Source organism: Scyliorhinus torazame, chromosome 9, assembly GCF_047496885.1.
Source record: "Scyliorhinus torazame isolate Kashiwa2021f chromosome 9, sScyTor2.1, whole genome shotgun sequence".
Classification (NCBI taxonomy): Eukaryota; Metazoa; Chordata; class Chondrichthyes; order Carcharhiniformes; family Scyliorhinidae; genus Scyliorhinus; species Scyliorhinus torazame.
Genome location: NC_092715.1, coordinates 129,244,068 through 129,483,690, shown reverse-complemented (window position 1 = coordinate 129,483,690; position 239,623 = coordinate 129,244,068). Strand labels below are relative to the sequence as shown.

The window sequence follows — 239,623 nt, the reverse complement described above, 5'->3', positions numbered from 1 at the left end:
GAGGCAACACACCAACTGCGAGTCTCTCTCGTTCCCACAGAATCGCCTATCTATCCCCCGAACGATGGAGTCTCCAATGACTAATGCTCTACTCCTCTCCCCCCTTCCCTTCTGAGCAACAGGGACAGACTCTGTGCCAGAGACCTGCACCCCATGGCTTACCCCTGGTAAGTCCCCCCCCCCAACAGTATCCAAAGCGGTATACTTGTTACTAAGGGGAATGACCACAGGGGATCCCTTTACTGACTGCTTCCTCTCAGCCCCTCTCACCGTCATCCATCTATCTTTATTCTTTGGAGTAACTACACCTCTGAAGCTTCTATCTATGACCACCTCTGCCTCCCGAATGATCCGAAGTTCATCCAGCTCCAGCTCCAGTTCCCTAACGCGGTTTCTGAGGAGCTGGAGATGGGTGCACTTCCCACGGATGAAATCAGCAGGGACACTGTCGGCGTCCCTCACCTCAAACATTCTGAAGGAGGAACATTGCACTACCTCCCCTGCCATCCCCTCTAGATAAAAAAAGAGGGTAAATCATCCTGCCCTCTGCTGGATGATTTACCAAATGACCACACAACCAGTAGGTTAGCTCAAAAACACAGTTTATTAATAACACAAGACTTGTATCTCTATACAATAATACTCGTGGCACTGTAGTAAACTACACCTAACAACTGAGGTGACCTTTACTTAACTTTGAGTGACCGGCACTGTGCGAGATAAGGCCTTTATCCGGGTCCATGTGGTCGGTTGGACGTTGTTGGGTTCGTCTCAGCTGGGCTCGTCCTTTATGAAATGAAATGAAAATCGCTTATTGTCACAAGTAGGCTTCAATGAAGTTACTGTGAAAAGCCCCTAGTCGCCACATTCCGGCGCCTGTTCGGGGAGGCTGGTACGGGAATTGAACCGTGCTGCTGGCCTGCTTTAAAAGCCAGCGATTTAGCCCAGTGTGCTAAACCAGCCCCTTTAGGATGGTCGCAGGTCCTTGAACCTGGTTGTTCTGCTACAGTTGGTTGTGCACAGGCCGGTCCCAAAAGAGACCGATCTCTAATGCACAGGGCTTTTTATCCTTACTCTCTTTTGCGCCCTTTTGGGCAGTCCTTACTCCATGTCCAATGGATCAATAGGGTTTTCGATCACCCTCATCGATCTTAGCCAATTAGGGGGCGGATACCTCGATGGCTGGGCAGGTCCTAGCTATCATTGTCCCAGGCACGTAGGCCTTTCCAAATAAGGGGGGGGGGGATGGCACCAGTTAGTCTGATGGTCCTTAATGCGAATGCTATTGTCTTGGGGAAAATGGTAATTGATTCTCAATGGGTGCAAGTTTCAGCCAAGCCTGGTTTCTTTGCACAATACACAGAGGCTGTGTACCTGTCTGTGTCCCAAATTGACCACAATTCCCATGGTCCTTTGCAGGTGGCAATTTTACATGGCTACATTCCGTCCTCTTGATCCTGAACACGAAGCGTGGTGGTTCACAGTTTTGATTCCGCAGTCTACCTTATCAAGCCGGCCATTGGTCAGTCAGTTCAGGTCCTACTCTACTCTGTCCTAGACTTCATTGTACAATTTTACCTAATACCTTATCACATACATTCATTAAAACAATTCACTACAACTGGCTATTTTATATCCAAATTAAATTCAGATAAATTAATTAAACTTAAATTCATACTAAACGGTTGGTTGCTAACTAAACTTTCTATGCTACACGCGTGCTGCTGGTTTTACATAAAGAACTTATCTACAACACAAAATCTACAAAACTTAAACAGCAGCACCACATTCTTCCTTCTTATCACATTTCATCAGTACAGAGGCACAAAGGGTCCATTTAGCAAAGGTTATCACAGTTTTTTATAAGTTGTACATTCTTAGTAGAGTTCTATTGCATTCCAAAGAGGGGGGCTCGAACTGTGTATATAGGGGGCCGGGAGGCTTTTGCCTTCCATTTACGGAGTTTGAATGAGAGGACTACACTATAGATTACTGCAATCAGGAGGAGGGTCTCTGTTATGTATGTGAGTGGGTTCCATTTTGCAATGCCTTCCCACCAGGTGGGGGTTTCGGTCTCTATCTCTAACAGTTGTTGTGTGGTATCCTGACTGGAGGTGGTCTGTGGGGTGGTATCGCTCGGGGCTGGCTTAGGCCCTACTCTAATTGTGTGTATTGCCAAATTACCTTTAGTGGGTGTCCTGGGGCAATTTTGTCCGATTCTTATTTTGTTCCCTGCAATTTTATTTAAACATTCAATTTCGGGGCACCCTTCATTAGTAAGTTCCCACCAAACTTCTGTTCCAGTTGTGCAAATGTAACATTCTGATGTGGACCCGTTGGGCTTTCTGTAAATTGTCCGTTGGTTGTTGCACTCAAATATGACACTTGTGTTCTTATGCACCCATAGGGTCCCACTCTCACATTCCCCTGCATCTGTGGGCGGTACCACAGACCCCCAGGCTGTGGAAAGTCTTGGGTATCTTGTGCTTGGAGTCCGGTAAGTGCGGCAATGATCCAGACGGCGATCATGGGTGCTGGATTCATCCTGCGGTGCCTGGTTTCTGTGTAATCCTAGGGAATAAAGCATAGTATCATGTCAGTATCGTTGGTTAATATCTGTGTGTGTTAGTCTCTCTCTCTTAGTTCCAATTTCCCTTTATGATTGTCATCATGTGTGACTCCCCCATTTTGTTTTAAAAACATATTTGGAGAGGTACTAATCCAAGTGTCTCAATTCAAGTATTCAAGTGTCTCACAGCTTGTGTGGTCGATGTGAGGAGTGGGCGGATGCTTTCTTCGACCATTCTCCATCTTTACCAGCAACCACGGGAGGTTGAGGTTTTGCTTAACCAGCCGAATTTCAGGGCGGCCAGTTTTATAGAGTTTCGTCCCAGGGGCTCAGAGGTAGCAGCAATGATCAGCAACCATTGAGTTTTAAGTGTAAATAGCATTTGGAAGTGACCCGACGGGGTCTGAAAGAATAGTGGAAGAAACAAGGGTTTAGATTTGGATCGGAAAGGAAGATTCAAGACCTGCCCAAAGCAGCAAAGGATTTGACTACCATTCCAGAGAGCATGATGAGAAACGTGGGGTGTGTGTGGGCCGCTGCAGGAGAAGAATGGGAGGATCACCGGGTATGGCGGGGATTAGTGCCGTGACTCCACTACACGAGCTTGATTGACCGGATAATTTGGGGGCCTTCAGGTAGGGCGGGGATCAGTGCCGTGACTCTCTACCTGGGTGACCAGGATGAACAGGAAGAATTTGTAGTCGTATTGTAGTGCATTCAACTGCCATTGGTCAGTAGACCACGTCTGACGGTTCAATCAGAAGAGTTTTGGAGTGAAGAGGAGGTTAAAACAAGAAGACGGGCAGGCTCCATCAGAAATTTGGACACCTTAATTCTTAGATAGTGTCCGTTTCTCATCATCTGGTCACCTCAAATATTTGCGGGCATCAGTTCCGTTAAATTATTTCCCAGAAGGGGCTCATCGCTTAAATCATCACCTTCTCCTGGTTGCCAGTGTCTGCAGATTCCGGGCGGTAGCCGCGTAGGCCTGTGGGTGGTCCGATTTGTCATATCTTACCAACCTGTAGGAATTGTCATGGTGCCAAAAAGGAATATCGGGGTTGTCGTGTGACAGAGGGTAGTCGGGAACTGGTGTACTGGAAGTGGAAGCAATGTTGCTGGGAGTGGGGGTCGGAAAAATCGTTGGGCGGAGACGGTCGTACAAGGGGTCGGAAAAATCCAAGGCATCATTCCGGGGGCTAGTGTAGCTGATAGTGGGGAGGTCGCTAGGCATGGTAGTCAAATCCGGGAGGCTTTCATCAGAGACAAGTTCGAGGTTGAAACCTGTGATTATGGGTGGAGTCGAGGGGAGAGTGTCATCCGGAGGGGGTGTGGGTTGGAATGGGCGTCGGGCTGAGTCGTCAGTGGGAAGAGTGTCATCCTCTCCCATTACCAAGGCTAAGTGGTGGGCGTTGCTACGTTGTGATCCGTAGAGTTTGAGTTGGTTGTTGTGGAACCAACTAGTCTTACCATTGGGGTACGCTATCTTGTGCACAGAGGGGCTTACTTTGTCAGAGATGGAGTAGGGGCCTGCGAATTTAGGGGCTAGGAAGGAGCTGGAGTTGTACAACGAGATCACAACTTTCTGGCCGACTGTATACTCTATGGGGCGAACCTGTTTGTCAAAGCTGGCTTTACTCTGCTTTTTCCTCGCGCCTAGTTGGACAGCAGCAGCAGGGTGTGCCGCTTTAATGTTTTCTGTGACCTGTTGGACTGCTTTTTCATGGGTGAGCACGGTTACTGCAGGATTTGCCAAATTGAGCCCTAATAAATATTCAATGCCTTTCATGGGTCTCCCTGTCATAAGGGTGTGAGGGGTGAAACCTGTGGAACTGGAAACTGTGTTCCCGATAATCATGAGAGCAAAGGATAGTACTGTGTCCAAAGTGGAATTGTTCTGCTGGACCGTTTTGCTAATGGTTGTTTTTAAAGTGCGGTTCTTGCGCTCAACTATGCCGCTGGACTGTGGGTGGTAGGCTATGTGGAATTTCTATTTGATACCGAAAATGGTCATAACGTTTTGCATTACTCTGCCGGTGAAGTGGGAACTTTGATCTGACTCAATGCTGCATGGAAGACCCCAGCGCGTAAATATCTGATGGGTCAACATTTTAGCGGTGGCCTTTGCTGTGTTTGAGCGTGTGGGGAATGCTTCGACCCATTTTGTAAATGTATCTATGATGAACAGCACGTACCTGAAACCGCTTCTGCAGGGGGGGGAGGGGACCAATGTAATTAATTTGCAGATTTGTCCAGGGGCCTCCTACAAGTCGGGTGTGTCTTAATTGTCCCTTCTTTGCATAATGTTCTAGATTGTTCTGCGCACAAATGAGGCAATTGTCGACATAATGTGTGACATCACTTTTTAATTTGGGACACCAGCACAAGGGTCTTAACTGGGCAGTGGTTGTGTCTATTCCCTGATGTCCGAGTCTGTCATCGAATTGGTAGATTAACTGGTTTCTGTCTTGGGTGGGGACCACATGAATTCCGTCCTTTAACACTATTCTGTCCGGTATTGTGAGTGTGTCCTTCCATTTATCATAGGGGGCTGGGTAGGTGCCGTTCAGTATCTGTTTAAGGGAGTCGTCTGCTTTCTGTGCCTGAGATAAATCCTCAATATTGGTTTGGGAGACCTGGATTGAATGTATCTGTTCACACTCGGGGGGTTGCCAGAAGTGACCAGTGCGTGATCCAGCTTTAGCTAAGGCGTCGGCCTTACGATTCCTGGGTGGGGAGGTGCGGTGATGGCTCTTTACTTTGATGATGCCGTATGTGCCGTATGTTTTTTTAAGAATATGTTTCAGGAGAGGGACGGAGGGTAGGGGTTTTCCATCGGCGGATACAAAACCTCGAGATTCCCATAGGGGAAGAAATTCTGTTAGACTGTTGCAAACATACAAGCTGTCTGAGTGCATGTCTGCAGGCGTTGGAAAGGAGTCTGGGTGATCAATTACATAAGCTAAAGCTGCCAGTTAGGCTGCCTGCGAACCCAAGTGGCCAGGTAATTCTAAAGATACCTCTTCTAGTGGGCGTCCCTGTGAATCCTCCATGTAAATCCCGTATCCTGTGATTCTTACTCCATCCTCAACAGTGGAGGAGCCATCTACATAGATCTTTACTGTGTCCCCTGTGCCTTGGGAACTTTGTGTCTCACCGTTTACACGTGGTTGTAGCGATTTGGGTACAAAGGGTCCTGTGTCGTGTTAAGCACACTGAGATAACACGGGCTGCAACTGGATGCAGCTTTAACTGAAAGATACTCCAGACCATGAAGTTAGTTCAATTTGATCTATTGAACCTGTCACACAGTTAACACAGTTCTCTGTGAGTTCGACTCTCTGCTAACCTAAGTGTGATTACTCTGTCTGACTGAACCAGACTAGCTCTTAGCCACGTGCTGGAGGTGTTAGGTGATATATACACACTGACTCACTCTGTAGATGACCATCAATGGAAAGAGGTGGAGTGTGAGTACCTCGTGCTTTTATAGTGGGAAACCACCCCCAAGTGTTCTGCCTGCTGATTGGTTATGTCTGTAGTGATCTCTGTAGGTGCATGCACACAAGGGGTTAATGGTAAATAGCAGCACCACATGATCACTCGAGGGCTGGACCAACAGGGGCATAAAAAGCAGCCACACGGGGTCTCTAGCTCTCTCTCATGGTGCTCTGTAAACAGGGTAACATCAGAATCACATAGATAGTTAGTGCAGTTACGTTTAGTTATTATTGTTCAATCTTGTTAACCAATTCCTAGTTTCCATGTTAAGGTAAAGAACTCATGCATCAATAGTTATAGTTACTCAATAAATCTTTGTTGTTACTGGACGAGTTTGAGTCTTCTTCAACAAAATTCCGAGGACCTCACCATCAACCAAGGTCTGAGTAACACGTGTTATCAACCACGCAGGTAACACAACATGATACCAAGGAGTGTTGGCCTTAACAACAAAAACAGAAACTAGCTAGATTAGGTTCGACAGACAAGAAAAAGAAAGAATTTGGATAGATATTCGACCACGGAAGGCATCGCAGCAGTCCGACCTCTCGGGCAAGAAAAAAACGCTAAGATGGACTCACTTCCAGCTCCAGAGCCCCTCAGAACCTCTGGTAATCACCAGTGTAATTGGAAAACTTTCCTTCAGACTTCCGGGTGCGGCGATGACCAGCTGAGTCGCACGTTTCGGCAGCTCCCTGTGAAACGGACTTTTGGGCTCTTGATAGGAGCCCCAACGGCAATTTTGACGGCTAAAAACACTGTGCGGTAAACCAGAAGGGAATCCCCCCTGGATACGGATGGAAAAAGGAGGAGAGAGTGGCCAGATTGCAGTGGATCCTTTAGAACAGCGGCAAGGAAGGCAAGCAAAAACCAAGATGGCGTCGGAAGGTGGCAGTTTAACATGGGGCCCTGAACAACAAGAGTTCTTGAAATGCTGTGTGGAAGAGATCAAAAAGGAAATGAAGAAAGAGCTGTTGGCCCCGATACTACAGGCGATCGAAGGGCTAAAGGAGGAACAAAAGACCCAGGAGCGGGAGCTTCGGGTCGTGAAGGCAAAGGCAGCCGAGAATGAGGACGATATACAGGGCCTGGTGGTGAAGACGGAGACGCAGGAGGCACATCAGAAACGATGTGTGGAAAGGTTGGAGGCACTGGAAAACAACGCAAGGAGGAACAACCTGAGGATTCTTGGTCTTCCTGAAGGTGTGGAGGGAGCGGACGTCGGGGCATATGTGAGCACGATGCTGCACTCGTTAATGGGAGCGAAGGCCCCGGCGGGTCCGTTGGAGGTGGAGGGAGCATACCGAGTGATGGCGCGAGGACCGAGAGCAGGAGAAATTCCCAGAGCCATAGTGGTGAGATTCCTCCGTTTTAAGGATAGAGAAATGGTCCTCGGATGGGCGAAGAAAACTCGGAGCAGTAAATGGGAGAACGCGGTGATCCGCGTTTATCAAGACTGGAGTGCGGAGGTGGCGAGAAGGAGGGCGAGCTTTAATCGGGCCAAGGCGGTGCTTCATAAAAAGAAGATAAAATTTGGAATGCTGCAACCGGCAAGACTGTGGGTCACATATCGAGGGAGGCACCACTACTTTGAGACGGCGGATGAAACGTGGACTTTTATTGTGGAAGAAAAACTGGAATGAGCGGGTTATTAAAAAGAACGTTCGAACAAAGTGGTGGGGCGAATGTGGGGGGCAAAGAGGGGTTTTATGTACTAATCCTGCGATGTGGTAACTTTTCTCTCTCCCACAGGTGGTGATGGGGGGAGGAGGGGAGGTGGAGGAGATGGGGCGTTGGCCATTGGGGGCGGGGCCAAGGGAGAAGCGCGGGCTTGGTTCCCGCGCTATGATAATCATGGCGGGAATAGAGAAGCAGGAAGGAGGGGGCGTCGCACGGTGCGAGCCGAGGTCACGGGGGGAAGCCGAGGTCAGCCAGAGTTTGCTGACTTCTGGGAGCAACATGGGGGGAGTAATTACGCTAGCGGGGGATCTAGCGGGGGGGTGGGAGGGGGGAATTACTGGGTTGCTGCTGCTGGGGAGAGGAGGGAGCTGGTATGGGAGAGGATGGGCGGGGGGGCACCGCCTGGGGGAGATACAGCTGCGTGGGAACCGGGTGAGGAGCTGGAAAAAGGTGATGGCTAATCGACAAGGGGGGGGGGGTAGGAAGCCCCCCAACTCGGCTCATCATGTGGAACGTGAGAGGGCTGAACGGGCCGATAAAGAGGGCACGGGTACTCGCACACCTTAAGAAACTTAAGGCAGATGTGGTTATGTTACAGGAAACGCACCTGAAACTGATAGACCAGGTTAGGCTACGCAAAGGATGGGTGGGGCAGGTGTTCCATTCGGGGCTAGATGCGAAAAACAGGGGGGTGGCTATATTAGTGGGGAAGCGGGTAATGTTCGAGGCAAAGACTATAGTGGCGGATAACGGGGGCAGATACGTGATGGTGAGTGGCAAACTACAGGGGGAGACGGTGGTTTTGGTAAACGTATATGCCCCGAACTGGGATGATGCCAATTTTATGAGGCGGATGCTAGGACGCATTCCGGACCTAGAGATGGGAAAGCTGATAATGGGGGGAGATTTTAATACGGTGTTGGAACCAGGGCTGGATAGGTCGAAGTCCAGGACTGGAAGGAGGCCGGCAGCAGCCAAGGTACTTAAAGATTTTATGGAGCAGATGGGAGGTGTAGACTCGTGGAGATTTAGCAGTCCTAGGAGTAAGGAGTTCTCGTTTTTCTCCTATGTCCATAAAGTCTACTCGCGAATAGACTTTTTTGTGCTGGGTAGGGCGTTGATCCCGAAGGTGAGGGGAACGGAGTATACGGCTATAGCCATTTCGGATCACGCTCCACACTGGGTGGACTTGGAGATAGGGGAGGAAACAGGAGGGCGCCCACCCTGGAGAATGGACATGGGACTAATGGCAGATGAGGGGGTGTGTCTAAGGGTGAGGGGGTGCATTGAAAAGTACTTGGAACTCAATGATAATGGGGAGGTCCAGGTGGGAGTGGTCTGGGAGGCGTTGAAGGCGGTGGTTAGAGGGGAGCTGATATCAATAAGGGCACATAAAGGGAAGCAGGAGAGTAAGGAACGGGAGCGGTTGCTGCAAGAACTTTTGAGGGTGGACAGACAATATGCGGAAGCACCGGAGGAGGGACTGTACAGGGAAAGGCAAAGGCTACATGTAGAATTTGACTTGCTGACTACAGGCACTGCAGAGGCACAATGGAGGAAGGCACAGGGTGTACAGTATGAATATGGGGAGAAGGCGAGCAGGTTGCTGGCACACCAATTGAGGAAAAGGGGAGCAGCGAGGGAAATAGGGGGAGTGAGGGATGAGGAAGGAGAGATGGAGCGGGGAGCGGAGAGAGTGAATGGAGTGTTCAAGACATTTTATAAAAAATTATATGAAGCTCAACCCCCGGATGGGAGGGAGAGAATGATGGGCTTCTTGGATCGGCTGGAATTTCCCAAGGTGGAAGAGCAGGAAAGGGTGGGACTGGGAGCACAGATCGAGGTAGAAGAAGTGGTGAAAGGAATTAGGAGCATGCAGGCGGGAAAGGCCCCGGGACCGGATGGATTCCCAGTCGAATTCTATAGAAAATATGTGGACTTGCTCGCCACGGTACTGACGAGGACCTTTAATGAGGCAAAGGAAAGGGGACAACTGCCCCCGACTATGTCTGAAGCAACGATATCGCTTCTCTTAAAGAAGGAAAAGGACCCGCTACAATGCGGGTCCTATAGACCTATTTCCCTCCTAAATGTAGATGCCAAGGTCCTGGCCAAGGTAATGGCAATGAGAATAGAGGAATGTGTCCCGGGGGTGGTCCACGAGGACCAAACTGGGTTTGTGAAGGGGAGACAGCTGAACACGAATATACGGAGGTTGTTAGGGGTAATGATGATGGCCCCACCAGAGGGAGAAACGGAGATAGTAGTGGCGATGGATGCCGAGAAAGCATTTGATAGAGTGGAGTGGGATTATTTGTGGAGGTGTTGAGGAGATTTGGTTTTGGAGAGGGGTATGTTAGATGGGTGCAGCTGTTGTATAGGGCCCCAGTGGCGAGCGTGGTCACGAATGGACGGGGATCTGCATATTTTCGGCTCCATAGAGGGACAAGGCAGGGATGCCCTCTGTCCCCATTATTGTTTGCACTGGCGATTGAGCCCCTGGCGATAGCGTTGAGGGGTTCCAAGAAGTGGAGGGGAGTACTTAGGGGAGGAGAAGAGCACCGGGTATCTTTGTATGCGGACGATTTGCTACTATACGTGGCGGACCCGGCGGAGGGGATGCCAGAAATAATGCGGATACTTGGGGAGTTTGGGGATTTTTCAGGGTATAAATTGAACATGGGGAAAAGTGAGTTGTTTGTGGTGCATCCAGGGGAGCAGAGGAGAGAAATAGAGGACCTACCGTTGAGGAAGGTAACAAGGGACTTTCGTTACCTGGGGATCCAGATAGCTAAGAATTGGGGCACATTGCATAGGTTAAATTTAACGCGGTTGGTGGAACAGATGGAGGAGGATTTCAAGAGATGGGATATGGTATCCCTGTCAATGGCAGGGAGGGTGCAGGCGGTTAAGATGGTGGTCCTCCCGAGATTCCTCTTTGTGTTTCAGTGCCTCCCGGTGGTGATCACGAAGGCTTTTTTTAAAAGGATTGAAAAGAGCATCATGGGTTTTGTGTGGGCCGGGAAGACCCCGAGAGTGAGGAAGGGATTCTTACAGCGTAGCAGGGATAGGGGGGGCTGGCACTACCGAGCCTAAGTGAGTATTATTGGGCCGCTAATATTTCAATGGTGAGTAAGTGGATGGGAGAAGAGGAGGGAGCGGCGTGGAAGAGATTAGAGAGGGCGTCCTGTAGGGGGACTAGCCTACAGGCTATGGTGACAGCCCCATTGCCGTTCTCACCGAGGAACTACACCACAAGCCCGGTGGTGGTGGCTACACTGAAGATTTGGGGACAGTGGAGACGGCATAGGGGAAAGACTGGAGCCTTGGGGGGGTCCCCGATAAGAAACAACCATAGGTTTGCCCCGGGGGGAATGGATGGGGGATATGGAATGTGGCAAAGAGCAGGAATAACGCAACTGAAAGATCTGTTTGTGGATGGGAAGTTCGCGAGTCTGGGAGCGCTGACCGAGAAATATGCGTTGCCCCAAGGGAATGCATTCAGGTATATGCAACTGAGGGCTTTTGCGAGGCAACAGGTGAGGGAATTCCCGCAGCTCCCGACACAAGAGGTGCAGGACAGAGTGATCTCAAAGACATGGGTGGGGGATGGTAAGGTGTCAGATATATATAGGGAAATGAGGGACGAAGGGGAGACTATGGTAGATGAACTAAAAGGGAAATGGGAAGAAGAGCTGGGGGAGGAGATCGAGGAGGGGCTGTGGGCAGATGCCCTAAGCTGGGTAAACTCGTCGTCCTCGTGTGCCAGGCTAAGCCTGATTCAGTTTAAGGTATTATACAGGGCACATATGACTGGAGCACGGCTCAGTAAATTTTTTTGGGTGGAGGATAGGTGTGCGAGGTGCTCGAGAAGCCCAGCGAATCATACCCATATGTTTTGGTCATGCCCGGCACTACAGGGGTTTTGGATGGGGGTGACAAAGGTGCTTTCAAAAGTAGTAGGAGTCCGGGTCGAACCAAGCTGGGGGTTGGCTATATTTGGGGTTGCACAAGAGCCGGGAGTGCAGGAGGCGAGAGAGGCCGATGTTTTGGCCTTTGCGTCCCTAGTAGCCCGGCGCAGGATATTGCTAATGTGGAAAGAAGCCAAGCCCCCGGGGGTGGAGACCTGGATAAATGACATGGCGGGGTTTATAAAGCTAGAGCAGATTAAGTTCGTCCTAAGGGGGTCGGCTCAAGGGTTCACCAGGCGGTGGCAACCGTTCGTCGAATACCTCGCAGAAAGATAGACAGAATGGGAAAAAGAAGGCAGCAGCAGCAGCCCAGGATCGGGGGGGGGGGGAGGGGGGGGGAGGGGTGGGGGGGGGGGGGCGGAGGAGGAACCAGAAGGACTCTCAGGGTTGTTAATATATACTGTATAGTATGTATAGGTCGTTGCTACAGATAATTATATATTGGACTGTTAAATTATATTTTTGCAGAGTGTTACTTGTGACAAGGCAGTTGCCAATTAGGGCTAGTTTTCATTTTTGTTATTTATTATTTATTCATTTTTTTTGTTTTGTTTATAAAATAGGTCATTGTTATTTGTGTTGTTATAATATTGTGTAAAGGATGCACAATGTACTGTGTTGGTTGACCAAAAATTTTCAATAAAATATTTAATAAAAAAAAGAAAACTTTCCTTCAACACTTTAATCTATTTCTGGAAATTAAGGACATATCCGCTGCGCCAGATTCTAAAAAAATAGCCTACCTCTTATTGGCGGCGGGGAAACAGGCCATGGAGACATATAATTCATTCAATTTCTTGGAAGGTGAAGACAAAACTAAATTTAAAGTAATTATCGCAAAATTTGAAGAACACTGTAAAAATCAGTCTGGTGAAACGCTGGAAAGACTTAAATTTTGTAATAGGTCCCAGAGATTCGGAGAGTCAATCACTGATTTTATTGCAGACCTCCAGGTACTAGCACAAGGCTGTAATTATGCTGATTTCAGAGATGCTATGATGATAGATCAATTAATTCATGGACAACCTGATGAAAATTTTATGAAAAAACTTTCACAACAACACTATCTAACTCTAGAAATTGTGATTAAACAGTGCATAGAGCATGAACAAAAAAAAAAATCAATACCTTCAATTTATCCAAAGAAAAAACGGTGCCAAAACTTACCACGAGGCAGAGGCAGGATCTCACTCGATGCAGCAGCACTTTTTGCTTGGCAGCCATCTTGAATGAGAGCGTTCCGGCCAGTACGCACATGCGCACTTCTCAAACAGAGAAAAAACAGCAAAATACACTTGCGCGAGAAGCCACGCATGTGCAGTTGCGAAAAGTGCGCACAGTGCAGGAAACCCGGACTGTGCATGCGCAGTCGTTTCCTACGTGTTATGTCACGAGCGTCATGACGTCAGAGGACCCGGACCACGCCCACTTAAAAGGGAAATGCCCGAAAATTGCAAATAAGAAATTTAAAGCTACAAACCACAGATTTTTTCCTCGAATGACTTAATGAAGCCTGAGCCTCCACCCACAGTTAAAGATTACCTCCACAGCACCCTGAAACATACAGTTTGCAACACCCAAAGAGAAGAGCACAATGACAAATCCATAGCAAAAGATTTGTTCATTGACGATGATTACTCAGGAGATGGGTTCCTCATTGGACAAATAGAGCACCATGACACGTCCTTGACAAGAAACAATGATTTGCTCGCTGACGAATGCCACTCAGCCATGGATCAGTTCTCCGGATCTGATGGTCATTGCAGCAGCAACATGGGTGCCAAGTTCCATCCAAATCTCATGGTGGGAGAATCCAGTACCATGACGACATGGCAGCTCGTCAACAAAATGGATGACAACCACATGTCGTATATCCTAGCAGAATGCGACGCCACGCAGAGAGCACAGATTGACTCCACTGAGGGAGTGATACCGGCCTCCATAGCGAGCTCGTTGACAGGCTCCAGAATGGCTGCAAGCAACGACTCTGGAGCGACAGCCGTGAACGAGGAAGACTATGAAGGTCTATCCACCTTATTTGAGCCACCAGAAGAAGACTATGAAAGTCTACCCAGCTCATTTAATCGGCAAGAAGACACTGAATGTCTACCCACTGTATGTGAAAACAGTGACAAAGTGACCACACTCGACATACAGAGTGTGCAGGATCACAGCAAGACTAACAGATCTCAGCTCGTCTGTACAGAAGCACAGAGTAGAACTACTCTTGGGTCCAGTGAGACCACGTCAATTGAAATCTTGAAGATTTTAACTCCTGAAGAGGAGCATAAAGAGATCACAGATGATTCAAATGTACCGGAAATGTCTCCCTCAGAGGAGCACCGAGGCAGCAAAGAAGAACAATCAAATCCACCACAAATGACTGATGTCACCAACATCAATACAACATCAGATCATTCTCATAATTCTCAAGAAGAAACGCTCAATGTAACTGACGCCAATAACTGTGACAATTACTCAAATTAACCACACGGAACACACATTGAGCGCAACAAGAGTACAAACATGCCATGGCATGGCAACAAATCTCACAAATTCGCATTTGCTCCACAACAAACAAGCAAACCAGCATTCAAGAAAGATGCAACACAGAATCGCTACCACAAGCATTTAAACAAAAGTACAAATCAGACAACAAAGTGATTCGACCATTCCGATGTCTCGTGATGTCCTCACGTACACACATCAACACTGACGGTGGTCACGACGACATGACGACATCAACTGCCATCTCAACAACAGGCGACGAGATCAAGCCACCTGATCAAACTCATACAGTCTGGACTCACAAAGTTTTTCATTAGGATTGGACTTTTTAAACGTTGATTGACTTTGTACAGTCATTATTACCATCACATTCTGTACCCAGCATTATTTGTTTAATCTGTTCCCAGTTGACTTAATTCATTATATTTGTTCAATTTTCGTTACACCATACAGAAAATCTGTAACACATTAAAAAGGGGGAGATGTAGTGATCTCTGTAGGTACATGCACACAAGGGGTTAATGGGTAAATAGCAGCACCACATGATCACTAGAGGGCTGGACCAACAGGGGCATAAACATGGGGTCTCTCGCTCTCTCTCATGGGTGCACTGTGAACAGGATAACATCAGAATCACATAGATAGTTAGTGGAGTTACATTTAGTTATTATTGTTAAATCTTGTTAACCAATTCCTAGTTTCCATGTTAAGGTAAAGAACTCATGCATTAATAGTTATAGTTACTCAATAAACCTTTGTTGTTACTGGACGGGTTTGAGTCTTCTTCAACAAGATTCAGAGGACCATCAGCCAAGGATCGAGTAACACAACAATGCCTATTCTCTGTGTTCATTAGCTGTCAGTCTGTATCTCATTATGTGCATGTCTGCATATCCTGACATCTCCCCTTTGAAGTGTTTTTCTGTATCATATGTGAAAGTATTTACATGTGTAGGCCGAAAAACTAACTTATTTACATACTATGGCAGATGGGAACATATGTACATGTGAAAACAGGTGTCTAATGTGCGAAAACAGAACATAGCAAACAAAACAAATGTTCATAAGTCCAGTCTCTGGGGCTTGCGTCTGATCCTGGTCGACCACCGGAGAGGTAGTGATGGGGACGACGGTGCCTTGATAGGCGGGATTGAAGCCTGACTGGTGGCCTTGTGGTTCGAGGTATCAGGAGGTGGCACAATAACAGATGGAAATAACAAAGAATGTGGTTGCGGGTGGGCAATTGTGTGCAATGCCCATCTGTTTCATCGCACAACAGAGCCATCAGCCTCACGCACAACATACGATCGAGGAGCAGCCTGTCGAACAACAGCTGGAGCTGACCAGCCTCCATCAGGTAGCTGGATCCGAACAGCATCCGCCAGGGATAGCACAGGAAAATCGGTGGCATGAGCGTCATAGCCCTGCTTTTGCCGGTCCCTGAGTTTCTAAACCTTCTGCAGCACCGGGAGGTGATCTAGGTCAGGCAAGTGTATGGCTGGAAGAGTCGTCCGCAGGTCCCTGTTCATCATGAGTTGAGCCGGTGACATGCCGGTCGACAGAGGGGTTGCCCTGTATCCAAGCAGTGCAAGGTTGACGTCAGAAGCAGAATCCGCGGCTTTGCAGATGAGCTGCTTCACTATGTGCACCCCTTTCTCAACCTTCCCGTTGGACTGTGGGTAATGTGGGCTGGAAGTGACGTGATCAAACTGATATAACTGGGTAAATCTGGACCATTCTTTGCTGCTGAAGCAAGGAACGTTGTCACTCATGAGAGTGAGTGGAATACCATGCCTGAAGAACGTCTCCTTACAGGCCTTGATGATGGTCTTGGATGTGAGGTCCGAGAGCTTCACGACTTCTGGGTAGTTGGAAAAATAATCACTGATTAACACATAATCACGACCATTGATGTGAAAGAGGTCGATGCCCACCTTGGACCACGGGGAGGTCACGATTTTGTGCTGCTGAAGCGTCTCCTTGCTCTGTGCTGGCTGGAAGCGCTGACAGGTCGGACAGTTGAGGACCATATTCGAGATGTCCTGACTAATCCCAGGCCAGTAGACAGCTTGCCTGGCTCTGCGCCTGCACTTCTCGACACCCAGATGTCCCTGGTCTAGAGACTGAGTGGAATGACAATGTGGTCCATCTTGAGGAGGATACCATCAACCACTGTCAGGTCGTCCTTCACATTGAAGAATTGAGGGCACTGCCCTTTTTGCCAGCCATTGGCGAGGTGGCGCATGACACGCTGCAGAAGAGGGTCTTTGGCTGTCACGTCGCGAATGCGGATCACCTTTTCATCCGACGCCGGGAGGTTGCTGGCCCACAGCTGCACTTGTGATTCAATCCGGATGAATGCCGACGGTTCAGCAGGCAAGGTTATGGAGCGGGACAAGGCATCCGCAATAATGAGCTCCTTGCCAGGCATGTACATGAGTTCAAAGTCGTACCTTCTGAGTCTGAGGAGGATGCGCTGCAGCCGGGGCATCATGTCGTTCAGGTCCTTATGGATAATGTGGACCAGAGGCCTGTGATCCACCTCGACGGTGAATATCGGCAGGCCGTAGACATAATCGTGGAACTTAGTGATTCATAGAACAGAATCATAGAATTTACGGTGCAGAAGGAGGCCATTCGGCCCATCGAGTCTGCACCGGCTCTTAGAAAGAGAACCCTACCCAAGGTCAACACTCCACCCTATCCCCATAACCCAGTAACCCCACCCAACACTAAGGGCAATTTGGGACACTAAGGGCAATTTATCATGGCCAATCCACCTAACATGCACATCTTTGGACTGTGGGAGGAAACCGGAGCACCCGGAGGAAACCCATGCACACACGGGGAGGATGTGCAGACTCCGCACAGACAGTGAGCCAAGCCGGAATCGAACCTGGGACCCTGGAGCTGTGAAGCAATTGTGCTATCCACAATGCTACCGTGCTGCACTGAGATTCCAGTGAGAAGGCCCAGGCATTCCTTTTCAATTTGGGCGTACCGCTGCTCGGTGGGTGTCATCGCCCGAGATGCGTAGGCAACCGGTGCCCAGGATGAGGTGTCATCGCGCTGGAGCAACACCGCGTCGATGCCATCCTGGCTCACATCTGTCAAGATTTTCATTTCCCTGTCAGGGTCAAAAAATGCCAATACAGCTGCATTGGTGAGCTTCGCTTTCACTCCAACCACTCTGCTTGATGAGCTGCCTGCCACTCAAAGGCAGTGGGAAGTTTCACCAGGTGTCTGAGGGCCATGCTGTGTGAGGCCAGGTTTGGGATAAACTTGCCCAAAAAGTTTACCATGCCTAGGAAGCGCAGCACCGCCTCCTTGTCTTCAGTGGTCTCCATGGCTTTGATGACCTTGACCTTGTCTGTGTCCGGGTGCACACCCTGCTGAGATATCTGGTCACCTAAGAACTTAAGTGTCGACATGCCAAAGCAACACTTGGCCCTGTTCAGCTTGAAGCCATTGGCATGGACACGGCGCAATACCTGCTGTCCTTGAAAAGTGAATGCGAATTTGTACTGGCAAGCCCGATCTAGGGGAATGGACCAAAAACCATTGCTGATATCCAGCACGGTGAAATACTTTGCTTGCACTCCCTGCTTAAGCATGGTCGCGGGACTTGTGGCAACGGTGGGGGCTGTTAAAGGGATAACTTTGTTTAGTTCGCGGTAGTCAATGGTGAGTCGCCATGAACCGTTTGGTTTATTTACGAGCCAAATCGGGGCATTATTAGTGGAGCTATGCATCAAATCACTTCTTGTTTGAACAGACTGTTAATTACCTTTAAAATTTCATCCTCAGCCTGCTGTGGAAATCCATACTGTTTCTGTGGTTTGGGATCAGGACCTGAGATCATAATCGTACCTGGAATGTGCCCGCAGTCGTGTTTGTGTTGGGAAAATGCACCTTTGTGTGCGGCTAATACCCGTCTAAAGGTGTCGTCTGTGCTAACTGCCGAAGGATTAAACCAATAGTCCCCTACTGAGCAAATCCTGTTTTTGTAATCTCCTACTGAGAGCGTGGCGGGGGCTCTAGCTGTCTTGAACATTCTCCAGGCACACTTTTTTACGGGGTCGAAGGAGAGGTTATGGGAGTTCATGAAGACTATGCCTAGGATGTGTACTGCAGTCGGGGTAGGTTCACTAGAACAACGGGGTGGGTAGTGCTATGTTTCCTATTTGGACGGATATAGGGGCTGTGATGTATCCCTCTTGCATGTGGCCTGTGAATACACTGAGTGTGATGGTATCTGTGGTGGGCCAGGGTGTTTTTTGGAATAGGGTTGCAGAGTTTAGTGTGGTTCGGGATCCTCCTGTGTCTCAAAGAAAATCAACTGCTTGTCCCCGGACTGTGCCTGTGACGGTCTTCCGACGTTATCCCATCGCGTGTCACAGACCCATGTTGGAGACTCTGGACACCGTCTATCTAGGGAGTTATAAGGGAGATTATCTGATCGATCGTTTACGTTATGCATGGGGTGAGCGTTGCCTTCTAGCTGTCGTGGCTGGTGATCGTTGTCTGGACTATTGTTTCTGGGTGGGGGGTTGGGCTCGTTGATGGTGTGGGGGGTTTTGTCTGCAATCGCGGGCGAAATGTCCTACTTGTCAACAATTGTAATGTGAACCTCGTGGTGCGTGTGCTGGGGCTTGTGCTCTGGGGTAATGTTCGCGGGGGTAATGTTCCTCTCTTCTGCCCATATTTATCCTGGCTAGTTCTGACTGGGTACATTGTGGCTTCTAATCTGTTCTGGTCCATCTAATCCTGAAGTGACTGTTCCCATGTCCTGGATAGGCGTCTAAGTACCCAAATCTCATTATGTGTGGTATTTGCCGGGTCATAATTTGTGCAAGCTCTTTTACCTGCTTCTGTGGCATGCAAAACTAAGGTACGGGACCATTTAGTGGTTTCTTAAATTTCCGTATACTGTCTTGAAATGTATCCAGAGGCGACCGGCAAAGGCGATCTGATGTTCCCCTTTCTTTTGCCTGCATTTGTTCAAACCCTCTACCAGATCCCCTTTGTTGTATCTGATAGCATCTAATATTGCGGCTTTCATTTCCTCTAGGGTTCATCCTCCTACGCTTTGGGGTTCTGGCAAAGCTGATCATACCGACTGGCTGAGGTTCATTACAATCAATTTTACTTCCTCCCTCTCATCAAATCCATACATGAACTTTTGCTGACGCACCTCCTCGAAGAAGCTATGTGGGTCTGCAGTGGGCTGAAATGGAGTAATTTTACCGCAAGCATCCCTTAACTGGGTCACCGAAAGTGGGGTGGTGGAGGTGATATCTGGACCTGCTTGGTCTCTAATCCCTCTCTCTGTGGTTATCGGATTCATGGGTGTCGGGGCAGCTGTGGGGATTGGTGCGACCTGTACAGCCGGTGCTGCCGGTGCCTTTCTTTTTGGGATGCATGCCGGCTGCTTTTGACTTTCCGTTCCTTTAACATACATTTGCCCGCTTTCAGTTAACTCTTCCCAATCTGCCATCTCTTCCTCATCTGTCCCGTCTGTCCCGAAGGCACAAATAAAACCATTCTGAACTGAAAGTAACGACTGGAGCTTATTTATCTTCCGCTGGCATTTAACGTGGTCAACTTTGCCTTTGTTCTTTAGTGGACTGGTGGAGCGCTCTTAAAGCTGCCTGTAATTAGCGCATTTCTTTGTTAATTGGCTGACCTGGTGTTCAGTCTCCTCTCTTACCAAGATTGCACGGTGTATCTTGATAGGCCTTGTAGTACTGGGTCTGAAAGCTGCTAAGGTGTACTATGCAAGACTGGTGGGCGCTTTTAATATTGGCGATTTCCCTGTCTTTGGCGGCTATCTTCTCCCGGAGTTCCTCAATAATGTTCTCACTTTCTTTACTGTTTCCCTCATTCTCTTCCTCCTTCTCTACTAACTGTCTGCGGAGCGTCTCAACGGCCTCCTCGGTGACTCGCAACTGTGTCAAGCAGCACACTATTGCCATTGGCTTTCTAAACTTTGCTGTGTTTTTCTTATATATCTTGCAAAGGTTTTCCCACCAAGTTTGTCCTATCTTTCCTGGACCTGTCTTGGTGTTTGCACAAAAATTCGACCAAAGGGGCCATCCTTTCCCCTTTAAATACTTTCTCAACACATCCTCCCATATGGGGCACTGCTCTGATTTGTCGGCTAGTGCGACCTCGGGTTGCTGCTATGGATTCATCAATCTTCTCTTATCATCTGCGCTGCCATCTCTTCTCTACTTCAAATTTGGAACGGAGGGGAATAAGTAGTCGATTGAACAACAGGTACGGCTTATGGCTATGCTCCGGTTCACAATCCCTCTAGATTTGCATGCAAGTCTGACGGGTTTACCTTACCCTTCCCTGTTAGTTACGCATGCGGTTAGTGCATACTTCCAAAATTCAGTTATTTGGGCGATATGAAACTTACTCTTGTGGTTCGTTCTCTTTCCCCAATTTAATTCAAAGTTGTGGGATCCCTCGGAGTAACAGAGTCACTTCTAAGCGAGGTCCCACCAGAGTCGCCAATAAATGTTGCCTTTTTACCCTTTATGTGAACCACAAGCTGTTTCTTATGTTGACCAAATGACCACACAACCAGTATGTTAGCACAAAAACACAGTTTATTAATAACACAAGACTTGTATCTCTATGCAATAATACATGCGGCTCTGTACTAAACTGCACCTAACAACTAAGATGACCTTTACTTAACTTCGAGTGACCGGCACTGTGCCAGATAAGGCCTTTATCCGGGTTCACATGGTCGGTTGGAAGTTGTTGGGTTTGTCTCAGCTGGACTCGTCCTTCAGGATGGTCGCGGGTCCTTGAACTTGGTTGTTCTGCTACAGTTGGTCGCGCCCAGGCTGGTCCCAAAAGAGACCGATCTCTAGTGTGCAGGGCTTTTCATCCTTTGTCTCTTTTGCGCCCTTTTGGGCGGTCCTTACTCCATGTCCAATGGATCGATAGGATTTTCGATCACCCTCATCGATCTTAGCCAATTAGGGGGCGGATACCTCGATGGCTGGGCAGGTCCTAGCTATCATTGTCCCAGGCACGTAGGCCTTTCCAAATAAGGGGGGTGGCACCGGTTAGTCTGCTATTGTTGATGGTCCTTAATGCGGATGCTATTGTCTTGGGGAAAATGGTGATTGATTCTCAATGGATGCAGGTTTCAGTCAAGTCTGGTTTCTTTGCACAATACACAGAGGCTGTTTATCTGTCTGTGTCCCAAATTGATCACAATTCCCATGGTCCTTTGCAGATGGCCATTTTACATGGCTACATTGTTGCCAGAACAATTGAGGTGTTCAGGAATAAATTCATTACCAGAAGACTGTTTCGGAAGACCTTGAAATATTGACGAAACAGGATGTGAGAATATATTATGGTGACTGTTGTGCCAGCAGTGACTCATTCAGGATTCTTGCCAGGGATCAAAGAGCATCAGAGCAACCTTGTCCCATTCTCCTGCTAAATAACGAGTGTTCAGAAAAAAACTCATATCCTACACTTTAACTCTGTTTTTCTCTGAACCCAGGCTGAAACATCAGCGAAGCATCATAGAGAAAGGGCAGTTGGAATGATACAGATCAAGGACAGCCCCAGAGTTCGGCCCAGTCTCCCAATGAATCCTTCTCTCGGATTTGAGTGATTAGCAGGAGATGTTCATTCCGGCAGCTGGCAAGAGAAGACCTCCCTGCCAGACCAAACCAGTCTGGACAGAGATCACAGAGATAAGTAGCAGCCATAAGAGTTGTCTAAAAGACCAGGTTGATGTAAAAGGTTCTGTAGGCTTTATATTCTCTCAGAGTGAAAATGCAACCATTTGACAGATGGACCTATATGTAAGGGTGTGAGAGTGTGGTGTGTGTTAAGTGTGGGGTTGCTTGATATCTTGGCCAAGTGCTCAAGATGGCATGAAGCAGAAAGGTGCACTGTCACATCCTTAACAGCCCTTAGCACCAGCACAGATACACGCACCTCGGTGGGTGTGTGTGACTTGGCTGTAAGGCTATCACACATTGGTGTGAGCAAGATTATCACAAGACTAGCTGCTGGAGACTGAGATGGAGCAGACCTCTGACACTCGGAGGAGTGCTGGAGGTGATATAGATACAAGAGTCAGTTTGATGCTGAGTCTCTGGATTCATCAATCAGGTGAAAGATGCTGGATTTACAGCACGAGATACATGGAGATGTGCCAGATATCAGAAAGGTTGCATGTACTGACACGGGCAGTGAAAGAGTCCACCCATGCCATGAGCGCTGCAATCACCCACTCTTCAGAAAGCATGGTTTCTCCATTGAGGGACTGGTGACTGTAATGGAGGGCCAAAGCCAACAGCTCATTCATGATATTCCAGGTATGCCTGCAGACATGCATTCCATCACCTTTTATCTGAGCTCCAAGACCTAGAACCAAGGTGAGAGGGGTAAGGTTTGAGATGTCCTCACCGCGATACAATTCCAGGAATTCTAGGATAAAGGAGGACACTTGAGTGACCTTTCTGGACGTAGCCCCTCCATGTGCCCATGGGAGTCGCGAGTGCTAACAATTCAAGGAGTCGGTGATAGGGAGCTCACGAATGCTAGCTGTCCATTCAATACAGGAGGGTGATGATGACTTGCAATGACAAAAGGGCTGTGATGTGCCTCAAAGATACTGCAAATGTCCGACTCCAGTTTGGCTGCTGGTAGTTCACAGACTCCCTGTGGCTTTGGTCATTCAAAATAGAAAGGCAAATTATTATCTAAATGGAAAGCAGATTCAGATGCGTCTGGGCAGAGGGATCTGGGTGTCTCTGTTCATGAATCGCAGAAAGTCGATATGCAGCTACAGTATGTAATTAAAAAGGCTAGTGGAATGTTAGCATTTATTGCAAAAGGACTGGATTATAAAGGTAGAGAAGTGCTGTTGCAATTGTATAGGTTGTTGATGAGGCCATACCTGGAGTATTGTGCCCAGGTTGGCTCTCCTTATTTGAGGAAGGATGTGATGGCATTGGAGGAAGTTCAGACGAGGTTCACCAGATTGATTCTGGGGATAAAAGTGTTCACGTAAGAGGACAGATTGAACAATTTGGACTTATACTCACTGGAGTTTAGAAGGATGAGAGGGGATCTGTTTGAGGTACATAAAGTGCTAAAAGGGATTAATAAAGTAAACATAGACTAAATGTTCCCCCTTGTGGGGAAATCAAGAATGAGAGGTCACAGATACAGGTTGAGAGGCTGTAGATTTAGAACTGAGATGAGAAGAAACAACTTCTCGTGTGAATCCTATGAGACCGGCCCATAGTGCGGTGGAATCTGAGTCATTAAATGTTTTCAAGAAAGAGATAGATATATTTTTGATGAAAAAAACGAGTTAAAGGGTTATGGGCAATAGTTGGGGAGGTGGATTTGTGACCAGGAAGAGATCAGCCATGATCTGATTGAATGGTGCAGCAGGCACAAAGGGCTGAGTTACCTACTTTTGCTCCTAATTCATGTTTCCAGGCTTAGCCCCATAACCCTTGATTCCTGTATTATCCACTGATTAAACATCTGTCTATCTCAGCCTTGAACATACTGAACAACCCAACCTCTACAGCTTTCTGTTGTAAAGAATTCTACAGCTTCACTATCCTCTGAGAGAAGAGTTCCTCCTCATCTTCAACTTAAATGGGTCACCCATAACTCTGAGATCATGACCTCTGGTCCTAGACTCTCTCAGAAGAGGAAAGATCCTCTCAACATCTACTCTGTCAAGCCTCCTGAGAATCTTATATGATTCAATTAGGTCACCTCGCATTTTTCTAAACCCCAGTGAGTACAGGCCCAATCTACTCAACCTCCCCTCATAAGAAAAGCCCTCATACCTGGGATCAACCTAGTGCACCTTCTCTGGACTGCCTCAATGCCAGTATAACTTTCCTTAAATAAGGGGACCAAAACTATTCACATTATTCCAGGTGTGGTCTAACTAGTGCCTTGTATAATTTTACCAGGTCTTCCCTACTTTACACTCCATTTCCTTTGAAATAAAGGCTAGCATTCCATTTCCCTTTCCTATTACTGGCAACTTGCTTGCTTTTTTTTCTGACTTGTGCATGAGACCTCTAAATCTCTCTGTGCTGCAGTTTTCTAATATTTCTCTGTTTAAATACTATTCAGCTCCTTTGTTTTTCCCACCAAAGTGAATAACATTTTCCCACATTATATTCCATCTGCAAAGTTTTGCCCATTCACCTAACCTGTCTGCATCCCTCTATAGACTCTTAGTGTTATTCTCACCACTTGCCTTTCCACATATTTTTGTATCACCTGCCAACTTGGCAATAGTGCATTCACTTCCCTCATCCAAGTCATTTATATTGTGAATAATTGTGGCACCAGAATGGATCCCTGTGGCACTCCACTGGTTACAGGTTGCCATTCTGAAAATGCTCCACTTATCCCAACACTCTGTCTTCTATCAGTTAGCTAATCCTCTATCCATGTTAATATACTAACATCTACACCATGGGCTCTTATCTTATTAAGTAGCCTTTAGTGTAGTATTTTATCAAACCTATTTTGGAAATCCAAGTTTATTATATCTACTGGCTCCCCTTCATCTACCCAGCTCATTACCACCTCAAAAAATTCTAATAAATTTTTCAGGCGTGATTCTCCTTCATGCTGATTCAGCTTGATTATATGATGCATTTCTAAATACCCTATTATATCTTTTATAATGAAATATAACATTTTCCCTGACTGCCCTATAATTGGTTGTTTTTTTCTCTCCCACCTTTGAATAAAGGAGTTACATTGGTAGTTCTCCAATCCTCTGGGACGTTTCCAGAAGTTAAAGTTTCTTTGAAGATTAGTACCAGTGTATCCTCTATCTCTGTAGCTGCTTCATTTAATGTCCTGGGATGCAACCTATTATGTCCGGGGACTTCTCGGTGTTCAAAGTGTTAAAAGCCCCTCACAGACTAGCCCATGGCCCTATGCTGATTATGCTTGCATGCACCTTAACTTTAATGATAGAGAGTTGGCCCCTCAGTCTGCTGCAGGAAGGCCACATCCATTTATCAACAGTCCAAAGATGTGCAGGTTAGGTGGATTGGCCATTCTAAATTGTCCTTAGTGTCCAAAAAGGTTAGGTTGGGTTACAGGAATATGAAAAGTGAAAAAAATGGATAAAGGAGATAGGGTGGAGGTGTGGGGCTTAAGTAGGGTGCTCTTTCCAAAGGCCAGTGCAGACTCGATGGGCTGAATGGTCTCCTTCTGCACTGTAAATTCTATGAATTCAGTAATGAAACGTCAATTGATCATCCTACAAATCCATCTAGTTCACTAATGCTCTTCAAGGAAGCCATTTGACCCATCAAGTTTCACCAACCCTCTGAAAGAGCGGTCCACCCAAGTCCACTTCCCCATCCTATCCCAATAATCTCTTAACCTAACCTGCACATCTTTGGACACTAAGGGTCAATTTTAGCATCGCAAATCCACCTAACCTGCACATCTTTGGACTGTGGCAGAAAACCAGAGCTTCCAGAGGAAAGACATGCAGACACGGGGAGAACGTGCAAACTCCAACAGTCACCCAAGGCTTGAATTGACTCCCGGAACCTGGCACTGTGAGGTAGCAGTGCTAACCACTTTTCCAGCCATGCCGCCCTTCAGAGAAGGAAATCTTCTATCTTTACCCAGTCTGCCTACATGTGACTCCAGACTCATAGCAAGGCCACTTAGTTATAGAGGAAACTAAAGATGGGCAAGAAATGCTGGCCATCCGTGGCTCTGCCAAGCATGCTCTCCTACACTCCTCATTCAGCAAGGTTGGTCCCCCAGTTCAATGATAATAGCAGTGAGGGATGCGTCAGACCACAAGGTTACAGATTGCTAGTGTCGAAGGTGTCATCTTTCAGATGTGTTATTTCTATAAACCTTTCAGGAGCACATCTGCAACAATAGATAGCTCACCACTGTAAATGGATTCTTGCTGGGTTAAAGCCCCATTAAACAACATAGAATATTTCTTCTTTGGTTGGTATTGGGCTTGAATCCCACAGTCAATGTGGAGCTCTTTTCGCTGCGTATGGTGGCCCACTACTTATGGGACTAGACTTGTAATGTGGAGGCTTTAGTTCAAATTAACACACATGGTAAGCTCCAAAATGAACAAAACACATTGGTAGCAAAACCCCCAATCAGAAACTTCAATAACTTGTTTCCATACACCCTGGAGCTATTTAACAAAACTGGAACTTAAAACTGTGTTCTATTTAGGTTTCAACTGGTTACCAACCAATACTATTTTCTTTACGAAATGATTCTTCAGCACCCACTACTTTGCTTTGGATAAATCTGCCTTTGTAGAATTCCTGTTCATTCTCTGGAGCTACAGAAGTGTTGTATTCCATTTCAAGTGAAAATGAGAAATATTGGGAAATACAGATAGTTTAAGTAATCAATATTTGTAGGTGCCTGTTAGAAATAAGGCATAAATCAGGGCGGCATTGTGGCACAGTGGTTAGCACTGCTGCCTCACAGCACCAAATACCCGGGTTCAATCCCGGTCCCGGGTCACTGTCTGTGTGGAGTTTGCATTCTCCCCATGTCTGTCTGAGTCCCACACCCACAACCCAAAGATGTGCAGGGTCTATGGATTTGCCACGCTAAATTGCCCTTAATGGAAAAAAAATGAATTGGGTACATCAAATCTTTATGCTTAATTCACATTTCTGTATTTGTGTGCTATGAAAGGGTTAAAAATTCAGTTAGGATCATGTTAGACAAAGTTGCCTGCATGTCTATAAGTTTGTTTCACTTTCAACTTTGCCTGCACTGTAATTGTGGTTTAATGATAAAAAAGCAATTAGAGGCTTATAAAAAAGCTATTGCTTTGCAACCAGAGGCCCATGCTGAAAAGCATAAGCAGTTAGTTCCATTGAAACCAGAAAACCCAGAAGAATGCAGTTCTCAGATACTGCCAAAATAGGCAAGACAATACAGAGGGACAGAAAGCAAGTCCCAGAAGCTAACAAAGTCAGAAATCAGAGAGCTTTCCAGGAAGTTAAAGAAATAAAGAACAGGGGCGATATTCTCTGGTATCGGCGCGATGTCCGCCGACCGGATCCAAAAACGGCGCAAATCAGTCGGGCATCACACCGCCCCAAAGGTGCGGAATCCTCTGCATCTTGGGGGGCTGAGCCCCAACCTTGAGGCCCACGCCAGACTAATTTCCGCCCCGCCAGCTGGCGTAAAAGGCCTTTGGTGCCCCGCCAGCTGGCGCGGAAATGACATTACCAGGCGGCGCATGCGCGGGAGCGTTAGCGGCCGATCATGGCATCCCCGCGCATGCGCTGTGGAGGGAGTCTCTTCCACCTCCGCCATGGTGGAGACCGTGGCGAAGGCGGAAGGAAAAGAGTGCCCCCACGGCACAGGCCCGCCCGCGGATCGGTGGGCCCCGATCGTGGGCCAGGCCACTGTGGGGGCACCCCCCAGACCCCGGAGCCCGCCCGCGCCGCCTTGGCCCGCCGGTAAGAGATGTGGTTTCATCCACGCCGGCGGGACAGGCATCCTAGCAGCGGGACTTCGGCCCATCCGGGCTGGAGAATCGCCGGGGGGGGGCGGGTGGGCCGCCAACTGGCGCGGCGCGATTCTCACCCCCGCCAAATCTCCAGTGCCGGAGAATTCGGCAACCGGCGGGGGCAGGATTCACGCCAGCCCCCGGCGATTCTCCGACCCGGCGGGGGGTCGGAGAATCTCGCTCCAGAAATCTAGAAAAGATTCTGTTCAGTGAAGTCAGGAGCAGAGATAAAGGTTCCCTACAAAGAGAGCTGCAAGTTGCAGACCTGGAAACATTGGTGAGCAAGAAGCTAGACATCCAAGTAAGGTTTGTGAAACCTTAAGACAACATGTTAAGAGTTGTGTTCTGTTGGTATGGCTGGGTACCTGAGAGATTGGATGGAAACTTGAATGCATGTGTTGCTCCAGGGAAAAGAAATACAAAAGGAGGTTAAAATTCTGGACGTGGATCCTTGGTGAAGGCATCTGAGAGAAAGCTTTGTGTGCCAGAAGATTTCAAAGTGTGTTGTTCGAGAGGGGAGCTTTGAAACCCTCATGTGAAAGCCAGAGATCCAGTGAAACCAGTTGGCTCACAGTGACACAAGCATCTGGGGGGGGGGGGGGGGGGGGGAGAGGATTCGATTAAAAATCCATAACACTTGATTTCAGTGTGTGGTGTGTTTCACCATATTTTGCCTATTACTTTACATAGACTATGTATTTACTGAGAACATTAGGGTATAACAACGTTTGGAATGTGTGTTATCCTCAATTCTTTACAACAGATAAGAGTGTGATGAAAATAAGATATTTGGTCCTATTAAGTGGTGGTAATCCTGTTCTAAATTAGAAACTGAATAAAATTCAAAACTGGAATATCTACTTAGAAGAACTTAACCTCATTCAAATTTGAAGAAGTCTCCCTGACTTACTGGAATCCCCTGATGTGATTGCGCACATGAAAATGTTTTTTTCTGATTATTGTCAGGTGTTAAAGTAAGCATGCTGATGACGAAGGACAGTTGCAGATCATCATTATCTAATTAGTCACTGAATTTTAAAATATTATGGTCCAGAAATTCAATTGCATTAGGTGACATGCATATTGTGGACTGGGCCAAAACTCGTTTTTCAATCAAAGGGTTAGTGATGAGGAGTCAACCGAATAGGAAAGAGGCTAAGAGTAATTTCTTTGGTCAAAGACTGTTGGGAGCATGAGATACATTGCCACATTGAGTGGTCAAGACTGAAACCACTGCGTCTTTTAAAGAAAAAGTGGATAAATATTTGATGGAAAAAATTGATATAAAGAAAGCAATACAGCAGAATTGGCCTCAGGAACAGCCAGCACAGAGACAATGGTTTGACGGCTCCCTTCTGTGATGCACACTGCTAATGTTTCATGGCTTTAAATAAAACCGAGGTTATTGCTGTGGCACCATCCTGGGAGAGTGGCGACATAGTGCACCAAACTGCTGTCCTGTCTCAGGGTGACAGTATTCATGGTAGCTAACTTGGGAACCTGCTGGGAAGGAAGATGCAAGCTGTTGAGTTAAAGGTGGGTTACTCTCTCTGGCTTCCCTGTTCATGGAACCCACCCTAGTCAATCCTTTTGTTAAAGCTCACTGAAGGAACGGTTCAATATTAAAACAAAGGCGTACAGTTTTGATCTGTCATCATTTCTCCCACTTTCTTTCCTATGTTGTGCCCTATTCTACGATGAAAATAAATACTAATTTTATATTTATCCACATGGTATAAACAGAATTCATGCTAACAATTAATTGGATAATATGTTTACAATGCATGCATTATGCAATGCACTGGGACGATTTCCACTTCGGGTCTGTCCATTAAACAACTACAATCAATTCTTGATGTGAGTTCTTTATTTAGACTGGGACACTTGATCTCTTCCAAATGAATTTATTATAGGCAGTTTTCAATTAGTACAATCATGTCAGCAAAATACCCAACCACCCACTGATCTTACCATAAATCTACTGTTTTCTAACATGATAATACCAGTAGGGCAAAGACTGGACATTTTTAAATGCATTTTATTCAACATCCACAATTTTTCAAAGAGAAAGGTGATTGGAATTAAAACTGCTAATTGAAAGGATGGGCTACAGACATGCTGGCAGCAGCATTTCTTTTTCCATTCCTTAAACGTTGCAGTATTCTTAAACAAATGTAGAACTAAATGGTTGCAATACAGAGACCAGTCTTTGTTCTGGGCATTGTAGAGAATACAATCATAATTTTTAAAAAAGCATGGCAATTACAATCATAAACATTAACTAAAGAGTAGACAGCCCATCTCCTTGGGCTCGAAATGTTATAATCAGAATTTTTCCAAGGCAAAGCAAGAGGTACAGAGATGAGGTTGGTGATTCATGGTGATTAACTTGCATATTATAAACAAAAATGTAGTTTGCCATTGAGATTATTTTACCAGGCGTTTTGAACAAAATTTAAGAAATCATATAATATTGCTATTCTCTAAAGAGTAGAGAATTTTATGATGCTTTTTCAAAGCTTTTTATGTGAATCAAGAGTAAGATTCGTGTACACAGAAGTGAGTATCTTATTCCCTCATAGTTTTGCATAATCTTTGAGGATAATTTCAAGTTTCTGGCTGAGCATGATGTTCCCCTTAACCTTCAGCTTGCCTGCAAAGAAAGCCTGTTTAAAAAAAAAGAAGATAATTTAAGTATGATTCCGATGATGCAAGACAACGGAGAGTAATACATAGGCTGACTGTCCTGCTTTGCACTCCAATTTTGCCTATTTCTCATACGCAAAAAGGAAAATAATGGGGGCCCATGATGTTTGGTCTCTACCCATTCAGTGCTTCACCAACACTTCTAGTGTTTTTCTGTTGAGGGGAAAGGAACATTGTTGTCCGGAATAGCTAAAAGCATTTGACAGAATTACAGAATTGACACTTCAATATATCCCCCATCTCATTTCCTGAGGTCTCTGTTGGTCTCACCTGCTGGAAATTGCATCACGTCAAACAGATTGGAAGATAGGAGACGGATTTATCTCTCCAAACTGGCAAGCACTTTCTTCTAGATTCAGCTCGAGAGCTTCTGGCTGTCATTTTGAGATAGCAGAAAGAATACCATGAAGCCAGCAACTGTTACTGATGCTCCAGGCTACCATGCATCAAAACATCTGTTTGGGTGAAAGCTGTGGTTCAGCATGGACGCCAAGACTTGGCAATACAATCAAGACCAACACTCCAGTGCAACACTGGAGGAGTCCCACATTGCAGGGTTGCCCTGCTTCAGATAAGATGGAAAACCAAGGGCCAATTCACATGTAATGATGGTTCGGTTAGAAGTGAAAAAGCCAACAGTAGTCAAAAAGTATACATTTTCAAGTCATTGTGAGACTTTTCTGGGTTACCCAAGAAAAAATGAGAAGTTCTATATCTATCTTGTTTGCTCTTGAGATCAGTAACTATCTCTATAGAATCTATTTAATTCTGTGGTCTAAATCTGCCTGATTTACTTTCTCAACTTTTCCAGCATTTTATGATTTTATTTTAGATTTCCAGCATCTGCAGTATTTTGCTATTACCTTCTCAAGTACCTTGAAATTTCTTGTACATCAGCAACCAGTACCGAATCACCATGCTCTGGGTGTTGAGTATGAACCCAATTCTAAGATGTCCGATAATGAATTTTGAGAATATAGCCTGACAAGATTGAGTGGCAAAACATACTCTTGTCTTATTTCTCCACTGACGGTTGTCCATTTTAACTTCAATTGTTGCTTGTTAAGTAGATTCTAATAATCCCAAAGTAACTAATTTCCTATCAATTTCAATTGGTTGCTGGAAAATTAATCTTTCATGTTTCATTGTATTACACGTTTTCTTACGATCCAAGTTATATATATGACGCTTGCTTGTGGACCTTGAATTAAACAAAATGAACCACCTATTTTTGAAAAAAAATCCCACAATAACTGGACAAAACACATTTCTCCCAATTGAGATGGCAACAGCGGGGCCTATAGTTGAACGGCATGTTTCTGGCATAGAGGAAAATGAATTCAACCAGAGGTTCTGCTCCGAATGTCTGTTTGATAATACTGGAAAACGCTATGGCCAAAGACAGGTTTGGATTCAGGGTCTCATGTTTTCCCCAGGTCAATATACTATCAGCCCTCCTAATTAGCCTAGAATATTAAAAATCATCATTAGGGCCAGATATTAGACAACAATCAGTACTCATGAAAATGTGTCCAGTAGGGATTAAATTATTTAAAGAATGCTGAAGAAAAGGAAGAGAAAATAGCAAATGAAGAATTACAAATATATTTCCATCATCCTTACCATTTTTTAAGTCAGTTTTGATTTGGTTATTCGGAGGTATTTCATGGGTCTTTAATTATTTTAACATTATTATCTATTAATTCATGTCTAATAAGTTTTGAAATAGGACTTTGATTTAAAGGTTTATATAAATATTTAAATAAATTTAAATTAAATTTATTTCACATATGAAGGTGACCTGAATATGTAGAATTTAGCAATTCATTGTTTTGGACTGCGTCTCCTGTTCATGCAAAGAATAAATTATGAAACATGTATTGGAAATTAACTCTGTATCCTTTTGTTAAGTTTTGAAAAGATGTCTAATGGGACTATGCAATTTAGTGAGTGCTTTAATAATTTCACTGTCATTTTGTGAGACAACTATCAACCCAATGGTGCCAAATAAAGCTGCACGAATAAAGTTTGATACCCTGGGTCAATTTATGAAATGTAAAAATCCAGTGGAAATATATATCATTTACTTGACTGCATGGCCTCAAGATCTTTACTAGAATTTTGTTTCTTATTGGCACTGATGCAATCAAAATATTGTAAATATTTTAGCAATAACATTATCACATCGACGAATAAAATAGATATCTACAGATTTACTTTGTCTTTTTTTAAATATCTTGACGATATTCAGACAACTCGCAGCTCTCTGCTTCCATTTTAAAAATACAGAAACTGGCTTTTCAAGTAAGTTAATCTTGGATGTTTGAGTGTAGACGAGAAAATAGCGAATATTGGATACAGAAATATTTTGACATTCTTCAAAAATGTATTACAGTGACTATACATCAATATACAAGACGATTTTTGAATAAAATTCAAAATGGGCAGAAGTTAAAAATCCTAATATTTAAAATGTAACAACATATTGCAATATTTTAGATTTTCTTGTACTACAAAGGCCATATAGTCAGCCTGAACCTTGCCGGAATCTCAACAGGGGCTTTCAGATAGAATGTAAATTCACAGCAAGAAATCATGCCAAAAATCGTCCAATCCATGAATTCTTCCATTGAAGCTAGCTGAAGAGTAGATATTGCAGAGGCTGTCCCTTCAGGCTGAAGAGCTTTAATGGGTTTGCCAACAGCTTTCATTCAGCCTACGTAAAAATAAATAATTTCTTTGGTACAGGAGGGCTGCAGTTTCTTTGTTTCCATTTCTAACAGCAGCCAGCAGATTTTTAAAAATGCTGGGAATTTAAACTTCAACAGACCTTAAGATTTGTGGCAGCACACAATTTGGAGTGAGCACCGTAATATGACTATGCTGGACAGTTATAAAATTGTGTTGTCGGATATACAGGGGGAAGAGGGAAAAAATATCAGTGTCATTTTGTGTTGATGCAGGTTCAAGATATCTTGGACATCAATAAGTATCCCACTTTTTAATTAGAATTTGTAAAACTTATTTACCTTTTGAGGATTAAGTTTTCCTGATACCACTTGTATGAAATCTTCATCAGACATTGTAAAGATAGTATCAGCCTGATGCTGCGCTGCTCCCTTGTACAGTTCTCCAGAACCATTCTTCAGGTCAATAGCTAAAGAACATGCAGAAACTATTAGAGTAAACTCGGTTTAATATTGAAAAATCTGCATTCATATTTCATTGCTGATTTTGTAAAGGAATTTAATTTTGCAAATTAAATCTACACAATTACTTTTAAGTAAATTGTTAAAATGATACAAAACTGTTATGCCACAGTAAGAGATTTCATCAAAGGTGTTTAAATCACACCTTGATGTCTGTTTTCATGTTTCTTAAAATAGGGGACAATATTCAGTTCTTTTAAAAAAATGTTAGATTTTCTATTGCAGATATGATCGCTATTTACTGAGAGAAAAAAAAGTGTTTCAAACCTCATATGCAATAAGAATAATCCACTCATCACCTCATGGAAGGTGTTACTTGATCAATGCAATTTTTCTTTACTCTTTCGTGCAAAGTGGGTGCCTAGCTGGCTAAATCAGCATATGTTGCCCATTCTAATTGCCCTCGAGAAGGTGATGGTGAACTGTCTTCCTTGAACTGCTGCAGTGCATCTGGCAGAGGTACACTCAGTGCTGTTAGGAAAGGAATTCTGGGATTTTGATTCAGCAACAAAGAAAAGGCAAATCAGGTTGGTGTGGGCTTTGGGTAGAACTTGCAGGAGGTGGTGTTCCAATGCATATGGTACCTTTGTCCTTCTGGGTGGTGAAGGTTGTATATTTGAAAGGTTGTTGTTGAATGAGCCGTGGCGAATTGTTGAACTGCATCTTGTATATATTATGCACTGTTGCCAGCATGCGTCAGTGGTGAAGGAACTGTATGTTGAAGATGGTGGATCAAACAGATGCTTTGTCCTGGATGGTATCAAATTTCTTGAGTGTTGTTGGAGGCTCATTCATCCAGGCAACTGGACAGATTCTATCGCATCCTGGCTTGTAGGTGGTGGACAGGCTTTGGGCAGTCAGGAGGGCTGCAGCCTATTTGATGCAGATTTTAACAGCAGCCGGTAGATTTTTAAAATTCTTTATTTGCTCTCTTCAGTATTCTTAAAATAATTGAATTCCCACTGGGACCACTTCCATGGGTGCTGATTGTTGTCTAATACCTGGCCCAAATGATGATTTTTTATATTCTAGGCTAATTAGCAAGGGCTGACAGTTATTAACCTGGAGAACATGCGTCTCCAAACCAGTGATATTCGCTTCAGAATGCCGCGTCTCAGAGCTGCTATTATGCCCTGAATATTTATATGGCTGGTCCAGTTCAGTTTTTGGCCAATGGTAAGCCCCAGGATGTCAATAGTGGCGATTAAGTGACAGTAATGCCATTAAATGACATAGGAAGCGGACTAGATTATTTTGTTGGCGATGGTCATTGCCTGGCACTTGTGCTCTGGTTTCCTCCCACAAGACCTGCTGATAGGTAATTTGCACATTCTGAATTCTCCCTCTGTGTGCCCGAACAGGCGGCGGAATATGGCGACTAGGCGCTTTTCACAATAACTTCATTGCAGTGTTAATGTAAGCCTACTTGTGACAATAAAGATTATTATTATTCAGCCTTGTAAAACGCAGACCTATTTAATAAACTTCTGTTGATCTGGCATTATAGCCATATGCATCACCAATCTACTTCTTTTGTTCTGTTAGTCCAAAGATACAACAGTTTACAAAAAGCAAACAGAAGACGAAAAAAGGATCAGACAAAAAAATTATTTTTCAGAAGAGAAAAAGCCCAAGTTTGACTGTGTCAATGTAGCAGAGTTGAGCTGCTTCAACAGATCAATCGATCAAGCAGATTAAAAGGAGGCCAGAAATCGCACCTGGCTTCAAAACCGGTAAGGGTTTTAGGACAGAAATTCAGGAAGGGCCCACACTGATTTTAAACTGGCACTCTGAGGAGTTCATGCTGCAGAGCTCACCACATGCAGTACAGTAAGACACGGAGTAGAGCGGAGCAGACAACAAAAGATTCTCACAGCTTACGATGTGAGTTAAAGCTGTTACAATTCAACTTAGTGATAGAAACTGGCGGCATGGACAAGCTGGGCCAAAGGGCCTGTTTCCATGCTATAAACATCTATGTATGTAACTAGACCATTAATTTAAGGTAAGTTGGGCGAGAATTCCTATACCTTTAAAATGGTAGGAAATTTGGGCGCGATGGGCTCATTTGATGAAGACTTTGAGAACAGGAAATGATACTTAGAAAGATTCCATTATTGTATTCTAACCAATAAGATTTCAGAAGATATTAAGGTCTCTGCATTCCCAAGTACAATTGGAAGCAAAACTTTCAATTTGTTAAGAAACTTGGTTCAGCCTGAGAAACCTGGGGATAAGACATATCAAGAATTGTTAAAAATATTAGAAGACCATTATACGCACCGAAGCCCTTAATTATTCTGGAGAAGTTTTGATCTCATCAAAGGGGAAAATATTGCACAGTTCGTCACAACCGTTAAGCGACTTGCAGAATTTTGAGACTTTGACGACTCGTAAGACGACACAGTAAAAAATTGTTTAGTGTGTGGTTTGAAAATGAGGCCATTCAGGGAAGATTATTAATGGAAATAAATCCAAGTCTGAAGACTGCATTCGATATTGTCTTTTCGATGGAGCTCGGGACTAAGGAATCTTAGACCATACAGTGCAGAAGGGGGCCATTCGGCCCATCGAGTCTGCACCGACCCACTTAAGCCCTCACTTCCACCCTGTCCCCGTAACCCAATAACCCCTCCTAACTTTTTTGGTACCTAAGGGCAATTTATCATGGCCAATCCACCGAACCTGCACGTCTTTGGACTGTGGGAGGCAACCGGAGCACCTGGAGGAAACCAACGCAGACACGGGGAGAACGTGCAGACTCCGCAGACAGTGACCCAGTGGGGAATGGAACCTCGGACCCTGGCACTGTGAAGTCACAGTGCTATCCACTTGTGCTACCCGTGATGCCCATCTTCTCAGCAGGGAGCAAGCACGAGGATCCATAAACTGGCTGTCACCCAGAAGAAGTCTATCCACTGCCGTGAAAAAATGGGCCATTCGCAGGCCGATTGCTGGAGCAAGGACAACTGATGTAAAATTTGTAGCAGAAATGGCCACATAGCAAAAGCTTGTTGGAGTAAAGTAACGTCTCCACAGAGGAACACTCAAAGGGAAGACATTTACAATGTGGAAGAAAAGAACAAAAAACACAAAATTGCAGCACTTCATTCTGATGAAGAACTGAAGCTGAACTTACACCCAGTCTCCGGTGGTTCTCCGGTGCCAAAACTGAATGGACAACCATCTCTCTAATTCCTGAGACCATCTATGAACGGAAACTTAATCGTTTGCCATTGAAACCAGCAGATGTGTTCTTCCGGACCTATACTGGGGAAATACTGCCTCTGAGACGTTACATCACTGTCGAAGTTCAGTTAAGTGGACAAAGTGGAGAGCTACCACTCCATGCGGTCCAAGGAAGTTTTCCAGTTCTCTTTGGCTGCTCTTCGCTGGGAAGGATTAAACTGAACTGGAGTGCTGTATACAACTTAGTTGATTCAAAATCAAAATTACAGACCACCATGGAAAAATACAGTGTTTTAAAGACACACTGGGGTCCATGAAAGGGGTACAAGCATCCTTGAAGATGAAGGAAAATAGCCAGCCAATATATCTCCAGGCTAGAGCAGTACCTTATGCTATACGTCTTAAGGTAGAATCTGAACTACTGAGACTTATGGAAACAGAACTACTTGTGACTGTGAAACCCCTGATGTACCTGTCATGAAGCAGGATGGTACACTTCGTACCTGCAGCAATTTTGTGTGGATCAATATTCGCTATCATTGATCGAAGATTTTTTTGTAGGCCAAGCAGGACAGAAGTTCAGCAAGACTGACCTATCACAGGCCTACCTGCAAATGAATCTGGCAGCTGAATCTCAACAGCTGCTCACCATCATCACTCACAAAGGCCTATACTGCTACAAGAGATTATCTTTTGGAATAACTTCAACACCAGCTTTATTTCAACGGTCAATGCACCAGATCATTAGTGGCTTACAGGGCGGTACAGTATTATCTAGATGATACATTGATAACCGGCACAAATGAACAAGAACACTTACAACACTTAGAAGCTACACTGAAACACCTTCAGATGCATGAGCTTTATGTCAAGAAAGATGCATGTAATTTCTTTCAGATAGCCATACAACATCTAGGAAATCGTTACATGCCTTGTTGTGTGTAAAACAATGGACAGCAGAATGTGAAAAACATATCATACAGCAAAAGAAGCACTGAAAAAGTCAGAATTGTTGGTACATTTCAACCCGAAGTTACCATTACAACTTGTCTGTGATGCTTCACCGTACGGCATTGGAGCAGTGGTGTCACGTATACTATCTTCAGGGGAAGAAAGATCAATAGCTTTTGCATCACGCACATTAACAAGTGCAGAATCAAACTACGTTCAGTTGGAGAGGGAGGCACTGAGTATTATATTTGGTGTACGGAAATTTCACTCATACCTGTATGGTCATCACTTCATATTGCTGATGGACCACAAACCCTTAACAGCTATTTCTGGGCCGCACAAAGGTATCCATTCATTGGCTACAAGAAGACTTCAACGATGGTCTTCAATACTATCTGCACATTACTACGAGATCAAATAATATCAGTCTGAAAATCATGCCAATGCGGATGCATTGTGACATTCGCCTACACCAGCTGGTCAGATAACACTTAGTCATGATAGTGTTTTTTATTGTGCACAGATCGAGAATGTTCCAGTGACTGCAGCTCAAGTCCAAAGACATATCAGAAATGATCCTGTGATGGGGAAGGTACTGGAAATGGTATTAAAGGGAGGATAACAGGAAAACATCCTGAATTAAAACCGTACATTTCCAGTAGACTTGAATTAGCAGCACAAGGCAGATGTTTGTTGTGTGGTTGAGAGTAATTATTCCTCCAAATTTACACCCAAAAGTATTGGAACAGCTACAACAAGGACACCCAGGTATAATTCGAATGAAGGATCTAGCCCAAATCTATTTTTGGTGGCCAGGAATCGATGCCCAGACAGAAGAAAAAGCAGGTCTGTGCCAGTCATGTGCATGGGTAAGGAACACACTGCCGTTGTCCCCATTGCATCCATAGGAGTGTCCTAAAATGCTATGGCAATGTTTACACATTGACTTTTCTGGTCTATTCAAGGCACACATGTTCAAGACTATTGTAGATGAACACTCAAAGTGGCCTAGCCTGGTCAAAATTAAGTCAACCACTGTGGAACAGACCATTGATAAACTCGACAAAATCTTTGCGAGATTCGGAAAGCCAGAGCAGATTGTGAGCAACAATGGGCCACACTGCCCTGGAGTTCAAAGACTATTTAAATATGTGTGAAGTGCAACATATAAAGCCAGCTCCTTACCACCCATCCACAAATGGTTTAGCGGAAAGATTTGTCCAGACCTTGAAGTAGGCACTGAAAGCTTCCAAGGACCAAGTGTCATGTGAGAGTACCTTTAAAAAATGGGTGTGTATATAAATATCTGTAGTGAGAGTACCTTTAAGAAATGGGTGTTTATTACTGCAGTGATGTCAGAGAGTGGGTGGAGCTGGGCTGTCTGTCAGCTTTTTACTTTCATTTTAGGCTGTTTTAGTTTTGTTTTCAGTGTTGGAGCTGAAGCCCGATCGAGCAGGTGTACTGTTGATCTCTCTGCCATGAAAAGACTGTCTCTTGATCATTTGGTGAATTCAGAATTATAAATGTTTTCAGTAGCGAATATAAACCTGATGTGCTTCTGTTAAAATGTGTTTCTTTTGTTTTCTGGATGTTGTTTGGGAAGTTATTAAGGATTACTTAGTGTTGTATTCTTTGGAGGTTGTATTTGAATTAATTGTTGCCAAGATGTTCACTATGTTTTAAAAAGGTTAACTTGAGTTCAGAGAGTAAAGATTGTTTTGCTTTAAAAAATACTTTTCCATTTCTGCTGTACCACACCTGTAGAGTGGGCTGTGTGCTCCCCATACCACAATCTACTAAAAGTTGTGGGTCAGGTGAACTCCATGATACACTTTGGGGTTCTCTAAACCCTGGCCCATAACACAAGGTTCACCACATCGCTGTGTAAACGGGTTTTTAGCAAAATTCAACACATCCGACTACAAACTTCACCAGCTTTGCCATTGATTAAAATGAAGCTGAGGGCACCTTTGATTTACACTTTCCAGAGGAGACATGTGACACAGTCGAGTGAAACCAACAGTCACAGATCTTGAGAAGAGAAAGTAATTCAAGGAAACGCTCATTTCAACAAGGAAAACAAGTTACACTATGTGCGAGAAGTGGGTCCCTGCAATGGTTTTGGCTCAGGTTGGCCCAATATCCTACATGGTCCAAACATGTGGGGACGCCATGTAGATCAATTATTGTTGTCACACATTTGTGTATCTGAGTTTGGGTAAGGCTGAGTTCAGGTAAGAGGTGAGTGAGGGCTGTGTTTTTTTTTGGAGTTTGGTGATTGGGGTTGAGTTTCCCAAAAAAAAAACAAAAAAAAATCCAATTAATTAAGTAAATTAATTAACTAGTTAAGGGAATTTGGTGCTCACCTGAAGGAGGTGCAGAGAAGCAGACCTGTGAGGGAGTCTCGGGAGCAATTACATCACAGCCAGTAGGTAAGTGATTGGCTTGTGACTGGTAAGTGATTTCTCTCTCTTTGACTTTCTCTTAGCTGTGTAGTGTAGTTCAAATTTAACTTCAGGTTTAAGTCATGGCAGGAGAGCTCAGACCCGTGTCATGCTCCTCTTGTGAGATGTGGCAAGTCAGGGACCCTTCTGGTGTCCCTGACTCCTTCATCTGCAAGAAGTGTGTCCAACTGCAGCTCCTGTTAGACCGCTTGACGGCTCTGGAGCTGCGGATGGATTCACTTTGGAGCATCCGCGATGCTGAGGAAGTTGTGGATAGCACATTCAGTGAGTTGGTCACACCGCAGATTAAAATTACTGATGCAGATAGGGAATGGGTGACCAACAGACAGAGGAAGAGTAGGAAGGCAGTGCAGGGATCCCCTGCGGTCATCTCCCTCCAAAACAGATTTACCGTTTTGGAAACTGTTGGGGTTTCCCAACAGTTGCTCACCAGGGGAAGGTGGCAGCAGCCAGGTTCATGGCACCGTGGCTGGCTCTGCTGCACAGAAGGGCGGGAAAAAGAGTGGCAAAGCTATAGTGATAGGGGATTCAATTGTAAGGGGAATAGACATGCGTTTCTGCGGACGCAAACGAGAATCCAGGTTGGTATGTTGCCTCCCTGGTGCAAGGGTCAAGGATGTCTCGGAGCGGCTGTAGGGCATTCTGGAGGGGGAGGGTGAACAGCCAGCTGTCGTGGTGCATTTAGGCACCAACGATATAGGTAAAAAACGGGACGAGGTCCTACAAGCTGAATTTAGGGAGTTAGGAGTTAAACTAAAAAGTAGGACCTCAAAGGTAGTAATCTCAGGATTGCTACCAGTGCCACGTGATAGTCAGAGTAGGAATGACAGGATAGCTAGGATGAATACGTGGCTTGAGAGATGGTGCAAGAGGGAGGGTTTCAAATTCCTGGGACATTGGGACCGGTTCTGGGGAAGTGGGACCTGTACAAATCGGACGGTCTGCATCTGAGTGGGAACGGAACCAATGTTCTCGGGGGTGTGTTTGCTAGTGCAGTTGGGGAGGGTTTAAACTAATGTGGCAGGGGGATGGGAACCGATGTAGGAAGTCAGTGGGGACGGAAACAAAAGGCAGGAAGGGAGAGTGTGTAAAGCATGACCAGAGAAAGCAGGGCAGAGAGCAAGGAAAGTCTACATTAAACTGCATTTATTTCAATGCAAGGGGCCTGACGGGCAAAGCGGATGAACTCAGGGCATGGATGGGCACATGGGACTGGGATATTATAGCTATGACGGAAACATGGCTAAGGGAGGGGCAGAACTGGCAGCTCAATGTTCCGGGATACAGATACTATAGAAAGGATAGAACAGGAGGTAAGAGAGGAGGGGGAGTGGCGTTTTTGATTAGGGAGAACATTACGGCAGTACTTAGAGGGGATATATCCGAGGGTTCGCCCACTGAGTCTATATGGGTGGAACTGAAAAATAAGAAGGGAGAGATCACCTTGATAGGACTGTACTACAGGCCCCCAAATAGTCAGCGGGAAATTGAGGAGCAAATATGTAAGGAGATTACAGATAGCTGCAAGAAAAATAGGGTGGAAATAGTAGGGGACTTTAACTTTCCCAACATTGACTGGGACAGCCATAGCATTAGGGGCTTAGATGGAGGGAAATTTGTTGAGTGTATTCAGGAGGAATTTCTCATTCAGTATGTGGATGGACCGACTAGAGAGGGGGCAAAACTTGACCTCGTCTTGGGAAATAAGGAAGGGCAAGTGACAGAAATGTTAGTGAGGGATCACTTTGGGACAAGTGACCATAACTCCATTAGTTTTAAGATAGCTATGGAGAATGATAGGTCTGGCCCAAGAGTTAAAATTCTTAATTGGGGCAAGGCAAATTTTGATGGTATCAGACAGGAACTTTCAGAGGTAGATTGGGGGAGGCTGTTGGCAGGCAAAGGGACGGCTGGTAAATGGGAGGCTTTTAAAAATGTGTTAACCAGGGTGCAGGGTAAGCACATTCCCTTTAGAGTGAAGGGAAAGGCTGGTAGAAGTAGGGAACCCTGGATGACTCGAGATATTGAGACTCTGGTCAAAAAGAAGAAGGAGGCATATGACGTACATAAACAACTGGGATCAAGTGGATCCCTTGAAGAGTATAGAGATTGTCGAAATAGAGTTATGAGGGAAATCAGGAGGGCACAAAGGGGACATGAAATTGCTTTGGCAAATAATGCAAAGGAGAATCCAAAGAGATTCTACAGATACATAAAGGGGAAAAGAGTAACTAGGGACAGAGTAGGGCCTCTTAAGGATCAACAAGGACATCTATGTGCAGAGCCACAAGAGTTGGGTGAGATCCTGAATGAATATTTCTCATCGGTATTCACGGTGGAAAAAGGGATGGATGTTAGGAAACTAAGGGAAATAAATAGTGATGTCTTGAGAAGTGTGCATATTACAGAGGAGGAAGTGCTAAAAGTCTTAAAGCGCATTAAGGTAGATAAATCCCCGGGACCTGATGAAATGTATCCCAGGATGTTGTGGGAGGCTAGGGAGGAAATTGCGGGTCCCCTAACAGAGATATTTGAATCATCGGCAGCCACAGGTGAGGTGCCTGAAGATTGGAGAGTGGCGAATGTTGTGCCCTTGTTTAAGAAGGGCAGCAGGGAAAAGCCTGGGAACTACAGACCGGTGAGCCTAACGTCTGTAGTAGGTAAGTTGCTAGAAGGTATTCTGAGAGACAGGATCTACAAGCATTTAGAGAGGCAAGGACTGATTCGGGGCAGTCAGCATGGCTTTGTGCGTGGAAAATCATGTCTCACAAATTTGATTGAGTTTTTTGAGGGGGTGACCAAGAAGGTAGATGAGGGCAGTGCAGTAGACATTGTCTACATGGACTTTAGCAAAGCCTTTGACAAGGTACCGCATGGTAGGTTGGTGCAGAAGGTTAAAGCTCACGGGATCCAGGGTGAGGTTGCCAATTGGATTCAAAATTGGCTGGACGACAGAAGACAGAGGGTGGTTGTAGAGGGTTGTTTTTCAAACTGGAGGCCTGTGACCAGTGGTGTGCCTCAGGGATCGGTGCTGGGTCCACTGTTATTTGTGATTTATATTAATGATTTGGATGAGAATTTAGGAGGCATGGTTAGTAAGTTTGCAGATGACACCAAGATTGGTGGCACAGTGGATAGTGAAGAAGGTTATCTAGGATTGCAACGGGATCTTGATCAATTAGGCCAGTGGGCCGACGAATGGCAGATGGAGTTTAATTTAGATAAATGGGAGGTGATGCATTTTGGCAGATCGAATCAGGCCAGGACTTATTCAGTTAATGGTATGGCGTTGGGGAGAGTTATAGAACAAAGAGATCTAGGAGTACAGGTTCATAGCTCCTTGAAGGTGGAGTCGCAGGTGGACAGGGTGGTGAAGAAGGCATTCGGCATGCTTGGTTTCATTGGTCAGAACATTGAATACAGGAGTTCGGACGTCTTGCTGAAGTTGTACAAGACATTGGTACGGCCGCACTTGGAATACTGTGTGCAGTTCTGGTCACCCTATTATAGAAAGGATATTATTAAACTAGAAAGAGTGCAGAAAAGATTTACTAGGATGTTGCCGGGACTTGATGGTTTGAGTTATAAGGAGAGGCTGGATAGACTGGGACTTTTTTCCCTGGAGCGTAGGAGGCTTGGGGTGATCTTATAGAGGTCTATAAAATAATGAGGGGCATAGATAAGGTAGATAGTCAACATCTTTTCCCAAAGGTAGGGGAGTCTAAAACTAGAGGGCATAGGTTTAAGGTGAGAGGGGAGAGATTCAGAAGGGCCCAGAGGGGCAATTTCTTCACTCAGAGGGTAGTGAGTGTCTGGAATGGGCTGCCAGAGGTAGTAGTAGAGGCGGGTACAATTGTGTCTTTTAAAAAGCATTTAGATAGTTACATGGGTAAGATGGGTATAGAGGGTTATGGGCCAAGTGCGGGCAACTGGGACTAGCTTAATGGTAAAAACTGGGCGGCATGGACTGGTTGGGCCGAAGGGCCTGTTTCCATGCTGTAAACTTCTATGATTCTATGATTAGTATGCCAGTGCCAGAACTACCTCAAGATGTAAAGGTCTCTGCTCCATCTGACTTGTGTAAATTCTAGTTCATCTACAAAAGCGATTGCATCAGAAGTACCTGCTATTCCTAATCTCACCTCTGAAAAAGAGACTGTAACACCTTCTGGAGAACCTGAAAATACATTTAAGGTTGAGAAGAACAAAATCCTGGAAGTGCGCAAGCAACCAGAGAGAAACAGTCGCCCACCTGTTCGTCCATACTAATTACTGTGTCATTACATGGTGATAGTTTGATACTTGCACTACACATGTGTGTCAATGACTATGTTAAAATACTCATTACTCGTTGAGCTGAACCTTAGCAAAGGGGGAGGAATGTTATGTATGTAGGTTATTGTAGTTGTGTGCAATGTCTCTTTAAGGGAGTCACATGACATGTGACATCATCGGCTACCTCCCGGGCTTTTGCCTGGTCTAGGGTCTCAGCGCATGTTTCTCGTCAGCGGGAGATGGCATGCCCTTCGCTAGCCGCGGGATTCTCTACTCCCTCGCTGTCAATGGGAACTTCCATTTAAGTCACCCCTTGCAGCTGGGAAACCCGGGCAGGAATGCACTGCCAGTGGGAGCAAAGAATCCCGTCACCAGCAAAATGCTAGAGAAATCCGGCCTCTATTTTTTATTCTTTACAATTGAGTAAATTCAGATCTTGGATTTCACAAATCTGTACCTTGGAACAGATGCAAGTGTAAATGTCTTCCAAGCCCAAAACCCCATTGTACTTTTGCTGGTTCAAATGGGCCTGAAAATTTTAATTATTGTACACTGTAGATCCAACAGGAAATTGATTTTTAGTAAGAATCCTCAGAAGAATTGTGACTTTCAGGAAATGATCAGTGCAGGAGATCCTGAGTTGCCCCCAAACTTGGAAGCATTGTGAACTGTGAGGATGATAGTGATAGAATTCAAGAGGATATATAATGTGACAGATTAAATTTAATTTATAGAATTTACAGTGCCGAAGGAGCCCATTCGGCCCATCGAGTCTGCACTGGCCCATGGAAAGTGCACCCTATCTAAGCCCACACCTCCTCCGTATCCCCGTAACCCCACCTAACCTTTTTTGGACACTAAAGGCAATTTTAGCATGGTCAATCTACCTAGCCTGCACATCTTTGGACTGTGGGAGGAAACCGGAGCACCGGGAGGAAACCCATGCAGACACGGGGAAAACGTGCAGAGCCCGCACAGGCAGTGACCCAAGCCGGGAATCGAACCTGGGGCCCTGGAGCTGTGAAGCAACAGTGATAACCACTGTACTACCATGCAGCCCACGGTAGAACAGTGAAGTGATACTTTGGTGGGAAGAATGATGAGAGACAATATAAAATAATGAGTGCAATTTTGAAGGGGGTGCAGGCACAGACAAACCTGAAGGTATATGTGCACAAATCATTGAAGGCGACAGGACAGGCTGAGGAAGCAGTTGGAGTCTGGATTGGGAACAACTGGAGGCCTCAATTGTGTTCAATTCTGAACACCACACTTGGAGAAGAATGTGAAAGCTTTAGACGATCTTCCAGGTGGGTGTCACTTGCGATTGAAAACAAGCTGGATGAAGTTAACGTTAAGACTTACCTCTCAGAGGCAAGTTAGAGACTGTCATGTGCTCTGTTTAATGGTGACATGGCTCACCCCTACCTCACCGGACAGTGCCATACAACCTGAAGGCTTCTCAATACACCAGATGGACCGCATGGCATTATCGCGCAAAGCGAAAACTGGAGGGGTTTACCTCCTCATCAACTCCTCCTGGTGCTTGGACGTGGCGACCCTGACGAACTACTGCTCTCCGGAGCTGGAATACCTGACTGTGAAGTGCCGCCCATACTACATTCCACGGGAGTTCACTTCAGCCATTACACAGTGGTCTACATCCCACCCCAGGCAGAAGTGAAGAAGGTGCTTGATGAATTGTACACCGCCATAAATAGCAATGAAACAGAATACCAAGAGGCCTTGTTCATCATGACCTGTAACTTCCACCAGGCCAACCTCAAGAGCGTACTGCAAAAATTCCACATCGCCTGTCCCACCAAGGGCACCAACATTCTTGACCACTGCTACACCAAAATCAACGGCGCCTATCGATCCATCCCCCGCCCCCACTTCGGAAAACCTGGATCATAAGACGGTGCTCCTTCTCCCGGCATACAAGTAGAAACTTAAGCAGGAGAATCCGGTTAAGAAGGTCATGCAATGCTGGTCCAAGGCAACAGATGAGCTCCTACGTAACTGCTTGGAGTCAGTCGACTGGTCCATATTTAAAAAGTCAGTGACCAAGCTAAACGCGAATGCCACCACCGTCACAGACTTTATCAGCAAGTGTGTAGAAGTCTACGTGCCAAAGAAGGTAGTATGTACGTTTCCCAACCAGAAACCATGGCTTAATCAGGAGATTGACTCCCTACTGAAGGCCAGGTCTGAGGCGTTCAAGACAGTGTGTTCGCGGACATCTTCAACCCCTCCCTATTCATTCCAAGGTCCCCACCTGCTTCAAGAAGACCACCATCATACCGGTGCCAAAGAAGAACCAAGCAATGTGCCACAATGACTACCTTTCGGCCGCCTTGACATCTATCATTTTGAAATGCTTCGAGAGGTTGATCATGAGACACATCAACTCCATACTCCCAGAATGCCTTGATCCACTCCAATTCGCATACCACCACAACCGATCCACTGCAGGTGGCATCTCCCAGGCCCTACACTCATCACTGGAGCATATTGACAACAAAGATTCCTACATCAGACTCGTATTCATTGACTACAGCTGCACCTTCAACACCATAATTCCAGCCAAGCTCATATCCAAACTCCAAAACCTAGGACTTGGCTCCTCACATTGAAACTGGATCCTCAACTTCCTGACCCATAGATCACAACACCTCCTGCAAGAAAGTCCTCAAAACCGGGGTCCCGCAAGGCTGTGTACTTAGCCCCCTACTATACACCCTATACATGTTGTGTGGCAAAGTGTGGCTCAAACTCCATCGACAAGTTTGCTGATGACATGACCGTAGTGGGTCCCATCTCAAGCAATGAAGAGTCAGAGTACAGGAGGGAGATAGAGAACCTGGTGGCGTGGTGTAATGATAACAATCTCTCTCTCAATGTCAGCAACACTAAAGAGCTGGTCATTGACTTCAGGAAGCAAAGTATCTCTGTCTGCATCAATGGTGCCGAGATTGAGATGGTGACAGGTTCAAATTCCTAGGTGTGCACATCACCAACAATCTATCCTGGTCCACCCATGTTGACGCTACGAACAAGAAAGAACAGCGCCTGTACTTTCTCAGGAAACTAAGGAAATTCAGTATATCCACATTGACTCTTACCAACTTTTACAGATGCACCATAGGAAGCATCCTATCTGGCTGCATCACAGCCTGGTATGGCAACCGCTCGGCCCAAGACCACGAGAAACGACAGAGAGTCATGAACACAGCCCAGTCCATCACGCGAACCTGCCTCCCATCCACTGACTATGTCTACACCTCCCGCTGCCTTGTGCGGGCAGCATAATCAAAGATCCCTCCCACCCAGCTTGTTCACTCTTTCAACTTCTTCCATCAGACAGGAGGTACAAAAGTTTGATAACCCACACTGAGTCAAAAACAGCTTCTTCCCCACTGTTACCAGACTCCTAAATGACCCTCTTATAGACTGGTCTGATCTCTTCACACATCTTCTCTACTGAGTAGTACTGCACTCCTGTATGCTTCACCCGATGCCCGTGTCTATGTATTTACATTGTGTATTGATGTATGCCGTATGTTTTTTTCCTGTATGAAGTGATCTGTCTGGATTGTACGCATAAACAATATCTTTCACTGTACCTCGGTAAAAGTGACAATAAACAAATCCAATCTAATCCAACTTGTTCAACCCACTCAATTTCTACTGCCCTCTTGCCTCATATTCCAGGAAATTGTGCACTCGCTTTGCCAGTTGAGGGTTAAAATAGCAATTGGGGTCCTATGTACATTATGAAGTGCCCCAATTTGCATTTTCAAGGACCTACTGCCTTAGAGCAAGTGCTCTGGCTACCAAATGGTCCTTAAGAATTCAAAGTCAACCTCGGCAGAGAGAACAACAAGACTGTTAAGTTACACCCGACTATTTTCAAAGTGCTTCTACTAGATTTATGCATTAACTCAAAATATTAGTCTACCTTTTCTGTTTTCAGGCGCAGGTTAGACAGCTGTATATTTAGTGCTTTCTACTTTTAGTTCTGGCCTTAACATAAACCATGTTGGTTTAGTTGAAAATCTAAGGTCCAGGAATACTGCTACAGCATTCTGTCAGAGTGATGGTGATGTTAGCACCTCTTTTGACTGGTGAAGCTGAAAAGCATCCACTGAACATTTTTTAAGTCGAACTTTATTGTGAATACAATTACAGCATAGAAAAAGGTCCTTTGGCCAAACTCGTATGTGCTAGTATTTATACTCCACGCTCGTCTCTTTCCATTTCATCTGCTTCCTCTTAACCCTTCAGCATATCTTTCTGTTACCTCTTCTCTTATGAGCTTAACAAATTTCATTTTGAAGTCATTCATGCTATTTTTTCAATTACTTACTGTGGTAGCGAGTTCCACACACTAATCAAAAGGAAACTTCTCCTTATTGGATTTATTAGCAAGCATATTTTACTTGTTGCCACTAATTTTGGATTCTTTAAAGTGGAAACATTCTTTCCATATCTACCCCATCAAATGCATTCTAAAATTTAGGGCAGCACGGTGATTAGCACTCCTGCCTCACGGCCCCGAGGTCCCAGGTTCGATCCCGGCTCTGGGTCACTGTGGAGTTTGCACATTCTCCCCATGTTTGCGTGGGTTTCGCCCCCACAGTCCAAAGATGTGCAGGGTAGGTGGATTGGCCATGCTAAATTGCCCCTTAATTGGAAAAAATGAATTGGGTACTCTAAATTTTTTTTTTTAATGCATTCTAAAATTTGCAGACCACTATCAGATCACCTCTATTTCTTAGCCTTAATCACCCCCATTTACATTCCTTTTGCCTTTCTGTCCACAACATCTTTGCCAATCTCCATTGATTGCTGGTCCCCTATCCAGTCCCACCGCTCCCCCCACCCATGACAGTAAAAGTCTGACTCAAGGGGAGTCACGGTGGTGCAGTGGTTAGCACTGCCCCCTCACGGCACCGAGGTTCCGGGTTCAATCCTGGCCCTGGGTCACTATCCGTGTGGAGTTTGCACATTCTCCCCGTGTCTGCGTGGTTCTCACCCCTACAACCTAAAGATGTGCAGGGTACGTAGACTGGCCACGCTAAATTTCCCCTTAATTAAAAAAAATATAATTGGACTCTAAATTTATTTTTTTTTAAAGTATAAATCTGACTTGCTTTGTTTCTCTCTAGCTTTGACAAAGAGTCATCCAGACTCGAAACGTTAGCTCCCTTCTCGCTCCACAGATGCGTCAGACCTGCTATGATTGTTCAGTATTTTCTGTTTGTCCTTTAACCTCTAATTATATTCTTTTCTAAAGAATAAAGCCTCAACCTGTTCAATCATTTATCTACATTAAACTTAATTTGTCACTTATCACCACACTCTTCAAGTTTCTTCTTGCATGACATTGAATGTTCTTTGATTTTTGTTTACCCACTCAAATGTTAATTTTGAGTTACTTCTTCTTAAGTTCAAATCATTAATGGAATTTATAAATAACTTGTCCCAGTCCTGATCCTTGTGAAATATTACTTTCCATCTTCCTCCAAACTACAGTTAGCCTATTTTTTTAATCAATGTGTTATCCATTTTACTATTTATCATAGAATTATAGAATTTACAGTGCAGAAGGAGGCCATTCGGCCCACGGAGTCTGCACCGGCTCTTGGAAAGAGCACCCGACTAAAGCCCACACCTCCACCCTATCTCTGCTACCCAGTCACCTAAGCTTTTTTGGACACTGAGGGCAATTTAGCATGGCCAATCCACCTGACCTGCACATCTTTGGACTGTGGGAGGAAACCCATGCAGGCTCTGAGGAGAATAGGCAGACTCTGCACAGACAGTGACCCAAGCCGGGAATCGAACCTGGGACCCTGGAGCTGTGAAGCAACAGTGCTAACCACTGTGTCACGTGAAGCCCTAACTATCCTGATTATCCTGACTTTACATGCATTAACCATCGTCATGAGCCTACCATGTGGTAAAATCCAAGTTTCTGATGTCTACTGCGTGATCTTTCTCTACTCTTTTTACCTCTTCAAGAACTTCTATTATAGTTAGCGAAGCATGATTTAGCTTTTCGAATGCATACTCAATACTTTCTGCTTTTAGATGCGCTTCTATCACTTCAATTAGTTATGAAAAGAACAGATATTGAAGTCATTGAATGGGCCCACTCTAACCAGAAGAAGGTAAGCCACATTTGGTGACTCCTACTTGTGGTGGCTTCTATTGTTCTGCTTCATTAAGATACCCAAGATATCAGTAAAATGTTATTTGTCTTTTTACGAAAAGTATGCCTAATGTGAACAGCTATATAAGACTAAAACCTATGAGTTTGCTAGTCAGGGAAAGGGGAGATTATACAGGGCAAAATAAAAGGACTGAAGATGCTTAGGCTACACTTGTCATACAGGACAGTAATAAACTAAAAGGGCTCAAATTATCTCTGTAGCTGTCAATTTCTATTGCTCACTGGTGCCACAGTGCAGGAAAAAGGCAACAAATCTTGCATTGACTGCAACTGAACAGCACATTCACTATCAGACAGAGCACTGCCAGTAAGTAACTATGAGAATAATCGATACTTTGCCAGCCCTGAGAATTAATAAAATTGTGGTATGATGATAATACCACATTAGGTAACTTGAACATTCTGAATTCTGCCTCGGTGTACCAGAATGGCGCCGGAATGTGGCGACAAGTGCTTTTCACAGTAACTGCATTGCAGTGTTAATGGAAGCCTATTTGGGACAATAAAGATTATTATTATTAATATGTAAAGTAGTTATTAAAACAAAAATGGATTAGAGTCGGAGGACGAGGCTTAGTTTGGTTCACATTTTATGAAGATAGCTATTTCCACATGCCAGAAGTCTGCCCCATGAGATTTCCTTCAATATGCATATATTCAAGGAGTTTAATATAGCTAAGTTTAATTAAACCTTTGGTATAGCTAGGAGTCTGTTCAAGGCAACAATTTGGGAATTCTTCAATTAGAAAAATAATATTGAAATCATTACCTTTGTGGTTTAAATATCCAATAACATGAGTGATCGTAATAGAGCATACACCAGATTTTTAGTCTAGCTGAGGGTCATTTGCAAAGCAACATTGTAATCCTTCATCCTATAGAATAAAATAGACTGCAACCCTTTCTCCAACACAAATAAACCTCTTGTGCGGTCATACTGACCATTAAGGTAAACATTTAGAAATCCATTCTTTGTTCATTACAAAACATGCAGTCAGCATTCATATTTTTAATAATAATCTTTATAACCCTTATTGTCACATTTAACACTGCAATGAAGTTACTGTGAAAAGCCCCTAGTCGCCACATTCCGGCACCTGTTCGGGTACACAGAGGGAGAATTCAGAATGTCCAAATTATCTAACAGCACATCTTTCAGGACTTGTGGGAGGAAACCGGAACACCCGGAGGAAACCCATGCAGACAAAGGGAGAACGTGCAGACGCCAGACAGGCAGTGACCCAAGCCGGGAATCGAACCTGGGACCCTGGAGCTGTGAAGCAATAGTGCTACCCACTGTGCTACCGTGCTGCCCTTTTAAAGCAAAAACAAAACCACAATAATACTTCATAAATCCTACTAAGTCTGTTGCAGATCAATTCTTCAATGATCAGCCATTTAAAAATATGCAGCATACAGGTCTTGACTAGCATCAATTATTCCACAAATCTTTGGTTAAGAAGTCAGGTGCAGTATCAAGCTATTTTCAAATATTTATATGTCAAATGTTAATGTTGGATTATCAGTGTAGGTCAGGCTGTTTATATAGATGGAGAAATCAGAAGAAACCATAAAACAACAACAATTCTCATTCACTATCTTTAATCAAAGCACATACTCGTATTAATTTCACCTGACAAACATGCACTTTACACCACCAAAAGGCTATCAGCAACCTCTTGAATTACAGTGGGTAAAATTAAAATTTGGCACGGTGCAGAATAAGCTGTAGTTTGGAAACTCACTCATTCGAGACAATGGAAAGGAAAATGATTCAGGTTGTACAAGGGGCAGCCAATTTAAAACATTTGTTTTGTTTTGTAGCCATACTGCAGTAGAATTTCATCCCCAAGGTGATTCAGTGCGACTTGTACTCCTAAGACATTGATCTATTTAAGATAGTGAATGAGAATTAATGCCCTCATGAACTAGAAAAAGCTCTCCAGACATCATTCAGTTTGGATCATACAACTATTTCAAACTGAATCTAAAAGCAGATTTCAAGCACTTTCAATTCTGTTATGCTGCTGTGCTAGGAGATACCACTAAAATAACAAAGCTTCTGCAAAGAAATAACTTTTTGGTTTTTTTACTGTTCCTGAATTAAAATAGATTCTGACAAGGGATTACACTTTTTGTTTGTTGCTCAAGTTCCAGCTTCTAAGTCATGATTTAGCTGCATTGCACAACAGAGAATTAAACAGAGCACACAGCAAAGAGAGAGGCAACTCTAGCCATCTATGCTGGCATTGGTGCTTCAGTCAAGAATTCTCCCAAACTTCATCTAATCAACAGCATTACCTATATTCTCTTCTCCCACATGTGCTTATCTAACCCTGCCCCAAATACATCGACGTTATTCACCTAGCTGTTCCCAGTGGTAGTGGGCTGCACATTTTCACCGCTCTATGGGTGAAGCAGCTTCTTCTGAATTCCCAATGTAGTTCTTTGGTGTCAAATTTATATTAAGAAACTCTATTTTTTCCCTTCCCCACAAGTGGAAACACTCTGCCACCTTTATCAAAACCTTCAAAATTTTAAGAGATCCTCAGCTTACCCTTTTCAAGGGGTAAGAAAAAGAAACCCAGACTGTTCATTCTTCCCAGATAAGTATAGGTTTCAGCTGGGTCAACGGGTTAGATAAAGGTGGTGGTGGTGGTTTGGGGGGGGGGGGGGGGGGGGGGGGTGTACCGTGCAGGGATCCCAGTCTTTAAAACAGATACACAGAAGTTAGAAGAGGATTTATTTTTCCAACTTTTTAACCCTGATGGACCATCCGAAGCTAGCAATTTAAATCAATTGTCATGGGGAAGTTGGCTCTTCTGGACAATTGCTGTGCAATGCTTACCTGAAGTTCTGAGAGGGATTCCCTAACTCATCTTTCATAGATTCATAGAATCATAGAATTTGCAGTGCAGGAGGCCATTCAGCCCATCGAGTCAACACCAGCCCTTTGAAACAGCATTCTGTTTAAGCCCACACCTCCACCCTAGCCCTGTGACCCAGTAACCCCACCTAATCTTTTTTGGACACCAGGGGCAATTTAGCACCTAACTTAATCCACCTAACTTGCACATCTTTGGACAGTGGAAGGAAACCGGAGCACCCGGAGGAAACTCGCGCAGACACTGGGAGAATGTGCAGACTCTGCACAGACAGTGACCCATGCCGAGAATCGAACCTGGGACCCTGGAGCTGTGAAGCAACAATGCTAATGACTGTGCTACCGTGCCGCCTTTGAGGTACCCCCCTGATAGATTCATTAATTGTTAGGAGTCTTTAAGAAATTAATTGAGTGTATGGCTAGGGAATAGAATGATTTTTAAAGAAAATACCTAGTCTGCAAAAATATAGTCACTGTTCTAGATAATGAATAAACTGTTGAACTTTAAGGTCATGTGTGTAAGATACAGACATTGTTTCAATGAATGTTCTATGTAAACTCTACCTATTGAAACATAATATGAATACGCCATTGTATTGAAAAGACATTTAACAAAAATTGCAACAAATAACTATAGCAATGTTGATGGCTAGCTATGATGCAAAAGAATCTAGCCTTATGAGAAAGTGCATGAAGATATTACATTATGCCAGGGGAAAATTAATTAATCTTGAGTAAATGTCCAATGTTTAATTATTTAATCAACTTTTAAGTAATTGATACCAATTTGAACAAATCAGGAAGCCTCAGCTGAGAATTAGAACTAATGAAAAATAAACAAGAGACTTAACTATAGATAAAGCATTTCCTTAAGAGTAAGACTGTATGATCAATAGTTTGTTCTGAATTCTTGCTTTTCGGAATTCTTGAATCATTACTCTTGTTTAAAGTAATTTCTTCATATTTTTCTTATGTTTAAACACTTTTTCACAATTTTCTGACCAGTTTTACGTATTATGTTGATCTATGTTTTGATTCAGTTCTCATGCAAGTGTACTAAAGTGAATAATTAGCAATAAAGTTGTGTTTTGAATGCCTTCAATCAACCGAACTGTCGACTCTTACTTGGAAGATAAATAAGAGATCCAACACCACCCCAAATCAGACACTTGAGAGCTTGGATGTTACCGCCCAAAATATATAACACATTAGAGTTAGAGTCCTCCAGAGTATTGTCCATTCCACACACACCCATCTTGCACTACCCACCATTACACTTTATTCTCAAATTTAGAAATTTGTAATATAAATTGTTAACAATTAGTAATATAAATTGCTAACAATAGTAGCACCAGCACGGATCCTTGTTGGACCTCACACTCCAGCTCTGCCATTCCGAAAACCACCTTTTATCCCTACTTTGTGCTTTATGTCTTGCAGCCAGCAAGCTATTCTGTTACTCATCTCCTAATCTACATGCTCTCCTGTATAGTACCTTACTACGGCCTTTTAGAAATCCTAGTATATCGACTGCCTCATCTTTGTCAATATACAGTTAGATTCTTGGCTCTATGACATGCAATCCCCACGGTAAGGATTGTCGGATTAAAAGACTTTGTCACAAAGAAAACACAAATCATTTTGCAAAAAAAACTTACTCCACTGTGCAGCAGTGTTCCCATCTTTAGTGATATCCCACTGGAAGATTGCATTCACCTTTTTCACGAGCTCCTTGCCAACATTTTTAATGCGGCGACTGATTTCTGCGAACACAAGGTCACTTTGGAGCTGTGCTTTCTGAAGAAAACAACATCAATTACAACAATTCTGCATTCAAAATGAGTGATTTCTCAAAAAGTATAACTCTTTACTATATGTATAACTTCGCTATATTGACCAAGAAAATAAATCTGTAAAGGAAATTGTTAAGGTACTGTGCAATGTTATTTGCATTTCACGATATTCAAACTTCTCATCACATACCATTTGGAAAAATAACTTTTTACTGAATTCTTCCTTTACTTCTTGCCACAGTGAAATGCCCCCCAAAAAACCTTTAAGCACAATTCCAGAAACTCCTACTTCAGAATGTTGAACATAAATGAAGGTGTAACAAAAATGTTTCATCTAAGAGCAGCTGAGAGTCCATTTAAATATTACTGGGAATGGCCATATTCTGACATGCACTGCCAATGGATCGTGGGCAGGAGCAAGAACTGGTACTAACATCCTTGGCAGATATTTAATTTAATATTTGAGGGTTATCTTTCAAAAATATATTAAAGAAAAAAGTAAATTGTCTAAATTTGTTTCTAATGACCTAAGTAACTCTCATCATGCTAATAATTGACTCACCAAGGTAAATCAATTTTTCAAACTAATCTTTCCAGATATATAACTAATATACTGTATATGTCCTTTTACTTTGGTCATTCACACATCTCTTTTAACACTCGGCAATACATTCGTGACTATAATTCACAAGTCAATGGTATCCTAAAATAATAATTAAAAAATATAATTTTCTGAACCATTTAATAGAGAGTGTCTTTTTGCCCAAATAGTTCAGCTTACCATGCCAGTGCCATTAGCTTTGGGTTTCTGGACAGCCTCCTCCAGAATGACATATGCCCCTGCAAGGACAACCTCATTACTTTCTTTCACCTAAGAGATAGGGGGAAGAGGGAAAGACAGTATTAAAGGCAAATTATTTCGAAAGGGTGCTGCTTAAAGAATGGAATTCACAAAACTGAGTATTAAATAGTACATCAAAAGCCCATAGACTGTAGTTCTATATAATGTTTAAGAAAACAATTTACAACTCCAAATAACTTAAAGACTGCTTGATAACAGTAATCTGATAATTAGTTTAATTATTTCACAGTATATAGTTAAATTAAGCCAAAGATTTTAAAATTCCTTCATTTAATTCCCAAAAGGAATTCATAAATATAGATAATGAAACAACAGCCAAATCCTGGAAGTAAATCAGAACAAATAAAAGACAAACTATAAATTTATAAATCATGGTCAGTTTCATTAGTATGATAGTGCAGTAGATTAAGAGTCTAGAAGTTCAAGTCAAATTTCCTCGTAATTGAAAAGCCACTGAATTCAGTAAATGTAATAAATTTGAACTAACACCAGGGGAAAACTACTGATTGCAATTGAAAATGCAGCATAGAAGGGAACCTCTGCCAGACGTAAGTGTAACTCTAGTCTACACTATTTGGTTGAGTAATGTCCCATGAAAGAAGATAACAAGATTCAAAGACTGAAACAGTACATGTGTGGAAGACACAACTATCCAGGTCAGATCACAAAGTAGTACTACTGTTATACTCCCTGGTTATACTATTGTGCAAGTGGATGAAGGGCAATGTTGTTCTTCTTAGGCAGTCCCTTGGGTTCGAGGATGACTTGCTTCCAATCTGGTTCGATGGGTTCTGAGATGGTTGATAAGTCCATTGCGTGATTTGCAGACTCCGCCACATGTAGGGCAGTGGTGTTTGAATGGTAGGGTGGATGAGCTCCCTCCAACACCTTGACTTTGCTTCTGGGTGTTCCCAATGCAGGGTCATCCATGTGAATCTCCGCTGGACCCGCTCCAGCGCCAGTATGTCCTTCCTGAGGTGTGGGGCCCAAAATTGCTCACAGTATTCTAAATGGGGCCTAACTAATGCTTTATAAAGCTTCAGAAGTACATCCCTGCTTTTATATTCCAAGCCTCTTGAGATGAATGACAAAAGAAGAGGACCACTTCTAATGCATAGAAGTGTGAAGATGTACATTTTGGTAGGCATAGTGATTAGAGAGAATTCAGGAAACACCTCTAACCAGAGCAGTCAAAGTGTGGAAGTTGTTATCACAGCGAGTGGTTGAAGTGAATAATATGGATACGGAAAGTAGACAAGTATTTGGGGGGGGGGGGAAGGAAACGGATGGATACAATGGTAGGTTTAGATGGGAAAAGATGGAAGGAGGCTCAAGTGAAGCATAAACGTCAGCATGGACTGGTTGGGCTGAGTAGCATGTTTTTGTGCCATATATCCCATGTAAAAAAAAGGTAATGCAGGAACAGAAAGACCTGAGGATGTATGTGTACAAATCATTGAAAGTGGAAGGGCAGATTAAGAAAGTGGTTAAAAAGATACACGAGATCCTTACAAGTATGAAAGCAAGAAAGTGATGATGAAACTTTATACAACTCTGGATCAGCCTAAACTGGAGTATTATATCCAATTCTAGGCACCTCATTTTAGGAAGGATATGAACGCTTTAGATAGGTGCAGGAAAGATGCATGAGAAGGGTCCCAAGGATGGGGAATTTCAATTACAAGAGCAGATGAAAGAACTGGGCTGTTCTCCAAGGACGATGGGGAGGAGATTTGATAAAGGCGTCGTCATAAGGGGCATAGACAGAGTAGATAGAATTGTTCCCATTGGCAAAAGGGTCGAGAACAAAAAGGGCAGATTTAAGGTGACTGGCAAATAAATGCAGTGAGTGATTAGGATGTGGAATGCATTACCCGAGCATGTGATGGATATAGATTCAATTAGGGCTTTCAAAAGGACATTAGGCAAGCACCTGAAGAAAAAATACAGGCTACACGGAAAATGAGTGGTTGTGAGGCAAACTAGTTCTTGCAGCAAGAAAATATGGTCTCCTTCTATGCTGGAACTATTACAGGATTCTATTTATTCACAAGTTTTCAAAGGCATGAAAAGGTAACCATTTCGAGAGAGACTGGAATTACATCTATGCCAGACATGGGAGAGAAGGCATACTCACATTAAGATTTTTGCCATAATTCACTAACCTTTATAGCCATTTACAGCCCCCAGCCAACAAATTAGCAGGTCCATTGAATCTAATTTCACAATTTTCCATTTATGGGAAGTTGTGAAGATATTGTTATTTCATTTTCTAAAATAGATTAATTTGGGCAGAGTAGTGTAAAGCAAATTTAATATGGAGAAGTTGGAGGTATTATAGCATTTGGGAAAGGCTACCAAGACAAGGTAGGATACTGAGAAGTGTTGCCTGGCAACAGATCATAGCCCCAAATTACTTCCGGACATATTGAACTTTTAAGCTTTGTGTTTTTATAAAAGAAGATACACGCCAAAGGTGGTTGATAATGTAAATTCTGAGAATGTAATTCAGTGACTGTCTGGAAGGTTCCTGTCTGGGTTATACTTAGTCCCAAGAGAGGGCATCTGATGTCACACCTAGAGGATGTCGAAAAATTTCAGACAGACATTTCAAAGGAAGTGGTGCAATGCAAAAACTGAACTGTAATCTCCTGTGATTACAGAGATAATGGAGGCTGATCACCATCTCAGAAGAAACCACCCCATGAGTTATATCCCAGACTGTGAACATGATGGGAGTTGTAAGAAAGCAGTTTCTGGCTAAAATACATTTTTGTTTCTTCCTTTCCAAGGGTACACATGAAAATGAATTAAAAGCCAACTGCAGGGCAGCACGGTGGCACAGTGGTTAGCACTGCTGCCTACGGCAGAGGACCCGGATTCGATCCTGGCTCTGGGTCACTGTCCGTGTGGAGTTTGCACATTCTCCCTGTGTTTGCGTGGGTTTCACCCCCACTACCCAAAGATGTGCAGATTAGGTGGATTGGCCACGCTAAATTGCCCCTTAATTCACAAAAAATAATTGGGTACTCTAAATGTATTTTTAAAAAGCCAACTGCAACCCTGATTTAGGTGAGCTGCTATGGTGCTTTGGTGGTACTCTACTAGTATGTGCTATGAAGGTCACAGCTGAAGACGTCCAATGGGCATCCCTACGCTTGTCGGTAAAACGGTCTCTTTCTGATTGCTGGAAGCAAGTCACAAGTCAGCAATGCCACGATCGAAAAGGAAAGAGAACAACTCCTTTCAGCTAATCTGCAGAACCAAGAATCTCCAAACCAACTGCTCAACGCTAAAGTCAGCAATGCCAAAATCACCCAACTTATTAATGGTTGCAGTATATCATCATTGACTCCTTATGGACAAGCCAGACTGATTCCTACATCTTTTTGACTTTTATTTTTGGATTTACTTCTCATTTCAAACTTGTGTGGAGGTGTGTTTCATTATTTTTTCACGTGTTTTAGTAACTAATAAACTTAATCTTTCTTCAACTCAAGAAAGCCTTGTTAAGCCCATCCCTAATTTCCGTTGAACTGAATGATTGCAAGGCCATTTCAGAGGGCGGTTCTGAAACCATAGTACTGTGGGTCAGGAGTCACATGTAGGTCAGATTGGATAAGGATGGCAGCTTTCCTTCCCTAAAACTGCTGAGGCTGAAAAAGGGAGATGTGCAAACCTACATGAACTTGGAAAGAAGAGTTGTTTGAAGGGTTCTGTGGAATTAGAGCACATGCTACATACAAGATTTGCATGTATGCACACACACATATAAATCTTCAAAAGTATTGCTTATAAGGCAGCACGGTGGCACAGTGGTTAGCACTGCAACCTCTCAGCGCCAAGGATCCGGGTCAAGTCCAATCTTGGGTGACTGTCTGTGTGGAGTTTGCACATTCTCCCATGTTGGCGTGGGTTTCCTCCGGGTACTCTGGTTTCCTCCCACAGTCCAAGGATCTGCAGGTTACATGGATTGGCCATGCTAAATTGTCCCTTAGTGTCCAAAGGTTAGATGTGGTTGTGGGGTCACAGAGATAGGGCAGCGGAGTTGGTCTAGGTAGGGTGCTCTTTGAGGGTCAGTATAGACTCGATGGGCAGAATGGCCTCCTTCTGCACGGTAGTGATTCTATGATTCTAAAAAAAAAGAGATAAGTGAATAGTGTCTTCACTGATAAAAATAAATTGTGCCCTTCATACACCCAAGCTACATAATTAAGTTAATCTGTTCATGCAATATGCTGCATAAACCAGTGATTCACAAACAGGGATCAGTGCACTCCTGTGGCTTCATAGACACTTCCCAGTGAGTCTGCAAAACAATTTTAGAATGTAAAATTCGGACACTATGAAAGGAGAAGACTGTTCAAAATACCCGGTGTGTATCAAGGAAGTCGGTTTTCCTGCTTTTGAGATTCTACGATGCTCTGAAATTTGTTTGTGGCTCTCTATCTATTCCTACCCTCAGTGTTCATGGCAAATGCCCAAGTGCTAGGACGATTGGCAGAGCACTTTAATTAAATCCTTTATCAGCCTTCATCCATCAACAAAAAAGCAATCTACTGTCTGCCATAGGTTGCCATCAATTGCTCTCTTGACGACCCTCCCACAAGTTATAAACGATATCAGCAATCAAACTCCTGTTCAGAGACAAAGCTCTAGACGTTGGCGCTAACCCAGCTGATGTTTGCAAGGCGAGGTAAATGCTTGATCCAAGCAGCTCACTGACTTCTTTCAGCCAGTATGGGAGCAAAGAATTATGCTGCAAAAATACAAAATGCCTCCATTGTCCACCCGATGTCGGCCATCAGAGGAATTTCACTCCTTTCCACCTCCAACAAAGTCTTCAGAATATTTCTGAACCACTTAGTCCAACCAGAATTTGCTACCAGAGAGCCAGTGTGGTTTCAGAAAAGGTCAGGGAACCATTATTGTGGGGCTTTCAGTTAGATAGCTTCAGGAGAAATGCAAAGAACAAACATGGACTTCTACACCACATTTGCTGACCTGACCAACACCTTAGACACAGTCAGTCATGAGGCCTTTGGAAGGTAATAGAGAAATTCAGGTGTGCTGAGAAATTCATCACAATATTTCATAGTTTATGAAGGCGTGCTTGTGTGAGACCTGGGTGTTGGTTAGTCTTTCTCATTTACTAATGGAGCTAGCGCCAAACCACTTTTTTTCTCAGCCATGCTCTCTAAAGCTTTCCATGGTGGTGATCCGTGCATTGAAATGAGTTATCCCATGAACAAGAAGCTGCTTAATCTGAGCCAACTCCAGGCACAGACCATGGTCTCCAAGGACAAACTTTGTGATTTGCTGTTTGCCGATTACTGTGCACAAGCTGTTGGTTAAAAGTTAGATATGCAATGGTGCACAGGTTCATTTTCCAATCGATATGACAACTTCAGCCTTAGAATCACTACAAAGTAAACCTCGCTCCAAGGAAGCCCAACGTTTCAATTCATGATCAAAACTTGTCGGCAATGAATAAATTAACTTACTTCAGCAGCGCACTCTCTCGAAAGGTCTATATTGATGCTTTTATTTTAGACTTTTAATGAAAGTTTATAAAAAATGCTCCAAAATAAGCAAATGAGCGGTGGCTGGAGATGTGTTTGGTGCAAGGTGCAAACTAAGTGTGGCCATCATTTGTGAAGAGGTGAACATGCACAGAGGAGTATAAATCTGATCCTACTTAAAGCTCTCTCTAAGTTTGACAAAGAGTCATCCAGACTTGTAACGTTAGCTCCATTCTCTCCACAGATTCTGTAGACCTGTAAGTGGGCAGCACGGTAGCATTGTGGATAGCACAATTGCTTCACAGCTCCAGGGTCCCAGGTTCGATTCCGGCTTGGGTCACTGTCTGTGCGGAGTCTGCACATCCTCCCCGTGTCTGCGTGGGTTTCCTCCGGGTGCTCCGCTTTCCTCCCACAGTCCAAAGATGTGCAAGTTAGGTGGATTGGCCATGATAAATTGCCCTTAGTGTCCAAAATTGCCCTTGGTGTTGGGTGGGGTTACTGGGTTATGGGGATAGGGTGGCGGTGTTGACCTTGGGTAGGGTGCTCTTTCCAAGAGCCGGTGCAGACTCGATGGGCCGAATGGCCTCCTTCTGCAATGTAAATTCTATAATGAAGGCAACATCATACTGCTGAGATTGTCCAGCATTTTCTATTTTTGTTTCAGATTCCATCATCCGCAGTAATTTACTTTTATATTATATGCATGGAGGAGTGCTGAGAGAGGCATGATTTACAATTTAAATAACCACCTGGTTATTTCCTGACTTTGTCCTGAATACTGGAACAGAATTGACTGAAGTGGTTAATGTGCCAGTGAGCACAGTATAGGTAGGTTATTCATTTTACCAGTTACTTTGACTAACAAATATTTTCATTGATTTGATAACAAACATTTATGCTGCTTGCAATATAGTTTAGATGTGGGGGATTTGGGGGGGGGGGTCCATGATTACTAATCTATTTGAAAAGAGATCCTTCAACCAAAAAAAAATTGAGCGCCATTTGCATTGCAATCCTTTAAGTATGCTGAGTTAGACTGCTTTTCCTACCATAGATTCCTGAGATAGAGCTCAAGAGATCATGTTTTACATTCATATCATCAAACAGGACAAAACCGCAGTTATCCATAATTGCGTTTTATACTGCTGTTATGCTCAGCTGTCTTCTATGACTACAGCTGTGGGTAGAGTGCTTAACAAAAAGAGCAAGCCCTAGCTTACTTTTTGAATAAGTAGTCTTCCAGTCTACTTATTCACAACTCCAGGAAAATTCCAAGTAGGCTACTATTCTTTATGATGCTTATATTATTGTACTGTAATAATTTCATTAATGAGGAAGAAAGTCCTGACCTTTGCCTGAAGATGGATGAGGTTTCCTTCTTTCCACATTTCAGTTTCTAGAGTTTGTCCAGGAACAACTGGTTTTGCAAAACGAACCTGTATTAAAATATTACTTTATAACTCCAACTATTTCATCATTGTCACAATATCATATCCCAGACACTAAAATAAATGAACAAATTATTCCAATTAACCGCAACAAATTCTCTAATAACCATTAACTTCCACCATTTCCATGTATAACTCAGGCAGAAAAAGCTCAAAGGGGAATTAAAGAACAGACAAAGGTTTAGTGCAAAACTATCGGTGATGCAGAAAAAAATGTTGATATGCTATAACGTTTTTGTGCGAGGACCAGCTGCTTTTCTATGATACTTATACACAATGATGATGCACAATTTCTTCAGCATACCCACCATTTTTAGAAATTAAGCACAATCTTTAACAAGCAGTGTTTTTCTTGTAAACATGAAACATAAATGCAATTATTCTGCATTATCAATGTATAACATACATTTTCAAATCAAGGTAGCAGTTGATGGCAGGTGGGAAAACGTTCCGCCCTCAGCAGCACAAGGTGGCTTTAGATCCTATCACACTTGCTAGAATTTTAACCCCTAAATGAAAAGAGCTCTAATCACATAAGCATTAGGCCATTCCTCATCCCCATTCGCTTGCCTCGTCTCAATAATCTCTGATCCCCTTATTAATCGAGAAATCCCCTCATGAATCAAGAACACGAGATTTGTACTCGAGGTGCTGTTACCTACAGGGCTACAGACTAAGAATTGGAAGGTGGAATTAGACAAAATAGTTCTTTCTTAGAACATAAGAACGAGGAGCAGAAGCAGGCTATTTAGCCTCTTGAGCCTAATCCATCATTCAATATTATCATGGCTGATCTTATCATGGCTGATCTCATCATGGCCTCAACTTCACCTGTCCTGCCTGTTCTCCATAACCCTTCAACCCATTACAAATTAAAAATCTGTCTAACTCCTCCTTAAATTTACTCACTGCCCCGCACCCACCGCACTCTGGGGTACCCAATCCACAGATTCACAAACCTTTGGAAGTAGTTTCTCCTCATCTCGGTTTTAAAGTTGCTGCTACATTGTCCTAAAACTATGACCTCTTGTTCTAGAATGCCCCACAAGAGGAAGGATCCCCTCCATGTCTACTTTATCCATACCTTTTATCATTTTATATATCTCAATTTGATTTCCCCTCAATCTTCTAAACTCTAGAGATTATAAATTTAAACTGCTCAATCTCCCTTCATAAGTCAAACCCCTCATCTCTGAAATCAATCTAGTGAAACTCCGCTGAACCGCCTTCAATGCCACATCTTTCCTGTGCTCAATACTCCAGGTGCGCTCTCACCAATGCCTTGTACAGTTGCAACAACACTTCCTTCCCTCTATATTCTATTCCTTTAGCTGTAAATGCCAACATTCCATTCACTTTCTTTATTATCTGCTGTACCTGCATTTTAATTTTCTGTGACTCATGCACGAGGACACCCAGATCCCTCTGTACCGGAGCACCCCGAAGTCTCTCCCTATTTTGATAATACGTGCTCTTTCCATTTTTCCGACCAAAATGGATGACCTCACACTTATCTAATTAATTCCTCCCTCTAAGATTAACAAGTATAACAAATAAAATTGTACGAATGAACAACCAATTCAGTGCTCAGTGGATAATAGATTATCAATAATCTATAGATTATACTATTTTGTACCTTAATGGCTTTGAACTTTGTCACATCATTATTTGCATACTGTTTCAAGACATGCCGTGCAGCAAACCCCATGGAACACAACCCATGCAGAATAGGCTTTTTGAACCCTTTAACAAAGAGAAAGTCACTTCAATTTTTAAAAATAACTCTGTCAGCATTTTATGTTTCACAAAGCTAATTAAAGAGGGAATTATATATTATCTTATTGTTAGCCAGTGCCCCAGCTTCAGTTTCGTCGCTCTAACTTTTGGTCAGTATCTGTTTTTCATTCTGGTAAATGTTAGCTTCGCTAAGCTAATAAGATATTCCACTACACTGCTTTGCCAGGTTATCATTGGTCTTCCGAAAGTTAAGTATGTACGTGATTTCCACTATTATATGGAATCTCAAGCATTAGCTTGAGATTCATTATCAAACTGTCCAACATTTTATGTGTATGGTAATATTTTTAAAAATATTTCTTTCTATTGCAGAAACCAAGATTAATAATTCCCCAAAACATGACAATGTTTCGTCCTTAGCATGACACCAAAAGGAAAACAAAGCAATTAATGAACTAAAATTAGTTAAAACAGTGCATCTCAAAGATTAATGTTATGACAGTATATCATTAAGCTAAATCACATCACATTCCTTCGGCTGGATTCTCTCTTTCTGAGACTAAGTGTCGGCGCCAAGGGCCGGAGAATCGGCGGGTCTCGGGCCGCGCATGCGCAGGGTTGGCTATTTGCAGCCACGCCGGGAAACATGGCGCCACCGTGCTGGAACCCTAACCCGCCCACCACTCCCCCCAGCCCTAGCAGCAGCACCCCAGGCCGGCGGATCCCGGACGAGTGTGGTAGCGCTGGACACAGTCCGCAGCCTGCATGCCATGTTACCGACGGCTCAGACCACACATACCCGCGCCATTGGAACTCAGCCCATCGGGGGCGGAGCATCATGAGCGGGCCGGCTGATGACAGGCCAATGGTCTTGCTACTGCGTGTGGTGCATGTCCCGATGATGCCGATTTGGAGCGGGGCGGATGTGGATATGTGTGAGGTTAACCATTTGGGCTGCAAAAAATAGAAAGTCAAATTATTATCCAAATGGAAAACAGGTTTAAAATGCGTTTGGGCAGAGGTCTGGGTGTCTTTGTTCATGAATTGCAGAAAGTTGGTATGCAGGTACAGCATGTAATAAAAAAGGGAATTTTAACATTTATTGCAAAAGGATTGGAGTATTTTTTTGTGTCTTTATTCAATCTTGCGATGTGGGCATCGCAGGCTGGACCAGCATTTGTTGCTCATCCCTAATTGCACTTGAACTGAGTGGCTTGCTGGGCCATTTCAGTGTGGGGCAGTTAAGAGTCAACCAGTTCGCTGTGTGGGTCTGGAGTCACATGTAGGCCAGATCAGGTGAGGACAGCAGATTTCCTTACCTGAAGGACATAGGCGAACCAGATGGATTTTTATGACAATCGGCAATGGTTTCATGATCATTAGACTTTCAATTCCATATTTTTATTGAATTCAAATTTCACCATCTGCCACGGTGGGATACAAACCCAGGATCCCCATTGCCCGGCATTACCTTGATTCTCTGGGTCACTAGCCCAGTGACAATACCGTTACACCACTGCCTCCCCTGTATAAAAGTAGAGACGTGTTGATGCAATTATATAGGGTGTTGGTGAGACCACATCTGGAGTATTGTGTCCAGTTTTGATCTCCTTTTTTGAGGAAGGATGTGGTGGCATTGGAGGCATTTCCGAGGAGGTTCACCAGATTGATTCTGGGGATGAAAAGGTTGAGGAGAGATTGAACAGTTTGGTCTTATACTTGCTGGAGGTTAGAAGGATGCGAGGGGATCTGATTGAGGTGTATAAAATACTAACAGGGATTGTAAACCAAATGTAAGATGTTTCCCCTTTAGTGAGGAGTCTAAAACCAACTGCGCATGCGCGGACCCCGCGGTGCTGGGACCGGCATGGGCCGCTCCAGCGCCGTGCTGGCCCCCCCAGGACCCGAGAATCGGGTCTCGGAACCGGCGCCGGAGTAAAGTACTCCCGCTTTGGCGCTGCACCAGAGAATCGCGGCCGTGAACTTTAAAGTCAAGCCGGTACTTAATTGGGAACCAATGAGAGTCAGTCAACACGGGGTTGTTGGTGAATGAGCTTGGTGCAATTTAGGACAAAAGCAGCAGAGTTTTGAATTACCTCAAATTTACACAGCGTGGGAGGTCAGCCGGGACTGTACTGGAATAGTCAAGCCTAGAGATTACGAAAGTATAGATGAGGGCTTCAGCAGTAGATGAGCTGAACTCGGGACACAGTTGTGCAATCTTACAGAGGTGGAAGTCAGTGGTCTTAGCAATAGTGCAGGTTGGTGGTTGGAAACTCATCTCAGGATCAAAAATGGCTTAAAGGTTGTGAACAGTCTGGTTCAGTCTTAAGCAGTTGTCAGCAGCACAGATGGAGTTGGTAGCTAGGAAGCGGGGTTCCAAGAAGAGACCGAAGAGATCAGCTTTGGTCTTCCTAATATTTCATTCTAAATTTCTGCTCATCTATTACTGGGTGTCAGGCAAGAAGTCGAAAAATTTAGAAACAATGCAGTAGTCGGGAGAGGTGGTGTTGAGGTCGGTGATATCTGTGTATAATGGAAACCATTGCTATCTTTTTGGATGATGTCAGCCCAGGTGCAGCGGGCAGATAAGAAACTGGAGAGAGCTCAGGATTGTTCCTCGGATGATATCAACAACAGGAAGAGAAGCCATTGCATGTTTTTTTGACTATGTGTAGGCAAAGAACGATAAGATAGATAAAATCAAATAAGAAAATGAATGTGGCAACCCGATTACTGAATGATTTAGTTTATCATAACTCTCTGCCTCTTAATATGTAAATAATAAAATCAGTAAGCAAAACTTTTAGATAAAAAATACTTCCCATTTTAATGGACCATCAATTACCTCCGAAAGCCGCAAAATTTGGATCAATGTGCAAGGGGTTCCAGTCTCCATTCAGTCGATACAGAGCAGCCTATAACAAGGGAGACATATCCTTACTTTAAGTTAACAGAATATTGTATGGATTTTTTTGATCAAATATAGCTACACAACAAAGCACATTTCAATATACTTTCCATAATCAACTAAATTTGCAGCTCTGTTTTACCTGGTAATATTTATGTATTAAATTACACAAATGCAACCCAGAAAATAGAATTCTGGCAATGGTCAGTACTTTACCCTTAATTTGTGAACTACCTATCAATTTGAAATGAAGTGGCTAAAATTGTTTACCATGTCAATTAACTTCTCAAACATTATTATGAAACCATGTTAAAAGGGATGCTTTTCCCCCTCATTTCTCACTAATTCTTTTTCAGAACTTTGGGCATTTTCCTACCTCATAAATAGTTACTCAAGTAATGCTAAAAAAATACATTTTGTTGAAGGTTTTTGCCTTGCACTCATCAGGACAATTGCATTGATGTGTGATTGGAATTCTTATGATTGTCCTGATGAGTGTAAGACGAAAAGCATTGACCCAATGTATATTTTCAGCAATACATTATAAATACAATTTATTGATCAGTAAGCAATGAAATTCACATACCTGTTGATGAAATAAATTTTAATTAACTATCAGAGTTAACAACTAAATGTTACAAATTGCTACCATTAATAAAGAAAAATCCTCCTACTATCCCAGTTTATAAAACTGGAGATTTAGCAGAAAGGTCATTTATAAATTAAACTAACACGGAGAAAACCTTTCAGGAGCTAACTTAGGTGGGTTTACTGGGATGGGGTGGAGGTGTGGAGTGCTCTTTCCAAGGGTCGGCGCCGAATGACCACTTTCTGCACTGTAAATTCTATATCTATATCTAAGCCCCATCTTAAAATCCTATGGCAAACTGCAAAACTACAACAAATCTGGCTCCACCGCTTAACTAAATTACATCATAAGGCATTCTTCTATCTCCTCCTATCAAAATGTCCCATGACCTGTTTATCCAGGACTAAGCACCATCCCTCAAATTATCTACACCCCAGAGATCCTTCAAAATCAAAACAATGTTCCATTAGCCATCTGTCTGTAAACAAGTAAATGGTTACAACTAATGATCATCTCACTTCTATGACCCCTTAATCACAGCTTTAGCAGGCATACTGCCTGCCTGTAACTTAAACCAAGATTTTAAATAACATTACTACAACAAATATAAAATGTAATATGTAGCAATTTCCTACATTCATCACACATATAATAAAAATATTGAACAGTAAACAAATTCTCTAATGTTTATGCTGCAGTCTATTAAGATAGTTTGTGATGAATTTCTAGTTCATGGTTCATGTAAATGTTTCAGAGATAATGCTTAGTACTGGAAGATTATTGTTGTGAAGGTTTATGCAACTAACATGCTGGACTTTAGAGTTTACCAGGACTCTTGAAATAAAATGCAGTTCAGGTTACCCATGTTCATTTAATAGAGAAAGGACGGAGCCCTAAAAGAACAGGTGAGCTTATGGTCTGCAATAGAGTCTGAAATGTGCCGGTAATTACAGCCAAGTGCCCGCCGAGTTCCGCCTGTGTGGTTTATATATGGTCCGACGGAATCCGACGCTTTGGCTGCGAGGGATGGGGGGGCTGGGGGGATCCGACTTCCGGGGGGGCCTCCACGGTGGCCAGGCCCACGATCGGGGGCTACCGATCGGTGGGAGCGCTCATTCCCGGGGGGGGGAGGGGCTATTTTCCTCATAGGGGGCCTGTAGGGCTCCGCCATGTTGCCCGAGGGCTGGCGCGGAGACGGCAGCCACGCGCATGCGCCGAGACGGCTGTGGCGCGCTAGCTTTCGGCAGCGGAGCAGCGCACAGCACTTCCTCGCCGTTCTAGCCCTCAAGGAAGAAGAGAATGACTGGGCCTGGAGGCCAGTTGACGCCGCCGTCGCTTACGCCGGTTTTGACACCGGCGTCAACACTTGGCCACGATATCGGTGAATCCTGGCCAAGATCTTTGAAAGTGAACAGTGGAAATCCTCCATGATGGAGACCGAATTTTAACAAGATATTGTGACTGACAGTTGTTATGGGTCCGGACCAGAACCACAATTTGGTTAAGATCGCAGTCCAGAACCCAACTATTTGTATTTGGTAAAAACTGTGAGGAAATGTCACTGCACCACAGGAGTGATAACACTGACCAGTAGACAGCTTTTATATTAAAACAAATTTTAATTTGAACACCGAATTAAGCACATTAGTAACAAAGAAAGAGCTTTACAGTTAACAGGTCTTAACTTGCTTCCTGAAACCGGTCACTACATTTCAATTAAGCAACCTATATATTTTAAATACCACTTATGCCTAAAGTTAACAACCAGGTTTTACTCGTTTATCTTGGTACAGAGTACTTGGGAAGATCAGAAACCTTCGGTTCAGGTTAGAGCACTGGAAGCAACGACTTTGCCCAGACAGTCCTGACCCCTCTTATCAGCTATACCAGCTACAAAGCACACGGCATTCTTTTTCCCCTTGTTGATGGATGTACCTCGATTTGTTTAGCCAGGCTCAAACTGTTACAACATTAAATTCGCTCTCTATTGCAAATAGGTAAAATGGCTTTTGATATCTATCAGCAACACACTTCCTCTGCAAACACACAGTCTGTAAACATTTTAACTTAGCTTCAATAACATTACTGCAAACTATAAAATATGACAATTTCTTAATATTCATCACACAGTGGTCACTAACATCTCTGTGGGTTGCTGTGAAACTTTTGGGATCTGTCCTGTCATTTAGTATGCAGTGTGGTATGTTCAATCACAGTTTGCCTCTTAATTTCTATTTACCTTGTTCTGAATGTTAGGGTATAGGATAAATATTGCAGGTTGTTTTACTTTCCTGACTTTGTATAGTAAGCTTTAATTTGTTTGTTTAAAACTGTGGAATCTCATGGCTTTATTCTCTTAGCAAGTACCTGGGAGTTCAAATTTATGTCTCCTTTAAGCCAAAAATTACTGATCTATGGACATCCGGTGCGGAGGGGGGCGGGGAAGGCGGTGGACCTCCTCGTGAACCTGCTACTGGGTCTGGCCAAACTTGCCATTTATAGGTCCAGGCAGCGGGCAACCAAGGGTGTCATCCGGCTTGACTGTCTGCCCATCTTCCGCGGCCTCGTTCGCGGACGGGTGTCCCTGGAGAGGGAGCATGCGGTATCCACGGGCACACTCGAGGGCTTCCGTGCTCGGTGGGTGCCACAGGGGTTGGACTGCCTTATCGACTCCGATTCTCACACTTTGATTTGACGGGTTTGATTAAGTTTCCGTTTCCCTTCTCGTTCTTTTTGGGCTGTGCTACACTCGTTGTTTTGGCGAACCTCCCTTTTTGTTTTATCCATCAGTTACTTTGTGTTCTTTTGCTTAGTTGACACACCGAGCATCACACCAGTATAAGCGGCGGATGCCGGATTAACTCCTGCTACGTGTAGATAAAAGTTGGAATGAACAATCTGCAGAATTTGCTGCTGTACAAATAAAATAATACTGACAGTAGGTTTACTATGATGCTGTCCACAGTAAAACAAAGGCAACATGTTATGGACAGAGTCATCATAACATACAATACGCAAGTATAAATCTGCACCTTAGTGAAACGATGAGGAATTGGCACATATCTTTGGAACTACTGAGTGAAAAAGCTGTGCCTTATTGAAGTAATTGAAAAGCTGATTGTTTTCAGGTAAATGCTCACGGCGATTGAAGAACCAATTACAGTTTTTATATATGCTGTTTCTGGGAAACCTTTAAGTTAAAACTGCCTTTTTCGTTCAAAAAGAGAAAGACAATTTTTTTTCCTGTATGTTTGCCCCTCACTAGAAATGTGATGGATGCGTCCAATATAAATATGTAAACAGCTGTCCAAAAGGACAGACACAACGAAGACCAAAATATTAGCTGATTTAATTTAGAATATCTTTGCATGAAAAATGCAAATTGCTCATGTCCTCCCTTGCGAATGCTTGAAGCAAGTACTTTGCAGATTGTTTAATATTTTCATTTCATTCTTCGTCTCAAGCCTCTTCGTGCTATTTTTTCAGTTTCCCATTCTCTGGCTGCCCTTTTGCGTTAATCTCACTTCCCATTTGTGGGTTAATCTATTTAGCTGGAACTTGCTGATTTTGAGAATGCATTTATTCCGTTTCCTCAACATCAGCCAGGAGATTCCTCTGAACTCTCTACTGGGCCGCCATAGCATCACCAGAAATCGCTGGAACAAGGGAAGATCACCTGAGTGGGCAATTAAAATGCCTGGGTTAAATATACCAGAAAGCTGCGTAAAGCCCCGCATTTGCAGCAAACTGGGGGGGGGGGGCACGGTAGCCTTGTGGATAGCACAATTGCTTCACAGCTCCAGGGTCCCAGGTTCGATTCCAGCTTGGGTCACTGTCTGTGCGGAGTCTGCACATCCTCCCCGTGTGTGCGTGGGTTTCCTCCGGGTGCTCCGGTTTCCTCCCACAGTCCAAAGATGTGCAAGTTAGGTGGATTGGCCATGATAAATTGCCCTTAGTGTCCAAAATTGCCCTTAGTGTTGGGTGGGGTTACTGGGTTATGGGGATAGGGTGGAGGTGTTGACCTTGGGTAGGGTGCTCTTTCCAAGAGCCGGTACAGACTCGATGGGCCGAATGGCCTCCTTCTGCACTGTAAATTCTATGATTCTATGGTGCCTTCTAGTGCGGTATGGGTGGAAAAATAACAAATTCAGGTAATTTTTCCACTATTATCTATGGTTTTCACCAATCTTTTACCAAAGCCATGGGGCCAATCAGGACAACTTTTGAGAAAATACAAATCTTTTAAGGGCAGCATGGTGGAGCAACGGTTAGCACTGCTGCCTTACGGCGCCGAGATCCCTGGTTCGATCCCGGCTCTGGGTCACTGTCTGTGTGGAGTTTGCACATTCTCCCCGTATTTGCGTGGGTTTCGCTCTCACAATCCAAAGATGTGCAGGGTAGGTGGATTGGCCATGTTAAAATTGCCCCTTTATTGGAAAAAATGAATTGGGCACTCTAAATTTATTGAAAAAAAAATACAAATCTTTTAAAATGTTTCACCCACCTTCCACTGAAATGTTGAAAAACTTTCCCCCGCAATTCACCTGCTTTAGTTGTTCGCTTATTTCATTAAATTCTGTCCTTTTAAAATGATGTACCCTGGTGGAATTCTTCCATTTTAAGATTAAGTCCCATGGCAGCATGGAGTGTTTCTACTGCAGCACCCAGGGGGAAAACAAGCCAAATCTTCCAGATCCGCCCTCGTTAATTATGCACCCGGGTGTTTTACACCACATTCAGTAGTGGAGCAGATCTGGATGGTGAATAATCCATAGTTGTGACTGAAAAGGCATCCAACATCACTGACTCACTACTGAAGAAAGTGGAACTCCTGAAAATGAAGATAGATTTCTAGGAGCGAACAAAAACCAGAAGTTGGACCTCCTGAGAACGACAACAGATCTCCAGCAAAAATTCTAAGGCTGGAAGATGGACCCCCTCCAGTACATCCAATGTGGAACATCCCCTTGCAGATGCTCACCCGACCCACTGCTGTTGTGTTCTAGGGTCCAAAATTGTGAGCGGCTTCCATCCTGAACTACAGAGGCAGCTCCAGACATTGTTCAGATGAGTACTGACATCTGCATGCCACGTTGTTGCGAACGTATTTTATGGCAGCATGTTTTCCCACTGGCATCGCAGAGAATCTGGTGTGGGGGTTGGGCCTTCAATTGCATCCCAATAATAGATGCAAATGAGGTTCACATAGGCCTCTGACAGTTTTTCTGACCCATCATGGCGGACACCAACAGAAGATCCCACTGTAAATTCACGCTGTCATGAAACCGATTTCTGGGCCCGCTATCGAACATGCCTGTGGGGGTATGGGGGAATTCTGTCCATAGCCTTGAGTTTTTCTAACTCCCAGATCGTATTACACTGCATCATTCTATGTATACTGTCCCCAGGAATACACAAACTTCTATTTCTTTGACATTTTTGAGTTATTAATAAATATCAGGTCAAGAGGTGCTGGCTCAAAACACAGTCACACATTTTATGTACTACGTCTGGCTCTGAACCACTTCAGTTTTCCCAACTTGTATTAAGTCGATTAAAGTGTCCTCTTAAAATAACTTAGCTCTTTTCTCATATCTTCATTTCTTCATCAACCAAATTACCCTCCCATTATGCTGATCAGGTGGTCAATGGTGTTAGGGAGAAAAATACAGCTATTTGGCTACAGTGTACATCACTTTCGAGAAAACCAGATGAAGATTCTTGGAGTTTCAAACAAGGCCTTTGTTTCAAGCTATCGCATGGGCTCCAGTGCTCCAACTAATGTCACAGACCAGCGAGCCACGATTCAAGGATTACACAGAGAGTTATACCTTTTGGTTCGTTTACAAGAAATAAGTATATACCAATCAAAGGTTTACAATTATTCTAAGATAATTAGTGTCCAATCCTAACTAATTGTTTCAAACCTTCATCAGTTTCCCACAAAAAGATCTGACCAATTACAGAAAATGTATGCTTGCCTAATTACAACATTCAATGGATACAAAGGCATGTACACAGAGCTACACTACCAATACGCACATGTCTAGGGTCCTCGAGTATCTGACTCCCCACAGCGTGAGATACTGTCCTTCCCCGAACCCATTTTCCATCTTGATCTGTTACCTGGACAGCAGTGATGTGAAATTACGGCCCACTCATGTGCCATTAGAGAGGTCCATCGTCCAGTCCCCCTGCAGCTGTAAGACTGCTAGTCTAGCAACCTCAGTAGTTTATAGAATATAGGTGCAGTCAATTTTTAACCCCTTCAAGAACTAGTGGATATCATCAAACATGCACTAGCGCTATTACACTAATTCCGATATAATATCTAGAACTACTCCTTTTCAGTTGTATAATGCTGATTTTGGCTCTGATTTTCTTTCAACATTAGAGATAACCAAACCAAACCAGAATAATTCATCATTTAGAATTCACTTTTACCTCTCAAAGCTCCTTGATATAGGTGGATATCCCTTCCTTGTATGTCTAATCACTTCATATGAGCCTGATTATATTATTTTCCATCCTCTTGATTTAATCATCTATCTGACATTTCATTTGAGTCCCTGCTGATACAACAGTCTTTAAAACAGGGGCCAGAATATTCAGTTTTGTCTTCTAAGTGCAGGATCAGGTGAGAAAACGGATGTGCAGCTCACCAGCTGCACAGCCAGCTTTTCTCACCATATTGTCCAGCACTTTGAAGAAAAAAATCTTGGAGGCATGTCCCATGCCAGTGGGATGGATGCTGAAAGTGCCAGAAATGTGGGCAGCACGGTAGTAGTGGTTAGCATTGTTTCTTCACAACGCCAAGGTCCCAGATTCGATCCCCGACTTGGGTCACTGTCTGTCTGCACGTTCTCCCTGTGTCTGCGTGGGTTTCCTCCGGGTGCTCTAGTTTCCTCCCACAATTCCCGAAAGATGTGCTGTTAGATGAATTGGACATTCTAAATTCTCCTCTTTGTACCCGAACAGACGCTGGGTTGTGGCGACTGGAGATTTTTCACAGTAACTTCAGTGCAGTGTTAATGTAAGCCTACTTGTGACAATAAAGATTATTATGTTGGCTTTCCAGAGATTGGTGGGGGAGGGGCTTTTTAGATCTCTAGTGCAAAAAAATGAAGAATCATCCCCGCCACGCAAATGGGATCCAGCCCTAGCACCATCTGGGCCAAAAGGTTTTTCCTTCTGCCCCCATTAATCCTTTCTTGTTTAGTTGAAAAAGACAATGGGCGGGATCCTGCAATAATGGGGCTATGTCCCCACTCCAGCGTCAAAATGCGCGCGTTTCACTCTGGACTTGCCTGAAGAAATTCCAGAGTGATTCTCCTACCTGAAGGGAGCTAGCAGGGCCCCGGAGTACTCCTTGCAGCTCTGGCGGCGGAAATGAGGCCCTGCACGTCTGGCCGGGAGTCATGCATGCGCACGGCGGTGGCCTTCAGTGGCCGCCCCGCACGACATGGCGGACTCGCACCGCGGAGCGGCCCCGGAAATATAGTCGTCGTCCCCCCGAGACCGTGCGCACTAATTCCAAAACACAGGGGGCGAGATTCTCCACACCCGCACTGGTTGGGAGAATCGCCTGGGCCGCCAAAATTTCCCGGGACACCGGTCCGACGCCCTCCATCGATTCTCCCAAGCGGCGGGAACGGCCCGGTCGAGTTCTGCGGGCCGCAGGCCGGAGAATCGCCGGAGACACCGAAAATGGCGATTCTCCGGCTCCCCCGCTATTCTCAAGCCCGGATGGGCCGAGCGGCCAGGCCAAAACGGCGGGTTCCCCCCGGTGCCGTCCACACCTGGTCGCTGCCGTCATGAACGGTGCGTGAACGCTGGGGGGGCGGCCTGCGGGGGGGCGATGGGGGATCCTGCACCGGGGGGGTACCTTAAATGTGGGGTGGCCCGTGATCGGTGCCCACCGATTGTCGGGCCGTCCTCTCTGAAGGAGGACCTCCTTCCTTCCGCAGCCCCGCAAGATCCGTCCGCCATCTTCTTGTGGGGCGGACTTAGAGAGGACGGCAACCACGCATGCGCGGATGACGCCAGTTATGCGGCGCCGGCCACGTCATCTCTGCGGCGCCGCCTTTACGCGGGTGACAAGGCCTGGCGCGTGTAGATGACGCGGCCCCGATCCTAGCCCATTGTCAGGACCTGAATCGGTCGGGATCGGGGCCGTTTCGCGTCATCGTGAACCTCAATGGTGTTCACGACGGCGCAGCCACTTCGGCGCGGGAGTGGAGAATCCCGCCCAGTGTTCCAGATGTGGTCTCAGAGCGTGAACCGCTCCAGCGCCCTGCTGGCCCCCTGTGGGGGACAGAATCGGTCACCCCCGTGCCCTTTTCACGCCGTCGCACTTTGTCTCCATTTTGGAGAATCGCCCCCCCCCATATGTTTGTAATTCATTCATCTCACAATAACAATAACATTCTAGTTGCTTTCCAAATTACTTATTGTACCTGCATACTAGTCTTTTATGATTCATGCACTAGGCCACCCAGATTCCTCTGAATCTCAGAGATCAGCAATCTCTCACCTTTTAGATGATAAGTTTACGTCTAATTCTTGCTGCCAAAATGAGCCATTTTACATTTGCACACATTATACATTACCTGAACTTTTCCCACTCACTTAATCTATCATTTAAAAAACATAATTTATATTTCAATAGGAATGCATACTAGCGTTCATCATAAAATCAATGGAGTATTATTAATTCATTCTATTCAAGTTTACAAGAAGCTAGTTTTCTGGTGAAAGAAAATCATGTAAACCCACATTATTAAGTGTTTCATAATCAAGCATATTACAAACCCCTGTATACCTGATCTACACTTGTTAGATCCCGCATGATGGCATCTGGTGGTCTATTGGGGGGATTCATAGTAACCTGGATAAAACAAAAATTATCTTAATATTCTCAAAAAATAAGAGTAGATACACAGAGGATGCTCAATTGCTAATCAATAAATACATGATTATCACACGAAGGAAGCATGATTAATTCAGAAGAAAGGAGTGAATCATATAGATCTTACTCATGAATGGTTTAAATTCCATATTCATCAGGCTTTCACTGAATATTTTATTTATGACAACGTGATGCATGTCTATGTTACTGAGAAATGCATTCAGACAAAAATTGACACAGGGCCAAAGGAGACAAAAAGATTGCTCCAAGAAAATTTCATGAACACCTTAAATGAGGAGCACAAGGACTGAGAGGTTTAGTGAGTTCTAGAACTGAAAGCTTAAAACAGCTGAAGACCAGGGGCGAAATTCTCCCCCAACGGCGGGATGCCCGCCGACTGGCGCCAAAGCCGGCGCAAATCAGACGGGCATCGCGCCGGCAAAAAGGTGCGGAAGTCTCCGCATCTTTGGCGGCCTAGCCCCAACATTGAGGGGCTAGGCCGACGCCGGAGGGATTTCCGCCCCGCCAGCTGGCGGAAATGGCGTTTGTTGCCCCGCCAGCTGGCGCGGAAATGCGGCGCATGCGCGGGAGCGTCAGCGGCCGCTGTCAGTTTCCCCGCGCATGCGCGGGAGCGTCAGCGGCCGCCGAAAGTTTCCCGCGCATGCGCAGTGGGGAGAGTCTCTTCCGCCTCCGCCATGGTGGAGGCCGTAGCGGAGGCGGAAGGGAAAGAGTGCCCCCACGGCACAGGCCCGCCCGCGGATCGGTGGGCCCCGATCGCGGGCCAGGCCACCGTGGGGGCACCCCCCGGGGTCAGATCGCCCCGCGCCCCCCCCCCAGGACCCCGGAGCCCGCCCACGCTGCCTGGTCCCGCCGGTAAATACCAGGTTTGATTTACGTCGGCGGGACAGGCAGTTTCTGGGCGGGACTTCGGCCCATCCGGGCCGGAGAATCCAGCGGGGGGTCCCGCCAACCGGCGCGGCTGGATTCCCGCCCCCGCCCAATCTCCGGGAGCGGAGACTTCGGCGGGGGCGGGATTCACGGCGGCCAACGGCCATTCTCCGACCCAGCGGGGGGTCGGAGAATGACGCCCATGGCCTCAATGGGAATGCAAAGTAAGTGGGGATGCACAAAAGTCAGAGCGAGAGAAATACAGGATGTTTTCAGGCTGTTGGATGTACATGCGAATATACGAATTAGGAACAGGAGTAAGCATTCAACACCTTTAGTCTGTTCCACCATTCATCATCATAGCTAAATTGCTGCCTCGTCTCCACATTACACCAATCCCTAATAACCTTTTATTCCCTTGTTAGTCAAGAAACCATCTAATTTTGCCTTAAATATAGTCAATGACCCACCTCCGCTGCTCTAGTTCCAAAGACTCATAACACTCAGAGAAATAAAATTCTTATCACCTAACCTGTGTCCCCTAGTTCTACTCTTTCCAACAAAAGGAAACATCCGTTCAGCATCCACCCTGTCAAGTCCCCTCAGGATCCTATATGGCAGCACGGTAGCACAGTGGTTGGCACTGTTGCTTCACAGTGCCAGGGGCCCGTGTTCCATTCCCGTCTTGGGTCACTGTCTGTGTGGAGTCTGCACATTCTCCGTGTGTGTGCATGGGTTTCCTCCGTGTGCTCTGGTTTCCTCCCACAGGTCCTGAAAGACATGCTATGAGGTGAATTATCCCTCTGTGTACCCGAACAGGTGCCGGAGTGTGGCGACTCGGGGATTTTCACAGTAACTTAATTGCAGTGTTAATGTAAGCCTACTTGTGACAATAATAAAGATTATTACTATGTTTCAATAAGATTAGCTTTCATTCTTCTAAATTTCAACAGATGTCGGAGCAGCCTGTCCAACCTTTCCTCAAAAGATAACACCATCATCCCAGTTATCAGTTGAGAGAATCGTCTCTGAATTGCTTCTAACACATTGTTATCCTTTCTTAAATAAGTAGACCAAAACTGTACACAGTAATCTAGATATGATCTTATGAATGCCCTGTACAAGTGTAGCAAAAAAAGAACTCAACTTTTATATTTTATTGTAACAAACAACATTCCATTTACCTCCCTAATCACTTGCTGTAGCTGCATACTATCCTTTTGTGATTCATGCACCAGGACACCCAGATAATAATAATAATCTTTAGTGTCACAATTAGGCTTACATTAACGCTGCAATGAAGTTATGTGAAAAGATGCCTTTGTACCCGAGTTCCGCAATTTCTCTCCATTTTAATCATATGCTGCTTTTCTATTCATCCAGCCAAAGTGGACATAATTCACTTTATCCCAAATTACTTATAATCCATCTGCCAAATTTGTGCCCACTCACTTAACCTATCTATAACCCTTTGCAGCCTACTCGAGTTCTCTTCACAACTTACTTTCCTATCTTTGTGTCAAAAGCAAATTTAGCAACCATATAATCAGTCCCTTCACCCAAATCACTTAAGTTGTAAATAGTTGAGGCCCAGCACTGATCCCTATGGCACTCCACTCGTCACATCTTACCAATCTGTAAATGACCCATTTACCCTATTCTCTGCTTCTCGTTAGCTAAACAATCCCTCTACCCAGGCCAAAATGTAACCCTCACACAATAAACTCTTATTTTCCATAGTAACCATTGATGTGGTACTTTGTCAAATATGCCTCCTGGAAATCTAAGTACAGAACATCACAGATTCCCCTTTATCCACGTTGCTTGTTACTTCCTCAAAGAACTCCAATAAATTAGTGTATACAAACAAGGAATAGCAGCAGACCATTCAGCCCCTTGAGCCTGCTCTGCCATTTAATAAAATCATGCTGATCTTGTATTTCCCTCAAATTTGCATCCCTGCCTACCCAGATAACCTATCACCCCCTTGCTTACCAAGAATGTAACCAGCTCTGTCTTCAAAACGTTCAAAGACTCTGATTCCACCACCTTTTCAGGAAGAGAGTTGCTAGTCGAGCATGATTTCCCTTGCACAAACTGTGTTGGCTCTGCCTTATTGCATTGAGATTTTCTAAGTAGCCCTTTAACCTCCTCAATAATACATTCCCAATTTCCCTAGTTGTTAATCTAACTGGCCTGTAGTTTCCTGCTTTGCATACCCTCCCGTTCTTGAAAGCCACATTTGTTGTTTTCCAACCTGATCGGATCTTTGCAAAATCTAGGGAAAATTAAAGTCAATGCATCTACTATCTCAGAAGCCACTTTTTAACGACTTTAAGATGAAGTCCATCAGGACCTGGAGACTTGTCAGCTTTTGGTTCTAATAATTTTCTTAGTTCCCTTTCCTTGGTGCTTGTAATTGTTTGAAGTCCCTCCCTTTCACTTCCTGATTCAATTATTTCTGCGAATGTTATTTGCATTTGTAACTGTAGGGGTGGGAAAAAAGTGGTTAGTACAGCTGCCTCACAGTACCAGGGACCCGGGTTCAATTCCAACCTTGGGTGACTGTCTGTGTGGAGTTTGCACATTTTCCCGTATCTGCGCAGGTTTCACCCAGGTGCTCTGGTTCCCTCCCACAGTCCAAAGCTGTGCAAGGTTAGGTGGACTGGCCATTCTAAATTGTCCCTTGCTGTCCAACGGTTAGGTGGGGTTATGAGGTTACAGGGATGGGCAAGGGAGTGGGCCTAGGTGGTGTGCTCTTACAGAGGGTCAGTGTAGACTCAATGGGCCGAATGGTCACCTTCTGCACTGCAGGGATTCTATGATTCTATGAAATAGGGAAGATCAAAGCCACAGAGGGATCGGGAGCATTATGGACTAAGAACACCAAGGTGGTGGATGAGTGTGAGCTCGTATACGAGATTGGATTGGATTGGATTTGTTTATTGTCAAGCGTATCGAGGTACAGTGAAAAGTATTTTTCTGCTAGTAGCTCAAACAGATCATCAAGTACATGAAAATAAAATAAAAAAGAAAATACATAGTAGGGCAACACAAGGCACGCAATGTGAATACAGAGACACCGGCAGCGGGTGAAGCATACAGGAGTGTAGTATTAATCAGGTCAGTCCATAAGAGGGTCGTTTTGAAGTCTGCTAACAGTGTGGAAAAAGCTGTTTTTGAATCTGTTCGTGGGGTTCTTAAGACATTTGTATCTCCTGCGCGTGGAAGAAGTTGGAAGAGTGAGTAAGCCGGGTGGGAGGGGTCTTTGATTATGCTGTCCGCTTTCCCCAGGCAACGGGAGGTGTAGGTACAGTCAATGGATGGGAGGCAGGTTCGTGTGATGGACTGGGCTGTGTTCACGACTCTAAAGCTTCTTGCGGTCTTGGGCCTAGCAGTTGCCATACCAGGCTGTGATGCACCCAGATAGGATGCTTTCAACGGTACATCTGTAAAAGTTGGTAAGAGTTAATGTGGACATGCCGAATTTCCTTAGTTTCCTGAGGAAATATAGGTCCTGTTGTGATTTCTTGGTGGTAGCGTCGACGTGGGTGGACCAGGACAGATTTTTGGTGATGTGCACACCTAGGAATTTGAAGCTGTCAACCATCTCCACCTCGGCCCTGTTGATGCTGACAGGGGTGTGTACAGTACTTTGCTTCCTGAAATCAATGACCAGCTCTTTAGTTTTGCTGGCATTGAGGGATAGATTGTTTTCTTTGCATCAGTCCACTAGGTTCTCTATCTCCCTCCTGTATTCTGACTCGTCGTTATTCGAGATCCGGCCCACTATGGTCGTATCGTCAGCAAACTTGTAGATGGAGTTGGAATCAAATTTTGCCACGATCGTGTGTGTACAGGGAGTATAGTAGGGAGCTAAGTACGCAGCCTTGAGGGGCCCCGGTGTTGAGGACTATTGTGGAGGAGGTGTTGTTGTTTATTCTTAATGATTGTGGTCTTGTGGGTCAGAAAGTCAAGGATCCAGTTGCAGAGTGGGGAGGCAAGTCCTAGGTTTGGGAGCTTTGGTATGAGCTTGGCTGGGATTATGGTGTTGAAGGCGGAGCTGTAGCCAATAAATAGGAGTCTGATGTAGGAGTCCTTGTTGTCGATGTGCTCTAGGGATGAGTGTAGGGCCAGGGTGATGCCATTTGCTGTGGACTGGTTGCCGCAATATGCGAATTGCAGTGGATCCAGGCGTTCTGAGAGTATGGAGTTGATGCGCTTCATGGCCGACCTCTCGAAGCACTTCATTACGACTGATGTCAGGGCCACCAGCAGGTAGTCATTGAGGCCTGGTTCTTCTTTGGCACCGGTATTATGGTGGTCTTTTTGAAGTAGGTGGGGACCTCGGAGCGGAGTAGGGACTGGTTAAAGATGTCCGCGAATACACCTGCCAGCTGGTCCACGCAGGCTCTGAGTGCACAACCTTGGATCCCGTCCGGACCCTTCGCCTTCCTAGGGTACTTTCAGGAGGCCAACCTGACTTTGGAAGTTGTGATGGTGGGTATGGGTGTTATGGGCTGCTGGGGCATTCGCAGCAGATTATTAGTTTCCTGCTCGAACCGAACATAGAATGCATTGAGTTCATCGGGGACGGGTGCGCTGCTGCTGGAGATACTGCTCGGCTTCGCTTTGTAGCCCGTTATGTTGTTTAGGCCTTGTCACAACTGCCGAGAGTCTGTAATGCTAGTCTGTGACTCTAGCTTGGTCTGATATTCTCTCTTGGCATCCCGGATGGCTTTGTGGAGGTCGTACCTGGATTTCTCGTATAGGTCAGGGTCGCTTGACTTGAGCACCTCAGACCTGTCCTTCTGTAGGGAGGCAATATAGCAATTGAGCCATGGGGCGGGATTCTCCCCTACCCGGGGGGCCAAGCCTGCACCTTGAGGGGCTAGCCCCCCGCCGGAGTGGTTGGCGCGCCGCCAGCCGGCGGGAAAGGTCTTTGGCGCCACACCAGCCGGGGCCGAAAGGACTTCGCCAGGCGGCGGAAGTCCGTGCATTCGCGGGAGCGTCAGCGTCTGCTGACGCCATCCCCGCGCATGCGCAGGGGAGTGTCTCTTCCGCGTCGGCGATGGTGAAGACTGTGGCCGAGGCGGAGGGAAAAGAGTGCCCCACGGCACTCGGTGGGCCCCGATCACGGACGAGGCCACCCGGAGCCAGATCGCCCTGCGCCCCCCCCAGAACCCCGGAGCCCGCCCGCGCCGCCTAGTCCCACCGGGAAGAGAGGTGGTTTGATCCTCGCCGGCGGGACAGGCATTCCAGCAGCGGGACTTCGGTCCATTGCAGGCTGGAGAAACGCCGGGGGGGGGGGCTCGCCAACCGGTGCGGCGTGATTCCCGCCCCTGCTGAATATCCGGTGCCGGAGAATTTGGCAACCGGCGGGGGCGGGATTCACGCCAGCCCCCGGTGATTCTCCGACCCGGCCGGGGGGGGGGGGGGTTTAAGTTGGTCACAAAAACTGAACGTTAGCAGTAAGGGGGGAAAGGGAAAAAGCGGGGGGAGAATAGGAGGCATGGTAATGTTAAATAAGGACAGGGAATTTAGTATGCGGGTAATTGGGGATAGGGCAGGAGAAGTGGGGTACGTGGCTTATTGTTTGTTGTTATTTTAGGGGGTATTTTGTGCGTCGGCCCGCACGGTTGTTTTAGAAATGTCATTATGTTAAATTGTGAAAATTACAAATGCTTCAATAAAATATTTTCTAAAAAAAAAAGTTGGTCGCTGAGTTCTGAAATATGGACCAGTCCACTGTCACCAGTCACGTGAGGAGTTCTTCTGTTCCCTCGGACCAGCACTGCACAACCTTCTTAGTTGTATTCTCCAGCTTGAGTTTCTGCTTGTATGCCGGGAGAAGGAGCACCGTCTTATGGTCTGATTTTCCAAAGTGCGGTCGGGGGATGGAACGGTAGGCGCCCTTGATTTTGAGTAGCTGTGGTCAAGAGTGTTGTTGCCCCTGGTGTGACAGGAGATGTGCTGATGGAATTTTGGCAGTACACTCTTGAGGTTGGCCTTGCTGAAGTCCCCGGCCACAATGAACAAGGCCTCCGTGTGTTCTGTTTCGCAGTTATTTATAACTGTGTACAGTTCGTCCAGCACCTTCTACACTTCTGCCTGGGGTGGGATGTAGACCGCTGTGATAATGGCTGAAGTGAACTCACGTGGAAGATAGTATGGGCAGCACTTCACTGTCAGATATTCCAGGTCCGGGGAGCAGTGGGTCGCCACATCCGAGCACCAGGAGGAGTTGATGAGGAGGCAAACCCCTTCACCCTTTGCTTTGCCTGATGACGCAGTACGGTCCGCCCGATGAATTGAGAAGCCTTCAGGTTGTATGGCACAGTACGGTGAGGCAGGGGAGAGCCATGTCTCGGTGAACTAGAGCACACAGCTGTCTCTTACTCCCCTCTGAGAGGTAAGTCTAGCATTAAGTTGCTTCATGGGAAGCAAAGTTTTGGATAATCTTAAATTATTGAAGATTGGAAAATGGGAGGGAGGTCAGACAGTAGAAGTCAAGTCTGGAGGTAACAAAAATACAGGCCAGAATGTGCAGCCTTTGCCGCCAGCAGGAACTTCCAGTTCGTCAAAGTTGACCCACAGTGGTAAGTTCCCCAGCAGCGGAACTGGCGAGCATGAAAATTGCCGTTGAACTCTGTGGAACAGAAAGATCGCACCAGCGGCCAATAATTCATCAACTCTGCATTGAGTTTTCCTGCCTGTGGCAGAGGGTGGCTGTAAATTCCGGCCACAGATAAGGATTTCAGCACGTGAGGCACAGTCGGAGATGTTTCAGCAGGATATTGGGTCAGAAACTCTGCTCAGGGACAAATAGGATGTTAAAAGTTGTGAACAAAAGGGTGGCATGGCGGCACAGTGGTTAGCACTGCTGCCTCACAGCACCAGGGACCCAGTTCAATTCTGGCCTTGGGTGACTGTCTATGTGGAGCTTGCACTTTTTCTGTGATTGCGTGTGTTTCCTCCGGGTGCTTTGGTTTCCTCCCACAGTCCAAAGATATGCAGGTTAGATGGACTGGCCTTGTTACATTGCCCCTTAAGAGTCCAGGGATACGCGGGTTAAATGTGGTTCCCAGGTTGCAGGGATAGGATGGTAGCCTGATGGTTGCTCTTTCAGAGGATCGGTGCTGACTCGATGGGCTGAATGGCCTCCTTCTTCATTGTAGAGATTCTATGAATACTTTGGTTCAGCCTGAGACAGGCCAAGAAGGGAATTACATTTTATAACTAATGAAAGGAGTTATGGCAGGAGCCAGAAGCAATGGCTTTGATCTTCCTAATATGTTGAATTGGAGGAAATAGCGCTCATCCAGGGCTAGATGTGAGACAAACAGTCTGACAGTGGAGAGGTAAAGAGTAGCGCTGGATGCTGTCAATGTACATTAAATCGTAAGAATGTGAAACAGAAAATGGGACAGAAGTGCTAATTTACACTAATAGACTCTAAAGGGTGTAAAGGGAAGAAAAGTGCTTTAATGCATGAGAATACTGTTGAATATTACCAGAAATTCAGTGAACCCAATGTAACACATCACAAGTGAATAACTATGACAAATTTTAAAACATTTTGAGTATATTAATTGTGGTATAAATAGTCAATGTTCTGAGAGAATAGTGTGCTAATCTGGAATGGGCCTGATAAAATCAAAGATTTTGAATTAAAATATCTGGACATTTTAAATCAAGCCACAGTCAGCTCCAGCAAATAGCATGATGGGAATTCGAACTTGGCCCAGTTTGAATACACTGAAACTCAGACAAGCTGCCAGGACATATCTGGACCTGTCCTTTCAATCACCCATCAAGAGACAATTCGCTTTATCCATATGATTGAGTAAATTATTCATCCATCAAGAAATAATCAGCTCTATTCATGTATTGATTGATTGACTAAACAAGGTTACATACAAACAATACTCCAGGAAATGAACCCCCGATGTCTTGCTGGGTGACCATTAGTAACTCCATTGGATGGTGCCACTCCCACCCTGTGACCTCATCAGCTGGGGGCCGGAGAACATTCTGAAAGGCATGGGGAGGGGTATAAGAATCTAACCCCCGGACCTCCCAGCAGCGGAGGTTCCATGCAGCAGAGACGGAAGGAAGCAGCGTGCGAGATTCACCTTCACAACAAAGACCCTGAGGAAATAGAGACTCAGAGAAACTGACCCTCAGCGCGACTGAGTTCATTAGAACGGATAATATCACGAATCTTGGGACCTTTTAGTAATGTTTTGGGATAATTTAAGGGCAACTGATTTTTACTGTTTGTTGGATAGTTATTTAATTTATACACTTGTGTTGTCCTTTGTTTGCCTTGTCAATAAATACATCTGGGTAAAACTTTTGATTAATACTGGTCGAAAGTGTCTGAGATTTTGCAGACACAATAGCCAGTTCTGAATTAAACATCCTCATCTTGCTCAGAGAGGAAATAATTGTGTCCTACTAGCATTTACAATATTGTAACCAGAGTAGTCAAAATCGAACATGACATGAGTAATCTGGAAAATTGCCTCAGACGTGTTTATGTTAATATTTACCTTAACTTTATCAGATGTCCTTTTCCCTCCAAAGCCTCCGGCTCCCACAACAAATACAGAGAATTGGTTATAGCAGACCAAGTCTTTTTCATTATAGGTATGAACTGAAAGGGAAGCAGACCTATCGTTAGTTACATGTTTAGGCGATGTAGGCAAAGTTTATCTGTATATATCTTTAACAACCTTAATGGATGACTCAGGCACTCAGAAAATTAGCATTTGGTCAGTTGGTTGGATCATAGAATCATAGAATTTATGCAGAACGAGGCCGTTGGTCCATCGAGTCTGCACCAGCCCATGGAAAGAGCACCCCACTTAAGCCCACCCCTCCACCATATTCCAGTAACCCGACCTAACCTTTTAGACACCAAGGGCAATTTAGAATGGCCAATCCACCTAACTTGCACATCTTTGAACTGTGGGAGGAAACCCGAGCCCCAGAGAAAACCCACGTAGACACGGGGAGAACGTGCAAACTCCACACCGAGGCCGGAATTGAACCCGGGTCCCTGGAGCTGTGAGGCAGCAGTGCTAAACACTGTGCTGCCAATTGGATATTCCTTGAATATATTCAAGAGGTGGCTGGATATGGCACTTGGGGAGAATGGGATCAAAGGCTATGGGAGAAAGCAGGTTTAGGCTATTGAGTTGGATGATCAGCCATGATCGTGATAAATGGCAGAGCAGACTCGAAGAGCCAAAAGGCCTCCTCCTGCTCCTATCTTCTATGTATCTATGACCCTCAACATCCACCCAATGTGCCTTCATATCCTGAGAGTATGAGATAAAAATCCACTGGATCATGCTTTCAAATTGTAGAACTAAGCAGGTATTTCAAATCTATGCTTTCTGAGCAAAACGATGGGAGTTTAAATAGAAAGCATTTAATAGCATTACCATTTTCATCTCGTACCCTCCTTACTGTAAGTGGATTTTATGTTTGGATATTTTGAAACACAGAAACCAATCAAATGAGCTATCAATTGCTGAAATTGACCCATTCCCAAAGGTGCAAAAATGTTGCTCAGATTCAATAGAGTAATGGCCGGAAAACAAGAAAGAAAATAAGAGCCAAAGATTGAGATGGAACCCAAGGCTATTGGGTTTGGTCCATGGCCAAGGCTAAATTCCATCAAACATTTACCATGAAACCTAAAGTGGAGTTTACTTGACATTAAAACTTACCATCTAGAAGTATAACAGCACCAGATCCTTTATCAAGAATATCAGCAATAGTACCTTCGGACTTCAGTGTTCCTAACAAATATAGAAACATAATTACTCTTAAATGATTAGGTTTTGTTTTGTTTTGCCCCAACTAATATGGAAAAAGTCTCATTTTACATCAGAAGTTACATAACTTTTCAACTCAAACACTTCTAACCAACATTTAATATATTTCCATAATTATGTTTTATTTTACTAATGTAATATGCGCATTTTGTGTTTATGTATATATTCTGTGTGGGTAAGGAAAGCTGTGCTTGTGTGTCAGGGTTATCAAAGGAGAGGTCTTTGGAGTCAAATTGTCTGTGGAGTCGAAAGGATAAAAGAGCAAAGGTGTTACATTCTCTGCATTTGTAATGAGGCCTTCTGGTGGGTTTAACTTTACAGTAAACAGTAGATTTGAACTTTACATTTGGGGTACCAGGATGTTGCCTGGTCTGGAGGGTGTTAACTATGCGGAGAGGCTGAATAGACTCGGACTGTTTTCATTAGAACGACAGAAGTTGAGGGGCAACCTGATAGAGGTTTACAAGATTAGGTGGGGCATGGATGGGCAGGCACTCTTTCCCAGGGTGGAAGACTAGGGGGCATAGGTTTAAGGTCTGTGGGGCAAAGTATAGAGGAGATGTGTGAGGCAGGTTTTTTTTTTAACACAGAGGGTGATGAGTGCCTGCAACACGCTGCCAGGGGAGGTTGTGAAAGAAGATACATTAACGGCGTTCAAAAGGCATCTCGACAAATACATGGATAGGATGCGTATCGAGGGATACGGCACTAGGAAGCACTGAGGGTTTTGGCCAAGGATGGTATCATGGGGATGTTTCACCATTGCTTTGGCTCTAAAAGGTTTCGAACTAAAGAAAGCAACTCAGTCCTAGGTCAGGAGGATGTTTGCCCAATGAAGCAGTTTTTTAAATTTGTATTTGGAAACCCACATCGAGTGTGTTTTGGTTCTAGGAAGTTGTATTTCTGTTTGCAGTGAAAGGCAATTTCTTGATTTGGGTAATATTTCCTGTATTTTAAATTAACAATCTATAAGGACTGTTGCCAAAAAGATAGTTTCATCATGTTTTCTTAGGTAAAACATTTTTGAGAGTTATCCTGCAAGATCTTCTCTGTGTATCCTTTTTCTTGTGTGTTTAAGTTTTAACTTTTCTTTTCACAAACATTTTAATTCTTCAAACTTTAAAGTTATCGCTGGGGTTCTGTGCTTTTGAGTTCAGTAACTATCCCTTCTCATTTCTATAATACAAATAAAAAAACAGATGATGATCAGCCAAGATGAATTTCAATCAGAGATCTGGATGGCTCAGCATTAACACCAGCCAAGTATACTAAGATTCGCAATACATTTTATTGTGTTATATTTTTTAAACCAAGCACCATATTAAAAATGCTTTGTGGTTTTAATCATCTGTAAGTCGTAATATTTTGAAAACATTACCCAAATTTGACTTGGGATGGGGGGGGGGGGGGGGGAATGAAAAAGCACACCAGAAAATAATACACCAGAGATAGTTCTGAAAAACAGAAGGAAAGCAACAGGCAAAGATGCTGACATAATTAATTACAGAGGAGAGAGGCAAGATAGCCAAAGGAATGGCTATAATGAGACAGAATGACTGACAAATAAGTACTGAGGGAGAAAATGATGCAGATAGAATTAAGACTGAAGGAGAGAATGAAAGATGTGGGTGCAGAGTTAGGTGGGGGTACAACTGAGGATGCTCAAGTCAAGGATGAGGTTTATGCATTTAGTCTTAGGGGACACAGCAAACCAAAAAAGTTTGATACGGGTAATGGTGATATGTATGAGAACTTAATGTCAGTGAAGACATGGGATGAGGAGTGAAGTTCATGGATGGTGTCAGAAAGAAGATTGATTGGGAAAGTGCAGCCATGGAGATAGCAACAGCATGGTTTAGCTTTTCATCTGTAGAGATGAGTGGAGGCAAACAATATTGTAAATGTGAAAGAAATTTGTCTTGATAGTGGATTATTTACTTTTTACTCATTTATGGGATGTCATTGACATGTGTTGCCCATCCCTAATTGCCCTGAGAGTAGCTAAGAGTCAACCATATTACTGTGGATCTGGAATCACATGTAGACCAGACCAGGTAAAGATAGTGGGCTGGATTTTCTGCTCCGCTAGCCACATGAGCACAAAGCTTGAAGTCAGTCCACAGCATGATAGTTATCGAAACAGATCTACAATGAGCCAATTATTTTTAAACTGCTGTCACTTATTATGTTTTAAACTTTATTTAGAATACAAGAGAAGGTTGTTGATTCAGACATCTGCTCGTGTGACACATCACAACGAAAGTACAAGAAATCTGTCTTTACCAAAGCAGATTACATTCAGGTCACTCATTAACCAGAAAAAAACTCAAATTACTTGAAGCTTTCCTCTATCACAAAAAGCCTTGTGAAGTAAGTCAAGTCATTGAGCTAGTAATGCTCTCTTTCAGGGGTTTTGGTGGCACGTCTGAAAATTGATTGTCAGTTCCACAACACTCAAAAAAAAAAAAGCCACTGGTCGCAGATCCTGCATTTTTTGTCTTCAATTTTTAAAGATTCCTTTGTTTGGAGCAGCTTGTGACAGAGCCTACTGAGGAACAGGCAATTCTGGATTTGGTGATGCGTAATGATTCAGACTTGATTAGGGAACTTAAGGTGAAGGAACCCTTAGGGAGCAGTGACCACAATATGAAAGTATTTATCCTGCGGTTTGAGAGGGAGCAGCTGGAATCAGATGTAATGGTATTACAATTAAATAAGGGTAACTACAAAGACATGATAGAGGAGCTGGCCAGAGTTGTTTGGAAAAGGAGCCCAGCAGGGAAGACAGTGGAACAGCAATGGCAGGAGTTTTGGGGGTTATTAGGGAGGCACAACAGAAATTCATCCCAAGGAGGAGGAAACATGCTAAGGGGAGGACAAGGCATCCATGGCTGACGAGGGAAGTCAGGGACAGCATAAAAGCAAAAGAAAAAGCATACAAACTGGTGAGTATTAGTGGGAAGTCAGAGGATTGGGAAGCCTTTAAAAGCGAGCAGAGGACAACTAAAAAAAGCAATAAGGGGGGGGGGCGAAGATGAAATAGGAGTATAAGCTAGCTAGTAATATAAAAGATAGGTAGAGTTTTTTTCAATATAGGAAAGGTAAGAGAGAGGCAAAAATAGATATTAGACCACTGGAAATGTGGCTTGAGAAGTAATAATAGGAAACAAAGAGATGGCAGACGAACGGAATAGTTACTTTGCATTAGTCTTCACAGAGGAAGACACCAGTGGGATGCCAGAGCTCCAGGAGAATCAGGGGGCACAGGTGAGTGTAGTGGCCAGCACTAAGGAGAAGGTTCTGGGGAAACTGAAAGGTCTGAAGGTGGATAAATCACTTGGACTACACCCCGGGATTCTAAAAGAAATAGCTGAGGCGATTGTGGAGGCATTTTTGGTGATCTTTCAGGAATCACTGGAGGCAGGAAGAGTCCCAGAGGACTGGAAAGTGACTAATGTAATACTGCTGTTTAAGAAGGGAGGGAGGCAGAAGACAGGAAATTATAGGCTGGTTAGCGTGACTTCGGTCATTGGTAAGATTTCAGAGTCCATTATTAAAGGTGAGATCACGGAACACTTGGAAGTGCATGATAAAATAGGACTGAGTCAGCACAGTTTCGTCAAAGGGAGATCATATCTGACAAACCTGTTAGAGTTCTTTGAGGAGGTAACAAGGAAGATTAACAAGTTAAATTTGTGGGAGTAGGGAACAAACCAGGAGTTGACAAGTGGTTCACAGTTTTAATGTTGAGCTCGAAAATAAGTGCACCATATTCCAATTATATTTCTAATATTAACTAGCAATGCTTAGTTACTGGAGGGAATTAAGAATCAACCACACAGTATACTGTAAAGAATGAAGCAATTGTTTTTGGTCCCCGCTGCAAACTTCGGTCCCAATCTTCTCTCTGACAGCTGTCTGAGATTAAGCCAATCTGTTTGCAACCTCAGTATCACATTTGATCCTGAGGTGCGTTCCCAACCGGATATTCCTTCCATCTCTAAGTCCACCTTTATTCACCTCCATAACATCACTTGACTTTGCACCTGTCTCAGCTTACCTTCTGCTGAAACCCTTATCCATGATTTGTTAGCTCTCGACTTTAGCATACCCAATTCATTTTTTCCAATTAAAGGGCAATTTTAGCGTGCCAATCCACCAAGCCTGCACATCTTTGGGTTGTGGGGGTGAAACCCACGCAAACACAGGGAGAATGTGCAAACTCCACACTGACAGTGACCCAGAGCTGGGATCGAACCTGGGACCTGAGCGCTGTGAGACAGCAGTGCTAACCACTGCACCACCATGCTGCCCCTCGTTAGCTCTAGACTTGATATTCCAATGCAGCATTGGCTGAGCTCCCACATTCTGTCCTCTGTAAACTTGAGGTTATCCAAACTCACAGCAAGTCACTGTTCCACAAATTCCGTGTTTGCTGATATAAACTGACTCCCTGTCAAGCAACATCTTGATTTTAAAATTCTCATTTTGGTTTTCAAATCCCGCCATGGCTTTGCTGCTCCCTATCTCTTTAATCTCCTCCGATCCCACAGCCCTCAAAATATCTGTGCTTCGCTAATTCTGGCCTCTTGTGAATTCTCAAACATAAATGTTCCACCAATGGTGGCCATGCTTTCAGTTGCCTAGGCCCAAGCTCTGGAATTCCCTTCATTCACCTCTCTGCCTCTCTACCCTGCTTTCCTCCTTTAAGACACTTCTTCAAACCTACCTCTTTGATCAAGCCTTTGATTAACTGATCTAATATATATTCAGTGCCATACTTTGTCTTAAACAGTGCTCCTGTGAAGCACCTTGGTGCGTTACATTACATGAAAGGCACTTATATAAACAGAAGTTGTCGTCATTGCTACTGTTGTAGTAAGGCTGCCCATTATTAGGCCAGACCTGGTGGTACCCTCTCTTCCCGGAAACACAGCTGAGTTTTTACAACAATCCAGTAGCTTTTATGGCTATTTTTTTCCTGCTACTGGGCAACAAAATAAATGATTTATTTAATCCATTTCATGATATGCTGTGGTCTTAAGGTTACAACTGCTGGGTTGCAAGTCCTGTACACTAACCGCTGGGCTGTATTACCATTTGCTGCAATCAAATTCTTACCAGTAACATTTGACTTCAACAGTTTCCTCGAGGCAAAACCAACCTCTATAATCAACCTTGCAGTTTAACCTGTTGAAATTCTGTTCATCAGCCCATTTTGGTTGTTCCAGCTCTTTGAGCTATTCAGTTAGTCCTACTCATGTTTTATTTCCATTCACCCGAATTCTTTTTTATATTTTCAAGTATATCCAATTTTCTTTTGAAAGTTGCTCCCGAATCGGCTCCCACCACCGCTGCAGATCCTTAACAACTTGTGTAAAAAGAAACCTCAAGTGTCCCTCCGGTTCTTCTGCTAATTATCTGCTTCTTCTGGTTACTGACCTTTTGCCAATGGAAACAGTGGCTCGCCATCTGCTCTTATCAGACCCTTGTACTACTCGTCTTCCTTCACTGAACTTAATGGTTGATGGTAAAAATACAAGAATAAACACATAAATGCAGGAGTTTTGAAGAAGTGGTGAATTTCTTAAACTGTTACCTGAAGTTGGTAGTGGTTTGTGCAACTCCAAATATTGTTCACCGTGTAGCACCTGCGGGATGTACAGAAAACTCATCATCAAATTGCAAATCTTTTGGCAAAGGCAGAAAAGAACAATCTCTATTTTTTCATTTTCAAAACAAAACTTTTGTCATTATCCTGTTTAAGCAATATTTTTAAACTTAAAAAAATATTAAAAATTAGATAAGCAAGATTTACTTTATACGCCAATAACTCACCAAAATAATTAAGAAACAAAACTTAATGACATATTCTATTTAAAAGGTCATTTTTAAAATCAGGAATAGACAGGACTAGAAAGGATTAATTTCTGAGCTCCCAAAGTTTAAAAATAAGCTGTATACTTTAAACAAAGATCAAATCCTTTACCACAAACCTAGCCAATTTTCTCTTGAATTTGCCTTTACCTTTTCCCTGTACTTACTGTTCCACATGTCCACTGCATGCAAAGTATTAAAAACTACAGTCCTCCAAGAAATTCAAAACTCCAGTAACTCTTAAGTGGGTGCTAAATAGCCCATGCCTCCAACATGACAGGTAGGAAGCAAACATTAATTAGAAACCTGAAGTACGCGTCCACATGTTAGTTTGGTCAAAAAAGAAAAATCCAAGTTTCACTTCTGAACCAGGCATTGGGTCCTTTGAATAAGAAAATAAGAGGTCTAACAACAGGATTCCCCCTCCGCACTGCTAATTTACCAAGACAGCTAGTGCCAGTGATGTTCTTGTGCAGCAACGCAGTCCTTAAAGGACCCCCATGCAGGTCTCAACAAATGTTCACCTGAATGTAGAGGGGGAGGCAGTTTCTTCTCTTGACCTCTCGTTAAAATCATTTGTTTAAAAAATTAATTTGTGGGAAGTATCTGTCGTTGGATGGGTCAGCATCCCTAATTACCCTGGAACAATCTGCCCCAAGGGTTTTTGATAAATACATGATTTGTACTATGTTCTGGATTTAGATAAGTCTGCCTTCAATGCAATGAGACAGTAATTATCCACAGTGAAATGGACAAATCTGTTAATGGACAAAGTGACAGATTATCAATGTCATGGATCTACCCAGCAACAGGTAGAAATATTCCTAGTAACAGCAGTAACCCAAATGTAGCAAGGCATGAAGGATTATGATCTGCCCAGCAACAGGGGTAATGGGTCTGCCCAGCAACAGGTAGAAATCTGCCAAGTGACAGCTGTAGCCATCATTCAAAAGATACAATGAGATGTGATTTTAAAAGTAACAAGATGCAGGTGCCGAGACAAATTATATATTTTTGCCAGCACCCTCAGAAGCAGAGAGGCAGTTTATACCTAACAGCCAGAGAGGCAAGTTTAAAATCTAACAGCCAGGAGTCAGGTTAGTATCTAAGTCTTAGAGCCAAGGTCATGGAGAAACCTTTGTAAAAGCAGTTTAAACATCTTTGCTGGACCAAGAAATTACATTTCCAGACTTGACTACCTGCACTGTATTGTGTGGTAATTATAAGCTGAATTTGACTTATAGATTTACTTTAATTTGGATGTTGTTTGGGAAAGGGGAAGTCTTAAGGAGTTCAGGGATAACATAGAATTTATAGTGCAGAAGGAGGCCATTCGACCCATCGAGACTGCAGCAGCTCTTGGAAAGAGCACCCAACCCAAGGTCAACACTTCCACCCTATCCGAGGATCCACCCTATCCGAGGATCAGAGGTACAGTTTGGAACAAGGGGTATATTCTCCATAAACTGTGTGTTTAGTGATTCATATACATAAATCTCCAAGAGTATGATAGTTTTATTTGTGTATATTTGCCTTTAATTTGATTAATAGTCATTAATAATTGTCATACAACAACTGGGCTGGTTGTTCTCACTGGGGCTTCAATTGACTCCTCACATCATTCAAAAAAATATCTCTACACCCCCACGAACCAGTGTTGCAAGTTGGGATACTCTCGCAGGTACCATCAGCGTGGTTCGCGACATCAATCCATGGGAAGTGTTCAAAAGAAGAATCTAACCTAATACAGAACTAACTTATTCCCTAAAAGAGACAACAGCTCTAAAGACAAACAAGTCCCTGATTGTCAAAAAGCTAAGGGATTACTTAAACTAAAAGGAAAACAAAAATGCAAAATTCTGTCAAATCAGAAAGGTACAAACAACAGCAAAGGATGTGAAATAGATAGTAAGAGCTACAAAAAGAGACTATGAAAAGAAACATGCAATGGGCATCAGAATCAACAAAATATTTTTTAAATGTTATGATAGTGGTCAAAGGATGGGCAGTAGCACAGTGGTTAGTACTGTTGCTTCACAGCGCCAGGGACCCGGGTTCGATTCCCGGCTTGGGTCACTGTCTGTGCGGAGTCTGCACGTTCTCCCAGTGACTGCGTGTGTTTCCTCAGGGTGCTCCAGTTTCTTCCCACAGTCCCAAAAGACATGCTTATTAGATGAATTGGACATTCTGAAATTAGCCAAACTGCAGGAGACAGCGTGGGGATAATGGGAAGGTACAGTAATTGGCAGCTTGTGACTACTCTTATTCCACAGCGATCTGTGTTAAGATCGGAATCATTATTGCTGACAAATTAGATGACGAGATAGAGTGCCACATACCCAAAACTGCCAATGACACAAAGATAGGCTCTATTGTAAATAGTGTAGGTAGTGCATGATATTACAATTAATATTTGGGATGGCAACAAATGCTGGCCTTGCCATTGACGCTCAAATTACATGAACAAATAAAGTAAAGGTATTAATAAATTAAGTATATGGTGAAAACTGTGGCAAATGGAATTCATCCACACTGGACCAAATTAATTTCTAAAGAGTGAAAAACTACAAGCATAGAACATAACAGCGCAGTGCAGGCCCTTCGGCCCTCGATGTTGCGCCGACCTGTGAAACCACTCTAAAGTCCATCTACACTATTCCCTTATCGTCCATATGTCTATCCAATGACCATTTGAATGCCCTTAGTGTTGGCAAGTCCACTACTGTTGCAGGCAGGGCATTCCACACCCTTACTACTCTCTGAGTAAAGAACCTACCTCTGACATCTGTCCTATATCTATCTCCCCTCAATTTAAAGGTATGTCCCCTCGTGCTAGACATCACCATCCGAGGGAAAAGGGTCTGACTGTCCACCCTATCCAATCCTCTGATCATCCTGCATGCCTCAATTAAGTCACCTCTTAACCTTCTTCTCTCTAATGAAAACAGCCTCAAGTCCCTCAGCCTTTCCTCATAAGCTCTTCCCTCCATACCAGGCAACATTCTGGTAAATCTTCTCTGCACCCTTTCCAATGCTTCCACATCCTTCCTATGATGCAGTGACCAGAATTGCACGCAATACTCCAAATGCAGCCGCATCAGAGTGTTGTATAGCTGCAACATGACCTCATGGCTCCTAAACTCAATCCCTCTACCAATAAAGGCTAACACACCGTACGCCTTCTTAACAACCCTCTCAACCTGGGTGGCAACTTTCAGGGATCTATGGTACATGGACACCGAGATCTCTCTGCTCATCCACACTGCCAAGAATCTTACCATTAGCCCAGTACTCTGTCTTCCTGTTATTCCTTCCAAAATAAATCACCTCACACTTTTCTGCATTAAACTCCATTTGCCACCTCTCAGCCCAGCGCTGTAGCTTATCTATGTCCCTCTGTAACTTGTAACATCCTTCCGCACTGTCCACAACTCCACCCACTTTAGTGTCATCTGCAAATTTACTCACCCATCCTTCTACGCCCTCCTCCAGGTCATTTATAAAAATGACAAACAGCAGTAGCCCCAAAACAGATCCTTGTGGTACACCACTAGTAACGGGACTCCAGTCTGAACATTCCCCATCAACCACCACCCTTTGTCTTCTTCCAGCTAGCCAATTCCTGATCCAAACTGCTAAATCACCCTGAATCCCATGCCTCTGTATTTTCTGCAGTAGCCTACCATGGGGAACCTTATCAAACGCTTTACTGAAATCCATATACACCACAACAACTGCTTTACCCTCATCCACCTGTTTGGTCACCTTCTCAAAGAACTCTATAAGATTTGTGAGGCACGACCTACCCTTCACAAAACCGTGTTGACTATGTCTAATCAAATTATTCCTTTCCAGATGATTATACATCCTATCTCTTATAAACCTTTCCAAGATTTTGCCCACAACAGAAGTAAGGCTCACTGGTCTATAGTTACCGGGGTTATCTCTACTCCCCTTCTTGAACAAGGGGACAACATTTGCTATCCTCCAGTCTTCTGGCACTATTCCTGTACACAATGACAGCATAAAGATCAAAGCCAAAGGCTCTGCAATCTCCTCCCTAGCTTCCCAGAGAATCCTAGGATAAATCCCATCCGGCCCAGGTGACTTATCTATTTTCACACTTTCCAGAATTGCTAACACCTCCTCCTTATGAACCTCCAGCCCTTCTAGTCTAGTAGCCTGAATCTCAGTATTCTCCTCGACAACATTGTCTTTTTCCTGTGTGAATGCTGACGGAAATATATTCATTTAGCACCTCTCCTATCTCCTCGGACTCCAAGCACAACTTCCCATTACTGTCCTTGACTGGCCCTATCTTACCCTAGTCATTCTTTTATTCCTGATATATCTATAGAAAGCAGTGGTGGTCCAGAGACACTGAGGGGCAATGCTCCAACTAAACTGTGCAGCAGCCTCAAAACACTGCGTAGGAATTGTTCTATGTGCATGGTTACACAAATACATTTAAAGGAACCGTGCACTGACAAAAAAAGGGCTGTGTGGTGAACGTATTGCTGCTACAATTCACCACTGTATTGTATTGTATTATGTTGAGGTCCTTGTGGGCTCCGCATGTGGCTCCGCCCCTCAGGGGTGGTATATAGATCTGCAGCCTGTAGGCGGCACTTAGTACAGTGCAGTCGCAGGCAGGCACAGATCTAGCTTATTAAAACCAATGTTCACTTCTACTAATCATCTCGTGTGAATTGATGGTCGCATCAATTTAATAAGCTAAGATATCGCAATGGAAGCCGCCCTCAAACCTGATCGACTGGAACTCGACCCACAGGCAGCTGAAGCAAAAAGAATCTTTTCACACTGGCTCCGCTGCTTTGAGGCCTACCTCGCCTCCTCCTCCTCGCCCGCCGTCACCGAGGCACAGAAGCGGAGTCTCCTCCACGCCCGGGTGAGCCACAGAATCTCTAATCGAAGACGCGACCACGTACGCAGACGCGGTCGCGATCCAGATAAGACATTACATGAGGCCGGTGAACGAAGTGTTCGCGTGGCATCTCCTCACCACACGTCGTCAATGCCCCGGGGAATCGCTGGAGGAATATCCAAGCGACCCGAGGGTACTCGTCAAAACTGCAACTACAAGGACGTCACGGCCTCGCATCATATGGAACTCGCCATCCGGGACACCTATGCGGCTGGAGTCCTGTCCAACTATGTCAGACAGCGCCTGCTCAAAAAGGGCACCCTCGACCTAGAAGAGACGGTAAAACTATCCAGCTCATTAGAGGTAGCCTTGCAGAGCCTAAATGCGTTCCCCTCCGACCACGCGATTTCCTTGTGGGCGCCGGAGGCGCGACCATCACCCGACCCGAGGGTGTCGCGCGGCTGCCCGCCCAACCCGCGGGGGCCGCCTTGCTATTCCTATGGTCAGAACCAGCACTCCAGGCAGCGTTGCCCAGCACGGAACGCGACCTGCCGCGAATGCGGCAAGAAAGGACATTTTGCCAAAGTCTGCTTGGCCCGATCCAAAGTTCCAAAATCGCAGGCCCGACTCACAGGCCCGCAGACTCCGCAGCGTGGCTGCGTGCCTGCCGGTAACGCCCCCTTCTGACGCGTCATCCGCCTCGTGCTATCCGTGGGGGCCGCCATCTTTAACCCTACCCGACACGTGCGACTCATGGGGGCCGCCATCTTCAACGCCGTCCGACACGTACGACCGATGGGGGCCGCCATCTTCATCGCCGCCCGACACGTGAGACCGATGGGGGCCGCCATCTTGGCCGCCATCTGACACGTGTGACCGATGGGGGCCGCCATCTTGGGACCACCCCGCTGCCACCGGCCGCGCCGGCTACCCGCTGCTTAGCACTGTCACTCTCGACCAGTCACGGCCCAAGCACCTCAAGAACTCCATGATGACCGTCCGGGTCAATGGGCACGAAACGCCCTGTCTGTTTGACTCTGGGAGCACGGAAAGCTTCATCCATCCGGACACGGTCAGGCGCTGTTCCCTCCAGATTTCCCCCACATCCCATACAATCTCCCTTGCGTCCGGATCACATTCAGTGCAGATCCGGGGGTACTGTGTTGCGAACCTCGTGATACAGGGCGCCGAGTACACCAATTTTAAACTCTATGTCCTTCCCCATCTCTGCGCTCCTCTCTTGTTGGGACTGGATTTCCAGTGCAAGCTCAGAAGCCTGACCCTGAAGTTCGGCGGACCCCTACCCCCTCTCACCGTATGTAGCCTCGCGACCCTTAAGGTCACCCCTCCCTCGCTCTTCGCGAACTTCACCCGCGACTGTAAACCAGTCGCCACCAGGAGCAGGCGGTACAGTGCCCAGGACAGGACTTTTCTCAAGTCGGAGGTCCAGCGGCGCTTGAGGGAGGAGATCATCGAGGCCAGTAATAGCCCCTGGAGAGCCCAAGTGGTGGTCGTCAGGACCGGGGAAAAGAACCGGATGGTTGTAGACTACAGCCAGACCATAAATCGGTACACGCAACTCGATGCGTACCCCCTTCCCCGCATAGCGGACATGGTTAATCAGATTGCACACTACCGGGTTTTCTCCACGGTAGATCTGAAGTCCGCATGCCACCAGCTTCCGATCCTCCCGGAAGACCGCCACTACACTGCCTTTGAGGCAGACGGCCGCCTCGTCCACTTCCTCAGGGTCCCCTTCGACGTCACCAATGGGGTGTCGGTATTCCAAAGAACGATGGACCGGAAGGTTGGCCAGTACAGGCTGCGGGCCACGTTCCCGTACTTGGATAACGTCACCATCTGCGGCCATGATCAGCAGGACCAAGACTCTAACCTTCAGAAGTTCCTCCAAACCGCCCAAGCCCTCACTCTCACCTACAACAAGGAGAAATGCGTTTTCCGCACAACCCGACTAGCCATCATCGGTCTTTTCATGGAAAACGGAGTCCTAGGGCCCGACCCCTACCGCATGCGCCCTCTCCTGCAACTTCTCCTTCCCCACTGCCCCAAGGCCCTGAAAAGGTGCCTGGGGTTCTTTTCATATTATGCCCAGTGGGTCCCCAACTATGTGGACAAAGCCTGCCCACTTATCAAAGCCACCATCATTCCCCTGACGACTGAGGCCCGCCTGGCCTTCAGCCGCATCAAGGCAGACATTACCAAGGCCGCGATGCAAGCGGTGGACAAGTCCATCCCCTTCCAGGTGGAGAGCAACGCATCGGATGTCGCCCTGGCCGCTACCTTTAACCAGGCAGGCAGGCCCGTGGCCTTCTTTTCCCATACCCTCAATGCCTCCGAGATTCGACATTCCTCTGTCGAAAAGGAAGCTCAAGCCATTGTGGAAGCTGTGCGGCATTGGAGGCACTACCTGGCCGGTAGGAGGTTCACCCTCGTCACCAACCAACGATCGGTAGCCTTTATGTTCAACAACACACAGCGGGGCAAGATCAAGAATGCTAAAATCTTGGTGGAGAATCGAACTCTCCACCTGTAATTAAGATATCGTGTATCATCCTGGGAAGCTCAATGTGCCCCCAGATGCCCTGTCCCGCGGCACATGCGCCAGCACGCAAGATGACCGACTTCGGGCAATCCACAATGATCTCTGTCACCCGGCTTCTCCACTTCATCAAGGCCCGCAACCTGCCCTACTCCACCGAGGAGGTCAGGGCCATGACCAGGGACTGCCAAATCTGCGCGGAGTGCAAGCCGCACTTCTATCGGCCAGACAAGGCCCACCTGATGAAGGCATCCCGCCCCTTTGAGCGCCTCAGCATCAATTTCAAAGGGCCCCTCCCCTCCACTGACTGCAACGTGTACTTTCTCAATGTCGTTGACGGGTACTCCAGTTTCCCCTTTGCCATCCCATGCCCCATGACCGCGGCCACTGTCATTAAGGTTTCCCCACTTACGTCCACAGTGACCGGGGCTCCTCATTTATGAGCGACGAGCTGCGTCAGTATCTGCTCGGTAAGGGCATCGCCTCAAGCAGGACTACCAGCTACAACCCCCGGGGAAATGGACAGGTGGAGAGGGAGAACGCGACAGTATGGAAGGCCATCTTTCTGGCCCTACGGTCTAGAAGTCTCCTGGTTTCCCGCTGGCAGGAGGTCCTCCCCGGCACGCTTCACTCCATTCTGTCACTCCTCTGAACAGCAACGAACGAGACCCCTCACGACCGTCTATTCTAGAAAATCCACCTCCGGAGTCTCGCTTCCATCCTGGCTGACAACACCGGGTCATGTCCTCCTCCGTAAGCACATGAGGGGCCATAAGTCTGACCCCCTGGTCGAGAGGGTCCAGCTCCTACATGCCAACCCTCAGTATGCCTACGTGGCGCACCCGGCGGCAGACAAGATACAGTCTCCCTCTGTGATCTGGCACCCGTTGGTTCCCCAGCGACCATCACCTACACCCTCCCCTACACCGAACACCGCCCCTGCCCCTATAGGGCCTATGCCCCCCCCATCGCCGACCCACCGTGATGAAGCTCCAGTCGACACGCTCCCAGAGTCAACGAGCCCAACACCCGTGCCCGCAGTGAAGCCGGAGCTGAGGCGATCATTGAGAACGATCAAGGCGCCGGACAGACTCGATCTGTGAGCCCACTTCACCCCCGCTCGACTTCAATTTGTTAACAGGGGGTGAATGTGGTGAACGTATTGCTGCTACAATTCACCTCTTTATTGTATTGTATTATGTTGATGCCCTTGTGGCTCCGCTGCCTCGGGGGTGGTATATAGATCTGCAGCCAGTAGGCGGCACTCAGTACAGCGCAGTCGCAGGCAGGCACAGGTCTAGGTTATTAAAACCACTGTTCACTTCTACTAATCGTCTCGTGTGAATTGATGGTCGCATCAGGCTGCACACAACAAATACATTTTACAGGGGACATTGTCTAGACATAAATTAATCAAAAAAGCTAACTAAATGCTCACCTTCATATTTTAGAGACCTAGAATACAAGGAGGCACAAGTACTACTTAGGAAAAATACATTGGCCTTGGAGGGAATGCAGCTTACTGGAATTATACCTAGATTATAAGAGTTGAATCATGAGATTGTACAAACTAGGGAGGTATTCCTTTGAATTTAAGTTGCCCCACTAAGGATGGGATGGGTTTAACTGGCTTTATTCCTTTTTTAGATCTGTTTCGAAGTTAGAACTTGCTAGAATCCTTATTATTTGCAAACAAAATGAGTTCAATGAACTGTATTTGACTTTGTCTCATTAAAATGTTTATTGACCTCCCTTTAAAAACGCTGGAGAAGCACACATCAAGATAACATTTAGTTCATGTAAGGTTTTTTTAATGAATTTTTGATCACACTATGTAATGACTAAATATTGGACAGTAAAAGTAAACTCCTAATTGTAAGGGATATAAGATGTGCTCATAGAGACAAGCGGCGGGATTCTCCATTCCTGAAACTAAGGGTTGACGCTGGGGCAGGATTCATGGAGTTCCAGGACAGCAAATCTGGCGCCGCACCTGGATCGAATCAGCTACTGTTCAGGGGTTAGCACCGGCACCACATGGAACACAATCGATTCCAATAAGAAATGGTGCCGGATTCGCCGGGTCCGCGATTGACACTCAGGAGGCAGATACGATTTAACCGGGCAGCACGGTAGCACAAATGGATAGCACTGTGGCTTCACAGCTCCAGGGTCCCAGGTTCGATTCCCAGCTGAATCACTGTCTGTGCGGAGTCTGCATGTTCTCCCCGTGTCTGCGTGGGTTTCCTCCGGCTGCTCCGGTTTCCTCCCACAGTCCAAAGGGGTGCAGGTTAGGTGGATTGGCCATGAAGAATTGCCCTTAGTGAACAAAAAGGTTAGGAGTAATTGGGTTAGGGGGATAGGGTGGAAGTGAGGGTTTAAGTGGGTCGGTGCAGACCCGATGGGCCGAATGGCCTTCTTCTGCACTGTCTGTTCTATGTCTATGTCTAAGCTGCAGCCACATGCACACACTTCACTTCCCACACACACTATCCCAGCCAACAAGATAGCAGCGAGGAGAACGGTGTCTCATTTCATCAATGCCGAGCTGGAGACCCTCCTGGGCACGTGGAGGAGAGGCGGTTGACCCTGTATCCTGGCCCGGGAAGGACGCTGCCAGCCATGTGCCAGAGCCACCTGGAAATTCTAGTGGCGCTTCTGAGCACAGCCCAGTCACAGTAGGCCACAGCTGGGAACATCGGCAGGTGCTAGCTGATGTGGCGCAGACACAGAGGGAGGTGGCCCAGTCCCAGAGGGAGATGGCGCAGTCACTGGCTGATGTGACACAGATCCAGAAGATGGTGGCACAGTCAATGGGTAATGTGGCGCCGTCCAAGATGGGGATGGTCCACTCCCTGTGCTCCATGGCCTCCATGAGCTTGCAGACCCTCGTCGAGACGAGGGAGGGCCTCCAGGAATGGCAGCGCCAGGTGGCGGAGGAACCTCAGGGGACAGCTCCACTTGCACCCTCATCCCATGGAGTAGCCCAGGGGCCATCGGGCACCCTGACGGAGGAGGAGGTGCTGGAGCCTGTGCTGGTGACTCCCGCAGAGGAGGTGCCGGAACACCGTAGTACCTCGGACTCCCCCACTCCTGTTCCTGGAGCATCTAGTGGGCAGCAGGCAGAACAGGGCGGCGGCACCACCTGGGACACCAGAGCAGCAGCAGGGTCCATCCAGGCCCGGTCGCTGCAGAAGACACCCGTCAATGAGGACCCAGATCGCAGGGCAGGTATCACGGCAGGCTGCCTCCACCCCTATTGTAACGTTTGGGGATCCACCAAGTGTTAGGACCCATAAGAACAGAAATGTATCATCAGTTAAGTTGGCACAGGTGCAGGGCACAATTTACTGATAGGGGTTAGGGCATAAATCTGTATAATATGTTGTCACACTAAATACCTGTTCACACTGTTACAACCTGCCTCAGTGCTCTGTCAGATGGGTGTGACGGATGGGCTGGTCTGGGCTGGCCACAGAGGGGGTGTGGGGGGGGAAGGAGAGAAATGTGTACACAATGTGGTGGCATGGGGAATCCCCATCCTACCTCCCCACCCCCTGACTGTCCCCACCACCGTCACCCCAAGGATTCGGTGGCACCGAGTGATGGAATGGTAAGCTCACATGCAGGTATCACCCAGGTGGAGGGTGGAATGTGAGTCAGACGGCGTCAAACGATGCGGAGCACCGGAGCTCATCACAGAGCGGGTTGTCATCATCCTCCATCCGATTGACTACCAACCCAGGTCCCCCAACCTGCAGTCCGGCAGGTACGTATCACGGAGGGGGTTGCAGGGTTGCAAGGGGGGTGGGGGTGCGGTGTCTGTGTCCCTGGACAGATAATCCCCCCCCCCCCACCTAGTCGATGAACCTGGAGGCAATCAGAGCGTCCCGTGCCCCATGTTCGTGCCCCATGTTCCACCCACCCTACCCTCGCTCCCACATATCCTCCTGACGTTCATCCTCCTCCTCCAGCACATTTCTCTGCCGTACAATGTTGTGGAGGACGCAGCAGGCCGCCACGATGTGGGCGACCCTCTAAGCATCATAATGGAGGGCCCATCCAGAGTGGTCCAGGTACCTGAACCACATCTTCAGTAGGCCGAAGCACCTCTCTATCACGCACCTGGTTGCTGCATGGACACCGTTATAGCGGGCCTCTGCGTCAGTCTGTGGCCTCTGGATAGGTGTCATCAGCCACGACAACAGTGGATAGCTCCTGTCACCCAGGAGCCAACCCCACAGTCGAGTGGTGGGGTGCGTCTCTGCGTCTCGAATATGTCAGGAATCGTAGCCCAGGTATCAGGCACAGAGTGTATAATGCACAGCTGATGGTCACATATCAGCTGCACGTTCATCAAGTGGAACCCCTTTCAGTTTGTGTAGAGTGGCCAGTCATTGCAGGTGCTCCTAGGGTGACATAAATCCCATCGGTCACCCGCTGGACCCTGTGCACAGCGGCAATGGTAGCGAGCCGCGCTGCTCAGGCAGCCTTGTGGGCTCAGTCCACATTGAACTGGATGTATTGAGCCGACTGGGCATATAGGGCCTCAGTGACAGCGCCGATGCACATATGCACCAAAGTCTGAGATATCTCAGCCAGTTCCCCACTCAGCGCCTGGAAGGACCCATCATGTAAAGGTTTAGGGCGACCCTCAACTTGACGACCGCAGGGAGCAGGTGTCCTCCCCCATACCCCCGCGGTGCCAGGTGCGCCATGATCTGGTAGATATGTTGCACTGTCTCCCTACTCAGCTGGATCTTCGACAACATTCCCGGTCTGGTGGTCCTCGAATGACAGGCGTAGCCGGTAGACGCGAGGCCTCATGCTGCACCTCCTCCTCCTCGGCCTGGTGAGCAGCCGGCTCTCTGTCCTGGGCGGCTGCCTTCTGTTCCCCTGGGGTAGGCTCCGTTGCTGCAGCTTACTCCTCCTCCTCAAGCAGTTCCAGTTAGTACAGCCGCATGGCATCCCCAGGGCTGTGGCACTAGCAGAAAGGCCTCCATTATTGGCTGAATTCCAATATCATTGTCTACAGGGGGTGAAAGGCCGACATGTTAGCATGGTGTATACCCCGTGCCCAACCAGGTCCACTGAGCTACATGGCGACCTGGGTTGGCACTGCGGGCTCTGCCCCGCATGCTTCGACACCCTCTCAGCACCCCTGGCCCCGTCGTTGCCTGGCACTATGGAGGCCTCTGCCGCCTGTCGCTGCTGCCGGGGGTACAGTCAGCTGGCACTGCCCTTGCCAGCAGTACGCTCCGCGGCCCCCACCCGGCGCCACCGTCGACACCACAGTTGGCGTTGCCCTTGAGTGGGTCGCCTGCCCCGCTGGAGTGTGGCGGCCGGCGGGGGGGGGGGGGGGGTGAAAGCTGTGGGGGTACCCATACGGCTGGTGCCACCCTGCAAAATCACGGGCCAAGGTAAATGGCCAGTGGGGTGCGCAGCAAGATGGCTGCCTTGTAGGGCACTGCAATGGCGGTCGGTCCTTGCCTGGACACCGCCCAGTTCCGTGGATTGGCGGCGAGGGGGTCCTTCTACCCCGACAACCACAGCCCACCCCTGGCCACCCTCCAATCCCCCTCCCCCACGACTCTGGCAGAAGCCCCTGGCCAGCGGCCCAGCTGTCAGCACACTATAGCGATGTTGGAAACTTTCTGTACTCCCTCTCTCCCCCTCAGCAGCCGCGGCGCCTGTTTCATGATTTTTGGAAGCACAAGTGGACCTCGCTGTCTGGCATTTCCCCCGGTGCAGGTAGAGAATCACGGAGACTCCGCACTCCGGAGAATGCCGGGTCAGGCCCGCTTCTGATATGCAAACGGCGTGTACTGTACGTGCGTAGTGGAATGCTTTGATGTCACTGTCGAGACATCGGGGAATTGTGATTTGGCATTAATCAGGCATGCGCCATGATTTTGGTGTCAAAACTGATTCTCTGCCCAATCGCCTTTCCTGATTTTTATGGGAAGTGGGGAAGGAGTCAGGCACCTGGCCACCCTTGAACCTACTGTGTGTGCCCAGCAGCTTTAGATGCGCAGGCCAGAATCGGAGTGGACCTCCTTGCCTGTCCTAAGCCCATCGGAGACGCTGTCATTGCTCCACTCCTCTTCCCCTTCCAAGTTCTTGTATGTCCCCCATTTAGCTCTCCCCCCCCCCGCCTATTCAACCTGGCGCCGCACAGCTGGGCCTGTCAACCTGGCCTTCGGAGATATCCAAGAGTTACCTCCAAGCCCAGCTCCCCTTTATTTGGACTGGCTGGATACCAGCAATGGCCACCATTCCCTGCCTGGTGCTACTGGGCTGCAGAGTTGCCAGCCAACTGCCTGGCTGGCAGCTTTCAAAGGTGGGACTTTCTCCCAAGATCAGAATGGAAGTGTCACCTTAAAGCAATTAATGGGGCAATTTAGGGCCACGGCAAGCTCCCTCTGACCTTTTGAGGTGGAGGAGGAGGGGGACAATGTACCGTGGCACCCCTTAAATTCAGCCCATGTTGCCACTCCACGATATAGTAAAATTGTCGGTCCTCCCAAAACCTAAGAAATGATCATCAAGATTAGAGACCAAGACTGAAATTCATATAAAATTGTCCCACAAACAAAAACTAACTTTTCATCTGTTATCCAAGCCAAAACAACTGTGTGCTTTATAATACTAGATGCAACATTTTATGATGAAAGAATAATTAATTGAATAAACCGCATCCCGCTCAGAACATACACTATGTTCTCTTTTTCAACAATGCTGGGTTAGCAGGGAACCTTTATAGACTGCAACCCCATTAAATTACCAGCATATTAATGGAATAATATATCAGAAGGAATTCCATGGTTTCAGGATTAGTGAGAGAGACTAAAGAAAAGTTGAGTGTAAAAAAGGTTAATTAAGATTTCTAAATTGAGGTTCACAAGAAAGTCACTGAGAATGTACCAATTCATAGAAATCTCATTATTTTGAGAACTTGCCTTTGTGAAGTCAATGTTCAGTCCAGGAACCAATGCTAAAGAACCATTCATTGAATCTTGGGCAGGAATTACCCCAAACGTAGGCAAACAGGAGAACTCCTCATTTCCTTCAAAAAGGAATTTCAAGTGATCTGGATCCTTTGTTGTCATGCCGACTCCCAGAGCATAGAGAATAGGCTGCAGATTGGTGTAGGTGTATTCAGTCAAGGGAATCTTTTTACCAACAGCTTCAGCCTGTAATCAAAAGAGAGATGAAAGCAAAAATATTGAGCAGGCCAGAATCCCCACTTGAATATCACTAGTCATAAAAATGAACTTTAAATCATTCTGAAGGGAGGAAGGCTGTAGTCTCAAAGTGTTGCCTCACAAAACTCAAGAGGAAAGAAAAATTCCCTAGTTATACAGAGCAAGTCATCGGTCAAAATTTTACACATCCCATAGCTGCAGTCCCCCAACCCTGGGAGCTAGTTGGGAGGTTTAGGGAAGAGGGGTGAAAAGTTGACTGGCATAGCGAGGAACATCATGCCTGTCACCTACCCGCCTCCACTGGAATATTACCAGCAGCCAATTAATTGTCATTTATGGGCCTCTTCCTTCTGCCATTGTTATTTTAATCAGCTGTTGGGGGAGCCCACACTATACAGCAAGACCATCAGAAATAGAGTAGGCCATTTGGCTCCTTCAGCCTGCTCTGCCTTTCCAACATTTTTCACATCCACTTTCCTGCCCTTTCCCCATAACCCTTGATTCATTCTCAGTCTTAAATTGGCACCCCTTCATTCTAAAACTACGCCCTTTGGTCCTAGATTCTCCCAAGAGGGGAAACATCCACCAGCATTTACCCTGTCAAGTCCCTTAGGAATCCTGTATGTTTCATAAGAACATAAGAAGTAGGATTCAGGTGGCGCATGCGAGCGGAGCGGTCGCGCTGGAGAGAGGATCCCGCCGGTCTGCGGCATTTCAGCGTTTTCCAGGGGTTTCCCCGTGATTTCGCCAGTCGGGATTTCTTCGTCCCTTGGGGACTGGCGCCGGATCGGGGGCCGGTTTGGAGCCGGTGGGGACCCTCCGTGATCGGAGGAGCAGGGGCATCGAGCCTGAAGCAAGGGTCGGGGAGGAGCATGGCCTGCGGCAAGGCCTGAATCCAGCACAAATGTAGAGGGGGAGCAGTGCACACCGGGTGGTCCCCGCTGAAAATGAATGTTTGGGATGTTTGAAGTCTGGTCCCAGGAGAAGAGATGTTTTGAACTTTGATTTGGGAAAAAAAAATTTAAGTATTTTATTTTATTTTATTATTTATTTATCTTGAGATTGAAGAAAGAAGGAGAAAAATACAAAGTGGTTAATGGATGCCAAAAACAGCTGTGAAGAAGGGAGGAAATGCGGGTTCGCCACCAAAGGAGGACCAGTAAAAGCGCTAAGATGGCGGATGCCGGACCGCGTGGTGGGCTGCACTACTTACGGTGGAAAGGATGACCGAGGTGATGGCTGTGGAGCTGGAGAAGCAATTTGCGAGGCAATGGAGGCATTGAGGAAGGAGATGTCGGTCGCACTGAGATCATTGGTGGAGGAGGCAATCGCCCCGGTGAGGGAGGAACGTGGCAAAGACATTGGCCGAGGTGAGAGAACAGGATGAAGAAAGTGGAGGAGGCCGTGTCGCAGCACAGCGACCAGCTCATCTCGATGGGAGACGAACTACAGAGGGTGGTGGAGGTCAACAGCGGACTCCAAGCAAAGCGCGAGGACTTGGAAAACTGCTCGAGGCGGCAAAACCTGAGAATTGTGATCTTGCCTGAAGGGACAGAGAGCTCAACGCCAACTGAGTACTTTGCTCAGATGCGGGCGGAATTGATGAGGGAGGGTGAAGACCCCTCCCGGTATGAACTGGACCGAGCTCATCGGTCGTTAAGGCCGAAACCCAAACTCAATGAGCCGCTGAGAGCAGTAATTATCTGCTTCCATAAATACCACATGAAGGAGGTGTTGTTAAACTGGGCGACGCAGAGGCGGGAGGTGCAGTGGGATGGTGCTAGAGCTCGGATTTGCCAGGACTTGACGTGGAGTTGGCAAAGAGAGGAGCGGCATTCAGCCGAGTGAAGGTGGCAATGTACAACAAGGGACTGTGATTTGGTATGGGATACCCGGCAAAGCTGAGGGTGAAGTACAACGCCAAAGATTTTTATTTTGAAACGGTGGAGGCAGCTGAGGCGTTCATGAAGGCAGAAGGCTTGGGACAGAAGTGAGGAGTGGAGCTGGAAAAGAGATCATGGACTGTGATTGGGGAGCTGGAAAATGTACAAATGTTATAACTTTCTTTTCACAACCTGTATTGTAACTTAATTGACTTCACATTGTTATGGAGTTTTAGTTTTTGTTTGGTTTGATTGGCATTTTTGTTTCTTTTTTTTTGTTGCAACGGTTAAATGTTATTTTATTGAATTGCATGGGTTAGATTGTTTTTCTTTTTCTTCTGGGACTGGGTGGGAGGGGACAGTATGGCTTTGGGGGGGCCACTTTTAACTAAAGTCAGCTAGTGAACGGAGGTGAGGTGAGGGCTGCGGACATTGGAGCCTGGTTAGCAGGTTACGATGGGCCTACGAGGTGAGTGAGCGGGGTGGATCGATACTTCGTGAGATTGTTTCAAGGGGAAGTGCAGGGGTGGATTCTGGGAGGGGGAGGGGGGTTGATGTTAATAATGGAAAGGGACGGGTCAGGCTCATGGGGGAAGGTGGGGTGGTATGATGATGGTGGATAAGGAAGGGGGGGGGGTGAGAGACCCCCAGTTAGGATAGTCACGTGGAACGGGAGGGGGTTGGGAGGCCTAGTCAAGAGGTCAAGGGTGCTGGCACATCTTAAAAGTTTGAAGGCCGATGTAGCAATGCTGCAGGAGACTCATTTGAGGGCGAAGGATCAAGTGAGACTTAAAAAGGTCAGGTGTTTCATTCTGGATTTGACGGAATGGCTAGAGGGGTAATGGTAATGGTCAGCAAAGGGTACGGTTCCAGATGGAGAAGGTGGTTGCAGATCAGGGGGTAGGTATGTGATTGTGACAGGGGCACTGGAGGGGAGGCTAGTGGCACTAGTAAGTGTATATGGTCCCAATTGGGATGATGTGAGATTCGCAAAGAAGTCGTGTGGGGCTATCCCCGACTTGGGGGGACACAAACTGATAGTGGGTGGGGACTGGAACTTGGTGCAGGAGCCAAAATTGGACAGGTCACGGCCGCGCTGACTGGTCCCGTGAGATGGGGGGGGGGGGGGGGGGGGGGGGGGTGAAGGCACTGGCTGGGCTAATGGTGAAATGGGAGGGGTGGACCCTTGGAGGTTTCTGCACCCGAGGGAACGGGAGTACTCGTTTTTCTCAGCGGTCCATAAGGTATACTCGCGGATTGACTTTTTCATGGTGGGGAAGGTGCTGCTGGCTGGGGTTAAAGGGTCGGAGGACTCGGCAATTGCAATATCAGATCATGCTCCACATTAGGTGGATATAGTACTGAAGAAGGGGATGGTACAGAAGCCAGGGTGGAAGTTAGATGTGGGACTGTTGGGGGACCGAGTGTTCTATGACAAAATTGAAAAAGTAATCGAGGAATATGTCGGGATTAACTGCACGGGTGAGGTGTCAAAGGCGGTTGTCTGGGAGGCTTTAAAGTCGGTGGTGAGGGTGAGGTGATCTTGTCCAAGGCTAGGCTAGACAAAGAGGAGAGGGTGGAATGTCAGAGGGTAATAGAGGAGATGCTGGAGGTAGACAGGAGGTATGCAGAAGATAGGGACCCAGCGCAGTTAGAAAAGAGGAAGGAACTCCAGGCAAGCTTTGATCGACTACCAGGGAGGCGGTACGCCAATTGAGGCGAGCAAGGGGGGCAGTTTACGAGCATAGAGAGAAGGCGGGTCAGCTCTGTAGGGAGGCTGCGGCAAGGGAAATTGTCCAGGTGCGTGAAAAGGCAGGGAAGCTGGTGGTAGCTCCAGATCAGATTAACAAGGTCTTTAAGGAATTCTATGAGAGATTGTACAGGTCAGAGCCTCCTGGGAGAACCCGGGAGACGCAGGAATTTCTAGATGGGCTGGAGTACCCGGTTCGGGGAGGGGGTCAAGCTACATTAAAGGGGGCGATAGTGGAGCAGGAGAGAAAAGATACGTTTGGGAGGATGCAGTCGGGAAAGGTGGCAGGGCCGGATGGGTTTCCGGTGAAATATTAAAAGAAATTCAAAAATAGGCTGGTACCACTTATAGTATGTTTGAGGAGGCGATAGGGAAGGGTGTGTTACCACAAACTTTGGGGCAGGCATGGATTTCCCTGTTACTTATTAAAGATAAGGATCCGACGGAGTGTGGGTCACATAGGCCCATATCACTTTTAAACGTGGACGCAAAGATATTGGCGAAGGTACTGGCAGGTAGGCTAGTGGAGTGCCTCCAGAAGGTGATAGGTGAAGATCAGATGGGGTTTGTGAGAGGGCGGCAGCTCTTTTCGAACATTAGTCGGGTATTGAACGTGGTTATGGTACTGGCGGAAGGGAAGAAAACAGAGGTGGTTGTGGCATTGGACGCCAAGAAAGTGTTTGACCGGGTAGAATGGGGGTACTTGGTGGCAGTTTGGACTAAGATTTGTGGACTGGGTAAAGCTTTATAAAAGGAGCCGAGGGCCAGTGTCCACACAAATACCATCAGCTCAGAATACATTCCTCTCCACCGTGGGACGAGGCAGGGATGTCCTATGTCCCCCCTGCTGTTTGCACTCGCGATTGAGCCATTGGTCATCGCGTTAAGAGATTTGGGGATATGGAAAGGGATAGTGCGGGGGGGGGGGGGGATAGAACATAGGGTGTTCTTATATGCCGATGACTTGTGTCATGTGAGGGTATCTTTAAGACATGGATGTTGAAGCAATTTACCTTTAAAAAAACAGTGATGTCAGAGAGTGGGTAGGGCTGAGCTCAGGTCACCCATTTTGCAGGTTTTTAGTTTCAGTTTTGAAAAAGAGCTGGTGTGTGCCTGTGTGTTTCCAGAGAGCTGCAGTTAGTTTGAAAAGAGCTTGTGAGTGTCTGTGTTTTGCAGTGAGCTGGATTTGCTGTGATGTCTACCATAAAAGACCATCTCTGGATCATTTGGCTGATTTAATCTCATAAATATATAAACCTTTAACCTGATGCGATTTTGTTTAAAGGTGTTAAGTGTCTTGGAAGTTTGAAGGAACATTTCAAGGAATTATTTACTGTTGCAATATTTTCTGAGTTATCTTTGAAGTAAGGGATGTTAAGAGAGCCAATGTTTATTTAAGATGTTAAGTTGAATTCATGGAATAAACAGTGTTTTGTGTTTAAAAACCCACGTGTCCATAATTGTAATCCCGCACCTAGGGAAAAAGCCATGTGCTAGGAAAAGCAACAAATCCATTAAAGGGAGTGGTTGGTTGAACTCCATGATACATTTTGGGGTTCTGAAAACGCCTCGACAATAACAATTGGGGGCTCGAGGGGGATAAAAGTCTATCTATTTGATTGGCTTTTGTGAACTTAAAGACAGTGAAGGATTGTTGCTTTTCCGGTGTGGTATTTTAGTTTAAGTGGGGAAAATGCTGTGAACAATGGCTCTTTCAGAGGCTCAGAGGTTTTTGGGGGTGGAGAATGTTACACGTAGTACTTTACGGACAGAACCGAAAAGCAGACTGTTAGATTTGGCAAGAACATTGCAGTTAACATTACCTGACAAAATGCGCAAAGATGAGGTAATTATGGCGGTGGTTAAGCATTTAAAGTTGCCTGAGATACCGTTTGACTCATTGGAAATGGCAAAAATTCAGTTGCAAATTAAACAAATGGAACATGAGAAAGAATTAAAGCGGCTGGCATACGAGAGTGAGAGAGAGGAAAAAGAAAGAGAAAGAGTGGAAAAAGAAAGAGAAAGAGAGAGAGAGAGGAAAAAGAAAAGGAGGGAGAAGAAAGGAGAACAGAAAGAATAGCCCTAGCAGAACAAAAAGAAAAAGAAAGGGAGATACAGATCAGGGAAAAAGATAAAGAGAGGGAGTTTGAACTTCAGAAAATGGCCATGAAACATGACAATCAGTTAAAATTGGCAGACGTAAAGGGAAATGTACAGTTGGATGATAGTGATGAGGATAGTGAGAAAGAGCGTCATAGTCGAAGGCTTGGTGGGAATATTTTTTAATATTTCCAAGCATTGCCAAGGTTTGACGAGAAGGAAGTGGAAGCCTTTTTCATTTCATTTGAGAAGGTAGCTAAACAAATGAAATGGCCACAGGACATGTGGGTATTACTGATTCAAACCAAGCTGGTAGGTAGAGCTAGTTAAGTGTTTGCATCACTACCGGAGGAGGTATCTGGAACGTATAAGGAAGTGAAGAAATCCATCTTAAGTGCATATGAGTTAGTGCCTGAAGCTTACAGACAAAGGTTTAGAAATTTAAGGAAAGAATTTGGTCAAACATACAAGGAGTTTGAAAGACTCAAACAGAGTAATTTTGATAGGTGGATAAGGGCTTTGAACATAGACCAAACGTATGAAGCTCTCAGAGAAATTATACTTTTGGAGGAGTTCAAAAATTCAATTCCTGATGTAGTGACAACTCATGTGGAAGAATAGAGGGTTAAAACTGCGAGATTAGCAGCGGAAATGGCAGATGATTATGAATTAGTTCATAAATCAAAGATTGGTTTCCGATATCAGTTTCAGGGATACAAACTGGGGACATGAGAAATACTCAAGTGGTAAAGGTAAAGGTGATCTGATGGGAGACAATAAAGAGAGTGTACCTCAGATTAAAAAAGAAATCCAGGAGGGCGGAAAAGAAATGAAAAGTTTCAGATGTTTTCACTGTAATAAACTAGGCCATGTAAAGTCACAGTGTTGGTGGTTGAAGAAAAGCACTAGGAAGGCTGATGTGGTAAAACAGGATAAGACAGTGGGGTTTGTTAGAGTGGTAAAGGAAGGCCCAAGAGAAGCGAAGGAGGTGCAAACGATTGTACAGCCTGTTCAAGAAGTAATTGTTCAGAAGGTGCCAGATGTATTTAAAGAATTTACTTGTGTGGGTAAAGTTTACTCATGTGTATCAGGAGGAGCAGGTAAAGAAGTCACTATTTTAAGAGATACAGGGACTAGTCAATCTTTAATGGTAAGAGATGAGAGAAGCATATTGCCAGAAAAAGTGGTGATATGTGGAATTCAGGGTGAGAGGAGTTGTGTTCCATTATAGAAGGTAAGGTTGGAAAGTCCAGTGAAGAGTGGTGAAGTGGTAGTAGGGGTAATAGAGAAACTATCTTGTCCAGGAATACAGTTTATCTTGGGTAATGATATAGCTGGATCACAGGTGGGAGTGATGCCTACTGTGGTTGATAAGCTGGTGTAAAATCAGTCAACTGAAGTGTTGAAGGACGAATATCCGGGAAAATTTCCGGATTGTGTAGTAACAAGGTGGCAAAGTCACAGGTTAAGACAAGAGGAGAAATCAAAGAGTAAAGATGAAGTGGAAGTGCAATTATCAGAAACGATTTTTGATCAGATGGTTGAAAAAGAACAAGAACAGGTGGAGAATGAGGCGGATATTTTTAGTTCAGGAAAATTGGCGGAGTTACAACAGGAAGATGTAGAAATAAAACGGATATATCAGAAAGCATATACGGAAGGGGAATCTGAGAGTATACCAGAGTGTTATTACCGTAAAAATGATGTCTTGATGAGAAAATGGAGACCTGTACATATGCAGGCGGATGAAAAGTGGGCAGAAGTTCATCAAGTAGCATTGCCAGTAGGGTATAGAAAGGAGGTGTTGCGCGTTGCACGAGGTACCAGTGGGAGGTCATTTGGGAATGAGGAAAACTCAAGCTAAAATCCAGAAACATTTTTATTGGCCTGGACTACATGAAGATGTAGTTAAAGTTTGTCGATCATGTCACACATGTCAAGTGACAGGGAAACCTCAAGCAGTGATAAAACCAGCGCCCTTAATACCCATTCCAGCATTTGAGGAACCTTTTACAAGGGTCCTAATGGATTGTGTAGGACCGCTTCCTGAAACAAAAAGTGGGAATCAATATCTTTTGACTGTAATGGATGTGTCTACTAGGTTTCCAGAGGCCATTCCAGTACGTAATCTTACAACTAAAAGGATTGTGGAGAAGTTACTTAAATTCTTTACTAGATATGGACTACCCACAGAAATTCAATCGGATCAAGGAACAAATTTTATTTCAAAGTTATTCAAAGAAGTTATGGATAGCTTAGGAATAAAACAATTTAAATCAACTGCGTACCATCCAGAATCGCAGGGAGCGTTCGAAAGGTGGCATCAGACATTAAAGACAATGTTGAGGGCGTATTGTCAAGATTATCCAGAGGATTGGGATAGAGGAATCCCATTCGTATTGTTTGCAATTAGGGATGCACCTAATGAGTCTACCAAATATAGTCCTTTTGAACTACTTTTTGGTCATGAGGTAAGAGGACCACTTAAATTGATTAAGGAAAAATTAGTGGGTGAAAAATCGGAAATTACACTATTGGATCACGTGTCAAATTTTAGGGAACGATTAAATAGACCAGGTGAATTGGCTAGACGACATTTGAAAGTTGCACAAAATGTGATGAAACGGGTAGCGGACAAGAAATCCAAAGTTCGTAGTTTTGCCAGTGGGGATAAAGTTTTAGCGTTGTTACCAGTGGTAGGGGTGCCTTTAAAAGCAAGGTTTTGAGGACCATATCAGGTTGAAAGGAAATTAAGTGAGGTGAATTATGTGGTAAAAACACCAGATAGAAGGAAGACTCAACGAGTGTGTCATGTGAATATGCTTAAAAGGTACTTTGAAAGGGAAGGAGAGAAAAAGGAGGTTTTAATGATTCTAACTCAAAGTGATGAACCAAATCCAGATGACTGTGAATTTGAAATACCTCAAATTAAATTGGAAAATGAGGATGTTCTTAAAAATTGGGATGAATTGTTGTTACCTTCCGGAGGAAAAACAAACTGACCTGAAAGAGTTTTTGATATCACATGGGCAAGACTGTAGAGATAAATTGGGAAGTACTAAAGTGGCTATACATGATGTAGATGTGGGAAATGCTGTCCCTATCAAACAACATCCATATAGACTTAATCCTTTAAAAAAATAATCACTTTCCTTGCGGAGTTTCCATTCTCCTCAAGACGAAGGGAAATAATGCGATTTCTTAGCATGAGTGGATTTGATCGAACAGCTGTGCAAAGGTTTTGTGGCGTGATTACTCCACTGATGGAATTGCTGAAGAAACGTAAAAAAATTCAATGGACAGCGGACTTTCAACAGGCATTTGACTGCCTGAAAGATGTGATCACAAATGCCCCTGTATTGGAGAATTGCAAGGGACTCTGTGGTCAGTTTGAACTAAAGTATCCGGGGCGTCATTCTCCGCCGGCGGGAGTCTCCGTTTTGCCGGCGCCCGGGGGTTTCCCGACGGCGTGGGGCTGCCCCACAATGGGAAACCCCATTGACCGGCCGGCGTTACGGAGACTCCCGCCGGCCGGTCGGCGCAGAAATGTGGCGGGGCGGGTAGGAGAATTTCGCCCCTGATTCTGAAGAGAAATGCCGAGGAGTAGAGGAATGGATGGATCGTGCAGAACAGTGCTCCAAAAGCTAGTGATTTGAAACAAACCTGTTGGACTTTAACCTGGTGTTGTAAGACTTCTTACGGTAAATGTGAGGTCATCCATTTTGGTAGAAATAACAACAAAATGGCTGATTATTTAACACCTGGAGTACTATGTACAGTTTTGCTCTCCTTACTTGAGAAAGGATGTACTGGCACTGGAAGGTGTGCAGAGGAGATTCACTAGGTAGATTCTGGAGTTGAGAGGATTAGTTTATGAGGAGAGACTAAGTAGACTGGGACTATACTCAATGGAATTTAGAACAGTACGAAGTCTTACAACACCAGGTTAAAGTCCTCCACTGTCCCTCAATTGTCCCACCACAAAGTCTTTGCTCCCAATCTACCCTGGCCAACTCCTCCTCATTCCATTATAACCTCCTTTGTTTAAGCACAAGACACTGATATTGGATTTTACCTTCTCACCATCTATCTGTATTTTAAATTCAACCATACTATAATCGCTCCTTCCGAGAAGATCCCTAACTATGAGATCATTAATTATTCCTGTATCATTACACAGGACCAGATCTAGCTTGCTCCCTCGTAGGTTCCATTACATACTGTTTGGGGAAACTATTGCGGATACATTCTATGAACTCCTCCTCAAGGCTACCCTGACCGACCTGGTTTGACCAATCGACAGATAGATTAAAATTCCACAAGATAATTGCCGTACCATTTTTACATGCATCAGGTATTTCTTTGTTTATTGCCCGTCCCATCATGATATTATTATTTTGGATTGGATTTGTTTATTGTCATGTGTACCGAGGTACAGTGAAAAGTATTTTTCTGCGAGCAGCTCAAACAGATCATTTAGTACATGAAAAGAAAAGAAAATGAAAAATGCATAATAGGTACACAAGGTACACAATGTAAATACATAGATACCAGCATCGGGTGAAGCTTACCAGAGCGTAGTATTAATCAGGTCAGTCCATAAGAGGGCTGTTTAGGAGCCTGGTAACAGTGAGGAAGAAGCTGTTTTTGAATCTGTTTGTGCGTGTTCTCAGATTTTTTATTTGGTGGCCATAGACTGTCTATCACTGACGTTTTCTCCTATTTCAAATTTCCACCCAAATAGATTCAACCTTTTTTTCTATAGAACCTATATCACCTCTCACTACCACCCTGATGGTACCATTAAATATCAGTGCTACACCACCTCCCTTACCTTCCTGTCTGTCCTTCCGAATAGTCTGATACCCCTGGATATTTAACTCCCAGTCGTGACCATCTTGCAACCATGTCTCTGTAATGGCCACTAAATCATACTCATTCACGATGATCTGTGATGTCAACTCATTTATCTTGTTTCGAATACTACGAGCATTCAGGTAAAGTGACTTTATGCTAGTTTTAATACCTTCTTTTTGAATCCTAACACCTCCATTAATAACATCTCTGGAGTTCTTCTTCCCTTTATATTTTTTTCATAACTTTCCATGGAGTTGAACCCACCTTCCCACCTTCAATGAAGTCACCTCTCATTCTTCTAAATTCCAATGAGTAGAGTCCCAACCTCATAGTCATAGAGGGGTACAGCACAGAAAAAGCGCTACAGACCATCACATCTGCACCAGTCAAAAACAACCACCTAATCTAAAACCCATTTTTTTTTCTGATTAAGGGGCAATTTAGCATGGCCAATTCACCTGCCCTGCACATCTTTGGGTTGTGGGGATAAGACCCTTGCAGACATGTGGAGAACGTGCAAACTCCACAAGAACAGTGTCCCAGGGCCGGGTTCGAACCCGGGTCCGCAGTGCGGTGATGCAGCAGTGTTAACCACTGTGCCACTATGCCGCCCCATCCTATTTTTCAGCACTTCGACCATTGTCTTGGCATCGCAAGTGCACATCAAAATATTTAAATGTTATGAGGGTCTCTGCCTCAGGCAGCGAGTTCCAGACTCCCACCACCTTCTGGGTGAAATACATTTTCCTCACATCTCCTCTAAACCTCCTGCCCCTCTCTGCCTCATGGTCATTAATCCTTCCACCAAAGGGAAAAGTTTATTCCTGTCTACTTCATCTATGTCCCTCAACTTTATACATCTCAATCATGTCATCCGTCCGTCCCCCCCCCCCCCCCTTAGTCTCCTCTGCTCCAAGGAAAACAACCCCAGTCTATCCAATCTCTCTTTATAACTAAAACTCTCCAGCCCAGGCAACATCATGGTAAATCTCATCTGCACCCTTTCCAGTGCTATCACATCCCTCCTATAATGTGGATTTCAGAACTGCACACAATTGTCTAGCTGTGGCCTAACCAACGTTTTATACAGTTCCAGCATAACCTCTCTGCTCTTAAACTCTATACCATATGTATAAATAATCACTGTATCCACCTCCTCTGCTACCTCAAGGGACTAATGGCACATCCAAATCTCTGATCCTCGGTGCTTCCCAGGGTCCTGCCATTTGTCATGTATTCCCTTCCCTCGTTTGTCCTGTCCAAGCGAATCATAACACACTTATCCGGATTGAATTCCATTTGCCAATGATCAGCCCTTTTTACCAGCCCGTCTATATCCTCCTGTAATCTCGGGCTATCCTCCTCACTATTTACCATCTCACCAATTTCTGAATCATCCGCAAACCTAATGATCAACCCTCCTACATTCATGTCATTTATATAAACCACAAAAAGCAAGGGCCCCAACATTGATCCCTGTGGGACCCAACTAGACACAGTCTTCCAGTCAGAAAAACACCCCTCAATCAACACCCGCTGCTTCCTGCTACTCAGCCAATTCTGGATCCAATTTGCCAAATTTCCTTGGATCCCATGGGCTCTTACCTTCGCTATCAGTCTCTCATGTGGGACCTTATCAAAAGCCTTGCTGCGTCCAACTTGTCCAAGTCAAATGCATTTCGCTCATCTACACACCTGGTCACTTCTTTGAAAAATTAATTTGCCATACATGACCTCCCCTTAACAAAACCATGCTGACTGTTCTTGATTAGTACCTGCCTCTCCAAATGCAGATTAATTCCGTCTCCCAGAATTGCTTCGAATAGTTTCCCCACCACTAAGGTTAGTTAGACTGAGTGACTTGTAGTTTCCTGGTTTATCCCTTTCTCCATTCTTGGACATTGTCTATCCTCCAGTCCTTCGGCACCTCTCCTGTGGCCAGAGAGTAATTGAAAATTATTGTCAGCGCCCCTCCTGTTCCCTCCCTTACCTCAATCAGCAGCCCGGGATACATTTCATCTGTCCCTGGCTATTTGTCTACTTTTAAGCCTGCCAGACCACTCGTAACCTCCTCTCTCTCTATGTTAATCTCTTTAATTTTATCACAGTCCTTCTCCCTAATTTCTATACCTCACCGTCCCTCTCATGTGTGAACACTGACACAAAGTATTCATTTAGAACCCTACCTACATCAAATTACCACTGTGGTCCTTAATGGGCCCTACTCTTCCTCTAGTTATCCTTTTACCCTTACTCTGACCAAATCATACCTGATCTTGTTAAAATTGGCCTTCCCCCAGTTTAGAACTTTGATCTCAGGACCATCCTTTTCCTTTTCCACAACAATCTTGAATCTAACAGAGTTATGGATCTCAATCAATGATGAGTTCTCAGAGTACAGGAGGGAGATAGAGAACCCAGTGGTATGGTGCAACAACAACAATCTCTGCCTCAATGTCAGCAAAACGAAGGAGTTGGTCATCGACTGCAGGAAATGAAGTGTCATATACACCCCTGTCTGCACCAATGGTGCGCAGGTGGGTATGGTTGACAGTTCCAAATTCCTAGGTGTGCACATTACCAACAATCTGTCCTAGTCCACCCACATCAGCGCTACAGCCAAGGAAGCACAAAAACGCCTATACGTCCTCAGGAAACTAAGGAAATGCACCATAGAAAGCATCCTATTTGGCAGCATCACAGCTTGGTATGGGAACTGCTCGGCCCAAGACCATAAGAAACTAGAGTCGTGAACACAGTCCAGTCCATCACGCGAATTCGCCTCCCACCCATTGACTCTGTCTATATCTCCCACTGCCTTGGGAAAGCGGGCAGCATAATCAAAGACCCCAATCATCGGGGGTATTCTCTCTTCCAATCTCTTCCATCAGGGAGAAGATAAAAAAAGTCTGAGAACATGCACTAACAGGTTCAAAAACAGCTTCTTCCCACAGCTACCAGACTCCTGAATGGCCCTTTTATGAACTGAATGACCTCTCCATGCATCTTCTCTACTGTGTAGCACTACCGTGGAGCGGCACAGTAGTGCTACACAGGGGTTAGCACTGTTGCTTCACAGCGCCAGCGTCCCAAGTTCGATTCCCGGCTTGGGTCACTGTCTGTGCGGAGTCTGCACGTTCTCCCTGTGTCTGCGTGGGTTTCCTCCGGGTGCTCCGGTTTCCTCCCACAAGTCCCAAAAGATGTGCTGTTAGGTTAATTGGACATTCTGAATTCTCCCTTTGTGTACCCGAAGAGGCGCCGGAATGTGGCAATTAGGAGCTTTTCACAGTAACTTCCTTGCAGTGTTAATGTAAGCCTACTTGTAACAATAAGGATTATTATTATTATACTCTGTATGCTTCACCTGATGTCTATGTCTATGTATTTACATTCTGTATTTGTCGTATGTCATATGTTTTTCATGTATGGAATGATCTGCCTGGAATGTACGTAGAACAAGATTTTTCACTGTACTTGGGTACACGTAACAATAAATCTAAATCTAAGGGAATAACAATAGGGCTACAAAGTGCCACAACCAAGGGGACGGAACAATGAATCGCTGCAAGCATCCACCCAGTGCGGTCTCTGTGTGAAGGGAGATTCCAGAGTGCAGGGGACTACCCACGTGGTGGACGCACAGTGGGCGGCCATGTCGGGTGCCCCCTGGACAAAGGGAAACCCCAGAGCGCAGGGGCCCGACCGCATGCAGAGAGCAGTGACAGCGGCCATCCTGGTCGGCCCCCTAACAAAGGGAAACCCCGGAGGGCAGGGGCGAGTCCGCCAGGTAAGTATGGTTAATCCCACAGGAGCGAGGAGACAGAAGCCCCCCGCCAGGTTAGTCACCTGGAACGTAAGGTGACTCAATGGCCCAGTGAAAATATCCAGAGTCCTCACCCACCTAAGAAATATGAAGGCCGACATAGTCTTCCTCCAAGAGACACACCTGAGAGAGCAGGACCGACCTCAGGTAAGGATGGGCTGGGTGGGGCAAACCTACCATTCCTGCTATGGGACGAGGGCCAGGGGGGTGGCAATACTGATCAGCAAGAGGACGATGTTTAGGGCGACAAAGACAGTTCCGGACCCAGGGGGACGGTACATCATGGTCAGCGAGACCCTGGATGGTGCACCGGTAGTACTAGTTAATGTGTACGCGCCCAACTGGGAGGACACAAGCTTCATCAAAAAGACCATGGCAGAAATCCCTGACAGATTAATCATGGGGAGGTCTTCAACGGTGTACAGGATCCAACGACTGACAGATCAAGCTACAAAACGGGGAAAACCTGGGCAACGCGGTGGCGCAGTGGGTTAGCCCTGCTGCCTCACGCCGCCGAGGTCCCAGGTTCGATCCCGGCTCTGGGTCACTGTCCGTGTGGAGTTTGCACATTCTCCCAGTATTTGCGTGGGTTTCACCCCCACAACCCAAAGATGTGCAAGCTAGGTGGATTGGCCATGCTAAATTGCCCCTCAATTGGAAAAAATGAATTGGGTACTCTAAATTTTTTTGAAAACGGGGAAAGCCTCAAGCATGGCAAGGGAGCTCGGTCACTTTATGGAACAGATGGGAGCGGTGGACCCCTGGAGGTTCACCCACCCAGGGGAGAAGGAATTCTCTTTCTTCTCCCCAGTACACAACGTAAACACCAGAATTGACTTCTTTGTGGTGGGGAGAACGGTGCTTCCGGGGATAGACAAAGTGGAATACTCCGCAATTGTGATATCCGACCACGCTCCACACTACATGGGCGTGAGGCTGGAGACGGGCAGGGCCCAATGCCCCACATGGAGGTTGGACATTGCCCTAATAGCTGACAAGGCCTTCAACAAAAAGATATCGCATACCATAGCAAAGTACACAGAGAACAACCAGAACGGGGAGGTCTCACCCTCCACGTTCTGGGAAGCGCTAAAGGCCGCACTAAGAGGGGAAATTATCGCTTTCAAAGCACAAAGAGATAGGGAGGAAAGGGCGGCTCGGCAGCAGCTGGTCGACTCCATACTGGAGGTAGACCATAAATACTTTGAGGCCCCACCGTAGAGCTCCTGGCGGAGAGGAAAGAGCTGCAAAGGAACTTTGATCTGCTCTCCACCAGGAAAGCAATGCACCAACTCTGCCAGGCACGTGGGACCCTATACGAACACGGAGACAAAGCCAGCCGCCTGTTGGCACACCAGCTGAGAAAGCAGGCAGCTACCAGAAAAATTGCACAAATCAGGGATACCAGAGGCACATTAGAAACAGAACCAGAAAAGATCAACAAAACCTTCAAAGCCTTCTACCAAGGGCTGTAACCTCAGAGCCCCCAATGAGGGAGTCTGGGATTAAACGGTTCCTTGATGGACTGGACATTCCAGTCGTGGGGGAGGGAAGAAAACGGGGCCTGGAAGCACCACTAGCACTGGAAGAGATCATGGACAGCATTAGCTCCATGCAGGCGGGGAAGGCGCCAGGACCAGACTGGTTCCCGGCGGACTTCTACAAAACATTTGGACCAGCACTGGCCCCGCACCTGCGGGAGATGTTCAAGACTCGCAAGCTAGGGCCACACTGCCACCCACACTAGCACAGGCCTCAATCTCGCTGATACCTAAGAAAGATAAAGATCCAACGGAATGTGGGTCATACAAACCCATCTCATTGCTCAACGCAGATGCCAAAATACTGGCCAAAATACTGGCCGAAATCCTAGCCAAAAGGCTAGAAGACTGCGTACCAGAGGTGGTCGCAGAGGACCAAACGGGCTTTGACAAAGGTAGACAGCTTATCTCGAACATCAGGCGCCTGATGAACGTGATAATGACCCCCTCCGGGGAGAGAATATCGGAGGTGATCGTCTCCCTAGATGCAGAAAAGGCCTTCGACAGGGTCGAATGGAAATACCTCATAGAGGTACTGGAGCGGTTCGGGCTTGGAACAGGGTTCACCTCCTGGGTAAAACTCCTATACAACGCTCCAATGGCGAGCGTACGGACCAACAACACCAACTCCTGATACTTCCAGCTGCACAGTGGCACCAGACAAGGATGCTCACTGTCCTCGCTGCTGTTCGCTCTAGCAATCGAGTTCAGAGCAGCAAACAGCTGGAGGGGGATCCGAAGGGGTGGCAGAGAGCACAGAGTCTCACTCTATGCAGATGACCTGCTCCTCTACATTTCGGACCCACAAAGCAGCATGGACGGAACCATCGCACTCTTGAAAATGTTTGGCGCCTTTTCGGGCTACAAACTCAACATGAGCAAAAGCAAGATCTTCCCGGTACACCCACAAGTAGGGGGGCAGCACGAATGGGACTGCGGTTTAAACAAGCCCGACACAAATTCCGCTACCTGGGGATCCAACTAGCCCATGACTGGAAAGGGATCCACAAATGGAACCTCACGAGTCTGACAGAGGAAGTAAAAAAGGACCTGCAAAGATGGAACACACTCCCATAATCCCTCGCGGGGGGAGTCCAGGTGATCAAAATAAACATACTGCCCCGGTACCTCTTCCTACTTAGATCCATTCCGATCTACATCCCCAAGGCCTTTTTCAAAGCACTAGACAAACTAATCATGGCGTTCGTATGGGGGGGGGGCTGCGCGCGGAAGAGGCATCCTGCATGGGGACCTCGCTCCAGGCCCTCGCCGCGGCGGCACTCACATCCCCACCCAAAAAACACTCCAGCAGTCCGGTGGTGATAGCCACTCTCCAGTCCTGGAACCAACTAAGGCAGCAATTTGGCCTGACCAAAATGTCGGACAAAGCTCCCATCTGCAACAACCATAGGTTCAAACCAGCACTGACTGACGCCACCTTCAAAAAATGGGGACAGGACGGAGGGACACTGACAGTCAGGGACCTATACATGGACGGCAGGATCGTAACACTGGACGAACTGACAGAGAAATTCCAGCTAGCCAGAGGGAACGAGCTAAGGTACCTGCAACTCAAAAACTTCCTACGAAAGGAGACAAGGATGTACCCACAACCGCCATGACAGATATTACTGGAAGAGTTACTGGACACAAGCATCTTAGAGAAAGCGAACTGTGGCGACATGTATGACCGACTGATCGAAAGGGCCGACACTGTACTGGACGCAACAAGAAAGAAATGGGAGGAAAACCTGGGGATTGAAATAGGGTGGGGACTCTGGAGCGAAGCACTGCATAGGGTCAACTCCACCCCCACGTGCGCAAGGCTCAGCCTGACGCAACTAAAAGTGGTACATAGAGACCACTTAACAAGAACCCGTATGAGTAGGTTCTTCCCAGAGGTGGAGGATAGGTGTGAACGGTGCCAAGGAGGCCCGGCCAACCACGCCCACATGTTCTGGTCTTGCCCCAGACTTGCGGGGTACTGGGCAGCCTTCTTCGAGGCAATGTCCAAAGTGGTGGGGATGAGGGTGGAGCCATGCCCGAATGTGGCGTTCTTCGGGGTATCAGACCAGCCAGATCTATTCCTGGGGAGGAGGGCAGATGCCCTTGCCTTTGCCTCCCTGATCGCCTGCCGTAGAATCCTGTTCGGCTGGCGGTCAGCAGCACCACCCAAAGCTGCAGGCTGGCTGTCCGACCTCTCGGAATCTCTCCAAATGGAAAAAATCAAATTCGCCATCGGAGGGTCAGACAACGTCTTCCACAGAACGTGGGAGCCATTCACCCAATTGTTCCGGGACCTGTTTGTGGCCAACGAACAAGCAGAAGAAAGCCAGGTAGCCAAGAAACAGGGGGAAAGTAGCCAAGGCATGAGAGGGAAAAATAGACCGGGGTGGGGGGGGGGGTGAGACAGCTCAACCCAAGAGGAAAGAAATACGAACCACAGGAAGGAGGGAGGGGGCAGAAGGGGGGGAAGGAAGGGAAAGAGTGAAGAGACAGGGAACAATAGAGGAGAACCAGAGAGGTGGGGGGGGGGGGGGGGGGAAGGCAGGGGAATGATAGCCGGAAGGAGGGCACGGGAAACGATAACAAACTTGGCATCTACAGGAACAGAGAGCAAGGAAAATCCAAGCGAAAGACGGGACAAACGGCTGAAGCGGAGGTGAGCGCGAGACGACAACGGTAGCGAAATCCATCCAGGAGAAGCAAGTGACAACACCAACACCAGACCCATTCGAGTATTGCCCTCTGTAATTGTTTCTCCGGCACCCAAATGTATATCTACCTCCCCAGTCCCCCCCACCCCCCAACCGACAAATAGATGCCTACTTATGTGTTGTAAATAATATTGTCAATTGTACAGAGTCGATGTGTTGAGCTGGTGCATAATACCTTACCAGTTATTTTACTTTATTTTTTATTATTATTTTTGTTCTTGGTATGTGTGTATATATCTTATTCCCTGTACATAGCGGTAAATGTACTTTGTTCAAAAACCCAATAAAAAACACTTCTTAAAATGTTTTTAAAATCTAATCTTATGATCACTGTCTGAGGGAGCACGGTGGCACAGTGGTTAGCATTGTTGCCTACGGCGCTGAGGACCCGGGTTCGAATCCCGGCCCTGAGTCACTGTCCGTGTGGAGTTTGCACATTCTCCCAGTGTCTGCGTGGGTTTCGCCCCCACAACCCAAAAGATGTGCAGGATAGGTGAATTGGCCACGCTAAAAAATTGCCCCTTAATTGGAAAAAATAATTGGGTACTCTAAATTTATTTTTTTAAATTAAAAAATGATCAGTCTGCAAAATGCTCCCCCTGCTTCACCTTTTCTCTTAAGACAATCCTTCTACGCTGGGGACCATCCGAGTGAACATTCTCTGGATCACCACCAATGAAATAAGTGGAGCAAAACTGCTGACAGTACTCTAAATGTGGTCTCACCAGTACCTTGTACAGTTGCAACAAGACTTCCCTACTCTTATACTCCAACCCCCCCTTGAAATAAGGGCCAACATTCCCTTAGCCTTCCTGATTACCTGCTGCACCCATGTGCTTGCTTTTTGTGTTTTGTGCATCCTCGAGGCACCTCCGGCTCCATCACCATGCAAATGGAAGTTCCCACTTGTCTACGCGTAGGGTGCCGTCTCTGAGACTCAAGACATGCCGACCATTTGATCTGGTCATATGGTCCGTCAGCACTTGGAAGTGGGTCAGCTTCCTACATGGGGCTGGAAGACACGGCCCCAGGCAGTCAACTGCCTAATGACTGTAAATTTCAGCCATGGTTTCCCAAACCAGCAGAGGAGTGTTCGCCCACCACCCACCGTGGGACCACTTTTTCCATGAACAATTCTGGCCATCGAGTCCATGAATGGGAGTCGAGGTCTGAATAATATTTACTGCTGTGATACAACAAATCTATTGATGTACTGCCTTTAACACAGAAAATGTTCCAAGGCACTTCAGAGATGCAAGGGATTAAAATGGACATCAAACAAAGGGAACAGATATTTGCAAGGGTAACCAAACACTTGGTCACTTGGTCCTTGAAAGAAGACCGGGGTGGGGACACTGGGAGGAAATGTCTCATTTTTTAAAAATGTATTCGCTCACAGGATATGAGCATCATTGGTGAGGACAGTATTCATTGTCCATCCCTAATTGCCCTCACAATAATGGTGGTGAGTCACTTTCTTGAACCATTGCAGTCATGCACTGCAGTTCCTCACACATTGCTGTTGGGAGCTACAGGAGTTTGACCAAGCAACAATGAAGGAAAGGAAATATATTTCCAAGCCAAGATAGCGTGTGACTGGTAGAGGAACTTAGAAGTGGCAATGTTCACATGCGCCTGATGCCCTTGTGATCTTTACTACCTGGAAGGACAAGTTTGCAAGAAGTTGCTGGGACAGTTTGCTGAAGTGCATTACGGGCTGCACACTGCCACCTTGCTGTGCCTTTGGTGGTGGGAGTGAATGTTTAAGATGGTGAATAGGTTGTCAACCAAGCAGCCTGCTTTGTTTTGAATGATGTCTTGAACAGCATTCTTCCAGACATATGGAGAGCATTCCATTGTACAACTAATCCATTGATCTCTATGGTGGAAAGGCTTTGGGGATTCAGGCGACTTATTCACTGAAGAATACCCAGTCTCTCACCTGCTCTTGCAGTATTTATGTGGTTAGCCCAGTTAGGTTTCTGATAAATGATTTAACACCAGGATATTGATGGTGGGTATTTAACAACGATAATACCAATGAATGTAGATATTAGACACACTCCTTTTAGAGATGGTCATTGTCTGGCACTTGTATGGCACAAATTTTACCCCTAAGCCTAGATGTTGTCCAGGTCTTGATGCATGTGGGCACAAAGTGTTTCACACCTGAGGAATTCCGAGTGGAACTGAACACTGCACAATCATCAACTTGCAGTCCCATTTCTGATCTTGGGTTGGTGGAATTCAAGTGGAAAAGATATGCACTGGAGGATATAGTCAAGATTGGTGAACTAGAAGCAAGCATTATAGTAGTGAATGCTGCTACAGTTGAATGCTGAGGAGGTATTAAACAGAAGAATGAAAGTTTCAAAATTTGAGATGCTGGGGTAGAGGGGAAAAAAGGCAGTCAGGGCGGCACAGTGGCGCAGTGGTTAGCACTGCTGCCTTATGGCGCCAAGGATCCGGGCTCAATCCCGGCCCCCGGTCACTGTGCATGTGGAGTTTGCACATTCTCCCCGTGCCTGCGTGGCTAGGGGGAATGGCCATGCTAAATTTCTCCTTAATTGGAAAAAACTTTTAAAAAGCAGTGGGCAGTCAAAAGGTCCAACTGGATAAATCATTTAGATTATCTATCCAACTGCAGAAAAGCTCGGAGGGATAAACTTGCAAAAATATCATATTTGAGAAGAAGGATTAAATTTGCAAAAATTCCTTTTGAATACCAAGATAACAAAGAACTGAAAAGTTCCTTTATATGGGATGAATTACAACAGCATATTGTATTACTGCAGGACACTTACTGGATTGGGGCCTGAAGTGCTAACTTGCATTGAGCCACTAGTAGGGTTCATCGACGCTCCTTTTTTCTCGTCTAATTTGTTCAGTACTTCATAAAGAGTGCTAATTGATTCTGGAATAGAAATAGTCAGTCGTCAACTCTCAATAATCAGCCAGTTCAAATCCAACATTTACAATGTATAACCATACTTCTAAGTTCTAAAATCACTTTGAACTATATGCATTTCCAACTAGGGCCCAAAATACAGTCACCAACAAATCCAAAATGGATTTCAGGAGAAAGTTTTGAAAAATAATCTAAGGCTACAGTGATAGGGTGAGGTGAAAAGGGGTGGGACGGAGCTAGTATGGATTACAAATGACTGCATAGACATGTTTGGTGGAAACATCAGATCCCATGCTGTACATTCCATGTTATTTTTTGATAACACAGTAGTCATTACTGACACCAGGACAGTTAAGCTTGATGTCTGTCATGGGGAAGGTGTTAGAATCGATCATTAAGGAGTTTATAGCTGGGCACTGGATACCATGAATGGAAAAATTCATGGTATCAGTAGGAGCCAGCATGTGAAAGGGAAGTCATGTTCAACCAATTTATTGGAGTTCTTTGAAGATGTAACATGCACTGTCGATAAAGGGAGACTGTAAAATTACTTTACTTAGTTTTACATAAGGCATTTGATATGGTGTCACATCAACGGTTATTGTGAAAAATAAAAGCTCATGGTGAAGGGGGGTAAACATATTATCAAGCATAGAAGATTGGTCATCTAGCAAGAAACAGAAAGTATGCATAAATGCATGTTTTTTTGATTGGCAGGATGTGACAAATGGAGTCCCACAAGGGTCTGTGCTTTTTACAATTTATATCAATGACTTAGATGAGGGGAGCAAAGGCATGGTGGCTAAATTTGAGGATAACACAAAAAGAGGTAGGATGGCATGACTGACATACGAGTAGAGACTGAATCGGTTAGGATTGTATTCGCTGGACTTCGGAAGAATGAAGGGGGAATCTCATAGAACACTATAAAATGCTAACAGGACGAGATGGGTAGATGCAGGAAGGATGTTCCTAATGATGGGTGTGTCCAGAACCAGGGGTCGCGGTCTGAGGATACGAGGTAGATAATTTAGGACAGAGAGAAGAAATTTCTTCACCCAGCGAGTGGTGAGCCTGTGGAATTCATTCCCACAGGAAGTAGTTGAGGCCAAAATATTGGATGTTCTCGAGAAGCAGTTCGATAAAGCACTTCAGGAGAAGGTGGTCAAAGGATATGGGATGATATTAGTTGGATGATCAGCCATGATCGTAATGAATGGTGGAGCAGGCAAGAAGAGCCGAATGGCCTGCTCCTGCTTCTATTTTCTATGTTTCTGGTTTTGCATCAATACTCAGACTCAATTAAACCCATTAACTGCAAATGTTTACTTTCTTTACAATGCTCAAGATACAACTCAGGAAAAGGTTAAGTTATTAATTGGTATTAATACCAATTATAAATTAATTCATCATTAGTTTCACACAAACTGTTCTATACCCATGATAATAATTCCAATGAATAGAAAAAACTAACATTCCAATCAACCCATATGAATGTGATTACTGCACTACCTTTGGATATGAAATGAAAGTTTCCATAGTCCCAGAGGACCACAGATTGCTCTCCCCTCTGAGATAGTGAGCAGACTGGTGGTGATTTAAACCTGAGGGTCACCACACCTCAGATGAGGGGAAGTTGAGAACCCAAGCTATTGGCGTTGTCCACATCACGAACCAGCCTTCCAGTCAACTGAGCTAACCGACCTCCCTCGTTTACATATACTTTATTTCAGAAAGGACTAGAAATGAATTTAATGAATTTGTTATAGACAATTCCCTCCGCTAATCCAGACTAACAAATGTCAATACAGGGGTTGGATATAAAAATCAACTTTAATTAAGTTAATTGATTTCATTCCCAAAGAAATATTCTCATCAGCACATCCTCTGATACTTTATCCTTGAAATCACTCATCCACCCCAATCGTCCTCAAACCTAGACAACAGACCGATAATGCTCCATATTGACAACACCCTCCTTACGTAAACCTTAACCCACAGCAAGACCTCTGTCTTTAAGAACAACAAAGAACAAAGAAATGTACAGCACAGGAACAGGCCCTTCGGCCCTCCAAGCCCGTGCCGGCCATACTGCCCGACTAAACTACAATCTTCTACACTTCCTGGGTCCGTATCCTTCTATTCCCATCCTATTCATATATTTGTCAAGATGCCCCTTAAATGTCCCTATCGTCCCTGCCTCCACTACCTCCTCCGGTAGTGAGTTCCAGGCACCCACTACCCTCTGCGTAAAAAACTTGCCTCGTACATCTACTCTAAACTTTGCCCCTCTCACCTTAAACCTATGCCCCCTAGTAATTGACCCCTCTACCCTGGGGAAAAGCCTCTGACTATCCACTCTGTCTATGCCCCTCATAATTTTGTATACCTCTATCAGGTCGCCCCTCAACCTCCTTCGTTCCAGTGAGAACAAACCGAGTTTATTCAATCGCTCCTCATAGCTTATGCCCTCCATACCAGGCAACATTCTGGTAAATCTCTTCTGCACCCTCTCTAAAGCCTCCACATCCTTCTGGTAGTGTGGCGACCAGAATTGAACACTATACTCCAAGTGTGGCCTAACTAAGGTTCTATACAGCTGCAACATGACTTGCCAATTCTTATACTCAATGCCCCGGCCAATGAAGGCAAGCATGCCGTATGCCTTCTTGACTACCTTCTCCACCTGTGTAGCCCCTTTCAGTGATCTGTGGACCTGTACTCCTAGATCTCTTTGACTTTCAATACTCTTGAGGGTTCTACCATTCACTGTATATTCCCTACCTGCATTAGCCCTTCCAAAATGCATTACCTCACATTTGTCCAGGTTAAACTCCATCTGCCATCTCTCCGCCCAAGTCTCCAGACAATCTAAATCCTGCTGTATCCTCAGACAGTCCTCATCGCTATCCGCAATTCCACCAACCTTTGTGTCGTCTGCAAACTTACTAATCAGACCAGTTACATTTTCCTCCAAATCATTTATATATACTACAAAGAGCAAAGGTCCCAGCACTGATCCCTGTGGAACACCACTGGTCACAGCCCTCCAATTAGAAAAGCATCCCTCCATTGCTACCCTCTGCCTTCTATGGCCTAGCCAGTTCTGTATCCACCTTGCCAGTTCACCCCTGATCCCGTGTGACTTCACCTTTTGTACTAGTCTACCATGAGGGACCTTGTCAAAGGCCTTACTGAAGTCCATATAGACAACATCTACTGCCCTACCTGCATCAATCATCTTAGTGACCTCCTCGAAAAACTCTATCAAGTTAGTGAGACACGACCTCCCCTTCACAAAACCGTGCTGCCTCTCACTAATACGTCCATTTGCTTCCAAATGGGAGTAGATCCTGTCTCGAAGAATTCTCTCCAGTAATTTCCCTACCACTGAAGTAAGGCTCACCGGCCTGTAGTTCCCGGGATTATCCCTGCCACCCTTCTTAAACAGAGGAACAACATTGGCTATTCTCCAGTCCTCCGGGACATCCCCTGAAGACAGCGAGGATCCAAAGATTTCTGTCAAGGCCTCAGCAATTTCCTCTCCAGCCTCCTTCAGTATTCTGGGGTAGATCCCATCCGGCCCTGGGGACTTATCTACCTTAATATTTTTTAAGACACCCAACACCTCGTCTTTTTGGATCACAATGTGACCCAGGCTATCTACACCCCCTTCTCCAGACTCAACATCTACCAATTCCTTCTCTTTGGTGAATACTGATGCAAAGTATTCATTTAGTACCTCGCCCATTTCCTCTGGCTCCACACATAGATTCCCTTGCCTATCCTTCAGTGGGCCAACCCTTTCCCTGGCTACCCTCTTACTTTTTATGTAAGTGTAAAAAGCCTTGGGATTTTCCTTAACCCTATTTGCCAATGCCTTTTCATGACCCCTTCTAGCCCTCCTGACTCCTTGCTTAAGTTCCTTCCTACTTTCCTTATATGCCACACAGGCTTCGTCTGTTCCCAGCCTTTTAGCCCTGACAAATGCCTCCTTTTTCTTTTTGACGAGGCCTACAATATCACTCGTCATCCAAGGTTCCCGAAAATTGCCGTATTTATCTTTCTTCCTCACAGGAACATGCCTGTCCTGTATTCCTTTAACTGTGGACTTTCTAATTGTTGTCTTCAGCTATCCCTCAAATTTAAAGATGACACCTACTTCGGGTCCTCATGTGGCTGAACAAGTCAATTCTCTACCCACAGATCTTTGAGCACATGGAGCAGGACATTCCATGAGGTAGTAGGATCTTTTCTTTCCTTTTTTGTCACTGCTCTATCTCATCATTAAGACATTGGGACTCAATGCGTGATACAGCTTGATGCACAAATTGTCACCATTTTGAACAATTAATGACTGTGAGGAGCTTCTCATCAATATTAATGCTGCCATGCTTCAAGTAGCGTGTCTTTGAAGCACTTTCTTTGCCCTTCGCTGGAATGTTGGACATTTGAGAGTTAAGAAAACAGGACAGTAGACTTTCGGGTACGGCGATGACCAGCTGAGTCGCACGTTTCGGCAGCTCCCGGTGGAACGGACTTTTGGGCTCTAAATAAAAGCCCCAACGGCAATTTTAACGGCTAAAAGTACTGTGCGGCGAACCAGAAGGGAATCCCCCCTGGATACGGATGAAAAAAGGAGAGGAAGGTGGCCGGATTGCGGTGGATCCTTTAGAGCAGCGGCAAGGAAGGCAAGCAAAAACCAAGATGGCGTCGGAAGGTGGCAGTTTAATATGGGGCCCTGAACAACACAAGTTCTTGAAACGCTGCGTGGAAGAACTCAAAAAGAAAATGAAGAAGGAGCTGTTGGCTCCGATATTACAGGCGATCGAAGGGCTAAAGGAGGAGCAAAAGACCCAGGAGCGGGAGCTTCGGGTTGTGAAGGCAAAGGCTGCCGAGAATGAGGACGACATACAGGGCCTGGTGGTGAAGACGGAGATGCACGAGGCACACCATAAACGATGTGTGGAAAGGCTGGAGGCGCTGGAGAACAACGCGAGGAGGAACATCCTAAGGATTCTTGGTCTTCCTGAAGTTGCGGAGGGAGCAGACGTCGGGGCATATGTGAGCACGATGCTGCACTCGTTAATGGGAGCGGAGGCCCCGGCGGGTCCGCTGGAGGTGGAGGGAGCATACAGAGTGATGGCGCGAGGACCGAGAGCAGGAGAAATTCCTAGAGCCATAGTGTTGAGATTCCTCCGTTTTAAGGATAGAGAGATGGTCCTTAGATGGGCAAAGAAAACTCGGAGCAGTAAGTGGGAGAATGCGGTGATCCGCGTACATCAAGACTGGAGAGCGGAGGTGGCGAGAAGGAGGGCGAGCTTTAATCGGGCCAAGGCGGTGCTTCACAAAAAGATGATAAAATTCGGAATGCTGCAACCGGCAAGACTGTGGGTCACATATCAAGGGAGGCACCACTACTTTGAGACGGCGGATGAGGCGTGGACTTTTATCGTGGAAGAAAAATTGGAATGAGCGGGTTATTTAATAATAATTTTTTAAAAATAACGTTTGAAACAAAGTATGGGGGGGCGAAGAGGGGGGTAAAAGGGGGGGAAAAGAGGAGTTTTATGTTATTAATCCTGCGATGTGGTAACTTTTCTTTCTTCCACAGGAGGTGGTGGGGGGAGGAAAGGAGGTGGAGGAGATGGGGCGTTGGCCATTGAGGGCGGGGCCAAGGGGGAAGCGCGGGCTCGGTTCCCGCGCTATGATAATCATGGCGGGAATAGGGAAGCAGGAAGGAGGGGGCGTCGCACGGTGCGAGCCGAGGTCACGGGGGGAAGCCGAGGTCGGCCAGAGTTTGCTGACTTCTGGGAGCAACATGGGGGGTGTAACTACGCTAGTGGGGGATCTAGCGGGGGGGGGGGGGGGGTGGGAGGGGGGAATTATTGGGCTGCTGCTGCTGGGGAGAGGGGGGAGCTGGTATGGGGTGGGATGGGCGGGGGGGCACTGCCTGGGGGGGGACACAGCTGCGTGGGAACCGGGTGAGGAGCTGGAAAAAGGGGATGGCTAATCGACAAGGGGGGGGGGGGGTAAAAAGCCCCCCAACCCGGCTGATCACGTGGAACATGAGAGGGCTGAACGGGCCGATAAAGAGGGCACGGGTACTCGCACATCTTAAGAAACTTAAGGCAGACGTGGTTATGTTACAGGAAACGCACTTGAAACTGATAGACCAGGTGAGACTACGCAAAGGTTGGGTGGGGCAGGTGTTCCATTCGGGGCTAGATGCGAAAAACAGGGGGGTGGCTATATTAGTGGGGAAGCGGGTAATGTTTGAGGCAAAGACTATAGTGGCGGATAGCGGGGGCAGATACGTGATGGTGAGTGGCAAACTGCAGGGGGAGACGGTGGTTTTGGTAAACGTATATGCCCCGAACTGGGATGATGCCAATTTTATGAGGCTTATGCTAGGACGCATCCCGGACCTAGAGGTGGGAAAGTTGGTAATGGGGGGAGATTTTCAATACGGTGTTGGAACCAGGGCTGGACAGGTCGAAGTCCAGGACTGGAAGGAGGCCGGCAGCAGCCAAGGTGCTTAAAGATTTTATGGAGCAGATGGGAGGAGTAGACCCGTGGAGATTTAGCAGACCTAGGAGTAAGGAGTTTTCGTTTTTCTCCTATGTCCACAAAGTCTATTCGCGAATAGACTTTTTTGTTTTGGGAAGGGCGTTGATCCCGAAGGTGAGGGGAACGGAGTATACGGCTATAGCCATTTCGGATCACGCTCCACATTGGGTGGACTTGGAGATAGGGGAGGAAACAGAAGGGCGCCCACCCTGGAGAATGGACATGGGACTAATGGCAGATGAGGGGGTGTGTCTAAGGGTGAGGGGGTGCATTGAAAAGTACTTGGAACTCAATGATAATGGGGAGGTCCAGGTGGGAGTGGTCTGGGAGGCGCTGAAGGCGGTGGTTAGAGGGGAGCTGATATCAATAAGGGCACATAAAGGGAAGCAGGAGAGTAGGGAACGGGAGCGGTTGCTGCAAGAACTTCTGAGGATGGACAGGCAATATGCGGAGGCACCGGAGGAGGGACTGTACAGGGAAAGGCAAAGGCTACACGTAGAATTTGACTTGCTGACAACGGGTACTGCAGAGGCACAGTGGAGAAAGGCACAGGGTGTACAGTACGAATATGGGGAGAAGGCGAGCAGGTTGCTGGCCCACCAATTGAGGAAAAGGGGAGCAGCGAAGGAAATAGGGGGAGTGAGGGATGAGGAAGGAGAGATGGAGCGGGGAGCGGAGAGAGTGAATGGAGTGTTCAAGGCATTTTATAAAAAATTATACGAAGCTCAACCCCCGGATGGGAGGGAGAGAATGATGGGCTTTCTGGACCGGCTGGAATTTCCCAAGGTGGAGGAGCAGGAAAGGGTGGGACTGGGAGCACAGATTGAAATAGAGGAAGTAGTGAAAGGAATTAGGAGCATGCAGGCGGGGAAGGCTCCGGGACCAGATGGATTCCCAGTTGAATTTTACAGAAAATATGTGGATTTGCTCGCCCCGCTACTGATGAGGACCTTTAATGAGGCAAAGGAAAGGGGACAGCTGCCCCCGACTATGTCTGAGGCAACGATATTGCTTCTCCTAAAGAAGGAAAAGGACCCGCATTAGCGGGTCCTATAGACCTATTTCCCTCCTAAATGTAGACGCTAAGATTCTGGCCAAGGTAATGGCAATGAGGAGAGAGGATTGTGTCCCGAGGGTGGTCCATGAGGACCAAACTGGGTTTGTGAAGCTGAATACGAATATACGGAGGCTGCTAGGGGTAATGATGATGCCCCCACCAGAGGGGGAAGCGGAGATAGTGGTGGCGATGGATGCCGAGAAAGCATTTGATAGAGTAGAGTGGGATTATTTGTGGAAGGTGCTGAGGAGATTTGGTTTTGGAGATGAGTATGTTGGATGGGTGCAGCTGTTGTATAGGGCCCCAGTGGCGAGTGTGGTCACGAATGGACGGGGATCTGCATACTTTCGGCTCCATAGAGGGACAAGGCAGGGATGCCCTCTGTCCCCATTATTGTTTGCACTGGCGATTGAGCCCCTGGCAATAGCACTGAGGGGTTCCAAGAAGTGGAGGGGAGTACTTAGAGGAGGAGAAGAACACCGGGTACCTTTGTATGCGGATGACTTGTTGTTATATGTAGCGGACCCGGCGGAGGGGATGCAAGAGATAATGCGGACACTTCGGGAGTTTGGAGAATTCTCAGGATATAAACTGAACATGGGGAAAAGTGAGTTGTTTGTGGTGCATCCAGGGGAGCAGAGCAGAGAAATAGAGGACTTTCCACTGAGGAAGGTAACGAGGGACTTTCGTTACTTGGGGATCCAGATAGCCAAGAATTGGGGTACATTGCATAGGTTAAATTTAACGCGATTGGTGGAACAAATGGAGGAGGACTTCAAGAGATGGGACATGGTATCCCTGTCACTGGCAGGGAGGGTGCAGTCGGTTAAAATGGTAGTCCTCCCAAGATTCCTCTTTGTGTTTCAGTGCCTCCCGGTGGTGATCACGAAGGCTTTTTTCAAAAGGATCGAAAAGAGTATCATGAGTTTTGTGTGGGCCGGGAAGACCCCGAGAGTGAGGAAGGGATTCTTACAGCGTAGTAGGGATAGGGGGGGGGCTGGCACTACCGAGCCTGAGTGAGTACTACTGGGCCGCCAATATCTCAATGGTGAGTAAGTGGATGGGAGAAGAGGAGGGAGCGGCGTGGAAGAGATTGGAGAGGGCGTCCTGTAGGGGGACTAGCCTACAAGCTATGGTGACGGCCCCATTGCCGTTCTCACCGAAGAAATACACCACAAGCCTGGTGGTGGTGGCGACTTTGAAAATTTGGGGACAGTGGAGACGGCATAGGGGAAAGACGGGAGCCTTGGTGGGGTCCCTGATAAGAAATAACCATAGGTTTGCCCCGGGGAGAATGGATGGGGATTTGGAATATGGCAAAGAGCAGGAGTAACGCAACTGAAAGATCTGTTTGTGGATGGGAAGTTCGCAAGTCTGGGAGCGCTGACCGAGAAATATGGGTTGCCCCAAGGGAATGCATTCCGGTATATGCAACTGAGGGCTTTTGCGAGGCAACAGGTGAGGGAATTCCTGCAGCTCCCGACGCATGAGGTGCAGGACAGAGTGATCTCAAAGACATGGGTGGGGGACGGTAAGGTGTCAGATATATATAGGGAAATGAGGGACGAGGGGGAGATTATGGTAGATGAGCTGAAAGGGAAATGGGAAGAAGAGCTGGGGGAGGAGATTGAGGAGGGGCTGTGGGCGGATGCCCTAAGTAGGGTAAACTCATCGTCCTAGTGTGCCAGGCTAAGCCTGATTCAATTTAAGGTGTTACACAGGGCGCATATGACTGGAGCACGGCTCAGTAAATTTTTTGGGGTAGAGGATAGGTGTGCGAGATGCTCGAGAAGCCCAGCGAATCACACCCACATGTTCTGGTCATGTCCGGCACTACAGGGGTTCTGGGTAGGGGTGACAAAGGTGCTTTCGAAAGTAGTGGGGGTCCGGGTCGAACCAAGCTGGGGGTTGGCTATATTTGGGGTTGCACAAGAGCTGGGAGTGCAGGAGGCGAGAGAGGCCGATGTTTTGGCCTTTGCGTCCCTAGTAGCCCGGCGCAGGATACTGTTGATGTGGAAGGAAGCCAAGCCCCCGGGGGTGCAGACCTGGATAAATGACATGGCAGGGTTTATAAAGCTGGAACGGATTAAGTTCGTCCTAAGGGGATCGGCTCAAGGGTTCACCAGGCGGTGGCAACCGTTCGTCGAATACCTCACAGAAAGATAGAGGGAATGGAAAAGAAGAAGGCAGCAGCAGCAGCCCGGGGGGGGGGGGGAGGAACCAGAAGGACTCTCAGGGTTGTTAATATATATGTATAATATGTATAGGTCGTTGCTATAAATAATTGTATATTGGACTGTTAAATCATATTTTTGGAGAGTGTTTATTTGAGACAAGGCAGTTGCCATTTAGTTTTAGTTTTAGTTTTTGTTATATATTATTTATTCTTTGTTTATAAAACAGGTCATTGTTACTTATACTGTTGTATTATTGTGTAAAGGATACACAATGTACTGTGATGGTTGACCAAAAATTTTCAATAAAATATTTTTTAAAAAAAGAAAACAGGACAGGTTACACCTGAACTGGAGGGGTACCAAAATCCTGGTTGGGAGGTTTGCTAGTATGGTTCGGGTGGGTTTAAACTAATTTGGCGGGGTGGGGGGGGGGATCAGGACAGGAAGACAGCAAGTTGGGAGACGGGATGAGCATGGTACCAGGGTCAGGCAGGCCAAGAGGAAGGTTAGGCTGGGGGAGGTCGAACTCAGTGGGATTGGAGGTCTGGAGTCTATCTGCTTCATTGCACGGAGTAGAACAGGTAAGACAGATGAACTTAAAGCCTTGGTTCACGCGCGGAACATGGATGTGGTTGCTATAATGTAGACTTGGTTAAAACAGGGACAGGACTGGCAGCTAAATATTCCAGGATATAGGTGTTTTAGGTGAGACAGGGGGAAAGGTAAAAGAGGTGGGGGAGTCGCAATAGAAAACATTTTACAGCTGTACAGAAGGAGGACACCATGGAAGCATCAAGTAACGAGACACTGTGGGTAGAACTCAGAAACAGGAAGGGGGCAGTCTCTATGATAGGGGTGTACTACAGGCCTTCCAACAGCCCACGGGAAGTTGAAGAACAGAAACGTAAGCAGATTCTGAACAGATGTAGAAATAATAGGGTTGTTGTCGTGGGAGACTTTAATTTTCCTGATATTGACTGGAAATCCCTTCGGGCTAGGGATCTGCATGGTGAGGAATTTGTTAAGTGTGTCCAAGAAGGATTTTTGGAACAATATGTGGATAGTCCGACTGGAGAGCGCTCTATATTGGAGTCCGACTGGAGAGGGGCCTAGTACTAGGAAGCGAGCCCGGCCAGGTCATCAAAGTTGCAGTAGGAGATCATGTGGCGATCAGTGACCACAATTCCGTAAGCTTTCGGATACTCATAGAAAAGGAGTTGAGTGAACCTGGCGGAAACCAAACCGAGCGTCAGGTTACTGCTGAGTAACTATCACTTCAAAGCACCATCGACGACCCCTTCAATCACTTTGCTGATGAATGAGTGTAGACTGATGGGGGTAAGTTGTCCGGGCATGGATTTATCCTACGTTTTGTGGACAGGACATTCCTGAGCAACCTTCCACATTGCCAGGTAGATATCAGTTCTGCAGATGTATTGGAACAGCTACACTAGGAGTGTGGCTAGTTCTGGAGTACAAGTCTTCAGTAATATTACTGGAAAGTTGTCAGGGCCTTTGCAATATCCGGTGTCTTCAGCTGTTTCTTTTTATTTCCTTTTTTTAAATAAATTTAGTATACCCAATTCATTTTTCTCCAATTAAGGGGCAATTTAGCATGTTCAATCCACCTACCTTGCACATCTTTGGGTTGTGGGGGCGAAACCCACGCAAACACGGGAAGAATGTGCAAACTCCACACAGACAGTTACCCAGAGCCGGGATCGAACCTGGGACCTCGGCGCCGTGAGGCAGCAGGGCTAACCCACTGCGCCACCGTGCTGCCCTCTTCAGCTGTTTCTTTATATCACATGGGAGTGAATCAAATTGGCTGAAGACTAGAATCTATTATGCTGGGGACCTCAAAAGGAAGCAGAGATGAATCATCCACTCAGCACTTCTGCCTGAATATGGTTACAAATGCTTCAGCCTTGTCTTTTGAACTGATGTGCTGGGCTCCGCCATCATTGAGATTAGACGCAACAGCATACAACTGGAAACAGCAAATTCTGCAACCTTGGATCTATGGTGACAGACAACCTGACTTTTGATGAGGAGAGCGACACACCCATTAGAAGGGCTGCCAGCAACATCAGCCAATTAACAAAAAGGAAAGCAAAAAAAACAGAAAACTGACTCGGAGAACGAAGATGCTCATCTGTAAAGCCTGTAGCCTTAGCACACTACTGCATGGCAGCAAAGACTGGACAACATACATCTACCAAGAACAAAGGCTCAATAACTTCCAGTGTCTATGACACATTCTTGGCATGACATGGAAAGATAAAGTCCCCAATGAAACTGTCCTTTCTAGGGTAAAAATGCCGAGAATGCCAGTACTAATCAAGAAAAGGCAGCTATGCTGGCAAAGGCACATGCACAGGATGGAAGATGACCACATTGTCAAGGTTATTCTGTATGGGGAGGTAGCTGGGTGCCCAAAACTCCAATTCAACAATGTTGCCAAGAGAGACATGAAATCCCTTCAACGTTAATCATTACAAATGTGAATCTCTAGCTGATGATCCATGGAAATGGTGATGCCACTTGCAGGTAGAGGTTTACCACCATTACGACACGTCGTTTCAGAAGCCCCCAACACGACAACAGCCTGAAAACAAGGCATCAGCAGAGACCATCTCACACTACCAGCAAGGAATAACTTTATGTGTGGCACTTGTAGCAGTCTTTACCTTTCCAGATTTGGTTTGTCAGCCATCAAAACAAGTGCAGCAGATGATCTCACATGACCTCACCAAAGTTCCAAGATGATTCCCATCATCTCACGCAAATGGAAAGATACCAAATTAACAACAAAGCAATACCACTTCCAGTTATGAGTCATTCACAACCCTGGATGTTGCACAGCACATTACAGCTAATTAAGTACTTTTTGAAATGTACCATTGTCACGGTATTAAAAAACCACAGGGGATCGTAAAGACTTGCATCCCAAAAAAGGCAATACAATCCATTGTGTTATGTGGACTCTAAACTACAGCATCTAAGATGAATCTCACTCCATCGCTTTCTCCCCATGGTCTTTTATCTTCGAGTACATAACTCTCAACAACTGTTAAAGCAATTCCACCTGACATATTTTACACTTGTTGTTGGCAGAAATAAAATTACTATGTGCACTGATTGAAAAGGATCAAAAGGTTTATCCACCATCTAAGTCCATTAATGTTATGCATACCCCTACACAAAGAATTGATTTTGGATTTGGTTGATGAACAAAAGAGAACAAATCAGTCCCATGGAATTTTAATGATCAGGCATTGCTAAAAAGATTCATTAATATTTTGCTCTCCCAGGGCAATCTCTCGAAATATGATATGCGAGATCAATTGCTAGTGGGTCATCCGACAAAGGTAGATGCCTTAGCATGTAGCTTATGTAGTCCTAATAATCATAAAATATTAATAAAAAGGAAAGTCAAGTAGAGGAGAAGTTGGGGGTATTAATTATAAAAGGAAATTAGATGAGAAAATTCAAACATAACTTTGAAACTTGGGTTCAGAAATATTGGCTTCACTGGTCTCGACCCTCCAGCCAGGGGAAACTTCCTGTTTCGCATCTACCCTGTTTCGCCCCTTAAGAATTACAACTGCCATTGCAGAACCTGGTTCATGTTCTGCAAAAGACGGAGGGTAGAAAGAGATCCATGATATGGCAGGGAAGCCTGATAATTATGTTAGAATTTATCCCGAACTTTCTGGGTGGGAACCTCGTTACCTCCTCAGCAGGAGGTGGCGGAGCGGGGAGAATGGAAAACTAGATCTCGCTGGCAAGATTCCATTTTCTGAGTCATGCGAGATTTTGTGCCCATGTCACGGTTTAATAGTGTTGTCTCCATGGTACCAGGGTAAAGGAGATCACAGAGAGGGTGCAGAATATTGTGCAGATGGAAATGAAAGAGTCAGAAGTTGTGGCACACAAGATAGACACACTTTCAGGAGCGAGGGAGGATGATAAAAAAAGCAACTGTGAGGATTAACCTCAGGCATCATGATTCTTGCCAATAGTTATCTTTTATGTTAAAAGAAACTAATTTAGTCGGCTTCCGGCGAGGGAAGAGAGCGGTCGCGGGTAGAAGAGCTCGTGCGGGGGGGGGGAACACGGTTGCGCCCGTTCCCCGCGAAGAACTTGTGCCTAAGTGCGCAAACTTGGCCGACTGGGCCCCCGCACAGCAAGAGAGTGCGGAAGAAGAGGAGCGACCCAGACTCCAAAACGGAGCAAAGTCGGAGACCTGAGCGCCTCAGGAGCAGAGCGAGCGACAAAGAGAGAGCCCCCCGGGGAGAAGAAGAGGCCGCAAGGGACCGGAACGGTAAGCTGTGTGGCCCGTGGGAGGAAAGGTGTGCGAGAGGAGCCGGGGCCGGAGACCAGGAAGCGGCCAGAGAGAGTTGCCCCCCCCCCCGAACGGAGATAGCGGATCGGAGCGCGGGCCTGCAGCCGGCCCGACCGAGCCACCCACCCACACAGCAGAACATGGGCGGCCGAGGAGAAGCAGCACAGAAGCGGGGACCGAGCCACCCCCCACGCGCGGTAGCAGGGCACAGGGCAACAACGCAGGGCAGGAGCAGGAGGGGCAGCGGCCCGAGCCAAAGCGGGGACCGAGCCAGCAACGAGGCCCGACCCCCCCACCCCGGCGGCAACCACCACGAGGCAGGCGGCAGAACAAAGGGGGACTCCCAGCCTGACAAGAAGCCTTTCTCTCTCTCTCTGGTCCCAGGGTGAGTGAGGAGGAGAAAAAGAAAACGAGAACTAGCCCTTTTTGGGGGGGGGGGAGAGGGGAGGGGGGGGGGGGGGGGACTTAGAAAAGAAAACTGTTAAAGGGACAGAAAATTCCTTCTCTCTTCCCACGTTTCTCAAAAAAGAAAACCAAACTTATCTGAATAGAGTCTTTTTAGAAGGGGGGGGGGAAAGAGAAAAAAAAAGGTGGGGGGAAAAGAAGGGGAGTGGGGAAAAAGAAAAGGGGGGGGGGAAAAATGCCAGAAGGGAGCCAAAACAGAGGGAGAAAGGGCACCAAAAGCAAACGGGGCAATACGCGAGCCCACTCAGACGAGCTAATCGGTGCACGAAGCGGCAGAATGGAAGCCTCGCCGCAACAAAAAGAACTGGGCAGACAGGAGCATTTCCCCCCTGGGCCAGAGGGGAACTGGAAGACAGCCTTTGCCAAGGCGCTGAGGGAAAACCAGCAGGAAAGCAAGGCAGGGACCAAAGCAGACATAGAGTCCACAGTACAGGCAGCAATGGCCAAGGCCCTGGCGGAGGTGCAGCTCGCCCTGGGCAGAGCAGAGAAGAAACTGGAAGCCCAAGAGGAGAAACTGGAAACCCAAAAGGCGACCATTAAGGAGCTGGAAAAGGCCGCGACTGACATGAGCAACCGGATCACGGCCCTGGAGAAAGAGGTGGCGAGACTGGGCACAACGCAGGGGAGCCTGAAGGGCAGGGTGGACGACCAGGAAAACCACTAAAGACGACAAAATGTCAGGATAGTGGGCCTACCAGAGGGGATCGAAGGTAGAATCCCTACCGCCTATGTGGCCGAGATGCTGGGCAACTTAGTGGGGAGGGGAACAACAACAGCAAATATACTCTGTTCAAAAATCCAATAAAAAACATTTATATCAAAAAAATAAAATAATTTAAATACATAATTAACCACATTCACATCAAAGTAAATAGCTTTACAATTATCAGTTCAACAGTCCTTAAACACAAGGAAAAACTTCAACTTGCAATCTATACCTGTGACTAACTCCAATTAAGCTACCCAATACAGGTCAAATGTCACTGATAAATAAAGTTAACAAACATATTATTTGCTTAGTTCTGTAGAGGCTTTTGGAGAGAGAGAGAGAGAGAGAGACCCTTTCAGGAGCAGAACCAGCACATTTTTGCTCGACCTAGCAGCATTTGGCAAAACTGCTGTTCAACTTAAAATCCTTCTGTTTTGTCAGATTCAAATCCTATGGCAAACAAAACTACAGACAGGCCAGCCCCTCCCATTAATTACATCATCTGTATCCCACTAAGATGTCTCATACCTTCTTAGTTAGGACTAAATGCAACCCATCATGAATTATCTACTTTACGGGGAATTTCCAGCAATCATAACAATATCCCATTAGCTCTTGATATGTAAACAAGCAAATGGTTAGAATCAATAATGACCTCACCTTTTGTGACTTCTTAATTACAGCTTTAGCAGACACACTGTCTGGATTCCTTAACCTAGATTCTTTAACCTAGTTTTTTAAAATAATATTACTGCAATATATACTTTAACCAAGATTTTTAAAACCTGACTTCAACAAATATAAAACGCAATATATATGCCAATATCTTACATTGATCCTCCTGTGATGAATGTATGATGCTGCAGGGAGTGTTTCAGATTCTTGGGGCATCAGGACCAGTTCTAGGGTAGGAGGCACCTATTCAAAAGTGACAGGTACACCTCAACAGGACTTGGAACCAAGATCTCTCCAAGGTGGTTCTGAGTGTAGTTGAGAAAGATTTAATCTAAATTGACAGGGGTGTGGGCAGCAGAATATAGAAGTAGAAAAAAAAAAAAAAGTGCTAAACAGAGTGTGCATGTTGGATAGTGATAATGTTGCTAATAAATTAGATAGAAGCAGACCAAAAACTCAGAGGAATACAGAGACAGGTTTGGATTGCATGTATTTAATTATACAAAGTGTGGTGAATAAAATCGGTGAGGTAAAAGCACACACAGTTGTGTGGGAAGATTATGCAGTGGCAATAACAGAAACGTGGTTTAAAAATGGTGAGGCATTGGTGTTGAATATTCAAGGATATAAAGTGTTCAAAAAAGATAAAGAAGTAAAAAAGGGAGGTGAGGTGGCAGTACTGATTAGGGAAGACAACGTAGTGTTGGAAAAAGAGGACGTCCTTGAGGGGGCAACGGCAGAATCCATTTGGTTAGAGTTGGAAAACAGCACACCACTGAGGGTACTCGTTACTGTGAAAAGCCCCTAGTCGCCACACTCCGACGGGTGAAATGAGGGAGAATTCAGAATGTTCGGGTAAAATGAGGGAGAATTCAGAATGTCCAATTCACCTAACAAGCATGTCTTTCGGGACTTGGACGAGGAAACCGGAGCACCTGGAGGAAACCCACGCAGACACGGGGAGAATGTACAGACTCCGCACGGGAAGCGAACCTGGGACCCTGCCGCTGTGAAGCAAGTGCTAACCAAATGGTGAGAGAAATAAAAGTGCAAATCTGCAGGAAAATCAAACAGATGTGCAAGAAACATAGAGGTGCCAATAACATAAGCCACAAGCGATAGGCAGAGCTACCCGACCCCACAACCAACAGATCAAATCCAAGCTCTGCAGTCTTAAATGGTGTTGGGCAATTTAACAGCTAACTGGAGAAGGTTCCACAAATATCCCCATCTTCAATGATGGGGGCCCTGTACATCAGTGCAAAAGAAAAGGCTTGAGAATTTGCAACAATCTTCAGCCAGATGTGCCGAGCGGACGATCCATCATGGCCGCATACAGAGGCCTCCAGAATTACAAATGCCAGTCTTCAGCCAATTCAATTCACTCCACGTGACATCAAGAAATGGCAGAAGGCGCACGACTTCCGGGTGCGGCGATGACCTTGCTGAGTCGCACGTTTCGGCAGCTCCCGGTGAAACGGACTTTTGGGCTCTTGATAGGAGCCCCAACAGCAATTTTGACGGCTAAAAACACTGTGCGGTAAACCAGAAGCGAATCTCCCCTGGATACGGATGAAAAAAGGAGGAGAAAGTGGCCGGATTGCAGTGGATCCTTCAGAACAGCGGCAAGGAAGGCAAGCAAAAACCAAGATGGCGTCGGAAGGTGGCAGTTTAACATGGGGCCCTGAACAACAAGAGTTCTTGAAATGCTGTGTGGAAGAGCTCAAAAAGGAAATGAAGAAAGAGCTGTTGGCCCCGATACTACAGGCGATCGAAGGGCTAAAGGAGGAACAAAAGACCCAGGAGCGGGAGCTTCGGGTCGCGAAGGCAAAGGCAGCCGAGAATGAGGACGACATACAGGACCTGGTGGTGAAGACGGAGACGCATGAGGCACATCAGAAACGATGTGTGGAAAGGCTGGAGGCACTGGAGAACAACGCAAGGAGGAACAACCTGAGGATTCTTGGTCTTCCTGAAGGTGCGGAGGGAGCGGACGTCGGGGCATATGTGAGCACGATGCTGCACTCGTTAATGGGAGCGGAGGCCCCGGCGGGTCCGTTGGAGGTGGAGGGAGCATACCGAGTGATGGTGCGAGGACCGAGAGCAGGAGAAATTCCCAGAGCCATAGTGGTGAGATTCCTCCATTTTAAGGAAAGAGAAATGGTCCTTAGATGGGCAAAGAAAACTCGGAGCAGTAAATGGGAGTACGCGGTGATCCGCGTTTATCAAGACTGGAGTGCGGAGGTGGCGAGAAGGAGGGCGAGCTTTAATCGGGCCAAGGCGGTGCTTCATAAAAAGAAGATAAAATTTGGAATACTGCAACCGGCAAGACTGTGGGTCACATATCGAGGGAGGCACCACTACTTTGAGACGGCGGATGAAGCGTGGACTTTTATTGTGGAAGAAAAACTGGAATGAGCGGGTTATTAAAAAGAACGTTTGAACAAAGTGGTGGGGCGAATGTGGGGGGCGAAGAGGGGGGTTAAAAAGGGGGGAAAGAGGAGTTTTATGTACTAATCCTGCGATGTGGTAACTTTTCTCTCTTCCACAGGTGGTGATGGGGGGAGGAGGGGAGGTGGAGGAGATGGGGCGTTGGCCATTGGGGGCGGGGCCAAGGGAGAAGCGCGGGCTTGGTTCCCGCGCTATGATAATCATGGCGGGAATAGAGAAGCAGGAAGGAGGGGGCGTCTCACGGTGCGAGCCGAGGTCACGGGGGGAAGCCGAGGTCGGCCAGAGTTTGCTGACTTCTGGGAGCAACATGGGGGGAGTAATTACGCTAGCGGGGGGGTGGGAGGGGGGAATTACTGGGTTGCTGCTGCTGGGGAGAGGGGGGAGCTGGTATGGGAGGGGGTGGGCGGGGGGGCACCGCCTGGGGGAGATACAGCTGCGTGGGAACCGGGTGAGGAGCTGGAAAAAGGGGATGGCTAATCGACAAGGGGGGGGGTAGGAAGCCCTCCAACCCGGCTGATCGCGTGGAACGTGAGAGGGCTGAACGGGCCGATAAAGAGGGCAAGGGTACTCGCACACCTTAAGAAACTTAAGGCAGATGTGGTTATGTTACAGGAAACGCACCTGAAACTGATAGACCAGGTTAGGCTACGCAAAGGATGGGTGGGGCAGGTGTTCCATTCGGGGCTAGATGCGAAAAACAGGGGGGTGGCTATATTAGTGGGGAAGCGGGTAATGTTCGAGGCAAAGACTATAGTGGCGGATAACGGGGGCAGATACGTGATGGTGAGTGGCAAACTACAGGGGGAGACAGTGGTTTTGGTAAACGTATATGCCCCGAACTGGGATGATGCCAATTTTATGAGGCGGATGCTCGGACGCATTCCGGACCTAGAGATGGGAAAGCTGATAATGGGGGGAGATTTTAATACGGTGTTGCAACCAGGGCTGGATAGGTCGAAGTCCAGGACTGGAAGGAGGCCGGCAGCAGCCAAGGTACTTAAAGATTTTATGGAGCAGATGGGAGGTGTAGACCCGTGGAGATTTAGCAGACCTAGGAGTAAGGAGTTCTCGTTTTTCTCCTATGTCCATAAAGTCTACTCGCGAATAGACTTTTTTGTGCTGGGAAGGGCGTTGATCCCGAAGGTGAGGGGAACGGAGTATACGGCTATAGCCATTTCGGATCATGCTCCACACTGGGTAGACTTGGAGATAGGGGAGGAAACAGGAGGGCGCCCACCCTGGAGAATGGACATGGGACTAATGGCAGATGAGGGGGTGTGTCTAAGGGTGAGGGGGTGCATTGAAAAGTACTTGGAACTCAATGATAATGGGGAGGTCCAGGTGGGAGTGGTCTGGGAGGCGCTGAAGGCGGTGGTTAGAGGGGAGCTGATATCAAGAAGGGCACATAAAGGGAAGCAGGAGAGTAAGAAACGGGAGCGGTTGCTGCAAGAACTTTTGAGGGTGGACAGACAATATGCGGAAGCACCGGAGGAGGGACTGTACAGGGAAAGGCAAAGGCTACATGTGGAATTTGACTTGCTGACTACGGGCACTGCAGAGGCACAATGGAGGAAGGCACAGGGTGTACAGTACGAATATGGGGAGAAGGCGAGCAGTTTGCTGGCACACCAATTGAGGAAAAGGGGAGCAGCGAGGGAAATAGGGGGAGTGAGGGATGAGGAAGGAGAGATGGAGCGGGGAGCGGAGAGAGTGAATGGAGTGTTCAAGGCATTTTATAAAAAATTATATGAAGCTCAACCCCCGGATGGGAGGGAGAGAATGATGGGCTTTTTGGATCGGCTGGAATTTCCCAAGGTGCAAGAGCAGGAAAGGGTGGGACTGGGAGCACAGATCGAGGTAGAAGAAGTGGTGAAAGGAATTAGGAGCATGCAGGCGGGAAAGGCCCCGGGACCGGATGGATTCCCAGTCGAATTCTATAGAAAATATGTGGACTTGCTCGCCCCGGTATTGACGAGGACCTTTAATGAGGCAAAGGAAAGGGGACAACTGCCCCCGACTATGTCTGAAGCAACGATATCGCTTCTCTTAAAGAAGGAAAAGGACCCGCTACAATGCGGGTCCTATAGACCTATTTCCCTCCTAAATGTAGATGCCAAGATCCTGGCCAAGGTAATGGCAATGAGAATAGAGGAATGTGTCCCGGGGGTGGTCCACGAGGACCAAACTGGGTTTGTGAAGGGGAGACAACTGAACACGAATATACGGAGGCTGTTAGGGGTAATGATGATGCCCCCACCAGAGGGGGAAGCGGAGATAGTAGTGGCGATGGATGCCGAGAAAGCATTTGATAGAGTGGAGTGGGATTATTTGTGGGAGGTGTTGAGGAGATTTGGTTTTGGAGAGGGGTATGTTAGATGGGTGCAGCTGTTGTATAGGGCCCCGATGGCGAGCGTGGTCACGAATGGACGGGGATCTGCATATTTTCGGCTCCATAGAGGGACAAGGCAGGGATGCCCTCTGTCCCCATTATTGTTTGCACTGGCGATTGAGCCCCTGGCGATAGCGTTGAGGGGTTCCAAGAAGTGGAGGGGAATACTTAGAGGAGGAGAAGAACACCGGGTATCTTTGTATGCAGACGATTTGTTACTGTATGTGGCAGACCCGGCGGAGGGGATGCCAGAAATAATGCGGATACTTGGGGAGTTTGGGGATTTTTCAGAGTATAAATTGAACATGGGGAAAAGTGAGTTGTTTGTGGTGCATCCAGGGGAGCAGAGTAGAGAAATAGAGGACCTACCGTTGAGGAAGGTAACAAGGGACTTTCGTTACCTGGGGATCCAGATAGCCAAGAATTGGGGCACATTGCATAGGTTAAATTTAACGCGGTTGGTGGAACAAATGGAGGAGGATTTCAAGAGATGGGATATGGTATCCCTGTCACTGGCAGGGAGGGTGCAGGCGGTTAAGATGGTGGTCCTCCCGAGATTCCTCTTTGTGTTTCAGTGCCTCCCGGTGGTGATCACGAAGGCTTTTTTTAAAAAAAAGGATTGAAAAGAGCATCATGGGTTTTGTGTGGGCCGGGAAGACCCCGAGAGTGAGGAAGGGATTCTTACAGCGTAGCAGGGATAGGGGGGGGCTGGCACTACCGAGCCCAAGTGAGTATTATTGGGCCGCTAATATTTCAATGGTGAGTAAGTGGATGGGAGAGGAGGAGGGAGCAGCGTGGAAGAGATTAGAGAGGGCGTCCTGTAGGGGGACTAGCCTACAGGCTAGGGTGACAGCCCCATTGCCGTTCTCACCGAGGAACTACACCACAAGCCCGGTGGTGGTGGCTACACTGAAGATTTGGGGACAGTGGAGACGGCATAGGGGAAAGACTGGAGCCTTGGGGGGGTCCCCGATAAGAAACAACCATAGGTTTGCCCCGGGGGGAATGGATGGGGGATATGGAATGTGGCAAAGAACAGGAATAACGCAACTGAAAGATCTGTTTGTGGATGGGAAGTTCGCGAGTCTGGGAGCGCTGACCGAGAAATATGGGTTGCCCCAAGGGAATGCATTCAGGTATATGCAACTGAGGGCTTTTGCGAGGCAACAGGTGAGGGAATTCCCGCAGCTCCCGACACACGAGGTGCAGGACAGAGTGATCTCAAAGACATGGGTGGGGGATGGTAAGGTGTCAGATACATATAGGGAAATGAGGGACGAAGGGGAGACTATGGTAGATGAGCTGAAAGGGAAATGGGAAGAAGAGCTGGGGGAGGAGATCGTGGAGGGGCTGTGGGCAGATGCCCTAAGCAGAGTAAACTCGTCGTCCTCGTGTGCCAGGCTAAACCTGATTCAGTTTAAGGTATTACACAGGGCGCATATGACTGGAGCACGGCTCAGTAAATTTTTTGGGGTGGAGGATAGGTGTGCGAGGTGCTCGAGAAGCCCAGCGAATCATACCCATATGTTTTGGTCATGCCCGGCACTACAGGGGTTTTGGATGGGGGTGACAAAGGTGCTTTCAAAAGTAGTGGGGGTCCGGGTCGAACCAAGCTGGGGGTTGGCTATATTTGGAGTTGCACAAGAGCCGGGAGTGCAGGAGGCGAGAGAGGCCGATGTTTTGGCCTTTGCGTCCCTAGTAGCCCGGCGCAGGATATTGCTAATGTGGAAAGAAGCCATGCCCCCAGGGGTGGAGACCTGGATAAATGACATGGCAGGGTTTATAAAGCTAGAGCGGATTAAGTTCGTTCTAAGGGGGTCGGCTCAAGGGTTCACCAGGTGGTGGCAACCGTTCGTCGAATACCTCGCAGAAAGATAGATGGAATGGAAAAAAGAAGGCAGCAGCAGCAGCCCAGGATCGGGGGGGGGGGGGAGGAACCAGAAGGACTCTCAGGGTTGTTAATATATACTGTATAATATGTATAGGTCGTTGCTACAGATAATTATATATTGGACTATTAAATTATATTTTTGGAGAGTGTTACTTGTGATAAGGCAGTTGCCAATTAGGGTTAGTTTTCATTTTTGTTATTTATTATTTATTAATTTTCTGTTTATAAAATAGGTCATTGTTATTTGTGTTGTTATAATATTGTGTAAAGGATGCACAATGTCCTGTGTTGGTTGACCAAAAATTTTCAATAAAATATATATATTTTTTTTTTTTTTTTAAAAGAAATGGCAGAAGGCAGTGGATACTTGCAAAGGCTACGGGCCCCGCAATATTCCGGCAATAGCACTGAAGACTTGTGCTCCAGAAACTGCAGCGCCCTAGCCAAGTTGTTCCAGTATAGCTACAATACTGCTATTTGCCCGGAACTGTGGAAATTGCCCAGGTATGTCCTGTAGGCAAAAAGCAGGACAAATCTAAATTTTCAATCCATGCTTGATCTGTGACCCATCTCCATCACTCCATTTTCCCCCTTTGCCCCTTAATATTTTTGGATAACAAAAATCCATCAACCTCAGATTAAAAATTAATAAATGACCTAACATCAATTAGCATTTACAGAAGAGTCCCAAATTTATACCACCATTTGTGTGTTCATGTTTTTCTTAATTGCACTGCTAAAAGGTTTGGCTCTAATCTTTAAACCCTTCCCCTTCGTCCTAGTTTCTCTCCATCTACCCTATTTGATCCTCCTAATATCCTAAAAACATTGATCATATCACCCACTTTGACCTTCTAAATTCCAGGGAACACGATCTTAGTTTGTGTAATCTCTCCTTGTAACCTAAACTGGTATCAGTCTGGTATATCTACATTTCATTCCCATCTAAGCCAAGGAGCGGAATGTTCCCAAAGTTGCACAGTGTTGGATCAGATGCAAAAAGGTCTGTGAAACTCGTCAGCTTCAGAGCCGCCTTTCTCGCCTGATTAAACGGCACACTGTGCAATTTCAGTGCATTCTCAAGAGTAATGACTTAGACAATGGGACAGACGAGGATCACACCGCCAGCTGGAGGTTCAACGCCAAAACACAATGGCATCACCCGGAATCAAATCAAGGCACTGTTCTGATCTCAAAGTTAAATGTAAAAATCTTGCTCCCCGGAACCGGCATCTGGACCCCTCCCCCCAAAAACAGACATTGGGGCCTCGAGCCGGATAAGGATAACATGCCCCAAAGAAGGAGGGTAACCCGCCATGCCAGTGCCCCTAAGCTGTGTCAGGGCACAACGGTGCAGTGGGGTGGAGGGGGGGACTGAGGGTGCTGGGGGGGCTGGGTGGGGGGTGGGCAAGGGTGCAGTGGGGTGGGGGAGGGAGTCCAGGCTGCAAAGCTCAACCATGTCCCTCACCCGGGCCCAACAGGCACCTCTGCACTCCTGGCGCGGACATTACAATTGTTTTTTGTCTTTGAAAACCAGTAGTAATTCACGCCAGCATGACGCCACCCTGCCGGGAGAGGGAAAAGAGACTTTGTGGACAGGTGACAAGCCCAGTAAGAAGATTTTCATTTATTCAAATTTCCTGGAAATCAGGGTGTGAATCTGCTTATGTCACCAGCGAGGGGCGGGAAGATCTCAAACTGTGATCTTGCCGGCGGAAATCCCATTTTTGGCCACAAGTGAGATTTAGTGGCCATTATGAGATTTGCTAACCGGGCCACTGGATCATGGGAATTTCTACCAAACTTTCTTCACCCCCTCTGTCTTTATATTTTGGGATGTCATCTAGACTTTTTGATTACATTCTATATGACATTTTAATGACCTCTGTACAGATCCGCAAGTCTTTTTGGACTGTTTCTAGTTAAGTTTTTCACATTTTATAATGTTCTCTGATTAATCTATTCTATCCCATCGTCCAAGTCATTACTCTGAGAATGCTCTGCTAGTAACACCAAATCTGGATCAAGCTTTAGATTTTAATACTTTCATCACCACTCTCTTTTTTGTATGTTCCATTTCATCTTTGTCAAGTAATCTTCCTCACCCTCCAGCCTACCCTGCCCCTGATTTTCTCTTTTGCCTGACCTGCCCCTCCCACTTTTTCAGAAGCATAAAACCCATCACATATCTATCCCTCCCTAATTCCAAAAAAGAGCACATTCAACTTGAAACATTAACAGTTTCTCCAAAGATTCTGCCAGTTGTGATGAGCATCTTCGGTTTCTATTTTACATTAGTTTCTTTGGAATCCTTCTGTTTTGTCAGGCTCAAATCCGTGCTTGGATCGGGGCGTCACGGTAGCACAATGGTTAGCACTGTTGCTTCACAGCTCCAGGGTCCCATGTTCAATTCCCGGCTTGGGTCGCTGTCTGTGCGGAGTCTTGCACGTTCTCCCCGTGGGTTTCCTACTGGTGCTTCGGTGTTTTTCCACAGTCTAAGATGTGCAGGTTAGGTAGGTTGGCCATGCTAAATTGCCCTTAGTGTCCAAAAATGTTGGGTGGCGTTACTGGGTTACGAGGATAGGGTGGAGGTATGGGCTTACGTGGCGTGCTCTTTCCAGGGGCCGGTGCAGACTCGATGGGCCGAATGGCCTCCTGCTGCACTGTATCATATGAGAGCACCTTTAAGAAATGGGTGTTTATCAATGGGTGTGTATATAAATATCTGTAGTGAGAGTATCTTTAAGAAATGGGTGTTTACTACTGCAGTGATGTCGGAGTGTGGGTGGAGCTGGGCTGTCTATCAGATTTTTACTTTCGCTTTAGGCTTTTTGCTGCAGGGTGGGTTTGGTTTCATTTTAGTTTTGGAGAAGCTGCAATCACAGCAGGATGTGTGTGAATCTCTGCAAGCTTGAGTGTCCATTTGCTGATTTCAACGTGGTAACTGTTCTCAGTAGTGAAGTTAAGCCTGATGTCTTTCTGTTAAAAGGTGTTTTTAAGTCTTATGGTTGTTTAAGGGAAAGTAAGAATTACTTAGTGTTGTGTTCTTTGGGTGTTGTATTTGAATTGATGGTTGCTAAGATGTTCAATGTATGTTTCAAAAAGGCTAACTTGAGTTCATAGAATTAACATTGTTTTGCTTTAAAAAATACTTTTCCATTTCTGCTGTACCACACCTGTAGAGTGGGCCATGTGCCCCCCATACCACAATCTATTAAAAGTTGTGGGTCAGGTGAACTCCATGATACACTTTGGGGTTCTCTAAACCCTGGCCCATAACAAATTGGGGGCTCGTCCGGGATAAAAGTCTATCTATTGGATTGGCTTAGTGAACTTAAAGACAGTGAGGGGTGAGCATATTGTGGTTGCTTTTCATGTGTGGTATTCCAGTTTAAGTGGGGAGTGTGTTGTGGACAATGACTCTTTCAGAGGCTCTGATGTTTTTGGGGGTGGAGACAGTCACACACAGTATCTTACGAACAGAGTCTAAAAGCAGACTGTTGGATTTGGCAAAAACATAGCAGTTAACATTACCTGACAAAATGCGAAAAGATGAAGTAATTATGGCGGTGGCAAAGCATTTAAAGTTGCCTGAGAGTTTGACTCATCAGAAATGACAAAAATTCAGTTGTAAATTAAACAAATGGAACATGAGAAAGAATTAAAGCAGCTTGAATACGAAAGAGATAAAAAAGAGAGAGTGGAAAAAGAAAGAGAATGAGATAGAGAGGAAAAAGAGAGAGAGGGGAAAAAGAAAAGGAGAGAGAAGAAAGGAGAAAAGAAAGAACAACCCCAGCAGAACAAAAAGAGAAAGGGAGATACAGATCAGGTAAGAAGATAAAGAGAGAGAGTTTGAACTTCAGAAAATGGTCATGAAACATGAGTCAATTAAAATTGGCAGACGTAAAGGGAAACGTACAGTTGGATGATAGTGATGAGGATAGTGAGAAAGAGCGTCAAAGTCAAAGGCATGGTGGGGATCTATTTAAATATGTCCAAGCATTGCCAAGGTTTGATGAGAAGGAGGTAGAAGCCTTTTTCATTTCATTTGAGAAGGTAGCTAAACAAATGAAATGGCTATAGGACCTGTGGGTATTACTGATTCAAACAAAGCTGATAGTTAGAGCTAGTGAACTGTTTGCATCACTACCGGAGGAGGTATCTGGGACGTTTGAGGAGGTGAAAAGATCCATCTTAGGTGCATATGAACTAGTGCCTGAAGCTGACAGGTTTAGAAATTTAAGGAAAGAATTTGGTCAAACATACATGGAGTTTGAAAGGCACAAACAGAGTAATTTTGATAGGTGGAAAAGGGCTTTGAAAATAGACTAAACGTATGAAGCTCTCAGAGAAATTATACTTTTGAAGGAGTTCAAAAATTCAATCCCTGATGTAGTGGGAACCCATGTGGAAGAGCAGAGGGTTAAAACTGCGAGATTAGCAGCAGAAATGGCAGATGATTATGAATTAGTTCATAAATCAAAACTTGGTTTCCGACATCAGTTTCAGCTGATGAGGGATAGAAACTGGGGACATGAGGAATATTCAAGTGCTAAAGGTAAAGGTGATCTGATGGGAGATAATCAGAAGAGTGTACCTCAGACTAAAAACAAAATCCAGGATGGTGGAAAAGAAATGAAAAATTTCAAATGTTTTCACTGTAATAAACTAGGTCATGTAAAGTCACAGTGTTGGTGGTTGAAGAAAAGCACTGGGAAGGCTGATGTGGTGAAACAGGATAAGACAGTGGGGTTTGTTCAAGTGGTAAAGGAAAGCCCAAGTGAAGTGAAGGAGGTGCAAAAGATGGTGCCGCCTGATCAAAAGGTGATTGATAAGAAGGTGCCAGATGTCTTTAAAGAATTTACTAATATGGGGACAGTTTACTCATGTGTATCAGGAGGAACAGGTAAAAAAGTCACAATTTTAGGAGATATGGGAGCTAGTCAATCTTTAATGGTAAGAAATGAGGAGCTATGTAGTTTGGGAAGAATATTGCCAGAAAATATGGTAATATGTGGAATTCAGGGTAAGAGGAGTAGTGTTCCATTATATTAGGTAAGGTTGGAAAGTCCAGTGAAGAGTGGTGAAGTGGTAGTAGGAGTAATAGAGAAACTAACTTGTCCAGGAATACAGTTTATCTTGGGTAATGATATAGCTGGATCGCAGGTGGGAGTGATGCCTACTGTGGTTGATAAGCCAGTGGAAAATCAGTCAACTGAAGTGTTGAAGGATGAATATCCTGGGATTTTTCTGGATTGTGTAGTAAGAAGGTCGCAAAGTCACAGGTTAAGACAAGAGGAGAAATCAAAGAGTGAAGATGAAGTGGAAGTGCAATTATCAGAAACGATTTTTGATCAGATGGTTGAAAAAGAACAAGAACAGGTGAAGGATGAGGCGGATATTTTTAGTTCAGGAAAATTGGCAGAGTTACAACAGAAAGATGTAGAAATAAAACGGATGTATCAGAAAGCAAACACGGAACAGGAATCTGAGTGTATACCAGAGTATTATTACCGTAAAAGTGATGTCGCGATGAGAAAATGGAGATCTTTACATATGCAGGTGGATGAAAAGTGGGCAGAAGTTCACCAAGTAGTAATGCCGGCAGGGTATAGAAAGGAGGTGGGGAGAGTTGCACATGAGGTACCAGTGGGAGGTCATTTGGGAATAAGGAAAACTCAAGCTAAAATCCAGAAACATTTTTATTGGCCGGGACTACACAAAGATGTAGTTACATTTTGTCAATTATGTCACACGTCAAGTGATAGGGAAACCTCAAGCAGTGATAAAACCAGCGTCCCGAATACCCATTCGAGCATTTGAGGAACCTGTTACAAGGGTCCTAATTGATTACGTAGGACCGCTTCCTAAAACGAAAAGTGGGAATCAATATCTTTTGACTATAATGGATGTGTCTACTAGGCTTCCAGCAGCCATTCCAGCACGTAATATTACAGCTAAAAAGATTGTGGAGGAGTTACTTAAATTCTTTACTAGATATGGACTACCCACAGAAATACAATCGGATCAAGGATCAAATTTTACCTAAAGTTTATTCAAAGAAGTTATGGATAGCTTAGGAATAAAACAATTTAAAATACTGCATACCGTCCAGAATCGCAGGGAGAGTTAGAAAGGTGGTATCAGACATAAAAGACAATGTTGAGGGCTTATTGTCAAGATTATCCAGAGGAAGGGCAGCACAGTGGGTTAGCCCTGCAGCCTCATGGCGCCGAGGTCCCAGGTTCGATCCTGGCTCTGGGTCACTGTCCGTGTGGAGTTTGCACATTCTCCCGGTGTCTGCGTGGGTTTCGCCCCCACAACCCAAAGATGTGCAGAGTAGGTGGATTGGCCACGCTAAATTGCCCCTTAATTGGAAAAATGAATTGGGTCCTCTAAAATTTTCAAGAAAAAAAATTATCCGGAGGATTGGGATAAAGGAATTCCATTCGTACTGTTTGCAATTAGGGATGAACCTAATGAGTCAACCAAAGTCAGTCCTTTTGAACAAATTTTTGGTCATGAGGTAAAAGGACCACTTAAATTGATTAAGGAAAAATTGGTCAGTGAGAAATCAGAAATTACATTATTGGATTGTGTGTCAAATTTTAGGGAACGATTAAATAGAGCAGGTCAATTGGCTGGACAACATTTAAAAGTTGTACAAAATGTGATGAAACGGGTAGCGGACAAGATTATCCAAAGTTCGTAGTTTTGCCAGTGGAGATAAAGTTTTAGTATTGTTACCGGTGGTAGGTGAACCTTTAAAAGCAAGGTTTTGTGGACCTTATCAGATTGAAAGGAAATTAAGTGAGGTGAATTATGTGGTAAAAACACCAGATAGAAGGAAGACTCACCGAGTGTGTCATGTGAATATGCTTAAAAGGTACTTTGAAAGGGAAGGAGAGAAAAAGGAGGTTTTAATGATTCTAACTCAAAGTGACGAACCAAATCCAGATGACTGTGAATTTGAAATACCTCAAATTAAATTGGAAAACGAGGATGTTCTTAAAAATTGGGATAAATTGTTGAGTTACCTTCCAGAGGAAAAACGAACTGACCTGAAAGAGTTATTGATATCACGTGGGCACGTTTGTAGAGATAAATTGGGAAGTACTAAAATGGCTATACATGATGTAGATGTGGGAAATGCTGTTCCAATCAAACAACATCCATAGACTTAACCCTTTAAAATTGGCACAGGTTAACAAAGAGATTGAGAGTATGCTTAAAAATGGCATTATTGAAGTGGGTTGCAGCCAACGGAGCTCACCCATAGTGATGGTACCAAATCCAGACGGTACCCAACGGTTGTGTGTGGACTATAGAAAGGTTAATGCAGTTACAAGATCGGACTCTTATCCTATCCCACATTTGGAGGATTGCATTGAGAAAGTGGGACAATCAGCTTTTATTTCCAAACTGGATTTACTTAAAGGTTACTGACAGGTACCTTTATCCGAAAGGGCGAAGGAGATTTCAGCTTTTGTGACTCCAGATGGTATATACCAATTCAAAGTTATGCCATTTGGCATGAAAAACGCCCCAGCCACATTTCAACGGTTAACTAACAAGGTTGTTTCAGCATTACCCAAATGTGCGGTATACACCGACGATCTGGTCATTTTCAGCCCGACATGGAAGGAACATTTAAAACATCTGATGGAGTTATTCGATCGACTTCATGAGGCGGGTTTAGTGATAAACCTAGCCAAAAGTGAATTTGGAAAAGCCCAAGTCACTTTCCTCGGCCATACAATCGGACAGGGTCGAATGGTCACAGGTGATGTGAAACCAACAGTGGATTTGATCGAACATTTGTGAAAAATTTTTGTATCGTGGTTACTCCACTGATAGACTTACTGAAAAAACGCCGAAAATTTTAGTGGACAGCGGACTTTCAACAGGCATTTGACGGCCTGAAAGCTGTGATAACCAATGCTCCTGTATTGGAGAATTACAAGGGACTCTGTGATCAGATTGAACTAAAGTATCTGACTTTAAAGAGAAATGCCAAGGCGGAGAGAAATGGATGGATCGTGCAAAGACCTTCTTGTTCAAAGAGACTGTTAATCGAGAAGGATTCCAGTTGGAGGAAGAAGAAGAAAAAATGAACTATATTATTATACCTGTTTTCGTGTGATTTTTTTTTTTTTAATGGAAAAGTATATTTACTGTGTGCATTTCTTAAAGGATAGTGAAAAGGTGAAAAATGAAACCATCTTGAAGTTGACGTTGTATTTTTTTTCTTGGGGGGAGGTGTCATGTGAGAATACCTTTAAGAAATGGGTGTTTATAAATGGGTATGGATATAAATTTCTGCAGTGAGAGTATCTTTAAGAAATAGCTGTTTACTACTGCGGTGATGTCAGAGAGTGGGTGGAGCTGGGCTGTCTGTCAGCTTTTTACTTTTGGCTTTTTGCTGCAGAGTGGGTTTGGTTTCATTTTAGTTTTGGAGACGCTGCAATCACAGCAGGATGTGTGTGAATTTCTGCAAGCTTATGAGTGTCCATTTGCTGATTTCAACATGGTAACTGTTCTCAGTAGTGAAGTTAAGCCTAATGTCTTTCTGTTAAAAGGTATTTTTAAGTCTTATGGATGTTAAAAGGAAAGTAAGAATGACTTAGTGTTGTATTCTTTGGGGGTTGTATTTGAATTGATGGTCGCTAAGATGTTCAATGTATGTTTTAAAAAGGTTAGCTTGAGTTCATGGAATAAACGTTGTTTTGCTTTAAAAAATACTTTTCCATTTCTGCTGTACCACACCTGTAGAGTGAGCCATGTGCTCCCCATACCACAATCTATTAAAAGTTGTGGGTCAGGTAAACTCCATGATACACTTTTGGGTTCTCTAAACCCTGGCCCATAACAACTGTAAATTCTATGAAAAAGTAATTCAATGACTATGAATAGCCTGCACTATAACCACTTACTTTACTTGCAAATACTGATATTTCCTTAATTTAACATTGTGGTTAACAATTTTCAAGGAGCCTACAATGCTCCTGACCATCCACTGTTTCCTAATCCAACCACAAAAAAAAGTTGACTTTGATATCCCTTTCAAGTTTCTGTTCATACTCCCTTTTTATAGTTCAGTTTTGTTATCCTTCCCTATTCTTTACATTTCTCTCATTTATCAGGATTTTTCTTTCATATTTTTATATGTTTTATCTTTCAGTTTTAAGTGGTCTTTACCTTCTTCCCACAGTCCATGGTTGTATTTTATTTGGCAATTCGAGCTTTTGTTCCTTGGGATATAAACTGATTCTGTATCATATTAAAGTATTTTTTGAACAGCACCCACTGATCTCATCTTACTACCACTGACAGATCTGTTCAGTTTGAACAAGAACAAAGATAAATTACAGCACAGGAACAGGCCCTTTGGCCCTCCAAGCCTGCGCCAATCCAGAGCCTCTATCTAAAACTGTTGCCTATTTTCTAAGGATCTGTATCCCTCTGCTCCCTGCCCATTCATGTATCTGTCTAGATACATCTTAAATGACGCTTTCGTGCCCGCCTCTACCACCTCCACTGGCAATGCATTCCAGGCACCCACCACCCTCTGCGTAAAGAACTTTCCACGCATAAAATGACAGCACAGGAACAGGCCCTTTGGCCCTCCAAGCCTGCGCCAATCCAGATCCTCTATCTAAAACTGTTGCCTATTTTCTAAGGATCTGTATCCCTCTACTCCCTGCCCATTCATGTATCTGTCTAGATACATCTTAAATGACGCTATCGTGCCCGCCTCTACCACCTCCACTGGCAATGCCACCCACCACCCTTTGTGTAAAGAACGTTCCACGCACATCTCCCTTAAACTTTTCCCCTCTCACCTTGAACTCGTGACCCCTAGTAATTGAGTCCCCCACTCTGGGAAAAAGCTTCTTGCTATCCACCCTGTCTATACCGCTCATGATTTTGTAGACCTCAATGAGGTCCCCCCTCAACCTCCATCTTTCTAATGAAAATAATCCTAATCTACTCAACCTCACTTCATACCTAGCACCCTCCATACCAGGCAACATCCTGGTGAACCTGCTCTGCACCTTCTCCAAAGCATCCACTTCCTTTTGGTAATGTGGCGATCAGAACTGTACGCAGTATTCCAAATGTGGCCGAACCAAAGTCTTATACAACTGTAACATGACCTGTCAACTCTTGTACTCAATACCCCTTCCGATGAAGGAAAGCATGCCGTATGCCTTCTTGACCACTCTATCGACCTGCCCAGCCACCTTCAGGGTACAATGGACCTGAACACCCAGATCTCGCTGTACATCAATTTTCCCCAGGGCTTTTTCATTTACCATATAGTTCGCTCTTGAATTGGATCTCTCAAAATGCATCACCTCGCATTTGCCCGGATTGAACTCCATCTGCCATTTCTCTGCCCAACTCTCTAATCTATCTATATTCTGCTGTATTCTCTGACAGTCCCCTTCACTATCTGCTACTCCACCAATCTTAGTGTCATCTGCAAACTTGCTAGACCACCTATACCTTCCTCCAGATCATTTATGTATATCACAAACAACAGTGGTCCCAGCACGGATCCCTGTGGAACACCACTGGTCACAGTTCTCCATTTTGAGAAACTCCCTTCCACTACTACTCTCTGTCTCCTGTTGCCCAGCCAGTTCTTTATCCATCTAGCTAGTACACCCTGGACCCCATGAGACTTCACTTTCTCCATCAGCCTACCATGGGGAACCTTATCAAATGCCTTACTGAAGTCCATGTATATGACATCTACAGCCCTTCCCCTCATCAATCAACTTTGTCACTTCCTCAAAGAATTCTATTAAGTTGGTAAGACATGACCTTCCCTGCACAAAACCATGTTGCCTATCACTGATAAGCCCATTTTCTTTCAAATGGAAATGGCTATGGACAGCATTCAACTCACTGCATTAAAATGAGTCTTAACTAAATCTAGATTCTTAGTAGTTATTTTGCATTTTTCCTTTCAAATATCGTGTTGAACTCAAACATTATGATACTATTGGATAAATGTTTGCGCTGTTAGGCTGGTACCTAAATCTGAACTGATTTGTATATAGTCTGCCCCCTTGTTGCTTCCACGACATATTATTGCAGAAAACTATCCTGAATACACTCATGAAATGTAATCCCATTATGACATGCATCAGTCTTCTTGTCCCAATCTGTAGGAAGTTAAAATCCTCCATTAAAATCACTCCGCCTTTTCTACATACTCGTTTAATATCTGCATTATGCAATTCACCACTTTGCAACAGTCATTAAGATGCCTTTACATGATTCCCACTGGTCTGAAGTGTTTTCCTACTTCTTAATTCTACCCATAAAAAGTTTCTGATGCATAGCTCTCATTACATTCTCTTACACTGCATTTGTCCTTAATCACTCAGATTTCCTCATCCCTTCTACCATTTTTCTGGTCTTTCCGATAGACCTTTAGGTACATTTAGTTCCCAGTCCTGACCATCTTGTAGCCATCATTCAGTAATGGCTCCCATGTCATAACTTCCAAGTTGAATTTGCACCTGCAGTTTATTCAATTTGTTCCTTATACTCTGCATCTATTTAAAGAATGCTTATTTTGGCCACAGACTCCAACCTGTCATTCTATTCTAATAGTTTACTTGCACATTTCCCATCTCTCTCTTTCAGTTTAATTACTTTACATCATTTAGTGTTTCTTTTATCCATAGTTGCTAAAGCAATTTCTGACTATCAGTCTATTCACATTTTTGTTTTCAAACTATTATTTATGCTGTCATCTCCCCTGTACTCTCCATTATTCCCACCACATTTACTAGTTTAAAGTCCTCATGACTTCCCTATTTATTCTGTTCATTGGGACCTTGGTTTCATCCTGGTTTATGCGGCTTCCATTCCAATAATATAGGTCTTTCTTATTCCAGTACTAGTGCCAATGTCAATGATATGGAACTCCTTTGCCACAACATTCCTTTAACCATGCATTCAACGCACTAATCTGTTAATCTTTATGCTAATTTGCACATAGGTTGGTTTTAATGGATTACAATCAAAGTACCCTCCAATGGCTTTTTATGCCTGTGCAGGTAATTTGTTTAGTGCATGGCCCTTATAAATTTATTTTCACCACTGTGCAGGCGCAGTAACTAAAAGGGCTGAATTGCCTGTGGCCTGCACAGGTATCTTCGGGTTGCTGTGGGGCCCTGCGGTTTAGAAGGAACATTAATTACATTCCTGGAGTTCTGATTGTATAATCGAGCTCAGAGTTCCTGGTATTCTCCAACAGGACCTCTTGTCTGCTCTTCCTTGTATTGTTGGTTCTAACATGGATCGCAAAGACTTAATCTTCGCCTTCGATCCCCAATACAATTACAAGCTCACTCGAGATTTTCCTCACTCTGGTACCAGGTCGGCAACATGCCACGTGGAATTTTCAATCCTGCTGACAAAGGATGCTATCGATCCCCCAACTGCCAACATTGCCCTTCCCCTCCTCTCCCTCCCCACTCGGGACAGCCTTTACAACATTCCTTATCCAACACACACATAGCAAGAACACTGTACGGCTTGGATAGAACCAGTTTCTGCAGATCATCATTCTCCATTTTACTTGGATTGCCCTTACTCTGTATATTATTCAGTCATGTCAACCCCATTAGGATCCTACACCTCTCTACAATAATTGACCGATGTCTGGATCAAATTGTCCAGATACTTCCCACTCTCCCTAATGTGTCAGAGTGGGTCTAACTTGCACTCCAGCTGAATGTCTCTGTCTAAAATCTCTCTCTCAATCAATGTGCTCATGCTGAACAGTTTCAAAAATCCGTGCGTATTGTGTGTAGTCCAGACTCACAACCGACTCCGCTATATCTTAGGGTTTTTTGTGTTAATTAAATCTACTTTTTAGCTTGTTGTGAGCTTTTTAAATTCTCCATGCAGTAATTTTCAATAAGCACTAAAACATTGGACAAAATGTTAAATATTCCCCGCTTCAACTTCACTGGATCCACTGCATGTGCTGGAGCAAAAAAGCTGCTCCTCCTTCCCTCTCTGCACTGAATTCCCATTCATCAAATTTCCAGCTTTTATAGTCTGTTTAGGATTCACTCCGTTATGGCCACTCTGTCAAGCATTCTCTTTATGAACATACAAAATAGAAGCAGAAGTCAGCTATACAGCCCTTTGAGCCTGCTCTTGCCATCCAATAAGATCATGGCTGATTTACAATTGGTTACAACATATGAACATTAAGGGCTACCCCTTTCACAGTATCAAGGAATATTCCTATCAGCCTGGCTAAATTAAGTAAGTAATGTAAGAATTTTGCAAATTCCAGACACTTTCAGAACTCAAATTCCTAACCTTAGCAGAATCCCCAATAAAAATTACCTTTGTTGCTTTTAGGTTTAGTAGCATTCTCAAAGTCACAAATTCGTTCCCAACTGTCACGCACTGCCTCAGGTGTCATTTGCTGATTCTTCTGCATTACTGTAGCACCCAATGTTCGTTCCCAACGCACTAATGACAGTAAAAAAAAACACAGTTGTACAGTTGCTGACTCAGAACAGTTATGATGCAGTTTCCATGACTCAAATTTACACTGAAGCAAAAACATTATTTAAACTATTGTTCAACTTTTGAAAATTCAGATTACTTAACTCAGAGATTTCCATTTCTAGACATTTCTCAGTAACATCATTTGAAAAAGCACTTGCAATACTTAAAAAGCCTCAAATTGTTAAATGGAAATTTTAAATTATCTGAACCTTCAAGTGGAGTGCTGATCTATAGATTGAACTATGCAATATTTTCTACATTGATTTCAATGTGTTTTAACAAAGTTGTGTGAATATATAAATAAATTCCACTGAAAATACCAATGCTCAAAACTAAAGGAATCTGGGTCATGGTAAATCTGCAGAAATGATTCCCAATTTTCTTTCTTACAAAAAGAATCACTGCTTCCGCTCCCTTTAATCGTGTGGTCAACTTGGCTCAGTTTGGAACACTCTTGCCTCAGAATCAACAGACTTGACGTCAACCCCACTTCAAGACTTCAGCACTTATATCTGGGCTGACATAACAATTTAGCATTGAAGGAATGGTGCATTGTTAGAGTTGCTGATAAACGACATCCGGTGGCAGCTATGAAGGAGTAAGTCGCACATTTGGTGGCTCCCGCTCGGGTCGGACTTTTGGACATTTTCCCCCCGATTTTCTACCGGACTTGAATTGTAAAACTGGTGACAGAGGCAATTGTGTACTGAATTCCCACATCGGTGCATGGAGAGGACTAGAAGTGTTCGTAAAGGCAGAAACAGAAAGACAGAGAAGGCTTGGGCTGAAGCTGCAGCGGGAGACAGCATGGCGGAGGACCGGACCTCTGGTTTGTCGACTCAGCAGTCAACGGAGCAGCTGATGCAAGTTATTCAGGAAGGCTTTGCTAATCAGAAATGGGACTGCTTGGACCTGATAAAAGAGTGAATTGAGCGGCTGGAGCTTAGATTGGATGCCCAAGATCAGGCGATCCAGAAGGTAGAGAAGGCACTGCCTGAGCAGGAGGAATATCAAACTGCGGTGGAGTTGGAGGGGGGGATGCTGAGAGACCAGCAGAAGAAGCTCCTGGAGAAGGTAGAGGACCTAGAGAATAGGTCCCGCCGGCAGAACCTGAGAGTCGTTGGGCCCCTGGAGGGGTCCGAAGGAGCGGCCGCTGGGGCACACATCGCAGACATGTTTGAGAAGCTGCTGGGGGATGGGGCATTCACCCGGTCCTTGAAGGTGGACAGGGCTCACAGAGCACTCGCGAGGAAGCCGCGAAAGGGAGAGAACCCCTCCCGCCGAGGGCAATGATGGTGAGATTCCACAGGTACTTGGATAAGGAGCGCATTCTACAGTGGGCCAAGCAGACACGGAGCTGTAAGTGGGACAACAGTATCCTGCGGGTTTACCAAGACCTGAGTGTGGAGGTGGCCAGGAGAAGAACAGGCTTCAACCAGATTAGGCCGATGAAGTTCGGACTGTTGTATCCGGCCCGGCTCTGGGTCACGCACGAGGAACAGCACTTTTATTTTGGTTCGCCTGAGGACGCGATGGACTTGGCAAAAAGGAAAGGACTGGTGGTGGACTGAGAACTTTTGAATTTTGCTGCAACGTTCATGTTTTTTTTTTGCTTTTCTGTTCTTTTTTTAAAGTTTCTCCTTTTTCGTTTTGTGGAAGCTGTTTGTAATGCCTTTTGCATTGATTTGGGACCAGCGGCAGAGCTGAGTGAGTTAAGGTTTTCATTTGCACTGTTGGGGGATGGAGGTGTGCTTGTTTAGATCTTGGTGTTTTTCTGTCGGGCAATTGTGTGGGGATTGTTTGATGTTGGAGTATGTTTGAATGCGCGGGGGGGGGGGGGGGGGGGGGGGGGGGAACAATAGGTGGGAGACTATCCGGCGCCAGGGATGGGGGCCACCAAGCTAGCTGGGCGGGCTAGCTCACGGAAGCGCAGTGGGGGGTGTGCATATGTTTGGTTTATTAAAGGGGTTGGGTTACAGAGTGTTGTTACGGGGGGGGGGCTGCCTGGGGGCGGGCCGATGGAGGCGCGGAGCAGGAGCTGGAGGCGGGCCCAAATAAGGGGATGGCTGATCGGCGAAGGGGGGGGGGCGGCAATGAGCCCCCCAACTAGGCTGATCACCTGGAATGTTCAAGTGTTAAATGGGCCGGTCAAGAGGGCACATGTGTTCACGCATCTTAGGGGACTGAAGGCAGACATGGTAATGTTGCAGGAGACGCACCTTAGAGTAACTGACCAGATTAGATTGAGGAAAGGCTGGGTCAGTCAGGTCTTTCACTCGGGACTAGACTCAAAGACTAGAGGGGTCGCGACCTTGATCAATAAGCGGGTGGTGTTTGAGTCGGGTAGAATAGTCTCGGATGTGGGAGGTCGGTACATTATGGTCAGTGGGAAACTGGAGGGGGTGCAGGTCATAGATCATAGAATTTTTTTTTGATCTATGACCTGCACCCCCTCCAGTTTCCCACTGACCATAATGTACCGACCTCCCACATCCGAGACTATTCTACCCGCCTCAAACACCACCCGCTTATTGATCAATGTTGCGACCCCTCTAGTCTTTGAGTCTAGTCCCGAGTGAAAGACCTGACTATTAGTAAATGTGTATGCGCCAAATTGGGATGATGTAGAGTTTATAAAGAGGATGCTGGGGAAGATACCAGACCTGGACTCACACAGGTTGGTCATGGGAGGGGACTTCAACACAGTTATTGACCCTGGCTTGGACCGGTCAAGCTCGAAAACGGGCCGGGTGCCAGCAATGGCAAAGGAACTAAAAGGGTTCATGGAGCAGATTGGGGGGGGGGGGGTGGATCCATGGATATTTGGGCAGCCAAGGGTGAAGGAGTTCTCCTTCTACTCACACGTGCATAAAATGTACTCCCAGATTGATTTCTTCATTTTGAGCAGGGCCTTACTGGCAGGGGTGGTGGACACGGGGTACTCGGCGATCACAATCTCAGACAATTCTCCACACTGGGTTGACCTGCAGGTTAGTAAAGACAGTAACCAGCGCCCGCACTGGAGGTTAGATGTGGGACTTTTGCCTGACGAAGGGGTGTGCGAGCGGCTGTGGAAATGTATTCAGAACTACCTGCAGGTCAACGACACGGGGGAAATGACAGCAGCGGTGGTCTGGGAAGCACTGAAGGCAGTGGTCAGGGGAGCTGATCTCGCTACGGGCCCATGGGGAGAAGGTGGACCGACTGGTAAAGGAGATACTACAGATCGATAGGAGGTATGTAGGGGATACAGGCCGATATCCCTGTTGAATGTGGATGCCAAATTGCTGACCAAAATTTTGTCCTCCAGGATTGAGGATTGTGTGCCGGACGTTATTGGAGAGGACCAGACGGGGTTTGTTAAGGGTAGGCAGTTGGTGGCCAATGTAAGAAGGTCGTTAAACGTGATCATGATGCCCTCGGAAGGTAGGGAAGTGGAGGTAGTGATCGTAACGGATGCAGAAAAGGTTTTTGATCGGGTAGAATGGGATGATCTGTGGGAGGTACTGGGATGGTTCGGATTTGGGCGGGGCTTTATTGATTGGGTGAGGTTGCTGTATCAGGCTTCTGTGGCAAGTGTACGGACAAATAGGGCAACATCGGACTATTTTAGACTGCACTGGGGGACGTGTCTGGGATGCCCCCTCTCCTCACTGTTGTTCGCACTAGCTATAGAGCCGTTGGCAATTGCTCTGAGAGCCTCAAGGGACTGGAAGGTGCTGGTCGGGGGGGGGGGGGGGGGGGGGGGGGGGGGGGGGGTGGAGCACAGAGTCTTGCACTATGCAGACGATCTGCTTCTATCTGTATCGGACCCAATAGAGGGGACGGAAGAAATCATGAGGATTCTAGGGGAATTTGGCCAGTTTTCGGGGTATAAGCTAAATATGGGGAAAAGTGAGATATTTGCGGCCCAGGCGAGGGGGACAGGAGAGGCGATGGGGGGAGCTGCCCTTTAGATTAGTAGGGGGAAGTTTTAGGTACCTAGGCATTCAAGTGGCACAGGAATGGGACAGGCTGCATAAATTAAATCTGGCCCGACCAGTAGACCAAATGAAGGACGATTTTCGGAGGTGGGATGCGCTTCCGTTGCCACTGGCTGGGAGGGTGCAGACGGTCAAGATGACGGTCCACCCGAGATTCCTGTTCGTGTTTCAATGTCTCCCCATCTTTATTCCGCGGTCCTTTTTTAAACGGGTCAACAAAGTGATCACTGGCTTTGTTTGGGCGGGCAAGACCCCACGAGTAAGGAAGGTAATTCTTGAGGAGTCGGGGAGATGGTGGGCTGGCGCTGCCAAATTTTAGTAACTATTACTGGGCAGCAAATATAGCCATGATCAGGAAGTGGGTGGTGGGGGAGTTTTCGGCATGGGAGCGTATGGAGGCGGCTTCATGCAAAGGCACCAGTCTGGGGGCGTTGGTAACTGCGCCTCTGCCGTTCCCGCCAACACGGTACTCCAGCAGCCCTGTGGTGGTGACGGCCCTGAGAGTCTGGGGCAATGGAGGAGACATGTAGGAGCAGAGGGAGCATCAGTCAGGTCCCCAATCTATAATAATCACCGGTTTGCCCCGGGAAGTATGGATGGGGGGTTCCGGATATGGCGGAGAGCAGGGATTGAGAGGATAGGGGATATGTTTATAGAGGGGAGCTTTCCGAGTATGAGGGCGCTGGAGAAGTTTGGGTTGGCGAGGGGAAATAAATTCAGGTATCTGCAGGTGCGGAACTTCCTACGTAAACAGGTGTCAACCTTCCCGCTCCTCCCGCTAAGGGGGATTCAGGACAGGGTAGTTTCCAGGGTAGGAGAAGGGGCGTCTCGGACACTTACAAGGAACTTATGGGGTCAGAGGAGACGCAGACCGAGGAGCTGAAGCGCAAGTGGGAGAAGGAGCTGGGAGGAGAGATGGAGGATGGTCTATGGGCGGACGTGTTGAGTAGAGTCAACGCATCTGCAACATGTGCCAGGCTCAGCCTGATACAATTCAAGGTCGTTCATCGGGCTCACATGACAGTAGCCCGGATGAGCAGATTCGTTAGGGTGGAAGACAGGTGTGCAAAGTGTGCGGTAGGACCAGCGAACCATGTCCACATGTTCTGGACATGCCCGAAGCTGAGGGGATTTTGGCAGGGGTTTGCAGATGTCATGTCCATGGTGTTAAAAACAAGGGTGGCACTGAATCCAGAGGTGGCGATTCTCGGGGTGTCGGAGGACCTGGGAATCCAGGTGGAGAAAGAGGCAGACGTCTGGCCTTTGCTTCACTGGTAGCCCGGAGACGGATACTATTAGCTTGGAGGGACTCAAAGCCCTCAAAGTCGGAGACCTGGCTATCGGACATGGCTTTCTCTATTTGGAGGAAATCAAGTTCACCTTGAGGGGGTCACTGTTAGGGTTCGTCCGGAGGTGGCAACCATTCGTCAACTTCGTCGCGGAAAATTAATCGTCAGCAGAAGGGGGGGGGGTTAGTTTAGCTTAGAGTAGGGGGTTAATAAAGGTGGGACCTGTAAGGGAGGGCGACGGCTTTTGCACTATGTTTATAGTTTCATGTACATTGTTTATTTTGTTGTTGTTATAATACCAAAAATACCTCCATAAAATGTTTATTAAAAAAAGAGTTGCTGATAAACCAAGGTCCGATCTGTCTGTTAAGGTGGACGCAAAGGCATTCATAACAGTATTCAAACCGCAGTGTATCTGGGGCGTACTTGCCAGCATTTTACCTCAACAGCATCAAGGTGATTATTCATCTCATTTACTGTTGTGAGTTCATGCTGAATAAAATTTGGATATCACATTCGTTGCAAAACAGTTACTACACTTCAAAGGTAATTCAAAGGACTCAAAACATTTGGAATGTTCTAGAGACGGTTATGAAACCAAGTTCTTTCTTTATTTTTTTCTGAACTAAAAAAAAGTACACTTCTTTCATAGTTTGTCACAGCAAAACAGTGCAGCTTCCCAGATCAGCGAAGCTGGTACATGAATACTGAGCACCCAGTCTAAAGCTTCCACGACCCTCATTGGGCTCTCTCCACCAAACTCTGTTTGCTACAAACAGTGGAGAATCTCTCAGTATTTGAGACATACCTGTGCACAAAGACAGAAAACCACTGATGGTAGGTTACCTTCTTTTTCCAAAATCACAACCATCTGCCAAACATAAACAAGTATCTAAAAAGCACATTTAATGTCCCTTTAAGAGTAAGGTATAGATAACATTTCTGCATCATAAAAAAACTGAGACCAAAATATGATTAAAGTGAAATGTGATGGGATTAGTACAAATATAAACACATCTAGATTCCACAATAAATAATCAAGGTGATATTATATAACAGTAAGAAATCACAGCTAAAAAAAAGACAGAATTAGGACAAAGATGGGAGTGAACAACTAAATCCAGAACAAATAAAGGCTCAAGTCTCCAAGGTTGCCAGAAGCACATAGGAAGACAGGAACAGGAGTACCCCCTCAAGCCTGTGCTAAATATTAGGCATATGGTAATCTGCAGGCAAATCCATTCATGCATCTTGCATGGATAAGTACCACTGACTGACATTCTAGTTTCTTTTCACCCAATTTTTGTGGCTGCTGCCACAAGTGTCAATGTATCACAAACTGGTTCATCAAGAAAACTCAACATCACTGGCCAATTTTTGAGTGAATATTTTTGGTGCATCTTTTAAGAATAAATTAGGATTTAGCATAATATTCAAGAAAATGAGTCATCAATATCCCTGCATATTACTGAACGACAATTTGCTTATGGCTGGCAAGATGCCTGGCTGCCTACGGGGACGAGGGATGCAAAAAGCTGGCGAGATGCCTGCTGGTTTACAAGCTGCTTGTGATATTGTGACATGCCTGGCAGACTGCCTGCGTTAGGCAGTGGTAAGAAGTTTTGCAGTTCTGACAATGATTACATCTCAGCTGGACCACAGCTCCTTTAAAACAGTACAAATAAGTAGGTTCTATGAAAATGTGAGGCTGAAATGACCACATAAGGCTCATCTCATAGACATTCTATTATAAAAGGGCACACCAAATGAACAAAAAAAAGTAGCAATCCACTTGAATCTCAAAAGAAACTCAAGATCACTTCAAAGGAAAAATCTAAATTAAGATTGTCCTAATGAATAGTCATGTATATGGAGTTATTAAACATGCCCAAGTAATACTTCCCTTTTCATAATTATTGGACTTTAGTGACCGCCTAATACATCAGTACCTGGGTCTAATAAGACCATAAGACATAGAAGCAGAATTAGGCCATTCGGCCCATCAAGTCTGCTCCAACATTTAATCATGGCTTATCCCCCCCCCATTCTCCTGCCTTCTCCCCATAACCCCTGATCTCCTTAATCACTATGTGAATAGAAAAGGTAAATATTGCAGTAAACTATACAGAAAGTGGATTGACTATGTTAACTTGAATTCAGTGGCATTTCTTATCCAATGCTTAATTACCCAAATCTTGTTATCAAGCAATTTTGAGCCACTAAAATATATAATTTTCTATTCCACAAACATCTATGTTCAAGAAAATTGAAAAATAGATTGCCAAAAATTGTAGTGTGTTATTGCCATCGGAAAGTGTGTTGAGAGAAAAGACTATCCCGATTCAGCAGCACTGTAGGATGGCGGTGGACACAGGTGGATTTACAATGAAATACACTGCGCATAGGCACAGCCCCAACAAAGAGAGAGGAGAGAGAGAAGTGGGTGGCCAAAGTCGACAGGTATGAGACCATCCAATTTAAGGCTGATTACTTTGTATTTGATGCTGATAGGCTTGCAGAAAATACAGAGTGAAATCAGATTCTGATTTGAGGAGTCTCGTAGAGCGAGAAAAGTAACGGTTGTTGGCAGCATGCGTACCACGTGAGGCCACAAGTTTGCTCCAGCAGCAGAGCAGACCCCTCCCGCCAGGCAAGCAACAGGCCACAACAATGCCCTGAAAAGCCATGAAGAGCACAGCACTAGATTTGCGGCAGCAACAGAGTGGAACCCCAACAGGCGACGATGACACCCCAAAAACAAACCACAAGGTGTCATTGGAATATAGAACCGGAGTAGGCCATTCAGCCCCTCAAGCCTGTCCTGCCATTCAATTAGATCATGGTGGATCTGTTACCTAACTCCATATACCTGCCTTGGGCCCACAGCACTTAAAACTTTTGCTTAACAAAAATCCATCTCAGATTTAAAATTAACAACTGAATGAAATTAACACATGAATGGAATTCTGCCAGACAAAGCCACCTGTCATTAAACTTGGACTGATTGGACTCCACTCATGTCGAGAACTAGATTTGTGCTGTCAGCAGAGCGGAGCCCACTCAGGCCAGCAACTGGCAGTGACAATGCCCTGACAAGTCATGAGGAGCTGAGCAGGTTTGCGCCAGCATCAGAATGGACACCCCCAGGCCAGCATCAGCATCCTGAAAAGTCACTATGTTTCAAGCACTAGGTTTGTGCCAGCAGCAGAGCAGACCTCCCTAGGCCAGCAACAGACATGTGATGGCATCCTGAGGTGAGGGAGCAGTGCGGCGACCACAACCAAGACACAGAGTGCGTGAGACAGGCTGTCTTGAAGACCCGAGACGAGCGAGAATGAGAGAGTGTGAGGGGTGAGGGGAGAGGCGAGATGATGGAAATTAGAAATTGTTTTTTTTTTCAGAAACCTCGAAGACAGACTCCAGTTGTATTTGTAAATTATTCCGACCCTAGTAAAGGGAAACCAGCATTCGACGATGGGTACGCTAATCGGTGAAATACTGGAAGAGATATTGCTGATCATGAAATTTCTAAACGTTCATATTAAAGATTTGTGTACCTTTGTTCAAAGATATAAATTATCCAGAAGAACTAATTCAGCGTTATAGGCTCAGCTTGCAAAGGAGTGATCTTGTTGGAGGAAAGTACTGACACGTGTTGTTACCACAGTCAAACTGCCTTCTTTGGGATTACCTCTAAAAGGACATGATGAGTCATCACTGTCAACTCGAAAAGGTAACTCTTTAGCCTGCCTTGAATATCTCAGTGAATTTGAGGAGTTTCTCAAAGAGCATCTGAAAAGTTATCAATATTGTAGATCAGGGAAAACCAACTTTTTAAACACACCAAACCTATGATGACTTCATTATTATGATGATAGAGCGGCTCAGAAACCAATTCACTAATGACGCAAAAGATGTCAAGTGCTATTCCATAATATAGTTGATTCAAGACCAGATGCGACTTAAGTGGACCAACTAACATTAATTCTAAGATAGGTACAAACGATAGGAAGTTGTAGAGCGATTTCTCAGTTTTGTCCAGCTACAATCCCACATTTCTGAGTGTCTGGAAACAATTGTTTTGGATATCATTGTAAATTTAGGTTTGAACATCAGAAATTGTCGTGGGCAGGGTTTCAATTATCCTGCAAATATGGCAGAAAAATATTCAGGTCTACAAGTAAGACTAAACAATGCCCATGTTCCGGTCAGACCTTGAATGTAATCTGCAGCACTGCAGCCGAATCTTGGGATGGAGCTGTACATTTCTTTTTACTTTATTCAAAACGTTTATGCCTTTTTTTCCAGTTTTCACACATCGGTGGAATATGTTGCAATTACGCTTACAGCAGGCAAATAGAAAACATTTGACAGTCAAAAGAATTTGTGACACCAGGTGATCTACTCGTGATCTAGGTGTTAAAAAGGATCTTTTGTCTTATGGATGTTAATAAGGAAAGATTAAGGTTGACTTATAGAATATTGTATCTGTGGGGAGGATTGGTGTTGATTGTTGTTAAGATGTTTACTGTGGGTTTATAAAGTGTTAACTGGTTTCATAAATAAACATTGCTGTTTTAATATAAAAGTACTGTAGAGTTCTGTTGCATCACACCTGCAGAGTAAGCCCGCGTGTTCCCCATAACCACAATCTATTAAAAGTTGTGGGTCAGGTGAACTCCCATGATACACTTTGGGGTTCTCTAAACCCTGGCCCATAACACAATAATGGTGCAATTGCAGAGTAGAAGTGAATCTCTGAACTAAACTGTTGATTTATTTTGCGTGTATTTTGACAGAGATTTGGCGGAAAATGCTAAAAGCTACTGTCGTAAAAAATTTAATGAATTCTACTGGGAGGACATAAACACAAATATTTTTGAAGATGAAGTGAAACAATTCATTCATTTCATCGATAATGATGAGTTCTGTGCTTTAGGATCACCAGTTGATCTGTGTGTATAGGTGGTATAGTAGGTGGCTAAGTACAAAGCTTTGTGCGACCCCGGTATTCAGGACTTTCGTGGAGGAGGTGTTCTGTTCTCTGGGTCAGGAAGTTGAGGATCCAGTTGCAGAGGGAGGAGCCATGTCCTTGGTCTTGGAGTTTTGACATGAGCTTGGCTGGGATTATGGTGCTGAAGAAGGAGCTGTAGTTAATGAATATGAGTCTGACGTAGGAATCCTTGTTGTCGAGATACTCCAGTGATGAGTGTAGGGCCAGGGAGATGTCATCCGCTGTGGATCGGTTGTGGCGGTATGCGATTTGGAGTGGATCAAGGCATTCTGGGAGTACGGGGTTGATGTGTCTCATGACCAACCTCTCGAAGCACTTCACAATGATAGATCAAAGCCACCGGACGACATTCGTTGAGGCATGTTGCCTGATTCTTCATTGGCACCGGAATCATGGTGGTCATCTTGAAGCAGGTGGGAACTTCGGAATGGAGTAGGGAGAGGTTGAATATGTCTGTGTACACACCCACCAGCTGTTCCGCGCAGGATCTGAGTGCACGGCCAGGGACTCCATCAGGACGCGTCACTTTCTGAGGGTTCACTTTCAAGAAGGCCAATCTGACTTCGAAAGCTGTGGCGGTAGGAATGGGTGTGTCCGAGGTTGCTGGGCAGTTGACAGCGGTTTGATTGTTTCCTGCTCGAACCAAGCATAGGATGTATTGATGTTTATCAGAGAGGGGTGCGTTGCTGCCAGAGATTCTACTCGGCTTTGCTTTGCAGCTCATTATGTTGTTTAAGCCTTCCCACAACCGACAAAAGTCCGTGTCATCAGTCTGTGACTCTAGCTTAGTCTGGTATTATGTCTTGGCATCTTTGATGACTTTGCGGAGGTCGTACCTGGATTTCTTGTATAGGTCAAGGTCGCCGGTCTTGAACGCCTCAGACCTGGCCTTCATTAGAGAGTGAATCTCCCGATTAAACCATGGTTTCCGGTTGGGGAATGTGCATACTACCTGCTTTGGCAAGCAATCTTCTACACACTTGCTAATGAAGTCTGTGATGGTGGTGGCATACTCGTTTCGGTTGGCTGCTGAGTTCTTGCATCTAGACCAGTCCACTGACTCCAAGCAGTTGCGTAGGAGCTCACCTAGTGCCTCGGACCAGCATTGCATGACCTTCTTAACTGGATTCTCCCACTTACATTCCTGCTTACATGCCGGGAGAAAGAACACTATGTTATTCCGAAGTGCGGTCGGGGGATGGATCGGTAAGCATCCTTGATGTTTGTGTAGCAGTGGTAGAGAATGTTGGCACCCCTGGTGGGACAGATGTGTTGATGGAATTTTGGCAGTACACTCTTGAGGTTGCCTGGTTCAAGTCCTCAGCCACGATGAACAAGGCCTCTGGGTATTCTGTTTCACTGTTATTTATAGCAGGGTGCAATTCATGAAGCAACTTCTTCACTTCCGCCTGGGGTGGAATGTAGACCACTGTAATCATGGCAGAAGTGAACTCCCGTGGAAGGTAGTAAGGGCGGCACTTCACAGTCAGGTATTCGAGGATCGGGGAGCAGTAGTTCACCAGGGTCGCCACGTCCGAGCACCAGGTGGATGAGGAGGCAAACCTCTCCAGTTTTCGCTTTGCCCGATAATGCCATGCGGTCCATCCGGTGTATTGAGAAGCCGTCAGGTTGTATGGCACACTCCGGAGAGGCAGGGGTGAGCCATGTCTCCGTGAAACAGAGCACACAGCGGTCTCTCACTTCCCTCTGAAGGGTAATTGTTGCAATGCCAACAAGGGGTCAAGCAAGAAAATCTTAAAAATCTGTCCCCCTTCCATACTGTTTAAATTCGGTTTTTCAAAATGAACTATTGCTGGTCTAATATACTGGCTGCAGCTGGTCACATGCTGGTAGTTCTAACCACCATCGATCCCAAGACTGATCTCTAGGACAAAGAATGGAATTCTGCCAGACAAAGTCATCTGTTATTAAACTTGGACTGACTGGACTCCACTCACATTAATTTATAGCAATAATTTATTTGATTTTGTGAGAGAAAGTAATGAAGTTAACTTTTATTTTTGAAACTGAATAAGACACTGTGGAACATACTGAATGGCAGTGGATGCATCTTGTTGACTGGGGTATTTTCTCCTGCACTGGCCTGTGCTAGTGATCCCATCAGCTGATTTATGCATCTCGTTGCTCATCAGCAAGGTCCACATTTGTTCACCTCAAAACTCATAAGGCAATATGGGCAGCACGGTAGCACAAGTGGATAGCACTGTAGCTTCACAGCGCCAGGGTCCCAGGCTAGATTCCCCGCTGGGTCACTGTCTGTGCAGAGTCTGCATGTTCTTCCCGTGTCTGCGTGGGTTTCCTCCCACAGTCCAAAGACGTGCAGGTTAGGTGGATTGGCCATGCTAAGTTGCCCTTAGTGACCAAAAAGGTTAGGAGGAGTTATTGGGTTACGGGCATAGGGTGGAAGTGAGGCTTAAGTGGGTCGGTGCAGACTCGGTGGGCTGAATGGCCTCCTTCTGCACTGTATGTTCTATGTTCTAATATTAACCATCATTACCATCGTTCTGACAATGGGCAAGCTTGGATTTCAGTAATTATTCATATAGGCCTGTGAAAAAGTAGTAACTAATTAGTGTATTTCTATGGCTTCTGCCTTTGCGTTTTGTGGGGCGAGGGTGGGTGGGGAGGGGTATGAGGTTGGGGGGCAGAAACGAAGGTGAGCGCGGGCCCCACTAACTGTAAATCCGTCTCTGGTGATGGACGTATAATATTAATCCTTTCAATTCTGAATGCGAGCTCTTTAAAGTTACAGATCCTGTGTAACGCAGACCCGTCTGTTTAAGAAATTCTTAACTTAATTGTTTGGCAAGCTTTCTTCCCAAAATGAAACATTTGTTTGAAAGAAATATTCAGGCTTGTAGTTTCATAAAAAGGTGGATTCAAATAATTAATTTTAAAATTCTTATTTTAAGGTAGGAATCCTGATATGAGGCTCATGAAGCCCGTCATTTTTAAAAGCAATGGATGCAAGTTAAAGATTAACAGATTGATCCGTTAGGATCTGGACCTCAAATAACGGAAGTTTCAGTGTCGTGAACTTTAGCTCATCTTTAATGGTCTTGTCACTTTATTTGGTATGTAATTTAAAATGTAGATCTTCCTGTAGATTTGGATTGCCTCACTGCGAACCTACATTTAGGGAGTAGGTAACATATCAACCCTATTCTCCAACTAGATATTGATTTTCAAAAAATATTTGGCTAGATTAACAGGGTTAGATTATGCGGTTTCTTTTATTTAAAAAAATATTTAATATCTAACATTCTACAAAAAATAAATTTACACCGACATATTCTGCCTTCAGTTTCAAATTCCAAAATATGCTGGCCAACTAAATGTGTGTGTGTGAAGCAGATGCTATTCTGGTCTTTTGTAAATTTTCTGTTTAGCATTCATACCTTCTAGCAATTGATTAATAACGTGCCAAATACTATGAGAATAGTAATTTACTATCAGGAACAAATCAGCTCTTCCTACTCATCCTTTTAAAACATTCACCTGGCAAGGCACCTCGTCAGAAAATATATTACATGTTAGAACACTCCTGCTGATTTGACACAATCGTCTGCATTTATTCTGAATCCTCACCTACTATTCTCGATAAATCAAATGACGAATGCCATCTAGCATATAAAATGGATGCTACAAGGTGCTCATATTGCAAAAACCGTGACCTACAGTACCACCAAGAGGTAGCTTCAAGACAATCGTAAATTTGAGATATAACAGACAAACAAATAACCTATGTAGGAATGTATTTGACGATTTATATGTATGTGCAAATATATGTGCAGTACATTTACAAATGCAGATATATACATATATATAGTATATACATACATTACATATCTATAATTTTGTTGTTGCTTCATTGGACAAATGCCACACACCTTCTAAAGGTCAATGAAGTACATCATTATTGATAACCAGATGTCCATCTACCCTAGCAGCTGTACAGACACTTTGTCCAGGGGAGCACTTACAAAGAAAAAAAGAGAATAAAAATATACATCTTCAGTTGAAGAGTAGCATGCCGTGATAAAATTGCTATCAGTACCTTAAAGAAAAGAAACCTTTACACCTTGAACATGTATGCTGATGTATTAATGTTAATAGTTTCAGGAAACATTAAAAGCTTGCAATTATTCAGAGATCAGTGCTAGAGACATGTTCAAGGTTTTACTTTTATGTATTCTCATTTTGCAATGACAGTATTTACATATGTGATGGTTCAGATGTGCAAACAAATAAAAACTGATGAACAGATGGTGAGTGCAATGAATTCAAACTAAGGAAAACACCGTGGGAAGTCAGTCCCACCTGAGCAGGGTTGTCAATCTTAGTGGCAAACATAATTACATTGCAGAAAATGCCGAAGTCTTTTTGAGAAAGAGGGAAAGGATGGCATTACAGTGCAGATGTAATAAAAGGAGAAACAAAGGGGAAGCTTCCCAGCTTAAAGAACATGGTGAAAAGAATCTTGTTGACTCCATCAAACCTCAGCAAACACAATAAAAATGTTGCATTTTGTAATTTCCTCATGCTGAAATGCCCTTATCTTTCAGTGTAAATTTTTTAAAAATAAATAAATTTAGGGTACCCAATTCATTTTTTCCAATTAAGGGGCAATTTAGTGTGGCCAATCCACCTACCCAGCACATCTTTTGTGTTGTGGGGGTGAAACCCACGCAACCACGGGGAGAATGTGCAAACTCCACACGGACCGTGACCCAGAGCCGGGATCGAACCTGGGACCTCGGCGCCATGAGGCAGCAATGCTAACCTCTGCGCCACCGAGCTGCCCTAGTGTAATTTTCATTAAGCGCACTTTGAAGCTTTATTTTCTTTGTAATCTTTTACTAGGGTAACAACTGTTCAGTTGCTTACTCTTGTGTCATGAAAATACTTTACATCGATGGGTCATAGAATCGTCTGGCCACTTGCCTCTGTGCTGACTCCCTAAAGCTGCTCCCATACCTTCTCCCCGTAGACCTGCATATGCTTCCTTTTCAGACACTGCATTGATTGAACCTGCCTCCACCAAACTCTCAGGCATTGCAGATCCTAACCACTCGCTGCGTTATAATGTTTTTCCTGACGTCATCAGCGCTTCTTTTGCAAACTAACTTAAATCTGTGCCTTCCTGTTCTCAATCCTTCCACCAATGGAAACAGTTTCTCCCTACCCACTCTGTCCAGACCCCTCAATGGTTTTGAATGTCTCTATTAAATCCCCTCTCAACCTTACCATCAAGGAAAACAGTCCTAATATTTCTAACTTATGTAACTGAAGTTCCATGTCTCTGGAAGCAGTCTCGTGAATCTTTTCTGCATCCTCTCTCATGTCTTCACATCCTTCCTAAATTTTCTTCTCTGCAAACAAGTAAATGGTTAAAATCAATGGACGCAGGGGACTTCCGGTGGCGACTATGAGGGAGTAGGTCGCACATTTGGTGGCTCCTGTTTCGGTCGGACTTTTGGACCTTTTCCCCTGACTTTTTCGCGCTTTTGAGGGCGGAACTGGAAAGCAATAGTACTCAGGCACTGAACCCATACAAAGTTGTATGGATTTAAGAAGCCAGAGGGACCGTAAACAGCAGAAGAAGTGGTCAAACAAGGGCACGGTGGAGGCTGTGAGAGAGACCAATATGGCCGGTGTCCATAAGACCATAAGACATAGGAGCGGAAGTAAGGCCATTTGGCCCATCGAGTCCACTCCACCATTCAATCATGGCTGATTTCATCTCTATTTACCCGCTCTCTCTTCATAGCCCTTAATTCCTCGAGAAATCAAGAATTTATCAACTTCTGTCTTAAAGACACTCAACGTCCCGGCCTCCACCGCCCTCTGTGGCAATGAATTCCACAGACCCACCACTCTCTGGCTGAAGAAATTTCGCCTCATCTCTGTTCTAAAGTGACTCCCTTTTATTCTAAGGCTGTGCCCCCGGGTCCTAGTCTCCCCTGCTAATGGAAACAACTTCCCTACATCCACCCTATCTAAGCCATTCATTATCTTGTAAGTTTCTATTAGATCTCCCCTCAACCTCCTAAACTCCAATGAATATAATCCCAGGATCCTCAGACGTTCATCGTATGTTAGGCCTACCATTCCTGGGATCATCCGTGTGAATCTCCGCTGGACCCGCTCCAGTGCCAGTATGTCCTTCCTGAGGTGTGGGGCCCAAAATTGCTCACAGTATTCTAAATGGGGCCTAACTAATGCTTTATAAAGCTTCTGAAGTACAGAGCAAGGCGCCAACAGCCCAGTCTACAATGGAGCAGCTGCTACAGGCAATGCAGGAGGGCTTTTTAGGTCTGAAGCACGATAATTTGGAGCCGCTCCAGAAGTCGATGGACCGATTGAAAAAAAGGCTGGATGATCAGGATAAGAAGCTCCAGAAGCTGGAGAAGACGGTGGAGGAGCAGGCAGATTTTCAAATGGTGGCGGACGTGGAGATTCGGAGGCTGAGGGATCATCAGAAAATGCTCCCGGAAAGGCTGGAGGACCTGGACAACAGATCTCGCTGGCAGAATGTAAGAATTGCTGGCCTCCCGGAGGGGGCTGAGGGGCTGGATGCCGCCGCGAATGTGGAGGTTATGTTTCAGAAGCTGCTGGGGAACGAGGTGTTCCCTCACCAGCCGGTGGTGGACAGGGCACACAGAGTGCAGGTGATGCAGCCGCGACGAGGGGTTCCCGCACAAGCGATGGTGGTCCGGTTCCACAGGTACCTGGACAAGGAGCGGGTTCTGCAATGGGCCAAGAGCACACAAAGTTGTACATGGGACAATAGCACCCTGCGTGTTTACCAAGACCTGAGCACTGAGTGGCCAGGAGGAGGGGAGGCTACAGGCAGGTGAAGGAGATTTTGCACAAGAACAAGGTGAAATTCGGGCTGCTTTTTCCGGCGCGACTGTGGGTTACGTATGAGGGTCAGCACCACTATTTCGAGGAACCCGAGGAGGCGATGGACTTTGTTAAGAAGCAAGGGCTGGCTCTGAGCTGAGGACTCTTGGATTCATGGTAGAACTTTTAAGTCTATTTTGGTTCTCTCTCACTTTGAGAGATGCCTGCATGCTTGGATCCGTTCTTTTCTTTTTTTCGACCTTTTTAGGTTGATGTATTTTGGTTGCGATGTGCTTTTCTTGTTCTTTTTCGTGGTTTCCCTAAATGTTTCCTTTTTGGGGTCTCTTGTTGGGTTGGAGGTTTGGTAGGGGGAAAATAAAAAATAAAATAGTTAAAAAGATGTGGTTATGATGGGAGTTTCGGAGGAATTCTTTGCAATCTTTTTTCTGTGTGTGGAGGGGAAGGGCTGAGAGTGCCTGGTACTACTTATCTCTATCTGTTTGATCTAAATTGCACTATTGTAGGGGATGTCTTTGACTTGTGTAGAGTATGTGTTTAAGCAGGGCTGGTTTGGAGAAGTGGGATGGATGGGCCGGGGGGAGGTGAGCCAGGGAACAATAGGTGAGAGACGCACTGGCGCCGAAGCGGAGAGCCACCAGGCTAGCTGGGTGGGCTAGTCAACGGAAGCCAGGTGGGGGGGGTGGGAGATTCATACAGTTAGACTTGAGCAGGGGTTGGGTGGTAGGATGATGTTACTGGGGGGGGGGGGTTGATCTGCTGATGAAGATGAAAACTGGACATGATAACAGTGAGGAGGTCATGGGTGGAACCGGCCAGGAGGCGGGGGGGCTGGCCAAGGAAAGGGGATGGCTGATCGACAAAGGGGGGGGGGGGGCGAAATACCCCCCAACCAGGCTGATCACCTGGAATGTTAGAGGGCTAAATGGGCCAGTGAAGAGGGCGCGTGTGTTTGTGCATTTGCGGGTTCTGAAGGCGGACGTTTTCATGCTGCAGGAGACTCACCTGAAAGTGTCAGACCAGGTTAGGTTGAGGAAGGGCTGGATTAGCCAGGTCTTTCATTCAGGGCTCGACGCTAAGACTAGGGGGGGGGTCACGATCCTGATTAATAAAAGGGTTCAATTTGAGGCGGATGTACAGTTGCGGACGGGGGCGGCATCTTCGTTATGGTTAGGGGTAAGCTCGAAAGGGTGAGAGTAGTCTTGGTTAGTGTGTATGTCCCTAATTGGGACGATGTGGATTTTATCAGGAGGTTGCTAGGGAAGATCCCCAACTTGGACTCACGCAAACTGATCATGGGTGGGTCTTTAACACAGTCCTGGACTCGAGCCTGGATCGGTCGTCTTCAAAAACGGGCAGGTTGCCAGCGATGGCAAAGGAACTGAGAGGGTTCATGGAGCAAATGGGGGGAGCTGATCCGTGGAGATTTAGCCGGCCGTCGGCGAGGGAGTTTTCGTACTACTCCCACGTCCATAAGGTGTATTCCAGAATTGATTTCTTTGTCATGAGTAGGGACTTGCTGTCCGGGATGGTGGGGGCAGAATATTCGGCAATTACCATATCGGTCCATGCTCCGCACTTGGTAGACCTACGGATTTGTAAGGATTGCTTCCAGCGTCACAATGGAGGCTGGAAGTTGGATTGCTAGCGGACGAGGCGGTGTGTGAGAGACTCAGGAGATGCATGCAGAATTACCTGCAGGTAAATGATATCGGAGAAGACTCAGCAGCGGTGCTCTGCGAGGTACTGAAGGCAGTGGTGAGAGGGGAGCTGACCTCAATCCGGGCCCATAGGGACAACACAGACAGGGCAGAAACGGACTGACTGGTTCAGGAAATTTTACGGACGGACAGGAGCTACGCGGAGTCCCCGAGGCCAGAGTTGCTCAGGAAGCGACAGAGGCTGCAGGCTGAGTTCGGGGTGCTGACTACAGGCAAGGCTGTAGAGCAGCTTAGAATGGCAAAAGGCACGATATATGGAGCATGGAGAGAAGGCCAGCAGAATGCTTGCGCAACAACTAAGGAAGAGAGAAGCGGCTAGGAAGATAGGAAGGATAGCGGATGGGGAGGGAAATCTGGTGGGGGACCCGGCAGAGCTGAACAAGGTGTTTAGGGACTTTTATAGTAAGCTGTACACTTCGGAACCCCCCAGGGGACGGGAGGGGGTGAGACGATTCCTGGACGGACTGGGGTCCCTGGATGGGATCGAAGAGGTACTGGGGGGCCTGAAGGTCATGCAGGGGCTGTTGAGCACAGGGCTAAATCGCTGGCTTTGAAAGCAGACCAAGGCAGGCCAGCAGCACGGTTCAATTCCCGTAACAGCCTCCCCGAACAGGCGCCGGAATGTGGCGACTAGGGACTTTTCACAGTAACTTCATTTGAAGCCTATTTGTGACAATAAGCGATTTTCATTTCATTTCATTTCAGTGGGGTAAAGCCCCGGGGCCAGATGGGTATCCGGTGGAGTTTTACAAAAATTTTGCCATGTTAGTGGGGCCGGTGCTGGTCAGGGCTTTTAACGAGGCAAGAGGCAGAGATGTCACAGGCCACTATTTCGCTTATTCTGAAACGGGATAAAGACCCGAAGGCCTGTGGGTCTTATAGGCCGATCTCTTTGATCAACGCAGACGCTCAGTTACTGGCCAAGATCTTGGCGACTAGAATTGAGGACTGTGTACCGGACGTAATTGCGGAAGACCAAACTGGGTTCGTAAAGGGTAGGCAACTGGCGGCCAATCTAAGAAGGCTGCTTCATGTGTTCATGATGCCCCCGGAGAGCAGGGAGGCAGAGATAGTGGTAGCTATGGATGTGGAAAAGGCTTTCGACCGGGTCGAGTGGGACTATCTGTGGGAGGTGCTGGGAAGGTTTGGGTTCGGGGAGGAGTTCACTGACTGGGTTAGGCTGTTACACCAGGCCCAAGAGGCTAGTGTAAGGACGAACAGGACAACATCAGATTACTTCAGATTACACCGCGGGACAAGACAGGGTTGCCCTCTCTCCCCACTGCTGTTCGCGCTGGCCATAGAGCCGCTGGCAATTGCTATGAGAGCTTCAAAGGACTGGAAAAGGCTGGTCCGGGGGTGGCGGGGGGGGGGGGGGGGGGGGGGGGGGGGGGGAGAGAGAGTGGAACATAAAGTCTCGTTATACGCGGATGACCTGTTATATGTAGCGGACCCAATGGCGGCATCATGGAAATCCTGAGGAAATTTGGGCGGTTTTCAGGATATAAATTGAACATGGCTAAGAGCGAGTTGTTCGTAATTCAGGCGAGGGGGCAAGAGAGTAGGCTGAAGGGGTTGCCGTTCAAGCTGCTGGGGAAAGCTTTAGATACTTGGGGATACAGGTGGCACGGAACTGGGGCAGGTTGCATAAGCTCAACCTGTCCATAAGCTCAACCTGTCCCGATCGGTGGAACGAGTGAAGGAGGAGGTTCGGAGTTGGGATGCGCTCCCGCTGTCACTAGCGGGGAGGGTGCAGACTGTCAGGATGACAATTCTCCCGACATTCTTGTTCATATTTCAGTGTCTCCCCATTTTCATCCCAAGGTCCTTCTTCAAGAGGCTGAATAAAATTATCCTGGGATTTGTCTGGGCGGGGAAGTCCCCGAGGGTGAGGAACGTGATGCTCGAAAGGAACAGAGGGAGGGGGGACTGGCATTGCCGAACTTTAGCAACTACTACAGGGCGGCCAACATAGCGATGATAAGGAAATGGATGGTGGGTACGGGGTCGGTGTGGGTGCAGATGGAGGCTGCTTCGTGCGGGGGCACCAGTATGGAGGCCCTGGTTACGGCACCTCTGCCGCTCCCGCCGGCGCGGTACTCCACAAGCCCTATAGTGGTGGCGGCTTTGCGGATCTGGGGCCAGTGGAGGAGGCATATAGGGGACGTGAGAGCATCGGTGTGGACCCCAATCGGCGGCAATCACCGATTTGCCCCGGGGAACATGGACGGTGGGTATCGACTGCGGCAGAGGGCAGAGATTGTGAGAGTGGGTGATAGTTCCTGGAAGGTAGCATTCCGAGCATGAGGGCGTTGGAGGAGAAGTTTGGGCTGGTGGGAGGGAATGACTTTAGATACTTACAGGTGAGGGATTTTGTGCGCTGACTGCTGCCGTCCTTCCCACGCCTCCCGCCAAAGGGGAGGCAGGACAGGGTAGTTTCTAGGGGAGAAGTAGGTGAGGGTAGAGTCTCAGATATTTACAAAGAACTAATGGGAGCAGAGGATACACAGACTGATGACCTTGAAGCTTAAGTGGGAGGAGGAGCTCAGGGGGGAGATGGAGAACGGTATTTGGGCAGAAGCTCTGGGCAGAGTAAACACAACCGCAACGTGTGCCAGGCTCAGTCTGATCCAGTTTAAGGTCGAGCACCGGGCCCACATGACGGTGGCCCGGATGAGTAACTTTTTTGGGCTGGTGGACAAGTGTGCCAGATACACCGGTGGGCCGGCTAATCACGTGCACATGTTCTGGTCGTGCCCTAGACTCAGAGGATACTGGCAGGGATTCGCGGACATCATGTCCCGGGTTTTGAAAGCTCGGGTGGTAATGAGTCCTCAGGTGGCAATCTTTGGGGAGTCGGAGGACCCAGGAGTCCAGGAGGAGAAGGAGGCCGATGTCTTGGCCTTTGCTTCCCTGGTAGCCCGGCGCCGAATACCGTTGGCATGGAAGGACTCAAAGCCCCCGAAGACCGAAGCAGGGGGGGGGTCTAGGGTAGTGTAAAGTAGGGGGTGGTTTAGGCAGGTAGTTGTGTGAATGGAGTCGTGGTTTGCACTATGTTCTATATGTGTTACTTGCTTTTCCTTTTGTACAGTACTATACAATGTCATTGTTTTATATGCCAAAAATACCTCAATAAAATTGTTTATTAACAAAAAAAAATCAATGGACGCAATGGACAGGATTTTCCAGCTCACATGCAGCATGTTTTCCGGTGGTGGAGGTGGCTCTCAGTCTACTCTCAATCATCAGTAAAGTGATAGAAGGGGTCATCAACAGTGCTATCAACCGAATCAGGGGAAGTCTCCGCTAGTTGGGGCCGTACCTGGCACAAAGGAAGATTGTTGTGGTTGTTGGAGGTCAGTCATCTCAATCCCAGGACATAATAATACTAATAATCGCTTATTGTCACAAGTAAGCTTCAATGAAGTTCCTGTGAAAAGTCACTTGTCGCCACATTCCGGCGCCTGTTCGAGGAGGCCGGTCCGGGAATTGAACCCGCGCTGCTGTCATTGTTCTGCATTACAAGCCAACTGTTTAGCCCACTGTGCTAAACCAGCCTTATAAACATCAATGCAGGAGTTCCTCAGGGTAGTGGCCTAGGCCCAACCATCTTCAGCTGCTTCATCAATGACCTTCCTTCCAACATAAGGTCAGGTGTAGGGATGTTCGCTGATGATTGCACAATGGTCAGCACCATTTTCACCCCTCCCCAATGAACCCAATACATTCTATGCTCGTTCGAATCGTTGTCAACTGCCCCAGCAACCTCGGACACATCCATACGTATCGTCACAGCTTCCGAAGTGAGACTGTCCTTCTTGAAAGTGAACCCGAAGAAAGCGAAGGGTCTGACGGGGTCCCTGGTCATGCACTCAGATCCTGCGCAGACCAGCTAGCAAATGTGTTCGCGGACATCTTCAGCATTTCCCTATTCCTTCCGAGGTCTGCACCGGCTTCATGAAGACCACCATCATACCAGTGCCAAAGAAGAACCAGGCAACCTGCCTCAACGACTATCGTTCGGTGGCCCTGACATCTAGCGTAATGAAGTGCTTTGAGAGGTTGGTCATGAGGCACAACAACTCCATACACCCAGAATGCCTAGATCCACTGCAATGCGCATACCTCCACAACCGGTCCACAGCAGACGCCATTTCTCTGGCCCTACACTCATCCCTGGAGCATCTCGACAACAAGGACTCCTACATCAGACTCCTATTCATTGACTACAGCTCCGCCTTCAACACCATAATCCCAGCTAAGCTGTATTGACCATTTGCTCATATCAAAGCTCCAAAACCTGGGACTTGGTTCGTCCCTCTGCAACTGGATCCTCGGCATAGGCCACAATCAGTAAAGATAAACAATAACACCTCCTCGACGATAGTCCTCAATACAGTAACTTCATTTGAAGCCTACTTGTGACAATAAGTGATTTTCATTTCATTTCATTTCATTTAATCTCCAATAAGAGAGAATCAAACTATTGTCCCATGACATTCAATAATGGCATTATCATCACTGAATCACCCACTATCAACACCATGGAGATTACCATTGACCAGATGCTGAACTGGACTAGCCATGTAAGTACTGTGGCTACAAGAGCAGGTCAGAGGCTAGGAATCCACCTCCTGACTGTCAAGCGTCTGAACTAACGTCTCTTTCACCGTGAGCTGCACAACATCTTCGTCTTTGTTAAAAACAGGCAAAGGATTCATTTAATACCTCAGCCGCATGCCCCATCTCCATACATAAATCCCCTTTTGATCCATAAATCTCCTTTTGATCCAATTTGTCTCACTCCTTGTTCGCCGCCCACCCCCTCCATACTACTTATGTACTTATGGAAGACTTTTGGATGCCCTTTTATGTTAGCAGTCAATTTCTTCCCATACCTCAGCCTGGTTCTCAGTTGTATTATACATCTAACATCGGTCAAAAGCTTTCCTTGTTCATCTTAACTTCTAACTCTTTTGTGATCCAAGAAACACAGCATTTGTTTCCCCTATATTTCTCCTTCACAAAATATACCTCAGCTGTGTCTGAACTCTCCCTTCTTAAAGGTAGTCCATTGTTCCGTTACAGTTTTACCGGCCAAACCTGGGTCAGTTCTATTCTTACCCCGCTGAAGTTGGCTTCCCCCCCCCAATTAATTATTCTCGGTCCGGATTACTCTCGGTCCGGATTACTCTCGGTCCGGATTACTCTCGGTCCGGATTACTCTCGGTCCGGATTACTCTCGGTCCGGATTACTCTCGGTCCGGATTACTCTCGGTCCGGATTACTCTCGGTCCGGATTACTCTCGGTCCGGATTACTCTCGGTCCGGATTACTCTCGGTCCGGATTACTCTCGGTCCGGATTACTCTCGGTCCGGATTACTCTCGGTCCGGATTATTCTTTGTCTGGATTATTCTTTGTCTGGATTATTCTTTGACCATTTGCCTAGCCAACCTAAATCTTACGGTACAATGATCACTCTCCCCGGGTCAAAATCTTGGGACTCACGTCCTAATAGCAGTGGGTCTTCCACAACATATGGACTACAGGGGTTCAAGAAGGTGGCTGGCTCACCAGCATCTTGTCAAGGGCAATTGGGGATGGGCAATAAATGCTGCTCTAGCCAGCGACACCCGCAGCCCAAGAACAAATAAATACGAAAAAACAACTTGGATCTACACAGATCTTAATCCCAAGCAGGCCTGGCAGTGCCTCCTTTCTTGTTGGAATGGAAACATACTGCTTTGAATAGTTATTCTGAACACATTCTAGGAACTCTTGCCCAGCTCTTCCCTTCACACAGCTGGTACCCTAGTCCATATTCAGATAACTAAAGCTTCCCAAAACCAAAGGCTTACAGCTGAAATAACAGGCTCTAACAGCAAAAACTTTTACATATAACATTTAGGCTTACATGTAGGCAGAGGAACAGAAAAAATGCCATTCGGGTTCAAACAAGCCCATCCCCTGATCAACCCGCCTCCAACAGCACCAGGGTTCCAGGTTTGTTTCCCGCTTGGGTCACTGTCTGTGCGGTGTCTGCACGTTCTCCCCGTTTCTGCGTGGGTTTCCTCCGGGTGCTCCGGTTTCCTCCCACAGTCCAAAGATGTGCAGGTTAGGTGGATTGGCCATGCTAAATTGCCCTTAAGTTTAGATGGGGTTGCTGGGTTATGGGGATAGGGCTTAGTTAAGGTGCTCTTTCCAAGAGCCGGTGCAGACTCGATGGGCCGAATGGCCTCCTTCTGCATTGTAAATTCTATGATCCTTTGGGTGGAACATACTCAGTCTAAATCCTAACTTAAAATGTTTTAACCTGTATCCATTTGAATTTAAACATTTAATCAGTGAAAATTTTATTTTGTTTTTACAAATATTTTAAATTTGCCCATGCAGCTAGATCATACACCAGAACCTCTCTTAATAACAATCTCTCAAAAATTCAAAGAGAAAACAAAAACCTCAAGTATGTTACCATTAGCGCGAACTCCAAATAATTGAAACGTTTACCTGAAATTGATTGATTGATTGATTTGATTTATTGTCACATGTACCGAAGTACAGTGAAAAGTATTTTTCTGCGGCCAAAATTAATTGTTAAGACATTAATAATGTCCGCTCGGCCCAATGTCATCTCCTTCGCAAACATAACAAACACCAAAATCGTGGCTTGCTCAACTTCTATGCTCTCGTCATCCCATTACAGGATTCAGAAACATACAATAAGTCCTCACTTTAAGTCGTCTCACCTAACATTGGTTATTCTTTAGGGCTTATTTTTCTGATCTATGTCAACATTTTTGGTTTTACGTTATCTGCATTGTGCCACCCCTCGCCCCACAATGCACTCTGAGCCAGGTGACACCATGTTTTAATGCCAGAGCTGCTGCGGCTGTCTCCAGAGGCTGAGGCGGCATAAGAATAAGGGTCAGGAGTAACCATTCGGCCCTTCAAGCCTGGGTGGTAAAACTAAAACACACACACGCATACACATGCATACACACAATGGGAAAGGAAAGCAAGCAAAAAAATTGTGCTGAGTTTCAGGAGTGCTATAGGTGAGAAAAATAATAGAGGAAGGGAAGACCTGATAGAAAGAGTCAGGCAGCATCAACAACATAAGAAAGGCTTTCAGAAACAGAGGCAAACAAATAGGAATACAGAATAGGTGGAAGAAACGGGCAGAAAAAGATTAAGAGTAGGAAATAAACAAATGTAATACCATGAAAAAAGAGAACCACATTCCAAATGCACTTTTGTCTGCCAGCATTGCCACAAGAAATGAACATATATATAATAGGGTTAGATGGTGTAGAGTAAGAAGAGTATCATGCGGGGAATAAACACCTCACAACCCAGTTGGGTCGAATTGCCCGTTTGTGTGCAGTAATTTTTATGTAAGAGCATATCCAAACACCACTAAAAACAATGGTCCAAATCATGCAGTCTCCAGATCGTCGAGACTGGGTGTATAACCGAAGGCATACGTCAAGATCCAATGGAAGTCCTAGTGCATGGACCAAATGAGAATTGTCTGGGAAATTTAAACTTACAACAGGCAATTCTCCTGTTTCTTGGGACCATGTGAATGTCTATGACTCGGAGCTAGATTTGGAGACTTCCGTCAGATCCGCGAGACTTATCTTGATAATTACCCAGGAAATGTTGGACAGTTTATACCTTGCCTAACAACTGGATATCTCCATAACGAACCTGCCAAACACCACCTGCTCAACCTTGACTCCCCCTGCAATCACCTGATATGTCCCCAACCCGACCTGACTTCCTACCCACACTCAAAGACTGGACCTGGAAACTTGACAGAACACAACAGCTAGTGCAAGAAAAAGGGAGCATGATGTCTCTTCCCCCGACTCTCCTCCATTCTGACAGAGGTCCTCGGGAGACGTTATGCTGAATATTTCATGATAGCCAGGATTGGGAGATCCCGGAAGAAACGAGCAGTAGTGTTGGGTGGGGAGAATCTTAGCTCACAGCAGCAATGCACACAGCATTGCTGTGGTTTGGAAGATTCAGGTTAACAAAGAAATGTTATTTTCAGAAATTGAACTTTAAGGAATTAGACCAAAGTTTCAAAAAAATGTTAAACATTTAGCTGTTGCTGACAAATCTATTATATATCCATATATTCCATCTAGGCCATTCTTCATTCAAAATCTTCACACAAAATATTTACACAATGGGCTTCTGTGGAATCTCGTACTGGAAAAAATAACATGCAATATAGTTTCCAGTCATCAGGTCAACTTAACACTTACCACTGTTAATAAATGGATAAAAAATCTTTAATATAAAGCAAAGATCTAATATGTGCAGAAATAGTTTAACAAGAGAATGGTACAGCATATTAAAAACCATCTGTCAAAATTAAAACACAACAAAAAGTTAATTCCATATTTAAAATGTATAAAAATCTGCTGCCATAGCTATCAGAAATTCACAGCGTAAACTGGAAGCATAAAATAGGTCACAACTTGAAGAATACAGTGGCCCAGGTCTTTTTTCTTTGATCTTTAGTTTGAAAATCATCTATCACTCACAATTCCATTAGTCACATCGCATAAATAAATGAACTTCACAACCTAATTACAGTCAGAAGAATAACCTTTCAGCACAAGTCAGCACTTACGTTTGCCAATCCAGCCACCCCCGACCTAAATGAAAGGAAGCAGAAATACAAAATTCAGCAAACCCCCGAGACATTCCAATCCCAAAAAAGTAAACAAAGATAAAAGCAAAATATGTTAATTGAGGTGAATATCCTACCTCAAATAAACTGCCATTCTCTTGGCAACTTTCATGACATAACCAAGCCACCAGGGGAGCAACAAACTCAGGTTTCAAAGCATCCAATAATTCTAGATTGAAGAAAAGAGACTACATATATCAGATCAACTTACACATGCAACTGCGAAAGCTGTTTTGTTAAACACAGGCTGCCAGATCAATAGCAATAATTTGAACTGTCTCCAATATAAAGAATTTCTCATTTAGCAGAGAGGCAATGGCATAGTGGTATTTTCATTGGACTAGTAATCCAGGATAATGCTCTGGGTGCCTGAATTCAAATCACACCACAGCAAATGGGGAGATTTGAGTTTTTAAAAACCTGGAATTAAAGGTCTAATGTTGACCATGAAATATGGTTGATTAATGTAAAAACCGATCTCGCTAACGTCTTACTTGGTCTGGCCTGCATGTGATGCCAGACCCAAACAAAGCATCTTAAATGCCGTCCGGAATAGCCTACCACACCACTCAGTTCCAGGGTAATTAGGGATGGGCAATAAATGCCACATCCCATGAATGATTATTTTATTTTTTTCAGAAATTCAATGGTCCCAAGGTTCCAAGAGCCCTACTCCACTGGTGAGAGGCACAAATGGAGGTGTAGCTTTTGGCCACAACTGTTGCCTGTAAGTGGGACAAGCGTAAATGAAAGGAACTTTACCATTTAAATGTACAGGTACAGAAGCACATCTGAAACACCTGCCCCGAAGAGGTGATAGAAGTCAGAATGGCACACTAAATTTTTATTAAGGAGCGATGGGTAGTATTTGAAAGTGAATCGATCCTACCCTTCAGTAGAAAAACAGCAGTCACGAGGTCCAGCACAGAATTTACATCTGCGGCATAGTTGTCACAACTTGTGTCATAGCGTCACTGAGCCTATCAGTTGGAGCACTGATGAGAATCCGCAGAATGAAACCAAAATCCAGTCACCATAGATTCAGAACCACATTGCTGCCTCCCCTGAATTGCCCCACACCTACCCCATGAATTGTGGAGTCAATTTCATTTACCTATACGTGTTTGGATAGATGCAGAGAGTGAAGAGGTGTGGGTCTGTATTCCCCTAGATCGAAGTTCATGCCACTTCACTCCCTCTTTAAACAATAGAAAATAATGCACATTTTGGATTTGGTATCGGAGAAAGGATATTGCGATTCCAGACCAGACCCCAACAGTAGCTAGGGTGCTGGACAGAAACCCCAATATTTTATTTTAATTTTGGAGACTGTAAGGAAGGATACTTCGCTCCAGGAGTGGTTATACAAAGAAATATGGATATGGTTCGTTATAATACCCTTAATTGCTACCTTTGTTCCAACTTAAACAATGGGGAGGAGGGGGGGGCGGAATCTCAGCTCTCAATCCACTTTAACTACCAATGGCACATAGGAACACTTGCGTCACAGAGATGCTCTTTGAGAAACAGAGACCTTTTGACTCTGCTTTAAAGACAAGGGGTGGGATTCTCTGACCCCCCACCGGGTCGGAGAATCGCCGGGGTGCGGCATGAATCCCGCCCCCGCCAGCTGCCGAATTCTCCAGCGCCAGGGATTTGGCAGGGGCAGGAATTGCGCCTGTCGACGGCCGCTGGCAGCATCGTCTCCCCGGCGATTCTCCGGCCCGCGATGGGCCGAGTGGCTGCCTGTTATTTGCCAGTCCCGCCAGCGTAAGTTAGAGCGGCCCGATGCCGGAGTGGTTCACGCCACTCCTACCCGCCGGAGTTGCCCGCCACGTCGATTACAGCAGAATCCCACCCAAGATCTGACTCCTGTCAGACTCTGGCTATATGTCTTCAAAAGCTGTTTCTTGGCTTGTTTCAGCTTCCCTTGTTCTTAGACATGTCTGCACAGCTGTAAAGACTGTTAATCTCTTTTAACTGAACTGCAGAGTGCAAACTGTTTCACTTCTGGACACAGCTTCATTCAGATCACAACTGACCTGCTTTCTGCAAATTGCCTGATGCCTTAGCTCCACCTAGCAATGTCATCATCTTACCAAGTTGAAATCGAATTAACTCCATAGGGAATCCCCTTAGTCAAAACAAAATTCCATTAGCCAAAGCTTTTTATGATGGTTTAATATCACCCCTGGCTCCCAACCTTTCAAACCAGGATTTATTTTAAAATATGACTGCAGCAGTCAAACATGCTCTAATTCTTACTGCTCTAAATACCTATAATGCATCTGACATTCCTATATTCAGCATAATATAGTTATTTTTTAGGGAGGCAATAATAGTTCAATAGTCTCATTCCTGGGATAAATACAGTATCCTAGAAGAGATTATGATAGGCTAGGCTGATATACATTTGAATGTAGAAGAATGAGAGATGACCTCATTGAAACATAAAATTATTAAGGGGCTTGACAGAGTGGAGGCTCGAGGTCAGTGTCTCGAATAAGGGCTGGCTACTTATTAGGATGGAGAAAACATTTATTCACACAAAGAACAGAAATCTTTGTGTAGAAGGGAATTTAGTGTGTGGATTAGTTGGCCGCTTTTGGCCATTCACTAATATCTAGTTGCTTGGCTATATTTTATAAGAAAAGGCACTTGCTAAAAGCATGATGGGACGCTTGGCTATATTTTGAACTGCTTCTGTACAAAATTGTAGAAGATTGAATGTTGTTTACAAATGCAGCAGCTGCATCCTTTTTCTGCTGACAATCTGCTTTAAAATGTTATCCAGAGACAGAGAAACATACTAGATAACTTAGGAAGAACATACTCAAGGTTATTTTGTGCAAACATGGCTAACAGAAGCCTGTTGTTTTGTCCTCGATGTTGTTTATTTCATAGTATAAATGTATGCTCTTAAATTTGTACGGTCGGGTGTTTGGAGTGGCCTCCGACAACTAAAACCCCTCCACGATTGTGTCAAAATAAATTACCTGAAACGAAGCTCGAAGCATCTGACTATGTTATTTCCACGACACTTTTGAATTCACAAGCCAATAAAGTCATAAATGATGAGTCGTCAAGTATATTCAAGACAAAGTTCAGTAGATTTTTGGATACTGAAGGGATCAAGGGTCATAATGCAAGTGCTGGAAGGTGGACGTCAGGTAGATCAACCATAATTATATTGAATTGCTTGAAAAATTAAATGGCTGACTCCTGCTTCTATTATGCTCGTTGCACATCCTATGTCTGCGTGGGTTTCCTCTGGGTGCTCCAGTTTCCTTCCACAAGTCCCAAAAGACGTGCTGTTAGGTAATTTAGAATATTGAATTCTCCCTCTGTGTGCCCAACAGGTGCTGGAATGTGGCGATTAGGAGCTTTCACAGTAACTTAATTGCAGTGTTAATGTAAGCCTACTTGTGACAATAATAAAGATTATTATTATATACATTAGAATCGAGAAGAAAAAAAATTTGTAGATGGAATTTTGTGTTCAGCAGTGCTGAGAATGAAAATGCAGGTACGACTTAAATAGAGAACTGCTGTAAAATTCCGAGATACAGAGGGATTTATGTGTTTTCGTGCATAAGTCACAAAACGTTAGTATGCAGGTACAGCGTGTAATCAAGAAAGTGAATGGGATGCTATCCTTCATTACGAGAGGAATGAGACATAAAAGTAAGGATTATGCTTCAGTTATGCAGGACATTGGTGAGACCGTATCCCGAACACTGTGCACAGTTTTAGCCTCCTTATTTAAGGAAGGATGTAAATGCATTGGAGGCGATGGTTCAGAGGAGGTGTACCAGATTGATACCTGGAATGAACGGGTTACCAGGCTAGGCTTGTTTTTCACTTGAGTTTCGAAGAATGAGGGGTGACCTGAAAATCTGGAATGGTCTTGACAAGGTGGATGTTGAAGGGATATTTCCTCTTGTGGGTGAGTGCAGAACTAGAGCAAACGGTTTCATAATTGGGGGTCACCCTTATAGGACGGAGATGGGGAGAAATGTTTCCTCTCAGAAGATTGTGCGACTTTGGAACTCTCTGCCGCACAGGCTGTGGAAGCGGGATCACTGAATATTTTTAAGGCAAAGGTAGATGCATTTTTATTCGGCAAAGGAATCAAAAATTATCAGGGTAGATGGGAACATGGAACTTAAAACGCAGATGAGCCATGATCTTATTGAATGGCGGAGCAGACCCGAGGGGCTGAATGGTCTACTTCTCCTCCTAATTCATGTGTTCATAAGGAATGGAGGAATGTTAATACCTTAGGTTATTATTGTTAGTGAGAGACATTCCCAGGTTTCAGAGTGTAAACCAGATGCAGAATAAGGAATTGTTATTCTTTTCAAACAGCATAATTTTCTCAATGCCAGAAGGACAATTATACCATCCGTGATACTTGTCACTTCCTGCGCCAGGCATCTGCATAACTCTGACTGATGTTGCATCTTTAGTATGAAGAGTGGCAAATGATAGGCAATTTTATTCGAGAGATTCTCAGCAACTAAATCTGAATGAGGGTACGAAAGTTTATTTTACATTGGCCTCCTGCAACTGAAAGGTAGAGGATATCAATCCACCAATATACAGTACGGTATTGGAGCCTGCTCCGCCATTCACATAATTAGTTTAGTGTGGTAACATTTAGAAACATTTCTCCTCATCTCTGTCCTATAAGGGTGACCCCCAATTATGAGACTGTTTCCCCTAGTTCTGCACTCACCCACAAGAGGAAATATCCCTTCAACATCCACCTTGTCAAGACCATTCCAGATTTGCAGGTCACCCCTCATCCTTCTAAACTCAAGTGAACCCATTGCTGATTGCAGAATTAAAGACGAAGAACTATCATGTTGCACCATGTCACACTTCTGAAAGGTAGTTTACAAGACAATTGGGGTTGGTATCCTTGCCCAGGCCATGCCAAATCTATTCCTGTGGTAACACTAATTAAACTTTACATGTTTAACATGCAACTAAACGGATAACGTGGGGCTTTGAAAATCATTGAACAGCAAAGATAGATGATATTTAAAGGTATGGAGTACCGAACCAGCTAACAATGGTTTGTTTGAAGCTTTAAGAAACATTTAGTAACATGGAATCAGAAGAGATAATAAAATAATTTACTTTCTGAACTGAAAATTCCATAGAATGTTCCCAGGAAGTGTAGAAGATTTTAGTTTAGTCGGGCAGCATGGTCAGCACGGGCTTGGACGGCCGAAGGGCCTGTTCCTGTGCTGTACGTTTCTTTGTTCTTTGTAGACTTGCATTTATACACCACCATTCACAAAATTGGCATGTTCCAAAGCTCTTTACAGCCAAATAAGTATTTTTGAAGTATAATCAACGTTGTAACGTAGGCAGTCCATTTGCACACAGCAAGCTTCCATAAAGAGCAATGTTATAATGAGGTTTTATTTGTGATGAAGGATAGATATTGGCCCAGACACCGGACAGAACACCACTGATCTATTTCAAAATGGTGACATAGGATCTTTTATGCACATCTGAATGGGCAGAGGAGGGCTTGGTTTTCACATCTCATCCAAAAGGCTGCAATTCCAATAGTACAGTTTCCTCAGTCCTGCACTGAAGTGTGAGATTGCATTTTGTGCTTAGGCTTCTGGAGTGTGGCTGAACCGACAATCATCTGACTTAGAGTTGATCACGACCACTGATAGAGGGCTGACATTATCTGGACTGTCAAGTGAAGATAATTGAACTGAATTCTTTTGGTCGCCATGTGAATTTAATATGAATGATGAAAATACAAATTATTTAGTTGTCTTGTCAAGTGAAAGCACTGATTAGTTAAGGGCACATTGTGTTTACCTAACTTGCTTGAGCTTTTTGATGAGGTAACAAAAAGAGGGTTAATGAAAGTAACGCTGTTGATGTGATGTACACTGACCCCCAAAGGGCATTTGATAAACTGCCACACAACAGCCTTGTAAATAAAGTTAGAGCTCATGGAATAAAAAGGGCAGGAGTAACATGGATACAAAATTGACTGAGTGACAGGAATTAGAGAGTAATGGTTAATGATTGTCTTTTGGAATGCAGGCAGGTTTATAATGAAGCACTCCAGGGGTCAGTGTTAAGATCCCTAATCTTCCTGATCTATATTAATGGCACAGACCTTGGTGTACAGGGTACAATTTTAAAATTTACAGTTGATACAAAACTTGGATGTATTAAACTATGAGGAAAGCATAGAATTTCAAGACAGGTTGGTAGAATGGATGGACAAGAAGCTGATGAAATTTAATGTCGAGAAGTATGAAGAGATTCATTTTGGTAGTAAGAACATGGAGACATAATATAAAATAATGGGTAGAATAATTCAATATAAAATAAATGGTATAATTCAAAAAAGGGGTGCAGGAACATTGGGGCCCCAAGTGTGTATGTGCATAAATCACCGAAGATAGGTCTGGCTGTGAGGCGAGTTAATAAAACAGCATCTTGGGATTTACCAACAGGGGTACAGGATACAAAAACAAAGAAGTTATGTTAAACATGTATAAACTGCTTGTTTGACCTCAACTGGAGCATTGTGTCGAGCTTTGGACATCACGCCATAGGAAGGATATGATGGCATTAGAGAGAGTGCAGAAAAGATTGACAAGAATGGTTCCAGGGATGAGGAACTTGAGTCACATAGATAGAACGAAGAAGTTGAAGCTGTTCCCCTTGGAGAAGAATATTGGAGGAATTTGATAGAGGTTTTCAGAATTGAGGGGTCTGGGCAGGGCAGATAGGGAGAAACTGCTTCTACTGGTGGGAGGATCAAGAACCTGAACACATAGATTTAAGGTAAATGAAGTGACAATATGAGGAAAATGTTTTGCGCAGCAAGTGTTAGGCTCTGGAATGCATGACCCAAGAGTGTGGTGGAAGCTTTCAAGTCTTTCAAAATGAAATTGGATTATCTGAAAAGGAAGAAAGCTCGGGGCTAGTCTGCCTTTGAGACTGCGACTAAATTCCCAAAAATTGGTTCATTTTCCGGTCCTTTCTTTCCTGATCTCTCCGACTCTGGCCAGAAGGATATACATAAATCGAGTTTCTGAATTCTCTACCAGATCTTTAGTAAGTACAATGCAAAGGTTTGCAGAATTTGACTATTTCACAAGGAGGATGTGTAAGAGTGGCTGATATGGGAAATTAAAATATCAGCTATAGCTACTCTTCTGAAGCTGAAATTGAGGCACAATGTTGCCACAGAGTAAAGGGAATTTTACTCCGTATCTAACCTCTGCTGTAGCTACCTGGGGAATATATGATAGAAATACTTGATAGGAGCAGAAAAATACTCGTTTTCTTAGAAATTACATCTTTAAGTTTAAGTCCAAAATCACTAACAGATTAAAACTGCCAGACATAATGCTATTAATTAATGGTCAAAAATGTTCATTAACTTCAAAATATTTGTTTATTAAGAAAATGCAAGTTTATCATATCACAATGTTTCCAAATAAAAGGAAACATTGCTGTGAAAGTGATTAGTGAAAGGATAAAACTTTACAAGCCATTAGAATAATATTCTAAATATATTATTAATGAAACATAGTCCTTACAAAGGATGAGCTACAAGAGCATTACTGTATCCTTATGTTACCTACCTTGAGGCAGCACCGTCTGGGTCAATCTGGAACCAGCAGTTGGTGCAATAGTATTACACTGGATGTTATATTTTTGACCCTCAATCGCTAATGTATTTGAAAGACCCAGTAGTCCAAGTTTTGCGGCACTATAATTTGCTTGTCCAAAATTACCATATATTCCAGAAGATGATGCAGTCATAATTATTCTGGGGAAAAAAAGACAATTTTTTTTAACCATTTCAAATTGTGAAGTTTTGAACTAGTAATGAACCATGTCTATAGTTCATCAAAGTATAAGAGCAGCCAAACAAGTTTAGGAAGTACCAAAATGTTATTTTGTACCTGCCATATTTTTGATTCCTCATGTGGTTCCAAGCAGCCCTTGTGACTTTGAATGAGCCCCTCAAATGTACTCTCTGAATTAAATCTTAAGAAAAAATGTTTTTTAAACAGCCAGCTCAGTAAAAAACATGCATTAAATGACACACATAGCCAAAATAGTGGAGCTAAATCACTGGATGTCATAAACAAATTGTGCAAGGTTCTGATCAGAGAAGGGTTAGAAATGATTCTCTGAGTGGGAGTATCTATGGGAAGTGCTGAGGAGGTTTGGGTTCAGGGAGGGGTTTGTCAGCTGGGTTAAACTCCTCTATGGGGCCCCAATGGCAAGTGTAGTCACAAATCGGGAAAGGTTGGAGTATTTTCGACTACACAGGGGAACAAGACAGGGATGCCCGCTGGCCCCATTACTGTTCGCGCTGGCAATTGAACCACTGGCCACAGCGCTGAGAGACTCCAGGAAATGGAGAGGGGTGGTTAGAGGGGGAGAGGAACACCGAGTGTCACTCTACGCGGATGACCTACTGCTGGATGTGGCGGATCCAGTGGGGGGGATGACAGAGGTCATGCAGATATTGAGGGAGTTTGGAGATTTCTCGGGATATAGGCTTAACATGGGAAAGAGTGAGCTTTTCGTGATACACCCTGGGGACCAGAGTAGAGGGATAGATGGCCTGCCGCTAAGGAGAGTGGAAATAAACTTTTGGGGAAGGCCCCGAGGGTAAGGAGGGGGTTCCTACAACGTAGCAGAGACAGAGGGGGACTGGCGTTGCCGAATTTGGGCGACTACTATTGGGCCGCCAACGTGGCGATGATCCGTAAATGGATGATAGAGGGAGAGGGAGCGGCGTGGAAAAGGCTGGAGATGGTGTCCTGCAAAGGAACGAGCTTAAAAGCGCTGGTGACGGCGCCATTACCGCTCTCCCCGAAAAAGTTTACCACGACCCCAGTGGTGGCGGCAACATTGAGTATCTGGGGGCAATGGAGGCGACAGAGGGGTGTGCTGGGTGTCTCAGTGTGGGCCCTGATCAGGAACAACCATAGGTTTGCCCCAGGGAGGCTGGACGGAGGGTTCCAGAGCTGGCAGGAATCAGGAGAGTGGGAGACTTATTTATAGATGGGACGATTGCGAGTTTGAGAGCGCTAGAGGAAAAGTATGAGCTGCCCCTGGGAAATACCTTTAGGTATATGCAGGTGAGAGCGTTCACGAGACAACTGGTGAGGGAATTTCCGCTGCTCCCGACACAAGGGATCCAGGACAGGGTGCTTTCGGGGGGTGCTTTCGGGGGTGTGGGTCGGGGAGGGCAAAGTGTCCGAGATATACCGGGAGAGGAGAGAAGAGGGGGAGGAGCTGGTAGACGAACTGAAGGGAAAATGGGAAGAAGAGCTCGGGGAGGAGATTGAGGAGGGTTTGTGGGCTGATGCCCTAAGTAGGGTAAATTCCTCTTCCTCGTGTGCCAGGCTTAGCCTGATCCAATTTAAGGTGCTACATAGAGCACACATAACGGGAGCGAGGTTGAGCAGGTTCTTCGGAGTGGAGGACAAGTGCGGGAGGTGCGGGGGAAGCCCGGCGAACCACACCCATATGTTTTAGTCGTGTCCGGCACTGGAGGGGTATTGGAGGGGAGTGGCGGGAGTGAACTCGAAGGTGGTGAAGGTCCGGGTCAAGCCAAGCTGGGGGTTAGCTATATTTGGGGTAGCGGATGAGCCGGGAGTGCAGGAGGCGAAAGAGGCCGATATTGTGGCCTTTGCGTCCCTAGTAGCCCGGCGTAGGATTTTACTCCTGTGGAAGGAAGCGAAATCCCCCGGCGTGGAGGTCTGGATAAACGTTATGGCGGGGTTCATAAAACTGGAGCGGATGAAGTTTGCGCTGAGAGGATCGGCTCAAGGGTTCACCAGGCGGTGGCAACCATTCCTCGACTATCTAGCGGAACGTTAGGGGGAAGATAGATAGCCAGCAGCAGCAGCCCGGGGGGGGGGGGATTGTTTGTGTTCTAGATGGGGAGAGGGGGTGGGGGAGCATTACTTTGTGTTATTTGGTTCGTTTACTATGTTATTTAAACAATGTTATATATCAGTTATCACTTTAATTAAAAAAAATTTTTTTTTTAAAAGAAATGATTCTCTGTATCAGGAGCCTTAAGACTGAAATTGTTGGTCTTCTCAGCCGAGAAAGAAGGCAGCCAAGGGATGAAAGTATAGAGTATAGAATAGTTAAACAAATCCAGAATATTACTTAACACGGAGGGAGGTGTTCAAAGTAACATACATTCAAATTAATAAAAGTTAATTTTGCGACTAAAATAACACAGTTTTTCATACAGAGTGATGAATCCTCAGAATAAACTTTAAAATAGAGTACTGGGTATGAAAAATCAAATTATACACATCAAAATAAGTTGAAGTAATGAAGGGGCAGGGGAGGGGCTGGAGGGCCTTTCTGGGTAGATTAATTAACATTTGTTGAATGACTTCTACTTATGTCTTTAAGAGTACACTGTGGACAAAATTAAAAACTGGCCCTAAAATTTGAGCCAGTACATCAGGGTCTATATTTCTAAATTCTATAAAGTCAACTAGCCTTACATTAGTATGACAATACACTTGTTAGATATGCTTAACAAGTTATAATAATAATTTCAAGTCCATACTGTCTTAGAAAGTATAATCTAGTTAATATCTAGTGAGAAGCAAATACTTTATATGAAGTACCACAATGACCTCAAATGATCCATATAACAATAGAATGACTATAACAAACTCAGTTCTCAGCTAGACTAATTAAAGTCATTATGATGATGCAGAGCATACATAATTACTTATTTTTAAAACTTCAGCTCTTAGCTGCACAGATGCTCACCCCAATCCAAGTCACTTGTTCTTGCAAAGGAACGATCTCTTAAAATCCTGAAAGAATTAAGATAATTACACGAAAAGCAGTGATATGCATTAATGCGGAATGGAGGCTGCATAATATTGTGATGCGGTCACTAACTATCTAAGAAAATAACTAACTTGATAAAATTTACTAAAATGTTGTTGATCAAGAAAACCAATCCTATAGGAGAGCAGTTTACACCCAGGCTCTACCCCCTCCCAATCACCCCCACCCACCCCACCAATGTTTTAGGCATTAAAGCACCTCCAAAGGTGGCCAGGGTACACTTGCATTTAACACGAGAGGGAATCTTGGGAGAGGAATTGAAGCTTGTACTCAAAACGGGACCATGTTGATTAAGTAACACATTGCCACATATACTGCCTGTTAGCATTTATTAAGGCACAGTATTGTGGTGACTCGTTCTTGATGTTCCCTCTCTTAACAAGCTATCAACTGATTGGGAGTAAACTAATCATCACAGAGAATTTCAAGCTGCACTTCTGTTGTTCACTGTATGTTGGAGATGGGAAAAGAACTTTAGAAACACATCGTAGAACCTCTGGGATAATTGACTTTCCCAACATTCGAGCAACATTTAATCAGAAATTCTCTGAGGATTTCACCTAAACAGTGCAAATTAAGTGCTACTCTATGGAAGTCACCAGGAGAAAGGGAGTGTTTGGCCTTCGACAATTTGCTAGGGATCACCAAAAAGGACACACGATCAGGCTGATTGAATGCACCGATTACTGCAAGAGAAGACAGGAAGACACCTGCAGGATACTCTTCCTCCACTAGGCCTTCCTGTGACACATCTGAGAGTTTGTGTGCACTTTTGCTTGGTCTTTGAGTCATGCTGAAATGTGCTGGTGTGTCGGAAGTGGATTTGTGAAGCCCATATACTGCTCCATAATAATGTTATCCAATAGAATTTGAATACCAAACCTGTACCTGTCTGTTTAAGCACCTCCAGGCTAGTTCAAAATATGATCATCAGCAATTAGAGCCAAAAATGTGCATGCACTGAAGCCAGACTTTCATACAGGCATATCTGATTAGCTTAATGCCTGTTTTAACCCTTTCACCAAAATAACTGCTCTGGTTTCTTAAGAATGAAAGTATATTAAATATCTTTTTAAATAGATTAAATCAATATTAGGGTGGCACGGAGGTGCAGTGGTTAGCACTGCTGCCTAACGGCGTCGAGGACCCGGGTTCGATCCTGGCCAATGCCTGTGTGAAGTTTCCACATTCTCCCCGTGTCTGTGTGGGTTTCACCCCCACAACCCAAAGATGTGCAGGGTAAGAAGGTTAGTCATATCTTTTTATTAAAACAGTAAAACATATATACAAGGCCAAACGGTACAAACACTAATTTTGTGTTGGAGAAACAGGGTATCCTCCCCTCAGTATCAATATACGGGGAGGGGGGGTAGATACTCAGATTATTAAAACAGTTCACAACACGTTTCTACAAAAAACAAATGGTACAAGCACTAAACTGCGCTGGAGAGACCAGACACCCTCACCTCTGTACCAACAGAAGGGAAAGGAAGGTGGGGGGGGGGGGGGGGGGGGGGGGGGGGGGGGGGGGAGAGGAGGAGGAGGAGGAGGAGAGAGGGAGTCGAAGTGTTGGTGAAGGAGGGGGGAGCAAATAGGGCACTGCCTGAACTATCTACAGAGGCAGAAAAACAAAAGAACCATCAATTATGATGTGCCAGATTCCGGGAGTCCCCCAGAGGGGGCGACACAGTATCAGGTGCGAGTGAGACCCACACCCCGCTACAGAGCGTCTCGTGCAACCTGCGCTTCCGACACTGGGCGGATGACAGTCTTCGGACAGTCGCCCTCCGGGCCCGAATCCTCCACCACACGGAGTGCGGTGGGCGACACGGGCCCACCAACCAACTCAGAGGCTGCCTTGATCCCGCCACCGGGATCATCGACAGACGGGATCTCCTCAGACTCCTCCTGGGGCACCGTGCCAGTGGGAGGTGGTGGTGCAGATGCCTGCTCCGCTCCCGCCACCAGGTCCACGGAAGGCCCCGGATAGAACTCCAGAAACAGGACCGGGATGGTGGCAGAGGTGTTTGAAGAAAGCGGTTGGGACAGAGGGTCTTCCAAACTATAACCCGCTAAGAACCTAAGAAGCAGGGGATTAACGCTGACCCCCTCCCCTGAGAAATTGAACAAGTCTGGGGTGCTAAATTGTGCTGGGTGGAACGGGCCCTCTAGGGTCCCGTCCGACCCTGAAGCACCCTGCTTAGGGGACAGCGGCAGCTTTCTCTTTTCTTTCGGGGACTGGGCGTGACATCTATGGAAAAGAACCTGGATTGACACCATTTGCAGGGGTGAGGGTCACACACCGGGGAGACCCCTATCTCTGGAGGCCCCTCCAGGCTGACTCCTTGTCCCTCAATGCTTCTCTCCAGAATTCGTGGCTGGGACAGAGCACTCTCTGGTTCGAGGTCGCGCACCTCACTACCAGAGGGGCCCATGCAGAAGTGTCGCCGGGCCCAGCATCCGATGGCGAAATGTCACCGGGCTGAGGGTGTTGCTGGGTGATGGCGGGTTGAGGCGTAATGGCTGCACCCGAGTCAGTAGCCAGGTGCACTGGGTCAGTCAGCGTCAGAAGGATCCAAACCTGACCGCTGGCAAATCGTTGGTCTTCCTCTCAGCCTTCCGGCCACGCAGCTGTCCCCTCACCTGCACGTCAGTGGATGTTGAGGGGGCGTCATCACCATCAGCGGCAGTTTTGAGGTGGGGCAATTTTTTCCAATATGCCCCACCTTTTGCACGCATGGCACCACATGCCACCTGCGGACCAGAAGATGCGGTAGGTTTTGTCCCCAAAAGGGATCTCAAAAGTCCCTTCCAGGACCTCCTCCCGGGTCAGGCAAACAAAGACTTGGTTAAGGAGAAAATATGCTTGAGGGTGGGGTCTTTGAAGCCGAGCGGGAGCGGTAACAACCCCTAACCGTACCTCCCCCAGTTGATGGAGGTGGATGAGGAGGAGCTCAGTGGGAATGAAAGGCGGGACATTAGAGAGGATAACTCTCTCGGCAGTGGCCTCCAGCGGGTCCCGCACACCGTGAGCCCTTTTTCCTGGGCGAGGTGGACCGACCGCTCGGCTCTCAAAAAGAAGACAGCTTTGCCATACACCTTCGAGGCTGCAACTATGGCCGACGGGCCAACAACCTCGGCCATAGCACAGACGCAGGCCTCGATTGACATGGTGGGGTGGGCGTAGCACTTCACCCCAAGTTTTTGGGTCATGAGGCAAAACAGTGACCTAACCCCAGGAACAGTTGGGAGGGTGGAGGCCACCAGTCCCGCATAGGTGGCTGTAGAGGGCCCCACCATTGGCGTAGGCAGCGTTGTTGCCATAGTCAGTGGTGGACAACAGGGGAAAAAAGAGTAACTGAAGGGGAGGAGGGGGGAAGGCACTGGAGGGTGGGACACAGGGGGACCAACCGCGGTGTGCCCCAAGTACAAGGGAGGAAAGGGCAGGGAGGAGCAGGAAGTGAAGGCACAAAAGGACAGGCCAGTGCCGAGGAAGGTCTTGCAGGCTAGTCTCCCAAAAGGTCTTCAATCCAGCAGCAGGTGGGTGGGGACAGGGTCTTCAGCCCAGCAAAACAGTGCACGGATATTATGCCACCTCGCCGTTTTTAAATAGATTAAATAAATATAAGGGCGGCATGGTTAGCACTGCTGCCTAACGGCGCCGAGGACCCGGGTTTGATCCCGGGTCACTGTCTGTGTGAAGTTTGCACATTCTCCCCGTATCTGTGTGGGTTTCACCCCACAACCCAAAGATGTGCAGATTGGCCATGCTAAATTGCCCCTGTATTGGAAAAAAATAATTGGCTACTCTAAATTTTTTTTAAAAGATTAAATAAATATTGTACTCACCCAGCATTGTTAATAACAATATCTGAAAGGATGAAAACAGTCTGTTTTAGAATGGCTGGCCACAATAACGTCAGAAACAATTTGTAAAAATAACTAATTAATAATCACTACCTGAATTTTATATTAATACTTTTGAATTATTTACGTAAAATGAAACACGATTCAGAACACTAGTTTTTAATAATTGGTACCAAGCCTTTTGTCCTTTTTTTTTTAAACTGAGACTGGGAAATGCTGGTGTTCGCCAGGACCTGGATGTCCTAGTACACAAACCAAAGGTTCACAAGCAGATAAAACATGCAATTAGGAAAGCAAATACCATGCTTGCCTTTGTCACAATGAGATTACTCTAGAATGGTAACAAGGTCTCAGTACAATCACATCAGGTCTTGGTGACGCCATACCTCGAGAACTGTGTACAGCTTTAGTCTCCATGCCCAAGGAAGGATATGCTTGCCTTAGGGCGATTGCAACAAAGATTCATTTGACTATTCCTGGAATGAAGAGATTGTCCTATGAGGAGAAATTGAGTAGTCCAGGTGTACATTCGCTAGAGATTAGAAGTTTGAGTGAGGATCTCATTGAAACATCTAAAATTCTTAATGGACCTGACAGGGTTGATGCTGAGAAAAAAATTTCTCTGGCTGGAGAACCTAGAACTAGAGGTCAGTGAAAAGAGGGTTGGCCATTTAGGACTGAGATCAGGAGAAACTTCTTCACTGAAAGGATTGAGAACCTTTGAGAGGGCGATGAATGCTCAGTCATCGAGTATATTTAGCAGAGGTTGATATATTTTTGGATACGAAGGAATTAAGATGTGGAGAAGCCGGCGTTGGACTGGGGTAAGCACAGTAAGAAGTCTTACAACACCAGGTTAAAGTCCAACAGGTTTGTTCAAACACTAGCTTTCGGAGCGCAGCTCCATTCACTGAGGAAGGAGCAGCGCTCCGAAAGCTAGTGTTTGAAACAAACCTGTTGGACTTTAACCTGGTGTTGTAAGACTTCTTACTAAGGAATTAAGAGATATGGGGGTGGGAGTGTAGGGGAGCAAAATTAGAGTTATGATCATGATCTTATTGAATGATGAAGCATGTTTGAGGGACCTATTATCTTTCTATCATAGGTTCTCAGAAGATGATCTTTTTGCAACATAGTCAGCCCCACCCTCCTCTACCTACCCTTCACTTTTTATGTGTTTAGAAAAGATTTTACGGTTCCCTCTTCTGCGACCCATTAATCTAATACCATACATTGTCTTTGCCTCTCATTTGTTTTTTTCAATTCTCCCCCCCATACTTCCGGAATCACCTCGGCTCTCCAAAGAATTAGGAGGCTGACATTTAACAAAGTTTCATTTTAATTTATAAATTTTTAATAATCATGTGAGCTCTAGCTTTGCATGCCCTTCATGTCTCTCTCTGATGTTCTCAGTCTGTCCTTGAACCATCTCCTCTTTGATAGCCTCCTATTGTTCATTTACTATTTTATCTGCCAAACTTTGATTACAATGCTCCTCAGCTGGATGCCTTTGCAATTTGCTAAAATTATCCCTCCTCCATAGAGTCCCTCCTCCCTCCTCCAGTTGAATATTTTCACATTTGTTTCCTCCTGGTCCTTTTTCAGAACTACTCTTAAGCCTTATATTACGATCAGCATTTTATAAATGCTTTCTTGTTGAAACATACTCCATTTGCCCCACATTTTTACAATAATAATCTTGATTGTCACAAGTAGGCTTACATTAACACTGCAATGAAGTCACTGTAAAAATCTCTGAGTCACCACATTCCGGCACCTGTTCGGATACACGGAGGGAGAATTCAGAATGTCCAAAGTACCTAATAGCACAGCACGTCTTTCGGGACTTGTGGGAGGAAACCGGAGCACCCCGAGGAAACCCACGCAGATACAGGGAGAACGTGCAGACTCCGCACAGACAGTGACCCGAGCCGGGAATCGAACCTGGGACCCTGGTGCCGGGCAGCCATAGTGCCAACCATTGTGCTACCGTGCTGCCCTTCATTCCCCAGAACTAGATCCAGCTGTGCTTCTTTATTCGTTGGGCTGGAAATATACTGAAGAAAAAAGTCCTCTTGCACACATTTCAGAAACTACTCCCCTTCTTTGCACTTTGTGACAGCTATTTTCCTAGTGTGAATGAGGATAACTAAAGAGCCCCTGTTATCACAACTCTACAGCTCCTGATTAGTATATTCTGGAACATTGGGCGGTATTTTCCCATAATTTGTCATAGTGTCAGGCTCTGATTGAAATACACCGTGCATCGGTCCAGGTGCACAGCCGAGTTTTCAGACCAGATCTTCAGCCATTCTGAAAAAAACCCAATTGGGGAGCATGGTTCACGCAGTCAGTCAGGTGGGGCATGACCTACTAGAGCCAAAGATCGGGGTGCCACCTTTAGAGGGTGCCTTGATCAGAACTGGCGTTACATTTTCCCCGGTATCAGGTGCTACCCCCACACACACGATTATCAGAGGTTCTGCCCTGTCCCCGACGACAGCACAATTATCAGGGGCTTCCCCCCCATCCGACCCCACACAGGATAATTATCAGAGACTCTCTTTCCCACCACCCCCCCCCCCCCCCCCCCCACCTCCTCCGTCCTCCTCACCCATTGGCACAATTATTCGGGGTTCTCCTCCACCCCTTGACAATCACTGAGGCAATATCACCACTGCTCCAACTCATTGTGGGGCCTCCCTTCACTGCCAAGACCCCCTTCAAAGGTTTCAGTGCTCATCCCCCTTCATCTGACATAATGGAAACACCTCCCCCAATTGGGCTCCCCAGAGAACTCGCTCCTGGCTCTGCCTTCTGGCAAAGCTTGACGCAGGCTGGGAACCCCCAGGCTGTCCCGGGTCCTGGGCTGGCAAAAGCCAGGATGTCCCGGGCTGGCAAACGCCAGGCTGCCCCGGGTTCCGGGCTGGCAACCGCCAGGCTGCCCCGGGTCCAGGGCTGGCAGCCGCCAGGATGTCCCGGGCTGGGAACCGCCAGGCTGCCCCGGGCCCCGAGCTGGCAGCCACCAGGATGTCCCGGGTCCAGGGCTGGCAGCTGCCAGGATGTCCCGGGCTGGGAACCGCTAGGCTGCCCCGGGTCCTGGGCTGGCAACTGCCAGGCTGCCCCGGGGCCTGGGCGGGGTACCGCCAGGCTGTCCCGGGTCCCGGGCTGGGAACCGCCAGGCTGTCCCGGATCCTGGGCTGGCAACCGCCAGGCTGCCCCGGGGCCTGGGCGGGGTACCGCCAGGCTGTCCCGGGTCCCGGGCTGGGAACTGCCAGGCTGTCCCGGATCCTGGGCTGGCAACCGCCAGGCTGCCCCGGGGCCTGGGCGGGGTACCGCCAGGCTGTCCCGGGGGTAATACTAGGAGGCAACCCCAGGCATGCTGCTCTCGCCCTGGGGGCTATCATGACCTCGGTGACCTCAGCTGTTCCCTGTATTCATAATACTGTCACATCCGCATGGTTTGAATATTCAGTGGGGGATTGGATTGGTTTATTGTCATGTGTACGGAGACACAATGAAAAGTATTGTTCTGCATGCAGATCAGACAGATCATTCCGAACATGAAAAGAAAAATACATAATTGGGCATCATGTGGTGTGTAGGGCCTTTAATAATATGTAAATTAATTCAAATGTATTTAAATTAGTTCCCCACCCATCGCTATGTCACCAGCGAAGGGCTGTGAAAATCAGGAAACTAGACCTCGCCGGCAAAAATTTAGTTTCCTGACTCTCACAGTGAACGCAAAATCATCTCCATTAAGTGTCCTTACTTCAATTAAATCTCTGTTAATCCCACATGGCTACCTGTGCCTGCACTCACTAACCTCATTTAATATACTTGGCACTTATGCAACTGTACTCTAATGCCGCCTTTTAGTCTGCCTCATTTTTCCCTCTGATTCCTCCTATTTCTAAACTACTTTATTGGAATGCTATTTGTCTCTCCCGTTTCCCTGGACCTTTTAATCTCCTCTAATGTTTCATCCTGGTGTAACTTCCCTTGCTAAATAAGTTTAAACCCTCCCCACAACACTAGTTAACCTCTGTACAAGGACACTGGTGCAAGACGTATTCCACCTTTCACCTTGTGCAGGTCCTTTATTATATTAAGTATCTTCAAATGGATCACCACTTACCTATCCTTCCATAGGCATCCAAAGCAGTCTGAACAATCTTTTCACCTTCTTCAACGGAATCTGCAAATCACAACAAATTCAGATAGTTTTAAATATAAAGAGCTGCTCAACGTAAGACTCAAAATATTCCTAATTTATCCTTGGCTATTGAACAAACTCGAGATCTCAAATGATTTAGATATTGACCAATTATTGATTAAAAGCACAATCAAAGTCATTCTAAAGCAACGTCGAATAAATCTCAGTTCATTTAGATTACCTTCTTCATCCAATACGTCAGCCATTTAACAAACTAAATAAAATAAATTTTCATGCCTAAATCCCCATTTCAATCAATTGAAATAGTTCATCAATCAATTTCTGGCATAATATAGAACTTAACCTTTTCGAACTGTTAAATGAAATATTTGATCAAGCCAATAGAAATGTATCTTTTACAATGATGAACTCCTCCACAATAAATTGCACAAAATAATTTTTAACCAATTCCAGGAACTTTCCACAGATCTGATTATTGTTTTAGGAAATGAAATCTTTGGACACAATATTTATATTGAATTATTACTACTCAGAGCTCAGAAGGGAGCAGTAATTACAGTCCTGCACTGACATCTAGTGGTGAGTGAAGCATAGTGAAAATTGCAGGATAATTTTATCCATTATCACAGCAGTCAGAAGTAGCCATTGGCCATTCAGCGTTTAATTGTTCATGGGATATGAGTGTCGCTGGTAAGGAGAGCATTTGTTGTCAATCCCTAACTGAGAGCAGTTACAAGTCATCCACATTACTGTGGTCTGGAGTCACATGGATGGCAAATTTCATTCCCTGAAGGCCATTATTGAAACGGATGGGTTTTTCCAACAATCAATGGTAACTTCATAGCACCATTACTGGGAGTCACTTTCACTTCCATATTTTTAATTAACTGAATTTAAATTCCACCACAGCAGTATTTCACTCTGCGTCGTCAGAGTATTAATAATAAAAACAGCTTTTACGGCTTTCCTGGAGAGGAATGATTTATCCTCGAGTGATTTGCAACAATTAACTAATGTTAGGTCAATTGCATGATCAGAAAAGTTGAAGTTAGAGTTAAAAGCAGGGGCGAAGAAAGCAGGCCTGGTTGAGGCAATAGCACAGTATTTGGAATTAGAAGAAGAAAAGCCTGACACGTGTATAACACAGCTCGAGTTAGCTAGAGTTCTGTTGCAGATGAAACAGCTTAAAATAAAGAAATTAAATAGCTTGAACTTGAAAAGGAAAAAAATTGAAAAGCTCAAATTGAAGAGCAAAAAGAGCAAAGGAAATCGAAATGCGAAAGTTTGAGCTCAAACTCCAGAGCAAAATTGGGCAGCATGAACTAATACAGAAAAGCTTAGGTTACAGTGTGAAAGAGAGTCAAGTAGTTTGGATAATACATCTCGGACCCACAGAGCAGCATGGAAGGAATCATCGCGCGCCTGAAAGAGTTCGGGGCCTTCTCGGTCTACAAACTCAACATGACCAAATGCAAAATCTTCCCGGTGAACCCACAAGGGGGAGGGGCAGAGCTGGAGGGGCTGCTGTGTAAACAGGCCCGGCACAAATTCCGCTACTTCGGGATCCAAATCGCTCATGACTGGACAGGGGTCCACAAACGGAACCTGACCAGCCTGACAGAGGAAGTTTAAAAGGACCTGCAGAGATGGAACACACTCCCACTCTCCCTGGCGGTGCAGACAATCAAAATGAACATAACTCTTCCTACTTAGATCCATCCCAATCTATATCCCCAAGGTCTTTTTCAACTCACTGGACAAACTAATTATGGCTTTTGTGTGTGTGTGTGTGTGTGTGTGTGTGGCTTTTGTGTGTGTGTGTGGGGGGTGGGGGTGCGGTGGGGGGGGGGGGGGGGGGGGGAAATGCAAGGATCCCAAAGAAGGTCCCACAGAGAACAAAATCCAGGAGAGGACTAGCCCTCCCAAACCTGCAGTGCAGTACCACCACTGGGCAACAACAGCAGACAGAATAATGGAATGGGTAAAGGTGCCAGAAGCCGAGTGGGTGGCGTGGAGGAGGCCTCCTGCAAGGGGACCTCCCTCCGGGCCTAGCCATGACGGCCCTCCCATCCTCACCCAAGAAGTATTCAAACAGCCCAGTGGTGGTGGCAACACTCCAGCTACGACAACAATTCGGCTTAACCAAAATGTCCGTTAACGGAAATGTCCATCTGCAACAACCAAAGCTATACTCACAGACGTCACCTTTAAAAGGTGGAGACAGGATGGGGGACATTGACAGTTAGAGACCTATACACCGACAGTAGGGTCACAACAATGGACGAAGTGACGGAGAGATTTCAATTGGCAGGGGGCAATAAATAAAAGTACCTGCAGCTTAAAAACTTCCTACAGAAGGAAACAAGGACATACCCATACCCATGACCACTGTGACAGACACTACTAGGAGAATTACTGGACGCAGACATTCTAGGCAGGGGGAACTGTAGTGAAATGTACGGATGATTGATAGAGAGGGCCAACGCCAAACTGTACGCGACAAGGAGGAAGTGGGAGGAAGACTTGGGTTTGAAATAGGGTGGGGATTCTGGAGCAAAGCACTGCACAGGGTCAACTCCAACTCCACATGCGCAAGACTAAACCTAACGCAACTAAAAGCGTTAAATAGAACCTACTTGACCAGAACCCGAATTGAGCAGGTTCTTCCAGGAGGTGGAGGATAAATGTGAATGGTGCCAAGGAGTCCCGGCCAACCACGCCCACATGTTCTGGTCTTGCCCCAGTCTTGCCGGGTACTGGTGGGGATGAGGGTGGAGCCATGCCCGAAAGTGACGGTCTTTGGGGTATCAGACTAGCCAGATCTGTTCATGGGAAGGTCTTGCCTTTGCCTCCCTGATCAGCCACTGTAGAATCCTACTCGGCTGGCAGTCAGCAGCACCACCTAAAGCTGCAGACTGGCTGTCCGACGTATCGGAATTTCTCCAAATGGAGAAAATCAAATTCGCCATTGAATCGTAGCTTGAAAGATGGCTTCCACAAAACATGGGAACCACTCATCCGGCTGTTCCGGGACATGTTTGTGGCCAGCAACTAAGTAGCCAAGGACTAAGATAAGTTAGCCAAGATGCAAAATTAAAGAGAGGGAAGGGGAAAGACCCAGGGAAACAAGAAAGCGTAACCGAACCCAACGGGAAAGAGGGGGCGGGGAAAACAAGGGAGGAGAACCAGGAGGGAGAAAAGAGAGGAGAACACAAGCGGGAAAGGAAACACACGGGAATACAACAGTCTCAACAAACGCAACAAGGTGGAAAGAGAATAGAACAAAAAGAAGAAACGTTCTAAAGTCTAAATTCATGTGAACAAAAACAAAAACTGACCGAAATGTAAATAGCATTCGAGGCACCACCCACGTGCCCCCCGGCTTGCAAAAGTCTTAACATCCCATGTGTATTTATACTGTGCGATGACAAAAACCCAATAAAAATATTATTTTTTTTAAAGTAGTTTGGATAATGAGTCATGTCCCACTCTGAGCTTTGATATAAGGATCTTCGCCTTGTGTCTAAATTCATTGAGGACAGGAATAAGAAATGTTTTCTCATTTGAAAAGGTGGCTACAAATCTCATGTGGCCAAAGGACATGTGGATACATTTTGGAGTGTGCAATAGTCAGGAAGGCTGTGTATTTCAGCCTTTCTGCAGAACAATCATCAGGCTATGAGTGGTTAAAACCGTGGTACTTAATGCGTACGAAATTTCAGACTTTAAAGAAAAGACAGAATCAATAGTTTGTAGAATTTTCTGGGGAGAAAGAAATGTTTTGGAACCATTGGTTTCAGGCACTAAATGTGAGATAGCTAATGATGCTGCAGGAATTTCAGAACTGCATTCCAATAGCTATTAGATCACACCTGGAAGACCGCAAGGTTTCTAAGGTAAGGGAAACAGCTGTTATGGTAGATGGATATGCTATGGTACAGAGGCAGCTACGGGATCTCCATCTGAAAACCCACAGGGAAGATGGGAGAGTAGAAATGAGTCTAGCTTTAGTGAAAAGGCAGGAGCTGTTCTAGTCAATAAAATTGATAGTATAGTTAACAAAAGTGATGTGAAGAAACCCATATGCTTTCATTGCTTTTACATACCCTATCTTCTGGTAAACTGTTAGAAGCAAAATGGTGTAATAATGGCAGTGACAGGGAAGTTTAAGGAGTTTTCAGAAAAGATTGTACCAGGAAAGGGATTTGGTTTTATCTCCAGAGAATTCAATGAAAGCAAGGGTGTTACGGAATGGGATAAGTGGATATTATGTCCCAGTTCCATTATATAAAGTGCAATTGAAGCCTGATTTATCAGGCCCAGTAGTTGTTGGAGTGGTTAAGAAGTTAGAGTAGATGGAGCAGACTTGCTGTCGGGGAATGATTTGGCAGGAGTGTAAGTTATAGCACCACCCATGATTACAGAGTGTCTGAGGGAAGAAAATGAGGCAGAACAGAAACAGGAACAATTTCCAGATATTTTTCCATCATGTGTGGGTTCCCAGGGAAATGGCTAAACAAAAAACATGAGAGATTAAAGTCACACCACCATCGGAATTTTATTATAGCCTAAACTACCCTCGAGGACGAGGATAATTCCAAGGAGGATTCATTAATTGAGGATCAGGAGGCAAACCCAGAGTTACATAGATTAGCACTGTCAGCTCTCAAAGAAATGATGCTGAGTCTGCAAAGAAAATAAGCAACCTTACCAGAGAAAATCATCTCAAGCCTAGAAGGAAATACCACCAAAACTAAAGCCTGAACTTCAGAAAGACATTGACTGGAAGTCATCCATGTGGCAACATTATCTCCTGAACTTGTACAACCTAAAAGCTGGAGAGTCCACACATTCATTTGGATGGAATTTTTTACCCCAGTAACTTCAATTTCCTGGCAGCCAGTCAGCTGGGAATTCTTTAGTTGGCAGGTTTCTAACCGTTCCTTCATCCTCACAGCCGGTCACCCTGACCCCTACCTACTCTTCCCCCAGACCCTGTCTACCACCCCACCACCATTGAAAGAGCCGCGTTTCCTCATCCCATCTTTGTAATGCCCCTGATCCCCTGTCCCATTCTCAGGACCCACCGGCCCCCTTCACACCACACATTTGCAGGGCCCCCATCCTCTTTCACACCCATCCCTTTGCAGGGCACATGTATCCCCACCTTTTTCACAGGGCCACATCAATTTCCTTTCACTATACAGCTTATTTGGAGGCCTCCTTGACAACTTCTAACTTAATTTACCTGGCCTAAGATACAACCAACTCTTTCCCTATCAGTAAACAAACATTCCCCCATCCCCGAATATACCTACCTGGAATTGAAAAAAATATCAGCACCCTCTTTTATACTGCATAATTCTTTGTATCTCACTGATCTGCATGTTCTTCTTCCTGCTTGATTGCATCACTGGGACTAACTTACATGTACTCCCTCCTTGGCAGATTGCATAGGTGCACTTGCAACTAAATAATAATAGAGGAGGACAAAGATAGAGGATAGAATCTTCAAATACGTTTACAAACATTGTAGTGTCTGGCAGACTTAATATAAAAACGTGTCACTATTCAATACAAACTAACATGATAAAAACCTGACTCTTCCATGAGTTGTCCATTTTACCTGCCCATCAATGTTGCTGCAGCCTTTAAGGCCCAAGCAGTAACCATACTGCTTCTTCCCTTCTCCAATAATATGTCTACTCAATGATAATTAGGCCTGACAGAAGATCAGTACAATTTGGATAAGTGTGAGGATATTCCTTTTGGAAGCAAAAACAGGAAGGCACGTTACTACCTGAATGGCTGTAAATTGGGAGAGGGGAGTGTGCAGTGGGACCTGGGTGTCCTTGTGCACCATTCGCTGAAGGTAAACATGCAGGTGCAGCAGGCGGTTAAGAAGGCTAATGGTGCGTAGGCCTTCATTGCAAAAGGTTTCGAGTACAGAAGCAGGGATGTGTTGCTACAATTGAACAGGGCCTTGGTGAGCCACACTTGAGTATTGTGTGCAGTTTTGGTCTCCTTCTCTGAGGAAGGATGTTCTTGCTCTCGAGGGAATGCAGCGAAGGTTTACCAGACTGATTCCAGGGATGACAGGACTGTCATATGAGGAGAGATTCACTAGGTTGGGATTGTTCTCGCTTGAGTTCAGAAGAATGAGGGGGGGATCTCATACAGACTTAGAAAATTCTAACAGGACTAGACAGGATAGATGCAGGGAAGATGTTACCAATGATGTGTGTCCAGAACGAGGGGTCACAGCCTGAGGATTCTGGGTAAACCATTTCGGACAGAGATAAGGAGACACTTCTTCACACAAAGAGTGGTGAGCCTGTGGAATTCATTACCACAGAAAGTAGTTGATGCTAAAACTTTGAATATATTCAAGAGGCGGCTGAATATAGCACTTGGGGAGAGTGGGATCAAAGGCTATGGGGAGAAAGCAGGATTAGGCTATTGAGTTGGATGATCAGCCATGATCGTGATGAATGGCGGAGCAGGCTCCAAGGGCTTAAAGGCCTCCACATGCTCCTATCTTCTATGTATCTATGTATCAGGTGTCATTCCAGCAGCTGACATTTCCAATGCATTCACACTAATTAGTCATGGCTGCTCATGTCCAGGAAAATGTACCCTTACAACAAGGAAGCTTATCAAGCATTGCTTTAGAAAGTATCATTACTTAGAGCCCCTAATTAATTATTAGGGACTTTACGGTTAGATTTGTTTATTGTCACGTTTACCGAGGTACAGTGAAAAGTATTTTTCTGCATGCAGCTCAAACAGACTATTTAGTACATGGAAAGAAAATACGTAATAGGGCAACACAAGGTACACAATGTAAATACATAGACAGAGGCAACGGGTGATGCATAGAGGATTGAAGCTAAGGATCAGCAAAGGTAACGAGCAAAACCCTGAAAGAATGTACAAAATCAAGTTCTAGATGAATATTTTCTTCACAAGTATACGGGAAGCCTAACCTGCATTTAGCCATCACTGTTTCTCCCTATCCAAAAACAATGTCACAAGATCCAGTTTTACAACACTTGATAGAGGGGTTGAGTTGAGAATTTTTTTTTAAATTAAACATTTTTTTTTTTTAAAAGGCAGAATCTATCCTTCATTCTCTGATGCAAATAGATACCATTGAACTATATAGGACTGCTTCACTATTTTAGTACTCAAGATTACTCTAATTTACTTATTAACTGCTAAAATTGTGATTTATTTTTCACTTGTAGCAAGTTGAAACAAACAAAAAGAAACATTTTTTAAAATGTAAAAAGATATGGAGCAAAGATTAATAACCATAAAATTACAATTGTGACAGTGCAGCCCTCAATAATCTATTGTTACAAAGAGCATTAGATTAACTTTCAGTCAAGGTTCTAAGTCTAGTTTCATAAATGCTGTGACTTTTGCAGAGCGTTTACCAAGTCCTATAATTTGTTGTTTGGTGATATAAACACTTTGCTGAGCCAAAACAATGCTCAATTAAACTAAAAAGCTACGAAAGAAACTAGAAGGTCATGAGAGTTTTAAAAGGATACCAAAAGGGGAGAACAGCCAAGCTTGAAAACACAATAGATTATTTACACATTATTTTTCTAAACTGAAATAAGTAGAGGAAACAGAGTTGAATATAAAGTGCAATACCATAGTTAGGAACAGCTTTGCCTCCTTTTGCCCTTATGTCTTCCACCACTCTATCTGCAGCGGATGAGCTTTTGCCTTCTCCTTTAATGTTACCTCCAAGGTCGTTCACTGTGACAAGAAATTAGTGACAAGGAATTAGAGATGCATTGTTGTAGTCCAGCAATAGTTCCAGAACACGTGAAATTCTGGGTTAGGGCATAGAAACAGAGGGAGCCAAAACAGCCCTCTTGACCCTTCTCCACAATTCAGTTTGGCCAGGGTTGATTTACAACTCGCCTCTATTCAACCATCTTTAATCTACATCCCATGATATCCTCCATCAAAGGAAAAGCTAATTCTGCATTGAAAATTTCAATTTACGTAGCACTCATAGCCTTTTGGAGGATTGAATTCCAGATTTCTTCGAACTTTTGCATTAGCCCTTTAAGATTACATAGGAAACAGGAGCAGGAATCTGCTGAGCCATGCAATGCAATCTTGGCTGATCAGATCTTGGCCTCAACTCCTCTTTCCTGCCTGTTTTCATAACACTTGATTGCCCAATAATTCAAAAAAGTTTATCCCGCCTTGAATATGCTCTTACAGCACAACTCTGAAAAGAAAAGCCTTCCCATTTCTATTTTAAATGGGGGGCCCCTTATTGTGAAACTATTCCCCCAGTTCCAGATCCCCCCCCCATTCCAGATTTCCTCCCCATTCCAAATTTCCTTCCCCGTTCCAGATTTCCTCCCCCCGTTCTAGACTCTTGGCGTCTACCCTCGCAGTCCCTTCAGAATCTTATTTGTTCCAATAAGATCACCTCTCATTCTTCTGAACTCCAATGAGTGGAGGCCCAAGCTGATCAACCTTTCATCATAAGACAGGCCTTTTTTTCATCCCAAGAATCAATCTAGTGGACCTTTTCTGAACTACCTCCAATGCAAGTACCTCCCTCCTTAAATAAGGAGACCAAAACTTTATGCAGTACACCAGATGTGGTCTCACCAACCCCATTCTACAGTTGCAGCAAGGCTTGCCTACTTTCATACTTTATCCCCCTTGCAATAAGGACCAACATTCCAATTGCTTTCCTAATAACTTGATGTACCTGCATCTTAACTGTTCATGTTTCATTCTCCTTTCATATTGGATTTCCTGTTTAGAGGTGATAGTTTATCTGGGCACAGTTTAATGCACAACCCCCAGAGGCAGGTTCAGAGGCAGGGCCGTGTGGGATGGAGATCCATCAGAGATCCTCACGTAGGAACGTTGCAATGCTAGCGATGCCACCACTCCTGGTGACACTGCCAGCAATGGTCACAGCCGGTATGACTGGACAGCTCCCAGCCTCTGATTGGCCAGCAGCTCTCACAGGCAGGATATCTGCTCTGCACTAGAAGGGTCTGTGATTTAATGTCCCCAGTGCAGCAGGGTGGCAGAGTTCCCACTGACAATTAGGCACTTTATTCTATCAGGACTCGAGGAGATCAGGTTAAAAGGCATGCCAAGTTTTCTTTGCGGAAGTTGCACCCCCCCTCCTTCCCCCAAACACCACCACAACCCACGTTAAATTCCATCCCCTGTATCTACCCTGACAAACCCCTTTAACGTTTTAAACAGCTTTATTTCATCATTCAATCTTCTAAAATCAAGGGAATGTACATCATGTTTATGTATCCTGCACTTATAATTTAATATGTTATGCTTTGACATAATTTGGGTAAATCCAAATTGTGCTCTTCCATGCTCAATTTACCCTTCCGGAGGATGAGTCCAAAACCGAATGCATTCTGACCCAGGCTCTTTACAACTAAGCATCAATTTGCTGCTTCCAACCCCGAGGTAAAGGATGTTATTGTATCTGATTAGAACCTTTCACTTCATTTTTTCACCTTTGTACTAAATAAACACCTCAAAATGGTTAAAAGTTGAATACTGTAGTGCAAACCTGTGGTATATGTTGCAAACATACCAGCTATTGCTGTGCAAGATACTTTTCCTCGATCATCAATGTTGCAAGAATGGTTCTAGCAAACTTCCATCGATGAAAGATGATGGACATGCAGCAAACAAATTTATTTCAGACAGGGGGGTCATAAATAATATATCCACTACTTGTAATAATAAAGTCACGTTATTGCATTATCTATTAATATTTAAAGAAATATTAAAGTTTCCCCCATTTCACACACCTGTACTACAATTAGGGGCTGGTTTAGCACAATGGGCTAAACAGCTGGCTTGTAATGCAGAACAAGGTCAGCAGCGCGGGTTCAATTCCCATACCAGCCTCCCCGAACAGGCGCCGGAATGTGGCGACTAGAGGCTTTTCACAGTAACTTCATTGAAGCCTACTTGTGACAATAAGCGATTATTATATTATTAATTAGTGAATGGGAGAAAAAACAACACTTAGTCGCGTTCCCTAAACTCTCTAAATATAAAGTAATCAACCAATTCACCAGCATTCGACTAACCTGCAAAAATGGTACAGTTAAACAGAAATCTGAACGGTATACCCTCAAGAGGGTGATGCAAGTCCAAGCGGTCCGAGATTCAATTCATGGCATGAGCCCAGTTAAAAGACCTCAGCCAAGCAAGCGGTTTGGGTCCTCACTGCTCCAGGCCACAGGGAGAAAAATCAGCCATATTCCCCATTCCAGATCACAATCTAATCACTGATGAAAATTACATGTGGGTGGATTAAGAATCACAGGATTAGGTTTAATGTTGGTGTCGTCCATCATCAAATGATCAACTGTCACACACTATTGAAGCTTACACATGAAGAATTTTCTCTTAGGTAAGATACCAGCGGCTGTTAGTGTCCAGTGAACAAGTCGGACTTCCAAAACACATAGGGTAAAATTAGGGGAACAGTACACAAATGATACTTAAAATGATATACATAGTGGCTTAATTGAGGTTTGGCAATCAATCAGCACTTACCAACCACAGAAGCTCCTCTTTCTGCAAGCAACAAGGCATATGTTCTTCCCAAACCTATTTTTAAAAAAATTTTGATAAATCTAGACGCAAAAAAATACACAGCTTTATAATTTAAATACATGCACTGCTTTCCTCCTTTATACAGGGCAGCATGGTGGCACAGTGGAGACAGTGGTGTTCAGCTCCTTCTCCATCTTGGAGAGCATGGTGCCTTGTTCCCCTTTTTAAAGAGCAATGGTTCGTGCCGGCGTGACGTCACGGCTGGTGGGTGGCATGATTCATTGAGGACAGAGAATGCGACATCAAGTCTGATAATTATATTAAAATGGATTCAAAGTCATGAAAATCCAAGAAGGGCGCAAACCTGATCGCGTCATCAGAGGGGGTCTGGGAAGTTCACGATCGGAAATCTCTCCAGCACAAATCCCGTTTTGGCATCTCCTGCGATTTAATGGCGAAGACTGTATTTGCGGCTGCAATGCTATATCCCGCCCTTAAAATGTTGGTGTACTTTGTTCTTTGTCTCCCTCTTGCTCTACAATCCTCAATTTTACCATCACTATCAGATATTCTAGTTTATCCCTCCTAAGTATGTGCCCAAAGAATTGTAGTTGTCAGTCAGTGATCATTTACAAAAGTTCTTGGCTGTCTGCTTTCCTCATTAGTTGCATGCTGTCCAACTCATTTGGGGGGTGGGGGGGAAAGAGTACTGTTAATTCAAAAGGTACTTCATACAAATTTCAATGGAAAAAAGACTGCACTTTCAGCAGACTACGTTTCAGAACTGAGAGAAATAATGACAAAATCTGCTCTCACCCCTTCTCCTCCCTCCCTTGTCATCATTTTCCACCCCACCAGCCTCTGCATTCAAAGAATCATCCTCGGCCAGTTCAACCAACACCAGCATGACGCCGCCACCAAACACATCTTCCCCTCACTCCCTTGTCAGCATTTTGAGGGACCGGTTACTCCAGGATACCCTGATCCATCACCCCCAGCATCTCACCCTCTCCCCACAGCACCTTCCCATACAATCGCAGAAGGTGCAACACCTGCCCCTTTACCTCCTCACCATCTAAGGGCCTAAACACTCTTTTCAAGGGAAGCAGTGCTTCACATGCACTTCCTTCAATCTAGTCTATTGCATTTGTTGCACCCAATGTGGTCTACTCTACATTGGCGAGGCAAGGCGCAGACTGGGTGACCACTTTGCAGAACACCTTCTGTCCATCCGCAAGCAGGTCCCAGATCTTCCTGAAGCTTGTCATTTCAACATACCATCCTGTTCTCACGTCCATGTGTCCGTCCTGGGCCTGCTGCAATGTTCCAGTGAAGCTGAACGCATTTGAAGGAACAAAAACTCATCTTCCGATGAGGCACGTTACAGCCTTCCAGAATTTTAATGATTTTTATCATTGTCACAATAGGTTTACATTAACCCTGCAATGAAGTTACTGCGAAAGTCCCCTAGTCGTCACACTCCAGCGCCTGTTCGAGTACACCGACGGAGAATTTAGAATGTCCAATTCACCTAACAAGATCATCTTTCGGGACATGTGGGAGTAAACCGAAGCACCCGGAGGAAACCCATGCAGACACAGGGAGAACGTTCAGAGTGACCCATGCCGGGAATAGAACCCGGGTCCCTGGTGCTGTGAAGCAACAGTGCTAGCCACTGTGCTACCGTGAATTAACAGTGAGTTCAACAACTTTGGTCTGTGACCTCCCTCCTCCACCTTCAACCCAATTTTATTTCTATCAATTTATCTTCATTTCTTCCATCGATCCAATTTTCCTTCACCATTGTCTCCCCTCCACCCATTAGCGCCATTAGTTCCCTGTTGTCCTTTGATGCACAGCTTACCCGTGTTCTGTGTAGCCACCTGGGTTGGCCACTTCCCGACTTAAAATGGAGATCCACAAAGAATGCAGGGAAATTAAGTCAAGCCAGGAAAAACTAGCAGGTGCAAAATTTCCTGTGTATTAAGACTTTGCAGAAACCCAGACAGCACTGAAACCAACAGCCATCTGCATATTAATGAGCGATCCCCAGGAACAATTGAAACATTTAAGGTGAATAAGGCCAAGCCAGACTCCTCGGCTCCTTGGCAGGAGCCAAGACAAAGGAAAGCCAACGGACACTCATGGACCGCCCAGCGATCAGGGAACAGCTCCAGTATTGGAGAAATCGATCCAAGTGATCAGAACTTAGTCAAATAACTTGGAACCAGATACGGGATCCGCCCCAAACGGCGCAAAGCCCCTGGGGACTATAAAGTAGAGTCCCCAAGTTCAATTTGTTCTGCTTGGCAGGGTCACTCAGCAGCTCGACCCAACCCTTGACAGTGACCTGCCTAGCTGCCGCATCAACCAAGTAAGTCTCCAGTCAACGCACGCTACGAGATAGGCGCTCCTAGCTACCAGTCCATACCAGCTTTTGAATCCTGCAGACTCAGAATCGAACAAAAGGCTATTTGTTCCCCTGACCTAGAGCAAAGGTTATAGAAACAGAGCAAATTAAGTAAAGACACAACGGGCAACAAATTAAGGGCCAACTAAAGTTAGCAACATTTACTGCCGACATTCTGACGGGACCCGACTTAGAAGTGGCCTAACCACTCCGGGAGAACCCCAAATTTGAATTAGAATCCAATTGGGAACAGAAAAACAACAAGTGTGCAAACAGTTCTGATCAATCCTCATAATTCGGAAGCGTGTTAATGCATGCATAACTAACAGGGCTATAAGGTAAAACTGATAGGTTTTTGTTGCGAGAAAACTGTCGGGAGTTTGTATTCTGGAAAGTAGCGAACACCGTATCCGTGTTTACAGCACCGCCTTAGTACCCCTCGTTCCAAATTTTAAAAGAGCATTCAGATAGAGAAAATGGCAATGAAGGCAATGGAACGCCTCATGAACCCTCAAGAATTTGTGGTCGCAGCGACCAGCAGCAGAGTAGCACAGTGTCCCGTTTGGAAGAAGAGATCAGAAAGTATCTCAAAGGGAAAGGATGGCCCCTTTGGAGTGAATTCTGTGATAATGAGGAAACAGGACCCGGGAGTATAGGACATACTTGGTGGGAGAACCTGTCAGAGATCCATAAGAAAAGCTTAGGAAAAGCTCGCAAGCCGATGTCAATCGTATCCTGTCTGGCACAATTGTGAGGCACAGAGGTCGTTCGGGCGCTCCGCAAAGAGATAGAAGAGAGACATCGAATGATCAAGGTCGATGTTAGTGAGATCGAGAGAGAGAATATAGAATTAAGAAGGAAGTTGGCAGCAAAGGACGGAGAGGTGGATGATGCCAAGTGGGCACACCAGTCTTGTCTAGCGCACCTGAGCAGCTTCCAAACCCAATACGAGAAGGCCTATCAGAACACGCAACGTGCAGTCCTGGTAAGAGAAGAGATAGAGAAACAGGTAGAGGCATTGCAAAGGCAGTGTAACGATCTGAAAGCAGCATTACGAGCACTCCATGCTGCTACCACAGAGCACATACAAAGCTCAGTGGATCATTCAAAATGCAGGAAGCAGATTGCGGAACTGCAGTCTTTGCTTTCAATGCAAAATGGGTTTCAGAGCACCTTTGAATCCCAATTAGATGAGGAAGACGGCCCTGATTGGCAAGAATTAAATGAAGCCACGCATAGGTATGTTCAGGGAACATGTGCGCAAGGAAAGCCCCAAAAGAGAAAAGCACCCCAACCCCCCAGAGCAGATAGATCAGGCACCCATGAATCCTGTCACTACCCACCGCACAGTCACATCGGAAGGAGACGCAGAATTCCTTTACACCACCCCCTTAACCGTGTCCCAATTACGGGACGCGTGCGAAAAGATCACACCGTTCCTCCCCACCTCAGACCCCCACTACTTCTTTGCTCGAGTAAAGCAGCAGGCGACCATGTACGGCCTGGATGAGCGTGAGCACGTGAAGCTCACAGTTTTGAGTTTAGACCCTTCAGTTGTAGCCGCCCTTCCCGACCCACAGAATGTAGGAGGAGGCACCCTTGCAGAGATGCACACGGCGATCCTAGACGCGATCGGTTATAACAGAGGTGACCCAGTAGAAGGCCTGAATAAGTGCAGGCAGAAGAAGACCGAACACTCCACAGCATTTGCTGGATGCCTGTGGATTCATTTTACAGCCGTTTTCAGAAACTTAGACCGCGCCAATTTGTCCCCAGACAACATGGCCAAATGGACCTGCACCCTTATCTCCCATGCCACAGAGGCAGGACAAAAAGCTTGTACCAATTATGACCCCTCGGAAGAAGCGCACAACAAAAAGTGGGATTTAAAAAGGTTGTCCCGCCCCTGGGAGCAATCTGTCCACAACAAACCCGCGATTAGGAAACCCGAAGAACAGCAGGCAGAGGCAGATATCCAAGCAGTTAAAGCACACCAGAACCCCGCATGGATGAACGAATGCAGGAACAGCCCCCACAGGAGTGTTACAACTGTGGACAATTAGGTCACTTTGCACGAGAGTGCAATGCCACACGAAAGCTACAGAAAGCCCAGCAGGCAGGCACTCTGAATAATAGGACAAAGCCCATACATAGTGTGAGCGCCAGTTCAGACCAGACAGACATGAACGGAACAGACTGACGGTGTTCGGGCTTCCCCACCTGGGTCTGTGACACCCTTTGGGATAGGTCCGGCCGACCAGTTGTTGCAGCAAAAATACGGGGACAGCCCATTGAATTTCTCTGGGACACAGGAGGGTCCCGCACCACAATTAATTCCTCCACCATGTTCCAAAAAGACACGTGGCCCACTACAGCCAAAATCACCCTCAGCGGTTTCACAGGCCACTCACAACAGGGACACATCACAGCCCCTGTACCCATTCAAATATTACAAGACACCCCATAGTTTTGGTCGATCTGTCCCACACAGCAGAACACATTTTGGGCATTGATTTCATGAACTCCCACAACCTGTCATTTCATCCAGTAAATCAATGTGTCTGGAAAATGACAAAGTCAGCAAGAGCCCCCGCATCGCTCACAGTAGGTGAGTATGCAAACAAGATTAGCGCAGTCGGCGATTTTTGGTTTGACCCGACCACGATTAGTGCAGACAAACAGGTTAGGGCAGTTCTTCAGAAGAACAGGACCGCATTTGCAAGTCATAAACATGACTGCAGCAGAATGGCTGGTTCGGTTCAAATAACAGGACCTGACCCTAGACCCCAGAAGCAATATGGTTTTCCTCAAGAGGCAGAGGGAGAAATCTCAAAGGTTATTGATAGCTTAGTAGAACAAGGCGTACTTAGATTAGTAGCCTCTACTAATAATGCCCCGATTTGGCCAGTGAGAAAGCCCGATGAATCATGGCGACTGACCATCGATTACCGGGAACTCAACAAAGTCACCCCCGCAGCAGCCCCCGCGGTAGCCACATGTCCCGAGATCATGCTCAAACAGGGACTCAACTCACGATATTTTACGGTTTTGGACGTCAGTAACGGATTCTGGTCCATTCCATTGGCAAAAGCGTGCCAATACAAATTTGCCTTCACTTTTAAAGGTCAGCAGTACACGTGGACATGCCTTCCACAAGGATTCCACAACTCCCCCTCCATTTTCCACCAACAGCTGGCAAATGGTTCACCAAAATTTTCTCGCCCCGAATGTCTGGTCCAGTATGTGGACGACCTATTACTGCAGACAGACACCAAGGCAGAGCACACAAGCTTCTGCCCGAACTCCTGGAACGTCTACAGCAAATTGGATGCAAAGTAAACCCCAAAAAGGCCCAAATTTTGGAAAACAAAGTGGTATATTTGGGAACGATTATCACGCATGGTAAACGCGAGAGCGAGCATAAAAGAATTGACTCGATTGTCAAGTTGCCCCTTCCCCAGAATGTTTCAGCCCTCCGGTCATTTTTAGGACTGGTTGGCTACTGCCGAAACCATATTGACGGTTTTGCCACCAAGGCAGCACCCCTCTCGGAACTCCTAAAGAAAGGAGCCCCTTGGGAATGGCTTCCGCAGCACAAGGATGATGTAGATGTTTTAAAACACGCACTCATTGCAGCCCCCGCACTACAGGTTCCAGACCCGCTTTCCCCCTATGCTATAGAGATAGCTAGCACAGAGCGTACCCTTTCGGCCGTGCTCCTCCAGGAACAGCACGAACAGCTAAGACCCGTGGCTTACGCCTCCAGAGTTTTAGATCCTGTGGAGCAGGGATTTTCGGCCTGTGAAAGGCACCTGCTCGCAGTTTTCTGGGCAGTTCACTACTTTTCATACATCACGGACTAAACCCCATCACAATCCTCACGGAACACACCCCCACCCAACTTTTACTAGACGGACGACTTAAGGACGGTACAGTAAGCCAGATCAGAGCAGCCAGATGGATCCTTCTTTTGCAGGGATGGGACATCACTGTTAAAAGGACCAAGACCCACACTTTCCTAGCCGACAACCTTCAGTGCCCAGGCACCCCCCACGAACGTGAAATCATCTCACCGCACCACAACACAGGCCCCTTTATCGTGAAAACACCCCCAAAAAGATAGGTAGTTCACCCCAGAGCCCCCAGCACACAGACACGTGCGCACCTTTGAGAATATGTGTGGATGGTTCTTAGAACATAGAACATAGAAAATACAGCACAGAATAGGCCCTTCGGCCCACGATGTTGTGCCGAACCTTTGTCCTAGATTAATCATAGATTATCATTGAATTTACAGTGCAGAAGGAGGCCATTCGGCCCTTTGAGTCTGCACCGGCTCTTGGAAAGAGCACCCTACCCAAACTCAACACCTCCACCCAACACCAAGGGCAATTTGGACATTAAGGGCAATTTATCATTGGCCAATTCACCTAACCCGCACAGCTTTGGACTGTGGGAGGAAACTGGAGCACCCGGAGGAAACCCACGCAGACACGGGGAGGACGTGCAGACTCCACACAGACAGTGACCCAAGCCGGAATCGAACCTGGGACCCTGGAGCTGTGAAGCAATTGTGCTATCCACAATGCTACCGTGCTGCCCTTGAGAACAAATAAATCTACACTATATCATTTTACCGTAATCCATGTACCTATCCAATAGCTGCTTGAAGGTTTTTTTTTGGTTTTTTTTTTTACTCCTTTCCTTTTTTCTTCCCTCCCTCTGTCTGCTCTCTCAACCCTCTCCTCTGCTCTGCTCTGCTGCTCTCCCCTCCTCTGCCGCGCCTTGAACCTTCCACTATATTAGACGGGAAGCGCATTACAGGATGTGGCATCTATGTTGAGGACGTGCAGGGACGCGCGCTAGAAGAAATCTCGTTAAAACTACCAGGACACTTAGGCGCGCAGGCGGCAGAACTCGCAGCCATAGCGTACATTATAGATCACCCAGATTCCTTCCCCAGCCCAGCAGACATATACTCAGACAGCCTCTATGTCTGTAACAGCCTCACAGAATTCCTACCCGTGGAAAGCAAGAGGATTTGTTTCCGCGGACGGAAAACCTCTCCCTTCAGCCCCATTGCTCTGGCACATTTTAGACAAAGCAGAGGGCAGGATATTTGGCATCGTTAAAGTTCGAAGTCACCACCGTTCCTCCCCACCTGGAAATGTAAAAGCCGACGCACTGGCTAAAGCAGGTTCCAGACATGGACATTTTTGGAACCCTCCCGAAAGCGCCCCAGTGAATGCAGTTCAGGTCTCACAGGCTAATATCGAGGATTTAGTGCAGCAAGATAGTAATCTCAGGGAGATTTTAAAAGGAAGCTTTCCAGCCCCATACGATAGGTTTAAAAATGCAATGACCACACATGAGGGTGTGATCCTAAAAGACACCCTTTATGTGGTTCCTGAACAGGACAGGAATCAGCTTAAAAGAGATGGCTGGGGAAATTGTAAACGCACTAGTGATAATTTATCAAAATTCACTGGACTCTGGGGTGGTCCCAGAGGATTGGAAAGTAGCAAACGTGACACCACTGTTTAAAAAAGGAGGTCGTCAGAAAGCGGGTAATTATAGGCCGGTAAGCTTAACTTCGGTTGTAGGGAATCTATCATTAAGGAGGAAATAGCGGGGCACCTGGAGGGAAATTGTCCCATTGGGCAGACGCAGCATGGGTTCACAAAGGGTAGGTCGTGTCTGACTAATTTGGTAGAATTTTTTGAGGACGTTACCAGTGCAGTAGATAACGGGGAGCCAATGGATGTGGTATACCTGGATTTCCAGAAAGCTTTTGACAAGGTGCCACACAAAAGGTTGCTGCATAAACTAAAGATGCATGGCATTGAGGGTAAAGTGGTAGCATGGGTAGAGAATTGGTTAACTAACAGAAAGCAGAGAGTGGGGATAAATGGGTGTTTCTCTGGTTGGCAACCTGTAACTAGTGGGGTCCCTCAAGAATCAGTGTTGGGCCCGCAGTTGTTCACAATTTACATAGACGATTTGGAGTTGGGAACCAAGGCAGCTCTGTTGGTGGCCGAATTTAAAGGAAGACGTCACGGACTACGTAGAAAATTGCCTTATATGTGCCCAAAACAATCCGGACAGATATGCTAAGAAAGCTCAGCTTAGCCACACCCGCCCCGTTAATGGCCCCTGGACGAACCTCCAGATTGATTTTATAGGACCATTGCCCCCTAGCAGGAATGGTCACAAGTACGTGTTAGTTGTGATAGACACATTTACAAAATGGGTAGAAGCATTCCCATCGAGAAAAAACACGGCAAAGACTACCGCCAAGATTTTAACCTACCACATCTTTACAAGATGGGGACTTCCCCGCAGCATTGAATCCGACCAAGGTTCCCATTTTACGGGACGTGTCATGAAGAACGTCCTCACGATATTTGGCATTACCCAAAAATTCCACATTGCATACCACCCCCAGTCAAGTGGTATCATGGAGCGAGTGAATCGGACCCTAAAAGCAACCCTCAGGAAAATGGTCCAACAAAACAGCACCACTTAAAATTCAGTCCTCCCTTTTGCACTAATGTTTTTGCGTAACACTGTTTCGACCTCCACAGGATACATCCTACACACTCTCATGACCGGACGCCCCATGAAAGGCACAGAATTTTTATTAGGACTTGACTTGATTAGCCCCGAAGTGACAGCCCTCACACACGAGAACGCAGTGAAACAACTAGTCGAGAATGTAAAAACTACTCAGCAAGCAGCCGCAGTACAATTAGGCACCAGGAAGAAACAGAGCAAGGCCTGTTTCGACAAGACAGTGCATGCGACTGAGTTTGAAGTAGGACAGCAGGTCATACTCTCCATTTACCACCCCAGCACGTTCCTGTCACCAAAGTATTCGGGTCCGTACTCCGTTGCGGACAAAGTAAGCCCCTCAGTTTATAAAATTAAGTACCCCAACGGGAAGACCGCGTGGTTTCATATTAACCAGCTCAAGGCATATGGCTCGCAGTCTAACCACGCACACCACGTCATGCTCGACGCAGCAGACCACGCCCCGCCTACAACCAACGTATCCCTACCCTCCCCCAACACGCCCACCCCATCCACGGACTCGACCTCGACTCCACCCCCAAACTCTAGACTCCGCCCCGGAACGCCCACAGACAGCAGCAGCAGCGACAGCGACTGTGACACAGACAATAGCCACAGCACGCCTCCTACTATCCCCATGCAACAGGACCCACGCCCAGCGAATCTGAACATGATTCGAGTGATCCCTTCCTGATCACATTCCTTAACAAACCTCACCAAAGACCACCGCCCTACGATGATGACCCCGACTCCGTCCCCACAGAATTAGACACAACTATTTGGCACCGTGACAATTCATACAGGCTCGTCCAAAACGACGAGATGCACCCTAAGTCACACCATGCAGCTTTAGCAACCCTCATCCATTCAAGAGTATGGCATCCGGGAGAAGATGATGACATTGAGTCTGATTCCCAAAACAAGAACCCCTTTGCGACCCTGTTCGCAACTGATAATTGAGGTGTCCAGATGATGTTTTAACTGTTCACAATTTACATAGATGATTTGGAGTTGGGGACCAAGGGCAATGTGTCCAAGTTTGCAGACAACACTAAGATAAGTGGTAAAGCAAAAAGTGCAGATACTGGAAGTCTGCAGAGGGATTTGGATAGGCTAAGTGAATGGGCTAGGGTCTGGCAGATGGAATACAATGTTGACAAATGTGAGGTTATCCATTTTGGTAGGAATAACAGCAAAAGGGATTATTACTTAAATGATAAAATATTAAAACATGCTGCTGTGCAGAGAGACCTGGGTGTGCTAGTGCATGAGTCGCAAAAAGTTGGTTTTCAGGTGCAACAGGTGATTAAGAAGGCAAATGGAATTTTGTCCTTCATTGCTAGAGGGATGGAGTTTAAGACTAGGGAGGTTCTGCTGCAATTGTATAAGGTGTAAGTGAGGCCACACCTGGAGTATTGTGTTCAGTTTTGAGAAAGGACGTACTGGCACTGGAGGGTGTGCAGAGGAGATTCACTAGGTTAATCCCAGAGCTGAAGGGGTTGGATTATGAGGAGAGGTTGAGTAGTCTGGGACTGTACTCGTTGGAATTTAGAAGGATGAGGGGGGGATCTTATAGAAACATATAAGATTATGAAGGGAATAGATAGGATAGATGCGGGCAGGTTGTTTCCACTGGCGGGTGAAAGCATAACTAGGGGGCATAGCCTCAAAATAAGGGGAAGTAGATTTAGGACTGAGTTTAGGAGGAACTTCTTCACCCAAAGGGTTGTGAATCTATGGAATTCCTTGCCCAGTGAAGCATTAGAGGCTCCTTCATTAAATGTTTTTAAGATAAAGATAGATAGTTTTTTGAAGAATAAAGGGATGAAGGGTTATGGTGTTCGGGCCGGAAAGTGGAGCTGAGTCCACAAAAGATCAGCCATGATCTCATTGAATGGTGGAGCAGGCTCGAGGGGCCAGATGGCCTACTCCTGCTCCTAGTTCTTATGTTCTTATGTAAAAGGAACCGCTTGGGAGTAACGGTGTACTTTCTGATGGAACCTGCAGCATGTTTGTTCGTTAATGTTATCATTAAGTGTGGTGTGTAAACTCGAAGTTTTCACGGCCCCACGTCACCACCCCCTTTGACGGTCAATGGCTGTTAGAGGACCTAGTTTGTCCCAGACAACAGTTCAGAGGAACTAGTCTGTCGACAGAAAATTGTTCAAGATACAGGTTTGTCCCAGACAATAGTTCAGAGGAACTAGTCTGTTGACAGAAAATTGGTAATGGTACAAGTGTGTCCCAGACAATAGTTCAGAGGAACTAGTCTGTCGGCAGACAACAATCATAACTACTCTCCTGATTCGAAGGTAATCACGAGATGCAGCCCCCACGTCGACCACATTCTTACCCGTTCTTGCCGGTTGCTCAGGCAGTGGAGAAACGGCATTGGTCTCCGCCCTGCCTGAGGACCCCCCTCTGGTCAGCTACGCTCGGGTAGAGCACATACGGCATTGATCACCGTCCTACCCGGGGATTCCATCCAAATCTTACCCGCCGCGGCCCATACACACCCCATTTTGGCTCGATTACGTTCAAAATTCTTTTGTTTGGTTTAGCAACCCTTAGGATTGCTTCCCTGTGCTATTTACATCCTCAAACACTAGGATGGTAAATGACACAGGCTGCGAGACGGCTCGCAGTACGGCAGTATTTTCTTAGATGTCTAGTCCAAATATTTGGTTTCAAAAAAAATTTTTTTTAAATGAGTCACACATGGTGACCAATTATAAAGGGAAATTGGCACTAAAAGACAGACATGCTAACGTACAAGATATTAAACAAGATGGTAACAGAAACTATGCTTGATCCCCAGAATTCCAGAAGTTCCAGGAAAAGAGAAGAAAGGAAAAGAAGAGAACAATGAAGACGGCATACGTGTTTTGTGTTACAATGTATATGCGGTTAGGCGCGGATGCGAACCCCATGACCCCAACCCCCCCCCCGGCCGTCAATGATTCACTTCCCTATAGCACCCAGAGCCCAGTGACAAGTAACAACGCACCATCATGGTGTGATAGGTTTATAACATGGTACTCCCTTTCATACGTAATTGAATCCCTTTTGGTATTGGCGATATTCTGCAGCATCGTGCTGACTATCCGCATGAGAAAATGGCGAAGGAGAGCCTACCGCTCTCGCACCCCGGTATACAGGATAAGATCCCCTATTTTCGGTTTTCACCAGGCCCCCGAACCCCTTGATCTACAATAAAGGACATTCATTTAAGTCATTTGAAAATAAAGAAAGATTGTACAACTCTGTGTTTGACCTCCAAGCCAGAGAAAAATGTGAATGCTGCTATTATTTTTGTATTGTTAGGAAGTTAGTATGATTGGATGTGTAAGTGAGTGTAGTTTATGAAAGATAGTTAGAGGTACCGTTTTTTAATGTTGTAATGCATGCCCCTGTTGTGACATAGCGCCACTTAGAATTGTTAGTTAAAAATTTTCATACATAGTTATGGTCAGTGTAGAGGCCATGGAAGAGTGCTCGCTGGGTCAGGGAGTGAAGACGACGCAGTTATGTGATCCTTCACGCTTCGCGTTAGGGATCACAAGGAGGGAGTGTAGCCACCTGAGTTGGTCACTTCCCAACTTAAAATGGAGATCCGCAAAGAATGCAGGGAAATTCAGTCAAGCCAGGAAAAACTAGCAGGTGCAAAGTTTCCTGTGTATTAGACTTTGCAGAAACCCAGACAGCACTGAAACCAACAGCCATCTGCATATTAATGAGCGATCCCCGGGAACAATTGAAACATTTAAGGTGAATAAGGCCAAGCCAGACTCCTCGACGCCAGCAGGAGCCAAGACAAAGGAAGGCCAACGGACACTCAGGGACCGCCCAGCGATCAGGGAACAGCTCCAGTATTGGAGAAATCAATCCAAGTGATCAGAACGTAGTCCAATCACTTGGAACCAGATACGGGGTCCACCCCGAATGGCGCAAAGCCCCTGGGGACTATAAAGTAGAGTCCCCAAGTTCAATTTGTTCTTCTTGGCAGGGTCACTCAGCAGCTCGAACCAACCCTTGACAGTGACCTGCCTAGCTGTCGCATCAACCAAGTAAGTCTCCAGTCAACACACGCTACGAGATAGGCGCTCCTAGCTACCAGTCCATACCAGCTTTTGAATCCTGCAGACTCAGGATCGAACGAAAGGCCATTTGTTCCCCTGACCTGGTGGGCCAGTCCCAAAGCTAAGTATAGGCCTTTTAGTGTTAGAGATAGTCTAGTAAGTAGAGTTTTATAAATGTGTTTTGATTTGAATCTTACTAATTGGTGTGTCGAGTTATTGATCAGTACTTGAAACTCGTGGCGGTATCATAAAGATACCTGGCTACTCTAGAGCAAAGGTTATAGAAACAGAGCACATTAAGTAAAGACACAACAGGCAACAAATTAAGAGCCAACCAAAGTTAGCAACATCTGCCATTACCAAATTCTGATCTCTTAATATGTCACTATCAGCACCTCAGTCATTATCAGTACCATTTACATTCTCCACACCTTTGTCAATGTTCACCTGTAGCTGGCCCTGATCCAGCCCCACTGCTCCACGACCACTCCCATCCTACCAACAGTACAAGTCTCCTATTTTCAGTTCTATCCAGCTTTGAGTCATCCAGATTCGAAACGTTAGCTCCCTTCCCTCCACAGGTGCTGTCAGACCTGCCCAGACTGTCCAGCATTTTGTTTTTGTTTCAGATTCCAGCATCCACAATAATTTATTTTTATATTATAGATAATTACAAAGTTGCAGAGTCTCTTTAACATCTTCCCCTCCCTCGCTGCATACTTTGAAACTCAAATGACTGCACTCTTTGGAAACGCAATGTTAAATTAAGTGAAATATCAGAGGGTCTATCTGATGCATTAGCTTTTGCAGGGTGCTTGTACTCAAAGTAAATATTAAAGTCCAAATGTCATTTCTGACAATTAGTACGCCGTCGACAGAATGTTTGGAAGTAAATAAAAGTCACATTTTAAACCACAGCGACGGCAGATGTGTAACAGCTCCGCCCGATTAAAAACACTATTTCCACGATGTTATATTCCAAAGAATGCACTCATTAGGTCGAAGTGCAATAACACCAACAACATTTGCAAAGCCCCAGCTTGCAGCACGAGGCGATCCCCGGCCTCCGAACATGATATTCATCCCCGACCGGAGCAGCGCTGAGCTGCTGCATAATGAACACAGAGAGGGGAAAGCACCGCGCCGGTCACCAACCTCCTCCGGCCCCTGTCACCACGGCCACTTTGCCATCGAAGCGAAGAGGAAGCACAGCTCCCGAGGCCGACATGTCTCCGCCGTCACAGAGAGCCGAGAACGCAGGCGCGGTACCCTCCGCACGGCACCCTGGGACATGTAGTCCTCAACACAATTTGAGAGCGATGCACTCAACAGGTCAGAGAGCATCTGTGCAGAGAGAAGCAGCCTCAGATCACACAGCATCTGTGCAGAGAGAGAATCAGAGAGAGTCTCAGACCACACAGCATCTGTGCAGAGAAAGAATCAGAGAATGTCTCGGGCCACACAGCATCTGTGCAGAGAGAGAATCAGAGAGAGTCTCAGACCACACAGCATCTGTGGAGACAGAATCAGAGAGAGTCTCAGACCACACAGCATCTGTGCAGAGAAAGAATCAGAGAATGTCTCGGGCCACACAGCATCTGTGCAGAGAGAGAATCAGAGAGAGTCTCAGACCACACAGCATCTGTGCAGAGAAGCAGTCTCAGACCACACATCATCTGTGCAGAGAGAGAATCAGAGAATGTCTCGGGCCACACAGCATCTGTGGAGACAGAATCAGAGAGAGTCTCAGACCACACAGCATCTGTGCAGAGAGAGAATCAGAGAGAGTCTCAGACCACACAGCATCTGTGGAGACAGAATCAGAGAGAGTCTCAGACCACACAGCATCTGTGCAGAGAAAGAATCAGAGAATGTCTCGGGCCACACAGCATCTGTGCAGACAGAGAATCAGAGAGAGTCTCAGACCACACAGCATCTGTGCAGAGAAGCAGTCTCAGACCACACATCATCTGTGCAGAGAGAGAATCAGAGAATGTCTCGGGCCACACAGCATCTGTGTAGACAGAATCAGAGAGAGTCTCAGACCACACAGCATCTGTGCAGAGAGAATCAGAGAACGTCTCGGGCCACACAGCATCTGTGTAGACAGAATCAGAGAGAGTCTCAGACCACACAGCATCTGTGCAGAGAAGCAGTCTCAGATCACACATCATCTGTGCAGATAGAAGCAGTCTCAGATCACACATCATCTGTGCAGAGAGAGAATCAGAGAGAGTCTCACACCACACAGCATTGTAAAATTGAGGGCACTGCCGTTTCTGTCAGCCATTGGCTAGGTAGTGCATGACACGCTGCAAGAAGAGGTCTTTGGCTGTCTCCTCGTGGATACGAACCACCTTCTCATCAGACGCCGGGAGGGTGCTAGCACACAGCTGCATCTGTGATTCAATCTGCCGGATGATTTCCAGCGGTTCACTAGGCCATGTGATGGAGCGGGACAATGCATCAGCGATGATGAGCTCCTTGCCAGGCGTGTACACTAAGTCAAAGTCGGACCTTCTGAGTTTGAGGAGGATGTGCTGCAACCGAGGCGTCATGTCGTTCAGGTCCTTGTGGATAATGTGGACCAGAGGCCGATGATCCATCTCGACAGCAGGCCGTAGACATAGTTATGAAACTTGAGAATGCCAGTGAGAAGACCCAGGCATTCCTTCTCTATTTGCGCATACCTTGTTTCGGTGGGCATCATGGCCCTCGATGCGTAGGCTACCGGTGCCCAGGATGAAGTGCCATCGCGTTGAAGCAGCACCGCCATCCTGGGTCGCATCTGTCGAGATCTTCGTTTCCCTGTCGGG

General features: G+C 45.7%; 1 protein-coding gene across 1 annotated transcript; it reads right to left on the bottom strand.

Moving 5' to 3' along the window:
• Positions 1–29,681: 29,681 nt before the first annotated feature.
• hsd17b4 (hydroxysteroid (17-beta) dehydrogenase 4) lies at positions 29,682–238,077 on the bottom strand. Its single transcript, XM_072516520.1, has 24 exons — positions 237,963–238,077; positions 223,749–223,802; positions 220,821–220,928; positions 213,120–213,179; positions 208,961–208,982; positions 205,028–205,074; positions 202,171–202,255; positions 201,847–202,034; positions 194,284–194,375; positions 194,147–194,171; positions 166,438–166,566; positions 130,219–130,328; positions 108,498–108,731; positions 93,816–93,867; positions 88,109–88,180; positions 86,924–87,027; positions 77,394–77,459; positions 67,921–67,990; positions 64,972–65,078; positions 63,237–63,323; positions 56,285–56,374; positions 55,369–55,507; positions 33,529–33,656; positions 29,682–30,459 (listed from the first exon to the last, which is right to left on the bottom strand). Exons 1-24 carry the CDS (start codon positions 238,033–238,035, stop codon positions 30,370–30,372), a joined length of 2,232 nt encoding a protein of 743 aa, XP_072372621.1. The 5' UTR covers positions 238,036–238,077; the 3' UTR covers positions 29,682–30,369.
• Positions 238,078–239,623: the final 1,546 nt, after the last annotated feature.

What these genes read in the sequence shown, in the direction of transcription:
- hsd17b4 (XM_072516520.1), bottom strand. Translation starts at nt 238,035, where the DNA reads ATGTCGGCCTCGGGAGCTGTGCTTCCTCTTCGCTTCGATGGCAAAGTG. An exon ending in CAAAGCTGTTCCTAACTATG is followed by an intron (nt 213,180 to 220,820) that starts GTATTGCACTTT and finishes TGTGATTTGCAG; the next exon opens with ATTCCGTTGAAGAAGGTGAA. An exon ending in ATCTAACAAGTGTAGATCAG is followed by an intron (nt 67,991 to 77,393) that starts GTATACAGGGGT and finishes CCCTTGTTATAG; the next exon opens with GCTGCTCTGTATCGACTGAA.